Source organism: Ursus arctos, chromosome X (genome assembly GCF_023065955.2).
Source record: "Ursus arctos isolate Adak ecotype North America chromosome X, UrsArc2.0, whole genome shotgun sequence".
Taxonomy (NCBI): domain Eukaryota; kingdom Metazoa; phylum Chordata; class Mammalia; order Carnivora; family Ursidae; genus Ursus; species Ursus arctos.
Genome location: NC_079873.1, coordinates 89646289 through 89929436, shown reverse-complemented (window position 1 = coordinate 89929436; position 283148 = coordinate 89646289). Strand labels below are relative to the sequence as shown.

General features: G+C 37.1%; 2 protein-coding genes and 1 pseudogene across 2 annotated transcripts; all 3 read right to left on the bottom strand.

Annotated features, from left to right (window-relative positions):
• Positions 1-31072: 31072 nt before the first annotated feature.
• LOC113241183 (CCHC-type zinc finger nucleic acid binding protein-like) lies at positions 31073-34904 on the bottom strand (annotated as a pseudogene).
• Positions 34905-108297: 73393 nt separating this feature from the next.
• HTR2C (5-hydroxytryptamine receptor 2C) lies at positions 108298-254087 on the bottom strand. Its single transcript, XM_026478855.2, has 4 exons — positions 254053-254087; positions 247969-248282; positions 170300-170500; positions 108298-109124 (listed from the first exon to the last, which is right to left on the bottom strand). Exons 1-4 carry the CDS (start codon positions 254085-254087, stop codon positions 108298-108300), a joined length of 1377 nt encoding a protein of 458 aa, XP_026334640.1.
• On the bottom strand, positions 207820-209193 carry LOC113241250 (COUP transcription factor 2-like). The gene is made up of 2 exons (XM_026478856.2): positions 208985-209193; positions 207820-208834 (listed from the first exon to the last, which is right to left on the bottom strand). Exons 1-2 carry the CDS (start codon positions 209191-209193, stop codon positions 207820-207822), a joined length of 1224 nt encoding a protein of 407 aa, XP_026334641.2.
• Positions 254088-283148: the final 29061 nt, after the last annotated feature.

Genomic DNA, 283148 nt, shown 5'->3' with positions numbered 1-283148 from the left:
GGGTACTGCAAGAGTAAAATTTCCTGCCCCCATCTCTGGAACAGTAGCACAGAGCTTCACATATGGGGAGAGTCAGGCCATAAGAACAGAGAGCTTGGTAGCTCTCCCTGAAGGGATTGACTTTATTTGGAATAGAGACTGGAAAAGTTCGTTTATGGATGTTGTCAAAAAATGCAGATTTGGAGCACCTGGGTGGCTCAGTCAGTTAAGCATCTGCCTTTGGCTCAGGTCATGATCTCAGTGCCTTGGGATTGAGTCCTGCATCAGGCTCCCTGCTCTGCAGGGAGTCTGCTTCTCCCTCTGTCCCTCCCCGGGCTCATGTGTACATGTCTCTCTCTCACAAAAATAAATCAATAAAATCCTTAAAAAATGCATATTTTGCTGGTGAGCAAACATCATACAAAAAGGCAGAAGAGGGTAGAGCTACATAGGAGTAACATTTCCCTGTCTCACTGTCCTTAAGTTGGTATAAATTTGAAGTAGATCTGAGAAGTTAAGATGTACACTGAAAGCCCCAGTGTAACCAAGAAAATAAATTTTAAAAATAGTGAACGATTATTAAAATAATTGAAATACTACACTAAAAATATTCACTTACAAATGAAGACCATAAAAAGGAAAAGAATGAGAAAATAGCAAGAATCATAGGAAAAGCATAAAGTAAAATGACAGTTGTAAAACCAGTCATATTAATAACAATAAAACTGTGAATTAGTTAATCTATGCAAAAAGCAGACATTTTGAGACTGGATTTTAAAAAAAGATCCAACTATATACTATAAACAGGAGACAGATTTTAGATTTAAAGATACAGGTTTTTAAATGAAATGACTGAAAAAGATATACCACATAAGCACCACCCAAAGACAGCAGAATTGCCTGCACTAATATCAAACAAAAAGGATTTTAAAAAGTCACTAGGGATAGAGACATTTTATAATGATGAAAGAGTGACTCCAACAGGAAGATATAACAACTATATATGCACGTAACAAGACTGTCCAAAAAAACATGGAGAAAAAAACTGATAGAATGGGAGAAATAGACAACTCAGTAATAATAAACTTCAATAACTCACTTTCTTTTTTAAAAAAGATTTTATTTTATTTGAGAAAGAAAACACAAGCAGGGGGAGAGGGAGAAGCAGACTCCCTGCTGAGCGCAGAGCCCGATATGGGGCTCGATCCCAGTACCTTGGGCCTTGATCCCTGAGATCAAGACCTGAGCCGAAGGCAGACACTTAACCGACTGAGCCACCCAGGTGCCCCAATAACTCACTTTCAATGATAGAACAAGTAGGCGGAAGATAACCAGGAAACAGAGAGCTTGAACATGATATAAACCTGCTAGGCCTAACACATCTATAGAAAATTTATCCAACAGCAGCATACACATTCTTCTTAAGAGTACATGGAACACTACTCAGGATACACCATATGCTAGGACATAAATTTTAAAGGATCTAAATCATTTGAAGTATGTTCTCTGAATATAATGTAATGAAATTAGAAAATAATAAAAAATAAATATTTAGAAATAAACAAATATGTGGAAATTAAATAACACACTCCTAAATAACCAGTGAGTCAAAGAAGGAATCACAAGGCAAAGTAGAAAATGCACTGATAAGACTGAAAAAAAAGAACATACCTAACTTATGGGATCCAGCCAAAGCAGTGTTTAACAGGAAATTTATAGCTACAAATTCATATATTAAAAAGGAAGAAACAATCAACAATGTAAGCTTCCACTTAAGACACTGGAAAAGGAGAGCAAACTCAACCCAAAGTAAGCAGAAGATAGTATATGATACAAATTAGCGCAAAATAAATGAAATAGAGAATAGAAAAACAGAGACAATAAATTAAAAAAGGGCTACTTGAAAAGATCAATAAATTGACAAACCTTTAGCTATATTGATAAAAAGGAGAGAGAAGATTCATATTATTAAAATTAGGAATGAAAAAGAAATTACTACTAACCTTAGACAAATAAAAATGGTTTTAAGGGAATATCATGCCACAAAGCAAAAAACTCAGATGAAATGGATAATTTCCTAGAAAGATGCAAATGACTGAAATTGACTCAAAAGGAAATAAAAGATCTGAATAGTAAAGAAAAGAGATGGAATTAGTAACTTTTAAACTTCTCCACACAACAGCCTAGGCCCAGATGACCTCACTGTGAGTTCTACCAATATTTAAACAAGAATTCATGTCAAATTCTCCACAAACTCATTCTAGATATAGATGGGGAAGAAACATTGCCCAACTCAAATCTCTGAGGCCAGTATTACCTGAATGCCAAAACCAGAAGCCAGTTATTTTGTAGGAATCTCTTCAATTTTGGTTCACCCAGTGTTTCCTCATGATTAGATTCATGTCATACGTCTTTGACAGAAACATCACAAAAATAATGCTGTGTTCCTCTCGTTGCATTTTATCAGGTAGTGCATGATTTCAATGTGTCCCATTATTGATGATGTTCACTTTGGTAACTTCATTAAAGTGGTTGCTATCAAGCTTTTCCCTGTAAAGTTACTCTCCCTCCACCTTGTAATTATTATTTTCTATTTTAAAGAATGTAAATATTCTATTCCTCATCAAACTTTATTTTTTTTTAAAGATTTTATTTATTTATTTGACAGAGATAGAGACAGCCAGTGAGAGAGGGAACACAAGCAGGGGGAGTGGGAGAGGAAGAAGCAGGCTCCTAGCGGAGGAGCCTGATGTGGGGCTCGATCCCACAATTCCGGGATCACGCCCTGAGCCGAAGGCAGACGCTTAACCGCTGTGCCACCCAGGCGCCCCTCCTCATCAAACTTTAGACTTTTTGATTTATATCTGTTAAATTAGCGGTTTCTTCTTTTACTCACTCAATTATAATCCATCACTAATATTTATTTTGGTGGTAACGTTGTTCCAGATGTGTTGGACAATGGGAACTTTTCAAGCTGGATTCTCTGTCCTTTTGACACGTCCCCGTTGTTCTTTGAGCAATTCCACGCTTTCAGTACAAACATTCTGGGCCCATTTTGTACTATTCCTGCCCTAGCCATGAAATTAACTATTTCTCTAAGAAGTCCCAATTCCTGTCAGTGGAAAATGAAATTTAGAAGCCAATATGTAAGAGATGTATGTACTCATTATTTTCCAACTTTTCTCATTGGACTCTGCCATGTGCAGATAGCTTCCTTACTCCAGTCAGTCTCTGGCCACATAGGGCAGCCCCACCCCTTGCATGGATTTGCTCCTCATCTCGCTTCACTTCTGACTTTCCATGCCAGCCTGCCACGTGGTGAATTTCTTCCTCTCCCCACTCAGGCTATGACTCTATACAACAGGCCAGCCTCCTATTTGGATACTGAGCTGCTTTCCTGTACAGATGCCTTCCTAATTCCACTTAGGCACTGACTGCCAATGTCAGGACAGGTCCTAGCATGAACATTCTATTTACACTAATCAGGCTCTGTCATCTCATACTACACCCCCCTCCACCTTTGTGGATCTCATCTTCTCACTCTATTTGAGTTCTGACACCCCATACTAGGTTACCCTGACTGCATGGATATCCTCTTCACCCCCCTTCACCTCTAACATCTCACTCTGGAACACCATGGCTCTATTCCTGTATATCATGGATGCCTACTTAGATCTATCCCAGCTGCTTAGTAAGAGGAAGAAGGGGAAAGGGGGAGGGGGTGCTTGAGTTGAATTTTGAAGGAAAAGTGGGCATTGCCAATCAAAGATAAAGGGAATTTCAGTAGGGAACTTATATGTGAATAATGGGGTATAGAAAAATAATTTTTCAAGTTTATCATCTTTTCCAGAAAGTTACCCAATAATTACATCACAATTTGGTGAACAAACTATTTTCTCCCAATGTAAAATGACACTTTCCACATTTACTATATATTTAATTGGTGTGTGTGTGTATATCTTAGTTTGTTCAGGCTGCTATAACAAAAAACCACACGGTGGGTGGCTTGTAAATAACAGAAATTTATTTCTCTAGTTCTGAAGGCTCGAAGTCCATGATCAGTGTACGAACATGATCAAGTGAGGGCTGTCTTCCAGACTGCAGACTTCCCTTATATCCTCACATGGTGAAGGGATGCCCTGTGGGGTCTCTTTCATAAGGGCACTAATCCCAATCATGTGGGCTCTGCCCTTATGGCCTAAGCATCTCCCAAAGGCTCCACCCCATAATATCTTCACATTGAGCATTAGGATTTCAACATTAATTTTGAGGGGACAAAAACATTCAGACAAAATTAGTGTGTTTGTATAGTCGAGTTTGTTTTCGGACTCTCTTTTCTTTCCATTGAGCTAAGTCAAATCATGTACCACTACTAGTCATGCACCAGTACCTCTGTTTAATTATGTAGCCTAATAATATGCTTTAAGATCCAGTAAGGAGGGGCACCTGGGTGGCTCAGTTGGGTAAGCATCTGCCTATGGCTCAACACATGATCTCAGGGTCCTGGGACTCTCTGCTCAGCAGGGAGTCTGCTTCTCCTTCTCCCTCTGCCCCTGCTGTCCCCCTACCCATGTACTCTCTCTCTCTCTCAAATAAATAAAATCGTTAAAAAAAAAAGATCCAGTATGGACAGCATTCCCCTCTCATCAGTCTTTCTTTTCAGAAAGTTCCTGCTTCTTGTTACATCTTTGTTTTTCCCTATATATTTTGGAATTAACTTGCTTTATTCTCCACTTCAATCATATTGGTGTTTTTTTTTTTTTAAAGATTTTATTTATTTATTTGACAGAGAGAGACAGTCAGCCAGCGAGAGAGGGAACAGAAGCACGGGGAGTGGGAGAGGAAGAAGCAGGCTCCTAGCGGAGAAGCCTGATGTGGGGCTCGATCCCAGACCGCTGGGATCACGCCCTGAGCCAAAGACAGATGCCCAACGACTGCGCCACCCAGGCGCCCCCGGTGTTTTTTTTTTTTTATTGAGATCACATCATAATTACATAACAAATAGTGGAGAATATTTAAGTATACAAGATTGAGTTTTCCTGTTAAAGAAAATGGATGCCTTTCCACTTTGTCGGCTGATATATTGTGTTTTTCAGTAGCATTACAAAATTGTCTTCAAACAGATGCTGAATGTTTCCTGTTAAATTTCTTTTTTTTGTATTTTCTTTTATTTTATTGGCTTTTTATTGCCTTTTAATTCCAGTTGGTTAACATACAGTGTTATATTAATTTCAGGTGTATAATATAGTGTTCTGGCAATTCCATGCATCATTCTATGCTCATCATGACAAGTGCACTCCTTAATCCCCATCATCATTCCCCCCCCATCCCACCACGACCCTCCCTCTTGGTAACCATCAGTTTGTTCTCTAGAGTTAAGAGTCTGTTTCTTTGTCTCTCTCTCTCTTTTCTTTCTCTTTCTCACTACAGGTTTGTAGTATAACTTGAAGTGCAGAATTGTGATGCCTCCAGCTTTGCTTTGCTTTTTCAGGGCTGCTTTGTCTGTTCAGGGACTTTTGTGGTTCCGTACACATTTTAAGATTGTTCTCCCTCTGTGTAAAATGCTTCTGGTAATTTCATAGGGATTGCATTATTGCCTTCGGTAATATAGACAATATAGTAAAACAATATTTGTTCTTCCAATTCATGAGCATAGAATGTCTTTCCATTTCTTTGTGTCATCTTCAATTTCTTTCACCAGTGTTTTATAGTTTTTGGAGCACAGATCTTTTACCTCTTAGGTTAGGTTTATTCCTAGGTATCTTATGGTTTTTGGTGCAGTTGTAAATTGGATAAATTCCTTCCTTTCTCCTTCTGCTGCTTTATTATTGGTGTATAGAAATGCAACAGATTTCTGTACGTTGATTTTGTATCCTGTGACTTTACTGAATTCGTGTATCAGTTGTAGCAATGTTTTGGTGGAGTCCTTCAGGTTTTCTATATATGGTATCATGTTGTCTGCAAATAGTGAAGGTTTGATCTCTTCCTGGCTGATCTGGATGCCTTTTATTTCTTTTTGTTGTCTGACTGCTAAGGCTAGGACTTCCAGTACTATGTTGAATAAAAGTGGGGAGAGTAAATATCCTTCTCTTGTTCCTGAACTCATGGAGGTCTTTTCCCCATTAAGAATGATGTTAGCTGTGGATTTTTCATATATGGCCTTTATTATGTTGAGGTATGTTCCCTCTGAATCTACTTTATTGAGGCTTTTTATCATATATGGATGTTGTACTTTGTTAAATGCTTTTTATGCATCTATTGAAATGATTATATGGTTTCTCTTATTGATGAGATGTATCTCATTGATTGATTTGTGAATATTGAACCACCCTGGCAACCCAGGAATATATCCCACTTCATCTTGATGAATGATTTTTTTAATGGATTTTTTTATTTGGTTTGCTAGTATTTTGTTGAGGATGTTTGCATCTATGTTCATCAGGGATATTGGCCTGTAATTCTCTTTTTCAGTGGAGTCTTTATCTGGTTTTGGTATCAGTGTCATGCTGGCCTCATAGAATAAATTTGGAAGTTTTCCCTTCTCTTCTACTTTTTGTAATAGTTTGAGAAGAATAGGTATTAACTCTTCTTTAAATGTTGGTAGAATTCATCCATGAAGCCATCTGGCCCTGGACTTCTGTTTGTTAGGAGTTTTTTGGTAACGGATTTAATTTCTTTGCTGGTTATCAGTCTGTTCAAGTTTTCTATTTCTTCCTGTTTCAGTTTTGTTAGTTTATATGTTTCTAGGAATTTATCCATTTCTTCCAGGTTGTCCAGTTAGTTGGCATATAGTTTTTCCATAATATTGTCTTATAGTTGTTTGTATTTCTGTAGTGTGGGTTGTTATTTCTCCTCTCTCATTTGTGATTTATTTGGGTCCTTTCTCTTTTCTTTTTGATAAGTCTGGATAGAGGCTTGTCAATTTTAATGAGCTCCCAGTTTCAGTGATCAGTTCTTTTTTTTTTTCTTTAAGATTTTATTTATTTATTTGTCAGAGAGAGAGAGAGCACAGCAAGGGAAGCAGCAAGCAGAGGGAGAAGCAGGCTCCGCGCTGAGCAGGGAACCTGATGCGGGACTCTATCCCAGGACCTTGAGATCATGACTTGAGCCAAAGTCAGATGCTTAACTGACTGAACCACCCAGGTGTCCCTCAGCGATCAGTTCTATTGGTTTTTTTGTTTTTGTGTTTTTAGTTTCTATATCATTTATTTCTGCTCTAATCTTTATTATTTCCTTCTGTTTGCTGGGTTTGGGTTTTTTTTTTTTTTTTTAAGATTTTATTTATTTATTTGCCAGAGAGAGAGACAGCCAGTGAGAGAGGGAACACAAGCAGGTGGAGTGGGAGAGGAAGAAGCAGGCTTCCAGCGGAGCAGGGAACCCGATGCAGGGCTCAATCCCAGGACCCTGGGATCATGCCCTGAGCTGAAGGCAGACACTTAATGACTGAGCCACCCAGGTGCCCTGGGTTTGGGTTTTGTTTGTTGTTTTTTTCTAGCTCCTTTACATGTAAGGTTAGGTTGTTTATTTGAGATTCTTTTTCTTTCTTGAGGTATGCCTATATTGCTACAAACTTCCCTCTTAGAACCGCTTTTGCTGCATCCCAAAGATTTTGGACTGTTGTGTATTCATTTTCATTTGTTTCCATGTACTTTTTAATTTCTTCTTTGATTTTGTGGTTGATATAGTTATTGTGTAGTAACATGTTATTTAACCTCCATGTGTTTGTGGTCTTTCCAGATGTTTTTCTTGTGGTTGACTTCTATTTCATAGTGGTGTTGTCAGAAGAGATACATAGCATCCATCTTCTTGAATTTTTGAGGCTTATTTGTGGGCCAATATGTGATCTATTCTAGAGAATGTTCCATGTGCACTTGAAAAGAATGCGTACTCTGCTGTTTAAGGATGGAATGTTCTGAATATATCTATTAAATCCATCTGTTCCAGTGTGTCATTTAAAGTCATTGTTTTCCTGTTGATTTTCTCATTAGATGATCTGTCCATTGATGTAAGTGAGGGTATTAAAGTCCCCATACTATTATTGTCTTATTATCAATTAGTTGATTTATGTTTGTTATTGTTTTGTATATTTGAGTGCTCCTATGTTAGGTGCAAAAATACTTACAATTGTTATAGCTTCGTGTAGTTTGTGTCTGTTGTTATTATAGGTCCTTCTTTGTCTCTTACAGTTTTTGTTTTAAAGTTCTATTTTTTTTTCAGATGTAAGTATTGCTATTCTGGCTTTCTCTTGACATCTGTTTGCATGGTAGATGTTTCTCCATCCCCTCATTTTAGATCTGCAAGTGTCTTTAGGTCTAAAATGAGTCTCTTGTAGGTCGCATATAGATGGGTCTTGTTTTTTAATCCATTCTGACACCCTTTGCCTTTTGATTGGAGAGTTTAGTCCATTTACATTTAAAATAATTATTGATATACATTTATTGTCATTTTGTTATTTGTTTTGTGGTTGTTTCTGAAGATTTTCTCTGACCCTCTTTTGTCTTTCTCCCATGGTTTGATGATTTTCTTTAGTAATGTAGTTGGATTTCTTTCTATTTACTCTTTGCATATTTATTAGTGTTTTTTGATATATGGTTACCATTAGGTTTGTATATAACCTGTTTTGCACATAGCAATGTATATTAAGTTGATGGTCATTTAAGTTTGAACCCTTTCTTTACTCCTCTCCTCCCAACATTTTAGGTACGTGTTTTTATATTTCTTACTTTTTATTTTGTGAGTTCCTTGACTTTTTACAGAAATATTCATTTTAACTGCTTTTGTATTTCCTACCTTTATACTGTCACTTTTGGTCTCTCCTTTCCACTCAGAGTCCCCTTTAAGATTTCTTGTAGGGCTGGTTTAGTGGTCATGAACTCCTTTAGTTTTTGTTTGTCTGGGAAACTCTTTATCTCTCCTATTCTGAATGATAGCCTTGCTTGATAGAGTATTCTTGCCTACAGATTTTTCCCATTTATCACTTGGAATATATATAATTGCCACTCCCTTTCTGGCTTGGAAAATTTTTGCTGAAAACGCCCCTGCTAGCATTATGGGTTTTCCCTTATAAGTTACTGTCTTCTTTTGTCTTACTGCTTTTAGAATGTTTTCTTTATCACTATATTTTGCCAATTTAATTACAATATGTCTTTGTGTGGGTCTGCTTTTGTTGATTTTTATGGGAATTCTCTGTGCATTCTGGATCTGGATATTTGTTTCCTTCCCCAAATTAAGGATGTTTTCAGCTATTATTTATTCAAATAAATTTTCTGGCCCCTTTCTCTCTCTTCTGGAACTCCTATAATACAAATGTTATTACGTTTGATGGTCATTGAGTTCCCCAAGTCTATTCTTGTTTTGCATAATTCTTTTTTCTCTCTTTTATTCAGCTTGACAACTTTCTGTTACTGTCTTCTAGGTCACTAATTTGTTCCTCTGCTTCCTCCATCCTGCTGTTCATTCCATCACGTGTGTTTCTTACTTCATTTATTGAGCCCTTTATCTCTGCCATGTTATTTATCTTTGTGTTAAGAGTCTCACTCATGTGTTCCACTCTTTTCTCAAGTCCAGTGAGTATCTTTATGATCATTACCTTAAATTCTCTATCAGGCATGTTACTTATATCTGTTTTACTTAAATCTCTGGCTGTGGCCATGTCCTATTCTTTCATTTGGGATCAATTTCTCTGTCTTCCCATTTTGTCTAAGTCAGTGTGCCTGTGTCTGTATGTTAGGAAAGTCACCTATATCTCCTGTTCTTGAGGGTAATGGCCTTATGAAAAAGAGGTCCTGTAGTGCTCTGCCATGTAGTGTCCCCTGTTTCCCAGGGCCTGGTGCTTCAGAAAGTGTCTCCAGTGTGTGTTGTGTGTGCTCTGCTATTGTGTCCTGGCCACTTTATCCTTCAGGCAAGTTGTCTGCAGAGGCTTTTTGCCTGTTTTGGGCAGTGATTGATCCCTGGCCTGAATGTGGCACATTTTAACTAGGTGTGCTCTGGTCTGCTTGTGAAATGAGACCTGTCACCACTGTTGCTACAACTGAGATACCACAAAACTCCCACATGGTATGACATGGTGTGAGCAGGGGTATAGGCTGGTCTTCTTGGGGCAGGGGCCCACTTCACTGGGACTGAGGGAAGCATGGCTGAGTGGTGTGGTTCCACTGGAGTATGGGGGGGAGTATGGCTTGGTGTAAGCAAGTTAGGTAACTAGTTTTGGTGCTGTGCTGGTTCCCACAGGTGGTCCTGTGCTTATGCTGAGGGATAAGGGAAGGGGCTGGGAAGGAAATGTTGCTGGATAATTCCTTTATCCCTGGAGGGGTTTCTCCATGAATGCTATCTCTCTGGGATGTGCTGTGACATGAGCAAATAACCTCCCCACTGTGTGCCTCATGCACTCTTCAGATTTCTGTTTCCATGCTGTATGACCCCAAGGCATTTGCCTGCCTTCTCTCCAAGAGCAGCAGAGTGCCCCCCAGGCTCTATTGCATCCAAGCCTGATGACCTTTGAAATTCCAGGCTCTAAGCCCCACTGGTTGCAAAAACTCACAAAATTCATCCTTTCTCACTTTCCATGCCAGTTGGTTTGAGGATTCATTTTCCCCATGTGCCCCCTCTATGCTCATCTGTCTCTCCTCCTTCTCTGCAGCTGTGGCTCCCTCCCCACTTCAGTAGCCACGATCATTTCTCTCCCAAACTGAATCTCCGCACTTCCTACCTTCTACAATCTGACCTCTTCACTACCTTTAGTTGTGGAGTTTGTTCTGCCAGTCTTCAGGTCAACTTCTGGGGTATTTAGGATGATTTAATAGCTATCTAGTTGAATTCATGGGACAAGGCAAGCCTAGGATCCTTCTACTTCACCACCATCTTCCAACCTCTCCAGTGCAAAGTACACCAGGGCATCGTAGCAGAGCCAGGGAAGCACCTTGGGGGTCTACTGCTCCTCACTGATAGCCCAAGGTGCAGGTGCAGTGTGCAGCCCATGACCAACAGCGTGGTGCACAGGGAGTAGCCCTGTTAAATTTATTTCTAAGTTATCTGTTTATAACTATTGTAAATGGTATCTTTCTTCCATTATAAATGTAACTGGTTGTTACTACATAGAAATACTTTTTTATATATATTATTTTTATCTAGCCATCTTGCTCAATTCTTTTAAAGTATATAGTAATTTTCCGTGGGCTCTCCATATATATAACAATGTCATCAACAAATAATGCTAATACTATATCCATCATCCTACTTTTTAAAAAATAAACTTAAAAAAATTTATGGGGCACCTGGGTGGCTCAGTTGGTTAAGCAACTGCCTTCGGCTCAGGTCTGGATCCTGGAGTCCCAGGATCGAGTCCCACATCGGGCTCCCTGCTTGGCAGGGAGCCTGCTTCTCCTTCTGACCCTCCTCCCTCTCATGCTCTCTCTCTCCCACTCTCTCTCAAATAAATAAAATAAAATCCCTAAAATAAAGTTAAAAAAAATTAAAACAGTTTGATATTTACAAAAAAAATGTGAAGATACTACAGCAAGTCCCCATATATCATACACATTATTTATTATTATTATTATTATTATTATTGATAGAGAGAGGGGAGGGTGGGAGTCAGAGGGAGAGAGATCAAGAATCTTTAGTAGGCTCCTTGCCCAGCACAAAGCCTAAGGCAGGACTCAATCTCATGACCCTGAGATCACGATGACCTGAACTGAAATCAAGAGTCAAATGCTTAACTGACTGAACCACCCAGGGGCCCCTCACACACATTATTATTAACTAAAGTCCATACTTCATTTAGATTTCCTTAGTTTTTACCTAATGCCCCTTTTCTGTTCTGTTCCAGGAACCCAACCAGGATACCACATGGCATTTAGTAATCATGTCTCCTTAGACTCCTCTGGCTGTGAGAATTTCTCAGACTTTCCTTATTTTTGATAAACTTGATAGTTTTGAGGAATACTATTAAGGTATTTTATAGAATTTCCCTCAACTGGGGATATTTTTCTCATGATTAGATTAAGGCTATGGGTTTTTGATGAGGAAGACCACAGAAGTTAAGTGTCATTTTCATCACATTATATCAAGGGTATGTATTATCAACATAACTTGCCCTATTGTTCTTGACCTTACCACTTGGCTGAGGTAGTGTTTGTCAAGTTATTCTACTGTAAAATTACTCTTTTTCTCTCTTTCTATATTTTATTCTTTGGAAGGAAGTCACCATGTATAGCTCACATTTAAGGAATAGAGAGTTATACTTCAGCTCCTTGAAAGCGGAGTTAATCTACATAAATTATTTGGAATTCTCCTGCATTGGAGATTGATCTATTTCCCCACATTTATTTATTTATTCAATAATTTCTTTATATCAGTATAGACTCATGGATACTTTTATTTTTTTAATTTTTGACAATTTTTTAAGATTTATTTATTTATTTTAGAGAAAGAGAGAGAGAGAGAGCTCAAGTGAGAATGGCAATGAGAGGGAGAGAGACTCTCAAGCAGACTCTGCACTGAGTGGGGAGCCTGACTTGGGACCCTGAGACCACAACCTGAGCCTAAACCAGGAATTGGACATTCAGCAGACTGCACCACCTAGGCACCCCATGGATACTTCTTTTATACTTTGGGTTTTATTTATATATTTATTTTTATTTATTTATAAAGATTTTATTTATTCATTTGAGACAGAGAGAGACAGAGAGTGAGAGAGCATGAGCAGGGGGGAGAGGCAGAGGGAGAGGGAGAAGCAGGCTCCCCGCTGAGCCAGGAGCCCAATATGGGGCTCGATCCCAGGACGTGGAGATCATGACCAGAGCTGAAGGAAGACACTTAACCATCTGAGCCACCCAGGGGTTCCTATACTTTGGGTTTAATCCAATACTATTGTATTTATGTTATTGCTCATATTTTTATAGCTTTGGCCATTGGGAGCTCTTTCCTGTCTCCCTTTGACATACCCCCATCATTGTGGGGCTTTTATGTTTTAGCACTTCCTTACTTTTTGACATTATAAGACCCTCTAGGCTCATCTTCTGTTTTCCCTCTCTGAGCCCTAGAATGAGTCATTTCTCCAAAGAGCCTGGTCCTTTTATTGGAAAATGGTATTAGAAACCAAGATCTGGGCACATCATGTGCTTATTGCTACCTAGTAGTTTCTTTTAGATTTCTGAATTTTCATGTTTTTTGGGTCTTTTCAGCTAATAGACCAAAGAAATATATGTGTGTATACTCATATCTTATAATCATATCATATACCCATATTATATTAGTGTATATATGCACATATATAAGTATTTCTATATGTAACCACCTGTATCTATAAAAGTTAAATATGAATTTAGACTGATGTATCCAGCAGTAATCCGTTGCCACACAAATAAATCATTTTAGCCTTCTCCTGTTGCTTATCTATAACCTCCCACTCCAACGAGAAACCTGTCTCCCACCATCTGCTATCTATTTAATTAATTATTCAATTTAAGTCTACATGTATAGTGGTATGATTGTTAACCTGTGCCCCCATAATAAAGAACATCATCAACTAGAGGACAGTGCTTTTTTCTTTTGCCTTTAGTGTTACAAAGTCTACTAGTTTCCGTTAGTGTTACAGACTCAACTTGTTTCCAAAGTTACTCAAGTCAGTGCTGTTTTTCCCCTTCCCCTTCTTACCATAGGAGCTATCCATCATGCTCCTAGGTATTTAACCAACTGATCTTATAGCTTATGCCCCCACAAAAACCTGCACATAAATTTTATAGCAGCTTTATTCATAATCACACATGCACACACACCTGGAAGCAAACAAGCTAACTCCAAGGACTGGAATATTACTCGGGAAGAGATAGGCATTAAAGGACGGCATTTGTGTATCTTGGGCTCATGGAGGTTTAGATTTGATTATGACCACCAGCAAATAAGACAATACTGATAGTGGAGTTCTTACACCTGCTTCAAGTGCTGCCCAGCCAACAGCTGATGGGACTGTGGACTGAGTAAGGTAGATAGAAGTGCAGTCTGTCCTCTGCTCACTTCCCTAGCAAGTCTTCCTCTTCTCGACCCTGCCACTGCCATGTAGTCAGGCCCCAGATTTCTGTTCTGAACACTCTCTCTTTCCTTTCCTTTCCTCTCCCTTCCCTTCCTTTTTCCTTCATTTTCTCCTTGCATAACCCTGTCCATTCTCTTGGCTTTGGGTACCACCTCCATTTCTGGGTCTTCAACCCAGATTTCTGACCTGAGCCTTAGATCTGCATCTCTACTCAAATGTCTCACAATCACCTCAAAGTCATCCTCTTCAAAATCCAACTTCTCCCTCCTTCCCACTTCAAACCCCTAGTTTCTTCTTCTGCTTGGAGCTATGTGAAAGGAATGTTCCCAGGCAGAAGATGGGATGTATTGGTGCTGAGGACATGATCTGAGTGGTAGTGGTAAAGCAACCATCTCCAGGCCCTCTTCTACATGTTGGTTTAAAAGGAGAAGTGGTGGGATGCCTGGGTGGCTCAGCTGATTGAGCATCTGTCTCTTGATTTCAGCTCAGGTCTTGATCTCGGGGTCGTGAGTTCAAGCCCCACACTGGGCTCCATGTTCAGTGTGGAGCCTACTTAAGAAAAATTAAAATAAAAAGAGAAGTGGAGAATTAGAAGTCCCTGAGCAGGTATAGCTCAGGGTCAGAGATCTTATGACTTCTTGTTTTAAGGGAGTAGTTGGAGAGAAAAGGGGTGAAAGGTGAGAAGTCTGGTTGAGATAAAGACATAGTTTTTGTTAATAGATGTGCACTCCTGGAAGGAAGGAGCTCAGGCACACTGTCCTTCTATTCTCCCTGGGTGTAAAGAAACAAGGATTAGGGGAGGCAAAGAGAATAGCAAGAATGTTCTTTTATTTACTTTTGAGAATCCAATAGTTGTGATAAAGTGTTTATGACAAAGCAAAGTTATTGGCAAAGGAAAAAAAATCACTTTATAAAGGCTTTAGGTTTCAAAGTATTTTGAAACAGTGACCACATACTGTGGTGTGGAAAAAGTGATTTTTTTTTTTTTCTCTAGATTAAGAGATTTGGTTGTGGTGAGGTGGTTGCGGCTGGGGTGGGTTTTGCGGTGTTCTATCCAAACCAATGGTTAAAGTTAAGATTAATTAACATCTCCAAGATCAAGATTCCAAATGGGAGAAGAATACAACTTTGTAGCATTTTCTTTAGGATTAAATGACCATAGTATGTAGCACTTCACTAATCACAAGGTAAGAGCTCAATGAACATTATGTTTGTTTTTATTTCTCTTAAAAGATGTAAAATGACATCCTTCCCCCCAGAATACAGCTTATCAATAGTGTCTGAGCCAATTTACAGCTTGAGGACTGTTGCATTATGAATATCCAAGGAAAAAAGGGAACACATATGCCCAGGCAAAGTGGACCTCCTTCAAGACACAGGATTTGAGTTCTGAGTTTGTGAGTGCTTTTCAAAAAATATTTTCACACTAATTTTTTACACTAATATTAATAATGTCATGTTATAATATTATCCATATAGGACAACAAAAAGCGTTGTCATATTTTTCTGCCCTTTAAGGAAGGGCACTACTAACAACTGGAGGGTTCTTGGTTTGCTAAGCAGGTTTTTGAGTTTGGAAGTCCCTAGACAGAGATAATGGAATATAAGAATAAGAAAGAGAAGAATAATGTTGCTGAATGGAGAAACTAAAGCTGGGGAGGCTAAGCATCACAGAAGAGGGTGTAGGAAAGGAGACCCACTGGAAAGATTTAACAAATGAGGATTTTTGAAGAAAAATATTTTGTTTTGTGAACCTACTCCAATTTGCCTCTGAAATCTTTAGTATGATATGCATATGACAAAAAGGGCTTCTTTATATAGAATGCAAAGAATTTCTGAGTCCTGTTTCACAGTTGGTGCAGGGGCAAAAAGAGGTATTGTCTGTGGATATTGCCGACACGTGGATTATACTAGTCCACAAATAAAGGTACAATAGCGAGGTTCACAAAGATTAAGAAATGTGTTCAAGGTCAATAGCTAGGAAATGAAGGAGCCAAGATTTAACCCCCGCTCTATAATGTCCCAATACCTATGATCTTAACCTTTAAAACAGCCTACCTCTCTGAATATTTTAGTTTTAAATGCTTTTATCAGTTTATAATCTCAGACCCTAACCTTTAATCTGGGGCCCATTGTATTCTTCTGGCTCACTGGAGCACTACAATGTGTCCTCCTTGGCCAGAGTGTAGGGGATTCCTTTACTCTTCCGCCTTTTACAAAGTGGCTTTGAGGAAGGTAAGCAAAGTGTGACCTTTTCTGGAATAAATTTTAGAGGGCTGCCTGTCAAATGTATGGCTTCTGACTTTCAACTGAAGACCTGAATAGCGTAAAATGTTCACCATGAAATAAATAACACAATGTAAAAGCATATGGCAGGAGCTTAACCTTTAAACACCGTTTCTTTGCTTAAAACACTTCTTAAATGGCTACTTTCCCCTCCTGAATAGAAAATGTGCAAACACTTCCTACATTTTTTCCTCTCAAGTTCCCCCTCTTCAGCTCCCCCCGCCTTTGCCTCCCTCTTCTTCACTGAATTTTCCAAAGCAACTTTATAAGGTTTAGTGCTTCAAATTCCCATTGAATTCGCGTTGCCCCTCCAAGGTGTTTCCTGTGGGGTTATTGAGCTAAGTTTAGACCCAGATTTATCAAGAGCTACCTGAGAGCCCAGGCCTCAATTCAGTGGCAAGGGTCTCTGGTAGGAATTATCTGCTGGAGCTGGTTGTAAATCCAGGACCTGAAAATGCAGAATCTTCTGCCTTCCAAATGCATCCACAACTGAGTGACTAGAATCATCTGTAGCTGGTCAGTTGGTTAGGAAAGTGTGAATAGACCAAGTCTCCACCATCTTTTAGAACTCCAGAACCAGCCTCACTGTGTCTCTTTGATGTGCCAGGATCATTTGGGCAGTGCTCCCTCAGAGATCTGAGGCCAGAGCTGGGCATTGTGTTGCCTCAGTGCTCTCTTTTTGCATTTTCAATCTTTTACTGCCTGTTTACCCAGTTCCTTATGTTAGAATACATGTTGAAATACCTAATACAGTTTCTGTTTTTCTATGGAAGTGTTTTTTTTTTTCAGTGTCTTGATAGATAGATTGAGTCAGTCAAGAGATTTGTTGCATTTCCCATAATTTTCAAGATTTTTGACACTGACCCAAATCCTAAGCACCAAAATAGGCCAGGAGGCTAAAAGGGCAAAATTTTTTTGTAAGTCCTTCATTGGCTTCTTTTAACTTAATTATCTGCAATTAGTCTTCAAGGAAGAGAAACACGCGGAGGTCATTTGTGGGTGTGTTTTAGTCTATTCAGAGCTTCACGACCTAAATATGCCTGATTTCTGTATGTATCAGAGGATTACAGGAGTGCTGAGGTAGTAATCTCCTCGAATACCCCACTGGCCTAGCCCCTGTTTTCCAGCTATAAGGAGCCTCGTTCGTTTCCCTGTTTATACTACGAATATATAACACTTCCTTCCGAGGTAGGCATTGACAAGAAATGATTGGGAAGAGCTGGTCTATTGCATTTCAAGCAGACTTTGCTAAGACCTCTAAGTTTAGTGTTCCCTGAAGTATATTCTGTGGAATAATGGTCTCTCATGAGGTTTGCAGGTGTAGCAAGGGGTAAAAGATGTTCTGTGGCCAAACTAATTTGGAAAGTTCTGGGTTAAGTAGCAGACTAACCATAGGTCTCAATTTACCCAGGACATTTCCAGTATGTGCTTGCTGTCTCAGTGTAATTATTAACAACATCCCCTTTGGCACTCAGAAGTGGCCTAGTTTGGGTGATTAATTATAGGTCACCCTATCTTTGAGACACAGAGTTTACTGCAGCATTTCCAACACTTAATTGTCTGTGGAACTTTTTTCAAGGGGTGTCTTACATGCTCCATGGAATATGTTTAGGAAACACTGTATTTGGATTTATTTGATCTTTTATGACTGTAAGTAGCTTGAAGCAGTGTAAAGGGCATTTAGTTTCATGAGGCCCATTCCCTCACTTCTGGGCAGAACAGAGGAAATGTGACTTTAGAATCCACAAGATTAGCCCTGGGCAGGCTTTTGAGGCTTGGAGTCTGAAGTCAACTGAGATGTTAGGAGGTGGGGAATTGATGTTGCAGCTGTTTTCTTTAGAATAATTCCCCATTCTTTCTATATTCTTGGAATCAGAGACTTTAACCACTGCAGGAGGAAAGAGAGAAAAAAGATCCCTGTGTTTTACATATGATCTCTATTCCCTAGATTTCCCTGCTGGATTCTATACCAGGTCTTCACAGCTGTGCTGATCCCAGTGTCATTCTGGAGTTCCAGTCCCTCAGCTCTCAGTTGACCATCAACCAATCTCTGTGAAAGTGTTAGTGGATAAGAACTTGAAACAATGGACCTCTACCTTAGAAACCATGAATGGCTGTCTTCTTTTGAAATCTCAGGGCCATGGAGTTCCATGAGAAGTAGGGAACTACTGCTTTATGTTATCATATTCTAATGGTATAGATTGTGGTTAAACACACAGACTTAGAATCAGACAAATCTAGGGGCGCCTGGGTGGCTCAGTTGGTTAAGTGTCTGCCTTCGGCTCAGGTCATGATCCCAGGGTCCTGGGATCCAGCACTGCATCAGGCTCCCTGCTCAGAGGCGAGTCTGCTTCTCCCTCTGCCTCTGCCCCTCCCCCTGCTTGTGCTCTCTCTCTCTCTCCCCCACCCTGTCAAATAAATAAAACCTTTATTTAAAAAAAAAGAATCAGACAAATCTAGATCTGAGTAACCATTGGCAATTAAATATTTTGAGCTTTGATTTCTTCATCTGTAAAATAAGGATAATGTTACCTTTCAGTAGGTTTGTTTGAAGGTTAAATGATGTAATGCTTATACGTTGACTGGCACAGTTCCAAGTATACAGTAACTGCTATATAACAAGTAACTAGAAATATTAGAAAATACAGAATTGACTTAGGTTTTGCACTCATACAGACCTGGATTTGAATTCTGATTTTGATCACAAGCTGTCTGATCACAAACTTAATCTCTCTAAGGATTAGTTTATTCATCTGTCAAATTGGGATATTAACAGTATCTAACTCACGGGATTTTGTACGTGTATGAGATAATGCATATAGTTTCTAGTACAGTACCTGGGATATAGAAAGTACTGCATTATTAGTATCATTTTTGTTTCTATTATTTATGCTTCTATTATAATTATTACTTGTGCTTCTATGGGGACTTGAAGACAACAAAGAATTTAAGGCACCAGAGAATGGTTTTATGATATTGGAGTTATGGAGGTCCAATGACAGTTAAGTGGGACAAGGGCTCTAATATCGTTGTCCACTTTCATTGAAATAATTCCTTGTAAAATGAATGCTGGTTCAGGTAGACTGGTCATGAGAATCACTGCATTGCAGCTATTGTGGTAAAGAGCTTCTTCAATGTAATTCCTGAGATAAAGGTAGTTGAGACAATTTCCTGGTGGATAATTGACTCTAAAACAATGATGAGTTAGAATAAATTATGAAATAAAATTCAAAATTTTCATTTCTTTCAACAAGAATATTATAAACCTTAATACAACTTAAAAATAGTGTTCTCATTGAATCTTTTACGGAAATATCAAGTGTGAATTTCCTTGTGAACTATATTTTTGGTGACCTCAACTGAAATACTTACCGACTTGGTCAATTTATGTTACTGCTTATGAGTCAGCTGTGCCCTTTTGATGAGTGGACTGTTTCACCATAATCTCTGGATGATTTTGATTGTCAGAATCTCTCTTTAGACTCTGTAGATTAATCATTCAGCTCTCAGAATGAAGTCCATGCTGGTTAAGAAAATGGAAATTAAGCACCAGAACAATTTGAGCACATTATAAACTTCCTTCTGTGAGAAAGTATGGATTTGTCATCTGAATGATTTTTCTATAATACAAATCTGATTATGCAAATTCTCCTGATTAAACCTTTCAACATGTTACTATTGCTCTCATGATAAAGATCAATTCCATTGCATGGGATACAAGACCCTTTGTCACCTGGCCCCTCATTAGTTCTTCACTATGTTCTTCACTCTTCCCCACCACCCTACTCCCTTGGTTCCTCCTCCTCCTCCTCCTCCTGCCTGTTCTCTCTTTCAGCCATACTAAACTATTGGCAGTCCCTTAGTCATGACACCATCTGTCATGCCTCTAGTCCTTAAAATTTACTACCATCTCTGCCTGGAACACACTTCAACCACTCCTGCTTTGGCTGACTACTATTTGTTCATTGTGGGACTAAATGTCATTTCCTCCAGAAAGTCTAACATGAGACAATCTTTTGTTGTTGTTGTTGAGTTTTTTTTATTATTTATTTGAGAGAGAGAGGAAACGCGAGTGAGGGGAGGGGCAGAGGGAGAAACAGACTCTCCACTGAGCAGGGAGTCCCACATGGGGATCGATCCCAGGACCCCAAGACCATGACCTGATCTGAAGGCAGACATTTAACTGACTGAGCCACCGAGGTGCCCCCTCCCCTTTATGTATATTCTTATTGTCAGTGTTTTGCAAACTTTTAAAATCCATATGTACTTTAAGTAAACAAGGATGCCCTATTCTCTTTGTAATTTAAAATATGAAACATTGGGGCGCCTGGGTGGCTCACTGGGTTAAGCATCTGACTCTTGATTTCAGCTCAGGTCATGATCTCAGGGTCCTGGAATTGAGCCCCAATTTGGCCTCCCCACTCAGAGGGGAGTCTGCTTGAGGATTTCTCTCCCTCTCCCTCTGCTGTGCTCCCTGCTTACAGGTGCTCTCTTTTTCTTTCTCTAAAATAGATAAGTAAATAGATCTTTAAAAAAAATGAAACCTTATTAAAAATTATTTCTTTCTAAATAAAAAATATACTTTAACATTTAATATGCTTTAAAAATATACCTCTCCTTGCCCTACAAATTATGTGAACACCTCTTCCTGATCTCCCTTAGCACTCTGCTCATCTCATTAAAAATCACTGTGATAGGTAATAAAATTTTCCTTACAGAGGGTATGAGGGAGAACGCCAAGAAACCAATTTGTTGTTATATTTGCAATGTTATCCTTCCCCAGGGATTTGGAGACAGTGAAGGCAGAGTAGAGGAATATTCCAGACTTGTAAGCTGCCATGATACCTGAGTTGTAGTCCTGGCTGTGCAACTAAGTAGTTTTGTTGACTTGAGCATTTTGCAAACTTTTCTGGGTCTTTTCTCCAACATATTTAAAATGAAAGGAAAATTAACTAGGTTAGTGTTTCTTGGGGGTACATTTGAGGTACACAATTATTTTGCTGGGTGTTACTAAAGAAGGTTAGTTGCTGTTAGATATATTTGAGACACACGAAATTAAGTAAAGTTAAATAGGTTTTTTTTTTTTTCCCAATCAAGATCTTGTAATACGCTAATGTCTTTTAGAATCCTCTAGAGGGGACTTTGTTCTGAAGTTTTTGTTTTGTTTTTGTTTTTTTACATACTTTAACCATGAAATCCTTCTGACTCAGAATCTCTTGTAGAACTTGTGTTCTGTGTAATACAGCTGGAAAAATGATCTCTTGTCTTTTCTATTCTGGACATATTTTGATTCTTTAATGAAATTGTTTGACACTCAGCCTCTAGGTCTTGTTTAGTTGCTTTTCCAAGGCAAACTTAAGCATTCATCTCTGATTCATTGATAATCTGAATATTGACACACCCTATAGAGCTGCTGGTGTATAATTTTCATTGTTCAATTTCTTCTGCCTTTTCAAATGACTCAACATTTCTGGAATGCAAAATATAGAAGATGGTGACTAGCTTCAACTAGTTGCTTTTCTATATACAAGAGGGTTTGGGGCATTCTTTGTTTGTCATTAGTTATGCAATACGGGGGGTCATGTTGAAAAACTTTCTGGAGAAAATATCTTGGGAAACCACCTACGGAAATAGGGAAATTTTGACAATACACACAAGCTCTTATTGCCTGAGGGCTGTCTGTTCCCTTTTCTAGATTTAGAATGACTAGTTAGGACAAAACAAAATGGAACAGACTTTCCTCTGAAACAGTGGCTTCTTGTCACGAGAAGTGTATTGTTTGAAAGATTACAGCTGAGTTAGTTCATGAAAAATGCCAGCAATGTGAAAGAAGAAATTCTCACATTGCAAGGGGAATTAGACCAGATTACCCATCTATGGGAAGGTCTCTTCCAGATCTAAGAATGGTCTGCAGTGGCATAAGCCTCTCATTCTGAATTGTTAGTTGCACCCTTAAAATCTCTTTTCTGAAGGTTAGTTAACCTCCAGAGATCCAATTTAGAAGTGAACAAATAATACCTGGGAAAGGTCTCCTATAGATTTTTCTTTTAGTTATTAATAGGGCTTTATTCTTCACTTAATTGTTCCCTTTGAAAGCCCAGAAATTCAGGACATGATGGATAATGGACCAAAAATATACCAATGAGTAGATGATCAAGACTAGGTAGTGGAAATATGACTTGGATGAGGAGGAGGATGTTATAGATGTGTGAGTGTCACTTCATGTATCTGACAGAAGGGAAAAAAAAAAACTTGGGTAATTGTTAGGGAAAGGAAACCACTGGAGTGCCAAATCAAGGGAAAAGTAAAACATCTTTCCTAAAACTCTCTTCTCTCATGTGTTGTAGAGATACAACCAACACATACCAGGGTGAGGGGGAAGATAAAATTAATAGGATATAGTCCTTATCCTCAAGTAGTTATCAGTTCAAAAGAGTAGACAATAAAATAAGCAGTTGTGATCCTATGTAAAATTAGACAACAGAATTTTGGAAATAAGGAATAGGTGCTATGGGACTGTTTCCATGGTTAGTCCTTATGTTCTCCTGTTTAAGAAATTATTTCCTATTCTGGGGCGCCTGGGTGGCACAGCGGTTAAGCGTCTGCCTTCGGCTCAGGGCGTGATCCCGGCGTTATGGGATCGAGCCCCACGTCGGGATCGAGCCCCACGTCGGGATCGAGCCCCACGTCAGGCTCCTCCGCTATGAGCCTGCTTCTTCCTCTCCCACTCCCCCTGCTTGTGTTCCCTCTCTTGCTGGCTGTCTCTATCTCTGTCAAATAAATAAATAAAATCTTAAAAAAAAAAAAGAAATTATTTCCTATTCTAAGGTCCTATGAACATTTTTTATAATTCCTTTTAGAAATTTTAATGTTTTCTCTTTCACGTTTAAGTCTTTAATCCAACTTAAATTAAATGATGTGTATAACGTAATATAAGCCTCCAACTTCATTTTTTCTAACTGGATAACCAATTTATCTCAGTACATCTTACTGAACCATCTTTCCTTTCTCCCACTGATTTACATTGAGCTCTAACATACATTATTTCCATATGCGATGAGTATTTCTGATCTCCCTATTCTGTTCCATTGATTGTTGCCTATTTCTATGGCAAAACCACACTGTCTTTATTTCTATTGCATTGTAATCAGTCTTGAGATCTGCTAGGGCAAGTTTTCATACCATATCTCCCAGCCTTTTCCTCTCCTTCTCCTTTTTTCTCCTCCTCCTTCACTTTCTCTTTGTTCCTCTTCAAGACTGTCTCAGTTATTCTTGGCTCTTTTCTGTTACATATAAATTTTAGAATCAGCTTGTTAAGTTCCTGGAAAAGCTCTGTTGGGATTTTTATTAGAATATCGTTGAATCTATATATGAATTTTGGTAGGATTGACATATTTATAATGTCAAGACTTCTATCCACAAACAGATTTCATTTACTTGGGTCTTCTTAATTATTTTTCAATTACATTAATAATTTTCTATATGTATAGACATTTCGCAACTTTATTAGCTTTATTCCTATGTACCTTAATATTTTGCTATTGAAAGGAGTTTTAAAATTTATATTTTCTGTTTGTTGCTGGTATATAAAATTGATTTTTGTATATTGATTTTTACATTCATCAACTTTGCTAAATGATTATTATCTCTATTAAGTTGTAGATTCTTTGCATTTTCCTTTATAAATAATCATATCTTCTACAAATGTATTTGTTAAGGTAAAAATTGCTCTCTGACAAATACAACCATAAGAATCAGTGTCTTAACTCAGTAGTAGTTTGTTATTCACATAGAGTGCAGTTTTGGGTGTTGGTCTTCCATTGGTGACTCAAGGACACAGACACCTTTCCTCTTGATGCTTTGCATAGTAGGTATCAGCAGTATTATTTTTTCTTTCTTAACCTCATACCTTTTGTTTCTTGCTCTTGCCTTTCTGCTTCATCTAGTTAACTACAGTATATTGTTAAATGGAAGTGTAATAATGGATGGCAATAATGGATATAATTTTTTTCTTTTCTTTTTTTTTAAAGCTTTTTTTAAAAAAAAGATCTTATTTATTTATTTGACAGACAGAGAGAGAGAGAGCACAAGCAGGGAGAGCAGCAGGCAGAGGGAGAGGGAAAAGCAGGCTGCCCACAGAGCAAGACCCTGGGATCATGACCCGAGCCAAAGGCAGACACTCAACTGACTGAGCCATCCAGGCACCCTATCTTTTTTTTTTTCTTGATTTTAAGTGAAGTTCTTCTAACCTTTAACTATTAAGAATGATATTTGCTATATTTTTCTGTTGATACCCTTTAACAAGTTAGCAAAATTCCATATTATTCATCATTGGTAAGGTTTAATTTCTTTATTTTGAATTTTATTAAAAAATTATCTATTTTTTAAAGATTTATTCATTTACTTGAGACAGAGAGAAAGAATGCGAGTGGGGTAGGAGCAGAGGGAGGAGAGAGAATCCTCAAGCAGAAGGCTCCATCCAACGTGGAGCTCCATCCCAGGACCCTGAGATCCTGACCTGAGCTGAAACCAAAAGTCTGAGGCTTAACTGACTAAGCCACCCAGGTGTCCCCCTGAAATTTTATCTGTTGAGATTGTTATATATTTTTGCTCTTTTAATGTGTTAAAAAGTTGAAATACATTTATGTAATTCTTTTCCTGAGATCAACCTAACATTGATAAAGTATTATTTTTACACACTACTGGTTTCTGTTTGCTTTTTTAAAGAATCTTTGTATCTATGATTTATGGGTAAGATTTGTCTATAAATTCCCCTACTCATACTGTTATTTTAAAATAAAAAATAAAGTAACACTGTGTTGTTTATGTTCTGGTCTCTGGAAAATTTCAAATAATATTTGAATAATTGGTACTCACTTGAAAAGTTATGACACCCATAAATCATCTAAGACTAGTGTTTACTTTGTGAGAAGAATTTAGACTATATTTTACATCTTTAGAAATTGTGAATTATTCAGTCTTTCTATATCATCGTTAGTCAGTTTTAGTGGGTTATATTTTTCTGGGTAATTAATCATTCAATCTAGAATGTCAAGATTTTGTCATAAAGTTGTTCATACTATTCTTTTATGTCTTTAGTCTATGCTGTTTCTATAGATATGCATTTCTTTAATTATTTTAAAATGAGTTTTAAATATGTCAAACACTTAAGTTATATTAAGATATAATTTATTCAGGACTTAGGTACATCCATTCAAAGTGTACAATTCAATGTTTCTTAGTATATTAACACAGTGTGTAACCATCATGTAATCGAATTTTAGAACATTTTCATCACTCCAAAAATAACTTTGTACCTATTAGCAGTCACTCCCCATTCTTTCTCCAACCCTTCTCTCAGCCCCAGGCAACAATTAGTCTATGTTCTGTCTTTATAGGTTTGCTTATCATAGACATTTCATATAAATGGAATCATCTAATAAGTGGCCTTCTGTGTCTGGCTTCCTTTACTTGGTATAATGTTTTCAAGGTTTATTTGTGTTGTGGCATGAATCAGTATTTCATTCCTTTTTATGGCTGAATAATATTCCATCGTAAGAGGATACCACATTTTGTTTATCCATTCTTCAGTCCATGGGTGTTTATGTTGTTTCCACTATTTGTTTTTTTTTAAGATTTTATTTATTTATGAAAGAGAGAGAGGGAGATGGAGAGCACAAGCCGGGGGAGCAGGAGAAGGAGAAGGAGAAGCAGGCTCCCTGCCAAACAGGGAGCCCAATGTGGGGCTTGATCCCAGGATCCTGGGATCATGACCTGATCAGATGCTTAACTAACTGAGCCACCCTGGTGCCCCTCTACTATTCCTTTATTATGAATAATGAGGCTATGAATATTCATCAACATGTTTTTGTTTCAATGCCTGTTTTCAATTCTCTTGGTTATCTACTTGGGAGTAGAATTGCTCAGTCATATGGCAATGTTATGAAGTTTTGTCTAGTAAGTTCAATATTTAATTTCCTCAAGGATCGTTTCTATGATTTTTTTTAAGATTTTATTTATTTATTTGACAGAGAGAGAGAGAGAGAGACAGCCAGTGAGTGAGGGAACACAAGCAGGGGAAGTGGGAGACGAAGAAGCAGGCTCCCAGCGGAGGAGCCTGATGTGGGACTTGATCCCAGGACTCCAGGATCACGCCCTGAGCCGAAGGCAGACGCTTAACGACCAAGCCACCCAGGCGCCCCTGATTTCTTCTCTTCCTGTATATGTGTTATACTTTCTTGTTTCCTAACATATCTCATAATTTTTTTCAAAATTAGACATTTTAATTAATAAAATGTATTAACTCTGGAAATCAGATTCTTGCCCCTGCCTAGTGTTTTTGTTGTGACCTTAATATTATTGCTGATTGTTTCTTAGTTATCTTACAGAGTTAATTCTGTAAAGTCTTTGTTCTTTGTTGTGTATGGTCACTGAAATCTCAGTTCACTTAGCTAACTCATTAAGCTGGTGAATCAATGGAGATTTCCTCAAACACCTAGAACCAAGCAGTCTCCTAATATTTGCTGAAGGGTTTTGTGTGTGTGTGTGTGTGTGTGTGTGTGTGTTGGGGTATACCTACAACACTTAGCCAGGTTATTGACAACTGTACCTGAGCCTTTGCTTATTGCTTGTGTATAGTTTTGAGGTCAACCGGACAGAGAGTTTAGGTCTCTGGGTATGTGCATAGTCCTATACATGTTTGTGGCATTCTGGATTCACAGGTGTATGTCAGGGTTTTTCAAATCCTCTATGGATATCTCATTCCCCAGCTTTTCCTCTTCAAGTTTTTGGTTCATCTATCATTTGCCCTAACTCTTATTGACCTCTTCAGGAAGTCTGAAATTCAAACAACTACCTCTAAATGATTTCATCAAAATGCCCTGAATAAAGGTTTTTATTTTTATTTTATTTTTATTTTTTTATTTTTTAAATATTTTATTTATTTATTTGACAGAGAGAGACAGCCAGCGAGAGAGGGAACACAAGCAGGGGGAGTGGGAGAGGAAGAAGCAAGCTCCCAGTGGAAGAGCCTGACGTGGGGCTCGATCCCAGAACTCCGGGATCACGCCCTGAGCCAAAGGCAGACACTTAACGACTGAGCCACCCAGGCGCCCCTGAATAAAGGTTTTTTGCATTAGGTGAGCTCTAAGTCAAGTGAAATGAAGATAGTCCGAAACTGTGGTGTTCTGGGGAACTACCAGTTATGTAAAGTGATAACACATCTGTGAGAATGAGGTTATGAAGAACCTCCAATCCTGTTCGGCCCCTGTGTTGGCTGCCAGGCTGCTGATTTCCACCATGATAGCTAGCTGTTAGTTTTCTAGGGTATCATGGAGGTTGAGAAAAGGGGATAAGAATAGTGCAAGTCAATAAACACCAAAACTCATTGTTTTTAATCAAGATTTCTTGAATAAATTCTCCCTGGATTGCTGCAAGCCTTTAGTTAATTTTAAAAATATAGATTCTAACAATTTTTTGCAAGTTTTCTAATTGCTTTTACATAAGAGAGAATTTTTTGTTAGGTCACCCTGACAGTTATGTTTTGCGACTATTTTCTCCCGCACTGTATCTTTGTCTTTTTAAATTTTAATTATGTCTTTGATGAGCAGGTATGATTATCTTTTTTCTCTTTCAAGATACATTTTTATTCAGGGGCGCCTGGGTGGCTCAGTCGTTAAGCATCTGCTTTCGGCACAGGGCGTGATCCCACAGTCCTGGGATCGAGCCCCACATCAGGCTCCTCTGCTGGGAGTCTGCTTCTTCCTTTCCCACTCCCCCTGCTTGTGTTCCCTCTCTCACCAGCTATCTCTCTCTCTGTCAAATAAATAAATAAAATCTTTTAAAAAAAGATACATTTTTATTCACTTAAAGTGAATGCTTCATTGCTAATTAAATAGCATTTGATATCAGAATTTTTTATTTAGTTTTATCTTCTCTAGCATTTTTTGTTTGTTTAAAAATAAACTTTAAAAATAAACTTTTAACTGTTAGTGGGAATGTAAATTGGTACAGGCACTGTGGAAAACAGTAAGGAGGTTCCTCAAAAAGTTAAAAATAGAGCTACCCTATGATCCAGTAATCACACTACTGGGTATTTATCCAAATAATACAAAAACATTAATTCAAACCCCTATGTTTATTGTAGCATTATTTACAATAGCCAAGATATGGAAACAGCCCGTTCCATCGATAGATGAATGGACACACACACACACACACACACACACACACACTGGAATATTATTCTGCCATAAAAAAGAATGAAATCTTGCCATCTGCAACAACATGGATAAAACTAAAGAGTACAATGCTAAGCAAAATAAGTCAGTCAGAAAAAGAGAGAAAGACAAACACCATATGATTTCACTCATGTGGAATTTAAGAAACAAAACAAACAAACGAAAAAAGAGAGAGAGACAAACCAAGAAACAGATTCTTAACTATAGAAAACAAACTGATGGTTACCAGAGAAGAGGGGTGTGGGGGGTTGGGTGAAATAGGTGATGGGGATTGAAGAGTACACTTACCATGATGAGCACTGAGTAATATATGGAATTGTTAAATCACTATATTGTACATCTGAAACTAATACAACATTGTATGTTAACTATACTGGAATTAAAATTAAAAACTTAATAAAAATTCAAAAAAATAAAACAATACAAAATAAACTAGCTTGTCTTCTTTAGCACTTTTTGTTTGTTTAAAAATAAACTTTTTCGAAGTTTAATTCACATAGAATAAAATGCATCCATTTACTGTGTACATTTAGATAAGACTTAAAAATATTTCCACCCATGTAAATTCCATCACATTTAAGATATGGAATATTTTCATTACCGCAAGAATTTTCCTCATGACCATTTGTACTCAAACTCCTTTCTCCACCACTAACTTTTGGCATCCACCCATTGTTTCCTGTCCCTATAGTTTTATCTTTTCCATAATGTCATCTTAATGGAATCACTGAGCATGTAGTCTTTTACATCTGGTCTCTTTCACTTAGTTTAATGGTTTTGAGATTCATTCATGTAGTTGTATGTATAAGTATTTTATTTCTTTTTATTTTTAAGTACTCTTCCATTGTTTGCGTGTACCTTTTGCTTATCCATTCATTGATTAATGGACATTTGAGGTGTTTCCTGCATTTGGCTATTATAAATAAAGTTGCAATGAACATAAAGTCATATGTAATTATTTGTGTGGAGATATGTTTTCTTTTCTCCTAAATAAATACCTGGGAGTAGTCTTTGTGTCACATGGTAAATGTGTGTTCAACTTTATGAAAATATGCAGTCTTTTTTTCCCAAAGTGTTTGTAACGATATATGAATTCTAGTTACTCTACATAAACACCCACACTTGACATTGTCAGTTTTTATAATTATTCCTATTCTGATGTTTATGTAATGATATGTCATTTTTTAAAATTTTGCACTTCCATTATTAGTAATGAGGTTGAGGACTTTTTTGGCTATACTGTTTTATAAAATGCCTGTTGAAGTTTTCTGCCTAATATTATATTGGGTTGTCTGTCATTTCTTTTTGATTTTTATGAATTCTTTATGCCTTATGGATATGAATTATTTCCAGGTTATGTGTTGCAAATTATCTTTTACCATTCCATGACTTGCTTTTCTAGTCTGTTGTGACATCAATGAACAGATGTCCTTAAATTTAATGTGGTTTGTCACTCACTTCCTTTATGGTTAGTCTTTAAGTGTCCTGTTTAAGAAAGCTTTTCTTAACCCAAGGTGATCAAGATATTTTTGATGTTATCCCTTCCATAAGCTTTATTTTTAAAATGTTTACATTTAGACCTACAGTCTACCTACAATTGATTTTTGTGTCTAGTGAAGCCATTTTTTTTCTCTTTCACGTGTGGGTATTCAATTTATCTAATGCCATTTATTGAAAAACAAAGTATTTTCCTCACTTTTTTCCAGCAACATCATTGTTATAATTTAAGTGATTGAATAATTGTGAATCTATTTTGGACTCTTCTGTTCTACTGGTCTATTTTGCTATCCTTGTGCAATGCCACACTATCTTACTTACTGTAGTTTTATGAGTTTTGATATCTGGTTGTATAAGTCCTCTGGATTTGTTCTGTTTCTTCCACAAAATTATCTGGATATTCTTGGCCTTGCATGTCCATATATATTTTGCTATGAATTTGCCAATTTCTACAAAAAACTTTCTGGGATGTTTATTGAGATTGTACTGAATATCTATATTACTTTGGGGGAGAAGTGTAATCGTTACAATACTGAGTCTTCTAAGTCATGAGCTTAGTATGAGACTCCATTTATTTAGGTTTTTTTTTTTTCTTTCATTTCTTTCCAAAATGTTTTGTAGTTTTCTGTATAGAATTCTTTCTTGGGGCGCCTGGGTAGTGCAGTCGTTAAGCATCTGCCTTCGGCTCAGGGCGTGATCCTGGTGTTCTGGGATCGAGTCCCACATCAGGCTCCTCCTCTGGGAGCCTGCTTCTTCCTCTCCCACTCCCCCTGCTTGTGTTCCCTCTCTCGCTGGCTGTCTCTCTCTGTCAAATTAATAAATAAAATCTTTTAAGAAAAAAGAATTCTTTCTTATTGTTCATTAGACTTATTAATAGTAATGTGTTAACATTTGATGACATTATACATATGTCATATAGTATGTATATATATATCTTCATCTTTTGTTTGTTGCTGGCATATAAAAATGCATTTTAAAAATACTGAGTTTTGTATATACCTGTGGTATAAGGCCTAAAATTAAGGCCAAATATTATGTGTTACCTCGCTTCTGGTAAAACTGGAAGGACCTCTAATGCACTAACTGCTAAGTTTTCCCCATTCTGCCTCTGTAGATAAGGCCCTCTAGTTAAAATATCCTCCTCATCAAGGGGACCAGGCATAGTTTCTGCTTGTCCTAAAGAAATGAGCTTCAGTTCCCTGATAGCCTGGTGGGGTTAATGTAGAGCATGAAATCAGCTGTAATACTTGGCTCGCCAAAATGTAACACGAAGGCCACTGAGGGCAGGGAAGGTTTTGGAGAAGGGCGTAGGCCTTTGGAATGCCGAGGCCTGCGTGACCACTCTGACCTTGGAGTGCCGTGGGGACTTGCCTTCCCGAAGCTTTCCTAGCCCGAACCGCCGCCCTGTGATCTCAGAGATGTAGGCATTGTCCTTCAGGCTATGTTTAGCAGAACTCGTAGACCACGCATATTAGCCTATCCCATAGTATCTTTCCGTAAACAGATCCTCCCAGTTTCAGTAAGACCCCTTGTCACACATCATGTGCTTGAGAAACGGTGGTAAGGATTTGTGATTATCCTGAAGGACCAATAAAAGCCGGAGCAAAGAAGAGCAAGGGTCTTCGCCTCTGAGTGTTGACCCTCTTGCCTTCTCTCTTTCACAGCAAAGTTCGGAGTAATCTTTCATCCATCGGTACAGGGATTGCTGGCCATTCCCAGCAATAGCCCACAGAATTATTCAAATAAGCCAAACATATTCTCCCCAAAAATCAGGGTCACTCCATCTTCTTGCTACAAAGCCTCCTACAGATCTTGGTTGTTCACTGTGTTCCTTTGTGGTGTGCAGTACCCTCCTCCCGTGGGCTGTGAGTTTATATGACTAATAAACTCTATTGATCTCTTCTGTGCAGTTTTCATGTGTTTGCCAGCCCCATAATCCTGAAACAGGAATCCCTCCTTATCAACACAGTGAATAGGAGACAGTTAAAACACCTGTATTTTTGCCAAACTCACTTAACTTGTACTTTATTTGAATATTCTTTGAATTTTCTGAAAACATAATCATGTGTTTGAAAGTAATGTCAGTTTTATTCCTCCCTTTAAAATTCTTTTGTTATTTATTTTTCTTGCTTTATTGAACTAGCTAGGACTTCCAGTACAATGTTGACTGTAAGTAGAGATTATGGAAGTTTTTGGTCTTTCCCAACCTCAGAAGGAAAGTTTCAAAATTTTGCTCCTAAGTTTTTTGTTTGTGATAGTATTTTTTTGTAGATACCATTCATCAGATTAAGTGTATTCCCTTCTAGTTCTAGTTTTCTAATAGTTTTCACCATATATGTTAATCAGATCTTCTTAGGTACTTTTTCTGCATCTATTGAGATAATATTTTTCTCCTTTGTTCTATTAATGTGGTGAATTACACTGATTGATTTCTCATATACTAAACCAACCTTATATTCCTGGGTTAAACTTAACTTGATTATTTATTTATTTTTCTAATTTAGAATTTTTGCTACTGTGTTATTGAGTTATTTAAACTTCTTATATGAAACATAACTTTTTATATCTAACGATGACTTTTACCTTAAAATCTACTTTTTGTGATATTAGTTTTGGCAGCATTGTTTTGATTAGTGTCTCCCTGCTATGTTGTAGTCCACCTTTTTACTTTTACCTTTACATTAAAAATGAGTTTTCAAAAAGCAACATGTAGTTGTTGGAAATAATTATCTTTTAATTGTAGCATTTAATCCATTTTTGTGGGATGTATTTATTAATATATTTTAGCTTAAATTTAATACCTTGCTGTTCACTTTCTCTTTGTGCCACAATTGTATGTCGTCCTTTCTTTCTCGCCTTCTTTTGTATTATTTTCATTATACCCCTTTATATTAACCTTATACTTAAAGAGTCTTTCTTTTAGTCCTCCACATTCCCCTTTAATATGGCATTTTGCACTATGTACATTAATGAAAATTTGAAACAAACGAAAAGAACTTTAGTCAAACTCCCCTCCCTCCTCCAGCTTTATTGGATAGCTTAAAATTACATTTCTATTTTCTAGGACTTCAGTTGCTTTTCCCATCTGACTTTTAAAAACTGATTACAGCAAATGAATCAGTTGTCTAAGTGATATAAGTACACAAAAATAACATCTTGATTTCTGTGAAATGCATTTCTCTGCAATTCCTGAATAACTCCAAATTATACTATCTCTGAGCGTAGATGTTTACTCTGGGTTTTAGATAGAGTCTTTGAAAAAATTTGTTCTAAACCTTTGCTATCACCTTATGTATATCTAACATCAAGGCTGTGATGCAGTTTTTTCTGTTTGGGTCTTTATCCCGATTTTTCTTACACAGCCATTTATTTTGTTTATTCCCATTCAACTGTATGTTCTATGTAGGGCCTGATAAAGATGTTACTTGATGTTATTTAATAGCTACTGAGGTCAGATAATCCAAGGCAATCATTATACTAAAATTAAAATTATTTATGGAAGCTCATAGATACTTCTAGAATTGGTTTTACCTCCTACATGAGAACATATCCAAGAAACCCAGAATGGTCTTACTGGTTCAACTCAACTCTTCTCATTCATTAATCCTTATTCACCAGTGGCATGGAAAGGGTGTTCTTTTTTTTTTTTTAAAGATTTAATTTATTTGACAGAGAAAGACAGCCAGCAAGAGAGGGAACACAAGCATGGGGAGTGGGAGAGGGAGAAGCAGGCTCCCAGCGGAGGAGCCTGATGCGGGCCTTGATCCCAGGATGGGATCATGCCCTGAGCCAAAGGCAGACACCCAAAGACTGAGCCACCCAGGCACCCCAGGAAAGGGAGTTCTTTAACAAAGCATTATACATACCACCTCTATCAAACTCGACATAAACTCTATTTTTTAGTTAAATGCAGAAAATTGATTTTTTCCCCCCACCCCTTTCCTCCTTTTACGTGGCAAGTAAAGCTCACTGGCCTGGGAGTAGCTTCTATCTGCCAACCTTTGGCCAGTGAAGAGGATTCAGAGAAAATAATACAACCATCAATCAGAAAAAGGAAGGGCAACAAATGAAAATAAACTGTGGCTTCAATTGTGCATTCCTGTGCAGGGTGCACTGACTTGCCACAGCAATAACAGTTGACTTCACTTGTCTGTGGCAGTTGATGGCTACGTGACCAGTTTCACCACACCTATAGCACTTTGCTCTGTCGCAGTCTTTCTGAATGTGTTCAGATTCTCCGCAAGAAGAGCACTGCTGCTCATCCACGTGGTCACAGCCACGAGTCAGATGGTCTGGTTTGCCACAGTTGCAGCAGCGTCGCTCTCGATCTCTCTTGGGCTCCCGGCAGTCCTTGGCCATGTGGCCGCTTCTACCGCAGTGATAACAGGCATCGTCCTGAAGATCACAATCCTTGACAAGATGACCAGACTCACCACAACAATAACAGATGTCTGGAAGAGGTGAGGAAACAACCCGGAAACTTCTATCCAAGGTAAAATCACCTCTGTCGCAGCTTCTCATTCCATGACCGTGGCCTCCATTAGCAGGGCACTCCAGTGGCTAGACCTTCCACACTTGAAGCGCTCGTTGGTGCTCAAGGCTGCAGAAAGATCTTTGGCATCTAGGCAGGCCTGCAGTGGCAGAGACTCTGACACGGGCCAGCGGAAGGCAGCTTACGAGGTAGTGGCTGTTTATTTTTAGGGTCCTTTCCTGTGCCACACATGGATCTGCACCCATACTTAAATATTCTTGTAGTATTCATAGTAGCTACCCTAAATATCTTCATGTGTATTCCTGATATCAAAGTACTATAAATTAGTACTTTTACCTCTTCCTGGACAGTTTAATACCATAACATTTTTGGACTCCATTTACGCTCTTTTTATCTTATATATTATCTTTGTTATGAATCTTAACTCTCTATTTTTAAACCACTAAATACATTATTATTAGTAATAATCAATACTAATTTTTGTGTGCTCACATATTTACCCTTTTGCCACTCTTTGTTTTTTCCCCATCTGCAAATTTGTTCTCATTTTCTTTCTGCCTGAATATCATCCTTTAGTAATTCTTCAACTATGTGACTGCTGTTGGCAGTTATTTTCCGTTTTTTTTTTGTTGTTGGTCTAAAAATGTCTTTCCTTTTTAATGGGTATTTTTATTATATACAGATCTATAGTCTGGTCATTTTATTTTTTACTAACTTGAAATTATGCCAATGTTTTCTGGCTTTCATTTTTTGTTTAAGAAATCACTTGTCATATAGCAATACAGGCCTACCTCAAGAAGCAAGAAAAATCTCAAACAACCTAAACTTACACCTAAAGGAGCAAGTAAAAGAACAACAACTGAAGCTTAAAGCCAGCAGAAGAAAGAAGTTAATAAAGATTAGAGCAGAAATAAATGATATGGAAACTAAAAAAACAGTAGAACAGATTAATGAGAGCAGAAGCTCATTCTTTGAAAAAAAAATAATAAAATTGATAAACCTCTAGCCAGTATAATCAAAAAGAAAAGAGAAAAGACTCAAATAAATAAAATCACAAATGAGAGAAGAGAAATAACAACCCACACCATGGAAATACAAACAATTATAAATGAATATTATGAATAACTATATGCCAACAAATTGGACAATCTGGAAGAAATAAATAAATAAATTCCTAGAAACATATAAACTACCAAAATTGAAAAAGAATAGAAAACTGGAACAGACTGATAACCAGCAAAGAAATTGAATCAGTCATCAAAAAACCCCAACAAACCAAAGTCCAGGGCCAGACGGCTTCACAGGCAAATCTACCAAACAGTTACAGAAGAGTTAACATCTGTTCTTCTCAAACTATTCCCCTCCCACCAAAAAAAATGAAAGGAAGGAAAACTTCCAAATCCATTCTATAAGGTCAGCATATCCCTGATACCAAAACCAGATAAAGCTCCACTGAGAAAGAGAATTACAAGCCAATATTCCTGATGAACATAAATGCAACATTTCTCAATAAAAAACTAGCAAATCAAATCCAACATTACATTAAAAAATTAATCATCATGATCAAGTGGGACTTATTCCTGGGTTGCAAGGGTGATTCAATATTTGCAAATCAATTAATGTGATACACTGCAATAATAAAATAAAGGATAAGAACCATATGATCATTTCAATAGATGTGGAAAAAACATTCAATGAAGTACAACATCTATTTATTATGAAAATCCTCAACAAAGTAAGTTTAGAGGGACCATACCTCAACATTCTAAAGGCCATATATGAAAAACTCATAACTAATATCATTCTCAAGGGGAAAAACTGAGAGCTTTTCCTCCACAGTCAGGAACAAGACAGGGATGTCCATTCTCATCGCTTCTATTTAACATAGTACTACAAGTCCTAGCCATGATAATCAGAGAACAAAAAGAAATAAAATGCATCCAAATCAGCAATGACGAAGTAAAACTTTCACTATTTGCAGATGACATTGATAGCCTATGTAAAAAACATGAAAGACTCCATCAAAAAACTATTAAAACTGATAAATGAATTCAATAAGGTCGCAGGATACAAAATCAATGTACAGAAATGTGTTGCATTTCTTTACACCAATAATGAAGCAGCAGAAAGAGAAATTAAGGAATCAATCCTATTTACAATTGCACCAAAAAATAAAGATAACTAGGAATAAACCTAACCACAGAGGTGAAAGATCTGTATTCTGAAAACTATGAAACACTGATAAGAGAAATTGAATATGAGACAAAGAAATGGAAAAACATTCCATGCCTATGGATTGGAAGAACAAATACTGTTAACATGTCTATACTACCCAAAGCAATCTACACATTTAATGCAATCCCCATCAAAATACCAACAGCATTCTTCACAAAGCTAGAACAAACAATCCTAAAATCTGTATGGAACCACAAAAGGGCCCGAATAGCCAAAGCAATCTTGAAAAAGCGATGCAAAGCTGGAGGCATCACAATTCTGGATTTCAAGTTATATTACAAAGCTATAGTGATCAAAACAGTATGGTACTGGCACAAAAATAGACACAGGGATCAGTGGAACAGAATAGAAAGCCCAGAAATGAACCCACAAGTATATGGTCGATTAATCTTCGACAAAGCAGGAAAGAATATCCAGTGGAAAAAAGACAGTCTCTTCAACAAATGATGTTGAGAAATCTGGACAGCAACATGCAAAGGAAAAAACTGGGCCACTTTCTTACATCATACACAAAAATAAATTTAAAATGGATGAAAGACCTAAATGCGATACCTGAAACCATCAGAATCCTAGAGGAGAACACACAGGCAGTAACCTCTTTGACAATGGCCAGAGCCAATTCTTCCTAGATATGTCTCCTGAGGCAGGGGAAACAAAAGCAAAATAAACTATCGGGACCGCATCAAAATGAAAAGCTTCTGTGCAGCAAAGGAAACAATCAACAAAACTAAAAGGCAACCTTCAGAATGGGAGAAGATATTTGCAAATCACAAATCTGAGAAAGGGTTAGTATCCAAAATCTATGAAGAACTTAGACAACTCAACACCCCAAAAACAAATAATCCAGTTAAAAATGGGCAGAAGGCACGAATAGATATTTTTCCAAAGAGGACATCCAGATGGCCAGCAGACACACAGAAAGGTGCTCAACATCACTGATCATCAGGGAAGTGCAAATCCAAACCACAGCGAGCTATCATGTCACACTTGTCAGAATGGCCAAAATCAGCAACACAAGAAACAACAGGTGTTGGTGAAGCTATGAAGAAAGGGGAACACTCTTATACTGTTGGTGGGAATACAAACGGGTGCAGCCATTCTGGAAAACACTATGGCGTTTCCTCAAAAAGTTAAAAATAGAACCACCCTACAATCCAGCGATTTCCTTAGTAGGTATTTACCCAAAGAATACAAAAATACTACTTCGAAGGGATACATGTACCCTGTAGGTTTATAGGGTTATAATGTTTATAGGAGCATTATCTACAATAGCCACATTATAGAAACAACTCAAGTGTCCATGGACTGATGAATGGATAAAGAAGATGTATAATACATACAATGGAATATTACTCTGCCATAAAAAGAATGAAATCTTTCCATTTGTAATGACATGGATGAAGCTAGAAATATTACGCTAAGCATAATAAGTCGGTTAGAGAATGAGAAATACCTCATGGTTTCACTCATATGTGGAATTTAAGAAATTAAAACAAATTAGGGCACCTGGGTGGCTCAGTTGGCTGGGCAACTGCCTTTGGCTCAGGTCATGATCCTGCAGTCCTGGGATCGAGTCCTGCATGGGGCTCCCTGCTCACTGGGGAGTGTGCTTCTCCCTCTGACCCTCTCCCATCTCATGCTTTCTCTCTCTCTCAAATAAATAAATAAAATCTTTAAAAAAAAAAGAAATTAAAACTAATTAGCAAAGAAAAAAAAAAGAGAGAGAGAGAGAGACAAATGAAGAAACAGACTCTTAACTATAGAGTCCAAACTGATGGTTACCAGAGGGGAGATGGGTGGGGGGATGGGGGAAATAGGTGATGGGAATTAAGAAGGACACCTGTTGTGATGAGCACCAGGTGTTGGTTGTGTGCAAGTGCTGAATCACTATATGGTACACCTGAAACTAATATTACATTGCATGTTCACTAACTGCAATTTAACTAAAAAGTTGAAATCAGGCACCACTCTTCTATTTGCTGCTTTATAGAAGAAAATACAAATTTAAAAATCTGTTTTTAACTTTTTCTTCATTTTTGGTTTTTAGGAGTTTTAGTGTAACGTGTGTAGGAGTGATACGGTTATTATTTATCCTGCCTGAAGTTTGTGGGTCTTCTTGAATCTATAGATTGATGTGTTTATTCAGTTTGGGGAAATTATCTTCCATTATCTCAACCAATATTTTGTTTTCCTCATTCTTTGTCTTCTCTCCTTTGGAGACTCAAATTACATATATATGTGGTGTTTTCACTGCATTCTCAATGGTCACTTAGGATACAAAATTGCCTACATTAAATTGAGGAATGACAGTCAGAATCTAATAGTGAAAATATCACTCTAGTAGTTCATGTGAAGGATGGACAGACTGGAGGCAGAAAGCTTTCTGTGTTTCCTTCACTGGCTTCCCTTTCTCCTCCCATTTTCTAAATTTGGGTATTCCTCAAAGTTGTGTTTTTGTCTTTCTTACCTTCTTTTCTTTCTACACTCCTGTAGTCACCTCTGCATAGTTGTCTATGAGATAAAACTTTCCAGTTCTCATTCCCTCTTCCAAGAACCCACGCTGCGGTTGAAACTGCCCGCTATATATTTACTCACACTGCAAACCAGGGCACTTAAAAACAAATTTTCTTCTGTCTCATTTTAGTTCTGTCCTCTGACTTACAGTTTCTGTTAATGGTATGATCGTACATCAGCCACTGGGCTCGTATCTCTCATCTCTTGCTCCTTCCTCCATTGATTCCAACATTTCACAAGTGACAAAACTTCTAGCATTTTTATCCACATTATCTTCCCCATCCTTCTTTCTATTGCCAAAATCCAATATCAACTCTCATCTCCTGGACTATTGTAAATTTTTTAACTGGTCTCTCTGTATGGTCTCTTTCTATTCTATCCACCTAATAAAAAGTTTCCAGGTTATTTTCCTAAAGACTCATCATATATTGGTGTATGTATATATAATAGAATATTACTCAGCCATCAAAAAGAACGAAATCTTGCCATTTGCAACCACATGGGTGGAACTAAAGGGTGTTAGGCTAAGCAAAATAAGTCAGTTAGAGAAAGACAAATATCAGAGGATTTCACTCATATGTGGAATTTAAGGAACAAAACAAACGAGTAAAGGAAAAAAGAAAAAAGAGAGAGGCAAAGAAACAGACTCTTAACTATAGAGAGCAACCTGACGGTTTCCAGATGAACATATGGGAAGGAAGGAAAAAAAAAAGAGAGGGAGGCAAACCAAAAGAGACTCTTAACGATAGGAAACAAGCTGAGGGTTGCTGGAGGGGTTGTGGGTGGGGGGATGGGGTAACTGGGTGATGGGCGATAAGGAGGGCACGTGATGGAATGAGCACTGGGTGTTACATGCAACTGATGAATCACTAAATTCTACCTCTGAAACTAACAACACGCTATATGTTAATTAAATTGAATTTAAATAAAATAATTGAAAAGACTGATTATTTGCCTGCTCAAAACATTCAATGAGTCCCCTTTGTTTACTGAGTAAAGTACAATTCCTTAGCGAAGCATTCAAAGCCCACACAAAAGTTCCCTACCCAATCTCCATATTTCTCTCTCATCATACCTCAACAGAGACATTCTGCTTCAGTCACATTGAACGAATTGTCATTCCCTATACATGTTCCAAACATTCCTTCCTTAGAATCTTCGTTTGGTGTTTTTTACCTTTCACCACAAAAGCATGTGACAGTGAACAGCATTTCTTCACCAGCAGAGTGACAACTGTCTTTAGGGACATGAAAAATACTTCACACTTAAGCCAGATCACATCATGTACTATTTTACTTTCATCCACCAAATTGTTTACCTTTAAAATTAGGTCAAAATTTATAGAGACACTCCTTGGAAACATAAGTCACTTAATAATGACTTGAAATTTGGCAGAGAAAAGTAACAAAGAAGAGGGGCATTTATGCATATACATTTTAACTGAATGGAAATAGAATGAAAAGACCTGAAGTTCATTTAATATCATAGTGTACAATTTTGTGAAGCCTTTACTAAAGAGGTGTTAGACTTATTTCACTAACAGACTTAACTGATTCATTTTTATATGGTAACTTCTGGTATTAGTAAATTTTTACCTCATATTGTAAGTCCGTAGGCTTTCTTCCCAAGTAGAAACTATAAGGGCATGGATGTTAAAAGCATAAAGTGAGGGGGTAATAATAACTTTTTTTTTCCTTAAGATTTTATTTATTTTTCGACAGAGATAGAGACAGCCAGCAAGATAGGGAACACAAGCAGGGGGAGTGGGAGAGGAAGAAGCAGCCTCATAGCGGAGAAGCCTGATGTGGGGCTCGATCCCATAACTCCAGGATCACGCCCTGAGCCGAAGGCAGACGCTTAACTGCTGTGCTACCCAGGCGCCCCTAATAATAACTTTTATACATGGTGCTTCGTGTTTGCCAGGGATTAGTCTAACAGCGTTACTTGTATTACCTCATTTAAACCTCACAAGTACCCTAAGAAGCAAGTAATAATGATCATTTTTATTTTACCAAAGAGCAAACTGAGACATACAGAAATTAAATAATTTGCTCAGAGTCACGCACATAGCTATTATGTAAATGTGAACCCAAGAAATCTGGCTCCAGAATTTATGCTCTTGTCTACTACGCCATATTATGTAAACTTCATTTTTCTAATATATTCGATCTATGGAGAGAATAACATTCTTTGGTAAGGAAGGTAAGGTCTCCCTTCAGAATTTAATAAATATTCAAATTCTACTGCATCTGTCTACTCTGGGATTGTTCTATTTGCCCTTTATGATCTATGGGCCTCCTCCCTCCTTTTGCTCTCGGTAGTAACCAACCGTCACCTGCCAAGCTGACGCGGCCATCTTTACCGCAACATCTCTGCACCTCTTGTCTCTAATCTCGGCAACCTTGTAAAAAGCCCATCTACTACGAACTTCTGAGAAGACTGGACTTCTGGTTTTATTTTTTTTTTTAAGATTTTATTTATTGAAGACAGAGAGAGGGAGAGAGCACGAGCAGGGAGGAGGGGGCAGAAGCAGTCTCCCCACTGAGCAGGGAGCCCAATGCGTGGCTCCATCCCAGGACTCTGGGATCATGACCTGAGCCAAAGGCAGAGGCTTAATTGACTAACTGACCAACCCAGGTGCCTCCATGGACTTCTGGTTTTATACTTTCATTCACTTTTAGCATATATTTCTCCTCCATTTTGATTATGTATCCTCTGCCGAGAAAGGCAAAACCTCAGTGCTTCCCAATTTCCCTCCATACTACCCTAGTTAATAGGTGTTATAATAGTTAATAGATATTATATGAAATAAAAGGACTTTTCAGGGAAAATAAGTTTGGGAAATATTGGCTAAAATCTTGAATCTGCCCCTTACTAATTGTATGAACTTGCTAAAATGATTTCATCTATCTGCATCTCATTCTTGTCCTTCAATAAAATGAAACTAAATGTATTATCTGCCTCACTGATTTGTTGCAGGTATTATACGAGGTAATGCATGTAAATCACTTTCTACTATGCTTTACTCATAATTTGTATTCAACACACGTCAGCCGCTATTATTAAATTATGACTATTACTATTACAAGCCGGGACACAGCTACTAAGTTTGAGCTGTGTCCAAGTCTGCAATCTCCTGGTAGAGGGTTGTAGCTCAGATTTACACGCAGTGGATCCCCAATTCTGCTCTGTGGATGGCTGACTCAGAAGCTCTGCAAATATTGTTTAAAAATACAAATGCCCATGTTCTGTTCCTGGAAATAATGATTTAATACATTTTGTAAATTATTTTTTATAAAATTCCATTTTCAATAGAACCAACTTGCAGTGAGATTTGGGAACCACTAATTTAGAAAATAATATTCATCTTCCTTAGCACGGCATTCAAGGCTTTGCATGACCTAGCTCTATCCTGCCTTTACGTTCTCAGCTTCTGCTGCAGTGGTAGGGAATACTTTTGAAATAAAAGCTTTGGAACCCCACATAGTATTTAGAAAAGAAGAGTTGTAACTGACAGGTAAAAATCCTCCAGTCATTACAAAGGTTTCCTGTGCTCTACGACTGAGGTTTCGAACCTGGGCATATGAAGAATCACTCGGGGCACTTGTTAAATATACATATCCCTGGGCTATGCTCTGAGAGTTTCTGGTGGAGCAAATCTGAGATAGGACTTGCGGAAATATACATTTTTAAAAAGACCTCTAGGTGATTCCAATGAGGAGCCAGTCTTGGAAACTATGGTGTATTTTTCTCTTGGTCTATATTTCTTGAGAACAGAGACCAGATATTTTTTTACTCCTTTGTTTTGTCCAAAAAGCAATAGCCCAATGCTGACAACTAGGTCCTCATTTATTGATCCAAGTAAGAAAGAAGGATTGGTTGGGTGAGAATGGGAGATAAGTTTTTGCTGTGCCACTACAATGCCTCAATTTGTACCAGACATATTCTCCTCTGGAATGAAGAAGGAGAAACAAGGCAACGAACTATTCTATTGTGACTCCCTTGATACCACTTGTAAGGTCACGAGAGATGTAGACTTTATGCTCTTTGATGGAAAGTCCAAATGTAGGCTACTTAGCCTAGCAGTATCCAATTGAAATTGATTTAATTTTTTCTATTCGTTGTCCCTATCTATGAAAGCAAGGTGAATAAACTATTCAAATCCAAAGTTATATAGCATTTTAATTAACTACACAGGCTTTGGAGTCATACTTCTCGTAGTCAAATACTTTCTTTACCTTTTGCCAACTGTATAACCCCAGGAATGTCACTTAAACTTTCCGTGCCTCAGTTTTCTCAACTGTAATATGGGGTAATATTAGTACTTATTTCCTATGATTGTGAGAATTTAATGAGATAATAAATATAACTCAAACGATTCTTGACACATAGGATGTACTATTTCCTTGTTTATTTCCTTGTAACTAATGAAGAACTTTGTACGTACCTATATCAGAATTTCCGTAGAATTCTAATCCCTTTCCCTAAGGTACATGCTTTTGTGAATTAAACAACCTCTCAAGTGGAAGCTGCATTTTCTAAATAGTGACAACGGGCAAGATTTAACAGTGTGTTCTAGAGGTGGGGTTTCTAATTACAGGTACTTGATCACGTTTTCACCCTTCTGTGAAAAGCAGGAAAAATAAGATAGTATAATTGCCAAATGTCATTTCTTAAGGATTGTCCTTTAGACACAGATTTATTTCATTCCTACATTTTTGTTTTGGACCAAAATACCCACTTTAAGGGAATGACATACCATAGTTTATCGTATTTTTTTAAACTTCCCATACTTAAAAAATTTCTTTTAATGACAAATTTATGTCAGACCATGGTACGAAGGCCTATGATCGCTATGAGATCCACTTAAAGCTAAAACATCAAAGCGAAAGTTCTCCCTTCCTTTGGCTATTTACGAGTGCAAGTACCCATTTCTTCCAGATGTCTTTGAATGGGATTTTGTTTTTCAGCTGACAAATTCCAAGAGTAGCTGCCCCCTTGACATTAAACACAGCAATAGACTTTGTGCAAACCTTGGATAAGAGGCAAGATGCATGATGATGGTGGCAGAGAGATTTTATCAGTTAAGCAATTAAGACATGAGACTATTAGAAGGGACTATTAATTCTGTTATTTAATGATTTCACATTAGCTTTATCAGAAAAGAGATAACTTCTTATGTTGCACTGAGATATATAAGGCATTTAAAATGCTTCGCAACGATTAAAGCACTAGAGAAATGCAAAACATCATCAGATGACACTCTCTTGAAAATTACTTCCTTTGTTTTTTTATTTGCCTCCCTCATACTTCTAATTACATGGATATGACTTTCCATGTGCTAGAGGAAAGCCTTAGGCTATGTGTTTGGATACTCCTAAAACACTATTGTTAAAACCTCAGTTATGTTTAAAATTGCCTTAAAAGAACAGAACTTTTTTTATTTGCTAGTAAAACAATATTCTTTGAAATTTCTTTACTTTTCAATTTTTTCAAATAAGTATTACGTATATAAAAATAAAATATAAAGATAGTGAAATCATTCAATGTAGTTGGAAATGAAAATCATATAAACCAAGCTTGTTTTATATCTGATTACCACTGGGTGTCAGCAACGTATGACTTTCAACTGACAATCTCTAAATAAAATTGTAGAATAGTCAAGTTTATTTTGTGTTAGTATTTGACTTAATATTTGTTTTCATTTGAGATTTTTATTACTGAACGAATTTTTAACTATACAGTAGTGATCATTTTAACCCCTAGATGATGCTTCATTATCATCATGCTATTACAGAACACATACTAAAGGGCACTTCCTTGTAATTGTTAAACTATAGAAATTAAAGAGCTCAAGATAGTAAAAATGTAACCAACCTGTTAGCTTACGGTTTGTGTGTGTGTGTGCTTGTCTACATGTGTGTTTTGTAGATTCAAATCATTTAAATATCAAATAGATCAGGATTGCTCAGAAAACACATTGAAGAAGCCATTCATTGATTCAACCCTACAGTCGTACACTCAACACACATTTACAGAATGTTTACTGTGTTTTAGGATCTGTTCATGGTACAGGAAATAAAGGGGTGACTAGGACATCATCCCTTCTCTCAAATTGTTCAGTATAGCTGGGAAGACAATTAAAATCACAGTTACAGGGGAAGCATTCTGTGATATGAATTATGGGAAGGGGAGACTGTATAGTACTGGGTTAAGTGATCTGCCTCTGGAGTCTGGCTTTCTGCTTGGACTCCCATCCCTGGTTTTATTGGTTATACGATCCACTACAGGAAACAGGAAACCATAGGAAAATATGAGAACAATGTCTCACCAAATAGAGAATATCAACAAAGAGAATATGTAAAAAAAACCCAAAACCAAAACAACAAAACAACAACAAAAACAAACCTAAGTAGAAATTCCGGAGCTGAAAAGTACAATAACTGAAATGAAAAATTCACTAGAAGGGATGAACAATAGATCTGAGGAAACGGAAGAAACGATCAGTGAAGTCAAGATAGCTCAATTGAGATTAGTGAGTCTGAGGAACTAAAAAGAATAAAAGAATGAGGAAAAAGGAGTACAACCTCAGAGACCTGTGTGACGTAATCAAGCATATCAACATATGCATAATGGGAGTCCCAGAAGACAAGGACAGAGAAAAAAGAATACTTAAAAAATAATGGCTGAGAACTCCCCAATTTTTTAATGTTTTTATTTAAATTCCAGTTAGTTAACATACAGTGTAATATTAGTTTCAGGTGTACAACATAGCAATTCAATAATTCTATACATCGTCTGCTGCTCATCACAAGTGCACGCCTTGATCCCCATCACCTATTCCCCGCCCCCTCACCTCCTCTCTGGTACCCATCAGTGTGTTCTCCAGAGTTAAGAGTCTCTTTCTTGATTTGCCTCTCTCTCTTTTTCCCCTTTGCTCATTTGTTTTGTTTCTTAAATTCCACCGGTGAGTAAAATCATGGTATTTGTGTTTCTCTGACTGACTTATTCTGCTTAACATACTACTTCTAGCTCCATCCATGTCACTGCAAACGGAAAGATTTCATGTTTTATGGCAGAGTAATATGGCAGTATATATATATATATATATATATATATATAGTGTATATATATATGACATCTTCTTTATCCATTCCTGAGTTGATGGGCACTTGGGCTGGTTCCATAATTTAGTTATTGTAGAGAAAGCTGCTACAAACATTGGGGTGCATGTATCCCTTTGAAGTAGTATTTTTGTCTTCTTTGGGTAAATACCTAGCAGTGCAATTGCTGGATTGTAGGGTTCCTCTTTGAGGAACCTCCATAGTGTTTTCCAGAATGGCTGCATCTGTTTGTATTCCCACCAACAGTATAAGAGTGTTCCCCTTTCTTCATAGCTTCACCAACACCTGTTGTTTCTTGTGTTGCTGATTTTGGCCATTCTGACAAGTGTGACGTGATAGCTCGCTGTGGTTTGGATTTGCACTTCCCTGATGATCAGTGATGTTGAGCACCTTTCTGTGTGTCTGCTGGCCATCTGCATGTCTTCTTTGGATAAATATCTATTCGTGCCTTCTGCCCATTTTTAACTGGATTATTTGTTTTTGGAGTGTTGAGTTGTCTAAGTTCTTCATAGACTTTGGATACTAACCCTTTCTCAGATTTGTGATTTGCAAATATCTTCTCCCATTCTGAAGGTTGCCTTTTAGTTTTGTTGATTGTTTCCTTTGCTGCACAGAAGCTTTTCATTTTGATGCGGTCCCGATAGTTTATTTTGCTTTTGTTTCCCCTGCCTCAGGAGACATATCTAGGAAGAATTGGCTCTGGCCATTGTCAAAGAGGTTACTGCCTGTGTGTTCTCCTCTAGGATTCTGACGGTTTCAGGTATCGCATTTAGGTCTTTCATCCATTTTAAATTTATTTTTGTGTATGATGTAAGAAAGTGGCCCAGTTTTTTCCTTTGCATGTTGCTGTCCAGATTTCTCAACATCATTTGTTGAAGAGACTGTCTTTTTTCCACTGGATATTCTTTCCTGCTTTGTTGAAGATTAATTGACCATAGAGTTGTGGGTTCATTTCTGGGTTTTGGGTTTTCCATTCTGTTCCACTGATCCCTGTGTCTATTTTTGTGCCAGTACCATATTGTTTTGATCACTATAGCTTTGTAATATAACTTGAAATCCAGAATTGTGATGTCTCCAGCTTTTTCTTTTTCAAGGTTGCTTTGGCTATTCAGGGTCTTTTGTGGATCCGTGCAAATTTTAGGATTGTTGGTTCTAGCTCTGTGAAGAATACTGTTGGTGTTTTGATAGGGATTGTGTTAAGTGTGTAGATTGCTTTGGGTAGTATAGACATGTTAACAATATTTGTTCTTCCAATCCTTGAGCATGAAATGTCTTTCCATTTCTTTGTGTCATCTTCAATTTCTTTCACCAGTGTTTTATAGTTTTTCACCTCTTTGGTTATGTTTATTCCTAGGTATCTTATTGTTGAAAACTCCCCAAATTTGATGGAAACACATTTATCTACACAACCAAAAAGCTCAATGAACTAAAAAAAAAAACCTCAAAAAGTCATACCTAAACACGTTATAACTAAACTGTTAAAAATCAAAGATAGTGAAACTTGAATGTAACAAAAGAAAAGTGACTCATCACGTACAAGGGATCCTCAGTAAGATTAACAGTTGATTTCTCTTCGAGACCATGCAGGCTAGCAGGAAGTCAGATGACATAATCAGAGTGTTGAAAGAAGAAATTTTAAATTAAGAATTATAAATTTTGCACAACCGTCCTTTAAAAACAGGAAAAATTCAGACATTCCCACATAAAAACTGAGAGTCCCTTGCATACCTTCCCTACAGGAAATAATAAATAGAGTCTTTCAGGCTGAAATGAAAAGACACTAAATTGTAAATCAAATCCACATGAGGAAATAGAGAGACCAATAAAAGTAACCACATAGATTAATATAAAAGACAGTATAAATGTATGTTTTGTTTGTAAATCCTTTTTTTCCCTATCTTATTTAAAAGTCAGCTACATAAAGCAATAATTACAAAATTGTCTTTTGGGGAATAAAGTTTATATAGATGTAGCTTGTATGACAATAACAGCCCAAAGGAGGGAGGAAGAAATGGAATAAAAAAGGAGCAACATTTTGTATCTTATTAAAATTAAGGTGGTATTAGATTGTTATGAATTAAGATGTTAATTTTAACCCCCAGGGCCTCCACTAAGAAATAAATAAAAGAAATGACAAGGGCATTAAAGTGACACTCCAGAAACTATCTATTTAACACACAAAAAGGCAGTAATGGAGGTATAGAGAGAAAAAAAAAATAAATCATAAGAAAACAAATGGCAAAAAGGCACACATATATCTTACCTAATCAGTAATTACATTAACTGTAATGCATAAAGCACTCTAATTAAATGGCTGAGATTGATAGAATAGATGTCTTTTTTTTTAAGATTTTATTTATTTATTTGACAGAGAGAGAGAGCACAGCAGGGGAGCAGGAGAGGTAGAAACAGACTCCCCACTGAGCAGGGAGCCTGATGCAGGTCTGGATCCAGGACCCTGGGATCATGACGTGAGCCGAAGGCAGTTGCTTAACCAACTGAGCCACCCAGGCGCCTCAACAGAGAGGGGAGGGGGGTGGGGGAATGGGATAGACCGGTGATGGGTAGTAAGGAGGGCACGTATTGCATGGTGCACTGGGTGTTATACGCAACTAATGAATCATCGAGCCTTACATCGGAAACCGGGGATGTACTGTATGGTGACTAACATAATATAATAAAAAATCATTAAAAAAAGAATAGATTTCTTTTAATGAGACAATTATATGTTGTCTACAAGAGACACTTGAATTTCAAAGGCACAAACACATCAAAAGTAATATAATGGGAAAAGATAACTATGTAAATAGAAACAAAGGGAGATCTAGAGTAGCTGAAATAATATGAGACAATATAGACTCTACTGGGTTGAATAGTGTCCCCCCAAACTCATGTCCATTTGAAATCTCTGAATGTGACTTTATTTGAAAATAGTGTCTTTGTGGGCAAAATCAAGTTATGATGAGGCTATACTGGATTATGGTGGGTTCTAATTCAATGATTGGTGTCCTTTTAAGAAGAGGGAAAGTTGGACAGAGACACAGAAAAACTGTCATGTGATGACAGAGGCAGAGATTGGAATAATGCATATACAAGCCAAGGTAAGTGCAGGATTGGCAGCAATCACCACAAGCTAGGAATAGGCGAATGTCCCTGCTGACACTTTGACTTCAACCTTCTAACCTCCAGAACTGTGAGAGAACAAATTTCTGTTGTTTTAAGCCACTCAATTTGTGGTAATTTGTTATGGCAGTCCTGAGAAACTAATAGAGACTTTAAGACAAAAATTGTTAAGAGAGACAAAAAGGGACATTTTATAATAATAAAAAGATCAATCCATCCAAAAGTTAGAACAATTATAAACATATAAAAATCCAAAAAGAGTCACGAAATACACGAAGCATAAACTAAGAGAACCGAAAGAAGAAATAGGCAATTCAACAACAGTAACTGGATTTCAGCACCCCACTTTCAATAATGGGTAGAACAACTAGACGCATGATCAGAAATAGAAGACCTGACCAACATTATTAATTACCTAGACCCAACAGATATTTATAGACTACTCCACCCAAGAGAAGAATAAATACATATTCTTCTCAATAATGTAATACATCATATTAATATAATATGAAACAAAAAATATGTGATGATCTCAATAGACACAAAAAAATAGTTGGCAATTCAATACCCATTAATGATAAAAACAGTCAACAAACTAGAAATATAAAGGAAGTTTCTCAGCATGGTAAAAGGCATTTATGAAAAACTCAGCCAACCTTATACTTAATGGTGAAAGAATGGATATTTCCCCCCTAAGATCAGGAGGAAGACAGGGATGTCTGTTCTCACCAGTTCTATCCAACATCGACTGGAGGTTTTAGCTGGGACAATTTGGCAAGACAAAGAAATACAACATATTCATGTAGAAAAAAAGTAAAACTATCCATATTTGCAGGTGACATGATCTTGAATTTACAAAATCCTAATCAATCCACTAAAAACCCCACTTTTGAAGCACTAAATAAGTTTAGCAAGATTGCAGGATATGAGAGCAATGTACAAAATTCAATTATATTTCTATACACTATCAGTAAACAATCTGAAAATGAATTTAAGAAAGCAATTCCATTTATATTTGCATCCAGAAGAATCAAATACTTGGGAATAAATTTAACAAAGCAATGTAAAACTTGTACGTTGAAATCTACAAAACATCATTGGAAGAAATTAAAGATCTAAATAAATGGAAAGCATCTTCTGTTCATGAATTGGATGTTTTAATGTTAAAATTTAATGTTAAAATTACCATTGTTAAAATGGTAATATTCCCCAAATTGAACTATAGATTTAATGCAATCCTGCCCAAATCCCAATATTCTTGCAAAAATTGACAAATTGGTCCTAAAATATTAATATGGAGTTAAACGACTCAGAACAGCAAAGATAAGCTTGAAAAAGAACAAAGTTGGAGAATTTATGTTTCCCTATTTCAAAACTTACTACAGAGCTACAGTCATCAAAACTGCGTGGTATTGCCATAAGGACAACAAACACAGAACAATGAAATAGTATTGAGAGTCCATGAATAAACTCATATTTATATGATCACATACTTTTCTATAAGGTTGCTAAGACTATTCAATGGGAGAAAGAATAGGTTCTTTGACAAAGGATGCTGGGACAACTGGATATCCATATGCAAAAGAAAGACGTTGGACTCCTATCTCACACCATAACCAAAAATTAACTCAAAAACGGATCAAAGACTTACATGTAAAAGTTAAAAATATAAAACTCTAAAGTAAAACCAGCGGGATGAATCTTCGTGAGCTTGGATTTGATCATAGATTCTTAGATATGACACCAAAAGTATACGTAACAAAAGAAAAAAAAGAGAAGTTGGATTCTATCAAAATGAAGAACTTTTGTGCTTCAAATGACACTCTTAAGAAAGTGAAAAGAAAACCCACAGAATAGGAGAAAATGGCTGTAAATCGTATGTCTAATAGGGCTTTAGTGTCCAGAATATATCAAGAATTACGATCTGGAGATGGAGGAGGAGTTTAGATGGCGGAGGAGTAGGGGACCCCTTTTTCAGCCGGTCTCCTGAGTTGAGCTGGATAGGTACCAGGCCAGCCTGAACATCCACGGAATCAGCCTGAGACGCAGGAAGATACATCTGGATCTCTACAAATGAACATCTCCAGCGCTGAGTATTGAGGTATGAAGCGGGGAGCTGTGAAACCGCGCACAAATATCGGAAGATAAACGGAAGGGGGAGGGAGCCGCTGCGTTCGGGCGCCGGGAAGCAGCAGCCACCTGCACGGGGGAGCGGGCGGACTCATGGACGGCACCCGCGAGAGAGCAGACTGAGACCGTGAGCCGGGAGCGCGCGCCACCAGACTGAAATGGAACTCCGGTGCGCTCACTGGAACCAGACTGAGACCGGGAGCTCCGGGAGCGCGTGCGGGGGCGGCTGGCGGCTGGAGGTATTAGAAACACAAAGGACAGAGATGCGCAGGACTTGGAAGTGAGGGCTGGGATGCCTGGTGTGGGGCGCACATCCCGGGATGCTGCAGGGTTGAGCAGCACCAACAGAGACAGAGTTAAAGTGGCCAGAACATCAGTGGAGATGGGCCGCAATCCCTCTGTTCTTAGACAGAGGCTGGGATTCGGCCTCTGCTGCTCTGACTCTCAGAAGAGGCACAGCAAACCGCCAGGGAAAGCCGCCAGAGAACAAAAGCCTGGAAATACCGGCTCACAGCGTGCCCGTGCCCATCCCCCTCTCAGGGGACACGGAGACTCTACCCAAACAGGGTGGCCTGAGTATCGGCGTGGCAGGCCCCTCCCCCAGAACACAGAAGGCAGGCTGAAAAATCAAGAAGCCCACAACCCGGGGCGCCTGGGTGGCGGAGTCATTGAGTGCCTGTCTTCGGCTTAGGGCGTGATCCTGGCGTTCCGGAAAGGAGTCCGTCATCGGGCTCCTCCGCTGGGAGCCTGCTTCTTCCTCTCCCACTCCCCTGCTTGTGTTCCCTCTCTCGCTGGTTGGCTGCCACATAAATAAATAAATAAAATCTTTAAAGAAGAAGCCCACATCCCTAAGATCCCTATAAAACAAGGGGCACGGCCTGGGACCCAGTCAATAATTTGGGCTCTGGACAACCCCGCAACCTCTCCTCATCAGAATGACAAGAAGGAGAAGCCCCTCCCAGCAAAGAAAAGACAGTGAGTCTGTGGCCTCTGCCACAGAAATAATGGATATGGATGTAACCAAATTATCAGAAATGGAATTCAGAGTAACGATGGTCAAAATGATGAGTAGAATTGAAAAAAGTATTAACGAAAAGGTTACTGAGAGTATAGAATCCCTAAGGACAGAAATGAGAGCGAATCTGACAGAAATTAAAAATTCTATGAGCCAAATGCAGTCAAAACTAGAGGCTCTGACGGCCACGGTCAGTGAAGCAGAGGAACGTATTAGTGAATTGGAGGATGGGTTAATAGAGGAAAAAATGAAAATAGAAGCTGGTCTTAAAAAAATCCATGCCCACGAATGTAGGTTACGGGAGATTACTGACTCAATGAAACGATCCAATGTCAGAATCATCGGCATCCCCGAGGGGGTGCAGAAAAACAGAGGTCTAGAAGAGATATTTGAACAAATTGTAGCTGAAAACTTCCCTAATCTAGCGAGGGAAACAAACATTCGTGTCCAAGAGGCAGAGAGGACCCCTCCCAAGCTCAACCATGACAAACCTACGCCACGTCACGTCATAGTGCATTTCGCAAATATTAGATGCAAGGATACAGTATTGAAAGCGGCCAGGGCAAAGACATTTCTCACGTACCAAGGCAAAGGCATCAGAATTACGTCAGACCTGTCTACACAGGCCTGGAATGAGAGAAAGGGTTGGGGGGTCATTTTTAAAGCTCTTTCAGAGAAGAACATGCAGCCAAGGATCCTTTATCCAGCAAGGCTGTCATTCAGAATTGATGGAGAAGTAAAGACATTCCAGAATCGCCAGTCATTAACCAATTTCGTAACCTCGAAACCAGCCCTACAGGAGATATTAAGGGGGGTTCTATAAAGGTAAAAAGGCCCCAAGAGTGATACAGAACAGAAAGTCACAACCGATACAAACAAAGACTTTACTGGCAACATGGCATCATAAAAATTCTATCTCTCAGTTCTTAGTGTCAATGTAAATGGTTTAAACGCTCCCATAAATGCCACAGGGTTGCAGATTGGATAAGAAGACATGACCCATCCATTTGCTGTCTACAAGAGACTCATTTCGAACCCAAAGATGCATTCAGACTGAGAGTAAGGGGATGGAGTACCATCTTTCATGCAAATGGACCTGAAAAGAAAGCTGGGGTAGCAATTCTCATATCAGATAGATTGGATTTTAAACTAGAGACTATAGTTAGAGATGCAGAAGGGCACTATATTATTCTTTTTTTTTTTTTTGGTAAAGGTTTTATTTATTTATTCATTCGACAGAGATAGAGACAGCCAGCGAGAGAGGGAACACAAGCAGGGGGAGTGGGAAAGGAAGAAGCTGGCTCATAGCAGAGGAGCCTGATGTGGGGCTCGATCCCACAGTGCCGGGATCACGCCCTGAGCCGAAGGCAGACGCTTAACCGCTGTGCCACCCAGGCGCCCCTAGCACTATATTATTCTTAAAGGAAGTATTCAACAAGAGGATATGACAATTATAAATATATATGCCCCCAACAGGGGAGCAGCAAGATACACAAGCCAACTCTTAACCAGAATAAAGAGACATATAGATAAAAATACATTAATAGTAGGGGACCTCAACACTCCACTATCAGAAATAGAACACCCTGGCAAAAACTAAGCAAGAATCAAAGGCTTTGAATGCCATACTCGACGAGTTGGACCTCATAGATCTATATAGAACACTACACCCCAGAACCAAAGAATACTTATTCTATTCTAATGCCCATGGAACATTCTCAAGAATAGACCATGTTCTGGGACACAAAACAGGTCTCAACCGATACCAAAAGATTGAAATTATCCCCTGCATATTCTCATACCACAACACTCTGAAATTGGAACTCAACCACAAGAAAAAATTTGGAAGAAACTCAAACACTTGGAGACCAAGAACCACCCTGCTCAGGAATGACTCGATAAACCAGGAAATCAAAAATCAACTTAAACAATTTATGGAGACCAACGAGAATGAAAACACAACGGTCCAAAACCTATGGGATACTGCAAAGGCATTCCTAAGGGGGAAATACATAGCCATCCAAGCCACACTCAAAAGAATAGAAAAATCTAAAATGCAGTTTTTATATTCTCACCTCAAGAAGCTGGAACAGCAACAGAGGGACAGGCCTAATCCACTCACAAGGAAGCAGTTGACCAAGGTTAGAGCAGAAATCAATGAAGTAGAAACCAGAAGTACAGTAGAGAAGATCAACAGGACTAGAAGCTGGTTCTTTGAGAGAATCAATAAAATTGACAGACCACTGGCAAGACTTATCCAAGAGAAAAGAGAAAGGACCCAAATTATTAAAATTATGAATGAAAAAGGAGAGGTCATGACCAACACCAATGAAATTGGAAGGATTATTAGAAACTATTATCAACAGCTATATGCCAAAAAACTAATCAATCTAGAAGAGATGGAGGCCTTCCTGGAAACCTATAAACTACCAAGACTGAAACAGGAAGAAATTGATTTCTTAAACAGGCCAATTAATTATGAAGAAATTGAGTCAGTGATAAACAACCTTCCAAATAACAAAACTCCAGGCCTGGACGGTTTTCCTGGGGAATTCTACCAAACATTCAAAGAAGAAATAATACCTATTCTCCTAAAGCTATTTCAAAAAATAGAAACAGAAGGAAAGCTACCAAACTCATTCTATGAGGCCAATATTACCTTGATCCCCAAACCAGGCAAAGACCCCCTCAAAAAGGAGAATTACAGACCAATTTCCCTAATGAATATGGACGCCAAAATCCTCAACAAGATCCTTGCTAATAGAATCCAACAGTACATTAAAAGGATTAGCCATCATGACCAAGTGGGATTCATCCCTGGGATGCAAGCGTGGTTCAACATTCGCAAATCGATCAGCGTGATACATCATATCAACAAGAAAAGACTCAGGAAACATATGATCCTCTCAATTGATGCCGAAAAAGCATTTGACAAAATACAGCATCCTTTCCTGATTAAAACCCTTCAGAGTGTAGGAATCGAGGGTACATTTCTCAATCTCATAAAAGCCATCTATGAAAAGCCTACAGCAAATATTATTCTCAATGGGGAAAAGCTGGAAGCCTTTCCCTTAAGATCAGGAACACGACAAGGATGCCCACTCTCGCCACTATTATTCAACATAGTACTAGAAGTCCTTGCAACAGCAATCAGACAACAAAAAGGGATCAAAGGTATCCAAATCGGCAAAGAAGAAGTCAAAATGTCTCTCTTTGCAGATGACATGATACTCTATATGGAAAACCCAAAAGAAGCCACTCCCAAACTATTAGAAGTTATAGAGCAATTCAGTAATGTGGCGGGATACAAAATCAATGCTCAGAAATCAGTTGCATTTCTATACATGAATAACGAGACTGAAGAAAGAGAAATTAGGGAATCCATCCCATTTACAATAGCACCAAAAACCATACGTTACCTTGGAATTAACTTAACCAGAGACGTAAAGGACCTATATTCTAGAAACTATAAATCACTCTTGAAAGACATTGAGGAAGACATAAAAAGATGGAAAAAAATTCCATGCTCATGGATCGGAAGAATTAACATAGTTAAAATGTCCGTGCTACCCAGAGCAATCTGCACTTTCAATGCTATCCTGATCAAAATACTGAGGACATTTTTCAAAGAACTGGAACAAACAGTCCTTAAATTTGTATGGAACCAGAAAAGGCCCCCAATCGCCAAGGAACTGTTGAATAGGAAAAACAAAGCTGGGGGCTTAACAATGCCAGATTTCGAGCTGTACTACAAAGCTGTGATCACAAAGACACCATGGTACTGGCACAAAAACAGACACATAGACCAATGGAACAGAATAGAGAGCCCAGAAATGGACCCTCGGCTCTTTGGGCAACTAATCTTTGATAAAGCAGGAAAAAACATCCGGTGGAAAAAAGACAGTCTCTTCAATAAATGGTGCTGGGAAAATTGGACAGCTACATGCAAAAGAGTGAAACTTGACCACTATCTCACACCATACACAAAGATTAACTCCAAATGGATGAAGGACCTCGATGTGAGACAGGAATCCATCAAAATTCTAGAGGAGAACATAGGCAGCAACCTCTATAACATCGGCCACAGCAACCTTTTTCATGACACATCCCCAAAGGTAAGAGAAACAAAAGATAAAATGAACTTATGGGACTTCATCAAGATAAAAAGCTTCTGCACAGCCAAGGAAACAGTCAAAAAAACTAAGAGGCAGCCCACGGAATGGGAGAATATATTTGCAAATGACACTACAGATAAAGGACTGCTATCCAAGATCTACAAAGAACTTCTCCAACTCAATACACAAGAACAAATAAACAAATCAAAAAATGGGCAGAAGATATGAACAGACACTTTTCCAATGAAGACATGGCTAACAGACACATGAAAAAATGTTCAAAATCATTAGCCATCAGGGAAATTCAAATCAAAACCACACTGAGATACTACCTTACGCCAGTTAGAATGGTAAAAATGGACAAGGCAAGAAACAACAACTGTTGGAGAGGATGTGGAGAAAGGGGATCCCTCCTACATTGTTGGTGGGAATGCAAGTTGGTACAGCCACTCTGGAAAACAGTGTGGAGGTCCCTTCAAAAGTTAAAAATTGAGCTACCCTATGATCCAGCCATTGCACTACTGGGTGTTTACCCCAAAGATACAGACGTAGTGAAGAGAAGGGCCATATGCACCCCAATGTTCATAGCAGCATTGTCCACAATAGCTAAATCGTGGAAGGAGCCGAGATGCCCTTCAACAGATGACTGGATTAAGAAGATGTGGTCCATATATACAATGGAATATTACTCAGCTATCAGAAAGAACGAGTTCTCAACATCTGCTGCAACATGGACGGCACTGGAGGAGATAATGCTAAGTGAAATAAGTCAAGCAGAGAAAGACAACTATCATATGATTTCTCTCATCTATGGAACATAAGAACTAGGATGATCGGTAGGGGAAGAAAGGGATAAAGAAAGGGGGGGTAATCAGAAGGGGGAATGAAACATGAGAGACTATGGACTATGAGAAACAAACTGAGGGCCTCAGAGGGGAGGGGGGTGGGGGAATGGGATAGACCGGTGATGGGTAGTAAGGAGGGCACGTATTGCATGGTGCACTGGGTGTTATACACAAGTAATGAATCATTGAGCTTTACATCTGAAACCGGGGATGTATTGTATGGTGACTAACATAATATAATAAAAAATCATAAAAAAAAAAAAGAATTACGATCTGACAGCAGAAAGACAAACAATCCAATTAAAAAATGGGCAAAGGCCCTAAATAGACATTTTCTCAAAGAAGATATATAAGGGCCAATAGGCACAAGGAAGGTGCTCACCATCATTAGACATTAAAAAAATAGAAATCAAAACCACACTGAGATACCACTTCACACGCACCAGGATGATGTAATGGAAAAACCCAGTTTTGTCCTTCTTCTGTAGGGAAAAACCCAGCTGTGTGCTTCTTTATTTTGTAAATCTCCTTTACTAATCACACAAAATGCTTCACTTCCTGTCACCAAATGTGTGAAGGTTTTTCCCTATAGCAGAAGCAATTCTCAGACACAGGCAGGGTATTCAAATATTCAACTCAATTCTGACACTATCTACCTAGAGATAGCATCAGGTTTCACAGGTTAGGGGTTTGGTCCTAGAGGATGCCCCTTCCCCCCCACTTTGGACATCAATCACAAGCTCAGGCTATCACCTGAGCTTCTGACCAAGCAGCTATAGACTGGGTTTGATTACTTTGCTAGCGTGGCTCACAGAACTCAGGGAAACATTTTACTTACTAGGTCACCAGTTTATTATAAGAGGGTATAACTTAGGAACAACCAGATGGAAGAGATGCATAGAAAAGGGTGTGGGGAAGGAGCTTCCATGGTCCCCCAGGGGGCCACTCTCTGCGTACCGCCGTGTATTCACCAACCCCAAAGCTCTCTGAACGTGGTACTTTTGGGATTTTCCAGAGGCTTCCTCAGTGTAGGCACGATCGATTGTTAACTCCATTTCCAGCTAACTGAAAGAGATCTGAAGAGGATTTTCACTTTTACAAAAAAGCCACTTCTGTACTAATGTCTTGTTTTTCATAAAAGTGAAGTGGCGTGATGCAAACTTTCAGAGAGCAGGAAAAACTCTTCACTTCACGCCACTTAGCTTATGAAAGGCTTCATGAAAATGCTCTCGTTTCAGATAGCCGGGGACACCTGCATTCTGATCAAGACTTCCATTGTGTCAGCCTTATTATTTCATATGAAGAAAGTTTCCTCTGACAGGTTGTTTCTCCAGGCAGAAAGCCTTCAGGAAATTCATTTTCTCTCCATCTATATATCTATGTTCTTGGTTAATAATTTCCAAATATATGGACTATATTTTAAATAAAACATACAAGACATCGAGGTTTTTAGAGGATGTGTTGAAAATGTAAATTGACATTCTAAATTATTTTTTTCAAACCTCAATAGATCATCTTGGGTTCCCTCTTGGGGAATATGTACCTCTTTGGTATACATTGGACTAGAAAGAAAAGGGTTTCTCAATCTGTGATCTGAAGACCATTCATATCAGAATCCTCTGAGAATCCTATTCAAATCGTTTTGTTCTCTTCACCTACCTACTTAATCAGAAACATTAAGGGTGGTACTGTAAGATCTTCATTTTAACTAGATCCATAGGCCTATGGGATTTTTAGGAGTACTGAAGATTTAAAACCATTGGCTTAGAATAGTGTTTCTCAAAATCGGTTGATTATAGCAAGTATCAGTGTGTTTGAAATACCGATCCTTATTCATCTCCACAAAACATACTGAATCTAAAAGATGGGTGGGAACACTGAAATCTTAATATTAAGAAGTGCCCACGGGTGATTTATTTTTAGCAAGACATTGCATTAGCTTGCTAGGGCCGCCCTAACAAAATAACAACCAAGTTTATTTTCTCACGGTTCTGGAGGCTAGAAGTCCAAGGTCAAGGTATAGGTAGGTTTGGTTTCTTCTGAGGCCTTTCTTCTTGGTTTGCAGATGCCCACCTTCAAGCCGTGTCCTCACATGGTCCCTTCTCTGTGTGTGAGCATATCTGATGTTTCTGTGTGTCTAAATTTCCTCTTCTTATAGGGATACCAGTCAGATTGGATTAGGGGCCACCCTAACGGCCTCATTTTAACTTAATCACCTCTTTAAAGACCCTATTTTCAAATACGGGTCACATTCAGAGGAACAGAGAATCAGGGCTTCCACATAGGGATTTTGGAGGGACGCAACTCAGCCCATAACAGACATGATAACTAAATGTAATGTGACATTCTAGATGGGATCCTGGAAAAGAAGAAGGACTTAGATAAAAACTAAGGAAATATGAATAGAGTGTGGACTTGAATTAATAATGATGTGTCAGTATTGATTCATTAATTGTAACAAATGGACCATACTGACTTAAGATATTAATTGTAGGGGAAACTGGGTGGGAGTTTGAGAAATCCTGGTAGACGAGTCTCTACTCTAGCATTTTATAAACTATGCTATCAGCCGGATCTTTTAATTTCTTTAATTCTTAGTGTTCTCATTTATAACATGGGAATACTAACAGTCCCACATAAAAGTTGTTTTGAATTTAAAATGGATAATGTAGGTTTAGATACTTTGTAATCTGTACATTATGATACATTCAGGTGTATTTTTTAAATGAGCCTTTTATTTTACAACAGTTACAGATCTACGGAAAAATTGTTAATAGAGTGTTCCATCATACCCATACCCAGTTTCCCCTATTATTAACATCTCCTATCAGGATGGTGCCTTTGTTATTATTAATGAACCAGTATTGACATGTCATTATTAAAATCCATTCTTTATTCAGATTTCCTTAGTTTTTACCTAATAATCCTTTTTCTGTTCCGGGATCCCATCTAGAATACTACATTACTTTTATTTATTTATCTTTAAAGATTTTACTTATTTATTTTAGAGAGAGAGTGTGTGAGCAAGGGGAGGGGCAGAGAGAGAGGGAGAGAGAGAATCTTGAGCAGACTCCGCACTGAGTGCAGAGCCCCACATGGGGCTCCACTCGGGGCTCTAGCTCACAACCCCTAGATCATGACCTGAGCCGAAATCAAGAGTCGGACACTTAACTGACTGAGCCATCCAGGCGCCCCAAATACCACAGTACATTTAGTTACCATGTCTGCTTAAGTCCCTCTTGGCTGTGACAATTTTAACGTGGTGGTAGGAAATTTTCACATATGTGCAAAAATATACCTTTCTTTTGACACTGATAGCATCTTGGAACTAAACCAGCACATTCTGAGTACCTTTATAGACTGTATGAGATACTCTGGAGCATTATTTCCCAAGGCAGGAACAGCAGAAGGGGTTTTTGATCACAAATCCCTGGACCGCACATGGCCAGAGTAAATGATTATCTCATGGGCTGAGTGATTTGGGTGGGGCCCGGAAATCCAGCTTTATTTATTTACTTATTTACTCCCTTACTTACACAAATTTCCCTGGTGGTTATGAGATCATTGATCCAGCACGGGTTTGTAAACAGGCATGGGAGATTCACTGGTCTGGAGCATTCCAGCTGCTTCTCTTGTTGTTATCTAAATGGCCAGGAGAGATCTGTTGAAGCACGCAGTTCACCTGTATTGACATAAAGTTTCTTGTGGGATAAATGATGAAACTGGGTAATGTGCTCAACATCCATAAACTGAACTCCCATCCGTGTTTACACCAGGGAATATCTGCCCACATAACAAAGAAATAACGCAGTCTTCCCACTAACATCACAAAGACACATGGAATTCAAATCCCGAATTTTGACCAGTGTTATCAGAGAAAAACACTTTTTCTGTCATTCAACAATAGCAGATAAGGCTATGGGAAAAAATTGTCTTATGTGGTGAGCAGGATGTTGTAGCATAGAGCCAAGAAGATAAAATACTGTTCGGGCAAGTTCCTAACCAACTTAATGCCAGATGATAAACACTGATGAGCTGTCTATCCAAATTATTCTCCAGACAAAATAAGATGTGTTTGGCAAGTACAAACACATAAGACAAGCCCATCTAAACCAAAGGCCTCAGGGAATTTCATCCCCAAGTCAGTCACAATCATTTCTTTTTGGGAAGTGACGCGAGTTTTAATTTGGGATTATAGTAATTGGAGCACCAGTGTAATTCCCCACAGTATCTAGCCAAGAAAATAAATTCCCTGACGCATTATGCTGCAATCCTTTCTTTTCCTCTCTCTTCTTTCCTCAGTTTTTATTTTCACATTAAACATTCTATTGATAATCTATTAATACATAATTGTCAAGAGCTGGAATATCTTGCCAATGCTGGAATACCTAGGATTGCTCTCTAGGACACTGTCTTCCTGGTATCGAGAATCCCAGAAATCAAATCAGAAAGTAGAATTTACAAGGCAGGAAACAGCAATTGCTGGAGAGGATGTGGAGAAAGGGGATCCCTCCTACATTGTTGGTGGGAATGCAGGTTGGTGCAGCCACTCTGGAAAACAGTGTGGAGGTCCCTTCAAAAGTTAAAAATTGAGCTACCCTATGACCCAGCCATTGCACTACTGGGTGTTTACCCCAAAGATACAGACGTAGTGAAGAGAAGGGCCATATGCACCCCAATGTTCATAGCAGCAATGTCCACAATAGCTAAATCGTGGAAGGAGCCGAGATGCCCTTCTACAGATGACTGGATTAAGAAGCTGTGGTCCATATATACAATGGAATATTACTCAGCTATCAGAAAGAACGAGTTCTCAACATTTGCTGCAACATGGACGGCACTGGAGGAGATAATGCTAAGTGAAATAAGTCAAGCAGAGAAAGACAACTATCATATGATTTCTCTCATCTATGGAACATAAGAACTAGGAAGATCGGTAGGGGAAGAAAGGGATAAAGAAAGGGGGGGGTAATCAGAAGGGGGAATGAAGCATGAGAGACTATGGACTCTGAGAAACAAACTGAGGGCCTCAGAGGGGAGGGGGGTGGGGGAATGGGATAGGCTGGTGATGGGTAGTAAGGAGGGCACGTATTGCATGGTGCACTGGGTGTTATACGCAACTAATGAATCATCGAACTTTGCATCAGAAACCAGGGATGTACTGTATGGTGACTAACATAATATAATAAAAAAAATTAAAAAAAAAAAAAGAAAGTAGAATACTGATCCTTAAACGTGAACTGAGAACTAACCAAGTCATGGAAAAGTTTGATGACTTCTCCACTTCCCATATGGGGACACAACTATCCATTAATTGGAGTATTTGCCTTGGTCTGTGCACTGATCAATGATCTATTTGCCCTGGAATCCATTTCCTTGCTCTATTCTGTATCAAAGCAATCTTTCCTGGGTATCTTTGCACTTTCCTTTCTTAGCAGGTTGAACAAATGTGAGGAGGGTGTGAGGAGGCAAGAACACAAGGTATTTTCCCCCTTATCTCTACTTCCTCTAGCATCTCTAACAATGGCTGATTCTCCTGCCTGGCTTCAATACTCTTCTATGGTCCCAGCTCCAGTCTTAGTTCTAGGGGCTCTAGGATGACCCCAGCTTCTGGGCTCTGATAATAGCTCTTATTCTTTGTCACTCCTCCATAGGGGTAAACATAAGCATGGCTTCCTGTCATTTCTACTATCTGGGTTGTCTCGCCTTTCCCTATTTGGGTTCTCAGTGTGTCCGTTGTCTAATAAATGCCAGTGTTAGATTCTCTCTTTTGGAAAGATCTACAGTTTTCTTTTCCTGTTTGGACTATAAGTGATCTAGTCAGCCTGTCTCCTGGATGATGCTAGAAAGACAATAAAAAATTCTTTCTGGGGCTCCTGGGTGGCACAGCGGTTATGCGTCTGCCTTCAGCTCAGGGCGTGATCCCGGCGTTATGGGATCGAGTCCCACATCAGGCTCCTCTGCTATGAGCCTGCTTCTTCCTCTCCCCCTGCTTGTGTTCCCTCTCTCGCTGGCTGTCTCTATCTCTGTCAAATAAATAAATAAAATCTTTAAAAAAAAAATTCTTTCTTTCAGGATACTTGTTAACAATGAAAAGCCTGACTCAATAGTTGTGGAAGTCATACAGATATACCCACAAAAGTTAGGATAAATGCAGAAGTATGTACATTGAAGAATAATGTTAGAAAAATCTAGTAAACAGCCTAATAGTTTATCAATTGGGAAATGCTTAAATAAATTATGGCTTATTCATACCCTGGAATACCATGAAGACATTCAAAAGAATGGGACTTATGTATATGCACTGATGTGAAAAGCTCTCTCAAATTTTGTGAAGAATAAAAGCAAGAGCAGAAATCTAGCTCTTTTTAAAATCATATATATACATGTTTGTGTATAAATGTATGTGTATTTGCATCTATATGAATACGCGTGTATATAGCTGTAACCTAAGTATATAAAAAAATGTTCGAATCAAGCGCTCGATTCCCTCACCTCCAACCTGCTTCCCCTTAGCGTTCCTCCTCTCAGTAAAATGCACCATTATTCAGTCAACTTACCAAACTTGGAGTTAGTTATTCTCCAATCTTCTCTCTCTTTACACCTGATATTCAATCTGTTGAGAAATCCTGTCGGATTCACCTTTTAAAATATATCCTGAATCCAACCACTTCTCACCATTTTTGGGCTAACTGGTATCCCTGCTTCTACATTTGCCCCCTTATATTTTATTTAACACAGAAAACAGATTTTTTTTTTTTAAGTTCTTGGGCACCTGGGTGGCTCAGTTGGTTAAGCATCTGCCTTCGGCTCGGGTCATGATCCCGGGGTCCCGGGTTCCCCTGCTCAGCGGGGATCCTGCTTCTCTCTCTGCCTCTGCCTCTCTCTCTGTCTCTCGTGAATAAATAAATAAAATCTTAAAAAAAAACCAAACAAGTTCTTGTCATTTCCATGTTCAAAGCCTTCAGATTCAAGTCCCTACATGATCTTAACAATGGCTACTTCTCCAAATTTTTCTTCTAACATTTTCCTTTATTCACTGTGATCCAAGCACACTGGCCTCTTGGTGGTTACCCAAGTACACCAAACAGGCTTTAGTACTTCTTGTCCCCTCTGTCTGAAATATTCAGATGACTTACTCCCTCACTCTGTTTTGGTCTCTGCTAAAATATTACCTTATCAGAGGAAACTTTCCTGACCACTCTATCTAAACCCAAAAATACACAGCAGGATGGTCATTTGTTTCTTTCTCTGTCTGGTTCACCAGAATGAAAGGTCTATACGGGCAGGGTCTTTTTGTTGTTTCCTTGTATAATCTCTGTGTTTAGCATAGCCATAGATCAGAATGAATGGATACCCAGACGTACTTTGTATTCACATGCCATAGTGTTATCGGGTTATCTTAAAAAGTGGGGGTAGGGGCGGATGAGTTGAGAATGATTAATTTTTACAATGCAGTGGTAAAGAGTGAGGGATCTGGGACCGGACCACTTTACTCAGAAGGCAATTCATCATCCTTTCTATGTTTCCTGGTACCTTTTACCCTTTCTCCTTATTAAAGAGTAGTAGAATAATTCACTTCTGTTTCTAGCTATGATACATGGAATATTTTTAATGAAATACTAAGTTGGTTAACTCCCATTAGTAATATTACCCTTATTGTGCCTAAAGATGTGTCTGTCAGAGGGATGTTTCCATAATGAACGTGGGATATGCTGTTTACTTGTTTTTTCTGTCTTTGTTTTGTAAATACTTTTGTTAAGTATAATTGACATACAATAAACTACACATAATTAAAGTGTACAATTTGATATATTTTGACATATGTATACACCAGTGAAATCACCACCCCAATCAAAATGGTGAACATATCCATCACCCCCAACTTTTCCTTATTCTGCCCCCCTCCTCCATATGCCAGGCAATTACTGATCTGTTTTTTTTTATCACTTTATCTTGGTTTTCATTTTCTGGAATTTTATGTAAATAGAATCATACAGGATGTACTATTTTTTTTGTACTCTGTTAAATTTTTATTTAAATCTATTGTTATTTAACAAAGTAAACAGTGTAAAAATATTCCTTTTTTATAATAATATTTTTTTATTATAATATGTTAGTCCCCATGCAGTACATCCCTAGTTTTTGATGTAAAGTTCGATGATTCATTAGTTGCGTATAACACCCAGTGCACCATGCAATACGTGCCCTCCTTACTACCCATCACCGGCCTATCCCATTCCCCCCCCCCACGAAAGCCCTCAAAGATGTACTATTTTTTTTTAAAGGCTTTATTTATTTATTTGACACAGAGAGAGAGCAAGCATGACCAGGGGAGCAGCAGGCAGAGGAAGAAGCAGGTTCCTTGAGCAGGAAGCCTGATGCGGGGCTCGATCCCAGGACCCTGGGATCATGACTGAGGCGAAGGCAGACCCTTAACGACTGAGCCACCCAGGCGCCCCAAGCATGTACTATTTTCTGTGAGACTTTCACACAGCATAATTATTTTGAAACTCATTACTCTCGCGGCATGTATAAATGGTCCATTATTTTTATTGCCAGGTTTCATTCCACTGTATGGTTATACCATAATTTCTCTATCCACCCACCTGTTGATACACTTTGGGATTGTTTTCAGGCTTTTGTTCTTACGAATGAAGCTGCTATAAGAACTTGGGTGCAAGGAGGCACTTGGCTGGCTCAGTTGGAAGATCATGCAACTCTCGATGTCAGGGTCATGAGTTTGAGCCCCACATTTGATGTAGAGATTACTTAAATAAATAAAACTTAAAAAAATAGAATTTGGGTACAAGGCTTTGTATGGATATATGCTTTCATTTCTCTTGGAGTGGAATCATATGGGAGGCACACATTTACCTTCTTGAGAAACTGTCAAATTGTTTTCCATGGTAGTTGTATCATTTTACTTTCCCACCACGGGGGTAGGAGAGTTCCAAGTGTTCCACAGCTTCGTCAAAACTTGGTATGATTAGTTTTACCCTAATAGGTATCTGGGATATATCCCATTGCGGTTTTAATTTGCATTATAATAATGCCTATGTCTTACCTGTATGTCTTCTTTTAAATTTATTTATTTATTTATTTTTAAAATATTATTTTTTAAGGGCAGTTTTAGATTCACAGCAAAATTAAGGAGAAGGTACAGAGATTTCCCATATATACCTCCTGCCCTCACACATGCGTAGACTCCTTCACTATCAACATCCCTCACCAGAGTGGTACATTTGGTATAATTGATGAACTTACGTTGACACATCCTTATCACTCAAAGTCCGTAGTAAATTAGGGTTCCTTCTGGGTGTTGCACATTCTGCAGGTTTGGACAAATATAAATGACATGTATACATCATTTGGCATTGTACACTGTATTTTCACTGGCCTAAAATTCCTCTATGCTTAGCCTATTCATCTCTCCCCCCATGACCCCTGACAACTGCTGATCTTTTTTACCATCTTCATAGTTTTGTCTTTTCCAGAATGCCATATAGTTGGAATCATGCGGTATGTAGCCTTTTCAGATTAGCTTCTTTCAGTTAGTCATATGCATATGTTTCCTGCATGCTTTTTCACAGCTCGATAGTCTCTTTCTTCTTAGCCCTGAATAATATTCTGTTATCCGGATGTATCATAGTTTATTCATCCATTCACCTATTGAAGGACATGTGGCTGCTCTCAGTTTTGGTAATTATGAATAAAGCTGCTATAAACATCCATGTACAGGTTTTTGTATAGACAGGTTTTCAACTCCTTTGGATAAATACCATTGAGCGTGATCACTGGATTGTATGTAAGAGTAAGTTTAGTCTTGTAAGAAACCAGAACACTGTCTTCCGAAGTGGCTGTAGCATTTTGCATTCCCACCAGCAATGAAGATCATTCCTGTTGCTCCACTTCCTCCCCAATACTCTGCATTGTCAGTGTTCCAGATTTTGGCCATACTGCTAGGTGTGTAGTGATATCCCATTGTTGTCTTAATTTGCATTTATCTGGTAACATGTGATATGGAGAATCTTTTCGTATGTTTATTTGCCATATACAAATCTTTTTGTCAAGGCATCTCTTGAAATCTTTGGTCCGTTTTTAAATTAACTTGTTAGTTTTCTTAGTGTTGAGTTTTAAGAGTTCTTTGTATATATTGGATTGACCATTTATTATTAGATGTGTCTTTTGCACGTATTTTCTCCCAGTCTATGGCTTGTTTCCTTATTCTCTTGACATTGTCTTTCACAGAGTAGAAGTTTTTCATTTAAATGATGTCCAGCTGACCAATTATTTTTTTCATGGATCATGCCTTGGTTTTGTATGTCATGGATAAGTCATGGTGATAGAAAGTACAGCATAGGGAATATAGTCAGTGGCATTGTAATAGCATTATCCGGTCATAGATGGTACCTATACTTGTGGTGACCACAGCATAACATATAGACTTGTTAAATCACTATGTTATACACCTGAAACTAATATAACATTGTGTGTCAACTACAATTTAAAAAGTCGTTGCCATACCAAAGGTCACCTAGGTTTTCTCTTATGCTATCTTCTAGAAGTTTTAAAGTTTTGCATTTTACCTTTAGGTCTGTGATCCATTTTAATTTTGGCAAAAGTCGTAAGATCTGTGTCTAGATTAATCTCTTTGTATGTGGATGCCCAGTTGTTCCAGCACCATTGGTTGAAAAGACTACCTTTGCTCCATTGTATTGCCTTTGTTCCTTTGTCAAGTATCAGTTGACTGTATTTATGTGGGTCTATTTCCGGACTCTCTATTCTTTTCCATTGATCTATTTGTCTAACCTTTTGCCAATACCACATTATCTTGATTACAGTAGCTTCATAATAAGTCTGAAAGTCAGGTAGCACAAGTCCTCCAACTTAGTACTTTTCCTTCAATATTTTGTTGGCAATTCTTGGCCTTTTGCCTCTGCTTACAAACAATAGAAATAGCTTGTCAATACCACAAAAATAACTTGCTGGAATTTTGATTAAAATTGCATTGAATATATAGACCTAGTTAGAAGGAACTGACATTTTGACAATATCGCGTCTTCCTATACATAAACATGGATTATCTCTCCATTTATTTAGTTTTTCTTTGAATTCTTTCATCAGAGTTTTGTAGATTTCCTCATATAGATCTTGTACATATTTTCTTAGATTTTCACCTAAGCATTTCATTTTGGGGGATGCTAATGTAAATGGTATTGCTTTTTAAATTTCAAATTCCACTTGTTCATAGTGGATACATAAAAGCAATTGATATCTGTATATCAACCTGGTATCCTGTACTTTTCCTATAATTTTATTAGTTCCAGGAGGATTTTCTTTTTCCCCAACTCTTTTGTATTTTCTATGTAGACAATCATGTCATCTGTAAACAATATGTATCTTTTTGGTTAAGGGTCTGTTCAGACCTTTGTCTTTTGAAAAATTGGGTTGTTTTTGTATTACTGAGGTTTGAAAATTCTTTATATATTCTGAAAGCAGCTCCTTTATCAGATATGTGATTTGCAAATATATTTTCCCAATCTGTAGCTGATCTTTTCCTCCTTCTAAGACTGTCTTTCAAAGTGGTAAGTTTGAATTTTGATCAAGTCCAATTTATTAATTTGTTTCTTATGGGTCACGTTTTTGGTATTGTATCTAAGAAATCTTTTTCTAAGTCAAAGTTGCAAGGGTTTCGCTGATGTTTTCTTCAAGAATTTTATATTTTTAGGTTTTACATTTTGGTTAATGATTTAACATTTGTGTGTGGTGTATATTATGAATTGAGGTTAATTTTTTCATGTGAATATGCAATTGTTCCAGTATAATTTGTTGGAAAGATTGTCATTTCTTCACTAAATTGTGTTTGAGTCTGTGCCACAAATCAGTTGTCCATATGTATGTGTGTGTACTTCTGTACTTTCAATTTTGTTCATTGATCTATTTGTTGATTTTCCTGCCAGGACCATTGTCTCAATTACCGTAGCTTTTACAATAAAGCCTTGAAAACAGGTAGTGTTAGTCTTTCAAAATTGTTATTTTTCAAAGTTGTTTTGGCACTTCTAGGCCCTTTTCATTTCCATAAAAATTTTCTTTTTCTTCTTTTTTAAAGATTTTATCTTTATTTATTTGTTTGACAGAGAGCGCGCGCGAAAGAGCACAAGCAGGGGGGAGGGGCAGAGGGAGAGGGGAAAACAGACTTCCTGCTTCCTGCAAGGAGCCTGATGAGGGACTTGATCCCAGAATCCTGGGATCGTGACCTGAGCCGAAGGCAGATGTTTCACCGACCGAGCCATCTAGGTGCCCCTCCATATAAATTTTCAAATCAGCTTGTGACATTCCACAGAAAAGTCTTTCAAGGATTCATTTGGCATTGTACTGAATTTATAGATCAATTTGGAGAAAAATTATATTTTACCATATTGTGTCTTCCTGAACCATAAATATAGTATATGTTTCCATCTTAGTTAGGTCTTCTTTAATTTCTTTCAGCAATGTTTTAATACAAGCAAAAAACATACATACGTTTGCATTCCCCCCCCTTTTTAAGATTTTATTTTTAAGTAATCTCTACACCCAAACTGGGGTTCAAACTCACAACCCCAAGACTAAGAGTTGCATGCTCTACCAACCGAGCCAGCCAGGAACCTTGGTATTTCCCCTTTCTTAGATAAAGGTGACATGTATTACACATCGTTTGGCACTTTTTTTTTATTTAACAGTACGCCCTTGAGATTACTCCATTGAAATATATGGTGCTCTTCTCTAGCCCATTGTTTAGCTGTTGACTATTTTATTATGTGAATGTACCATACATTATTCAAAAGGTCTTGTATTGATGGATACTTGGGTTCCTTACAGACTTTTGCTATTAAAATAGTATTACAAAAAATATCCTTGTGTATCTATCATGCCATATTTTTGCCAGTTCATCTTTGGGATAGTTTGCAGTAACTAGTAGTTTCTGTATGGCGTGGTCAATGTATGTGGAATTTTCCTAAATACTGTCAATTCTTCTGCAGATGAATGGTATCATTTGCCTTCCCCTCTAGCAACATATAAGATATGCCTTTCCCCTACAGCCTTGTCAACAGTGTATGTTGTCAAATTCTTGTGTTTTGGCAATCTGATAGGTGAGAAATGGCTTCTCAATGTGTTTTGATTCATATTTGTTGTGAGTTGGTTCCCCAGGAAACAGACTCAGATTTGATGCAAGCCATATTGGGCAAAGGGAGAAGTTCAACTATCGTGTGTAGGAACAAGGGTCCTCAGCAGATCCCAGAAGGAACTCCAGAGCTGAGGTTACCTGTAAGTGATGTCCTGATCTGAAGCAAAGGGTCAGGCCTTTATACCTTCTACCTGACCCCCATTGGTTGTAGATTGCCCTCAGAAAGGGGGCATAATAATTGAACACGGCTGTTTTCTTAAGCTGAGGCCAATTCCTGGAGAGGGACTCATCTCACAGTTTTCAATCATCAACATTCCTAACAGCTGGAGAAATGTTTGTTTTAGTCCCCTGGAACTGGGGTTGTGGTTTGATCTGGAGGGCTTACTACAGAATACACCACTATATTTCTATAATTTATGAAGCTGAGTGATACATACATACATGGGGTTCACTATATAATTCTGTTTTAGTATGTTTGAAATTTTCTGTGATAAAAAGTTAAAATATAATTTGAATATAATTTGAATTTCTATATGAACAAATTTGAGACTCTTTTCATATGGTCAAGGACCATGTGCATTTTTTTTCTGTGAACTTTCTGTTCATATATCTTTTGCCCATTTTTCTATAGGTTTGTTTTTCCCTCAATATTTAGATATGAGAGTTAATCTTTCATCATATATATTGAAAATATTATTTCCAGTTTTACATTAGTCTTTTTATTTTGCTTATGCTGTTTCTTTTCATGTAAATTAAAAACACATTCGAAATTATTTATTGTCTACCATATAGCTTTTGGATTATGAGTCGGAATTGGAAAGTTTTTCCTAATTTCAGGTGATACTAAAACACTCCCATGTTTTCTTATATGCTTACATGCTTGTTGTGATAAATGGAAACAGAAACAGTTTTGTTTTCTTACAGAAATTGAGCTATCCTAATACCACTGTTAAAAAATCCATCTTTGCCCTCTGATTTGAATGCCTTCTTTGTCATATACTGATATGTTAAGTCTGTTTCTGAATTTTCTAAATTCCATTGTTTTATTTTTTGCTACGCCAATTTGACACACTTTTAATTACAGAGACTTTAGGTTTTACTATTTGGCAAGGCTATACCCCCATATTGGTCTCTTTTCGCCATTGTGTTCCTGAATAATTTTCTTTGTTTATTCCTCCAAATGTCATTTATAATCAACTTATCTACCTCAAAAAAACCCCGGCATTTTTGTTGGGATTACATTGAATTTACAGATTAAATTAGGAAGACATACGTTGAGTATGTACCGTTACGTGAGAACAGGGTTTGTGATTCCACTTAATTAATTCTTCTCTTATATCCTTCACAATTTTTTTTTAGTGTTTTTCATATAGATTTTGGGAATTCCTTGTTAATTTTATAAGTAAGTACTGTTTTTTAAAAAAGATTTTATTTTTAAGTAATCTTCACACCCAACATGGGGCTTGAACCTACAACCCCGAGATCAAGAGTCGCCTGCTCCACCCACCAAGCAGGCCAGAGGCCCATATAAGTAAGTAGGGATATTCGGAAAAACTGTGGGGGCAATTAAAGGACACTGGTCATAAGTGTTCTTCCCCTGAAAGTGACATTTCTTAATGAATTCTCAAAATTATTTAAAAAATATTTATCTCCTCTGAGAAAACAATTTTAAAGTAAACTGCTCCTTAAGAGTTTCAAATTCTTAGAAATCATAACAGGAGAATACTTTTATGGAGGAACAGCTTTCCAGAGAAGCATTTCTCTAGCACAAATGAAATATGCCAAGGTGACTTATTTTGGGGTAGCATATCCTGAATCCCATCAACTTTTCTATACTGTGTTAGTTTTGGCTGCATATATTTGATAAACTCTTCATATGTCAATATTTTGCTACAGAATGTATCAAATGATAATTTGGTCTTTTTGAAATCATGAAATGATAAAAAATAGTTTTATTGGTCAAAGTTTAGAGAAGATTCTCTCAGCCTCATGACTCATTATTGTTAATATCATGGATTTTACAGTCTGATGTCTTACATTTAGATCTATGGTCCACCCCTCCCTGTTCTTTATTGTGGTAAAATAAACATAACATGAAATTTACCATTTTAACCATTCTTAAAATGCACAGTCAGTGATATTAGATACACTTCATAATGTGCTACCATAACCATCACCCATCTCCAGAACTCTTTTCATCTTTTTAAACTAAAATTCTATAGCCATGAAAAAATAACTCCCTATTTCTCATTTCTCCCCAACCCCTGGCAACCATCATTTTATTTTCTATCTCAATAGTTTTTACTACTGTAAATACTTCATGTAAATGCATTCATATAGTATTTGTCTTTTTGAGACTGGCTTAATTCACTTAGCATGCTATCCTCAAGTTTCATCCATGCGGTAACATAAGTCAGAATTTCCTTCCTTCTTAAGGTTGAATAATATTCCATTGTGTTTCAAAAATTGCTTCTACCTTCTATCCATTTGTTCCTTCTGAAAAATTTTAGCTGTATCTTGGAGCTACTCAATCTATACTCCCTATTTGTTGACTTTTAAAATGTATTTCCCATTTGTTTATACCTCATCACTATGCTTAGGGAAATTTAGTAGTTAACACACTGATCGTCCCTTGAACTGTGTCTAGTCCATTGCTTTACCTGATCTATTTTTTTCAGTGACTATATTTTTTTAAAAAGATTTTATTTATTTATTTGACAGAGAGAGATAGCACAAGCAGGGGGAGCAGGAGAGGAAGAAGCAGGCTCCCTGCTGAGCAGGGTGCCCAGTGCAGGCTCGATCCCAGGACGCTGGGATCATGACCCGAGCCAAGAGAAGACGCTTGGGCGCCTGGGTGGCGCAGTCGTTAAGTGTCTGCCTTTGGCTCAGGGTGTGATCCCAGCGTTCCAGGACGAGCCCCACATCGGGCTCCTCCGCTGGGAGCCTGCTTCTTCCTCTCCCTCTCCCCCTGCTGTGTTCCCTCTCTCGCTGGCTGTCTCTCTGTCACATAAATAAATAAAATCTTTAAAGAAAAAAAAAAAAGCAGACGCTTAACTGAGCCACCCAGGTGCCCCAGTGACTGTATTTTTTTTATCCCTAAGATTCTACTTGTATATTTTACATGTCTATTTTCATTTCATATTCTCCTATTCTTATTTTATAAATCTATTCCTAAACTTGTAAAAAACATACACACTTTCATTCTGTAGTTGCCCTCTAAATGCTCTATTATTTCTAGATCTTTGTGTGAATTCTCTCCATTATAGTCTCTTGGTTATTCATGGTATATATGTTTTATAATTTTTGCCTTTGAATCTATTACCAAAGATTTTTTTCTTCTGTGGGTACTCTTAAAATAGTTCTTCGGTTATTCTTCTCTGAATATAATAATATTCAATAGTTTATATATTAGTTTGTCATCTCATGGTTTCTATTTTCCTCATATCATAAAACATTTGGAAACAGCACTCTTAATAATTGGCATTTCAATCTCTCGAGAAAGACTCTATTTACTTGTGGGTTGAAGTGACCAACTCAGTCTTGGCCATGACCCTAGGCAAGTAAGTGGAGATATCAACAGCGGAGCAACACAGGGAGATTCTAGGTCTAGCTTTATTTGGTGATTGGTGATTATTTCCTCAAATAAGGATTAAGCCTCCAATTTCTAAGGCCTACATTTTATCTTAATCTACTGGTGGCATGCCTATCTTCAACTTCTGCTTCTCCATTCCTGAAATTCAGATGTCCCTTTCTTACTTCAGTTTCCTTCCATGAAATTATAACTTTTAGAAGACTTATTTCCCATAACCATTTTTGTACTATAAGAAAGTGTCACGGCCATCCATATTAATTACATGTAGATAAGAATTCATTTATATAATATATGAATGCTGGTTGTTTAATGGGGATTTATGTTGAGGAATAGCCCGCAAGGCAAGTATGTAAATTTACACGATGGCTCTGCAAAGGTTCCCCATCTCAATCACACTAAAACCCAAAGTCATTTCATGTCTTACATGGTTGGATCTTATGGTCTTTCTCTGACTTCCTCTCCTACTAGCTTCCCCATGGCCCGCTGTGCACCTGCCACATTGTCTTTTTTGCTATGCCAAAAACACATCAGACATAGTCCTCTTTTAAGACACTTGCTTTTGTTCTTTCTTCTGTTTATAACGCTCTTCCCCAGCATATCCTCATGGATCACTCCCTCCCATCTGTCAGGTCATTGCTCAAATATTACTTTCTCAGTAAGGCCTTCTCTGACCTTATAGTTTCACCCTATTTAAAATCGCACCCCTTCGGAGTGCACTTGTCGTGATGAGCCCTGGGTGATGTGTGTAATTGTGGAATCACTGTATTGTAGACCTGAAACTAATATAAATGCTGCATGTTAACTACACTGGAATTAAAGTGAAATGAAATGAAATGAAAAATTGCACCCCTTTGTCACAATGCTCTATCTGCTTCTTTATTTTTCCCACAGTACTCACGCTTCATATCATATAACATACTTGCTAAAAATATGTCTCCTGTCGATGGAATATAAGCTGTCGGGGTATAACATTTTTTTGGCTGTTTTATTCACATTATATTCCTAATACCAAAATACGTGTCTGGCAAGTAATAGTCGTTCAACAAATATGAGTTGAATAAAATAACAAATGACCGAGTATTGAGTTTAAGCCAAATATAGACTGCATTCAGATGAGTACTGACGGTTAAAAATAACTAATTTGCTTCAAATATCAGGGAGTAGTTCATAAGAGGAAACTGGCAGAGATGGAGAAGTGCTAGGGCGGCTCACACCTGAAGGCTTCCCGCCGGCCCCGCAGGCTACTTAGCTCCTCAGCCGTAGGGCTGCCCATCATCGTGGAACCAAGGGAAATCAGGCAAGCTGTGCCAAGAACACTGTTGAATGCAGTCTCACTGTTGTATATAAAGTTAAGTAAATTATGTAAACTCTGTCAAGTATGAAGCCGTGTTACTTCATAAAATGCGGAACTGCAATGTTTGGGAGAACTTACTGTTAGCATGCAAATCCCACACGTAAGACTGCTCCAGGCCCATTACATGGGGAATTTGATTAGATGAAAAAAATGTTTATAACATTCAATTTGAATTGTCTTTTGTTTATAATGTTAACTTTAAAAATAAAACTCCCAAGTATTTTACCAGCAAAAGATGGATTTATTCAAGAATAGCAAAAAACTACAATATGGGGCAAGCAAGCTATGGCAAAACCATAAGCAACTCCAGAGAACAAAGCAGAGGAACATTTGGGGGGACATGGGGGGGTGCTTTTATAAACAAAAAGTCCATTAGAGTAAACAGGGAGTTTGAAGTATAGTGGCTTTTCATTGGCTGAGTTGTGACTGACTCTCACTGGCCTCACGCCAGGAGAGGAGAAAGCCTTCCTCCCGCTGGCATAATAACGTAGTATCCGCATGCAACATTCCATCTCTTTCTACTAGCTTTGCAGCTGACAACGAGTGATAGGGCCTGAGAGCTCCCCGTTAAACCTCCTGGTCCATTCTAATGAGGTTCCCCTTCATAAGTGTTCACATTTCCCCCTTTTGATTAAGATCTTTCTTTAAAAGCATCGCTGATCGATAGCCAGGGTTTTTATTTTTAGTAGTTTTATCCCTTAGTGCCAGGAAGGACTTCTGCTTGCTGTCACGTCCTATGTCATAGGAAAGTGCATAGTAGATGGAAACCACTTAAAGCCACACTTGAGTGATAAAGAAGGTTAGTAGGAAGGAAATCTCAGGTACTGTACATCTAAAGTCTACATCTTCTCAAGGTCGTAAGTGTTGATCATCTCAAAGCATTGAGCCAGCGTCACTTTACTGGGTATATTGTTTTTGTTTTTTTAAGTTTGACTATCAATACAACACAAAACTTACAATAATGATACAAAACAGAAGAAGTAACATAACAAGTCCAAGTTGTATGATGATTCTAAACCAGCACTTCGGGTCTGAAGGTAGCCAACTGAAAAAGTTATTGGCGCTTACTCTGACTCAGGGGAGAAATTTCTCCTTATGAAGGCAAGTCCAGAGTCAAGTCTACGTCGTGGAAGGTTCCACTTAAAGCAACCGTCAACGCAGAATAGGGGCTCCTGCAAGAGTGCATTTGGGAAGCTACAGTGCAGGTGTAAACACGGAGCAATAACTAATCAACTTTTTGCAAAACAGCAAAACTTCAAAAATGTTTCAAAACATTATTGCTATCTCAAAAGAACAGTTTGGAACCAAATATGCTATTCATGATACCAGCCTGCAAGGTTGCAAATTCAGAGACCATAAACTTGGATATCAATCCCAAGTCATTTAACAGTGCAGCCGAAAGAAAACTTCTGTGAATTTGGAAACTCTTAACCGTTCAGAAAAAGCAACTGAAAAATTCATTTGTCATGAGATCATGATGAGGCTTTTTCCAAAAGGCCATAATTAAAGAAGAGGTTTCCCCCTTTCACAAGGGCTTGAGAAATGCAGACGAGGGCTTTGTCTTGTTACAAAAGAGAGAAAAGAAGCAACAGTGAGAAAAAGGTATACAGGCCTGGTCCGGACATCTTGGGAAAGCTGTCTCAGACGTTATCTGCTTCAATTCCAGGAAATGTTTACTTTGAGGTCACCAGATGGTGTACAGCTTCAGTCAGGGATTGGTGCTTTCTCTAGATTTGTCACGTGGATCCAAGAGTTTATTCTCTGAAGTTTGGCAGCACAAGGGTTGGTTTGCAGTTCTTGATGAGGTAGAAGAGTCTTTCTGGAAGTGTCTTCCAACAGATGAAATCTTCAGGTTGCAAGCTATTGTCTCCTGGAAGCACACTGTAAAAAGATTGCTCTACCAAAGGATGGTTATTTTTTTTCTTTTTTTTTTCTAAGAGAGAGAGAGGGAGAGAACAAACAGAGGGGAGCAGCAGAGAGAGAGAGAGAGAGAAGCAGGCTCCCTGCTGAGCAGGGAGCCCGATGTGGGACTCGATCCCAGGACCCTGGGATCATGACCTGAGCCGAAGAAAGACGCTTAACCCACTGAGCCACCCAGGCCCCCCAAGGATGGTTATTTTTAATAGAAGCAATTAGGCCTTTATGCTTTTGGTGTGTATCTCCTTTTATCAACTATGGGTCAAAGGAAGCAGGGGCCAAATGCATTGGACGTCCTGTGACTATCTCAAACGAAGAGAGTCTATGAGGTCCCAAGGGGATGGATCTAAGATTTAGAAGGACTAACTTTGCTTTCAGCCAAAGTGTTTGGAGAGTCTCTACAAATTATGTCAACTGAGTCTTAATAGTGCCATTAGTGAGTGCAACGAACTCTGGAGATCGAGGATGGTATGAACATGAAAGTGTTGTAAAAACATGCCAAATAGCAGACTTGTTAGAGCACCTGACCAGTAAAATGGGTTCCCTGATCACTGTGAAGTTTGATCCTAGGTAAGGATATCCTAGAATATCCTAGGAAAGGATAATCTTTTCTAACAGAAGCAACACTGGCCTATAGAAAAGTCTCTCTTGTAGATGAGAAGGCTTTGGTCCAGTGAGAAAGCAAACAAAACATGGCCAAAACATATTTATCCACGAGAAGGGTAGGTTGTATGAAATCCATTTGCATGAACAGATTTCCCTGGATTATACTTTGGACAGGCGGGACAAGCAAGGTAGGCACTCTTTGTGGTCCTGTTAATCTTTTCCCACCAATATTGGTTCATGAATGTTATCATTTTGTCAATAGACCAATGGTTTAATGCATGTACAGTGTAAGTAGTGGAAATTTTAGAATTACTGAAAGGACAGATTATTATTTGATCCAAACCAGATTTCTCTTTTTATTGAGCCAAGAATTATTAGATTTCCAGTATCGTTTCTCCTTTTCTGGGACCACTTGTTGGGTATTTTTTTCAAGTTTTTCAAAATTTATCGTTTGGGAGAACATCTTTTTTGGACCATGACAAAGGGTTACTTATCGGTTTCCTTGACAACAGCATTTTTTTAAAATTAAAGGTTTTATTTATTTATTTGACAGAGAGAACACGAGCAGGGGGAGCAGCAGGCAGAGGGAGGGGGAGAAGCAGGCTCCCCACTGAGGAGGGAGTCCTACTTGTGGCTTGATCCCAGAACCCTGGGATCATGACCTGAGCCGAAGGCAGCCATCCAATGAACTGAGCCACCTAGGCCCCAACAGCAGCATTTTTGATGGAAAATAGCGAGGTGGATTACTTTGGCCCCCAGGAACCTTAATAGCTAGAACGACAGACAAGAGTGTGGTATCTGACAAATTTCAGACATAGGAGCCATTTTTAATTTTATTCCCATTGGACGTAAGGACATCTCATTGTTCCCATAATATTCCAATGTCATGAGCTACCCTGGAGGCCTGCCCACTATCATTATAAATGTGAAATTATACCCTTAGCTAAGGTACAAGTCCAAGTAAGGGCATATAATTGAAACTTTGGGGCTGAGGTAGCTAACGGTAAAGGTGCTGCCTCAGTGACTTCAAAAGGGAATTGCAATGCCACGCCCAGCACGATATTTACCATTTTCATCCTTTAAAACAGAACCCATCAGTAGTAAACCATGAAACCTCTGCACTGGTTAGAGGAGTGTCCTGTAAATTGTCATGGGGACTCAAAAGGTAACCTGTCTGTAGTAAGCAGTTGTGAGGGGTTTGGTCTGGATCCAAACTCGGTCCTTGTTTTGGGATCCAATGCCCCAAGTATCTAATCTGAGTCTGAGGCAACTGCAATTTTCTTTTGGAGACTTTATGTACCTTCAAGGCCAAAAGTTTTAATAGCTGGATGCTGTCTTCCTGTAAAGAGGTTTGAGAAGCAAATCATCTACGTATTATAACAAGGTAGAGAGAGCAGAAATCTTTATATCATCCGAATCAACTTCTAAGGTTTGTGAAAAGTAGGAAGGACTCTCTGTGAAAGCCCGGGAGATGACTGTCCAGGTGTAGTTCTGTTCTTCCCAAGTGAAAGCAAAAAGTGAAAGCAAATTATTGGATATCCCTCTCAACTGAAATATTGAATATTTCTAAATATAATACTGAATGCACTGCATAGATCGATTACAGTGAAAAGTTTGCTTTCAGGGCGAATGGGTATCAGTAGTGTATAGGGATTGGGAACAACAGGGTGCTGAGGCATAATGATGTTATTTATTGCTTAGAGGTTCTGGACAAACCTCTGTCCTTCTGCAAATCTGTGGGGTCTTCAGTCACTTTAGAAAACCTTTCAACTATGGTTTACAATTTGGCCTCAGTCCAGGGAACGTAAGAAACTTGAGGTTTATTTAGATCCTCAGAAAGTTTTACTTTAAAGAGGCAATTTTTAATAGGTTCAGGAGAAGAGGCGTTGAGGAGAGATTTGGAGAAAAAGGTAAGTTCAGCAAGATGAACAGAGGAAAATGGTGCCGGATGTGGGAACTGAGCACAAGGTGGATGCCAGGTGTCAGCAGATACAGAAGACGGGGAGAAGACAAAGAGGCCTGCGAAGCCATTTTGACTTTTTTCAATCGTTTGCTTGCTTCAGTTAATTTAGAAATAGTATTTTGCGAAGAGGCAAACTTAGAATCCTGAAAACATTTGGAAGCCTCGAGATACCTTTTTTTAAAAAAGATTTTATTTATTTATTTGTCAGAGAGAGAGACAGAGAGAGCACAAGGAGGGGCAGAGCAGGCAGAGGGAGAAGCAGGCTCCCTGCCGAGCAAGGAGCTCAATGTGGAACTTGATCCCAGGACCCTGGGACCATGACCTGAGCCAACTGACTGAACCATCCAGGCATCCCTCAGGGTATCTTTTAAAATAAGCACCCCATTCATCCCCCCCCCTTTCTTTTAAGGAGCCATGACTTTCAAAATTAATTTCGAGTAAAAAAATTTTGGAGAGTTTGAAAGTTCCCCATACTGAACATTGAAGTTCTAAATTAACTTTTGGTTAAGGCAGTCTGTGAGTATGGAGGAACCATAGTGTTTGTTTTGTTTCATTTTGTTTTATAGGGGGGATAGGAACAGAGGGAGAGAGAGAGAATCCTTTTTTTTTTTAAATGATTTTTTATTATATTATGTTAGTCACCATACAGTACATCCCTGGTTTCTGATGTAAAGTTCGATGATTCATTAGTTGCGTATAACACCCAGTGCACCATGCAATACGTGCCCTCCTTACTACCCATCACCGGTCTATCCCATTCCCCCACCCACCTCCCCCCTGAGGCCCTCAGTTTGTTTCTCATAGTCCATAGTCTCTCATGTTTCATTCCCCCTTCTGATTACCCCCCCTTTCTTTATCCCTTTCTTCTCCTACCGATCTTCCTAGTTTAGAGAGAGAATCCTAAGCAGGCTCTATGCCCGGCTCGGAGACTCATGTAGGGCCCGATCCCACATCTCAGAGATCGTGACCTGAGCTAAAATCAAGAGTCAGACGCTTAACTGACTGAGCCACTCAGGTGCCCCAAGGGACCATAGTTTTAAACATAAAACCTGCCAGAGTCCCAGTAGAAAGGGGCACCCTCAAAGCATTTTGATGACTGAGATCCCATTTCTTAGAGGTTTTTCTCTAGAATAACTAGAAAATTTCTAAACAGAAATGTTCAGGAATTATGAAAATCATCTGGTTCCAATCAGACCAAAGCCAGGACAGTTCCAACAGAACAGTCCAGTTCTGAAAAGGAGTCAGACCTAAGGCTAGCACAATTCCAATAGGAAGAATCTGATCCCAAACCAGAGTCTAACTAAAGGTTAGCCCAAGTCCAGCAGGCACAGTTGCAACTGGAATAGTCTAATCCCAAAAGGGAGTCAGACCACAGGCCTACGTATTTCCAACTGGCACACATCCAACAGGAACAGTTTGGTTCCGGAAGGGAATCAGACCAAAGGCCAGCACAGTTCCATCAGGAACAGTCTGATTCCAAAAAGGAGTCAAACTGAAGGCCAAATGAGTGCTTTCTGAGATAAAACAAAAACCAAAAACAAGGCCTTAAAACAGGTCCCAAATAAAGCCTGAAGAACTCAAACACAACGTATGCCGCTTGAAATCGAGGAGAAAACTTACCCTCAAACCGTAGGGTGAGCAAGAAAGCAGTGAGCCTAATTGGCTCTGTGAGTACGGTCCCCTGTTTGCCCATCAGCTTCAGAGTTGTTAGGGGTCTTCTCTGGATCCCACTTCTGATCAGGTGATGTTAACCTTAGAAGTAAAGCTGTCATTTATTTTACTAGCAAATGATAGGTTTATTTGAGAATAGCAAAGAATCGTGATCTTGGACAAGCAAACCAGTGCAAACCCATAGGCAAGTCTGGAGAACGAAGAAGGGGAATGCTCTTTTATAAAGGAAAGGGGGACATTGGGAAGGGCTGTTATAGACAGGAAGTCCATTGAAGTAATCTGGGAGTTCAAGTATAGTGGCTTCTAATTGGCTGAGTTGTGATTATCTTTCATTGTTTGGGCTGTTGCTGGGCCAAGAAGAAAAGCTTTCTTCCCCCTGCTTGGGTAGGAAAGTAGTATCCCCACACAGAAGTCTATCTTTTCTTATTGGATTTGCAATTGATGATGAGTGATAGGGCACGAGAGCTCTTCCTGCTGAACCTCTTAACTGCATTTTAATGAGGTTTCCTTTTGTGAATTTTCACACTATTAATTTTTCCTACAGCCTCATATGGAAGGTGTTTGGACAATTACAGAGTTTGTTGCAATTGACTCTTGCCTACCAGTGAAAGCCTCGAAGTGGTTTGAAGTTAATTCAGGCAAACCCTTCCAGGAATTCCAATGCCTCAATCAATAATGGGAATAGCAAAAGTACATGGTTAGTCATGTCAAATATGTTTTAGCAATACTATTTTGAATTGACAATTCTCTATAATAAGAGATTAATAAAAGATTAATCAGACAGAGGAAATTCTTCCTCTCTGATAGTAGAGAAGGTTGCCAACAACGAGATCAAGTTTGGAGAAAGATATACAAAAGAAGTGACCAAATACAAGGGTACTGCCACTACCTCGATTTCTAAAGCATGGAAAGAAAAGCTCAAAAAGGAAGTGATTCTAGGAAGTGGGAAAAGTATAGTAAAAACGAATTGGTTGGGAAGGGTGACCAGCAGGCCTATCAGCATCAGCATCCTGAGGAGCTGGCCACATCTTAACTTTTCAGAAGACCCTTAGCTAACCCTGCTTGCAGGCTAAATGGTTTGGGGAAGTTGGCCATGTAAAGGTCATTCCTTCTAAGAAGACATGGGATTGTTGAACTGGCATTAGTGCTCTAGAGTAGAATACTAAAAGTATCTGTCCATTCAGTCCTAAGAGATGCCTTACATAGGTTGTAAACAAGGTCAGTAAATGGACATATATATTAATCTGCAAAATTCTTATGTATCTCATTGTTCAGAAACCATGTATACATAAAACTTTGAGTATTTGTATTATAGAATAGGGAAAAAAATCTTTCAATGCCTTGAAAGGAGATGAAATGGAAAATGTAAAAATTGAATTTCATTATTGTCAATTAATATTGACACAGGAAAGGTAATAAAAGTCAAGATCAGGACGCTTTACCCTTCCAAAGCAGTTACCAGTATATTTCTATGAAGCTTGACTTTGGGCTTGGCTTTTTCTTTGTCTGTCCCTTCAATTTGGAAGAGATATAAAACTATTATGACTTCTGAAAAAAAAAGAAAAGAAGAAAAGAAAAGAAGGAGACCTCACTCTAACAGAGATCTGAAAATCATTGAAAGTACTATTTGATCATTAATATCATATTAGGTAAAAAATAAAGGGAACTGCATAAAAACCCTTTAACAGCTATCTGTTTCTTGGTGTTTTGAAATTTTTATCTCATTCATTTTATACATAGTGAGCCAGATGGAGGGGAACATAGAGAAGAGAGGTTTTTCAGATTTTGGCAAGATATGCAACAATGGGAATGCATAATAACTAAAGTGAGATCCTTAAGGATCCCCAATGAGAACAAGCTTGATGGTAAAATAGAAAGCATAGTGCCATGGCCATTATATATGCCTGGGCAGATTTTGTAAAGTGATTATACTGCCAGAGTTAAACAACTCAGTGGCCCTGGGTGATGTCTTAGTTAATGTAGGACTATCCCAGAAAAAAGCAGTAGAAAAACCACTGAGCACACTGGTGACTGTCAATGTTGGGTGAATTTTTAGGCTGACAGGTCTCTCTTTAATCCAAATTAAATTACAGGACACATATTCTGTTAAAATGTGATATTATACATATAGATGTGTATGTATATACATATTTTGTATACATATTTTGTTATATACACATTTTGTGATACAGTTTTGATATACATATTTTGTTATAATGTGAAAAATAAATCTCGAATATCACAGTATTTCACTAAAAATAAAAGGCTTATTAAAAAATGAGGTAGAAGCAGAGGATTTGAAACGTACACAACTTTGTGATCAGTGCACTATCAAAAACAGTAACAACTTTAACCAAAATAGTAGCATAGTTAGAGCAGACAAGAGGACATTGTATCTGTAAAAAGAAAATAATTTGAGATCAGAAATGACATTCAGATAAAAATGCAAATTAAAAAAAACTATACTCGGGTCACCTGTCTGGCTCAGTTGGAAAAGCATGTGACTCTTGATCTCAAGGTGTTGAGTTCAAGCCCCACATTGGGTGTAGAGACTACTTAAATAAACAAATATTAAAAAATATATATACTCAGTTAATAACATATTGGGTATTTCAGAACCTGCAATCAGTAAATCAGAGTCCAGTTTAAGAATTTGTGCCAGCACTTAGGCACAAAAGGGACGTGTAAATGAGTATCATGAATAAAAGGATGAGACATAAAAAATGATATGGGCCTTCTAACGTGTATATTACGCGTTCCCTAAGAGCCTAAAACAGCGTACACAGCACAAAAGAAACAATAAAAAATAATAGAAAAAAATTTCCCTTATCTATACAAAGAGTTTTCAGCCTACTAAGTATTTGATAAAGTTAATGAAAGTAGATCTGTATGTATACAATTTTGAATTTTAAAAATGAGGTAAAATTCTATAAGCATTCATAAAATAACATGTCAGAAAAGAACACTGCTAGTAAAAGAAAACATCAAAATAATATCACAATACTGAAAAGCCTGAAGAAATCTGAGCATCAGAACACAGGTTTGAGGCGGAAATATTTTTACTCAAGAGTTCTATGTCTGGGGCACCTCATTGGTGCTCTTGGTTTTGGCTCCGGTCATGGTATGGGGTTGGTGAGATTGAGCCCTGTGGAGGGCTCTGCTCTCAGTGGGGAGTCTGCTTGGGGTTCTTTCCCCCTCTCTCTCTGCCCCTCCTGCTCATGCTCTCTCTCTCTCTCTCTCTCAAATAAATAAATAAATAAATCATTAAAAAAAGAGTTCTATGTCCAACTAAGCTATCGTTTATGTGCAAGAGTAACAAAAGGATGTTCTCAGATTTGCAAAAACTAAGAAAGTATACCCTTTCTAGAAAAATATTATTTAAAATTTTTTGGAAAACTGAAAACAGAACTAAATCAATAGCTTGAGAAATAAGGACAAATTGTTAGAGCAATGGCATTGATCACCCAAACCAGTAAGATTTAAAATTAATAGATAATGTATATCAGTGTATGAAATTAATGTAAATGTCAAAAATGTCTCAAAGTAGAATCTAAATAATGTACAAAATAAATAAATAATATGGATAAGAAAGTCCCTGCAATTATTAATGAGAACTAGTTAGAGGGACAATATAAACAAGGGCCTAAAAGTATAATCCATATCTCATGTTACATGCAGGAAGGGAATAAATAGTCTTACATTTGTGTTGGTAAGGAAATATAGATTCAAATGTTTTTTTATAGAGCTAAAATAATTACTAGATTAAACCAGTTCATGTAAATACTGAAAAATTGCAGGTGAAATGTAATCACTATATCAAAGAAATGTAATTTCACAAATATAAGAGTTGAAATCTGTCTGAAATAATCAAGAAATTTATTTATATAGCATTAATACACTTAATTAGGAGTAAGAATGGAGGAATAATCATAGGTAAAAATTCAAAGAAATACAAACTACCACATGTATGCAAATATATTTAAAAGTAAAATGAAATTAGTAATTTGAAATCAAAATTGCTTTTAGAAGAGATAGGAAATAAGAAGAGATAAATTACTGTGGAAGAAATTAAGGAAGTTGGCAACGAGATTTCCCTCTAACCTCAGAGAAAATTCCCAGGGCAGGATTTTATAGCCCTCGGACCTGGTTTTGCAAGTGCAGACTTTCTAAACGTCAAGGAAAGACTTACCTTTCTTATTCAAACTATTCAGAGATATGGTTAAGGACAAAGATTTCTAAACTCATTTTATGAAACACTGCTAATCTAAAATTGAGAAATCAAATCAAATTTGAAAATAATATAAAAAGCTAATTATATCATTTCTTTGTTTCTGACTTCTCTGACATGGCTGAAACACCCACCCTTATAGTCTCATAATAACACACGTCATACACACACACACAAACACACATACATGTAGATGTAAATATGTGTGTGTATATATATGTTATATAAATAAATATATATTTTAACAGCTATCTTGGATTTTTATTACGTACCATAAAATTCACCATTCACCTATTTTAAGTGTACAATTTAATTTTAGAATATTTTATTTGTTCCGGTAAGATCTCTCCTGCCCAACTGCAGTTAATTCATGTTGCCACCTTCATCCCTAAGCAACCATTAATCCACTTTCAGTTGATGGATTTGCTAATTCTGGAAAGTTCATATATAAATAATCATATTTATGAAATATGTCAAGTGAAAGCATCTGGCTTCTTTTGCTCTGCATAATGTTTTCAGGATTTGTTCATGTGGTAGCATCTACTGGTGCTTCATTTCTTTTAATTGCCATATAATATTGCATTTTATGAATTGAACACAGTTTATCCATTTATCAATTGATGGACATCTGGGTCATTTCCACTTTTCAGCTATTATGAATAATGTTATTATATACAAGTTTTTGTGTAGACACATGTTTTCAATTCTCTTGAGTATATATCTGTGGATGGAATTGCTGGGTCACGTGGTAACTCTCTGGTTAGTCTTTTTAAAAAAAGATTATTTATTTTAGAGTGAGAATGAGTGAGCAAGCAGGGGGAGGGACAGAGAGAGAGGGAGAGAGAGAATCCCAAGCCGACTCCACACTGAGCGCAGAGCCCAACACTGGGCTCATTCCCACAACCCTGAGATCATGACCTGAGCTGATATCAAGAGTCTGATGCGTAACCTACTGAGCCACCCAGGGGCCCCTGTTTAATCTTTTAAGAGTCGCCAAACTGCCCTTAGCAAAGGTTCGTTTCAATGGCTGTACTTTTCACAGCTATAGAATTTCTATTTGGTTATTATTTATAATTTCTATCTCTTCGCCGATATTCTCACCTTACTCTCATACTTCAACTTTTAGGCACAGTTTAAGAAGAGCAGCTTTGAATTCTTTTTCTGCTGAATTTAATACCTGGGCCCCAGCAGAATCAAATTCTATTGCCTACTCTTTTTCAAGAACATGGGTCACACTATCTTGTCTTTTGTATGTCTTATATTTTTCTATGGATAACCGGATGTTTCAGATAATACATGATAATATATTAGCAACTCTTGGGATTCCGATTACCCATTAGGGCTTGGGTTTTTGTTTGTTTGTTTGTTTGTTTCTTAATGGCTTGTCTAGACGAATTCTGAGAAATCTATTTCCCTAACAGTGTGCAGCCTCTGAACACAAAACTTTATTTTTCCCCCTTGATTTTATTTTTAAGCCTGGCGTCCTAGAAGTTATCCATGGGTTAGTGTATTTTAGTGTTCTGCCAGTGTTTTCTTATAACTGTTGCTTAAGTCCCTTCAGACACTAAAGCTTACACCCTTTGCGGATAGATCTGTGTGTGGCTTGGGGAAAGCTCTCAGTTCTGTCCCATGTTGAGCCATAGACGAGTAGCTCCTGATTGAGTGCAGGCTACTTACTCTAAGCACACAGACTTCCTTCTTACCAGGGCCCTATCTGGTTGTCAGTTTCTGGTTCTTGCTAAACTTCTCTCTGGTCTACCATTTCTTTTGTTGCTACTGGTTTCATGGAGCTATCAACCTTCTCTTAACTGCTGGCCACTAACAAAGGAAAGACTTATGTATAAACCCGGTCACTTGAACTGGTAAGCAATATGTAAATAATACTTTTTTTTTTTTTTTTGGTAATCTTCTGTAATTGCTTAAGGGAAAACGGTGTACCTTTGGAGGGAGAAGAGCCATTGACTGCCTTGTGGTAGAGTAATGAGCCAAAATTTTCCCAGATTGAACCAAAAAGTGTTTTCTACAACAAAACAAAGGACCTGGTGTCTTTCTCTCGAGGGAATATCTCTTTGAGACACCTTCTAGCCTGTGGTATCAGTTTAGAAAACTAGGAGGAGGGACTGCAAAGTTACATAGGTATACGAGTATGTGCTTCTCAGCTGCTTTTAGTAGAGACACTTTCAAGGCACTTGGCTCCTACTCCAGTTGTTAAAGAGGCCATAATTTGAACCGTCATTTCTGAATTGGAGCATCAGGACCAGGAGGTGGGTGATTTACTTTATTCCAAAACCCCTATTGGCTATAGCCCAGCAACGGGAGCATGAAAAACTCAGTGTTCTGGAAAAAACAATAGAATTGTCAAAATTAAGAGATCCAATCTATCATGAAACTTCACTGGCAATGTGGGTTGTAATTTGCCCAGAGGTTGCCAGACTCACTGTGGAGTCTTCCTTTTCGTTACCCACTTAAATGCATTGTTCACAGAGCATCCATTCAAAATCATACAGGTACTTATTGAAAGGGTATAAATCAATAATTTTTAGTAGATTGATAGAATTGTGCCATCATCACCACAGTTCAGTTTCAGAACATTTCCATCACTCCCCAAACTTCCCTCATGTCTGTTTGTAGTGAATCCCCACTCTTATTACCAGCCCCGGGCATACGGATTGTACCTCTACAAACTGTGAAAAAATAATCCAAACAAAATCTTATCATGTTTTGCTTTCTGCAATATTGATTGCAGTGTAGGGGTGGAAAATTTTGCCCTTTCCCCCTTCTTGGTTCTTTGGCTACTCTAACAGTCAAATTGACATAAGACAGATTAACAGGACAAAAACAAATTTTGCATGTGCAGGAGCTCCATCAAAATGTGGGACTCAAGGGCAAGTTGGGCAGTTGTGGCTTCTATGCCATTTTAAGCTAAGGAATGGGATAGGGGCCTGCAGCTTCAGAGGGGAGGGGCTAATTCACAGGAAGATGAGAAGAGCAGATGTTTGGTCATCAGATATTTGCCCTGCTATACAGGGAAATCTTTCTGCTTAAAAATATAAAGCAGTTATCTCTGGGAATAGCTCTTTCTGGTATAGACCCCTATCAAAATCCATTCAGGTGATGAAGGGACAGATGAAGTTTTTCCTGAGTCTACTGGGTCTTGGTTGCCTTCAGCTCAAAATAGTCCACAAGCCAATGTGACACATTTTGAGGTGGTGTATTCTGCTCCCCTTCAGTATTTATTGTTAAAAAATATTTGTAAAGCTAAAAAAAAAAAAAATGCTACAGATTAGAAAGAGGAAAAAAGTGAGCAGGAGAGCACAAGTACTTAATGATGGGGTCTGGAGACCACACACTGGAGTAGCTCCCCACTCCAATGCTTTGCTGATAACACATACTCTTGACACTTAAGGGCCTGCAAAATTCTCCCTAAAAGCATACAGTAGAGGTGTCAAAATGTGTTGGCGTTCAGGAGCAGATTTCATGTAAGTTACTGCCAGTTCTGTACACAAATGTCCTGGTGGGTTGTGGAGTTGAATGTCTCCCCTCCTTTTTTTTTTTTACCCTTTGAGCCTTTGTGTTGACTGCCTCTGTTAGATTCTCCTCCAGAGAGAGACTACACCAACTTGAAAGAGTTAAATTTGTTTTTGCATAGAAAAGCATATAGTTAGGGGCACCTGGGTGGCTCAGTTGGTTAAGCATCAGACTCTTGGTTTCGGCTTAGGTCCTGATCTCAGGTTCGTAAGATCGAGCCCCGCATCTGGCTCTGCACTCAGCACGGAGTCTGCTTGAGATTCTCTCTCTTCTTCTCCCTCTGCTCCTCCCCCGGCTTGCAGCCTTTCTCTCTAAATAAATAAGTAAAATCTTTTTAAAAAGCATATAGTTAATTAATGAATTAAACATTTAAATAAGGTTTTAGCTTCCTTTTTTTTAAAGATTTTAATTTTTTTATTTGACAGAGAGAGACAACCAGCGAGAGAGGGAACACAAGCAGGGGGAGTGGGAGAGGAAGAAGCGGGCTCCCAGGGGAGGAGCCTGATGTGGGGCTCGATCCCAGAAGGCTGGGATCACCCCCTGAGCCGAAGGCAGATGCTTTATAACTGCGCCACCCAGGCGCCCCGGGTTTTAGCTTCTTTAGCTAATAAAATTAAACTAATTGCTGTGGTCTTGAAGGGAATCAAAATTGCCACCTGGAAATATGCCTCTTTGCCATAAGGATTATTTGGGACTGTTTATTACTATTTTTTTTTGGAGGAGGCAATAAAATTTATTAGTGTACATACCTAAAATTCCAGACACTGTCAGGCAAAATGAGGCATATATGTCATTCTGAACTGAGCACAAGGGGGTAGGGGTCTGGGGCTCCTAAGGGAAGGAATGCAATTCACAGGAAGATTAAAAAGAGTAAATGTTTGGTAAACAAGTGTTTGCCTTGCCATATAGATGGGTTACTCAAATGTATTTATTTCTGGTAATAACCCTTATTCTGGAAAGGCCATCCAATTTAGATTCTTCTATGTAGGTAAAGGAAGGGCCAAAGTTTCTCTTGAGCCCAAAGGGCCTCAGATTGCCTTCAGTTCAAGATAATCCACATGACAAAATGACCCATCTTGGGGCAGCCTGCCCTCAAACCCCTATGGTCTCAATTCCTTTTTAACTCAAAATAATTTTCATGCCAAAGTGGCCCATCTTGGGGCAGCCCACCCTCAACCCCTATAGTTCCCTCCTCTGAAACATCCCTGAAGTCTCATACGTTAAAAGTTGAGCAGGTAGATTGTTTCCTCTTGTGGAACCAGTCCCTCTCTCCCTTTTTAAAGATTTTACTTATTTATTTGAGAGAGAGAGTATGCACCAGTTGGGGGAGGGGCAATGGGAGAGGGAGAAGCAGAGTCCCCACTGAGCAGGGAGCACCTATGCAGGGCTCCATCCCAGGACCCTGGGATCACGAGCTGAGTGAAGGCAGATCCTTAACTGACTGAGCCACCCAGGCGCCCCTGGAACTAGTCTCTCTTTTTTTTTTTTTTTTTTTTTTAAGATTTTATTTACTTATTTGAGAGAGACAGCCAGCGAGAGAGGGAACACAGGCAGGGGGAGTGGGAGAGGAAGAAGCAGGCTCCTAGCGGAGAAGCCTGATGTGGGGCTCGATCCCAGAACGCAGGGATCACGCCCTGAGCCGAAGGCAGACGCTTAACGACTGCGCCACCCAGGCGCCCCTGGAACTAGTCTCTTACTCTGACAATAGGTCAGTTAGGTTAAAGTCATTTCAAGAGGTGGTGAAGCAGGTGGGCTCTTAAAGTTAGGCCCTTATCGGGCAGGCAATCAGGGAATTGATAAGCAGCATTTTTATGGAAACAAAGGAAAAATGTAGATTAATGGTTGGAACAAATTATAAACCCAATGTCTGAGTCCTTCGTACTGCCAGTGAGATTTCTAAATGTTGGGCTGGAAGTGTGTTCAGATGGCACAGGTCAGGCAGTGGCAGTGTGATGGATTTCCCTAGTTTCTCTTCGGATGTCTCCAGTGATCTTTTTGAGGGGCCCACAGAGCAATAGGCAGCAAGGTCGTCTACACATGAGCTTTTGTGGGGATTTCTCTGAAGTTTACATCAAGTCATTTCTATTCATTTTGCAGGGCTGGTGGGAATCCTGTGTGAAGGTCCAAGGCTGATACTTCCAAGGGCTGTACTGGCTCCTTAAAGTCAACCTTAGTACCTTAGTACCTTAAAGGTGTCTGGTCATATCTGAGCCTATGACATTCCAGGCAAAGCCTTGGTAATATAACTGATGCTTGCTACTGTGCCCTCCTACTGGCTGGCTGTCAGATGTCCCGGACCTTAGCTGGAGCACACAGGGTGAAGCGTGTCCAACGGTTCGAGTGTCCTGCCCACTACACCAGCTGTGAGTGTCTGAGTTTGCAGGTTCCATCTCCCAGCCTGCAGTGACTCAGCCGCCCCCTTCTCTGCACCCATAGAAGAATCTGCTAGACTCACTTACACCCTGTCACGTGGCTCAGGGGGTGACTTCTGTGGCCAGATCTTCAACAGATCCTTTGTTTTCCTGTTGCCGGCTGGGTTTTTAGTTCCTAGGATGTTGAGCCTTTCCAGGTACACTCATAGTACAAACAGCATCGTTGGCTCCTCTTTTCCCTTTCCCTTTGACCTCATTGCTCAGTCACGGAGTTCTTGGTTGGCCAGGGCTCACGGTAGGATTCCGTTACTAAATTGTTCACTCTGATAGCAACAGGAATCATATGATCCCTCTGGTATGCACTGAAACTTCTGAGAACTTGAGCTATTCCAGGCAGGAGACAGTCACAGCCTCTGACCTCAGCAGTTCGGGAGCTGCCGGAGGCACTCCGCAGGTGAAGCCCTGGGGCTGGTTATTTTTAAGAAACAGCAGACAAAGGAGACTCTCTGAAAACCGAGTAAAAGTTGACCCTTTTTAAAGAGACATTTATAAGTATAAGAGAAATCTCCATTTTTAAGGGTGTCTCCTTCTCTGTTCCAGGAAGGGGAGGATGACCAAATCTCTAGAAACTTTTATCCAGGAGGAAGGTGCCTACTTAAATCTGCATAACAGCCTTACACTTGTTTACTGTACTTTTCTTGGTAACCTCCCGGAACTGGACTCCTCCCTACGCCCATATCTTTTGTCTTTAACTGAAGATATTTTAAGGTGATGATAGGGCCATTGGCCGAGTTACTCAGTGTTCCTATACAGGGGGTATACGTGTTATTAACCTTCTGTTTGTTTTTCTCCTGTTAATCTGTTTTTTTATTACAGGGAGGGGGGTCTCAGGCAAGAACTTAGAAGGGTAGAGGAAAATTTATTTTTCCTCCCTTGTAATCTGAATGTTTGTATCCCCCCCCAAATTTATTTATTTATTTATTTTAAACATTTTATCTATTTGACAGAGAGAGGGAGACAGCGAGAGAGGGAACATAAGCAGGGGGAGTGGGAGAGGGAGAAGCCAGCTTCTTGCTGAGCAGGGCGCCTGACTCAGGGCTCGATCCCAGGACCCCGGGATCATGACATGAGCTAAAGGCAGACGCTTAATGACTGAGCCACCCAGGTGCCCCTCCCCACCAAATTTATATGTTGAAATCCTAATGCTTGATATGTTGAGAGGTGGGCCTTTGTAATGAGCTTAGGTCAGGTGGGCAGAGCTCTCATGAGTGGGATTAATGCCCTTATAAGAGGTCCCAGAGAACTCACTTGCCCCTTCCATCATGTGAGGTCATGGAGAGAAGCTGGCAGTCTGCAACCTGAGAGAGGTCTTCACCAGAATGCAGCCATGCCAACACCATAATCTTGGGCTTTCTAGTCTCCAAAATGACAAGAAATAAATTTCTGTTGTTTATAAACCACTCAGTGTGTGGTATTTTGTTATAGACACTTGAATGTACTAAAACACTGATTTTAGGATAAATCCCCTGTTGAAATGGTAATTATATCTTCTTTGATGTTACAGCATCACTGGCAACATGGTCTTCATCATCATGATTATTTTGTTTCAAGCACACTTTTCATCTTAAGCATGAACTTCTGAAAAATGTGTTTGTCATTATGAATATTGTGTTAATTGCTATTTGTTCAATCCTTGTCGGTCTTTCCAACCTCTTCAGGGGAGGAATTTCTCATGATAGAAATTCACAGTGGACTATACATGGCCATTCTTATTCATTGTAGTGGCAGAAGGGAATGAATTTTAAAAGGCTTATTCATCTACTTCATTATACCATTTTGAAGTGGTAATGCTTAGAAAGATGCACTTTGAGATGGGTTATGCTTTCTGCTCTGGGAAAGTCAGTTTTGCCTATGTTTTGGGAGCAGTCATCAAGAAGATGTGACCACTGGTTGACCCATGGGCTGGACCTAGGGGCACCTCACCCTATCCTATGTCCTTGGGATGTGCGTTTCACTTTCCTTCCCTGCTCCCAGATGCTGCAAAGACATAGCCTTTTGATAGTGATGTAGTGTTGAAAGCAGCTGGATGGTATACATGACTTAACCTAGTTGAGACCTCTATCTAAACTTTTAAGATGTGGCAGGAGGGTGTGGAGATCTACTCATCTTGCTGCCACCCAGGACAAGCCTCATATGTAAGTTCCCTTTGCTTTTTAAAATTGCCACCTACCAACTTGGGATGGCCTCTCTTTCTTCCGTCTCTCCCTACCCTCTGAGTATAAAGACTGATTTCATATTACACCTCGAAAACTCCCAAGGAGCTTGTGAACCAACAGTTGGGGAGCCAGCCAGGAGATCAAAGAATTGGGCCAAAGAAAGAGGTATCTGTGGGGGCTATCTTGAGTTGGCCATTGACTTGTCAGTGGGACAAGGTGGCCCCTATATCAAATGCCTGTGGACTAACACATGAGTATGGGGGTGCCCCCAAACGCCCATCAGTCTAATGTGCTTGTTGGAGGAACTGCACGGAGAAAGGAAGCACATGGCAGTCACAGGGGACTGGCCTCCACTGTGGCCAATGGCCACATACACTGAGTTAGAAAGTTAGAAGAGCTGAATTCTGAGAAGGTCCTGAGTGTCCCCTAGTCTGCTTGCTTCAGGGCTGACACAGAGGGTGGGAAAATAGGACAATCAGTTAGAGACCTTGGTGTGCCCTTTTGCAAAGCTAGGAGGGCACAAGATGTCTCAGATTAAGAGCTGAGGGCTTGTGATTAAGCCTGATTGGGTTGTTAAGAGGTGGAATCCCTGGGAAAATGATAAGGGTGAAGAGGGGGATGTTGTGAGAGAAGTAAAACAGACAAAATGCCTGGAGCCATCCGAGCCCTAATACGAAGGAAAGCAAAAGCTCAGCAACAGCAACCCCAGCCAGTGGGGCAACCCCCATTTCAGGAAATGTTCAGGATGAGAGAAGATACTTCAGTTGAGCTTATTGATACAGCTGCCAAGTCCCAGCGAAAGGCCGGGGAAGTATCCAGATACGGTTAGTGCAACTGCGGGCCGCGGGGGCAACGGCGTTTCTGTGACCAGGCAGCAGGCAGAGAAGTGAGCAGTCTCGCCACACCCCCTGCCCTCCAGCAATGCCTGCGTGGTGTTCTGGGGTTTCAAGGTACTCACTCTCTTAGAGACTGGATCATTCTGTCTTGCAGGAAGGCTTGGCCCAACGAAGGGGATCTCCCTGGGAATCTGTACTGAAGGTACAGCAAAGTCATAGGGAGGTGGGAATGAAGCAGGCAACCTGTGCCCCTTTCTTTGAAGACCCTGATGGGGCCATATTCACTGCAGGAACGAGAGCCAAGATTCTCCAGCCTACCCCCAGCACCTGCTATGGGATGCTGATATCCATGCTGAGCTCCGTTGTGGGACAGGACATTTGTGACGTTGGGCAATCCATCACCGAGCTGGGGGAAACTGACGGATCCCAAAACGGATATGGGCTGTGGGAAAGGCCCCAAATAGAGGAGATGTTCAGAAAGTAAGAGGCTACCCCAGTTGGCTGTAAAGGTCTAATAAGTGTAACCCGGAAGCAAATGGGGTATGATCTTATCACTGCGGGTACCCCACCTGAACAGATTGACCAACAGCCAAACGCTGTGTTGGTCGGTCTGTAGAAAGCCTTAAAATCTGAACAGCACTTTAGACCTGCCCCATCTGCCCCTACAATCCCTGATACCCTGCCTGCTCCGGCAGAGCCCTCAGGAATACAGACTTACCTGGGGCAGATGCCTTCCACACCTCGGATATAGGAAGCAGGCCAAGACCACCTTTAGGTGACGGCCATTGGAGGGGATCAGAGGCCTCATGTTGAGCTCACTATTCACTAGTCCTCCAGAAATAAACCAAGGGTGATGGCTCTGGTGGATAACAGAGTTGAATGTACTCGAACACACAGTAATCCTCAGAAGTTTTCTAACCCCCTTAGTGCCACGATAGTTATGGAGGGCAAACGGTTATGGTCAGGAAGGTCTTTTTGACACTGCAGATCGGGCATTCTCCTGCCCACCTCCAAGAATGTGAGGTTTTTATCTCCAATACCAGAGAACATGTTGGGTATTATTATCCCACAAGGTCAAACTCTGCAAATCTCTGTTGATGAATTCCACTTCCAGGTTAGAGTAATCAAACCAGTGCTGAGGGGAAACACCAACTAGAGCTGGTAAGCCTGCCACCCCCATGAAGAGTAGTAACTTTCAAACAACATAAACTGCTTGAGAGGCATAGGAGATAAGAGAAACTTTTTAAGAACCACATCGAGTAGGTATTGTACACCCTGTCCACAGTGCTTTCAACCACCTGGTAGAGCCAATAAAAAAGCCAGATAGCTCATGGCAGATGACAGTAGACTACCAAGAATTGAACAAGGCAGTCTCCCCTGCTCCATGTGGCTGTGCGCAACGTTGTCAACATCTTAGATACCTTGGAAATTGTCCTAAGAGTGTCCCAGGCTGTGCTGGATGTAGCAAATGTTTTTTAGTATACCCCTGGCCAATGAGACAAAAGATCAATTTGCCTTCACATGGAAGGGACAATAACGGATCTTTCAAGTGCTTCCCCAAGGTTATCCGCATCTCCCCCTCATATGTCATAGGATGGTAGCCCAAGACCTGTCCCTGTTCTCCTTTCTCACATCAGCAAAATAGGCCCATTACATTGTTGATATAATGTTAACATGTAAGGACTTGGCTTTGTGAGGGGAAGGATGGGCTATGAACCCACAGAAAGTCCAAGGCCCAGTCGCTGCTATAAAGTTTTTGGAAGTCATCTGGTTGGGTAAGAAGCCATGATTTATAAGGTGTAAGCCCATCCAAACCCTGAGGATGTGAAAGAGGTGCAAGGCTTTATAGAGATTTTGGGGTTTGGGAGGACTTTTATTTCCCATCTGGCACAGTGCTTCTGTCCATTATAGCACTGTGTAAAGAGAGTAGCAAGCCGCCTTTGAGAAGGCAAAAAAACTTGTAAATCAGGTTAAAGTTCTGGCATCTCCCAAGCAAGGCTACCATTTGAGTTAGACGTGTCTGGGACTCCAGACGGGATGAGTTGGGAACTGTGGCAGAAACAACAGAAAAAGATAGCACCCCTAGGATTTTGGTCTCAGTTCCGGAAGGGGGAAGAAATCCGTCATACCCCAGAGAGCAACAGTTCCCAGCAGTGTATACAGCACTCTTCACGGTAGAGCCTCTGAGTAATGAACAGAGCCTTTCAGTAATGAACAGCACATTGTGGTAAGAACTTCCCTACCTATCAAGGGGTGGGTTGAAAATATGTCCCAGCAACCCGCTTCTGTTGTGGCTCAAGCCCCTATTCTGACTAAGGGGCGTGCCTCTTTGCAGGAGAGGACCAGCACCTTGCCAACCAGCCTACTGTCTCTAGAAACAGTATGAGGAGTGCTGTATGTGGAACCTCCAGGTACCCCTGCCTTTATTACTGTGAAGGCCTCTTGGCCCGTTAAGCGGTGGGGGGGCGGGGGGGGGCGGTGGAAGGAAATTCTCACTGATGCCCCGGTGAACAGAGGCGGTTAGTCGAAGCCATCCAGCCACAAGGACTCTGGTCACTATCCAGCCCAACACTGACACCATCTGGATGGAAACAGGAACAAACCACAGCAACCAGTGGGCTGAACTCTGAGAGGTCTCTCCGGTGATCACTCAAGAGCCCGGGGCAGTTAGCCCTTTGTACTGACAGTTGGACTGTTCTAAAGAAATTCACCCTTTGACTCAGATAATGGGAAAGTGAGAGGTGGATGATTATGACTAAGCCCTCGTGGGGTCAGAATATATGAAAAGATGTTTGGGTCCATCTGCAAGAGCCTAAGGCAGTCCTCCTGTTTTGTGTGTCCCAGCTCATAAGGCACTGACACCTTCTGGCAATCAGGAAGCTGTTGCCCTCCCTCGGGTACAAGCCCCAACAGCAGATCCTTCAGTAGATACAACAGATCTGGTATACAGGAAGAGTGGCCACAGCGGCACCCGGATGGGATGGCATGTTGCCAAGGATGCCAGGTTGCTCTAAAAGTACACTGACTGTTAATGCAATCAGAGCATGTCCCGTGCGTTCTAAACAATGCCGAGGAGTCTGGGGCCAGCCGCCAGAGTTCCCAGCCAGTGCGGCATTGGCAAATTGATTCTGTTGCTCCTCTCCCTCTGAGGGAGGGTTCTAAATGTGCCTTGGTTTGTGTGGACCCTGCTTCTGGTCTAACCCAAGCTTTCCCCCGTCACTGTGTAAACCAGGCTGCCACCATTAAGGAATTAGAGAAGCTGAGTACCGTGTATGGAAACCTTCGTTGAATAGACAGAGATCACATTTCAAAGGTCATGATGTGTAAGACTGGGTGAAAGAATGTGACATTAAATGGAAGTCATATCTCCCCTATAATCTGCAAGCAGCAGGGGTGCTAGAAAGGAAAAAAGGAATATTAAAGCAGCAGATTAAATTACTAGCAGTTAAACCCCCTTGGCCAGGTGGACTGAAGTACCTTCCAGGCTTTAATACGTTTGAATGACCAACCAGTAGAGCCCATATGCCAGACTGGAGACCACTGCCAAGGCACCCAGTACTGTAAAGGTATAGAATTGCAGGAGACAGCCATTGCCCCGACTCTCACCATAGATCAACAAGCTATGCTGCTAAAAACAAGCCTCATCATGCCTGGGAGAGGCATTATCTACTGACATTTGCGATGGGATGTCTTGCCGGGATGGGTGAGTTACTTCGCCCCCCTGGGTCGGGGGGAGCTACTCAGTCTCCACTGGAATCTTGTTATCATGCTGGGAGCCACACTCGTTGAAATGCACTGTACTTGGAATAGAACATACACAAAGGGGAGAAGATAATGGTCCTGGTCTGGCATATTCCACCCCCAGCCCATCTCCTCATGGATGACAGCAGTGCCTCTCCCAGCCAACATGTAATGGCATACATGACCTGGCCACATTCCTAAAGCTATAGGCACTTTAACATCTAAAGTTCAGGCCACAGGTGTAATTCTTACAGAAGGGGGAAGACCTCCTCATACAATTTCCTGACAAATATCTGTCTTTTGACCTTAGACTTCTGTTGTTCTTGTGGTGTCTGGTCATGGGATGGGCACCTAATGGACATACTTTTATACAGTATACAAACTCATATGCCCGACAAAAATCAATTCAGTTGTTGGGTATGTGGACAGCTGCCCCCCTCTAGCTCTTCAGGACGGCCATGACGGTATCACCCCTCCAGGAAGGGATTAAAAGGCCCCAAAGCAGTACATTAAGAAGAACAGGCTAGGGCCAGCACTCTTAGTTCACCTGATATTCCCAATACTGATCCAGAAAACTGGCCTATGGCACAAACTGCCAATGATACTGGGCATTTTTTTTTTTTTTTTTTGTCAGACAAACTAAAGGCGGCCCATAAAGTTGCTGACTGGTAAAGTCCTAGAAATACCACCGTCAGAACCGTGGGTGGCTATGCTTAGATTTGGAATAGGTTTATGTGGCTTACTCTGGGTATAGACATTTGAGCGCCTGGGCACCCTTATGTTGAGAATAAAAAAGGTTACTCTAAACAGAATCAACCCAATCGTACTAGAAATATGGAATGAATACCACTGGAACTGTGTAAATCACTCTGTTGTATTAAGGGATGGTGACTGGTTTGGCACTGATTGATTGTGCTGCCCAGGTATTTATCGATAGCACCAAATGGAACCTGATGGTTGTGTGGTACAAATCTCTGGCGATGGATGAGTGGTTGGACCATTGCAACCTGAGTGGTTGGACCATTGCACCCAGGTTTTCCCTGAGCACAGGAGAGTATCTGCCTCATAGTAACAATGGTGGCCAACATCTCTCCTTTTAAGGTCAGATGGGCACATTCTTTCACTGGTATGCTCATTTGGCTGCCATTTTTGTTCCCTCCATTGGTTTGGAGGGTGCTATAGCACATATATAAGCCCTCACTAAATTCACTCAGCAAGCCTTGAATGATAGCCAACAAAACCTGTCCTTACTGAGCATTGAAACGACTCTTAAAAAAAGAAAAAAAAAAAAAGCTGTCCTCCAAAATAGGATGGCCTTGGACATTATTACTGCCTTGCAAGGAGGCACCGTTGCCATTATCCAGACAAAATGCTGTGTCTTCATACCTGATGAGTCCGCTAGTATATCATCTTTATGAAGTCATGTGAAAACGCAAGTAAACGCCCTGATTGATCCAACCCTGAGTGTAGGGGACTTAACAAATCAATGGTCCAGATCATGGGACTCTTGATGAAACAAGTTGTCACTGAGATTGGGAATCATTGTCTTAATCTGTTTTCTTCTGTGCGTGCCTATTTGTTGCGGTAGCATCTGCCTCCAGTGCAGCTGGATAGCCACCAAAAAAGCCACCTCTATGCTAGTGAAGTCCCTTGCTGACCATTGAGGGTACATTGCAGAAGAGGGGGGCATATGAGATTATAAGAGCTGGTCATGAGAGATGTAACATTGGGGAAGCCATTGAGGAGACATGACCATTGGTCAACGCATGAGCTGGACTCAAGCAGTCAGAGGCTCCTCACTCCTCCCATGTCCTTGGAATGTGGGTTCTGCTTTCTTACCCTGATCCCAGAGGCTGCTCCAAGGACAGAGCCTTGAGATAGTGATGTGTTGAAAATACCTGCCTGGTATACATGACTGAATCCAGTTGAGGCCTCTACAAACTTTTAAGATGTGGCAGGAGGTTGTGGAGATCTACTTGTCTTGCTGCCTCCCAGGACAAGACTTGTATGTAAGTTCCCTTTACTTATTAAATCTGTCATCTACTAACCTGGAGTGGCCTGCCTCTTTCTTTGGCCTTTTCCTGCCCTCCAAGTACAGGGGCTGATTTTAGATTATACTTGGGAAGCTCCCAAGATTACAAACCAACACTGTGAGACTATGGCATATTAGGGACAGCACAAGCTTAGAAACCAGACAGTTCACTCTGCTTTTCCTAGCCGTGTGACTTAGGTGAAGATCCTTTCTCTGTCTGATTCTCAGTTTCTACAACAGCAAAGTAGAGATTTTAAATATACCCATGTATCTACATAAATCAAAGCACATTTGTATTTGGCATATTGTCAGTGTATTGTCAGTGCTCGATAAATGATAATTATAATAAAATGAATAATGTTAACCTTAAAAATAAAACAACCAGTTATTTTACCAGCAAAAATGGATTTATTCTGGACTATCAGAGAATTCCAATTTGGGACAAGCAAGCTATGGCAAAACCATAGGCAAGTCTGGAGAGCAAAGGAGAGGAACAATCTTTTATAGAGGAAAAGGGGGGTGGAGAGGGCTGTTATAAACAAAAAGTCCACTGGAGTAAACTGGATGTTTGATGTATAGTGACTTTTCATTGGCTGAATTGTGATCGTCTCCCATTGGCTGAGCTGTTGCTGGGCAAAAATAAAACCTTTCTTCCTCCTGCTGGGATAGTAAAGTAGTATGTAAGCTTCTTCTTATTGAGAATGCAAGATAGCCTCTTCCTATGGGGTCTGCAAAGAAACGCGAAGGGTGGAACTGTATGAGGGCTCCCTCTTCTGGCCACCCAGCTCCATTTTAAATGAGGTTTCCTTCTATTAATTTTCACAATATTATCACGATAGTGTGTAGGGAGTGGGCCAAATGAAGCTAGTTTATGTGTGAGGTTTTAAGACAGACAGGTAAACAAGAGTCGATCATAAATTTTCTTTCTGTGTCTTTCAGTATTGCTTATCAGCATCTTAACAAAAAGAATTTTTCAGAACAAAATAGAAATTATCGCTAAAGCTTGAGCTTAGGTGTAAGGTTAGAAGTTTAGAAGTTAGGGGCACCTGGGTAGCTCAGTGGGTTAAACGGCTGCCTTCAGGTCCGGTCATGATCCCAGGGTCCTGGGACTGAGCCCCACATCTGGCTCCCTGCTCAGTGGGGGAGGCTACTTCTCCCTCTGCCTGTCACTTCCCTGCTTGTTCTCTTTCTGTCAAAAAAATAAATAAAATCTTAAAAAAAAAAGTTTAGAAGTTAGAGTTTAACCCCAAGGGAAGGTTAAAAGCAGAAACACTGGAGTTAATGCTAAGGGTAGGGGCTAGAGATTTGAGAATGTTGGTTTCTAGATATTTGAGTAAGGTTGGACTTTCCAGATAAACAGGATCATAATTAGAGGTAATGTCAGGATTTAGAGGTAAGAGTTAGGGTTAGAATTCATTATAACATTAAAGGCAGGGGTACGATTAAATATAGAGATATTTAAAATTAAGGATAAAAATAATGTTATAGATAAGGTGGGAGAATACGGGCAGAGTCAGGACTAAATTGAAACTTAAAAGTGGATTAGCCTTAATGGAAGAAAGAGATCCACTAATTTCCCTTCCCTCTGCTACCTGGAAGTACATGTAAAGATGTAGGCTCTACCACCACTTTTTTTCTGGAGTAACTATGATGAAGAGGTTTCTTGGCAACCCATCTTGAACATGGAGTGTGGGCACAGAAGGAGCATTCGCGTTGTTAAGCCACTGAGACTTTAGGATTGTTCTTTACCACAGTTTATCTGAAGCTATCCAAATGGATTCAGGAAGCTAAGAATCCTAGTCAGCTGTTGATTGAGAATACCTTCAATAAAAAGAGAAATCACAGGGGCGCCTGGGTGGCTCAGTTGGTTAAGGTTAAGGGTCTGCCTTTGGCTCAGGTTATGATCCCTGGGTCCTGGGATCGGCTGCGTTGGGCTCCCTGTTCAACAGGGAGTGGACTTCTCCCTCTCCCTCTGCTCCTCCCCCTGTTCGTGTTCTCTCTCTCTCAAATAAATAAATAAAATCTTTTAAAAGATTTTTAAAAAGAAGAGAAATCACATATAAAAACCTATACCGGCATACCTTGTTCTATTGCACTTTACCTTATTGAATTTTGCAGATACTGCATTTTTTCCACATTGAAGGTTTTGTGGCAACCCCATGTCAAGCAAGTCTATCAGAGCCATTTTTTTTTTATTAGCAGCACTTTTCGAACAGTATTTGCTCACTTCATGTCTCTGTGTCACATTTTGGTAATTCTTGCAATATTTCAAAATTTTTATTATTATTCTATTTGTTATGGCAATCTTTGATCAGTGATTATGACTCACTGAAAGCTCAGATGACAGCATTTTTTAGTGATAAAACGTTTTTTAAAATTAAGGTATGCACATTGTTTTTTTTAGACATAATGCTATTGTACCTTTTACAGACTGTATTATAGTGTAAACATAACTTTATATGCACTGCTAAAAAAGTCATTTGACTCACTTTATTGTGGTGTCTTGGAAATGCACCTGCAACGTCCCTGAGGTATGCCTGTATGTCCTTTCACTTCCGTTTGCCTTGATGTTGGCTGAAGTGACAGCCAGGTTCTTTTGTGTTATTTAGGTACTGGACTAGGTGGTGAACCTTTTCTATCCAATAAACATACTATTTATTACAGATGATATGCTACCCTGCTGTGATCCCACTGTCAGGGCTGACGGGTTTATTCCCTGAGTGTTGGGATGATTGTGGACTGATAGCTTTTAGCTATAAGCCTTCCTTAAGAGTTGCCTGTGTTGAACAGAATGGCCTGGCATAAGGCAGCTCTCTTGGGGGCAATCGAGGTATAGAGGTCTGGCCCCCTCGCTTTAACTTGGGACAACTCTGAAGGGATATCTTAGATTCAGAGCTCCCCATGGGAGTCAACTAAGTGTGATCATTGTTTTTGTTGTTTGCACCTCCTAATTGTCTTTCCCCTGGTGTTGTAGTCGTTGAGTACATGCAGAATTAGTCAGGAAGTGTGATACTTTCTGGTTGTGTTTGTCTTTGTGGATTTATTTATTTACTTATTTATTTATAGGATTTTACTTGTTTATCTGTCAGAGAAAGAGAGAGAGAGAGAGCAAGCACAACAAGGCGGAGCAGCAGGCAGAGGGAGAAGCAGGCTCCCCGTTGAGCGAAGAGCCAGATGTGGAACTCGATCCCAGGATCCTAGGATCATGACCTGAGCTGACGTCAGACGATTAACCGACTGAGCCGCCCAGGCACCTCTGTGTTTGTGGACTAATTTTACAGCATTCAATTTAACTTGCAAAGAAAATGAGGTGAAGTGGTTTATTTTCCCCTCTGAAGGCGCAGGGGGTTTAAGTCCTTATCATAAGTACAACACGGTCCATCTTCTCCCTCTGCCCAATCCTATTTTCTCCCTTGCCCCATGCAAATGGATCCCAAGATCACTTCCCAATGAGCGTCCTGCACACTTGTTTTCATTTCAGGATTTACATCCCAGGGGAGCCCCACCTACCTCTTAGAGCTATGTGTGTTTATAAGTGCGCTATGGGTCACACAATATTTGAGAACCACTATGATGCCACCCAGTTCTGTTGGCACTACCTGTAAAAAATACTTCTAATATATTCAGTTCTCTAGGTGATATGGTAACATATGTCTAGTGAGAACGTCCAAGGAGAAATGTGCCTCTACCTCGGAGAATGCATTAGCCTAACAGGGAGTTGAGAGACTGTGTGGAAACCGTGTATTTCTGCAGTAAGTAGAAATGTACTGCTACTTGACGACAAGCAGCACCTTTCTCTTTTCAGACAGTGAATCCTTCCAATGCTATGGAATGAAGCACTTCAGTCTTCCCCAGCCCACCTTTCCTTCCACCTCCCGTTCTGTGCCATCAGAAATTCCAACTTCTCTCCATTGCCTTGCTTTTGGGGAAGAGTAGACCTTAGCTTCGGTGTTAAAAGGCATTTCTGGCCATGGGCAGCAGTGATCTGTTGTTTCAAGTGACAGTTCAACTTTTATCTCTTGATGCATTCCTAGGAATCGACCTAGTCATAGTTGCAAAGAAACGAGGCATTTCTGCTTTTTTCTCAGGAAACTGAAGTCATGCCAATACCATCTAGGCTCACTCATCATCAGGAAGGTATAAATATTGAAAGAAAAAGCCAATGTATTTTGTCATTTGTTCCAAGTGTGGAGGAGCAGAGTGGCTTCGTATAGTGACCCTGATTACAGAGGTATCCAAGGCCGTTTGGAACAGAGGTAAAGTAAGGTGCGCCATGACTGAAGAGTGGGTAGTTGTAAGGCCCATTTTGACATCAGGACCAGGCAATTCAATGCCCACAAATACTGATGATGTTTAATACGTATCTATTGAATGTAGAGTAGCTGCCAAGTATTGGGGATAAGACCATCAATAAGATAGACATGGTCCTTTCTGTTCTTGGGGAACTTGGAGTCTGGTGGAAATAAAATGGTAATGATACCTATCGCAAAGAGAGTACATGAACCATCTGGGGCCCCTCCTCAGGTTAAGGAAGGTAGGATAATTTGGCGGCGCACTTACTCTGCTCACAAAGAATCAGTGATGTCAATATGGTTTTGTAGTTTACACCTCTTAATTGTCCTCCGGTTTTGCAGTTTTTGAGTACATGCAGAATTAATCAGAAGAGTGGTATTTTCTGGTTGCGTTTGTCTTTTTGATCTTATTTTACAGGATAGGATTTAATTTTCAAAGAAAATGAAGTGAAGTGGTGTATCTTCCCTTCAAACGACGCAGGGGCAAAAAAGACGCGTGGCATACTAGCCAACATTTAATAAATTTAATAAATTAATAGGAAGTATCACAAAAACTTGGAATGGATAACATACAGGAACCACAAGTAAGACAACACTTTGCAACCACTCACAAAAAGTACCATTTGACCAAGGAGAAGATTTACAGGAAATAATATAAGGCAGTCTGTTGCACGTGTCTTAAACAGATATACATATATAATAGTACATCAAAATGTTCTGTTCGACAGTAAATTCACCACGTTTACATTGATCACATGGACTTTTTTTTAAAACATTTACAAAAGTTTGTAGATTTAACATTGAACTGTAAGATTTATATCCAAATGAGTATATTTGTTTCATACCAAACTGCACAGAACTTACGAATAGCACACGATTTGAGAATAATTACTGTGTTGGGTACAATTAAGTACTGCTACTTGATGACATAAGAATTATTAACAAATGTGCTATAAGCTATTATCATTCAACTTATTGCTAGTGCTTTTGAAAATCTGTGGTTCATATTTATTTCTTTGTAAAACATGTGCTATGAGCTTGCCCTGATAGTTAAGAAATCAGATGTTTCCAATTTTCTCTAATACCTACAATACTTCAGATCTGAATGCATAGTCGTTTTAAGGGCTGCTGAAGGATTTCCTTCAGTCCTTTTTAGGTCACCTACTCTGCCTTACGTCAATACAAATCGATGGATTCATGCAACATACACGGCATACATGCAGGACACCAGCTGTATGTGCAGAACTCATGCTCAATGCATGCTGCGTGTCTTCAGACATCTTCGTTTCAGTAAGAATTAGATCATCTCATTCAATTTCATATAATTGTGTTAGCATGCAATTCAACAGAGCGAACGGGCAGGTAGACTTTACTTTCATGGTATATTTGGGCATGCTCAAGCAATTGACTGACATTTGGCAGTGTTGCTAATCAAGTAGAGACTGTATGAGTTTCCTCAAATACAGCAGCTCTCCCACTGCCCCCGTGGCAGACTGTTGGATTTAGCTATGCTGTGTGTTGAGAACATAGACCGGGGGTTTTTTGAAATTCAGATTCTGCCTTCACTGATTTCGAGATATTGAGAAGCACACGCTAAGGTGTGTAAGTAACTGTCAGGCATAAGAGATAGCATCATGAATTCTTCAGAAATTGATCCACAGTTGTGTGAAATGGACACACATGGAAATAGTGGAGACACTTGGATAACTCGGCACACAGCATAGACTTCATGGTCTGACTTTAGCAATGCTTGAAAACCTTTCACGGTTAACAAACTAGTTAAATGGTACTGAATTCTTAGAGCAGCAGGCCCACGAATGAAACAATGGCCAACACTTATTGTGACACAACACTATATTTTGACAAAGATTTTAAACTTCTGGTACATAATTGCAGTACGATGAAGAGCTTGCCACTTTCACAGATTAGCTGCAGCCTTTTCCTGCACTAGAGAGTTTGGAAGGATCTGAAAATGAGATAAATTTTGTTTAAAATCCAAATGGAAACTCTGTATTTCTGTTTATCCCAGAGTTCAGTACAAGCTTGTTTTTAATTACTTTTTTCACATTCTAAGGGCCTAATTCTGTAGTCCTTAATCAAGTAAAACTTCCAAGGTTTAGATCATCTATGCTTCCAGCACAAGTTTTACTCAAAAATGGACTGCGAAATTGGGTCCTATAGATAGAGGTACCATAATTACGAAAATATTTTAATAAGGCTCAAAATGCTAATTTCACTTTGTGTGTAGCACACGAATTTCCAGGATCCTGAGATCAAAACCCAATTGATGTTGAATCCTGGATTGGGAAAGAACTCTGGGATCTCGTTCCCCAGTTTAATCACAGAATTAGGTATTTACTAAGGACCAGAATGAAAACACTAATTCCAGTTTGCTTGTCGTTATAATCAGAATTTGAACATTGTCCTTAAGAAGTGAAAAGCTATTGGTGTATATATCTCGTATCATCCTTCCACTTCTGTAGTCCTGGTTAACCAGCTGCTATGTTAAAATACCACTGTGTTTGGGGACGGACGTGGCAGTAAAATACCAACACGACATTCCGACAATGTCAAATTTTGCCCCTGTATGTGACAACGAGGCTAAGTTCTACCTTTGACTCACTAATGCGTGTGATAAGGTATCAGAAGGCAGAACCTATCTTACTGTGTTTATGTGTGTAGATGAGCAGAGCAAGAATTTAAAGTGTATATTTACTGTTAACCCGGAAAATTCGCTAATTTTGGTGTGGTTGAAATAACCGCTGTCACATGCATCATTCTGGTCTCCTGCAAATGCCACCTGAGATGAACATCAATATTTCCTTATGCACAAAAGAAAGAGAGAGAGAGAGAACAAAGGAAACAGGGAGAAGGAGGGAAGGAAAGAGGAAGGAAGGGAAAGCAGAAATATCAACATTTTATGCATCAAATAATCAAAATAAGTTATTCTCAATCTATTATAAACAGTAAATATAGAACCCTAAATCTCACTGTTGTGTGCATGATTGTAAAGTACAGGGTTGCAAAGCTATATACAAAACACTTTTTATCAGACAACGATATTTACATTAGTTATGACTGACAGAAGAATTCTAGGACCTTTCCTTACATTCGTAGCTTTACCGGAGGAAAAGACTGTGCTGCTTACACACTAATTACACACTGCTGATCCTTTCACTAACCACGTTGGAGGGATTAACTGGTAGCTCCAGATTCTCCACTTGCATCTCTATACCAGGCTCGTTGTCACTAGCTTTCTTAATCACCGGTTCGTTGGTATGCCGGTAAATGTTAACATTAAGCTCCCTCCCAGACAAAGCAGTAGCAGCCACTCTCGGGATCTGTCTCACGGGAGGTTTCTTGTCTGCCTTGTAATTGCAGCGCAAATAGTTAGAGAAAGCCCTTCGGTAAATTTTGTTGAAAAGCGTATACACCAGAGGATTAATTCCTGAACAGACATACCCAATCCACACAAACACATTCAGAAGCTTTTCCATGAGCTTCTGGTTACAGGCCTTTCCGCACAGAACCGACAGAATGTTGGTAATGAAAAACGGGCACCACATGACCAGAAACACAAAGAAAACAATGCCGAGGACTTTTGACGCTTTCCGTTCGTTGTTGATAGCTTGCATGGTGCCCCTGGGACGTCGCTCTTTCTTCTTTCTTCGGCGTGGGTTCACGTCTTGGTTAGGGTTGGCAGAGTTCTCTTCCTCCGTGGTGTTCCTCTTGCAGCACTTCAGAAAGTCCAGGTTTATTCCAGGCGGTTCCTCGATGTGGCCGTGCAGTAACATCAGAGCTTGACGGCGAAGAACGTGGATCGTCAGGCAGTACGTAATCACCATGATCGTCAACGGTATGAAGAAAGCGACGAAGGACCCAATGAGAACGAAATTTGGGTCATTCAGCACGCACGTGGTGTTGTTGACGAACACTTTATCTTCATCTCTCAGTCCGATCACTGGGATAGGAACTGACACACCTAAAGGGACAACAACAACAGAAGGTAGGATATCGTTACAGCACATCGAAGGACTGAGCAGGTCTGTGCAGTGGCATACAGTCAATTGCATTTTACTGAAGAAAATTCAGAACTGGCATTTGTTGAAAGCTATTCGTGGCATAAGCTGATAGTCACAGGAAAGAGTAGCCGTGTGACCTCAGAAAAATGATGATTTCTTTCGGGCTAGGAATGCCTTCTCCCCAAAGTTCTGTAGAAGGCGAGCAATTCCCGTAATGGCGCTTGTGTAAAAGTGGGTGGTGTGTGCTTTGTTTCATTTCCGGTTCCTGGAACTGGCCTGGCGCACAGGGGGCACTCAATAAATAATTGTCGAGTGAATGAATACATTACAGCTATACTCGACGGCATTAATACATTCACTGGTTCTTTTTTTTTTCTTTTTTTAGCATATCACCTTCCACATGCAATAAAAATGATGTGTACACCACCTATAAGAGTGATCATGCCATATCAGGGGTAGCTGGGCTGTTTGAGATGCGTTTTTAGCTGACAGCGTCTGTTTCGACTCCCTCCCTTCAAGAGGAGGAAATTTTATGGGTGAGTCCGATGGAGCCAGGGCCCTGGAGCTCTGGTTACTAGAGATGGAGAGGCCAGTAGGGCCCTGAGCCGTGCTGCGGGACTAGATCTGAGCACTCTGCAGAAATAATCATCTCTGTGCAGAAACAGAGGGGGACTCTCTTTTTAGCAAGAGGCTTTGTGAGTCCCTGGGCATAAGCAACATCATTTCAAGGGCAAGAAACAGTAAAATACAGAGTTGGGAGAGATGCAGTATCCCCATTTCCGTGTGCAATGTCAAGCCTCTCTCTCTCTCTCTTTTTTTTTTTTAGAATACCGAGAGGTGGTCCTTGGAGGCATGCACTTCCATTAATAAATAAACTCACTGGTAGAAAATAGCCATGAGGAGGTGAGAGTGGAAGGGGCTCTTGTGCCTCAGTCTAAGTGAGGAACCTGGACATTTTCAGAAATCGCTCTGGTAGATCTTGAAGAGATCAGGCATCGATAGGATAACTTGCAAGTAAAGTTAGAATTTTAATGTTAATTTATTCTCCCTTGTGTCCCCAGGAAGTTGAAGCCTGGGAAAAGTCAGAGATTATTCTTAGGAATCCTGGGCTGGCGGATGTTCACACTATGAGCTGCGAGCAGAGAGACAAGTGCACGCTCAGAGATTGGGGTTGGCTTTAGGGAACACATGGAGAACTGCGACAAATTTGAAACTGAAAATCCCTTCTTGCAGACAGCCTTACTACCCTACGTCAGGGAGAGAGTTTTGGCTGGATGACCAAGAGGGAAAAATGGTCAGGGGCTCTCTGCTAGAGCCCACTCGAAGGTGGTGACTGGGATTTACTCACTGGGAAGAAACGAGGTGCTTGGAAAGCGATCTGTAAACCTTCTTCCCAACACACTGAATTTCTGAAATGACTGGCCTTTTTTCTAGAGAAAGAGACCAAGTGATGGTGTGAGCAGCAGTAATAAGTGTGACCAGGCTCGTTGGGGGTACTAGTACACGCCCACAGCTCTGAGCCCAGGCGAGCCATTCAAGAAAGTCCTAGAGGCTGTGAAAAGCAGGAGACTCTGCATGCAAAAGGTATCCTCAGGTAATGCTGTGAGGGATCCAGAGGAAGAGACTTTGAACTCTGGATGGGAAGAGTGACACATATCAGAAGGTAACTTTTACCAAGTTTGATGAAATGCATGGAGGAATTTGAACAGGCATTTGGGAGTACAGAGTACAACAGAACCTTACAGGTTACACTTCTTTTTCTTTTTCTTTTTCCCTTTCTTTCTTTCTTTCTTTCTTTCTTTCTTTCTTTCTTTCTTCTTTCTTTCTTTTTTCTTTCTTTCTTTCTTCTTTCTTTTTAAATTTATTTATTTGACAAAGAAAGAGAGAGAGAGAGCACACAAACGGGGAGCGGCAGGGGGAGAAGGAGAAGCAGGCTCCCTGCTGAGCAGGGAGCCAGATGCAGGGCTCAATCCCAGGACCTTGAGATCATGACCTGAGCTCAAGGCGGAAGCTCAATCCACTTAACTGACTGAGCCATGCAGGCGCCCTTACATTTCTTAAGTTATAAAAAGGCAGGTAAGAAGGCTGCCAGCTTTTAACTTTAGAACCTTTATTCCCAAAGTCATAAATACAAGGGAGTCTTTAGAAAGAGTGTATGTAGATTAGGCTTGCCTGAAGGAAGTCAGTATTGGCTTATCTTCAATGAAATGTTTTAGTGAAGGGTTAGGCTGCAGGAAATTTTCTAGAGTTAAGAAAGTGAATAGGGAATTAAGAAAAGAGGGAAGAGCTTCTTCAAAACATAATTTACAAGAGAAAAGAAAATAGAGTGAGAACCTACAAGTTAAGAGAGACTTAAAATACCTGTCAAGCAATTATAGTCTGTGGCCTTTCTTGGAACCTCGATGCCAACCAACTTTGAAAAACATTCATGACACAGCTGGACATTTTGAATAATGACTGGCTTTTTGATGATATTAAATAATTACCATTCATGAATTTTTGAGAGATGTTGATATTGATGTTTTGTAGAAAAAATAGCTCTTACATTTTTAGATATATATATATACTGAAATATTTATGAAGTATTATGATGTCTGGAGTGTATTTCAAAATACTATGGGAGGGAGAAGTAGAGAGAAGTATGAATGAAACAAGACAGTCCATAAATTGATAAATCTTAGAGCTGGATGATGAATACATGGGTCTTTATTTTGTAATTATTCCTACATTTGTAATCTTTGAAAGCCTCCATAACAAAAGGTTAATAATATTTTAAAAGTTAAAAAGAGAAAAAGAAGACATAGACGTCCTTTCTGCAGCAGGCAATGAAATCACTATTAGATCTCAGATCATGAAGTTCTCCAGGACTCGCTGGCCACTGCTGACCTTGGAAGTGATTACTTTAGAGCAACAGACTTGGAGTTCTGAGTAGAAAAACTCACCACTTTGATATAATCATAGGAAAGAAGGCCATTTTCTGCCAAAGTGCTGGTAGAAAAACTTATACTTTCTCAGGATCCTATAGCAAGACCAGAGAGGGTTGTGGGGGACCCCCCTTCCAGCCTCTCCCCCTTTCCCAGCCCCCTAGCAATGTGGGAACTAGAGACTTGGTCTGGGGAAATTGCACTCACTCTGGAGGAATCCTGATAAGACTAGACAGACCTACACTTAGGAAACAAGCGTTGGAGTGGAGATTCAGTTTCCTACAGGAAATGCTGCACAACCTTCTAGAGCTACCTGAGGTCTCTGGGGAAGGCCTTACACGCTGACCAGAAGAGCAGAGCCCAGCTCTGCAGGGGAATTAGCAATTAGAATTCTGTTAAAAGATTTATTCACTTTTCTAAGGGACTCTAGGGACTAAAAATAAGCCTGTGTCAAAGGATAACCAAAGACTGACTCCAGATGAGCTGAAGCTGTTATTGGATATGTGAGTCCAGTTTTATCCGTGGCACCTATTTGTATAATTTTATGTACACTGAGTAAAGAGTGATTCCAAAGCTGCCTTTTGCTGAGTCTCTTATGTTACAGGCACTGAGCCATGTATATCACTGACATTATAGATGTAAACTGTATTATCTCAATTTGGTTAAAGGCTCTGTAATACAGATTATTGTAAAGTAGCTTAACCCCTTTGCCAAATTTACGCCATTATTAATTTTCTTTTTCTTTCTTTCTTTTTTTTAAAGAAACCATGAATGCAGTCAACAAAACAAGAAGAAACTCAAGACCTTTTGAGAATATCTGGAAATTATGAATAATAGTAACAAATGAAGCTGCATTAATAACGATATAGATTGCACGGGTTATCTTATTCAGTACTTAAAAAGGTTAAAGGTATGTGTCAGCAGTTCTCAAAGTGTAGTTTAAGGACCCCGCGGGCCACTGAGGCTGTTGTAGAGGGTTTGCTAGATTTCCTTTTTCCAACTATTTGTCTTTGAAATTGCACTTTCTTCATAAACTTCAACCCAAACAACGCATCACAAGTTGAATGCAGATACAGGTATGAGAATTCAACTGTCTTTCCATAAAAGTAAACATTAAAGAGATTTTTCACAATTGTAAAACACGGTTTTCATAAAAATGTTATTATATGTTAACATGAAATGGGTTCATTCTTGTTATTTAACATGAAATGATTCATAAATAGTTAAAACATTTCTCGTTTTAATTTCAAATACAACAAATATCAATAGGTATAATCCACATAAACAAAAGATTGTTGGGGTCTTCAAATATTTTGAAGAGTATAAAGGGATCCTGATACCACTGAGTTTGAGAACTGCTTTTGTATGTTAATAGACGAAGTTATTTCCACCCTGGAGAGTTAAGTTCAGCAAATGAGTAAAGTCTTTCTCAGTATTTTAAATTTGTCAACCAGTAGAACTTGGGGTGATAGCCTAATGTCAGGTCAATATAAAACAGCATCAATAATAGCAACAAAAGGCATGCACTATCTTATTCATTCTCATAAGAATTCTGAAAGGTATTTGGTGAAGTTAACTTCAGAAAAATTAAGTAATTTAGTAAATATAATTGGAGCAATCTTTGATATTTTTAAAACCTTCGAGTTGGGCAAGGAGAAAGAGTGAAAATGAACCACCACAGAAAATATCAGGTAGAAATGACAATTGCAGTAACGGTAACTACCTTTTGCTGAGTGCTTCCTATTTGTCATACACTGAGTCAAGTATTTGATGACTATTATATACTGTCATGTATTATCTTACTCAATCCAGACAACACATAGAAAGAAGGAATTATTAACTAGAATCACTTAATCTTTCTGAAATTAACTGCAATGAATCTTTATCAGTCTTCTTTAGAATTTTAGAAACAACAAAGATAAATTATGATTCATGTTCTGCTGAAAATAGCAAGCACTACTTCAACCAACAAGCATTCATTTTGTGTGCGTTATCTCATTTAGTTCCCAAAAAACCCTGAAAAGTGATTATTATTTATTTAGATTACTTAAACTCAGAGACAAAAATATTTTCAATAAACGTATAAGGTCTTAGCATTTTAGAAATGTTGAATTCACGAACTGTTATAGTTTAAGTCTTTATTGAAAATAAATGTGTTACTACTATGACACGACTACTATTATGAATAAGTAGACCACTACTGCTATCGCTGCTACTACTCCTATCCTTCATCGAGTGCTCATTGACTCTGATACTTTATCTGTGTCAACATACTTTACATGCATTATCTCATTCCAGCCTCCTAAAAACCATAAAATAACTTGGTAAGGTTATTTACTTCAAGTAAGGCAAGTAAACCCAGAAAATATATAAAGATGTTCACATTGTTTCTTAAAGCCTCGAATTCAAGCAACACAGATCAATTCTCTTCAAACTCTCAGATAATAATGCCATATGCCAATGATTCTTAGATGCACATTTCTTTCAGATTTCAACATCTTTGAAAGCATGATGCGTCTTGCAACTTAAAGTCTCTTATAATCACTGTTGGCCGCCCCCAGTCACTATATAGTTGTCATTGCCAGTACATGTGCAAACCTGTTCTGAAAAACGTCTTTGGATCTCTTCTGGTAAAATCAAAATTACCAACAGCAAAATTTACAAAATGGGTATCAGCGGCATGGTAGAAATTCAGTGTGAATGAAGAATTATGTCAAAACAGGTAACGGGATGGAATGTTCTGAGGAAGGCAACCTCGACACTGTCAAATCCCACAGAGAGGTCTAGAATTAAAAATATTTCCCCCGTCTTTGAAAATGAGGAGGTCACTGTTGATTATAGAGAGAACAATTATAGTGGGGTAGTGAATACAGGAAACAGATTGCCAGGAAATAAATAATAAATGGTGATACAAAGGAGGAGAGAGAGATTATAGAATGAATTTCCTGGAACAAATTGGCCAACATTAAAACGCAAATGTGACATGCATGGTCCCTTGCTTCATGGAGTAATAAGTGAATCTCTTGCCCATGGGAGTTAATAGCAGAAGATGAAGAAACTGTGTTCAGAGAACATAGAAGACAAAACAATGCAAGCTGTGTTGCCTTAGTTTTCAGATGATAAAGTGTAACAGCGTTGCAGAGAGAAGCATTGTGCATGCTTTGGCGAATACAGCAGTATGATGTTTGTGCAGTGAGAATGTTAAGAAATTCAGAGTCAGGTTCAGAGTCAACTTTGACCTTCAAGGGGTTTTTAGGTTTAAGAAGAGTATGGACCTAGGCATGTGTGAATAAGGGATAGAGATTGCAATAGTAGGGGTAAGAAGAGCTTAAACGACTGAAGGAAGTTGAAATAAAAGAGGAAGACTATAAACAAGGAAAGCAAGAGGAGACAGCCCACGAGCTAACAAGATGAATGTTCAGGATTTATAAGATATACTTGGAAGAGAATCTGTGAAGAGGTGGGTGGGGAAGGTCTTCGTATCTAACTACAACCCTGCTGAGGTCTTGAGAAAGTGAAATTGGAGGTAGTGCTGAAATATGACCACATTACTACCAAGAGGTAGTAGAACATGCCACCCCAAAATATGCCTCTTTGGCATAAGGATTATTTTGAGTTGGTTATTTTGAGAAATTGCAAACACAGGGGAAGCTCTGAAAACAAAATAGAAGTTACCCTTTTGTAAGAGAAATTTGCATTCATAAAGGAAATCTCCCTATGTAAGGGTTTTCCTCTCTGTACCAGGAAGAGAAGGATGACTAAATCAGGAGAGGAGACAATCTTATTAATGGAGAAGGCACCCACTTAAATCTGAATAACAAACCTTACCCTTGTTTATTGTGCTTTTCCTAGTAATCTCCCATAAATGGTCTCCTCCCAACCAACATCTTTGTTTGTTGTTAGCTGAAGATGGTATTTAAGGTGGTGGCTTGCACATCTGGAGAAGTTACTCAGTTTTTTTGTTTGTTTTTGTTTTTTGTTTTTTGGTATATCCCTTGTGTACAGGAAGTATCTACATGTTATTAAATGTCTGTTTGTTTTTCATTTGTTAATCTATCTTCTATTACTAGAGGTCTAAGCTAAGACTTCAGAAATGTAGATGTAAAATGATTTTTCCCCTCTGTATTACTCACAAACTAATAATGTTTGAGAAAACTAAGACTATATTTAAGATTATATTCAAGATTAATTAAGATTAATAATGTGCTTTACACATTAAGGGTGATAGCTAGTAGAGTGGAAGAACTTAAAGATGCAAAAAAGAAAGGTAGCAGATGATGGAATAAGGTCCCCAAGGAGGCAAAGTCAGAAACAATTGAAAGAATTACACTAGGAATTAAGAATGGCTGTTACTTTCTATTAGAAGAGATGGTAATATGAATGGGTGGTAGAAATTATCAAGGCCTACATGAAAAGGTGAAAGAGGGATAATTAGAAATGAGAAATAACTGGTAGATGGCAAAAGAGCAGAATTGCACAAAATGATTTAAGTGGATATTTGTATGATTTAAGTGGATATTTGTTGATTCTGTGAAGCAATGAGAAATAAAGAGAGTGAATGCAGATAGGTGAATGTAGATAGTAAGCTTTTCTTAAAAATAAAATCAGACAGTTGAACACTCTTATATGCTACTAGGAAAATATTCAGAAGAGAGTTTGGAGATTCAGAAAAAAAAAAAAAGAGAGCGAGAGAGACAATGGGCAATGGAACAAGGCTCTGAGAGCCTGAGAATAAATGGACTGCTGGGTCCCCACTCAGAAAGTGAAGACTTGGGTCGAAGGTGGTCTCAGTTCTTTTGTAACAGGTAAGAAATATTATTATGAAAGGGAAAGAAGAGTCTAAATAAGGGGAAAAGTAAAAAAGATTAGGGGAAATAAACCAACTTTTGAGATATTTAGGAAGTTCCATGTATAAAACATGGTGATTGATTGGATATGGCATGCGAGAGAGAAGGAAGAGTCAATAAGTAATTGCAGGTTTCTGGTTTGTGTCCTTAGGTAGATGGGGTTGCCATTAAGCATAGGAACATAGGTGAAGGAGCAAGATTGTGGCAGGGAAGGTAATGGACTCTGGATTGTGTTATGTTAGAAGTGCTTGTTGAAGCTCAATATGAAATTCTATGTGAATATAGGTATTTGGAACTCAGGAGATTGGTGTGAGCTGGGGACAGGACATTTCTTATAAGGGGAAATTACAAGGTCATGATCTTTTAAGGGGAACTTTTGTGGAAAGAAGAAGGATCAGAAAAGAATCTAGGGCAAGGGTTCTACACCTTTTTGTAAGTATAGATCTCCTCTCAGAATAATGTTTTTGAGTGGAGAAAACAGCACAGGGGATTGCAAAGGAAACAAAATTATTTTGACATTCTACGATTAAACATTAAAAACAAACTTTAGAAACAGTAATATATGTGTTTTTTAATTAACACATTGAATATCAAGTTTTAGTAGTGGATCTAATAGCTACTCAAATTTTGAAATAATGACCAGGGTTTTTCATATGTCAACATATCTGCCAGAACTGAATGCGATTTTTAATTATCTGTGATTCCTCTTGGTGATAATGATATAGATACTGCCAATTACTATTCTAGTTTATTGCTTACATTTGTAATTGGAGTAAATCCTAAATTTCAGTTATTGGTTAGTTAAAATAAAGATGTTAATTTTTTTCAACATCAGACTTTACAAATTCTGAGCTACAGTCATGATGCAGTAGCTGGTATCAAAATTAGATTTAACTTCTTGCTATAAACTGCTCTAAAAACTGGCAAGAAAAGACTATCATTTTCTAGTAATGATGGAGTAGCTTAAGGAAGACCAGCACTCCTGCTAATAACAATCAGAAATTGCGAACAAAATTTTAAAAACTCAACATTTGAAGGTACATAAGGGTGAGCAAAAAACATGTAGAAAGTACAGGAGACTCAGCCATTGAATGAGGGAAACATCTTTGAGTTCCAAAGTCATATGTCTCTTCCCCTGAGAGCGTTCTCCAGCATGGAGGCTAGACCTCAAAGCAGAAAGTTACAGTCTAGGGGAGCTAGGGTGTTACAGTCAGTTAAGCATCTGACTCTTGGTTTTGGCTGAAGCGGTTGTGATCTCAGGGTTGTGGTCTATGGGTCATGAGATTGGGCCCTGTGTTAGGTTCCATGCTGGGCATGGAGTCTGCTTGACATTCTCTCTCCTTCTGTCCCTCCTGCTCATATGCTCTCTCTCTAATAACTGAATAAGTCTTTTAAAAAAAGAGAAAGTTATGGTCTAATTGAGTGACGGAGTAAGACAATAGTGTTAAGATCTGCCAGAGGAGCTAGGATTTGAAGAGTGCAGTCATTGAAAGGACAAGCCATAGGGAGGAGGGGCTTTAAAATTTCTATACAAAGTGCCCTCCATTTCTTTCTTAACACCTGAATCCTTTACCTGTGAGATTCCAAGGAGCTCATGGAGCAAGCAACATTTGAAAGGATGAAAGTATTTAATAGAGATTTCAACAGTTGTCTATGGCAGAGAAAACAAAGTTGGGAGTTTGCATCACACCATTAGAAAAGCTTGGTAAATACCTTGGCCTTTCATTTATACTCAAGAGAGCATACCTTAGGAAAAAAGCCAGCTTCTTAGGACTAAAGGATTTGCCCTAGCACTGAAAACAAGAGCTTTTAAAACCCAAAACCCACCATAAGAAACAAAAAAACAATGCTTCTATTGGAGTATATTTATAAAGTTACTAGATATACAAAGAAACAGAAAAATGTGACCCATAATATAGAGGAAAATAAGTAAATAGAAACAGACCCACACATGATCAATCTATTGAAATGAACAGACAAAGGCTTTAACTGGGATAAAGTGTTAATAATTGACCAGAAAAGATAGATATGTGGTGGTAGACACGGGAATTTCAGGATAGATGTGGAAACTAAAGAAAAGAGGAAATCCTGCAACTAAAAAAATTCATTAAAATGAAGAAAACACATTGGATGGGATTAATAGTAGAAACAATGATCAATGAACTTCAAGAAGGTCAATATATATCATTTAAACTTAAGCATAATGAAAAAAAGTATTTTAAAAAATTAGACTCATGTTTCCAGCCATGATCTTGGTACCAGAGTTGTCATTCTGCCAAAAACAACCATAAAACTAAATAATTTGTGGAAATAATATGTGTAGGACTGTGCTTTTTAAGATAAGAGAAACACATGAAATCGTGCTATATTCACTCTTTCCTTCTCTATCTGGAGACAATTTCTTGACTGTGGCACGGGGAAAGAAAGCCCAAGCAGGGATTCGTTGTCCTGCTAACTAAGGAAACAGAGGTCAGCATTCAGGGCTCCCAAAACACCTGGAATTTCCTGAGCAACGTGTAAGGGAAGACAGAACTATCCAGAAGGGGAGACCAAGAAGTATTTGTAAGCATATCCTCCAGGTACATGGTTGAGAGCTAGGTTACATAGTGAGATTCCATAAGGCCTAGAAGTGAGTGGCAGTGATGAGGACAAGAACAGAACAAATATACTAGAGTTTAAACAGTTCTAGAAGTTGGAGTCTGGCCCAACCAGAATGAAGAGAACATATTAGCCCATCACTAACATCTTGAGGATTCAGCTGAAACAAAAGAAAGTATATACTTAGCAGTAAGGACCATGTCCTTAAAAGATGCACCATAATAAAAACCTAGAACCAAACCTGAATAGAACCAAGAAAAACAGAAGGAAATTCATAGCATGCCAGTCTGAAATTGAATACTCTTTAAAAGAACACAACACCTTCCAGACTCTTTGTACTGTATCATTTATAGTGCCCTTCATAAAATAGAAGATGGATATGAAGAAATAGGAAATTATGATGGTAATCACAAAAAAGCCATCAATGAAAACAAACTTCCTATATCGCCTACTGTTGGAATTATCGGATAAGAATTTGCAGCAACTATTACAAAATAAAGATGTTGAAGTACTTAAAGCCAAATATGGTCCCAATGAATGAAGAGATGTTGGCTCTTGGCAGACAAATATAAATCATAACAAAGAATGGAATGGAAATTTTGGAACTAAGAGGTAAAATATATGAATGAAAACTAAACTGGACAAGTTTTACAGATGATTGGAGATGGCAGAAGAAAGGAATTACAAACTTAAAGACACAAAAATTAATTGGAGGAGGTTGGGGGAGCTAAGATGGGGACATAGTAGGAAGATCCCTGGCTTGCCTCATCTCTAGAACTTGGATAGATTGATCAAGTCATTCTGAATACTCAAGAAATTGACCTGAGGACTGACAGAACAAACTGCACAACTAGAGGGAGAGAAGAGGCCACATGGAAGAAGGTACGAAGTGCAGAGACATGGTTTGGAGGAGAAACGGATCACAGGTGCTGTGGAAGGGAGGGAGCTGTGGTCGTGGAGAACAGTGAGAGAGAAAGAGAGAGGGGAGCAAACAGAGGTATCTACAAGGAGAACAATTCTCCAAAGCAACAGACTGGGAAAAAGAGAGGGGTTAATTTTCCCAAGTGTTTACAACCAGCAGGCCTCAAAGAGTGGAGTTTTGGAAGTCAGCAGGCTTGGCAGAGATAGAGTCCTGAGGGTGCTGCCCTACTCCTGGAGAGAAGGCAGGTGAGCGACACTGGGGCAGATGACACAATCTAAGGATCACTTAAGGGGCTGGGAGAGTGACTGTTTGCTCTTCTTGGAGCACATCTGTGCGTCTCTGGGAATAAAGGAATCAGAGGGCACTGTTTCCCCTCACCTGCCCTTTGGCACAGGTGCAGAGACACCTGCTAAAGGCAGCTAACCTAGACACTGGCTGTTTAGCTAGCTTGCTCCAAACCCCATGTCCATGTGCTTTGGCATGACTGCCCTTCTTGGTCAAACCTGCATTTATCCCAGCACAGCAGGATCCTCCTCCAGGAGACCAGTGCCGGGCCCCAACACAACATGTCCCTACAGTTTGGAGTTTTCAAAGTCAGCAGGCTTGGCTGAGATTTAGAGCCCAAGAGGCACTGCACTCCTCCCAGCAGGCAAGAAACTTGGAGACAGACTGCTTGGAAAAAACCATCTGAAAAATGCCTAGCAGGCAAGAGGGGAAATTACTTGCTCTTCTGGGAGTACTTTCCTGAGAGCAGAGAGCACGGACAGCCCTCTCTGGAGACTAAGGAGCCTGCTGGTGCCATTTCCCTTTTTTGCCCCTCAGTATAAACCAACTTCAGTAAACAGCATGGCACCAACATTGGCTGCTTAATCTACTTACACCAAGTCCTGGCCCCCTGTGCTCTGCTGGTACTGCTTTTCTCAGGAAAGTGTGCCTAAAGACCAGCACAGCAGACCCCTTCCCCAGAGGACCAGCACAAACTCCTGCACCCACCATGTCTTCTAACCATAGAGTTCCGCAAGGCTTTAGTTCTAGAGGAAGTAGCATCAGGTCTCATTTAACTGCAGACCAGAGCATGCCTCCTTGAAACTTGCCACACTCTGGCCAAGGAGACAGAGACTTAGATAAAACGCCAAGAGAGAGGAATTCATTCCAAAAGAAAGAACAAGAAAAGGTCATGGCCAGAGATCTAATTGAAACAGATATAAGTAATATGCTTGCTTGAGAATTTAAAGAAACAATCATAAGGATACTGGGTGGGCTTACGAGAAGCATGGAAGACATCAGGGAGACCCTTACCATGGAGATAAAGAGTCAAAAAACAGTAGGAATTAAAAATACAATAACTGAGATTCAAAACTGCACAAATGTAATGACCACAAGGATGGAAGAAACAGAGGAATGAATAAGTGGTATAAAAGGTAGAATAATGGAAAATAATAAAGCTGAACAAAAGAGAGAAAGAAGAATTATGGATCATGAGAACAGACTTAGGGAACTCAGTGACTCCTTCAAATGTAATAACATTTGTATCATAGGAGTCCCAGAAGAAGAAGAAGAGAGAAAAGGGAGTAGAAGGTTTATTTGAGGAAATAATAGCTGAAAACTTTCCTAATCTGGGGAAGGAAACAGACATCCAAGTCCAGGAGGCATGGTGAACTCCCATCAAAGTCAACAAAAGCAGGCCAACACCAAGACATATTGTAGTTAAATTAGCAAAATATAGTGATAAAGAAAAAACTTAAAAAGCAGCAAAAGAAGTCCTCGACTTACAGGGAAGACCCATAAGGCTAGCTGCAGATCTCTCACAAAAACTTGACAAGCCAGAAGGAAGTGGCATGATATATTCAATGTGCTGAATGGGAAAATCTATGGCCAAGAATACTCTACCCAGCAAGGCTATCATTCAGAATAGGAGAGCTAAAGAGTTTCCCAGACAAACAAAAACTAAAAGAGTTTGTGACCACTAAACAAGGCTTGCAAGAAATATTTTTTTTAAAAAATTATTTATTTATTTATTTATTTATTTATTTATTTATTTATTTGACAGAGATAGACAGTGAGAGAGGGAACACAAGCAGGGGGAGTGGGAGAGGAAGAAGCAGGCTTCCTGTGTAAAGGCTTAATGACTGAGCCACCAGGAGCCCCAAGAAATATTTTTTAAAAAAGATTTATTTATTTATTTGAGAGAGAAAGATCGTGAGAGAGCAGGGGGAGGGGAAAGGGAGAGAGAGAGAAAGAGAATGAGAAGCTCCAGCAGACACCTTGCTATGCACAGAGCCTGACACAAGGCTTGATCCCATTACCCTGAGATCATGACCTGAGCTGGAACCAAGAGTTGGATGCTCAATTGACTGAGCCACCCAGGCGCCCCTGGAAGAAATATTAAAGAGGACTCTTTGAGTGGAAAAGAAAGAGCAAAAGTGACAAAGACTAGAAAGGAACAGAGAAAATCTCCAGAAACAACCATAAAACAAGCTATAAAATGACACTAAATGCATATCTATCAATAATCACTCTGGATGTAAGTGGATTAAATGCTCCAATCAAAAGACATACAGTGTCAGAATAGATTTTAAAAAAAGACCCACTGATATGCTGCTTACAAGAGACACATTTTAGACCTAAGGACACCTGCAGATTGAAAGTGAGGGGATGGAGAAATATTAATCATGCCAAGGGAAGTCAGAAGAAAGTCAGACTAGCAATACTTATAGCAGAAAAACTAGATTTTTAAAACAGACTGTTACAAGAGATGAAGAAGGGCATTATATCATAATTAAGGGGTTTATCCAACAAGAAGATCTAACAATTGCAAATATTTATGCTCCCAACTTGGGAGCACCCAAATGCATAAGTCAATTAATAACCAACATAAAGATACTCATTGATAATAATACAATAATAGTAGGGAACTTTAACACCCCACTTACAGCAGTGGACAGATCATCTAAACAGAAAATCAACAAGGAAACAATGGCTTTGAATGACACACTGGACCAGATAGACTTAACAGATATATCCAGAACATTTCATCCTAAAGCCCCAGAATATACATTCTTCTCAAGGGCACATGGAACATTCTCCAGAATAGATCACATACTGGGTCACAAATCAGCCCTCAACAAGTACAAAAAGATGGAGATCACAGCATCCATCTTTTCTGTATGCTATGAAACTTAAAGTGAGTCACAAGAAATAAATTTGGAAAGACCACAAATATATGGAGGTTAAGCAACATGCTACTAAAGAACGAATGGGTCAACCAAGAAATCAAAGAAATAATACAAAAAATACATGGACACAAATGAAAATGAAAAGACAACAGTCCATAACCTTTGGAATCTAGCAAAAGCAGTCATAAGAGGGAAGTATATAGCAGTACAGGCCTACCTCTAGAAGTAAGAAAAATCAAATAAACAACTTAACATTTCACCCAGAGGAGCTAGTAAAAGAACAACAAATGAAGCCTAAAGCCAGCAGAAGAAGGGAAATAATAAAGATTAGAACAGAAATAAATGATATAGAAACTAAAAAACAGTACAGTAGATCAATGAAACCAGGAGCTGGTTTCTTGAAAATATTAATAAAATTGATAAGCCCCTAGCCAGACTTATCAAAATGAAAAGAGAAAGGACCCAAATAAATAAAATCACAAATGAGAGAGAGAGATCACAACCAACACCACAGAAATACAATTTTAAGAGAATATTATGAAAAACTATATGCCAACAAATTGGACAATCTGGAAGAAATGCATAAATTCTTAGAAACATAGAAACTACCAAAACTGAAAAAGAAGAAATAAAAAAACTGAACAGACTGATAACCAGCAAAGAAATTATATCAGTAATCAAAAATCTCCCAGCGAACAGAAGTCTAGGGCCAGACAGTTTCCCAGGGGAATTCTACCAAACATTTAAAGAAGAGTTAATATGTATTTTTCTCAAACTATTCTAAAAATTAGAAAGAAGGAAAACTTCCATACTAATTCTATGAGGCCAGTATTACCCTGATTTCAAAACCAGACAAAGACCCGACTAAAAAAGAGAACCTCAGGCCAATATCCTTAATGAATTTGGATGTAAAGAGTCTCAACAAAATACTAGCAAATTGAATCCAACAGTACATTAAAAAAATCATTCACCAGGGTGCCTGGGTTAACCAGTTGGTTAAGTGTCTGCCTTCTGCTCAGGTCATGATCCCAGGGTCCTGGGATCGAGCCTCGTGTCGGGCTCCCTGCTCGTGGGAGCCTGCTTCTCCTTTTTCTCCCCACTCCGGCTCTCTCTCGCTCTCTCTCAAATAAACAAATAAAATCTTAAGAAAAAAAAAGAATCATTCACCATGATTAAGTGGGATTTATTTATGGGCTGCAAGGGTGGTTCTCACACACCACATTAATAAAAGAAATGACAAGAACCATATGATCCTCTCAATAAATGCAGAAAAAGCATTTGACAAAGTACAACATTAATTCATGAGAAAAACCCTCAACAAACTAGGTATAGAGGGAACATACCTTAACATAATAATGGTCATATATGAAAAACCTATAGCTAATATCCTCAATGGGGGAAAATTGAGAGCTTTTCCTCTATAGTCAGGAGCAAGACAGGGATGTCCACTCTCACCACTGTTACTTAACAAAGTACTGGAAGTCCTAGCCTCATCAGTCAGACTACAAAAAGAAATAAAGTGCATCTAAATCGGCAAAGAAGTCAAACCTTTACTCTTCACCGGTGACATGATACTCTATGTAGAAAACCCAAAAGACTCCACAAAAAAATTGCTAGAACTGATACACAAATTCAGTAAGTTGCAAGATACAAAATCAATGTATAGAAATCTGTTGCGTCTGTATACACCAATAATAAAGCTGCAGAAGAGAAATCAAGGAATCAATCCCATTTATAATTTCACCGAAAACCATAAGATACCTAGGAATAAACCTAACCAAAGAGGTAAAAGATCTGTACTCTGAAAACTATAAAACACTGATGAAAGAAATTGAAGATGATCCAAAGAAATGGGGAGACATTCCATGCTCATGGATTGGAAGAACGAAGATTGTTAAAATGTCTATACTACCCAAAATAATCTACACATTTAGTGCAATCCCTATAAAAATACTACCCACATTTTTCATAGAGCTAGAAAAATCCTAAAATTATATGGAACCACAAAAGGCCCTGAACAGCCAAAGGAATGTTGGAAAAGAAAACCAAAGCTGGAGGCCTCACAATTCCAGACTTCAAGTTATATTACAAAGCTGTAGTGATCAAGACAGTATGGTACTGGCACAAGAACAGATGCATAGATCAATGGAACAGAACAGAAAACCCAGAGATGGACCCACAACTCTATGGTCAACTAATCTTTGGCAAAGCAGGAAGGAATACCCAATGGAAAAAAAAAGACAGTCTCTTCAACAAATGGTGCTGGGAAAACTGGACAGCAACATGCAAAAGAATGAAACTGGACCACTTTCTTACACCATACACAAAAATAAATTCAAAATGGATGAAAGACCTGAATGTGACACAGGAAGTCATCAAAATCCCAGAGGAAAACACAGGCAGTAATCTCTTTGACATTGTCCCTAGCAACTTCTTAGTTGATATGTCTCCTGAGGCAAGGGAAGCAAAAGCAAAAATAAACTATTGGGACTTCTTCAAAATAAAAAGCTTCTGTACGGTGAAGAAAACAATGAACAAAACTAAAGGCAACCTACAGAATGGGAGAAGACAATTGCTCATGACATATCTGATAAAAGGTTAGTATCCAAAATCTATAAAGAAATACAACTCAACACCCCCAAAACAAATAATCCAGTTAAAAAAAATGGGCAGAGGACTTGAATAGACATTTTTCCAAAGAAGACATCCAGATGGACAGCAGACACATGAAAAGATGCTCAACATCACTGATCATCAAGGAAATGCAAATCAAAACTATGAGATATGACCTCACACCAGTCAGAATGGCTAAAATTAACAACACTGAAAACAACAGGTGTTGGAGGGGATGTGGAGGAAGGGGAACCCTCTTGCCCTGTTGGTGGGAATACAAACAGGGGCAGCCACTCTGGAAAACAGTATGGAGGTTCCTCAAAAAGTTAAAAATAGAACTATCCTCTGATCCAGCAACTGCACTACTTGGTATTTACCCAAAGGATACACAAATACTGATTCGAAGGGGCACCTGCACCCCGAAGTTTATAGCAGTATTATCAGCAATTGCCAAATTATGGAAAGAGCCCAAATGTCCGTCGACTGAAACATGGATAAGGAAGTGGTACACATACACAATGGAATATTATTCAGCCATCACAGAAATGAAATCTTGCTATTTGCAAGGACATGTACAGAGCCAGAGAGAATATGCTAATCAAAATAAGTCAGTCAGAGAAAGACAAATACCATATGATTTCATCATACGTGGAATTTAAGAAACAGATGGACATGGGTGGAAAAAAGGAGAGGCAAACCAAGAAGCAGACTCAAACTACAGAGAACAAACTGAGAGAGATGGGCAGTGGGTAGGGTTAAATAGGTGATGGGGATTAAGGAAGACACTTGAGATGAGCACCGGATGTTGTATGTAAGTGAGGAGTCACTAAATTCTATACATGAAATTAATATTACAGTATGTTAGCTGGAATCTAAATAAAAACTTGAAAAAAATAATTGGAAGAGCAAAGAAAAAAGATTTTAAAAAATTAAGATTTTCACTGACCTATGGAACAATATAAAGCAATCTAACACACGTGTAATAAGAGTCTCAGAGGAAGAGGAGAAATAATGGGGCGGGAAAACATTTGAAGAGATAATGGTAAAAATTTTCCAAATTTGGTGAAAAGTATTAATCTATAGATCTATGCAACTTAACAAGCCCTTAGTGGAATAAGTTCAAAGGAAAGAAATCATAAGTATATTATATAAAAAACTATTTCTAAACAATATAAATAATACATCTAAAGACAAGAGAAAAATAACACATTTCATAGAGAGAATTAATACAGAAATGTCCAAGGACTTCACATCAGATACTGTAGAAGACATAACTGTCTTTAAACAGAACGAAGTAAAAACAAAACAAACCTGTCAACCCAGAATTTTATGAGGGTAAAATTAAGACATTTTCAGACAAACGAAAGCTAGAAGAATTTATTGCCAGTAGATCTTCACTAAAAGAAATGCTGAAGGAATGTTTTAGGCTGATTGAAATGGTAACAGGTGGAAATTCAGATCTACTGGAGCATAAACTACATCTTAATAATTTCCAAAGACTGAAATATTCTATAATACCTTTTTGACAACATCAGAATTAAATATCTAAGTTGTTCACAGGCCAGAAAAGAAATCACAAGAAAATGTGGTAAAACATTTGGATAAACACGTTGAAAACATAGCCTATAAAATTTGTGGACATTGCAAAATCAGTGTTCAGAGGATATTTTAGCCATAAGTGTCTATATTAGCAAAAAAGGAAAGGTTTAAAATCAATGATCTCAGTTTCCAGAATAAGAAATTTTTACAAAGAAGAAATTACATCCTACGTAGAAGAAAAGAAATAATAAAGAACAAAAAATCAATGAAAGAGAAAATAAAAATAATAGAGAAAACTAGTAAAGTAAAAGTTGATTCTTTGCAAAGTTTGATAAAGTTGATGAATCTTTAACAAGACACACCAAAGAAAAAGCAGGTAGAAAGAAGAGAGAGAACACAAATTGGCAATATCAAGAGTGAAAGAGAGGGTATCACTACATAACCTACAGACATTAAAAAATGAGATACTATGATCATTTATGATCAGCTTTATGATCTGCTTCATGTATAATGTAAGAATCATGTAATAGTACAAGTCTGTTTATACCCACCGACATATGTGCAATTGTTTCCATACGGTTTATTTCTAAATATAGGATAACCCCACAACATATTATCATTTTTCTTTGAGTTATTACCTAACGTTTAAAAAACACAGTAAGAGAGAATGTATGCTTTATTTTCCCAATCTTTCTCCTTGCTTTCTGAGATCCAAGCATATTAGATGACTTTCTAGAGCCCCAAAAGCTGTTGATGCTCTGTTGATTTTTAAAAGAAATTTACCTATTAAGTAGAATTTATTGGCACATAAAAACAGATTTCAATTACACATTTGCATGAGGTTTTACAAATGTATATGGCTGTGTAATTACTACCCAAGTAAAATAATAGAACATTTTCAACACTGCAGATAGTTTTCTCATATCCCTTTCTAGTCAGTGTCCTTGAGCTCAGAAAATGACTATTTAGATATCTATCAATATAGATTAGTTTTGTTGTTCCAGAACTTCACATAGATGGAATTATATAGGATCTATGCTTATGTATTTGGCTGCTTTTGTTCATTATAATGGCTGCCAAATCACCTTTATTTTTGGTTTTATCACTAGTTTCTATTGAAAATATCATACTTTTGCAAGAACTTTTGCTAATATTTTCATATGTTGATGGACATTTGGGTTATTTCTAATATTGAACTATTATGAGTAAATTAGCTCTGAGTATTTGTGCATAATATTTTGTGTGTGCATGGACATATATTTTATGTGGGTAAATATAAACAGTGGAGTGATAGGGTAGATGCATATATACCTTTTAAAAGAAATTGCTCAAATACCATTTTGCATTCCCATCAGCAAAGTATGAAAGTCTCAGTTGCTGCTAAAATTCTTGCTACCCTTTGGTAGTGTTAGTATTTTCAATTTTAGTAATTCTAGTCAGTGATAAGCTGTTTCTCATTGTAGTTTTAAAGTTGTATGACCCTTATTGTACTGAGTATTGTTTCACGTATTTATTGCCAGTTGAATACATTCTTTTATATAAAGTGTCCATGATTTTGCCATTTTTATTTTTATTTACTTATTTATTTATTTTTAAAGATTTTATTTATTTATTCGACAGAGATAGAGACAGCCAGCGAGAGAGGGAACACAAGCAGGGGGAGCGGGAGAGGAAGAAGCAGGCTCCCAGCGGAGGAGCCCGACGTGGGGCTTGATCCCACAACTCCAGGATCACGCCCTGAGCCGAAGGCAGACACTTAACCGCTGTGCCACCCAGGCGCCCTAATTTTGCCATTTTAAAATTTTGTTTGTCTTATTACTTAATGGTAAGAGTTCTTTATATATTTTGATGCAAGTTTTTTTTGTGAGAAATATCTTGTCAATATTTGCTCTGAGGCTGTGGCTTGTTTCTTTGATTTCCTTAGCAGTGTCAATCAAAGAGCAGTTTTTAATTATGGTGAAATTCAACCTGTCAATTTTTAAATTTCATTGTTAATGTATTTTTTCTATATTTAAAATATTGGCGTATGCCAAGGTTATGAAGATATTCTATAATTTATCCTTAGATCTTATATTTAGGTCTATACTCTATTTTATTTTATTTTATTTTATTTTATTTTTTTTTAAGATTTTATTTATTTATTCGACAGAGATAGAGACAGCCAGCAAGAGAGGGAACACAAGCAGGGGGAGTGGGAGAGGAAGAAGCAGGCTCATAGCGGAGGAGCCTGATGTGGGGCTCGAACCCAGAACACCGGGATCACGCCCTGAGCCGAAGGCAGATGCTCAACCGCTGTGCCACCCAGGCGCCCCTATACTCTATTTTAAAGTAATTTTGTGTATAATGTGAGGGAGGTATCAAAGTTAATATCTTTTCATATCAATAGGTACATGAATCTCAGAACATTTGTTGAAAAACTATTTTCCTTATTTAATTACCTTGGCATATTTTTTGAAATTCAATTGATAGTATATGTGTGAGTATATTTATAAATTATCTTTTAATTGCATTGATTCATTTCCTTTTTTTTTTTTGCCAGTATCCATTCTTGTGCGTACTTAAGCTTTAAGATAAATTTTGAAATCAGATCCTGTAAGTGCTCCTACTTTATCTTTCCTTTGCAATTTTATTTTGATTATCTTAAGTGCTTTGCATTTCTATTTAAATTTTGGAATCCGCTTGCAGTTTGTGTAAATAATGGATGTGGTTATTTTGGAGTTGCTATGAGTCTGTAGATTAATTTGGGTGACATTTTAAGCTTTAGTCTTCTAATCCAAGAACCTGCAGTATCTCTTCATTTAATTAGTCAACCTTAATTTCACTATGCAATATTTTGAAGATTGTAGTATAGAGGATTTTCACATCTTTCTAAGGGTACCATATTTTTTTTGATATTATAGATGTAACTTACTAAATGTTTTCCTTGTTTGTTGCTAGTATATGGAAATAAAATTTATTTTTGTATGTTATATTGATCTGATACCTTGCTACCTTGCTAAATTTACTTATTGATATTAGTAAAGTCTTTTTTATAGGTTCCTTGAGAGTTTCCACATAAATTGTTATCTTCAAGTAGAAGTTTTAACTTTTTTCCATTCTTTGTTACCTTAATTTTTATTTATTTAAATTCACCTTATTTATTTGGCTATGAACTAAAGTGAATCAAAATGAAAAGAAATAGAAAATTGAAATTGCTCTTCATCTACCAAATCTACCAATTAAATTAATATTTAAAAGCTTTTAGAATGCTAAATTGAGATCCAAATCGCTTCATTGGTGAATCCTGTCAATTATTTAAGAGGGAAACATTATCACACTTACATGAATTGTTTCAGAAAATGGAAAATGAGGGAACATGCCTAACTAACTTTATGGGGCCAGCATAACTTTATATGAAAATCTGATAGGGACTTTACCAGGTAGTACATATATAGCGCAATATCAGTTATATACATAGATGCAGAAGTCCTCAATAATATATCAATCTATAAATAAACTCTGCCCTGGGGCACCTGGGTGGCTCAGTTGGTTAAGCCTCTACTATAAACTCAGGTCATGATCTCAGGGTCCTGAGATCAAGCCCCATGGCAGGCTCTGCACTCAGTGAGGAGTCTGCTTCTCCCTCTCCCTCTGTGCTCTCTCTTGCTCTCACTCTCTCTCAAATAAATAAATAATCTTAAAAAAAAAAACCCTCTGCCTTAATTCTTGACTGATTTTTAAACAACACAGGAACAGAGGAAATATTGGAGGAACAGACTAAAAAGAGGCAGCTGGAAGCCAAGAAAACTGAGCAGAGGCATTGGATGTCACACAGTGTGGGAGACACAGGTTTTACAGCTTGGGTCTAGAAAGGTAAGTGCTTACTAAAAGACAAAAACAATAATCTTCACAATCACTATGTATAACAATGTCCAGTTTTAAACTGAAAATTATTGGTTATTCAAAGAAACAGGAAAGTAGGAATCACAAACAGAAAAAAGAGAAGTAAATATAAGTAGACTATATAGGTCACAGATGTTGGATTTAAAATACCAGATCTCTGATCTTAGGGGTCAACAGTGGAATTAAATGGCACACTAACTAACTTACTTAAAACAGAAGAAGGTAAGGAAGTGACATATGCAAAAAAATGGCAGAGTAAGAACTTCCAATAATTGTACATTCATAAAATCAACAGAAAAACTGTAACTATAGAAATTAATCAAAGGTTTGCAGGAACTGGAAACACTAATTCAATATATACATCACAGTATCAGTAAGAACCTATCTTATTTTCACTGTCTGATCTCCAGATCAGTGGTAGCCTTGAAAAGTAATAGCTGATGTTCTAAGAAGAAAGATTATAGCAATACAGGCCTACCTCAGGAAGCAAGAAAAATCCAATAAACAACCTACCTTACACCTAATGAGCTAGAAAAAGAAGAACAAACAAAACTCAAAGCCAGTAGAAGGAAAGAAATAATAAAGATTACAGCAAAAATAAATGAAATAGAGACTAAAAAAACTCAACAATAGAACAGATCAAGAAACCAGGAGCTAGTTATTTGAAAAGATCAACAAAATTGATTGGAAAAATTGATAAACCTTCAGTCAGACTCATCAAAAACAACAACAACAACAACAACAGAGAGGACTCAAATAAATGAAGCGACAAATGAAAGGGGAAATAACAAACATTACAGAAATAAAAACATTATAAGAGAATGTTATAACAATTATATGCCAACAAACTGTACAACCTAGAAGAAATGGATAAATTCTTAGAAACGTATGAACTACCAAAACTTAATCAGAAAGAAACAGAAAATTTGAGCAGACTGATTACTAGCAATGAAATTGAATCAGTAATCAAAAAACTCCCAACAAAGACTAGGAACAGATGGCTTCAGAGGTAAACTCTACCAGATATTTTAAGAAGAGTAAGTACTTATTCTTCTCAAACTATTCCAAAAATTAGAAGAGGAAGGAAGCCTTCCAAATTCAGTCTATGAGGCTAACATTACCCTAATCCCAAAATCAGATAAGGACACTACCAAAACAGAAAACTACAGGCCAATATCTCTGATGAACGTAGATACAGATATCCTCAACAAAATATTAGCAAGTCAAATTCGACAATACCTTAAAAAAATCAACCACCATGATCAAGCAGGATTGATTCCAGGGATACAAGGTGGTTCAATATTTACAAATCAATCAACATGATACATCATGTTAACAAGAGAAAGGATAAATACCATACGATCATTTCAGTAGATGCAGAAAAACCATTTGACAAAGTACAACATTCATTCATGATAAAAACTCTTGATAAAGTAGGTTTACAGAGAACATACCTCAACATAATGAAGGCTATATAAGAAAAAACCCACAGATAATATCACACTTTATGGTAAGGAATTGAGAGCTTTTCCTCTAAGATCAGGAAGAAGACAAGGATGGTCCCTCTCACTTTTATTCAAGATAGTACTGTAAGTCCTAGCAAACAGCAATCAGACAACAGAAAGAAATAAAAGGCATCCAAATTGGTAAGGAAAAAGTAAAACCTTCACTATTTGCAGATGACATGGTACTATATAGAGAAAACCCTGAAGGCTCCACCAAAAGCTACTAAAACTGGTAAATGAATTCAGTAAGGTCACAGAATACAAAAGTAATATAGAGAAATTCATTGCATTATTATACACTAATAATGAAATAAAAGAGAAATTAAGAAAACAATCCCATTTACAATTATACCAAAAAGAGTAAAATACCTATGGATAAACTTAACCAGTAAGGTGAAAGACCTGTACCCTAGAAATATAAAACATTGGTGAAAGAAATTGAAGATGACACAAAAAAATGGAAAGATACACCATGCTCATGGACTGGGAGAACCAATAGGGTAAAAATGTCCATACTACCCAAAGCATTCTACAGATTGAATGCAATCCCTGTCAAAATACCAACAACATTTTTCACAGAACTAGAACAAATAATCCTAAAATTTGTATGGAACCAAAAAGACCCCACAAAGCCAAAACAATCTTGAAAAGAAGAACAAAGCTGGGAGTATCACAATCTCAGATTTCAAGACATACTACCAAGCTGTAGTCGTCAAAACAGTATGGTACTGGCGCAAAAATAGACACAGATCAATGAAATAGAATAGAGTCTAGAAATAAACCTACACTTTTACAGTCAATTAACCTATGACAAAATAAGCAAGAATATACAATAGGAAAAAGACAGTTTCTTCAACGAATGGTGTTGGGAAAACTGGACAGCTACGTGAAAAAAAAAATGAAACTGGATCACTTTCTTATACCATACACAAAAATAAACTCAAAATGGGTTAAAGACCTACATGTGAGACCTGAAACCATAAAATTCCTAGAAGAAAACATAGGCAGTAATTTATTTGACATTGGCCATAGAAACATTTTTGTTGATACCTCTCGCAAGGGAAAGAAAGGCAAAATTAAACTATTGGAGCTACACTAAAATAAAAAGCTTTTGTACAGTGAAAGGAAACATAAACAAAACAAAAATACAGTGTACTGAATGGGAGAAGATATTTGCAAATGATATATCCAATAAGAGGTTAATATCCAGAATACATGAAGAACTTACACAACTCCACAGCAAAATCCAAATAATCCAATTAAAAATGGGCAGAGGATCTGAAGAGACATCTTTCCAAAGAAGATATGGAGATGCCCAACATATACATGAAAGGAAGCTCAATATCACTAATCATCAGGGAAATGCAAATCAAAACCTCAATAAGATATTAGTTTACACCTACCAGAATGACTAAAATAAAAAACACAAGAGGCAAGTGTTGGTGTGAGGATGTGGAGAAAAAAAAAAACTCTCTTACACTGTTGGTGGGAATGCAAAGTGGTGCAGCCAGTCTGGAAAACAGTATGGAGGTTCCTTACACAATTGAAAATTGAATTACCCTATGATCTAGTAATTCCACTACTGGATACTTACCGAAAGAAAATGAAAACACTAAGTTAAAAAGATATGTGCACCCCTATATTTATTGCAGCATTATTTATAATAGCCAAGATATGGAAACAACCCCTATTAATAGACGAATGGATGAAGATGTAATATATGCATATATAAAAAATGAAATATTAGTCAGCCATAAAAAAGAATGAACTCTTGCCATTTACAATAACATGGGTGGATCTAGAAGGTATAATGCTAAGTGAAATAAGTCAGTCAGAGAAAGACAAATGCCATATGACTTCACTTATACACAGAATTTATGAAACAAAACAAATGAACAAAGAAAAAAAGACAAGAAAATAGACTCTTAAATGTAGAGAACAAACTGGTGGTGAAGTAGGGGGTGGGTCATATAGATATAGGGGATTAAGAGAACACTTATCATGATGAGCACTGAGAAATGTATAGAATTTCATATTGTACACCTATAAGTAATATAACACTGTTAATTATACTTAAATTTAAAAAATAAAATAAAAATAAAAACTGACACTGCTGGTATTGGATGTAGCAAATGAAGTAGGAGCTCTTTTAAAGCCACAAACCCTCCAAATCGTCATTCTTTGTCCTGTCTGGTGGTTTCTTGAAAGATGAAACTCAAAAAGCTATCTTTATTTTTATTTATTTATTTATTTATTTATTTATTTTATTTTTACTTTTAAATAATATTTATTTTGTTATATTAGTCACCACACAGTACATCCCCAGTTCTTGATGCAATGTTCCATGAAAAAGCTATCTTTATTTGATCTGACTCAGAATTCAACAAGTGCTAAAGATCTGTCTTTAAGGTGCATTTCTGGAAAATATTTACTGGCAAATATTTTAAAAAGAAATCAATAGAAACTGCCTAGATATTGCACTTATTAGACAAAGACTTTAAATAAGCTATTTAAAATATATTCAATGAGCTAAAGGAAATTATGTAGTATATCCATAGAATGGAATATTATTCAGACAGAAAAAAGAATGAAGTGAGTTCCACTTCTGGCTTGACAGCATAAGGAACTTCACAGACTGACTCCCCAAAAAGCTGTTGAAAATTAGAAAAGAATAGCAATTTAAATTTTCTGGAAATGATTACTGTAGAAACATTTGTTCAAGGAAACCTACTAGAACTCAGTAAGAATGGTAAGAGTTGGTGGTATTTGAACCAGGAACCATTCCGTTCCTTTTCCCTCCCAACTCCATTCAGACTGGTGCAAAAACACAGGGCCCTTCTCCCCCACGATTCTTAGTCAAATGTCTATCTTGCAAGAAAGAGCAGGATATCAACATTTTTCACCCTGCTGCCAGCTACTTGTTGCTAAAGTTATTATACGAGTGACTGCAGCTGAAAGGTGGAGGCTATAGTTCAGGCCCCTCTCATGGGATGGAGGTTCTACCTTGGACATAGTGCTGCTGAGGATACTCAGTCCCTGATCATCATCTCTCCAGCTCATTAAGCAGTGGTTCTATGTTAAGAAAGGGGAGAGTTGAGGGGCGCCTGGGTGGTGCAGTCGTTGAGCATCTGCCTTCAGCTCAGGGCGTGATCCTGGTGCTGTGGGATCGAGCCCCACATCAGGCTCCTCCGCTGGGAGCCTGCTTCTTCCTCTTCCACTCCCCCTGCTTGTGTTCCCTCTCTCACTGGCTGGCTGTCAAATAAATAAATAAAATCTTAAAAAAAAAAAAAAAAGAAAGGGGAGAGTTGAGAGGCCTGAGGCTATTTCTCACCCTCTCCACTAGGCTCTCAGCTCCTAGACTGGGGCTATCATTCATAGAGAAGAGACCTATTGTCTCCAACTCCAGATCCAAAGCTGTGGCTTAGAGATGTTGCCTCGGGAAAGAAGAAGGACAGAAAGTACATAGCTCCTAATCTCCCCCCAGAGAAATTGATTTTATTTGCAGTGGAGCCTAACAGCTAAAGTCACTCTTTTCTAATTTGTTTTTATTGAGCAAACTCTACCTCCAATGTGGGGTTCAAACCCCAAGATCAAGAGTCACATGCTCTACCAACTGAGCCAACCAGACACCCATGAGAAATCCACTCTTGACTAGTATAGCAAAGAACACAGGGCTCCCTTCCACCCCAGCTCTCAGTTGCAGGGCTATCTTTTTGGAAAGGGCAAGACACTAGCATTTTCATCCTATCCCCAACTACGTGTTACTGAAACTGTTTCTGGTGGGTGTGGCTAAGAGTTGGGGGCTTACTTTTTCCACCCAGTCTCCACTTGTAGAATAGAGACACCACTATGGGCATATTACTGCTAAGAATACTGAGGCAGTGATTGCCCTAACCTTGATCCATAGTGGTAGTTCCACACCAGGAGAGGCAAGCCAAGAAGACTTAGGCTATCACCCACCTCAAAGAGTGTACAGCTTCTAAATTGGGAGTGTTGCTCAGAGAGAAGCATGCTATTGTCTTTGCTTCCAGCTACACAGCTAATAGCCCAGAGATTTTCCTAGGAAGAGAGTAGAGGAACTGGGAAAGGGACAACTGGGAACATCCTGCTTAGACTCAAAAAAATCGCAAACACTGACCTCAGAACTACCCCTGCAAAAGAGCCCAAATTTGATTGGACCAGTCCATACAGCAATTTGGGCCTCAGGGACCCTTTAAAAACAAATTAGCGATCAGTTAGCAATTAGTAGAACTTAATAGCTTGGTGTACTTAAGGGAAAGAAACAGTCGAAATAATTGTCATCCAGGGTAACTTTAGGCATAGTAAATTCTGTGCCTCTCTGAGGAGCAACAAAAAAGGCTAACACTTCAGGAGAATAAATATCACTAAAATAACACAACCAAATACTAAATAAATTAAAATGCAAATAACAATAATAAGCCCTGGAGGAGAGGCAGGTACCCAGAGTTGCTACAATATATTATGTAAAATGTCTAGTTTCCATCAAAAAATTACAAGACCTGAAAAAAAAACAAACCAGGAAACCACGACCCATAAACTGGCATGTAAGCAGACTGAAGAAAGTGCTTGTGAGAACAAAAAGAAGTCAGATTTAACAAAGATTTCAAAATAACTATTATAAATATAGTTAAGGAACAAAAGACAATCATGATTAAGAAAGAAAAGGAAGACATGATGACAATGTAGCATCAAGTAGAGAATATCAATAGAACTAGAAATTATAAAAAAGAAGCAAATGGAAATTCTGGAGTTGAAAAGTACAAAAACTCAAGTGAAAAAAATCACTTGAGGGTCTCAAAAGTAGATTTGAACTGGCAGAAGAAAAAATTAATGAACTTCAAGATATATTGATAAGGACTATGCAAACCAAAGAATCAATAGAAAAAAAATGAAGAAGAAAAATGAACTGAATCTCAAGAATTGTGGGACACTATTAAGTACCCTTAAATAAGTGTAATGGAAATACTGAGTGTGTGGAGGAGGGGGAAAGCAGAATAAATATTTAAAATTGTGGCTGATTATATCCCAAATTTATTGAAAATGAATAATCTATACATCTAGGAAATTCGGTGAACTGCATGTTGAATTAATGCAAAGAGATCCACGAATAAACACATCATAATCAAAATGCTGAAAGCCAAAGACAAGAAGATAATCTTGAAAGCAGCAAGAGAAAAGTGATTTGTCACTTACAATGGAACCACAATAAGATAAATAGCTGACTTGTAATCAGAAACAATGGAGAGTGGATGGTAGTGAGATAACACTCAAAATGGCTAAAGAAAACAAATGTCAGTGAAGCAGCCTATGTATAATAAATCTATATTTCAAAAATGAAAGCAAAATAAAGACAATTTCTGAAAGAATTTTTCTAGAAAACCCACCTTATGAGAAATATTAAAAGAAGTTCTTCAGACCGAAGGCAAGTGACCCCAGAGAGTAATGCAAATATGCACAAAATACAAAGAACATATGTAAAGGTAATTTTTAAATTATAAAAGTATGAATGGATATATTTCTCTTTGCTTAACCGATTTAAAGAACAATTGTACAAAAACATACATCATGTGTTGTTAGCCACATACCATGCAGAAATGTAACATATTTGTCAATGACAACATAAAGGAGGTATGTGGAAACAAATATGTAACGGGCAAAGGAAATGATCTAGATGTAACTTAAAGAACCTAAAATGATAAGGTTAATTTGACAAAACCTCTCCTCTCTCAGCTTCTTTAACAGACATGAAATTATATAAAGTAATAATTATGATGACATATTGTATTTCTAAAGTTTGTTAGTATAATATGTATAACAATAATACCACAAAAGGTGAAAGGAATAGAGCTATGCACTCAAGTTGGCTCCTTGTGCATACTTCCATGTGTATTGACAAGAGAACTCTGGTTGACAGGGAACATGTTCAGGGAACAGGCCAGGGTCTGTGTGCAAGGTAGAAACCATAAACTTGAGCTTCAGTGCCACTTTCTGGAAAGCAAAACAAAAAAAAGTTTTCCAGTATGCAGAGTTGTAAGAACCAGAAATAAACGTAAGAGCTTAAGAATTTCTAAACACTAGGGAGCAAGAAGATTGGAGCAGATGTACCCACACAAAGACAGACAAAACCCCAGATAATAACACTATCAAACAAAATACCACATCTGAAGGCACCTAGGAAAGATTTAAAGAAGTGTCTGCTACTTCAGGATATAAAATCAAAGCACAGAAATTAGTTGCATTCCTATACACTAACAATGAGACAGAAGAAAGAGAAGTTAAGGAATTAATCCAATTTACAGTTGTACCAAACCCATAAGATATCTAGGAATAAACCTAACCAAAGAAGGAAAGGATCTGTACTCTGAAAACTATAGAACGCTCATGAAAGGAATTGAGGAAAACACAAAGAAATGGAAAAGCTTTCCATGCTTATGAATCAGAAGAAGAAATATTTTAAAAATGTCTATGCTACCTAGAGCAATCTATACTTTCAGTGCAATCCCTATCAAAATACCATCAACATTTTTCACAGAGATGGAACAAATAATCCTAAAATTTGTATAGAACCAGAAAAGACCCCAAATAGCCAAAGGAATGTTGAAAAAGGAAACCAAAGCTGGTGGCATCACAATTCTGGACTTCAAGCTATGTTAAAGAGACATAATGAAGACAGTAGCGTACTGGCATAAAAACAGACACATAGATCAATGGAACAGAATAGAGAACCCAGAAAGGGACCTTCAACTCTGTGGTCAACTAATCTTTGACAAAGCAGGAAAGAATATCCAATGGAAAAAGGACAGTCTCTTCAACAAATGTTGGGAAAATTGGACAGCCATATGCAGAAGAATGAAACTGGACCATTTCCTTACACCATACACAAAAATAAACTCAAACGGATGAAAGACCTAAATGTGAGGCAGGAATCCATCAAAATCCTAGAGGAGAACACAAACAGCAACCTCTTTGATCTCAGGCACAGCAACTTCTTGCTAGGCACTTATCCAAAGGCAAGGGAAACAAAGGCAAAAATGAATTATTGAGACCTCATGAAGATAAAAATTTTCTGCACAGCAAAGGAGACAGTCGACAAAACCAAAAGACAACCGATGGAGTGGGAGAAGATATTTGCAAATGTCTTATCAGATAAAGAACTGGTATCCAAGATCTACAAAAAAACTTATCAAACTCAACACCCCCCAAAACAAATAATCCAATCAAGAAATGGGCAGAAGATATGAACAGATATTTCTCTAAGGAAGACATACAAATAGCCAACAGACACATGAAAAAATGCTCCACATTACTCTGCATCAGGGATATACAAATCAAAACCATGATGAGATACCACCTCACACCCATCAGAATGGCGAAAATTAACAAGTCAGGAATGGACAGATGTTGGCATGGATGAAGAGAAAGGGGAACTCTCTTACACTGTTGGTGGGAATGCAAAATGGTACAAGCCACTCTGGAAAAAAGTATGGAGGTTCCTCGAAAAGTTAAAAATAGAGCTACCCTATGACCCAGCAACTGCACTACTAGGTATTTATCCCAAAGATAAAAATGTAGTGATATGAAGGGGCAACTGCACCCCAGTGTTTATAGCAACAATGTCCACAATAGCCAAACTATGGAAAGAGCCCAGATATCCATCAACAGATGAATGGATAAAGATATGGTTTTATATATATATATAATGGAATATTACTCATCCATCAAAAAACAAATCTTGCCATTTGCAACGATGTGGATGGAACTGGAGGGTGTTATGTTAAGCGAAATAAGTCAATCAGAGAAAGACAATTATCATATGATTTCACTCATATGTGGAATCGAAGAAACAAAACAGAGGATCATAAGGGAAGGGAGGGAAAAATCAAACAAGATGAAATCAGAGAGGGAGACAAACCACAAGAGACTCTTAATCATAGGAAATAAACAGGGTTGCTGGAGGAGAGAGGGGTGGGGGATGGGGGAACTGGGTGATGGACATGAAGGAGGGCGCATGATGTAATGAGAACTGGGTGTTATATAAGACTGATGAATCACTGAACTCTACCTCTGAAACTAATAATACACTATATGTTAATTAATTGAATTTAAATAAATTAAAAAAAGAAGTGTCTGCTACTTCAAATGCAAAAGCAGCAATGCAAAACTACAAGAAACATGAAAAACCAAAGAAATATTCCATCGCAAAAAGAAAATAATTGTTCAGTTGCCAAGTTAAAAGGCAAGAAATTTTGTGACCTAGTTGATAAAGAATTCACAATAGCTGTTTTGAAGAAATTCAATGAGCTACAAGAAAACTTGGAAAGACAATTCAAAGAAATATTGAAAAAAACACATGATTAACATGAGATTTTATGAAAGGGATAGAAAGCATAAAAAACAAGAATTCTGGAGGTGAGGAGTGCAATAGAGGAGATGAAAAATGCAATAGAGAGCATCTGCAATAGAGCACAGCAAATGGAAGACAGAACAAGTGACTTAGAGGATAGAAATTTTGAAATAACCGAGTTGGAGGAGAACAACAACAACAAAGAGAATGAAAAAGAATAAAGAAAGTCTATGTGACATACGGGATTACATCAAAAATACAAATATTAGAATAATCAGGGTTTCAGAAAGAGAGAGAGAGAAGGATGCAGAAAACTTATTTAAAGAAATAATGGCTGAGACCTAACTTATCCTGGGGAGAGAACTGGACATCCAAGTTCATGAAGCTAATAGATCATCCTTTTATCTCAATGGAAAAAGACATTGTCCATGTGACATTATAATAAAATTGTAAAAAAAAAAAAAGAATAAAGTAATAATTCTAAAAGCAGCCAGGGAAGAAAAGATTGTAACCTACAAAGGACCTCTTATTAGGTTATCAGTAGATTTCTCAGCAGAAACCCTACATTCCAGGGGAGAGTGGAAAGACATAGTAAAGTGTTGAAAGAAAAAAATTGCCAGTCAAACATACTTTATATGGAAAAGTTGTCCTTAAGATATGAAGGAGAAATACTTTTCTAGACAAACAAAAACTGAGGTAGTTTATCACCACTAGACCTGCCCTGCAAGAAATGCTGAGAGGAGATCTTCAAGCAGAAATGAAAAAAACTCTATGACATGAAAACATATCAATGTATACAGCACACTGGAAAAGGTAAATATACAGGCAGATGTAGAAAACTCTAAATCTATAATAAGATGGTGGGTTCACCACTTAGCTATAGTATTAAGATCCAGAGGGGAGGCAGATGGGGGGGGATGGGTGAAATAGGTGATGGGGATCAAAGAGTACACTTATCATGATGAACACTGAGTAATGTAGAGAATTGTTGAATGACTATATTGTACACCCGAAACTAATGTAACACTGTATGTTAGCCATACTAGAATTAAAATAAAAAACTTAATTAAAAAATAATTAAAAATAAAAAAATATAAGTGTAAAAAATAAAAAAATAATTATTGTTACTATAATGTGTTAACAAATACACAATATGAAAAAAGGTAAATTATGTCATCAAAATATAAAAAGGGGAGACTAAAAGGATGAAGCTTTTATAGATTATCAAAATTAAGATGCTTTCAGTTTAAAATGGACTGTTTTTTTATCTATGAGATGTTTTATGTAAGCCTCATGGTAACCACAAAGCAAAAACCTAGAGACAATGCACAAAACATAAAAAAAAAAAAAAAGAAACAGACCATACCACCATGGGAAATTACCAACTTACAAAGAAAAATAGAAACAGAGGGAAAAAGAAACAATGGAAATGCAAAATAACCAGAAAACAATAAGATGGCATTAATAAGTCCTCACACATTAATAATTACTCTAAATATAAATGTATTGAATTCACTAATCAAAAGGCACAGAGTGACTGGATTGGAAAAAAGAAAGACTCAACTATATGTTGTCTATAAGAGTCTCACTTCAGCTTTAAGAACACTCAAAGGCTCAAAGTGAAGGGATGGAAAAAAGATATTCCATGCAAATGGAAACCAAAAGAAAGCAAGGATAGGTATGCTTTATCAGAAAAAAAAATATTTTTAAGTCAAAGATGGTAACAAGAGACAAAGAAGGCCATTTTTAATGATAAAGGGTTTAATTCATCACAAAGATATAAAAACTAGAAATGTATATGCATCCAACATCAGATCACCTAAATATATTAAGCAATTACTAAAACAGACAAGACTACAATAGTAGTAAGGGACTTTGATACCCTACAATGGATAGATCATCCAGACAGAAAATCAACAATGAAATGATGGACTTGAACATTAGGCCAAATGAACCTAAGAGATATTTACAGAACTTTCTATTCAACGGCAGCAGAATACACGTTCTTTTCAATCACACATGAAACATTCTCCAGGATATATAATAGGTCACAAAATAAGTCTTAGCAAATTTAAGAAGACTGAAGTCCTACCAAGTATTCTTTCTGACCACAATAGTATGAAATGAGAAATCAACAAAATAAAGGAAAATTGGAAAATCTGCAAGTATGTGGAAATTGAACAACACACTCCAGAACAACTAATAAGTCAAAGGAGAAATCAAAAGGGAACTGAAAAAAATCTTAAAACAAATGAAAATGGAAACGATAAACCAAAAACTCTTGAGATACTGCAAAAGGAGTTGAGAGGGAGGATTATAGTGACAAATGCATATATTAAGAAATTGGAAAGATTTCAAATAAACAACCTAAATTAAACCTCAAGAAACTAGAGAAAGAATAAACTAAGCCCAAAGTCAGTATAGGAAAGGAAATAGCAAAGCTCATGCTGCAAGTAAATAAAACAGAGACCAGAAAAGCAATAGAAAAGATCAACCAAATTAAGATTTGGGTTTTTTTTTTAAGATAAACAAAATTGACAACTGCTACCTAGACAAACTAAGAAAAAAGAGGAAGAACTCAAATAAATAAAATCAGAAATGAAAGAGGAAACATTACAATTAATACCACAGAAAATCATAGGATCATAAGAGACCACTATGACAATGACATGCCAACAAATTGCATAACCCAGAAGAAGTGGATAAATTCTTAAACACATAAAACCTGCCAAGATGAAAGCAGTAAGATGTAGAAAATCTGAACTAACTGAACAAGAGATTAAATCAGTAACCAAAAACCTGAACACAGAAAAGTGCAGAACCAAACATTTAAAAAAGTTAACACCAATCATGCTCATACTTCTCAAAAAAATTGAAGAGGAGGAAACACTTCCAAATGCATGTTACAAGGAAAGCATTACCCTGATTACCAAAGCAGATAATGAGATAAGAAAAGAAAATTGTAGACCAATATCTCTGATGAATATAGATGTAAAAATTCTCAACAAAACAGCAAGATGAATGCAACAACACATCAAAAGGGTCATATATCATGATCAAGTGGGAAATATTCCTGGGATGCAAAGATGCTTTTGCAACCATATGCAAGTCAATAAATGTGATACATTATATTAATAAAATGAAAGATAAAAATCATATGATCATCTCAATAGATGCAGAAAAAGTATTTGACAAAACACAACCTCTTTTCATAATTCAAACTCTCAACAAATTTTGTGTAGAAGAGACGTACTTCAACATAATAAAGGCCATATATGACAAATCCCCACAGCTAACATTATATTCACTGGTGAAAAATTGAAAGCTTTTCACCTCTAAGTATCAGGAATAAGACAAAGGTGCCCAGTGTCACCACTTTTACTCACCATTGTACTGGAAGACCTAGCCAGAACAATTAGGCAATACAAAAAGTCATCTAAATCAGAAAAGGAGGAGTAAACTTGTCATTATTTGCAAAGAATATGATCTTATATATAAAAGGTCATAAACATTCCACCAAAAAACTATTGGAACCAATCAGTGAATGAAGTTTCAGGACACAAAATCAACACATAGAAATCAGTTGCATTTCTATATACTAATAACAAAACATCTGAAAAAGAAATAAAGAAAACCATCCCATTCACAATAGCTTCAAAAACAATGAAATACTAAAGAATGAACTTAAGCCAGTAAGTGAAAGAACTGTACAATATAAACTACAAGACCTTTGATGAAACAAATTTAAGAAGACACAAATGGAAAGATATCTTGTTTTCATGGATTGGAAGAATTAATATTGTTAAAATGTCCATACCACCCAAAGTCATCTGTAGATTCAGTGCTTTCCCTATCAAAATTCCAATGATATTTTTCACAGCAATAGGATAGTTTTTCATCCTAAAATTTATATGGAACCACAAAAGATAATAAGAGACCAAAGAAATAGCCTGAATAGCCAAAGCAATCATGAGAAAGAAGAACAGAACTAGGGACAACACACTTTATACTACAAAGCTATTAATTAATTAAAACAGTATGTACTTAAAACAGTATGATACTGGCATAAAAGTACACACAAAGACCAATGGAAAAGAATAGAGAGGCCCCAAATTAACCCCCACATATATGGTCAACCAATATTTGACATGAAGACAAGAACACTCAGTGGGGAAAGGATAGTGTCTTCAACAAATGGTGCTGGGAAAACTGCATAACCACATGCAGAACAATGAAACTGCACCCTTATCTTACATCGATTACAAAACAACTAAAAACGGATTAAAGACTTAAACATAAAACCTGGTACTGTACAACTCCTAGAAGAAAAAAATAGGGAATAAACTCCTTGACATTTGATTGGCCAATCACTTTTTTGATATGACAGCAAACGCACAAGCAACAAGAACAAAAATCAACAGAAAAGACTACATCAAAATAAAAAGAGCTCCTGCACAACAAAAGAAACAATAAAAAATATAAAGTCAACCTATGGAAAGGGAGGAAATATTTGCAAAACTTATATCAAATGAGGGGTTAATATCCAAAATACATAAAGAACGTATATGAGTTCTTTATATGACTTGAATATGACTTGTATATGACTGAATAACATAAACAGAAACAAACCAATTTAAAAAGGGGCAGAGGGAAGGCTGCTGGGGAAGATGGCAGCATAGGAGGATTCTAGAGTCATATCATTCCATGGATACACCTAGATAATACCCACATCAGTGTAAATAATCCAGAAAATAAACTGAAGACTAACAGAACAAGCTCTCTGCAGCTAAATGTAGAGAAGGGGTCACATCAAAGAGGGTAGAAAGGGTGGAGATGCAGTCAGGAGCCAAACAGACCTGTAGGACTGTCCATGAGAGGGAGGATGCCCCAGGTGTGAAGAAAGAAACGGAGCAGACCCCACAACAGGCACCCCAGGCGCAGGAGACCTGCACTGGGAAAACAAATCCTCATTACATTTGGCTGAAAACCAGGGGGCTTAAATTCATGAGTTCTTACCATCAGTGGGACTTAACAGCTAGAACTTTAAAAATCATGGGCTTAGCTCTGGGAGAGCTGGAAAGCATTGGGAAATTGAATCCCTGCCCTTAAGGAGACAACATATAAAAGAGCCCTGCTAAGATATAGCATAAAAACATCAGTTTGAAAAATGCTTGGGGTATACAGGAAGGAGATTTGTTTGCTGGTCTCAGAGTATGTGCTGGAGAAGCGAGGATCTTGGGCAGACTTATCCAAGAACAAAACAACTGGGGGGTATCCCTCCACCACACCACCACCTCCCGCCTAGACACACAGACAACTGCAGGAACCAGCACAGCATGAACACTCTCCACCTAGCTTGCTAACAGTGCACCCTGACCCTGCACTAATCTGTGGATCCACCCCCTCCACCATGTTCTCACCAGGAGTCCATCCAAAGTGGCACCACAAACATGGCAGTGTGCAAACAGCCTCAACAGTGGCCAGCACCTCCCCAAAGTGACTCCTGCCCCAGGGAGGGGGAAAGATAACCACACACACCAATTCAGCTGTGGTAGGCTGGGGGCAGGCACCTGGTCTGACAGCAGGTATTGTCCACCAACAAAAGCTTCTCAGGAGACAGCAAAGGGAGAGCATTTTGTAGTTCAGTGTTATAGCAGCTCTAGCAAATGACTGGTCTGACCCAACTCAAGCCCAAGGCATCCCCAGATTAGCTAATAACACAGGGACCAAACCCAGCCCACAATAAGCAAAAAGAGTCAATGCAGATGACTGGACCAAAGGCAAATGCAGCTTAGCTCAAACAGTAAGGCACATGCAACACACATAGGAGAACCCTCGAAGCAACAGGTTCTAGTGAACAGGGGACATTGCACTGCACGGCCTACAGGACCTCTTCTTCATAAGTCTAATACTTTCAAGAGCAGGAGACTAGTTGATTTCCCAACACATAGAAACGGACATAGAGATTTAGACAAAGTGAGGAGACAGAGGAATATGTCCTAAATACAATAATAGGACAAAATCACAGCAAGAGAGCTAAGTAATATGTCTGATAGAGAATTTAAAGTAAAGATCATAGGGGCGCCTGGGTGGCACAGCGGTTAAGCGTCTGCCTTCGGCTCAGGGCGTGATCCCGGCGTTATGGGATCGAGCCCCACATCAGGCTCCTCCGCTATGAGCCTGCTTCTTCCTCTCCCACTCCCTCTGCTTGTGTTCCCTCTCTCGCTGGCTGTCTCTATCTCTGTCAAATAAATAAATAAAATCTTAAAAAAAAAGATGTTTAAAAATAAAATAAAATAAAATAAAGTAAAGATCATAAAGATACTCACTGGACTTGAGAAAAGAGTGGAAGATCTAAGTGAAACTCTCAACAAAGAGATAGAAAACATTAAAAAAAAACCCAATCAGAAATGAAGAACATAAGAACTGAAATGAAAGATACACTAGAGGGAAAGAATCGTAGACTAGAGGAAGCAGAAGAATGGATCAGCGACCCCAGGGGGCAGAGTAATGGAAAGCAATCAAGCTGAACAAGAGAGAGAAAAAAAAAACCAATAAAAATAAAAATAGATGAAGGGAACTCAGTGACACCATCAAGTGTAATAACATTTGCATTATAGGAATCCCACAAGAGAAGAGAGAGAAAAAGCGGCAGAAAATTTATATGAAAACATAGCTGAATACTTCTTAAATTTGGGGGAAAAAACCAGAAATCCAGATCCAGGAGGCACAGAAAGCCCCAAAAACCTCAACCCAAAAAGGTCCACACCAAGACACATAGTAACTAAAATGGCAAACAGTTGTGATAAAGAGAGAATTTAAAAGCAGCATATAGACTTCTTTTTTTTGTTTGTTTCTTTTTTTTTATTATGGTCAATTAGCCACTATATAGTACATCATTAGTTTCTGATGTAGTGTTCAATAATATAGACTTCTTTATGCATAAGATATTATATATAAACCTAATGGCAATTATGAATCAAAAACCAGTAATAGATACTCAAAAAATAATGAGAAAGAATCCAAGTATATCACTACAGAAAATAAGAAACTTGTGAGAAAAGAGAACAAGAGAAGGAACAACAAAACAACCATAAAACAATTACCAAAATGGCAATAAGTAAATACCTATCAATAATCACTTTGAATGTAAATGGACTAAATGCTCCAATGAGAAGACATAGGGTGATGAAATGGATGAAAAAGCAAGACCCATCTATATGTTGCCTACAAGAGATATATTTCAGACCTAAAGATGCATGTGGATTGAAAATGAAGGGATAGGAAAGCAATTATCATGCAAATGGAAGTGAAAAGAAAGCTGGGGTAGCAACATTTATATGGGGCAAGATAGACTTAAAAACAAAGACTGTAACAAGAGACAAAGAAAGATAGTACATAATCATAAATGGAACAATCCATCAAGAAGCTATAACTATTGTAAATATTCATGCATGCAATATGAGAACATGCAAATACATAAAATAGCTAATAACAAACATAAAGGAAGTAATCAATAGTAATACAGTAATAGTAGGAAAAGGAAATAATTGATAGTAATACAATTATATTAGGGGACTTTATCACCGCACATGAATGGTTAGATAATCCAAACAGAAAATCAACAAGCAAACAGAGGATTTGAATAACATATTGGATGAGATTAATCCAGCAGTTATTTTCAGAACATTCCATCCTACAACGGTGAGATACACATTCTTTTCAAGTGCACATGGAACATTCTCCAGAACAGATCACATGCTAGGCCACAAAACAAGTCTCAACAAACTCAAAAAGAATTAAGCCATACTATGCATCTTTCCGACTACAATGCTATGAAACTAGAAATCAACCACAAGAAAAAATTGGGAAAGAGCACAAATATATGAAGGTTAAATGACATGCTACTAAACAATGAATGGGTCGGTCATTCAAAAAATCAAGAAAGAAATAGAAAATATATGAAGACAAATGAAAATGAAAATACAACGGTCTAAAATCTTTGGGATGCAGCAAAAGCAGTTCTAACAGGGAAGTCTATAGCATTACAGGTGTACCTCAAGAAGCAAGAAAAATCTAAAATAAATAACCAAACCTTATACTAAAGAAGCTAGAAAAAAAACAAACAAAACCCCAAACCAGTAGAAGGAAAGAAATAAAAAAGATTCGAGCAGAAATAAACAAAATAGAAACTAAAAAACAGTAGAACAGATCAACAAAACCAGGAGCTGGTTCTCTGAAAAGATCAACAAAATTGATAAACCTTTAGTCAGATTCTTCAAAAAAAAAAAAAAGAAAGAAAAGAAAAAAAGGAGGAGGGCTCAAATAAACAAAATCAGGAATGAAGGAGGAGAAAAACCAAACAATACCACAGAAATACAAAAGATTATATAAGAATATTATGATAAATGATATGCCAAAAAATTGGACAATCTAGAAGAAATGGATAAATATCTAGAAACATATAACCTCCCAAAAGTGAATCAGGAAAAATAGAAAATTTGAACAGCCTGTTACTAGCAAGGGAATTGAATCAGTAATTGAAAAACTCCCAACAAACAAAAGTCCAGGACTAGATGGCTTCACAGGTGAATTCCACCAAACATTTAAAGAAGAGTTAATATCTATTCTACTCAAACTATTCAAAGAAATAGAAGGAAAACATCCAAATCCATCCTATGAGGCCAGCATTAGCCTGATACCAGAAGCAGATAAAGACTACAAAAAAAGAAATCTACAGGCCAATATCACTGATGAACATAGATGCAAAAATCCTCAACAAAATACTAGCAAACCGAAGCCAATAATACATTAAAAAAATCATTCACCACAACCAGATGGGGTTTATTCCTGGGATGCAAAATGGTTTAGTATTTGCAAATCAATCAACATGATACATCACATTAACAAGAGAAAGGATAAAAATCATATGATCATTTCAATAGATGCAGAAAAAGCATCTGACAAAGTACAACATCCAGTTTGATAAGAAACCCTCAACAAAGTAGGTTTGGAGGGAACATATGTCAGCATAATAAAGGCCATCTATGAAAACCCACAGTGAACATCACATTCAATGGGGGAAAATTCTTCTAGGATCAGGAGCAAGACAAGGATGTCTACTGTCACCATTTTCATTCAACATAGTACTGGAAATCTTAGCCACAGTAATCACACAAGAAAAAGAGATAAAAGTCATTTGAATTTATTAGATGTAAAACTTTCACTGTTTGCAGATGACATGATACTATACAGAGAAAACCCTAAAGATTCCACCAAAAAAAAAAAAAATACTAGAACTGATAAATGAATTCAGTAAGGTCACAGGATACAAAATCAATATACAGAAATCCATTGCATTTCTTTTTTTTTTAAAGATTTTATTTATTTATTCGACAGAGATAAGAGACAGCCAGCGAGAGAGAGAACACAAGCAGGGGGAGTGGGAGAGGAAGAAGCAGGCTCATAGCGGAGGAGCCTGATGTGGGGCTCGATCCCAGATCGCCGGGATCACGCCCTGAGCCGAAGGCAGACGCTTAACCGCTGTGCCACCCAGGCGCCCCATCCATTGCATTTCTATACGTTAATAATGAAGTAGCAGAAAGTGAAATTAAGAAAACAATATCATTTACAATTGCACCAAAAAGAATAAAATACACAGGAATAAACTTAATCATGGAGGTGGAAGATTTGCATATTAAAAATTATAAAACATTGATGAAAGAAATTGAAGATGACACAAACAAAATGATATTCCATGCTCATAGATTGAAAGAACCAGTATTGTTAAAATATCCATACTACCCAAAGCAATCTACAGATTTAATGTAACCTTTATCAAAATGCCAACAGTATTTTTCACAGAACTAGAACAAATAACCTTAGAATTCATATGGAACCAAAAGACTCCAAATAGCCAAAGAAATCTTAAAAAAGAAGAGTAAAACTAAAGGTATCACAATTCCAGATTTCATGATATACAACCAAGCTATTGTCATCCAAACAGTATGGTACTGGCACAAAATAGACAATGAAACAGAATAGAGAATTCAAAAATAAAACCATGATTTTATGGCCAGTTAATCCATGACAAGGGAGACAAGAATATGCAGTGGGCAAAGGACAGCCTCTTCAACAAATGGTTTTGGGAAAACTGGACAGCTACATGCAAAAGAATGAAACTGGATTACTTTCTTATACCATACACGAAAGTAAACTCCAAATGGATGGAAGACTTAAACATGAGACCTGAAACCATAAAAATCCCAGAAGAGACCAGAGGCACTAATTTCTATGCAAACTGGTGCCGCCATTCTGGAAAACAGTATGGAGGCTCCTCAAAAACTTAAAAATAGAACTACCTTATGACCCAGCAATTGCACTACTAGGTATTTACCCAAATGATACAAAAATACTGATTTGAAGGGGTACATGCACCCCGATGTTTATAGCAGCATTATCAATAATAGCCAAATTATGGAAAGAGCCCAAATGTCCATCAACTGATGAATGGATAAAGAAGATGCAGTATATATATAATGGAATATTACTCAACCATTAAAAAGAATGAAATCTTGGGGTGCTGGGTGGCTCAGTTGGTTAAGCATCCAACTCTTGGTTTTTGGTCATGATCTTGGTGTCATGGGATTGAGCCCTGTGTTGGGTTCTGTGCTCAGTGCAGAGTCTGCTTGTCCCTCTCCCTCCCCCTCTGCCTCTCCCCCCACTCACACAATGCTCTCTCTCTCTAAATGAGTAAATACAATCTTTAAAAAATTAAAAAAAAAAGAAATCTTGCCATTTCAATGATGTGGATGGATCTAGAGTGTATTATGCTGAGCAAAATAAGTCAGTCAGAGAAAGACAAATACCATATGATTTCAATCATTTGTGGAATTTAAGAAACAAAACAGATAAACATAGGAGAAGGGGAAAAAAGAGAGGGAGGCCAACCATAAGAGACTTAACATTAGAGAACAAACTGAAGGTTGCTGGAGGGGAGGTGGGCAAGGGTATGGGCTAAATGGATAATGGAAATTAAGGGTGGCACTTGTGATGAGCACTAGGTGTTATATGTAAGTGATGAATTTCTAAATTCTGCTACTGAAACCAGTATTACACCATATGTTAACTAACCAGAATTTAAATAAAAACTTAAGAAAAAACATTCTGAAAAGGATTCACTATTCTAGATGCCATTAAGAACATTTGTAATTCATGGGAAAAGGTCAAAATATCAACATTCACAGGAATTTGGAAGAAGTTGATTCTAACCCTCATGGATGACTTTGAGGGTTCAAGACTTCAGTAGAGGAAGTAACTGCAGATGTGGTAGAAACAGCAAGAGAACTAGAATTGGAAGTGGAGCCTGGGGATGTGACTAAATTGTTGTAACTCACGATAAAACTTTCAGTGAATGAGGAGTTGCTTTGTATGGATGAACAAGGAAAGTGGTTTCTTGAGATGGAATCTACTTCTGGTGAAAATGTTGTGAAGATTGTGGAAATGACAGGGTTTTAGAACATTATATCAACTTCTTTGATAAAGCAGCAGCCAGGGTTTGAGAAGATTGACTCTAATTTTGAGGAGTTCTACTGCATGTAAAATGCTATCAAATAGCACCACATGCTACAGAGAAATCATTCATGAAAGAGTCAATTGATGAAGCAAAATTCATCATCTTATTTTTTTTTTAAAGATTTTATTTATTTATTTGACAGAGACAGCCAGCGACAGAGCGAACACTAGCAGGGGGAGTGGGAGAGGAAGAAGCAGGCTCCTAGCAAAGGAGCCTGATCTGGGGCTCGATCCCAGAACGCTGGGATCACGCCCTGAGCCGAAGGCAGATGCTTAACGACTGCACCACCCAGGCGCCCCCATCATCTTATTTTAAGAAACTGCCACAACCATCCTAATTTCAGCAATCACCACCCTGATTAGTCAGCAGCCATCAACATCAAGGTGAGATCCTCTACCAGCAAAAATATTACAACTCACTAAGAGCTTAGATGCATTTTTTGCAATAACTTATTTTTAATTAAGGTATTCACATTATTCTTTAAACATAATGCTGTTGCACACTTAATAGACTACAGTATAATGTAAACATAACTTTTACCTGCACTGTGAAACTAAAAAATCATTTGACTTGCTTTATGTTGGTGGTCTGGAGCCAAACCTGCAATATCTCTGAGGCACGCTATGAAAAACCCAAGATAACACGTTACTAAAGGTGAAAGACCTATTGCTTTCATCCTAAAATCAGAAACAAAAGAAGGCTGTCTACTCTGGTCACTTCTATTTAATTTTATAGTAGAGTTTCTAGAGAGGGCAATTGGTCAAGAAAATGAAATTAAAAGCATCCAGAATGGTAAACGAGGAGTTAAAACTATCTTTGCAGATGACAGGATCTTATATATAGAAAATTCTAAAGAATCCACTAATAAATTAGTACAACTATATAAATGACTTAACAAGATTGCATGATACAAGATCAATACACATAATCTAATTATATTTCTATACACCAGCAAGGAACAATCTAATAAACGAAATTAAGAAAACAGTTCAAGTTATAATAGCATTGAAAAGAATAAAGTATTTAGAAATAAATTTAACAAAAGAAATCCAAAACTTTTTAATTGAAATCAACAAAACATTGTTGAAAGAAAAATGAAGAATTTAAATGAATGGAAAGAAGCTCATGTACATGGATCAGATTTAAAATTGTTAACATGGCAACACTCCCCAAAGTGATCTAAAGGCTTAGCACAATTCTTGTCATCATCCCAGCTGACTTTTTTTTAGAAATTGACAAGCCAATTCTAAAATTCATGGAATTGCAAAGGACCCAGAATAGTCAAAATAATCTTGAAATAGACCAAAAAGGAAGGAGAACTCATACTTCTTAATTTTGAAACTTCCTACAAAGATGGTAATCAAGACCATGTGGTACTGAGAGAAGAATAGACATATAGATCAGTGGAATGTAATTATGAGTCTAAAGTTGGGCAAAGAACATGAACACATATTTCTTTTTTTTTAAGATTTTATTAATTTATTTGAGAAAGAGAGAGAGTGAGAGAGCACAAGCAGGGGGAGGGGCAGAGGGAGAAGCAGACTCCCTGTTAAGCAGGGAGCGAGTTGTGGGGCTCGATCCCATGACCCTAGGATCATGGCCCTAGTTGAAGGCAGACGCTCAACCAACTGAGCCACCCAGGTGCCCCTGAACACATATTTCTTAAAAGAATATATACAAATAGCCTGTATATACATGTAACTATGCTCAGTATCATTTCCTAGTAGGAAAATGCAAATCAAAACCACAATGAAATACCACTTTACACACACTAGGATGGGTATGATTGTAAATATAGACAACAAAAATGTTGGTAATAATATGGAGAAATTAGAACTCTCCTATATGACTGATGGGAATTTAAAATGGCATATCACCTTTGAACAATAATTTGACAGTTAAAATACGACCCCAGAATTCTATAGTTATGTACCCAAAAGAACTGAAAACGGTTATTCAAAAAAAGTTCCATAATTGTTCATAGCAGCATTATTCATGATAAGAAAAACTGGAAACAACCCAAATGCACATCAGCAGAAGAATGAAAGAATAAATAGTGGTATATCCATACAGTGAGATCTTACCCAGGCATAAAAAGGGAATTACAGATACATGCTACAATATGGATGAAGCTTAAAATCATTACCAAGTGAAAGAGCCAATTACGTAAGACCACATAATATATGATCACAATTGCATGAGATTCCAGCTATTGCCAGAATAGGCAAAACCATAGAGACAGGTAATAGATTAGTTCTTGCCTAGGCATGGGAAGGTTGGATAGGTAAGTGTGCTGATAGCTATAGGGTTTCTCCTTATGGTGGTGAAAATGTTGGAGACCTGATTGTGGTGCCAATTGCACATATCTATTTTTCATAGATATGGAAAACCGTTGACTTTTTCACAGATACTAAAAACCACTGAATTATAAATTGGTGAATTGTATTATAGCTGAATTACATCTTAATAAACTGCTGAAAACAGACAGAAAAAAAGTAAATGAGGTACAGTTGACCTTTGAACAACACAGTTTGAACTGCAAGGATTTTTTCCCCAATAAATACACTATAGTGCTATAAATGTATTTTTTCTTTTTCATGCTATTCTTAATAATATTTTCTCTTTTTCATGGTCTCCTTAATAACATTTTCTTTTTCTTTTTCTTTTCTTTTCTTATTATAAGAATATGGTATATAATATGTATGACACACAGAGTATGTGTTAACTGACTGTTTATGTAATTGGTAAGGCTTCTGGTCAATAGTAAGCTATTAGTAGTTCAGTTTTTGGGGAGACAAAATTATATGTGGATTTTCAAGTGCACAGAGGGTTGGCACCCTCAACCCCTGTGTTGTTTAAGGTTCAGCTGTGCTGATAAATGTTACAACATGGAAGAAGTGAAAATATGGTATTTGAAGGAAGGCAGATAGAAAAGGCCACATATTATATGACTTCATTTATAAGAAATATGCAAAATAGGCAAATCTATAGAAAGAAAAAGTAGATTAGTGATTTCTAGGGTCTGGAGAGAAGAGGGAATGGGGAATGACTTCTAATAGATACTTTTTTGGTCTTATAAAAATGTTCTGTAATTAAATAATGGTGGTGGTGTGCAGCCTTGGGAATACACTAAAAACTACTAAATTGTACATTTTTAAATTGTACATTTTATAGCATATTAATTATATCATGATAAAGAAAAAAGAAGGAAAGAAAGAATAAGGAACAATAAAAATATAACATAAGTAAGATAAATTGAAAATAAATATAAAAAATGAAGACCTAAATTCAACACTCTTAATAGTCACATTAAATGCTAATCAACTAAGCACTCTAATCAAAAGACAGAGGTCATCAAATTGGGTAAAAGGTTTTAAAAAGAGAGATAAATTTGTTGCTACTTACATAAGATATTCTAATCACAAAAACACATGCAGGTTGAAAAATAAGAATTGAAAGATATACTACATGAAAAGATATGTATAACACATTATAGTGGATGTATATTTCCGGTAACATGTACTTACTAATATGATTATTACAGAAAAAGAGATAACGTAGCTATAAATGAGTTAATATACAAGGATTATATAATAATTAAAAAATATATATGCAAGTAGGGGCGCCTGGGTGGCACAGCGGTTAAGCGTCTGCCTTCGGCTCAGGGCGTGATCCCAGCGTTATGGGATCGAGCCCCACATCAGGCTCCTCCGCTAGGAGCCTGCTTCTTCCTCTCCCACTCCCCCTGCTTGTGTTCCCTCTCTCGCTGGCTGTCTCTATCTCTGTCGAATAAATAAATAAAATCTTAAATATATATATATATGCATGTAATAACACAACTCCAAAATACATGATGCAAAATCCAACAGAATTTAAAAGAGAAATAGATAAATTAAGATGTATAGTTGAAATTTCAATATTGAACTTAGACATTAATAGAAAGAGTGTACAGAATAGTAAGGATATAGTAGACCCAAATAGCACTATGAACCAGTTAAACATAATTAAGATTTATACAATATTTTACACAGAGCAGGATTCAAATTCTATTCAAGATACCATAGACTATTATCAAGGGACACTGGAACATATCCAGGGTCATAAAATAAGACTCAAAAAGTTTCATGATCAAAGAAATTGAAATCAGACAGAGTCTTCTCCTATCACTGTGGAATTACATTGTTAATCAATAAAAAAATATACCTAAAAATAACCCATGTATTTTCAAGTGCATTGTAAGCATTATCCAAAAGAGATCTACGACTTACATTTAAAATTTTCAATAAAGATAAGAGATTGAGAAAAGAGTGTGATTGCAGAGAAGAAAGTTTTCAAAGAGAAATTAATATCAAAAGGTAAGTAGAAAATATCCATGTATTTGGAAATTAAATGTCACATCTTTAAATGACCTGTAGATCAAAGAAGCGATAACAAAGAAAAGTAGAAAATATTTGAAATTGGATAAAAATGACAAAAGAATTATTAGAATTTATTGCATGCAGTTACAGCTATTCAATTCATGTAAATTCAATGTGGGATCCTGGATAAAGTATGGAAGCAAATAATGGACATTAGTGGATAATTTTGTAAAATTTGAATAAAATATGTACTTTAGTTAATAATACTGTACCACGTGTCGATTTCTTAGTTTTTGATAATTGTACTATGGGCATACAAATGTTTACATTCAGTAAAGTAGGATGAAGGATGTAAAGGGAGTCTAAAATTAGCTCAAAAAATTTAAAAGGCTGGCAATATCAAGTGGTAGTGAGGTTGAGGATGAAGTAGAACTCATACACTTTGTTCGAGGGAATACAGAATTCTACTGCCACTTTGAAAATGGTTTGGTAGCTTTTTATAAAGATAAACCTACATCTTTGTTTTGACCTAGCAATTCCACTCTTAAGTATTTATCCAAGAGAAATAAAAACATGATCTAAAATACACTTTGGACAAGACCAGTCATACCAATTTTATTTCCGATAGTCCCAAACTGAAAAGAATGCAAACATCCATCCAGAGGTAATTCAATAGATAAATGCTAGTGTATTCATGCAATGATAGTTACTTAGCAGTAAAAAGTAAGTGTAACAAAATGGATGTATCTCAAAATCATATTGAAGAAAAGATGAAAGACACATAAGAGAATGTAATGTATATTTCCTTTTATTTGAATATCTGGAATACGTAAAACTAAATGTTAGTGATAAAGATCAGAACAATGGTTACCCCGTTGCAGGTGTATTGCCTGGAAAGTGAATGAGGGGCAATTACTGAGTGTAGAATTATTTTAAATCCTGATTTTTTTCTGGTGGTTCCATGGAAGTTATCATTTTTCCTACTCATCAACCTCTATACATAAAAATCTATACATTTTATTGTACGGACATTATATTTTAACAACAAGAGAGAGAAAACAATATATTACACAATTATCTCCATTCATTGGATAAACAAACCACGCAGAGCTACAATCTTTAAGAAAAGGGAAGCCCATATTTGAGCCCACATTCACGTGAGCTTTCTTCTGATGAGCAATTTTGACACTGCTTTAAGAAAACAGAGCCCAAAGAGTGGCACTTATACGGGGAATTTGAGACAGAAATCATATTTCAGAACTGAAAGGTGACTTGAACTTGGGTATTTATGCCACAGAGGAAGGGCCCACAGAAGTTTCATTAAAATTTACATAAAATTTCTTATGTCCTTGGCCTGAGATGCAAATGACCTGGGTGAGCCTTTTGGGTGGTTGGCGTATAACAAACATTGGAAGTCTGGAAGGCTAAGCTGAGATTTTAGAGATTGCACAAGCATAGTGGACTGCTTCTAGTAAATATTCAGGGCGTTTAGTTGAGACTGAAGTAAAGCCATACCCTAGCAGTAAGGAATAATCTCTAGGGGTAAGAGTAAAGTAAAACAGCATTTTCCCCAGACAAAGTCTGATACAGTATCTAGGCGATGTGCTGATAATTGAATTTTCAGTTAGAACAAAATTTAACAGTTATGAGAAAAAAGTGACACAAGTAAGAGTCTTTGTAATGTAATATCCACAATAGCGGGCACACAATAAAAAGTAAAGGATACTGAAGCAGTATCTGCTGATCAGAAGATGAAGGAGTTAACAAGAGACTCAGAAATCATGATGTATTGAAAAAAGGTAGAATAAGAAAAAGAGAACAATAACGACAAAACAGGACAAATATTAAATAACAAAAGGTTGGATTTAAACACAACCATATCAGTAATCACATTTAAAAAGATATAAATGTGGGAGGTAGAGATTATAAGATTGGATAAATAGATGAGATTTATCTATATTCTATCTACAAGAAATACAGCTTAATTATAAAGACAAACAAAGGTTAACGTAAAGGATGACTGTATAACTGGAGGTGACGTCAGTGGAAATGGTGGAATAAGGACATCAGAAAACAGTCTTCTGCATGAAAACAACAAGAATGCTGGAAAATATTCTCAAAATCAACTTTTCAGAATTCCAGAAATCAACCAAAGGCTTGTAATAATTGGGGAGAATTTATTCAAGAAAAAAGCTCTATTTGCATAAAAACAGTGTTTTGTTGCATTTAAATTTGCTTTATTCTCATTCCTCTCCCCCAAGTTCTGTTGTAGCCTTGGGAAACAATAGTCCTATCACACCAAAGACTAGCAGCTTAGCCAACACTTTAGAGGCCAGAGCAGGGTTGGAGATCTTCCAAAACCCCATTCCAGGTAATTATTTTTTAACCTCTTTGGCCACTCACTGGAAAATCCCACATCCAGGGTTTGTTATACTTGACGTGACTTAGCACTCATCCATTGCAAACAGCCTTTCTCTGGGGGTCATTTATCAAAATAAATCAGTGACAATTGTGAAGCATTGTAGTTGCTTGAAGTGGTGATAACAGGTGTGGTAAAAAAAGCATGTTGAGCAAAAAATTTACAAGGAAAAGTAATGGAATGAGATGGAATGATGATTATCAGAAGGGAGGTGGATGGAGGAAAGAGTGAAGTAGATAATGAGGATTAAGGAGGGCATTTATTGTGATGAGCACTGGGTGACATATGGAAGTGTTGAATCACTATATTGCACACCTGAAAGTAATATAACACTGTATGTTAACTAACTGGAATTTAAATAAAAACTTAAAAAAACCCCAAAAACCTTCTGTCTAAGTACACCCAGGCCCAGATGGCTTCATTGGTTAATTTTATCAAACGTCTAAAGAAGAATTAACACCAATCATTCACTCTTCCAAAAAAATAGTAAAGGAAAGATCATTTCCCATCTAATTTTATGAGGCCAGGATTATCCTGATACCAAAAACAAAGAGATCATACAAAAAGAAAACCACAAATGCATACTTTTTCTAATATAGGTACAAAAATTCTCAACAACATACTAGTCAACTCAACTAAGTCCAATAACATACAGAAATTATTATATATCACGACCAAGTGGGATTTACCCAAGGAATGCAAGGTTGTGTCAGCATATGAAAATCAATACAACATGCCATATTAATAAAACAAAGGACAAAAATCCAATGCTATTGTTCTTATTGTCATGGGTGAACGTGGCTCACTTAAGGAAGTGAGGATGTGTCTCGGGTATGTTGAGAACCATTCCTTTCACAGAGGTAGGAGAGAAGGAGGTATGGATGCATAAATGATCACCAATAAAGGCTTAATGGGTGGGGGGATGGGGTAACTGGTTGATGGGCATTAAGGAGGGCACTTGATGCACTGGGTGTTATATGCAACTAATGAATCACTAAATTCTACCCTGAAAATAATAATATGCTATATGTTAACTAACTTGAATTTAAATGAAAAAACCAATAAAGGCTTAAATTAAGAAAGCAAATCAGGAAATGGAGAGACGCGAAAGTGAAAAATATTAAGGAGAAATACTACGGAATACTGAGGGTGGGCTGTTGATTTGCCATGGGGAGAAAGAGAAGAATTGTAAATGATTCTCAGTTTCCTTTTGGGTAAATGGGAGATGCTATTGATGTTCACTTGAGAAACTAAAATGTGGGAGGAAGAAAAACTGGAGGTAGGGGAAGGTTTTGAGTCCAACTTGGCAAGATGGCATTTGAGATACATCGCCAGCATTCATCTCTATACCTTTATACATACAAAACTAGAGATCTGGATATAATCTGGATAGAAATAGAAATGTTCACTTGAGAGACATCAGTAGATAGATTTTAGTTTTTTTCTGTGGATGAAGTAAGCCAGGAAAACTATAAGCAACTGGAAAGAATAGACTCTTGGGGAAGAGTGAGAGTAAAGCAGAAAAGGAAGAGAATAAATAAGAGCAGACAGAAAGATAAGAGTGAAGAAAACCGGGGCGCCTGGGTGGCTCAGTCGTTAAGCGTCTGGCTTCAGCTCAGGGCGTGATCCCGGAGTCCTGGGATCGAGCCCCACATCAGGCTCCTCCACTGGAAGCCTGCTTCTTCCTCTCCCAGTTCCCCTGCTTGTGTTTCACCTCTCGCTGGCTGTCTCTCTCTCTGTCAAATGAATAAATAAAATCTTTAAAAAAAAAGAGTGAAGAAAACCAAAGAAAAATGATATCACAGCTTGCAGAGGAAGAGGGAATTATGAGGAAAGCATCGTTAACAGTTTCAAATGCCACAGAGGAAGCTAAAGTTGGAAACACAGCTCTTAAAAAGTGTGGCCCATGGATAGCTGGGTGTCTCTAAGACTCTTTCAATGGTATTGTGAAATCAAAACTACTTCCATAATAATCTTACTGTGTTATTTGCTGTTTTTACTGTGTTTACATTTTTAGCGACAGTGCAAAATAATAGTGGGTAAAACTGCTGGTGCCTTAGCATGAATCAGGCTAGTGACGCCAAATTGTACAGGTAATCATTGTTTTGTTCACCACCACACACTTTCAAGGAAAAAAAGCCAGTTTTACCCAAGAATGTCCTTAGTGAAGCAGTAAAAAATATTAATTTTACTAAATTTTGACTCTTTTAATAAACCATGTGATGAAATGAAAATAGACATAGAGCCCTTCTGCCGCATACTGATCTAAGGTGGTTACTTTGAGGAAAAGCACTTATGCAGTTGTTCGAGTTGGAGGATGCACTAGATTCTTTTCCCATGGAATAACAGCTTTCTCTGAAAGAATGACTGCCAGACACACTGGCATTATTCATACTTGGATATTTGGCAGCTATGTTCTTAAAAATGATTGTGTTGAACCTGTCAGGTCAAGGAAAAAGACAGATGGTATTTACCGTTAATGATAAAATTTGAGCTTGCAAGGGAATATTGGAACTTTGGAAAACTTGTACACACCCCTGGGAGTGTGACACTTCTCCAATATTTGGAGACTTTTCTGACAAGATTGGTAGGGATTATTAATGCATGTGATTTTTTTATATTGTATTAACATTTGGGAGATCTGCATAACTCAGGGAACCAATATTTTCTGAATGACCTATGCTTGATGTTACAAGATAATGCATGGGTAAAATATCAAAGCGCAAGACAGATTAGTGGATTTTAATGTAACAGCATATGAAAAAAAAATCAGTGATATGGTTTCCAATTACATACCAACTGAATTTAAGAAACGAAAAAACTTGCTGAGTTTTAGTGAGTATCAAAGAAAATGTCCACTATTATCTGAAAACATTATTAACATACTTTCCTATATTGAAGTTACCTATCTGAGGATATGTATTTTCTTCACATAATTCAGCCAATGCAACTCATTGAGACAGATTAGATGCAGAAGCAGAGATGAGAAACTTGCTGTCTTCTATTAAGCCGGATGATAAAGAGATTTTTAAAAGTCTAAGAAAATGTCATTCTTTACTAACTTCATTTATTTTTGGAAAATGCAGTGATTTTTCATAGAGCTATGTTATTTATGTTAGCATATAATGTTTCTTGTTTTTTAAATAAATCCATACATAAATAAAATGTTCTCAATTTTAATTTCTAGGACAATAAGTATTGATAGATATAACTCACATAAACCAAAGCTCATTGGGGTCTTCAATAGTTTAAGTGTGTAAAGAGATCTTGAAACCAAAAAGTTTAAGAACTGATGAATTAGACAATTAAGAAGTCACTAATGAACTTACAGAGAACAGTGGATTGATAGAGCTACAAAATTAATTCTTATGAGATGACTTATAAATGGCAACAAGGAAGACATGAAAATTACCATATGATAAGCTTGGCTGTAAGGCCTAAGAGACAGACTGGCCATAATTTAAATTAGTATGTAAATTAGAGAAAGTATTTTTTTTAGAATTCAGTTAACTTCTTCCTAGATTATTTTATAAATTTAAAGAGACCCCTATCAAAATACAAACAGGATTTTAAAATGGGACTAGGAAAGTTAATGTTAAAGCTCATACGGAAAATTAAACATTCCAGCTCTAAGAGATAAGAGTTACGAGTGAAAATGAACCATATCAGATGACAAAATTTATTATGAAATTTTCATAATTAAAACAGTGGGGAATTGGCACATGAATGGACACACTATTGGAATACAATGTGAACTTCAGAAATAGGCTCAGATATGGAAGAAAATTTAATATACTATAAAGATGGCATTGTAAATTACAGACTACATAAACTTTTTAAATAAACAGCATGAGGCAACTGAATGATTATGTGGAAGAAGATAAAATTGAATGCATATCTCACCACATACAAAAATAAACTCTAAATGAATCATAGATCTAAATGTGAAAAATGAGGTAAATATGTGTGATTTATGGTCTAACCTGAGTGTGGGGCAAGAATTTATAACAATCACTCAATATAGAAATGGAATCGGACTGATAAAATGAACTACAAAAAGGAATAATTCTGCATGGCAGAAGCCTCAAAGCAATAGCAAATAGTAAACACAGAAAAAATATTTTCTTTTATAACATGTAAAATGTTTATTATCTGTGATGTATCAAGAGCTATTGAAATTAAGAAAGAAAAGGGTTAAAAAATAGAAAAATGAGCAAAGGGTACACTTTGCAAAAAACTAATTTAGCAATGGCACTTAAGTGTATGACACCAAGCTCAGCTTCTTTCATGACAAAGTAGATGCAAACTGAAACCACACTGAATTGATATTTCTCACCTACTGGATTGGCAAAGTTTTAGAAGTTTGAAGACGCACCTTTTAGCAAGACTTCGAAACAGGCTCTCGTACATTTCTAGTAGGAATGAAAAATGGTTCAACCCCTTACTAATCGTTATGTATACATTTACTTCTTGATAAATTAAGAATTTCTGTGAGGAATTTTTGTTGAAATTAAATTTCCAAAAGTATGAAACATATACAGAGTGAGAGGTATGCCGAGCGGTATGCAAATGATTATTTTTTGGTGGAATTATTGGTAATTGCAAAATATTAGAAACAACTTCAAATGCTCATACTACACAGGAAATTGGTTAAATAAATTATGATGTATCTACCCAGTGCAGTACTAGTGAGTGTAAAAAATAGAAGAAATTTGGCTTTTAAATGCAGTATTTTGGCCATTTTCATGATATTCGGGGTTACATCTACCATCTTGGTGTGAGTTGATATAGAGTGGTTCCAGGACATACTATCAAGTGAAAAATGTCAACATGTTAACACGTATGTAGTATTTTATTTTTTATCTAAGAAAAGAAAAACAATATATGTGGGGTTTTTGTTTTTTTGTTTTGTTTTGTTTTGTTTTGTTGCAAAAATAAACTCTAGCAGTGTACTCCAGAAATTAGTGAATGGGTTAACCAAGAGATAGAAGAAAGACTGACATGTCTCTGGGTATACTGTTTGTGTAGTTTTGACTTTTGGAACATAATATATTTTTTGTTTTTATTTTAATTCTAGTTAGTTAACATACATGTAGTTTCAGGTGTACAATATAGTGATTCCACACTTCCATATGTCACCTTCTGCTCATCACAATGCATTCCTGAATTTCCACCACCTATTCAACCCATCCTCCCTATCCCCTCCCCTCTGGTAACCATCAGATTGTTCTCTATAATTAAAACTCTGTTTCTTGCTTTGACTCTCTTTCTCTCTCTCTCACTCTCATTTTCTTCCTTTGCTTGTTTTGTTTCTTAAATTCCACATATGAGTGAAATCATATGGTATGGAACATGATATTAAGGTTTAACATGTTAAAAAATAAAGTCGACAATGTGGGGTAAATCAATATTGAGTGTATACAGAAACCAAAAAATCTTTAACTAGACATTTGGTAACAGAACCACACAGAAGAAAAAAAATTCAAACTAATCCTAGCATTTTGAACATAATGCTTTGGCTTTCCCACCCTTTGTGGGAAACATTCTAAAGACAAAAAGAAAAAAAATAATTGCAATAACAGTTTTAAAATAGCATTTTAGGGGCGCCTGGGTGGCACAGCGGTTAAGTGTCTGCCTTCGGCTCAGGGCGTGATCCCGGCGTTGTGGGATCGAGCCCCACATCAGGCTCCTCCGCTATAAGCCTGCTTCTTCCTCTCCCCTGCTTGTGTTCCCTCTCTCGCTGGCTGTCTCTATCTCTGTCGAATAAATAAATAAAAAATCTTTAAAAAAAAAATAAATAAAATCTTAAAAAAAATAAAATAGCATTTTATTTATTGTACTGTTATGAGGATAGAAATTCTGAAATGAATCTGTTGTATTGTAGGATTTAAAAATATAAATAATACATAAATAAATATTTTGACGCTTTTTGGGAACCAAGTTGCTCACTGTGAGAAAAATGAGGAATAATAAGGACTTAGGAAAGTAGCAGAAGAATTCTGTGTTACTGGATTGTGATTAAAGGCATAAACGCATAGAAGCAAAAATGTCCTAGTAGTAATGAGCATAACTAGATTCCATATCTGGTTTTATAAAACAATTGACCACTAAAAAGAACAAAGATTCCTTACATGAGAGGACTGATTTCAGAACTGGGGCATGGAAAGTAAAAGGTGAATCTGGCATAATTCTTGCCAGAAAGTAAGTGCTCAAAAACTGTTTACATATTAAAAGGAGTTCTCGTGAAATAATCTAGGATGATTTGAGCATCAAAATAATTAAGTACAGCAATGACTTAAGTTATATTGATTACAAAAGAATTCAAAAGTTTTTACCAATATGAATAAATAAATGACAAAGGGTGGGAGGGAAAACTCTTCCTTACAGTATAATGCTAAGAAAGGAAGAAAGAATGATAAAGTAAGAAAAATTATCATTCTATAATCACATAATAATAAATGATTTAGGGAAGAATTATCAATGGATTTTTAATCTACTGGGTCACAGTTTGTTGGAAAGTAATTTCTTAATTTCCAAATACATGCAGATTTTCTAGTTATCTTTTGATAAACATTTCTATCTCATTTGAATTTCAGCCAAAGAATATGCACTTTATGATTCCAACACTTTGAAATTTATTGAGAATTGATTTATAGCCAAATATATGGTCAATTTTGATAAATATTTCTTGTTCAATTGATGGGAATATATATTTTTCACTTGTTAATGAGTTGTGCTATGTTCATTGTTCTCATGCAATTATTGAAAAAGGTGTGTTAAAATTTCACGCCGTGATTGTAGATTTGTCTGTTGTCATTGTTCTGTCCATTTTTGATTTAGTAATGTTGAAGCTATATTATTATAAACATACAAGTTCATTATGTTATGTCTTTCAGATGAATTAAATCTTTTATCATTATGAAATAAACTTTCTTTAAAATATTTTTTTGCTGAAAAGTCTATTCCGTCAGATTATTAATATAGTTACACAACTTTTCTGTCAGTTACTGTTTGTGTGGCATGCCTATTTTTATTTCTCACTTCACTTTCCTTGTGATTTATATATGCCTCTCATAAACACATAGTTGGATTATTTTTTCAAATCCTGTCTGACAATCTTAGAACATTGAATTCCATTTACAATTAGTATAATTAGTGATACATTTGGTTTCAATTCTGCCATCTTAGTACGTTTTTATATTTCTCCACCTGAACTGTGTTTTCTATCTTTTATTGCCCCCTATTGGATTTGCTTTGTTATTCTATAATATTCCTCTAAATTTGGAAGTTAAACATTCCTTTTCTATTAGTGATTGCCTTTGAATGTACAAGTTATACCTTATGCATCAAAGCTTAATATTAAATATCATTTTTATCTTTCTCTTGGACAATGAAAAAAGCTTACTTTCAACCTGTTTACTTATATGCTATTGTTCTGTGAATTTTAGTTCCATATATATTCTGAGCTTCAGAAGACATAATTATTTTTGTTTTATACAGTCAATGTTTATTCACATTTAACCACACATTTACCATTTCTTTTCTTTCAGCTATTTATTTTTTTAATTGAGTATAGCTGACACACAATGTTACGTTTGTTTCAGGTGTACAACACAATAATTCAGCAGGTATCATTTTCATTGTTCTTGTTTCTTGCACCTCCAATCTTCCATCTGTGACCATTTTCCTTTGTTTTAAGAACATCCTTTAGGATTTCTCTAAGTAAGAGTATGATTTTATCTTGTTCTCCTGACTTTTGCTTGCCAGAGAAAGTCTTCATTTCACTTCAATTCCTGAGGTATAATTTTGCTGAGTATATGGTTTTAATTTAGCATTCACTTTTTATCAGCACATCGACACTGTCATTTCAATAACTAGTTTTCATTGCTGCTGTTGAGAAGACATTCATCCATCTTATCATAATTCTATTGAAGATGATCTCTTTCTTTTTTCTCTTTAAAATCGATTTTTTTCTTTTTTTCTGTAATGTTGTTATGAGGGGCCCAAATGTTGATTTCTTCTTATTCATTCTGTTGAAGTTTGTTGAGCTCTTTCAATGTGAGAATCAGTGTCTTTCTTCAATTCCCAAAGCCATTATTTCTTCAAATACTGCTTTTTTGCCATTCTTTTCTCACCTTGTAAAAGTCTTCTCGGTTTATTTCGTTTTTAAGATTTATCTATTTATTTTGGAGAGATTGAGAGCACACGCCATGGGGGGAAGGGCAGAGGGAGAGGGAGAGAGAAACTTAAGCAGACTCCCTGCTGAGAGTGGAGCCTAATGCGGGGCTTCATCTCATGACCTGAGATCACAACCTGAGCTGAAACCAAGAGTTAGATGCTTAACCGACTGCACCACCCAGGTTGTATGTCTGTTCTTACTCTTTCTTCTCTCTTTTGTATCCTTTCAATCCTCCTTGCCTCATTCATCGCTGTTTCTTCTAATCGACCTCCAATAATGCTCTTTTTGGTTATGTCTAAACTGCCTTTGAGGTCTTGGGTTTTTGTGTTATGCCTAAGCTCCAGATTTTTCAGCTGCTTCTCAAATCTTAAATGTCCCTGTTTGTGGTTTGTAGCTTCTTGCTGAAATATTTAAATTCAGCTTATAATTTTCATATGCAGAATTCAAATAGTTCTTTAAAGTCTATGTCTGGTAATTCCACTACCTTGAGTGTCAGTGAGTTTGTATTATCTTTTATTATGTTATATCTGATTCATGTTGTTTTGTCTTTTCACGTGTCTGTTTATCATTGTACTCTAGCTACTGGAATTGAAAATTATTAAGAGAAATAATTTGAAGTGTACAGTGATTTTTTTGCTTATATCAGAGAAAACAGAAACTTGAAAAATATGAAATCACCTTAATCCAATTTTCAGGCTTCAGATTTTTATTGGTTACACACATAACTTAATCCTGGCCTGAATTCCATGTCAAGAGTAGTTTAAGTCTAGTCCATGCTTATTTCTAGTGTATAGGCCTTTGGCATCAAAAAAATAAGCTCAAGTTGGTCCACCCTTGTCATGCTCTGTATTCCTGCTTCAGTCCTTCTTTGCTTGTGAGAATGTGAAATGAGCTTCTCAACATTCAGTTGCATCCTCAGGTTTGCAAATGCATCCTTGGCAAAAGTGACCCAAAAGTCATAGTCATTCTTCCTGGATTTCTGTCTTTTTCTGGATCTTTCACTATCTTATTAGCTTCTCAATGCTAATAGTATTTTTTACAACCTTTTTTTTTTGTCTTTAACACAAACATCATTGTGGAGTGGCCATCTGTCATTATTAGAGGCTGATGCCCCTAATACTCTAATTTAATTCAGCTGTATATTTCTTTTGTAAGCACCGTAAAAACTGGCATCTTTTTAGATGAGCTCTTCGGAGTGGAGAAAGTAAAATCTGTGAGCCCTCGAATATGTAGGTCCAGTTGTGTAAATAGATTCACTTTTTTTCTGGGAGAAGTTTTATTGCTTTCTATCCAGAAGTATGTGTTGTTTGTGTGTGTTCACCTACGATAGAACAATCTTAAAACTAAATTTATTTTATCAATAAACCCAGAGTCAAAATCTTTAGACGGTATCAGTGAAGATGGTATAGATGACTTGATCTTTTTCTAAACTTTACCAGAACCTTTTATAGAAACATAACTCTGAAGAGGAATTACTTAATGAGACACCAAATGTAAGTTCCAACTGGAAGAGGAGGAAGGAAAAGGGAAAAAAAAGATTGTAAAAGCCTTACAGTCCAGTTGGTTAAGTTTTGCAACTTGAATATTAGCGTTTTAAAGGCATTTGTGAATATCTCAATCATAAGCAATAAGATGATCATTTATCTCCTTTCAACCTCCCCCAAATCTTTAAAAAATGGTATTTTTCTCTTTTTGTATAAGCAGAATCTAAGAAGATATTTAAAAATAGAGGCAAAATAGTATATTTTAGATCAATTAACAGTACAAATTTAGACACGTTTACTTCATGAAGATTCATGTGACACTACTCATTTTTCCACTCAAGAAGATGTGGAAGCAAAATAAAAATATTAAGATTAGTATTTTGTGATAGATCTATCTTTTGGAAGATTTTAAGGCTATATTTAAAAAATTTAGACTATCATATATCTTTGTCTTCAAATCGTTTTAAATATCTCAAAAATTATCTGTGTTGCAGAATTCATTGGCATATTAACGCATAAAATAATTTAGCAGCATAAATAGAAACTTTACATTTACATATTAATATGCATTACATTTCTTTCATTATTGTTAACCTAAATATCAGATACATAGGTTAAGAATAATTCTTAAATAGAATCCCGATTAAACGCAAATGTTACCAGTCGACGTCTGTACGTTGTTCACAGTACATAATCCGAAAGTATTGAGCATAGCCGCTGCAATTCTAATGGCCAAGAAAGTTATTTACCTATCGAAATTGCCCAAACAATAGCAATCTTCATGATGGCCTTAGTCCGCGAATTGAAACGGCTATGCTCAATAGGATTACGTATTGCTACATACCGATCCAGCGAGATAGCGCAGAGGTGCATGATGGACGCTGTAGAAAATAAAACATCCAAAGAAATCCAGACGGGGCACAAATATCTAGGTAGTGGCCAGACATAATCTGAAAGAGAAAAGAGAGAAGACAAGAACATATTACCCAAATTAAACCATCTAGCTTTACACTTTAGTCTACTTATTTTTTTCCTCTCATAATCTAAGTTTTTTAAAGAAAGTGAAATTTGGGAAACATTATTTTCCATAGTAATGATAATGATGATAATGCCTTCAGTGTTACATGCATTATTTCTTACTGAGATAAAATTTACATAACATAAAATTAATCATTTAAAAGTGTACAGTCCTGTGGCATTTAGTACATTTACAATATTATGCAACCATCACTTCTTTCTAGGTTCAAAACATTTCATCTTTCCAAAAGGAAACCACTATTCATTAAGCAGTCACTCCCTATCTCCCCTCCCCCAGCCCCTGAAAATTTCTAATCTGTTTTTTGTCTCTATAGATTTAACTAGTCAAGATATTTCATACAAAAGGAATCATAAATAGGTGCCTGGCTTCTTTCAATAACACCGTTTTCAAGGTTTATCCGTTTTGTAGCATGTATTAGTACTTTATTCTTTTTTATGGCTAATGCTTTTATTGAGATTTTTTTTTAATGTTCTTGTAAATAGAATCCTTTTTTAAATTTCCTTTATGGACGGTACATTGCTAGTATGTAGAACTATAACTGCTTTTCATGTGTTAATCTTGTATCTTGCAACTTTGCCGAATTCATTTACTAGATCTATTTTTGTGTGTAGGGTTCCTTAGGATTTTCTGCTTACAACATCATGCCATCTTTGAATAGAGATAATTTTACTTTTTCTTTTCCGATTTTCTTTTGCTTTTTATTTTCTTTCTTGCTTAAGTGCTCTATATACAATTTCTAGTACAATGTTGACTGGAAGTAGTAAACACAGCCATCTTGTTATTCCGAATCTGAAAAGAAAATCTTTCATTCTTTCACAATTAAGTAGGATGTTGGCTGTGAGTTTTTCATAAATGCTTTTTATCATGTTGAGGAAGTTCCCTTCTATTTCTAGTCTGTTGAGTGTTTTTATCATAGAAGAGTAATGAATTTCGTCAAATGCTTTTTTTGTATCAGTTGAGATGATCTTGTGATTTTCTTACCTTAATTCTATTAATGAGATGCATTACACTGGTTGATTTTTACATGTTAAGCCATCTTTGCATTCCTGTGATAAATCTCACTTGGTCATGGTGTATACTATGATGTTATATTTAGTTTGCTAGTATTTTGTTGAGGATTTTTGCATCTATATTTATAAGTAATATTGGTTTATACCTGTCTTTTCTTGTAATGTCATTATCTGGCTTTAGTATTTGGATAATGCTGGTCTCATCGAATGAGTTACAAAGTGTTCCTGCTTCTTCTATGTTGTAGGAGTTTGATTAGAATTGGTGTTCATTCTTTAAATGTTTGGCAAAATTTGTCAGTGAGGCCATGTGGTCTGGACTTTCTTGTTTTTCTTTTCTTCTATTCTCTATTTTGTTTATCTCCATTTTAATCTTTACCATTTTCTTTCTTTTGATAGTTTGGGTTAAGTTTGTTCTAGTTCCTTAAGATCTAGAGTCAGGTGATTGATTTGGGATCTTTCTTCTTTTTAAATGTAGGCATTTACAGCTATAAATTTCTGTCAGAGCACTGCATTTGCTGTACCCTGTAAGTTTTGATAAGTTTCATTTCATTCTTCTCAAAATATTTTCTAATTTCATTTGTAATTTCTTCTTTGATCTATTGGTTGTTTAATAGTGACTGTGGTGTTTAATTTCCACATATTTATGAATTTATCAGTTTTCTTTTGTTATTGATTGCTAGTTTCATTTCAGTTTGGAGAAGATCCTTTGAATACTGATATTTAAAAATTTTAATGCTTGTTTTGAATATGATCTATCCCGGAGAATGTTGCATATGCACTTAAGAAAAATGTTTTTTCTGCTGTTGTTGGATAGGGTGTTCTATACACGTTTGATGGGATTGGTTGATTCATAGTATTGTTCAAGTCTTCTATTTTCCTATTTATCCATCCTGTTAGTTGTTTTATTCATTATTGAAAATGGTATATTCATGTCTCCAAATATTATTTTAGATCTTTTCCTCCCTTCATTTTTGTCAGTTTCACTTCCTCTTTGTTATTGGATGCATATATATTTGAAATTATTATATCTTCTTTTTTTTTTTAAAGATTTTATTTATTTATTTTGACAGAGATAGAGACAGCCAGCAAGAGAGGGAACACAAGCAGGGGGAGTGGGAGAGGAAGAAGCAGGCTCATAGCGGAGGAGCCTGATGGGGGCTCGATCCCATAACGCCGGGATCACGCCCTGAGCCGAAGGCAGACGCTTAACCGCTGTGCCACCCAGGTGCCCCTGAAATTATTATATCTTCTTGATGCTTTGACGCTTTTATCAATATATATTGTCCTTTTTTGTCTCTCATAACAATTTTTGCCTTGGGTTCTATTTTTCTGATCCTAATACAGCCACCTCAGCTTTTATTGGTTACTATTTGCATGGAATATCTTTTCCATACTTTTACTTTAACCTATTTGTGACTTTGAATCTAAAATGAACCTCTTATTGACAGCATATACAGGAAGGTTCTTTTTTAATCCATTCTGGCATCATGTATTTTTAACAATTCTGCTAGTCTTTGCCTTATAACTGGACAGTTTAGTCCATGTACATTGAAAATAATTACAGCTACAGAAGGATTTATTCCTACCATTTGTTATTTGTTTTTATATGATACATACCATTTCCTCATAAATATTTTTGTTATTCACTTTATTTGTGATTAATTGATTTTCATAGGGTAACTTTTGATTTTTTTCTTGCTTCTTTTTCTGTATATTATTTTAGTTTTTTTCTTAACTTGGAAATTAAAATGGTAACCTTAACTTTACAACAACCAAATTTTAATTAATACTAATTTTGTTTCAGTAGTATACAAATTTTTGGTCTGTTACATCTCTTTCTGTCTTTGTTATTGTCACAAATTACAACTTTACACATTGTGTGGCCATTAATATAAATTTATAAGTATTACTTTAGGTATTTACCTTTTATATAAGATAGTAAATTAAAAAAGGAATAATCCCAAAGCTAGAAAAGAAATAAGAAGGTAAGTAATCTCATTAAGTTAACATGTATGAAAAGATGAAGGACTATAGAAAAGTTTAAAAGTTCCCATAATTCATTTCATAAAACAATATAGTACCAATATCAAAACCTATAAAACACTGAAAAAATGAGACTAGAGACAAATTACATTCATTGATATAGATTCAAAGTTACAAACAAAATATTAACAAATAGAATTCAGCAAAGTGTCGAAGGAATAATACACCATGTAAAAACAAAAACTATTTCAGGAATGCAGTGGTAATTCAATATCATAAAAATCTGCCAATATAATACCTTATATTAACATTTGTAAAGACATTTTATGATCTTTTAATAGATATTGAAGAATGGTTTGATAAAATACTGAAGTTATTCCTAATTACAATTTTAATTATATAGTGATGAAAGGAATCCTCTTAAATTTTATAATTTACCAAAAACCAATAACAAAAATTATGAACAATAATGCAATAAACACATTTCAATTACATTAAATTCAGAAATTGGACAGGACAAAAATTTACAGTCTTCAAAGCAGCTACCATAACCATGCTCAATGAAGAAAAGGCGAAAGCTCTTGAAACAGAAAGAGGACATCTCAAATAAGAAGTAGAACTTATAAAAAGAACCAAATGGAGAATTTAGAGTTGAAAAAATATATAATATCTGAAAGAAGAAAATCACTGTATGGTCTTAATAAAAGAATGGAGATGACAGATGAAGAACCATTAAAACTGAATACAGATTAATAAAAATTATCCAAACCGAAGAACAGTGAGAAAAAAATTGAAAATAAATTTAGGGACCTATGGAACAATATGTAGATTTGTAACATTTGTGCCACTGGAATCTGAGGGGAAAAAATTGATACAGAAAAAATATTTGAAGAAATAATGGTTTAAAACATCCCATATTTGATGAAAAACAAATTTACTGATTTAAGAAGTTCTGCAAAATCCAAATGGCTAAATTCAAAGATAATCATGCCTAGATACATCATAATCTGGTGAAAACAAAAGATAAAGGAAAACATCTTGAAGCAGCTGAGAAAAATGACTCTTTAGGTATAGGAAGCAATGGCTTGAACAACTTCAGATCTTTCATCAGAAATCATGGAGGCCAGAAGGCAGTATAATCATAATCCCGAATTCTATATCCAATGAAAATATCTTCAAAAAAATGTGAAATAAAGAAATTTTCATTTGAGGGGAAACAATGAACTGATTGACAGGAGACTTGCTCTAAAAAATGCTAAAAGATGTTCTTCAGAAAGAAAGAAATTATACTACAAGAAAACTTGTAAACTTCACGAATGAATGAATGAACAACAGATTGGTAAATAATTTGGGAAATATAATAGATTATTTTTCTTATCTTGGGTCTTTAAAATACATGTGACTATTAAAAATTATAACATTGCCTGAGAAGGTTCTCCATGTATATAGATGTATCCCATATTACAATTAAAACAAAAAGGAGGAAGGGAATCTATATGGTTATAAGATTTTTATAGTCACTTGAAGTGATAAAATAGTAACTGTAGGGAAATTGTGAAACTTCAGGTATGTATATTTTAATCTAGAGAACAATCACTAAAAAAAACTGTACAAAGAAATATAGTAAAAAATCTAATAGATCAATAAAAATGGAATACTAAAATAAAATGCATAAACCCCTAAGTAATTCAGAAATAAGAAAGGGATAAATAGAAAATAATATAATAGTAAACATAATTCTAAACTATAAAATACTTGCACTAAGTGGAAATGATATAAAGTGTAAATTGTATCAATTTAAAGAGACAGCCATGCTGGAACCCCACAAGTTTGAATAAGATGATATAGATAAATAGGGGCACCTGGGTGGCGCAGTCGTTAAGCATCTGCCTTTGGCTCAGGGCGTGATCCTGGTGTTCTGGGATCGAGCCCCACATCAGGCTTCTCCACTGGGAGCCTGCTTCTCCCTCTCCCACTCCCCCTGCTTGTGTTCCCTCTCTCATTGGCTGTCTCTCTCTCTGTCAAATAAATAAATAAAATCTTTTAAAAAAAAGATGATATAGATAAATATACAGTAAAAGGACAGAGAAGAACACACAATGCAAACAGTAATCAAAGGACTACTGGAGTTGTTATATTAATATCAAAGTAAATTTCAGATCAAATAATATTACTAGAAATAACAGAGACCATGTTACAATGATAAAGTTGTCAACTTATTAAGGGTATATAACAATCCTAAACATTTATGTACCTAATAACAGAACTTCAAATTTCATGAAGCAAAAAAAATGATAGAAAAATAGAAGAAATCAAAAGTACAATCACAATTATACTTTGAGACTTCAACATCCTTTCCTCGGTAATTGACAAAAGTAGGCAGAAAATTGCCAGTGATAAAAAAAAACTGAATAGCACTAACAATGAACTTGACTAAATTGACATTTATAAAACACTCTATCCAACAATAGAAGAATACACATGCTTTTCAAGAACCCATAAAAAATTGAAAGGACCATATGCTGGGTCATAAACTAATTCTTAAGAAAGTCAAATGACTGATATAATGCAATGTCTATTCTCTGACCTTAACAGAATTAACATAAAACTAGTAACAAAAGTTATCCTGAAAAAAGTCCAAGTATTTGGAAATTAAACAACACAGTTCTACATAATTAATGTTTCAAAAAAGACTCAAATTCAATTAAGAAATAATTTGAACTAAATAAAAATGAAAACGTATCAAAATTTGTGGGATGGGGCTAAAGCAGTGCTCAGAGGGAAATTTCTAACATTAATGGTTTATTTTAGAAAAAAAGAAAATCTCAAAACAGTGATCTAAATTTAAAAGCAGAAATCATTGAAACTAAGGGAGGACAATAATAGAAAAAAAGTTCAATGAAATGAAATGGTTTTTTGAAAAGATCAATAACATCGATAAACTCATAGGCAGATTGAGGGAGAAATAAAAGTAGAAGACACAAATTACCAATATTAGTGATGAAAGAGGGAATATCTCTACAGACTCCGCAGACAATTATAAGGGAATTTTATAAACAATAGTTTGTCCATAAATTTGCATGGACATTTGGGTCCTTAGACATAAAACCACAAATTTCTGAACCATGCACTGAATTCAGGATTCCAGTGGAGTCTGTGCTGCTGAGGGGAAAAAAAGGATACAAATGTTGTGAATCTTCAACCCAGAGTTAGCCTTTTCCTTGGGCTAAGATTGGCCCACTTGCCACTGACTAAAGAGTGCCAAAGCCAGGGATGGTTGACTGGAAACTTAACCTAGATTTGACTGCATAGCAAATAAACCCTTTTTAGGACTCCAGGGTCTTTTGAGATGGCATCCCAGGCTGTCACTCAAGTTGGTACTATTGACAGAACTACTTGTCTCCCAGCAAAGTCTCCTATAGATGTTTCCCATATACAGGTAGGTGCATAGTGAAATTTTCAGCAATCTACAGTGAAAATTGGGAAATTAAGTATAACAGTATATTTTAAAAATAAACCTGTATTTATTCGATTTAAATGACTGATTTTTATTCTGAGATTATGTCCTCCTAGAATTCCGAAGCAGAAGAGTTCAGCCCATAGGACTGGCTGGATTTTTCTTTACCATTTTATTCATGCCCCTGTATTCTTGAAAACTCAGCTTGGCTCTTGATACTTCCTATCACTTTGCCTTTGACAGAGTTCCCTGCATATGACTGGATACTGCATCTGACATCAATTATATCTTATAAATGCTTTTGGGAACATGCCACTAACTTTCTCCCTTAGAATCCTACCCACCTCCTTGTAACTTGATTTTTCTCTGATAATTAGACTCTGTTTCCACCCACTTGAACTTGATTTAGAATTATTGGATCTTCTCTGTACTACTGCTCCAAAATCTTTTGCTTCTGGTATTGAGGCATTTTTAAAATTTACTGTTAACTCGACCTTGATCTTACAGATCAATTTGACCTTGACCCTGAACTTACAGAGCCACTTAGGAGCCAAGGTGATGACACCCAGTGCCCTATCCTTTATTAAACACATTAAGTCAGAGTGCCTTTTTAGTCATACAGCGCGGCATCTGTATTTCCTTGACACGCAGACTTTATAGTTCTTCAGTGAGGCGGTGATGTTTCTGGTATGTGTCTCGATGAGGTGGGCGGGGAGATGGGACATCCTACATATGCAACCAGCCAGCCCCCTTACTATAAAATAGGGATTTCCTGGCAGCACTATGCAGGATGTTCAACCTCCCTGCCCATGTGAAGGTTAACTGCTGCACCACGAAGTTCCGGTTTCTGCCGAGGGGCTTGCTGTTGATTGATGCTTCTCTGTGTGGACTTGCAGGCCTCTTCCAACCTGATCTTCTGTTCCTGATGAACTGGTTGTGATTATTAATAGCCTAAATGATCTAGAAGCCCGGTAACTAATAACCCACCTCTTATTCAAACTTAAGCTCCATGTTCAAACAATAAAATTTTCCATTGACTTAAATAAAAAGTGAAAATTCTCCTGACACCTGAAAGGTTTGATATGATATGGAATATCTTTTGAAAAACACCCTGGATTTGTCCCCCTGAGATAGTCCCACCGTCCATATACCCTGGAGTTTTCCATATAATTTACAGTTGAGTTCCTTTCAAGGTAACTTTAAGTCTTCTACTGGTATGTGGTAAAAAAAAAAAAAAAAGAAAGAAAGAAAAATCTGGTGATATTTTCTTCAGTGGAAGACTCAACAATTATATGGATCTTGGGTAATGGGAAAGAGAGAAAGACATGGAAGAAATCATGAATATTTCCTGGTGGTCTTTGTTTAACCAAGTATACCTTAATGAGGATTTGTGCTGCATGGCTCTACCCTCTAGTCATTAGATTTCTTAGAGAACATTATTATTCAAAAGAGAAAGGAATTTAAATAGCATTTCACCCAAGCCACTAAGAAAATTTCATGCTAAATTTGAACATTTGAAGTTTAACTTCTTCTTTTTTAAGATTTAATTTATTTATTTGAGAGAGAGAGAGAGAGAGCGTGAGAGAGATCACAAGCAGGAGGTAGAGGTAGAGGGAGAGGCTGACTCCCCGTTGAGCTGGGAGCCTGACGCGGGACTTGATCTTGCGACTCTGGGATCATGACCTGAGCTGGAGGCAGACACTTAACCGACTGAGCCACCCAGGTGCCCTGAAGTTTAATTTCAATAGGAATCAAATAAACACAACAAACACATATATGTGTGTGTCCTTTCATTCACACGAAGCTTCTCTTTCCACAAAGTTCTCAATTAGGTTGAGGAAGTTACTTTCTATTTTAGTTTGGGTTTTGGGTTTGTTTGTTTGTTTTTTAATCACAAAAGGGGTTTGGATTTTGTCAAATGCGTATTTGTGTCTATTGAGGTAATCAGGTAGTTTTTCTCCTTTATTCTATTAATAAGGGGTATTATATTGATTGAGTTTCATGTGTTGACCAACTTTGCTTTTCTGGGATAATTTCCATTTTCTTGGTGTTCAGCCCTTTTTATAGGTTGCTAGAATCGATTTACTAGTATTTGCATCTATATTAATAAGAGATATTGATCTATAGTTTTTTAATTTTTCTTGTGATGCCTTTGTCTGGCTTTAGCATCAAGATAATATCAGAATTCCCCTCTCTTCTATTTTTGCAGGACTTTTGGAAGGATTGGTATTAATTCTCCTAGGGAACTGCCAGATAATTCCAATCATGATGACTCTGGAAATGAGGGTCTGAAGGAGCTCTAACCCTGCTCTGCTCCCCTCTCGCACCTGTTAGGCAGCTGATTTGCACCCTGATTGCAGGCTGTTGGTTTCTAAGCTTACCCTGAGGCCTGAGAGGGAAATGAGACTGGGGCAAGTTCAAATGCCACGGAGATTGCTGTTCTTACCAAGATTCAGTCATTTTTCTTGAATAAACACTCCCCAATTGCCATAAGCCTTCAGTTCTGAATTAGTTGATTCTGACAATTTTTGTAATTTTTCCTGTCACTCTTAACAAAGAGAAGATTTTGGAAGTCCCTAGTCCGCCATTTTTGCTGATGTCCACAATGCAATTTTTGTGTAAAGAAATACATCTTCAAATTTTATAATATCAGAGAGTTTAGGAATTGTAGGATATCTTTCACGCTGAGACCATATTATTAATATAAAGAATGGAAATGAGCATTTTGAATAGTAGTATGAATGAGAACATGGAAATGTCATGTCCGTATCTAGTTCCCAATATCAAGGGGTGCCTTATATACACTGTTCTAAGTAAACCTATAGGGCTATTTTACGATGTCTTATAATGAAGTATTTTAACATTAATAATCGTCTCAAATATTTTATGCCACTAATTTCTTTATCTTTTAAACTTTTATGTTTGGATCTTGCTGCAATTATTTTATTCCAGTTTATTTTACATTATTTAAAAGTATTGCCATAGTCAAGTTTTGTATTTATATGTAGCCAAATCTGTCAGGCTTCTCGTTTGTGTCATCATCTATGGCTCGCTCATCTCAGATGTTAGGTAAATAAGCTAAGAGTTAAGTAAATATCCTATTCACTTTCTTCTTGTTTTTCTTTGGATAAGTTTTAAAGACTCAACTTTTTAATCTTCCCAGAATTACTTTTTGAGTGTGAAGAGAGTTGACTATCTCAAATTTAACATGTTTTCTTTTAGCATTGACTTCGATGACTCATTTATCATAAATAGTATGACCCATTGCTATACTTTTTTTTCCTTTTGTTTCTATCTGTTTACTCCTACAACCGCACATTATTATTATACTGGCTGTTGGCTTAGAATCTATTAAAAATGGTTTTTCTATTACTATCTTTGGAAAGTGTTTATTAGGAGTATGCATTGAAATTTATTAAATGATTTTCAGGCTCTCCCAGGATGAATTATAGTGTATTACTGTAATACCATATTTATATATTTTATAGTATAATGAAAATCTTTACATTCACTAGATAAAAAGAAACTAGCATTAGTTAAGTATATTTTTTCTAAGAAACTTTTACATGGATGGTATCATTGATGCCTCAAAATAACATTATAAAGTGGTTACAGATTAAAACTAAAAACCCTGAGGTTTGGTGGTATTCACACTCCAAGTGATGCAGTTGATAATTTGGAATTGATGTACATATGAAAAAAAAAAGAAAAAAATATTAATGAAAAGCCATGATTCCATCCTGCTTATTCAATGTGTACTGTATTTCATTTAAAAATTTTTTATACTAGTAACTAGGAGTTTACTGCATAACGAAGAAACTAACATGTAAACAAAAATTTTAGTACAATGAGTTAAGTGCTATGACAGGTAGTGCACATGGTGTTCTGGAAATACTGAGTGTGATAAACTTAACTCTCCCCAGGTTTGAGATAAGGCTCTCAGAGAAGGCTGGGGAGGGAAGAAAGTGAAGTCTGGAAGAAGCAAGTGATTTGGGGAACACATCAAGGAGATCAGAATGATGTCTCAGAACAGGATATTTGTGAATGAGGGAGTTAGAGAGCTGGGAGGAAGAATTTTACACAGCGGCCACCACTTACCCATGCGGGATACGTTCCAAGACCACCAGCCAATGCCCGAAACTGTGGATATACTGAACCCTATATATACTATGTTTTTTCCTGTACCTACATACTTGTCGTAAAGTTTAATCTATAAATTAGGCATTATAAGAGATTAACACCCATAACTAATAACAAAAAAGAACAATGTAACAATATACCAGAATACAAGTTTTGTGAATGTGGTCTCTCTCAAAATGTCTTATTGTGCCGCATGCACCCTTCTTGTGATGACGTGAGCTGACAAAATGCCTGGGCGAGGAGATGAAGTGAGGGCAATGGCCTAGCATGGTGACACAGCATTAGGCTCCTAGTGACCTTCTGACACTGCATCAGAAGGAGGAGCATCTGCTTCCGGCCTACATAACTGAAACTTCTGAAAGCCAAAACCACAGGTGAGGGGGACTACTGAATTGAGCAGTAGGAAGTTGATTATTGAGGGAGAGCAGTTCTTAATTTTTGGCAAATTAAAAGAATAGCCACAAAAACCACGGGGCGCTTGAATTTCCAGAAAGGTTGTGCTTTAAGAAAGGCTTATTGCTACATTATTTGGCAATAATTCCAACTGTACGGTACCCTATACTTTCTGTACTGCCAATTTTTTTAAGTTAATGCAGTTTTTCTCATACTCCAACTTCTTTTGTCCTCCTAATAAGTTAGAAACCATGGCTGGGAATGAGTCAAGTTTTCCTTTTACCACTTTCCCAGTCTATTTTTTAAAATTTTATTTATTTATTTGACAGAGAGCCCAAGAAGCAGGCTCTCCACTGAGCAGGGAGCCCGACTCGATCCCAGGACCCTGGGATCATGACCTCAGCCAAAGGCAGACGCTTCACCAACTGAGCCGCCCAGGCGCCCCCCCCCCCACTTGCCCATTCTAACTGAGGAGATGAAACCTTGGTTGAAGTTTAGTATTGTTTTGAATTCTAGACCCAGCATTGTAGTTTTTGCAAACATTTAAAAATTCTACCATGGATTCAGCACTCCTTTTTAATTTCTGGTAGGTGTTATCTTTCTTTTTGTTTGATTTTATAGGACGTGTATGACATTTGAAGAGCAGTCTCCAGCACTTTCACAAATTGTTACTTTAAGGTAAACCAAAAGCAGCTCTTTCAGCTTTAACATGGGGTTGAGGGAAAAGTATCAAGGAGAAAGCTGTGCCGAATTGCCTGACGTAGCTATAGATCTTTCAAGTCATCATCCAAATATCCCTTTAGCCCTTCTAAATATAATGCATTGATTTTGAAAGGAAGTAGAATGAATTTATGGTCAAATGGATCAAAATAAAGCGTGTCAAGTAGAAGCAGCCAGAAGGGAAAGTCTCACAGAAAAGGCCCTCTTCTAGTTAGTATTCTCTGGAAAACCTGCCAAGGATGAGTAAAGCTTTATTTTAGGGAGGGACAGAAATGCTTACAACACAGAACACTATTTATTACATAATTTGCTCTGTGGGACTCGACAGATGAACACAGATTTTCTTTCAGCCAATGTGAACAATGCATGGCTCTTGTTTGGATCAGGAGGATTTATGTTTTGTTATGATTTTGTCATTCTATTAATAACTGTATAACATTATAGATGTCAATTACCTAATACTATGTACTTAGTACCTAATACTAATAATATGTTCTTAGTAGCACTCAAGTCACATTTTAACTTCCTACTAATTAATTATATAGAATGTCCGTTGTCGTACAAATTCTTAACACTGGTTAGGTGCGTACTTATAGTTTTGGGTTATACAACTTTACAGGAAAATCCCAAAGATGATTACAAACATTATGAAAGTAAGTGTACAGGATTTCATTAAATAGCTAATGTTGCTTAGCTCTTAGGAAAATACAACATTAATTATGGCTTACAAATAATCTGGTACGGATATTTCCTTATGCCATCAAGTATAAAACTTGAATAAAGAGATCATAGCTATGAAATTGGGGTAATCAAGGAAGGATTAGGTTGTTCTGAGATCTGATATCTGCTTTTTACTCAAATCTCATCTCTAGCTATTTTCCCCTTTTGTTTTCCCACGTCTTTGTACATTTGGACTCTTGTTTTAGAGTGAGGGAGGAGCAAAGGGAAAGGGAAAGAGAATCTTAAGCAGACTCTACACCCAGCATGGAGCCCAACATGGGGCTGGATCTCGTAACTCTGAGATCATGACCTCAGCCAAAATCAAGAGTCGGATGCTTAACTGACTGAGGCACTTAGGTGCCCCCATTTTTGAATCTTTTGCCTAGAATGATATCCATAAAATATCCCTTCTTTAGACTGCTATCCTGGTCCACTAGGCAAACTCCATAATTAAAAACCTGGCTGAGACAGTACTTCAGCCCTTCCTAAAGGTACACAAAGAGAATTCGTTACCCTTTATATCTTCCCATAGTACCCTGAGTATATCTCAAGGCTATATATATTTTACTGTAATTTTCTATTTATCTGTCCTAGTACATTATAGACTTCTTGACATTACAGCCTGCCTTAGTACTCTGTAATGTTTCACATAGCTCAGTTAATCACATAGATGTCATACTGCACATGTATGATGTTACAATTCCCCGATTATTGACATAATCAGCTCCACTCAGCCTCTGGACCAATGAGAAATAAACTTCTTAGTGTATTAGGAGCACCTCACAACCAACTCCTGCCCTCTGTGGGGGCAAGCTATTCTCACTAGGTTCCTGTACCTAGATTTTCCAGCATCCTTGCTACAGAAAGAGATCTTTGATTGACTAGAGACGTAGTTTGTCATTCTATCTGGAAGCAGAATATCTACTTTTGGTCTTCCATATCTCATCTCAGTTCTAGACTCCTCTGCATTAAAATCTTCTCCTGTGTTGTATCTTCTATCAGAACTGAATCTCAAGACTATTGAAAGCATCTGATGTGCCATCACAAACAATGGCCTTGGACTGTTCAGATACTCAGTTTGAACTGTTATTTGGTGTCTTAGACTCGGAATTTTGATTCAGTCTGCTGAACCAGGCTCTAAGATGGGGATAGCACTTTTTTGCTTGAGTCTTTTATCCTGCACTGGAAGAAATTTATGAAGGTATTAGTGGACCTCCTCCATCAAACTGTCATCAAGAGTTTCCAAATCCTTATTTCTTTTTTTTTTTTAAATTTTATTTATTTATTTGACAGAGAGAGAGACAGCCAGCGAGAGAGGGAACACAAGCAGGGGGAGTGGGAGAGGAAGAAGCAGGCTCATAGCGGAGGAGCCTGATGTGGGGCTCGATCCCATAACGCCGGGATCACGCCCTGAGCCGAAGGCAGACGCTTAACCACTGTGCCACCCAGGCGCCCCCCCAAATCCTTATTTGTTGAGTCTGTTTCTGATGTGATTTAATCATTGAGGGTGTAGTTTTAAAAGTTCGCATGCATTAATAAAGGAAATCATGAAATGTATTTTGGATATGTATGAGAGTTTGTTGGGTAGATTTTCATCTACCCATGAGGTGGTATGACTTCTTATGGATGAAATAATTTAAATAAATAAAGCTTTAAAGTTTTTTTACTTCATAAATTTATAGTATATTTTAAAAAATGAATCATAAACTCAAATATCAAAGGAACTTTTGTCTGGTAAAAATATCCAAATATTTGTTATATTATTTAATATTTTTACTTTTATTTAACAAAATACCCACTATTTACCATAGCAAATCAATTTATAAGCTGACATTATCTGGGAAGATTGGAAGTTAGCTACTTCAATTCACTAACAGGTTATTTGGGCTTAACAAGATGGTATTTTCTTCATTCTCTTTCAACACCTTCTGGATTTGTCCATGTTACTGGAGAATGTCTTCATAGAATACGACCTGGTTTTCCTAACGTAGTTTTGTTAAGTGTATGAACCATGTAAGGGATGGGGGGAAATTGGGGTAACCGAAGAAGGAACCACAGAGTTTTGGGGTGGCTATCACTCTAGATAATGCTTCTTTTCAACAGTAATCAATTTAGGTGAGTAAATAACCATTCACAGAATAGTAAGAGAGAAGGTAGAAGGACTAAAAATATCTCAAAACTCGTGGCTGCACAGAGCAGTTGGAAAAGAGTGAGACTGGGAAGAAATAGTTGTTTTACCATGAGGAAACCTGAATGTTGAGAGCATGAACTGGTGGTTGTTACTGGATGACTAATGAAGGCACATGCTGGAAACAAGTAGTAGCTTGCCAGGAAGCAAAAACTTTTCCATGAAGAAGCTTCCTGTAATAATTCCTCTCCTATCTTCTACTCAGACGATGCATTTAGAAATACACTGACACAAAACATTTAGCCTTGATAGGCAAACTGCAGATTTAATATGCTAATCTATTTCTCAGTGAATTAAATGTCTATAATGAGTGCCTGCATGGCAACATATTACCATGACTCTTGTCTTTTCCATAAGGCAGATACTGCCATGATTAAAGGGAGGAGAAACGCCACGTGAAGGTAAGGAAGTATGTAAGGGTTTCCCGGATATGAGTGTTCCAGATGTTTTCTGACATCCGTATGCTCTTTGAACAGTTTATTATGTTACCATTGTCACCATACTACTTAAATCTTTTGTTATCCAAAGTCATTAAAGCATTCTATAGATATTAGCATGTTAAACTTCTAAAAAACATGAAAAAATAAATAAAATGAATAAAAATAAAATAAGAACCATGAAGAGTGGGATCTGGGGGAAATTATGATAAGACAAAATTGATCTTTGGGCAGTTCCTTTACTTTTAAACCCCTTTCCTTAATAGCATCTATATTTTAGTTAGGCATTTTGAATTGAGATTAAACTCCTATTGTTGGCATTGTAGCGAGTGGCAAGTGACAGGGAAATATTTTGGCTGGTGGGGGAGGGCTAAGCAACTTTAGCGGTGTCCCTCAATTCACACCCGCTCAGAGGCTTACTCTGACTCTCAAGAGTTCCAAGGCTTCCAGGAACACACTTAGCCATTCTCTCTACATAAGCAGTTTATTCATCTTACTATGCCACATTTTGTAGATTTTTTAAATTAATATTCTATATAACTCACTCTAAAACATTTCTATAAATTGATTTTAAAATCAGAAATGATACATTTTAGCTGGACTACCATCGTATAGTCATTTTGGGGTGAGGCGTGGACATTTTTCTAGATTTTTTTTTTTTACGTGATAAAAGTCTTGCTTCAAAATTGAAATTGAAGACACGAAAGAGCAAAAGAAAAGGTGTCGAGACAGGTACAGGGTTGTAATAATGGCCAGACTGTGGAACTATATCACAAGAGAAGACCCTGAGACCGGGTCAAGGAGGCAATGAAGGCCAACCTGGGCATGAAGCTGTGTGTCTACAGCTTGAAGAACACAAGAATCACATGCCAAAGTTTGAGAGTCGGGCAGGCAGGGAACAAAAGAATAAAAGGCAAGAGGAAATGACTAGGAAGTAAAAAGGAGCATTTGTGGTACCCTTTGGGACACAGAAGGATAAGCACAACAGGAAAAGGCCTCATTTAACCCATTGGTACCTCTGGTGAATCCCAGTTCCTGTCCTGTTTCCTTTAGATGAAATGAACTATTTGGCCACCTTCCTAACTTTTGACCTTTATATTTTGTTCCCTGGAGGCTGATCAGCTTCTTTTTTCTTTGGCTGAGCTTTCTTACGAACAGATAAACTTTACTCTTGGGATAAAAACATTCATAAAATCTGAAGGTAAAGGGCTTAAGGTATAGGAAAAGCTTGTATACTGGATTTTAGATTTGGATGTCATTAATAAACGGTAGTTAAAAATATGAAAGTGGATGTATTGCCTGGGGAAAGAATGCAGGGGAAGCAGACACCAGACCAAGGACTCTGATAGCTTTTTAAATTACTTTCTGCCTCAAATTTATGTTACTGCAACAAGTCCCTGGGAACGTCAGTTGAAGGCTTTCAAAGGGCCACTAGCATAGAATGTTGTTGGACAAAAGCCTAGACTCCTTGCCATTTGAGACCATTTAAAATTGATCAGCATTCTACAGGCTTTTGGTGTAAGCAGTCATTTAAAAAGTTAAAAACTTTCTACTTTCCTCCTATTAAAAAGGAGATTACAGAACCTTACTTCCAGAAGCTATATACTAAAGCCAAAGTGTTCTAAGTTTTTATTTTATTCTTTTTTGATCACTTTAATGTCTCTTGGCTACTGCAAAAGTTTGTAAAAACAAATAATTATATACAATTTTAACATTATGTCATTTTAGAAGGAACTACTTTCTTTCTTTTTTTTTTTTTTTGGAAGACTTTATTCTTTTATTTGAGAGAGTGAGAGAGCGGGAGAAAGAGAGAGGATGTAAGGAGAGAGAGCGTCAGTGGGAGGGGGTTAGAGGGAGAGGGAGAAGTGGACCTCCCGCTGAGCAGGGAGCCTGCAGCGATCCCAGGACCCTGGGATCATGACCTGAGCTGAAGGCAAAGGCTTAACTGACTGAGCCACCAGGTGCTCCTAGAAGGAACTATTTCTTAACGCTTTTCATTCTTTTCGTCTCAACCTTATAGGAAATAGAGCTGTATTATTTTAGTGTGAGAACCTTATTGTACAGCAACATTTAATTGCTAGTCCAGCATTGCACAGCTTTTACTCTATTATACTATAGTGGAAGGAATATGGACTCTGAAACTAGACAAACCTGAGTTTCAGATACATCACTACCTTAGTTTCACTACCTTCATGGAGCCATTCCTGGAACTCTTCCTCCTCCCTTATTAACTACTTTCCCATCATGTTCATAAGAAACTCTAGCCTAGACCTAACTTTGCACTTATGCCACACGGGATTAAAATTATCAGCTACCGTGTCCATTTCCTCCGTTACAATTCCTCCAGGCAAAAGAGTATGTTTACTCAACACAGAGCCCAGCACGCTTTAAAAGGTTGGAAAGACACATGAATAGACAATATTTCAGTGGTTCCATTTATCTTTTTTCTTAAGGAATGATAAGAAAGGGATGATATTATTTCAGAGTCTTGGATAAAAAGGACCTAAGCATAGTGTGTCAGTAAAATAAGACCAGAAAATGTGAAGCTGAAGGCATCATCCTGAGCAAAACTTGAAGCAAGTAGGCACCCTCACACTGAAATGCTTTGATTTTCATCAAGGGCTACGTAATAGCTTGGGTTTGGTTAGGTAGATGAAGGAGTTTCTGGCATTAGTTTGGCTCTTTGGAAATACTGATGCATATTTCTGAGAAAGGGTTGAATTCGTGAAACTTTATGGCACGTTCTAAGATGACTTTTTTTTTTTTAATTTTATTTATTTATTCGACAGAGATAGAGACAGCCAGCGAGAGAGGGAACACAAGCAGGGGGAGTGGGAGAGGAAGAAGCAGGCTCCCAGCGGAGGAGCCTGATGTGGGGCTCGATCCCAGAACGCCGGGATCACGCCCTGAGCCGAAGGCAGACGCTTAACCGCTGTGCCACTCAGGCGCCCCTAAGATGACTGTTTTTTAAAAAAATATTTAATTAGCTCATATTCCTAATGGGAGTGTCAGGAAATAGAACAGAAACTCTGTGTAAAAGCTCCTGATTTCATCGTTCTGTGATTTCCCATCACTGTGTCTAATAGTATCATTAAGTTAGACTTTGAAGTTAGCTTCCATAGAGATTCCTACTTGCTCGAATAAAAGAAGCGGATAAAAAAGCTCATTATCTTGTATTTGGAACTTCATGCAGTGAAAATCATGTATGAATACATCTTAGCCAGTGCTAAGTATTCAGTAGCTAGCTCCCATAATTCTATTGCAAAGTCCCTGTGGTTGATTCCAATATTTCAATGCCTCAACTTAAAATAATTTATTAGGTAGCTCTCTCAGGAACATGGTGCAAGAAGTTTCATAAATGGACGTTTTTGAAAGAGGGGGAATTCTTTGTTGACCCTTTACCTCATTGTACTACTACTTTCATCAAAGACTCTTAATGGCTTGAAAATGTGTCCCAGTTTAGCAAAACTGCAGTGGTCTTTTAAACTTATGATGATTCATTTGAATAAATAAATATTACACACACATGTATATTCAATCTGGTCTCCTGACAAAGTTCTTCATACAGTTAGAACTTGTCAAAGTGGTTATAACTGTGCTCAAATGCTCGAATTCCATCAGGGAGTCAATGTTCAACTTGGTAGGAACTGACTCATAAAATTAGGCAAACCTAAATGAAGTATGCCTTGATAGTGGGGAGGCAAATATGTCACCTGATTTGTCAAAAGCAGTGCAGAAATCCTACTCATGATTGGAACTCAATTTACTACATCTGGATACAACATCTATAGTAGGAAATGACCTTGCATTCCTTTCTATCCTTTGCTTCCATGTAAATTAGTGCTTCCGTTTTCTTGGATGCATTGGTGATGAAAATTATGAGAATACGTATGATTCTGAGTGAAATCTCTACTATGATCTAGACAGGTATCTTCAAATGCTTATGAGTTAGTTAATGCTGTATGCTTAGGCAACATAGAAAAGTCAGAGAAAAAATACACCAAAAATAACACGTGAGGAAAAAAAAATTGTAAATGTGGCCTTGGTAGTTGTGTTAATGTGTAGGTCTGCTCTTCCCCATTGCCTAACAAAGACTGAAGAATACTCTCTATTATCTAATATGGGCTCTCTAAGTTCTTTCACTGCTGCCTTGCCTTCCCCACTGCTTGCTAGATTGCCTCGAGTCCCTCCGTGACTAATATGAGCTGACACATGCACACTGAAGGGTCTATGGGATCATATCTAACAGTGAGACGTGAGTTACTTCAGTGACGAGGGCTAAATAAACTCCTATAAAAACTTGCTCCTTGGGTGCCTGGGTGGCTCATTTGGGTGAGTGTTAGACTCTTCATTTCCTCTCATATCATGATCTCGGGGAGTTGTGAGATTGAGCCCCATGTCAGGCTCCCTGTTGAGCAGGGAGTCTGCTTGGGATTCTCTCTCTCCCTCTCTCTGTCCCTCCACCTCTCTCTCTAATAAATAAATAAATCTTTTTAAAAAACTTGCTCCTATGGAATGGGCCAGAATGTAGTATGTAATTGATAATATTCTGGATTAATTTCTAGCCAGATTGGTCTCTGTCGGTCACAAAGGCCACAACTACACTGTAAAGTTCTGCTAGTAACATCTATTTTTATGTAAATGTTGCAGTAACACGTAGAACATTTCAGCTTCTTACCAGCTACTGATGTCTGGGATGCTTATTTGCCCTTTAGCATAATATGTTAGTAAAATAAAGACAGCAAAAAAAATATATATATATATATGTATATATATATACACACACATATATATATGTATATATATATAATTAGCCAAAAAATATCAAAGAAGTAAATGATAAGGCTTATATTCTCCATCAATCGACTGAGCCACCCAGGCGCCCCTCATTGTTATTTTTTAAGTTTTATTTTATTCATGTTCAATTAATTAACATGTAGTGTGTTACTAGTTTAAGAGGTAGAGTTCAGCGATTCCTCAGTTTCTCATTCCATCACGTGCCCTCCTTAATGCCCGTCACCTGATCTCATTGTTATTTTATCATTCTGAGTGGCATTCGACATTAGTAATCTGTGGCAGAGACTGCATATCTAAAGAATACCATATTGATGAAGAAATTAGCACATTAAAACCAAAGTTTTGTACCCTTAACATTCATTAACAGCCCCTTTGAGCCTCAAGAAAATGCCATTTGAGCTTGGTATTGTCTCAATGAGTTCCTCCCTGACCATTAATCCTTGGCTGTCCTCTCTCACCTCACATGACACTTACTGTATATTTGTCACTTAATCTAAACTGCTCTGCATTGGGTTTTTTTTTTTTATCTCTTTCTATAAATATCAAGGGTAAGGATTATGTCTTATATTTCTGTGTCACTTGTGCCTGAACATTTGAAGGGGAGAAGAATAAGGATAATAGGATACTCGTGCTCCTCACTCTCTCACTCTGTGGTGTTTTTAACAGCAAGGAAATACTAAGAAACTGGTGTAGTCAAAGTTTACGTAAAATTTAAGCTGTATAGATAACACTGCAATTTAGAATAATTTTAAATATAATTAATTCAGTGTTATATAGTACTGAGGATTTGAGCAATGTTCTCCTTTTGTGGGGGAAATTTGTATTATATTATATTATATTATATTATATTATATTATATTATATTACATCATATATCACTACATGCTGTGGACTGTTTATGGAAATAACTATCAAAATACTTTATATAATAATTAACTGCTTAACTCACAGCAGATGTTTCTTCATGTTTTAGGAGTTTGGAAGCATAAGGTAGATTTGTACAGAGTGAAACAGATTTTTTTTTCAGTGCTAATACTTTGTCTTTACTATGACCAACAACAGTATATTATAGTTAAGTAGTGATTTTATGTGATAACTAACACCATAACATATTTATCTTTGTGTGGAAAATATGATAGGTTTTTACTTAATTGTAATCTAAAGAATATAAGCACCATTTGAAATTTCATTTTGTGTAGGCAACGTACTGCTGGCCTGACACATCAGTCAAGATCTAAGGTTATGTATCCTTCCGTTCACATTCCCATTTAAAAATTATTAAATGGAACTGAAGCCTTTAGTCATCAAAGCTCCATGTTGAAATACACACATATTAGGAAAAGTAAAGAATTAGGTCATTTCCTGACATTAAAACCCTAAGCACTGTGATTTGGTAAGATTAATCAGTTCCTGGCAGAATTGGGCCTTAGTTTTAAAGGAGTGCAGTCTGGTCAGACCCTGGATATAAACTCCACTTCTGGCTCTCATACTACGTAACTTTGTGTTATTAAAGTAATCAGTTAAGCTCACTGAACCTTAGTTTCCAAGTCTGTAAAATGAAGAAGCTGAGGTATTTGAATTTTAAGGTCTTTTCTGGCTCTCAGACCCTGGGTGTAAACTAATTGTTGTCTTCCTAATTATCGGAAGAATATAGATATGTCCAAATCATTCTTTCAGTCTCATTGAAATTATATTAACAGGGCAATGTTTACACGAATATTATTAATCTACAGCAAGAATAACTCTCAGATCTGTGCAAAATCATATGAAAGAAGCAAATAATCTTACCAAAATTTGGCTAACCATTTCCAATATATGCTTTTCTAAGACCACTGTTTAGCACATGCATACCACAACACTTGGTATAGGCGACAAGAGCAAAGTTAATTTTGCTATTGTGTCCCAGTGGCACATTGCTTGTCCCAGTTCCCTGATGGTGGTTCTGTCCCCATATCCCAGGAATGATCCTTTTTCATATATACTGTTCTGTGCTGCAGCCAGGTGCTCTAATTCGTGAGAACAATCTCATTCCAGTCTGACTAGGAGTATTTAGCTTGATTAATACATATTGCCAACTTTTCAAATGAGAACATTTAGGGAACAATGTGCTCTTTTATAGCCACTAACCCTACTTAATCCCAATAGCACAACGATTAATTTATTCTTTAATTCACTTAAGGGCAAGAAGTAAAAATCTATGGGCACTTTTGTGTCCATGGATGTTTAATTTATATACACAGTAGCTTAGGTTAGAAACTCAAAGTGCAGTGTTGCCCAATTCGGGAAACTGAACTCTTAATAATTAGGAAACTAATTAATTAATATGACATTAATTAATTAATATAATATATAATGTATTCTTAGTTTCAGAGGTAGAGTTTCAATTTTAAATTTTAAAAAATACAAAAAATAAAATAATAAAATAATTAGGAAACTCTATTAAAAATTATAATAAAATTATATTAGAAGGTATTCACCAGAATTTACATTAGGCCAACTACAGGTGAATTGGAGCTAAGAGGGCCACAATGTGGCAAGAAAGAACGGTATAATGGAAAGAGAACAGGGTCAAGGGTGACACAGGATTTCTGCTTCCCGTGTTAACAATGACTCGTTTTACTATCATAAGCAGTGGAATGGAAAGAAAGAAATGGAATGGAAAGAAAAAAGGAACACTTGGTTGCAGGTGTTGTACTCAATTCATCACCATACCTGATATCTGAGAAGAACGATACTACTTCCACTATCTACCTGTTTGTGTCACTGTGTCACTATCTACCTCTTTGCAATACTGGTATAAAGGGCTTGAAGCTCTGGAGTCGGACAGAGCTGGGCTCTAATCTAAATTATACCACTCCTGAGCTACGATAGTTCTTAAATCTCTCTGATCCTCATTTTCTTCACTTTAAAAATGAAGTTAATTAGGGGCACCTGCATGGCTTAGTGGGTTGAGCATCTGACTCTTGATTTCAGCTCAGGTCATGATCTCAGGGTCTTGAGATAAAGCCCCATGTTGGGCTCCATGACGGGCGTGGAGCCTGCTTAAGATTTTCTCTCTCCCTCTCCCACTGTCCCTCCCCCCGACACTCTCTCTTTCTCTAAAAATAAAATGAAGCTAATTATACCCAATTTGTAGGGTCACAGCATTCATTTATTGGTACAAATAATACTTAAATGAGATGCCATAGGCAAAATTGCTTTTCAAATTTAAAGGTTTTTAATATGTAAGAGCATTAAGTAGTATGCTTACATTACAGAATTTCCAATTTTTAATCTATGATGTTGTCACTGTTTTTAGAATTGCCAACCCTTGATTTCTCTATTTTTCTGTTTTTATTATCCTTTTTTGATATTTAATTCTTATCCCCATCTTCTGAAACATTTAACAAAGAATGAAGAGACCCATAGAGGTAAGGGAAGAGTATGTGTATTTGGATTTAGGGAAGAGATGAACAGCAGAGGCCTTCAGAATTCTCGGCCAGAGCTGAAATAATACTATTCTGTTTTTGATAAATCTGCAAATAGTCCTTAGAGGCATCAAAATTCAAGATAGAGGGAGACCAAAAAATTACCAGATGGATTTAAAGTGACAACATATTGGTCTTACCAAAACAGCAAATTTTTAAAAATAACTTGCTTAACTGAAGTCTTATAAATTGCAACAAGTCGTACTCAGGAAAAAGATAATAATAAAAGTAAGCTAAAGGAAGTCAACTCATTTTGGCTTTTGCATCAATAATAGAGCCTTCCTTCCAGATGGGCTATTTCATCACAACACTTTTCTGCCTGCAGATTTGCAAAGATATAGAAGGAATTTATTTCTTCCATGGAAATAGAAGATAGATATTAGAGCCAGATTCAGTGAAACTTACCTTACTAGTATGAATTGTTCTAGAGACAACTCACATTTTTCGTAGGGGTATTTCCAAGTACAATGAACATTCTCCCAATTTAATGTGGACTGTCACCAGATGAAAGACACATTTTGTTGGAACATTCATCTGAGTGAGCAGGTACAATTAACTGAAGACATAATCCTAAGTGAGACAGGGGGCGATTCCATCCTCAGGTTACAGTACTTTTCATTCTTGTATACCATCATGGGGTGGTGAAGAGTGGGCACAGAAGGGAACAAGCCAAGAACATTTAGTCTTAGGAAGGCACAGAGGAGAGTATAAGATTGTCTGGATGCATGTTCTTCTAAGTTGTTTGTTCTAAGTTGTTTATTTGTTCTAAATTATTTGTTCGAAGTTGTTTCATTTGTTCTAAGTTGTTTGAAGAAGATATATTTCTTCTACAAATCCAAGAAGTTTCCTGTGGTTTTTGTAGAACTTACACTTAAGCTTTATGCAAATTGGAATTTTTATAGTGGTAAAAATGAGCTAATCAGATCTCTAGCACTTATTGCATCTCCCATGTGTTTATAGCTGCCTACTACTAACCAGAATTCCCTTATTGTAAATAAATATATTAAGATCTTCCTGTAGAGGTATCCAAGTTGCTCTCTATAAGCTAGAAAGTACATTTCATCTTGAGAGGAAAACTGGAGAGAAAGAAACAACAACAGCATGATCTCTGAGGCATTGAAATCCTACAATTCTGACTCCCAGCGTTCTTAACTGAGAAGTGAGAGCTCTCTATCAGCACAACACACAGGAAGATTTCTCCAGTCTGAGCAAGGATTGTTGATTCCTGGGTGAGTAAGTCTGTTTGATATGGGGTGGGAATAGCCTCTTTCATTTCAAAGAGGTGTGGCTAACCTAGACAATAAATTGAAGAAGGGCACGTCTTTCAAATATAACCTGATTAGGTTCTGCTGCTTAAAAGAGACAGCCGCAAATTAGTACGAACATGGCAGGTGTTTATTATTGTTTGCCTCTATTATCATTTGCCTTGTACATAAACCACAACGTACACATCTAGGAATAAGGGGCAGGCATTTTGGTTATGTAATTTTGGGGTTTGATACAATCAGTGAGTCTGCCTTAAGCTTTTGCTAAGTTCATGTTGTTTTCTCATTTCGGAAGAAAGGACTAAAGCATAGATTGAAATAGTCACAGACAGAAACCAAACACTAAAATCTAACACCATCAAATAATCTTGTACAGGCATCATTAACAAAGCATTGTGCATGTGTATACACACACACACACACACACACACACACACAGATACTCCCTACTCCCTCTCACCATTTTACTTCACTTCACAGCACTTATTACCATCTAACTTTATATTTTATTCATTTATTTTTTGTGTATCTCCTCCCATGAATATAAGCTTCATGTCTGTTATTTTCACTGTTTTAGTCACAGCGATGAGAAGAGTGCCTGATGCAAAGTAGGTACTTATTATGTGTTGTTTGAATGAATGAATGGATAGATAAATAAGCAAATGAAAAAAAAGTCTAATGGGTGATGGGTATTAAGGAGGGCACTTGTTGTGATGAGCACTGGGTGTTACATATAAGTGATGAATCACTAAATTCTACACCTGAAACCAGTATTACACGACATATTAACTAACTGGAATTTAAGTAGAAACTTTCAAAAAAGTCTAGAGGGTTTTTTACTGATTTGCCTGTGTTTATGCATCACTCAGTAGTATAGTCAGACCTAGAACCCAGATCTCCTGGCTTTTAATCTTGTACTGTCTTATGCCATACTTTGTAGCTGATCACTAGAAGAGAAAGATAACTATAAAAATCCATAATAATTTCCTCCTATAGGAAATTGGGAATGTTGATGCATGTAATGAAAAGATCATTCTTTGATTATTTGAAGACTATAGACTTATATAGCAACTTTTTCTATCAAGAGTTAATTGTCCTTTTCAAAATGACAGAATTAGATATAATCAGACCTGTCCCAGAAGATCCAGAGCATTTGATTTGCATTTGATCTGATTGTCTCTGATGGCAGATGGAAAGAGCCCCAAGTCTCAATCACTGACAAACTGTAGGATGGGGCCTGGCAAGAGGACAGGAAAATAGGATGGTCTAGGGTCGTCACTTAACACTGGAGTCACTTGCCCTTTCTACCATCCAGCTCATACGGAGTGGGCCAACCCCTGCTCCTAGGCACTCAAGATCTTGAAAAATGGAGCCACAATAGGATAAATCCTAGTGAACAATCAGGGAAGAAACTGAGAGCTGAAGAGAAACCATCCTGATTTCCAGAACCCCTTCCACCTCTAAAGGAGAGCCAGCAGGGGAAAGAAATCTTGAGACCACATACATGGAAAGATGATATTCAAAATAATTTATAAACACCATAGTCATTTAAATAAATACATGCATCAGTATAGAAATGAAAATTTTATGTATATTCCTTTTTGTCCCCTGAATAAACCGTTAATGATCAAACTAGCTCATGACAGACTCTGTAGCTTGCCAGCCAACTTCTAGTAAAGTGTGCAGACATTGCCTGATATGATTTCTAAACTCTTTTGCAGCTCTGTCACACTATAGGGAGCCCATCAAGGTCCACATATTCTTCCTATTTTCCTTATTTCAATTTCTAGTTTTTCAGAATGTTAATTTTTTCTGCCGGTTATTTGAAGTACGGTGGTAAACATAAATTCACTGGGAAAAGACTTTTGAATATTTACTTTATGTCTTTTTGTGGACCAGTCAGAGGTCATTGAACACAATGACTTATCACCAAAATAAAACAATAAGCCTATGTTCACAAATCAAATCAAAATAAAGTCAAGTCAAAAAAATCAGAACATTGGGGCGCCTGGGTAGCGCAGTCGTTAAGCATCTGCCTTCGGCTCAGGGCGTGATCCCGGCGTTCCGGGATCGAGCCCCACATCAGGCTCCTCCTCTGGGAGCCTGCTTCTTCCTCTCCCACTCCCCCTGCTTGTGTTCCCTCTCTCGCTGGCTGTCTCTCTCTGTCATATAAATAAATAAAATCTTTAAAAAAAAATCAGAACATAAAATCCTACTTATGATATGGTCTTAGTCATCTAAGACACATGTATGCACAGATAATAAGAGAGGAACAAATATATTGCAGTACAAGTGACAGAGATTTATGGTGGCAAGGTAATATTTGACTTTCTTACCTCTTGTTTTTACAAATTGTTGTTGAACGTTTATGTTATATGTTCAATAAAAGATGAGAAACAAAAGTTGTTTGTCCTACGGACATTGATGAATGAAGGGACAGTGACAAGCCAGTGATGTGTAGCTTAGAAAGTTAGAGAGGTTAAATATCAATATCTTCCTAAAAGCCTCACTGTTAAATAATAATTTTGTTAAAAAGATTGTGCAAGTTTTTACTTTCCCCCTGCACTGGCTTCGATGAATACATTTCTGTATGAAACTTTGGTCAAGAAGATCATAAAGCAGAATGACTCAGAAAATCGTGCTGTTGCTGTCATATGTCTGGATAACGATGGGTGGACCTTAGAAACTATCTTCCTAAAAGAAAGATCATCATATAGAACAGCGAGTCTTGAATTTTGCGGTACATCATAATCACCTGGAGAGCTTGTAAAATGCACCTTCAAATACCGGGTAATTCTGAGGCAGATGGTCACATTCCAAGAATTGTGGCTACGATGAATGAGAATGACCATCTAAAAGCCACAGGCCCAGTTTAAGTATGAAAAATATGAACTGGTAAACTCCAGTCTCCAAAATCTTTTCCCCACTTTGTAAGTATTTATTCGCACCCACTATCTCTGTTTATTTGTCTGCTTGTGCGCCTACTGTCTGGGATTCTTTACAAGATTATAAACTCCTTAAAGGTAAGGATAATGCCAGTTTTGTTTACCACTGTAAACCCAACACCCAGTATAGATAATCAGTAAATATTCGAATGAATGAATGAATGAATTTACCATCTATCTCAAAGTGACAAATACTGGAGAGAAGCTGGCTCAAGTTTTCCCACTTTTCTTTTTATTATTTAGACGTGAAATTGTTGTTAGACGTGAAATTGTTACAAACTTTGCGGTGGGAGAGAAGTTTTTCAATGTTTCCTGAGAAGAGAGGAAGAATTCGTTTGTTTCTTCTACCCCATACTCTCCCTCCCTGAGACAAATTCAGTGGATTAGCTCTTCTTGAAGTGATTCTAGTGTGACTTTTCGTGGATTAAAGAAGGGGCTGAGAAAATTTTTGTGGGCTGTGTTAATTCTTGTTGTGTTCATGTGCATACGTTTTGCGTTCAGTATGCATTCCCACACTGAGGCATATATCCATCTATAAGTATTCATGAGCATGTCCAGATTAATGCAATAGGACATTGAGGAATGTGTTTGGCCACTTAATTTTTCTGCCAACCGTATGATCACATCTGTAATGTGATTGAATTATTATTATATAATATGCCATCCCATTTAGGGGTTTGGTTGATGTGCTCATGGTGCTGTTCATTGTCATGGTCAGAAAAGCCACATCTGTTCAGAATTCAAAATGTTCTCGACAATTTCCTTTTACTGCTACTGCTAGAAAATGATATTTAACATTTGGTTTGCTTATTTTAAAATTTCCAAACATTTCAGTGATGAAGTGAATAATCTTGATCAAAAGTATTTATATTATATTGGTTCCATAGTAAAACTTGTAATTGAGAAGAAACGTACAAAATACTCTTTTTTGTGATTAAAGCTTCATGCAATTCATATAAATGCACACAGAATAAGGGGCAGAGTCTATTTAATATATTGGTGGGAAGGTAAGCAGTGCTATGTTCTAAATGGGAGAAAGGGAAGGGACTAATCATTTTCTACTCTGTATCTCTAATATACTTGTATATTTTCTTGAGTGCTTATTTTTCAATTTAAGTTACAAAAGGAATTTCTATAAGTGAAATATCTGTTATCTATTGATTATCTATCTATCTATCTATCTATCTATCTATCTAATCATCTATCCATCTATCTTATATCCTATTACAATAAGTTCTCATAAAATAGAAAATTAGTTTTTCTATAATGAACTGGATCAACACAAATGTTGCCAAACCTAAGTGGTTCATTGGCTGGGATTTGGAAAATTTTTCTTTTTGTAAAACATTTCAATGTAATGGTACTTTTGGACTTTATTTCCTTTACACATTTAATTCGATACTTATGGAGCTCCATACCACTAAACATATCCATATGGTAGGAAAGCAATTGCATTTCAAGCTCATTATTAAGACAACAGAATGGGTAGGAGGAATAAGGCTTTGGAAGGACATAGAACTAAATATTCACATTTAGAACTCTTCTGAAATTTCTTGAATACCTCAGGTCTTTGATTATCCTGAAAAAGGACAGTGGGATCTTTGTTCCTAGATATCTTGAAGAATGGGACACACTAACTACATGTAATATATAGATTATACAGATTTTTTTTTTAGGTTCTAACATAACTAAAGAACAAAAAAAATGCAGTAATGTCCCTCACAGACCACTCAATCACTTATTGTCTATTAAGAATAAACAAAGCAGGGGGGGCACCTGGGTGGCACAGCGGTTAAGCGTCTGCCTTCGGCTTAGGGCGTGATCCCAGCGTTATGGGATCGAGCCCCACGTCATGCTCCTCCGCTATGAGCCTGCTTCTTCCTCTCCCACTCCCCCTGCTTGTGTTCCCTCTCTCGCTAGCTGTCTCTATCTCTGTCAAATAAATAAATAAAATCTTTTAAAAAAAAGAATAAACAAAGCAATTTATTTTATGCAAAATATTTTAGTCAAAATATAAGTACTTGGAGGCACAGACATAACTCAGCATGTTCAAAAGACACTTTAAGGGCCTGTAGATAAATGTGAAAACTTGATAGAAAACAAAATCCTTAGAATACTAAACATATTATTTTATAATAGTAGTAGGCAATACGTGCTGGTTACTATGTGCCAGGCACTCTTCTAGGTGCTTTATTTATTATATTGGTTAGTCTTTAAATCATATGAGGTATGTACTATTATCAACCAAATAAAGGTGAGGAGTCTGGAGTATATCTGAGCCACTTCCTCAGCCTCCAAACTCCTAACGAAACACAAGAGAAGAGGTTCTTCCTTTCTCTCTTATCAATATTGTCCTTGGCTGGGGGTGTGTTAGCATATCTTCCACTTTCGTGGCCTCCGTGGTGTGTAATTTCTCACCTCAAAGCTCACTTTTTAAATTTTGAGAGGTTCCTTGGCATTTTTTTTTTTTAAATATCAGTGGTGTTGGATCATCTTGAAGGTTTTTTTTTTTATATATATATATTTGACAGAGAGAGACAGCCAGCGAGAGAGGGAACACAAGCAGGGGGAGTGGGAGAGGAAGAAGCAGGCTCACAGCAGAGGAGCCTGATGCGGGGCTCGATCCCAGGACCCTGGGATCACGCCCTGAGCCGAAGGCAGACGCTCAACCGCTGTGCCACCCAGGCGCCCCGGCATTTTTAAAAATCTTATCACTTAAGATAACTTCTAATTAAGATCATTGGTAAATTATAATTACTGATAATTATTTTCTCGCTGAGAGAGGCCTGTAACAGGTTAGCACCCTTTTAGGAATCAACTGAAAAAGAATTAATGACATTTTTAAAGGCTTTAATTTCCAGTGAGAAGCTGCATTGCTGGGAGGATACGAGGCAACATTGTGTGGTGTGTATTCCTCCAGTTAATGAGAAACGGTGGGATATTTGGTCCTTGGAAGTGTAAAATATGATGAAGCATGAATTGTTAAGTCTCTCGTACAGTAACAAAATAACAACTACACTAAAACATTTGGAATTCTGTGGCACAGTTAGAATCTTAAGTAGTTTTCCATTTTAATTACCATAAAAGGGTAATTAAGCTGTTTCAGAATCTTTCCCACAAAACTTTCCCTGGGCCAAAAGTCTGAAGCAAATAATTTTCTTCTTGAGAACATGTCGCTAAGAGGAAGTTCTCAGTTTTCTTAAGAACTGTAATTTTTCTAATGATTCTTCTAAGAATAGACCATGGCAAGTGTACTTTGAGAAGACTGACATTAATAAATCATTTCCTCCCCAGACATAAGTTAAAGTGGCAATATGAAAACTTGAATTTGAGATATAATAGCAACTTCCCCAAAAATGTCCCTGACTTTGTCCTATCTGTACCTCATGTCATCTGAATTAGGAAGTATTTATATTGATAAAGCATAAGACGTCATTAGAATCTGAAAATTATATGATTAATAAAGATTTACGATTAGTCTGAAGGTGGGGGCAAGGGAACGGAGGGGCGGGGATAGGGAATTACTTAGTTTTCTCCTAGTTTTATTAATATTCTCATCCTCCAAACTCTTATCTAAACACGAAATATATAGAAAAATCAATTTCTTCCATATTCTAGGGGATGTTTTGGGTATTTAAATTTTAGCTTTGAGAGGCCGTTTAAGATGGTGCCATAGGAAAATCGTGAATGCACCTCCTTCCACGGATATGACAAGTCTACAGCTGCATATGGAAAAACTCCCTCTGAAAAAGGCCCAAGAAGGACCTGAACGAGCTGCTCCACAACAGAGGATCCAAAGGCCACATCAAGGTGGGTAAGAGAGGCAGAGATGCAGTCTCACCAAAGGCCCTACCCGTGGTGTCGCAAGCATAGTTGGGAGGGATCTCACAAATAGAGAAATTCTCCCCAAGGATTTAGGGATTTGTGCCCCACATCAGGCACCCCAACCCTTGAGACCTACACCAGAGAGATGAGCTCCAAAAATTCCTGATTTTAAAAGCCATGGGGCTGGGCTGCCTGGGTGGCTCAGTCACTTAAGTGTCTGCCTTCAGCTCAGGTCATGATCACAGGGTCTTGGGATCAAGCCCTGTGTGGGGCTCCCTGCTCAGCAGTGAGTCTGTTTCTCCCTCTGCTCCTCCCCTCACTCCTGCTTTCTCTCTCTTTCTCTCAAATAAAAAAATAAAATCTTTTTTTAAAAAGATTTTTATTTATTTATTTGACAGAGAGAGAAACAGGCAACGAGAGAGGGAACACAAGCAGGGGGAGTGGGAGAGGAAGAAGCAGGCTCCCAGTGGAGGAGCCTGTTGTGGGGCTTGATCCCAGAATGCCGGGATCCCGCCCTGAGCCAAAGGCAGACGCTTAACGACTGCGTCACCCAGGTGCCCCAAAAATAAAATCTTAAAAAAAAAAATAAAAATAAAAGCCATGGGGCTGTAGGAAACAAGAGACTCCACTCTTAGAGGACTTGTATGCAGACTCATTCACCTGGGACCCAGCGCAGAAGCAGCAGTCTGAAAAGCAATGAGACCATATGTAAAGAAGATTCACTTGCTAGTCTTGAAGTGTCTGCTGGAGGGGCAAGCCTACTGGAACTCTCTACAGGAACAGAGATGTTAGCAGAGGCCATTTTTTCACTCTCCCTGTACCTTGCTAGCCCTGATGGTACTCCCTAGGGCCCTGCCTAAGCCAGCTAGCAAAAGCACCACCCTCAGGCAGCACTGGACAGCCTCCTCTCAAAAAAACTGGCCAGGGGGCTTGCCCCACCCCTGTGCACCGCTCCGCTGCAGTCCTTCCAAAGCTGTCTGGCGTGTACAGCCCACACAAGGGATGCCGCTTGAATGCCTGACTCCAGTAGGGCCCTATAGTTTTGGAACAAATGGAAAGACTGTTATCTGCAGCTACCACCCCAAAGGCACTGCACAGACAGCAGACTGAAACATACCCCCAGTCTCCCCATGAAAAAGGACTATCTACTTGATCTGGAGCTCCAGCCTGAGGGGCAGGCTCCAGGCTTACCACACATCTAAAGGCTACAGAAATGCTCTTAGGGAATGTAGGCTGGGGGAAACCATCTTTGAGTTCTCACTTAGCCTCATTACAGCTCACTGATACCTCCCAGAAAGGAGCTCACATACTAATCTGGAGCCCCCAGTTTTGCACCTGTCATTAAGGAGACATCACCTTATGCATATTTGCATATCTTAAAAGCTGCTGTCGGAGGGTCTAGCTTTTAATCAGGCTGAAACTAGGTGCTAAATATGACTTTGAAAACATAAAACATGTGGGGAGAGAAAAAATGTAGAGTTCTAGGATGCATTCAACCTTAGCTTGCGATCAGCTAAAATAGATGGTTAAATATCTAGACTGTTATATATGAGCCTTATGGTAACCACAAAGCAAAAATCCATAGTAGATACACAAAAGATAATGAGAAAGGAATCTAAGCATAACACTATAGAAAGTCATCAAACCAGAAGAAAAGAGAGCAAGAGAAGAAAGGAACAGAGAGGAACCACAAAACAGCCAGAAAACAATGAACAGAATTGTAATAAGTACATACCTATCAATAATTACTTTAAATTTCAATGGATTAAGTTCTCCAATCAAAAACATAGTGGATGAATGGATTAAAAAAACACAAAACACAAGATCCATCTATATGCTGCCTATAAGAGACTCACTTCACATGTAAGGACACACACAGACTGAAAGTGAAGGGACAGAAAAAGAGGTGTCATGCCAACAGAACCCAACAGAAATTAAGGGTACCTATACTGATATCAGACAAAATAGGCTTTTAAATAAAAGGACATAACAAAAGACACTACATACTGATAAGGGCGTCAATCCACCAAGAAGTTATAAGATTTTTAAATATTTATGCACCCAACATAGAAGGACCTAAATACATAGAACAATGACTAATAGACATAGAGGGAGAGAAACTGACAGTAATATGATAATAGTAGGGGACTTTAATACCCCACTTACATCAGTGGATAGATCATCCAGACAGAAAATTAATATGTAAACATAAGCCTTAAATTACATATTAGACCAAATATATATATACATATATATATATATATATGTATATATATATATATATATTATTCCACTAAAAAGCAGCAGAACACACATTCTTTTCAAGCGCACATGGAACATTCTTCAAGATACATCACATGTTAGGCCACAAAACAAGTCTTAATAAATTTAAGAAGACTAAAATCATATCAAGCGTCTTTTTCAACGACAATGGTATAAAACTAGAAATCAATTACAAGAAGAAAACTGGAAAAACCACAAATACAACATGGATGAATCTAGAGGGCGCTATAACTGAAGTAAGCCAAACTTAGAAAGGCAAGTACCCTATGATATCATGGATAAGAAGATGTGACACACACACACACACACACAAGAATATTACTCAACCATAGAAAAGAATTAAAATGTTCCATTTGCCACAACATGAATGAGCCTAGATTATGCTAAGTGAAATACATCAGAGAAAGACAAATACCATATGATTTCACTTATATGTGGAACCTAAAAAACAAAATAAATGAACAAACAAAACAAAATACTGTGTGATTCCATTTATACGAAGTTCAAGAACAGGTATTTAGCTATTGTGAGAGAAGTGAAAATAGTGATTATCTCTTGGGGCATGGTGCTGCTTATTGATTGGATTGTGGCAAGAGAAACTTTGGTTGCCAGTAACTGTATATTTCAGTCTGGATGCTGGTTACCACAGTGTGTGTATATATGTGTGTTAAAAAATTACTGATCTAAAAAAACTTGCTGATCTATACAATTAAGTTTTTTGCACTTCACTGTATGAATGTTATACTTCAAAACAGAATAGTACTCACCTAGAAATACAAATAAGCTAGTGGAATATGGAATGAATGAATGAATGAATGAATGAATTGATTAATTTATTCATTTATTCATTTATTTATTTATTTATGTATGTATGAAGGAGAGAGAGAGAGTGAGCACACCAGAAGGGTGAGGGGCAGAAGGAGAGGGAGAGAGGGAATCTTCAAGCCAACTCTGCCCTGAGCATGGAGCCTATATGGGGCTCGATCTCAACATCCTAGATGAAATCAGGAGTTGGATGCTTAACCAACTGAGCCACCCAGGCGCCCCTAGTGGAATATAATAAGAAGATACAGAAAGGAAGAATACACACTTATATACAGATTTTAAAGAACTTTATTTTTGGAATAACTTCAGATATACAGAAAAGTTGCAAAAATAATAGTTATCATATCTTCCCATTCAGTTTTTCACATTGTTCACATCTTATATTACCATAATACATTTGTGAAAACCAATAAACAAATATTTGCACATTGAAACAAACAAATGGAGAGGAAATGAACTCAAAATGGATTAAAAACTTGAATGTAAGACCAGAAACTATAAAACTCCTAGAAGAAAACGGAGGTGGTAAGTTCCTGGACATTGGTCTAAGGGCTATCATTTTGGATCTGACTATAGAAGTGATGGCAACAAAAGCAAAAATAAACAAATGACACTGCATTAAACTGAAAAGCCTCTGAACAGGATAAGAAACCATCGACAAAATAAAAAAGCAATGTACTGAATGGGAAAAGATATTTTGAAATCATATGTCCATTAAGGAGTTAATTTCCAAAATATTTAAAGGATTCCTATAACCCAACAACAACAACAACAAAACCCCAAGAAATCGGACTTAAACTATGCAGAGGATCTGAATAGACATTTTCCCACAGAAGCATCCAGATGGCAACAGGCACATGAAAGGATGCTCAACATCACTCCTTATCAGGGAAATATGAATATGTCTCAAAACTACAGTGAGATATCACCACCCTAATTGTCAAAATAGCTATTATCAAAAAGACAAAAAATAACAAGTGTAGGGGAGGATGTGGGATTGTTACGTCGTACACACAACTAACATCATGTTGTATCTCAGTTATATTTCAATTTTAAAAATTTAGCTTTGGTATGTGTGTTTCTGCATGGAAGGAAAACTCTAGCTTTGAGAAATTAGAGAAAGGTACACCTTTTAGATCAAAATTACATGGCCATTTTATAACTTTCTTTTTCCAGGTTATTTAACTTAATCCAATCTCTTATACTTAAGACGATTTCTCTCAAGCATCTGTAAACTTTTGATTCTTTTTTCCCCCATACCAACAGGTAGCTATTTCTGACCTGTGGAATCATAGAGATTTTTGTGACCCAATTGTTCATGACTTGCTTGTCATCCTCCCCTCTCATCTACCTTCTTAAAATCCTAAAATACAATCCTGAGAGAAATTTCTCTGCATATATAAATTGATGCATTGTGTCTACTTATCTGCTTCCATGAAATTTTGGAAGGCTCTTTTGAAATTGGTGGGTTTGTGTGGTATGGAGCCCTCTGGGGGACCAGGCCAAGGGTAGATCGTTTACTCTCATTTGGGGTTAGGGTGGCTCAGAAAAAGATTATTTTTTAAGACATCAAATAAATAATACTTTAATTTCTGAGTACTTTCAATTTTCCTTGGAATATAACACTTGACCAAATAGTTCGGTTACTCTAACTTTTACAGTATACTGAAATATTGCACTTAAGAAAAAACCCTTCATTTAAAAACAAACTGTAAACTCTAAGACACTGAATCAATCGTGTTACCTGTAAGTGCCAACGGGGTTATTTTGTCATGCAGATTTCAATCGCATTTTTTAAAAAGGCGATAATGCCAACAATTATAATTGAAAGGATTTCCAAATACACAAATGCAGTCTTTTCATAACAATTCAAGAACTAAGTGGGACTCAATTCAAACGACAAAAGTTAACTTTTTATTCAAAACTACAGCATGTGTCTTGGACACATTCCTTGCTGCCAATAAACCCCACAGTTCATTCTTTAAACTATTAAAAATCTACGTTAGTCATGGTGTCTTTTGAGGGGAGAGGCAGGGGTAAGGGAAGCTAAGTGTTGTAAGTGATTCCTCCAGTTCTCAAATTAGAGTGCTCAATTTCACTTAAAATTTTTGGATACCACTTAGAAGTGTGTTTCCATCGTCTTTGAAGTGCCTTTTAAAGTTTTATGTCTTCCTAAGATATTTTCATGGACTCAGTTTTAATTCTTGCAGAACATATATTTTAAGGATACACAGCATTTAAGAAGCCGAGATTATATCAAAACTTATTATAGAACTAGAGAATAAACTGGCTTGGAACTAGAACAGTACAGAAAAGAACAGCTAGAGGTACACAGACAAAGGACAGTTAATAATTTGGAAAAAAAAAACTTACTTTCTCCATTCTACTAGTTTTCTTCCAATCTCCTTATACGTACTTTTAGCAACATTTTTCAAAAATTTACCAAAAAAAAAAAGGTAAAGACAAATTTCCTTTTTATACAAAAATAGGTAGCAGGCTGTTCTGTCCCACACAGTTTTTTTTTGTTTGTTTTTTTGTTTTTTGTTTTTTTTTTGTTTTTGTGGTTTTATTTTTTTTTTGTATTCTGTAAACAGTCTTTTTTTTTTTTTAACTCACAGTCCATTAAATTCTTTCCCTCTCTTCTTATAGCAAACTTGTAACATATATCCTTTAACAGAAGGAATTCAAGCAAACAAACCAGTCTCTCGCCTTTTCTCTCTCTCTGTTTCAGTCCCCCTTCTTATTTTGATTTATTTTTTGAATTGCCATATACGGCTAGTTACCACTGTTGTCTGACAGTAGCATATCCTGAATGAGGGCTTTGATGGAGGTTTTACCTACCAAATGGGTGAAAAATAATTGCTCTATCACTGAGGAGGAGACTGCGCGGAGGGAAGGGAGGCGAAGCAAAAGCTTTCCAAATCGCATTGGTTGGGTGGAGTACTGTCTCCTAACGTATTGCTCCAAAGCACACTGGGACCTTTCCTGAAAGCTTTCCACATTGACTACATTAGAGAGACCAACGGCATCTGAAGTGAACAGGGCAATGGCTTTGAGGCAGCTGTATTCGGAGGGGTCGACGTGCAGAGCTTTGAACTTCCCCATTTGCTCTTGGAAAATCTGTAGGTGGTCCATAAAGATGGCCACCTCGTTGGAGGATGCTGGTGACATGTGTAAGCTGGTGGCAGCCAGGAACGGGATGACATGGAGGGGCATGGAGCACTGTGCCCAGTTGAGCATGAACAGGTCACACCAGGTGAGGCGAAGCAGAGCCACTTGGTCATTGATGGACAGGTCAGGGAAGAAGGGGATGTTCCGGGCCCATTCAACGGCGCTGAAGAGCAGCCGGGCAGCCTGTTCGCCAACCTTCTCGAGGGTCAAGAGTTCGTTGGGCTGCATGCGCTGGCTGCCTGACCCGAACAGGGTATAGGGCTCGGCGCCGAGCAGCAGAGAAACATATCCAGACAGGTTAGAGTGCAAGTTGAGGGATTCCCCGTTGCTCAGCACTAACTGCCCATGGGTTGGCTGGGCGGGCGGTATCCTGTTCTTGTACACTGCGGCTCTTTTCATACCCACGTCGATGCACTTTTTGAAGCGGCAGTACTGACAGTGTTTGCGGTGGTGCAGGTCAATGCGGCAGTCTTGGTTGGCATGACATTTGAAGTTCAGGCTCTTCCCCAGACTGCGCTTGAAGAAGCTCTTGCAGCCCTCGCACGTGAACTGGCCGTAGTGCTTGCCGCTTGACTTGTCTCCGCACACCACGCAATTGATGTGCTGCTGTTGCTGCTGCGGCGGCGGCAGCGGCAGCTGTGGTGGCGGCTGCGCCTGAGGAGGCGGCTGCGCCTGAGGAGGCGGCTGTGGTGGCTGCGGCGGCGTCTGCGGCTGCGGTGGCTGTGGCGGTGGCTGCGGCTGCGGCTGTGGTTGCGGGGACTGCTGTTGCTTGTCACCACTGGAGCCACTAAGGCTGCCCTGGCCGACAGCCGCCATTTCTGCCAGCGTGCTGACTGGGCCCCGTTGGCGGGGCGTCTGTGGCAGGTACTGGGCACTGGGCGGCGGGCCTGGCTCGGGCAGTACCTGGAAGACCTGGCTGTCCTGAAAGCTGGGCATCTCATCCTGGGGGTCGCTCCTGGTGTTGACTACCGTTTCCATATCTGTGGGGGCCGGCGTCGGCATTTCCTGCTCCCCTGGCTGTGGACGACGGTGGCTCCTGATCTCTGGCTCCGTCGCACTTCCTTTCGTGTGTGTCTGTGCGACAGGATGTAGGAGGGCGCCCCCGGGTGGCTCGGGGGCTGGTTGGTTGAGGTTGGTTAGTTTCTCCTTTTTTGTTTCTTTTTTGCAAAGTTTTATCAACTGCTTGTCTGAACCAGTGTATTTGTTTTATTTGTTTCCCTCCGATCGATCGGCATTGTTGGTTTGGGGGGCTTCCTACCACGAAGGGAGGGGTAGGTGCCAGGGGTGAGGGAGTGGAGCCGAATATGGAGAGAGAGGGAGGGTAGGGAGAACTGCAAGTGGATTGTCTGGCTTAGAGACAGAAATAGGAGGAAAAAAAAAAAAAAATCTCCAGAGATCTCACTTGCTTTCACTTTCTCCCTCCCTCTCTGGTTCACTCTTCCAGAAAAAGATTCTTATGGGTTTTTAAATTTGGGAACACTCTGTTGCCCAGAAATGGGTGACTAGTACAAATGCATGCCAAAGACATCTTGGCCGATGTCGACAGTTGTAATTGCTTTCATCATTTCCATTCCCTGAAATAATCAGACTGTTTTGTTTTTGTTGTTTTTGTTTTGTTTTTTGTTTTGTTGTTTTTTTGTTTTTTTTTTTGCCACAGTCACTTAATAAAATGAAAACGATATTAAAAAAGTAACCAAGGCTCTTTAGCAATGATGGCTTTTAGAGGAAAAGAGCAGAGGAAACTTTTTTCACCAATAAAAGACAGTATAGAAAGTCATTTTGAGTGAGAAAACTAGGGAGAAATAGGATGCTACACTGTGTAAGGTGATTTCAGACCAACTAGGTTCAGAACTTAAGAGAACTGTGAGGTTGAACCATATGAATTTGCTAGTATTCAATTCTTTTGCCTTACAAAAAGGTCTATTTCATGTAATTTAACCTAGTGTCATCCATTTCCTATAGAACAAATTTATGAGAAGAAGTGCCATATAATACCTAAAGACTTTAGGGTTTGGTGGCTTGGAGGCAAATCTCACTTCTGTCACTTAAAATATGTGTGATTTTGGGTAAACCATTGTATCTTTCTGTGCCTTAGCTTTCTTATCTGTATGATATTGGATTTTATTACTAAAGGCAGCAATTTCAGTATCCATTTTACTGTTTCTTTTATAATTTAATTGCTTCCAGTTTGGGGTAATTACAAGCAATACTGCTACAAATTATTCTTTTACACATATGCCGGTGCTTAATTGTAAGCCATTCTCTGGATGTATACTCAACATTGAAAGTTCTGGATTATAGGGCACACACTTTTCTAATATTGCTATATAATGCTGTATTATTTTTCAATAGTTGTATCAGTTTACATTCATTCCCACCACAGTGTATGAGTTTCTGTTGTTCCACATGTTTGCCAACGCAAGTATTATCACACTTTAATTTCTGATGATCTAGTGACTATTTATTGGTATTTAGCTGTTGTTTTAATTTCCGATTACTAATAAGTTTGAACACTGCGTATGTAAAGGTACTCAAACTCATTTGGATTTCTTTTGTGAAGTACTTCTTCAATTTTATCTTTTTGTCAATTGCATTGTTTGCACTGTTTTTTTAATTGATGCATTGGGCACTATATTCCAAGACTCTTCTCAAGAAATTTATAGCTTCAACTTTTCTGACCACTGCAAATCACTGTGTGTTCTGGCTTGTGGTTCAAAATGATCAAAAACAGTTTCCCTCTCCAAGGCAGCTCCAAGGCACTTTTCCTTACAAACCATAGGGGTGAGAGTGTTTACTCTCCCATCAGGGTTTACAGTTCTGTAGGCTGCCAACTTAAATTGAGGATGATCTGTTTGTGTTCCTGTCTGCATACTTTCAAACTCCCCTATTTAGCCAGTATCTGTAGGGCAAAAGGTGCTTCAATCCTGACCCTATATCTGGGTTCCAACCTTGACTAGAATTTTGCCTTCATAATTCCTTACTATCTTGTCAGTTCTTTGATATGTGTACACACACACATACACACACACACACACACACACACACACACACACACACACATCGATTATGCTTTTTTGGTGGTGTTGTTCCAAAAAGCCTCATCTGTCATATTTCAGAAAACAGAACTCATTGCTGAGTAAACCTATAAAATTCTGTCCTGTACCTCATGCCTCCAATTCCCTTACAAAAAGTTGACATCTAACAAAGGGAAACCAGGCTTAGAACTAGAGAGATTTTCATTAAAGTGTAGAGTTATTTGAAATACCTGCTAGCCTTTGGCTCTAACCATTCCCCCAGTGGCCTTCCAGAGTAGTCGTAATGTGAATCTGAATGAGCTCAGGGCCCCACTGTCCATGAGCAGCCGTTATCCTGCTTGAGTTTAAAAGATTCTTACTTAGGATAAGAAGCTATATTAGGGATTTTATGTGTAAAACATCAATCCTGTTAACAGGTGCTTAACCTGCTTCCAATCTACAGGGCACAGAAGAAAAAATATTCTATGGTTCTAATGAGTGTAGGGAAGGGAGGAAAAAGACTTGTTTTAGTATCTGCTCTCTGCTCTGTGTATATCCACTTTGGAATTTAGTTTCCCTTCTGAAAACTCAAGAAAATTACCTGTTTTCTCTACTTTACAAGGTTCTTCGAGGATAAATTGAAACACTGTGTATGATTGAGTTAAATATTTAAGATATCAACTACAGTCTTTGACCCAAAATAACACACCTTTACTATATGTTTCCTCTGTCCTTGTAAGTTATCCACTGAACTGAACTGGATTCAGGTCTAGGCACCCTTTATTACCTTAAAGCCCTATGCAGACAACTGAAAAATGAGGCTGCAACAAGAGGCAATTTGATCTTTTGCCAAATGTCTTCTGAAACGGAATCCCAGGGAGGTTGGTCTGTCCATCACTGAGGATGTAAGATTTATACACAAAACTTTTACTATTCTCTTTTCTCATTTGGCCCTATATATATTTTATTCTCTGTTTCTTTTTTTATGCAAAGTCCAAAAAGATAGTAAAGAAAGAGAATCAGGATGAGAACTGGAGTATTTTCCTGGAGCTTAAAGTTTTCCATCTCTGACCTGGGATAGCAAAGATTCCTTTCTACACAGCACACTTCTCCATCTAGGTCCCAAAGTGCCAGTTACTACCTCTCATATAGGACACTTCATCTAGGTAGCTCTGTTTTCGTAATGACAGACACAAACTTTTTTAAAGCATGGAAATGGCAACAAAAGTATATATATGGCATATTGGGGCGCCTGAGTGGTGCAGTAGTTAAGCGTCTGCCTTTGGCTCAGGGCGTGATCCCAGAGTTCTGGGATCGAGCCCCACATCAGGCTCCTCCACTGGGAACCTGCTTCTTCCTCTCCCACTCCCCCTGATTGTGTTCCCTCTCTCGCTGGCTGTCTCTCTCTGTCAAATAAATAAATAAAATCTTTTTTAAAAAGTATATATATGGCATATAAAAACACTAATCAAATATTATTCACAAGGCTAGAAGCTGACTATTTGTAAGTTGACTTATGAGATATTGTATTCTTTTTTTTCCTGTTCTTTGATCTCATTTTACTAAACTCTCCTTCATTTGGGACACATTGTCAGAAGTTTCTGACATGTGAACTTAAATATAATTTTCCTGATCACTTTTATTTAGGGCTTTCAAAATAACATTCTACTGAAATAAGTTCCTTTTTTAAAAATTATGTTATGTTAGTCACCATACAGTACATGATTAGTTTTTGATGTAGTGTTCCATGGGTCATTGTTTGGGTATTAAGGAGGGTACGTATTGCATGAAATAAATTCCTAAGAGTAATTTTATTAATAATATTAAGATATCCCACACATACTAAGTGCCAGATATTCTTTACACATGACCTCAAACCCTCAATGCCACATCAGTTAGATATTTATTTCTGTTTTTTAGATGAATAAATTGTTATTTAGAAATAAAAAGTGATTTGCTCAAGGTGAGAAGATGGTAATGTAAAGATTTAAATCCATGTTCATCTGATACCAAAGCCCACATTCTACAGCACTATAACACCTCAAAAAATATCACTGGGATTTAGTGGTATTTCATGCTTATTGACGTATGCATTGATAGATGGACTGACATGGCACCTCCAATACATTCCACTAGCATTACTAAAAAGCCTCTTTGGAAAAGGAGTGATACTAATTCTTACATCAACAGTACTACCCAGAAATGATGCAGTACGTTATTTGCTGCCAAACATTTGTTGTCACGTAAACATAGGCTTTATACATTTCTACATTTCATCTTATTTTCCTAAGGGATGTTACAAAACCATTATTTGTCCCAAGGATTTTAATTAGAAATAGATATCTCAGCTCTCCATTAGTTACCCTTAGTCAGAGTCACTGAATTTAGTCATTGCTGATTTTGAATTTCTCCAGAAATTATTCAAGGCTGATGCTGAAAATTAGTAATTTTACCTAGTGACAATAATTAGAAAATGTTAGACTAGTAACATTTAAATTATTCAAGTATTTTTTTAAAAGCGAGTAAGTTCCTTGGGGGCTAGGGCCCTGTTTATTCACCTCTATATTCCTAATGCCAAGTATGAGGCCTGATACAGAGTGAACTTTCAATAAATATTTGGTGACCTGAAATATTGATACATGATCCTAGACGGTGTCTTCCAAGGCCATTTCCCCTTAGACCTTATGAACTATTCAGAATGAGGCATGTTTTAAGACATGAACATAAAGTTAACTGGACTAGAAGTAAATGAAGTATGAATGCTGAGAAGGGCAATCAAGAAAATTTTCAGAAAAAATATGGAGATAATTTAACTTTATAGTACCTAATCTTTTTTTTTTAAAGATTTATTTTTATTTATTTGACAGAGAGAGAGCTGGAGAGCACAAGTACGGGGAGTGGCAGAGGCAGAGGGAGAAACAGGCTTCTGGCTGAGCAAAGAGGCCAATGTGGGGCTTGAACCCAGGACCCTGGGATCATGACTTGAGTCGAAGGCAGTCGCTTAACCAACTGAGCCACCCAGGTACCCCAATATAGTGCCTAATCTTAACACTTTTTAATTATAGGGACTAGCAGAAGCCCTTGTAAGGGCAGTTGTACATGTATGCTCATTTTATTCACGGTCATTTTATTTATGTTTTAATGCCATTTTTAACATGGCAGATAGTAATTGAGGTAAAATTTTTATCAATATCTTAGTAAGTTTTTATCATAACGTCTTTGCCATCATGTTCTGCTTCATAGTATTTGTCATGACATTTTAAAATATATCTATTTGTCCTCCACAAGTATTAGATAGAAATGTGATAAAAATATATCTCTCAAAGTTACAGAGATAGAAGCTGTTGTATTTTTATTAAACTATTAGTAAAAGGATGCGATCCTGAAAGTATATGTATAATTAAACTGAGTTTCTCTATTTTTCCTCAAAGTTGAGTTGCCTTTGAGTATATTTAGAAAGTATGGGGGTGCCTGGGTGGCACAGCGGTTGAGCGTCTGCCTTCGGCTCAGGGTGTGATGCCGGCATTATGGGATCAAGCCCCACATCAGGCTCCTCCGCTGGGAGCCTGCTTCTCCCTCTCCCACTCCCCCTGCTTGTGTTCCCTCTCTTGCTGGCTGTCTCTATCTCTGTCGAATAAATAAATAAAATCTTAAAAAAAAAAGAAAGTATGAAAAGGACTATTTATGAAGCAATTTAGTAGCTGGGAAAATGCTATCTGCTTTATGATAGTCATTTAAATGCTGCCATTGTGAACCCTTTTCTTACCAGCTGATCATGGAGACGTGTCCCTCTACTGAACTTCTGAACTATGTATTGTGTTCAATACATTATTGCATCATTAGCACATAACCCCACATTGTTCATTATCTCTTTATACAAATTTCTGCTTCCCACCAACACATACAAACACACATGTGTACATATAATTATATTATAAACTCTTGTAGGCAGAGATTGGGATTAACACATTTGTATATCCCACTGTGTTTTGTCTTTTCAGTGCTGAAAAAGAGCAGATAATCAATGTGTTTTATATTCATTGTGGTTTGGCACCTGAGTTATAATAGTTTAATTATGACCTTTGTTTTCTTTGATCATTGTTAGAACTCTCCATCCTGGTGGCTAACTGGTTGTTGCTGGGCCCATAAGAGCTTATTTTATTTTATTTTTTTTAAGATTTTACTTATTTATGTGGCAGAGAGACAGCCAGCGAGAGAGGGAACACAAGCAGGGGGAGTGGGAGAGGAAGAAGCAGGCTCCCAGCGGAGGAGCCCGATGTGGGGCTTGATCCCAGAATGCCGGGATCACGCCCTGAGCCAAAGGCAGACGCTTAATGACTGCGCTACCCAGGTGCCCCCCATAAGAGCTTCTTAAAGTGTTAGAGATAGAGGAATTTGAGCCCAGGGTTAAGTGGGATGCAGCAGCTTCTGGATAAAATAAAGGCTTTAATTTCATTTAGATATATATTTTAGAAGGGATACAGAAATCAAATATGATAGCTATAAAATTAAATGTACAAAGTGAAAGACATTTGGGCAATTATTTGATTTACTTAGTCAGTTAATAAAGGAAAATGTTTAATTCCAGTCCCTGGATGAATTCTGTGGTTTCAGTTATCTGATTTGGCTAAAAAACACACGTGAATATGTAATTGCAATTTTTGGAATGCACCTATAATATTCAGCATAAGTGATCTCTGAAAGATCAGATTAGTATCCCAAGAGCACATTGACAAACATAACCTTTGTTGTTGAAAAGGCTATGATTCTATGATAACTACAAAATTGTCTCCATTTTGAGATAATTTAAGTGCCCGTGCGCCAATTTGACAAAGACTACACCAGGATTTAACTTTTAGAAATTATACATGGCTATTTTCAATCACACTGCACAATTTTGCTTCAACTCCCTCATAGCTTTTTTTTTTTTTGTGGTAGTTTCACTTATGAAACTGTCTCTTATTACAAAAAACAAGTAAAACCTGTTACAGTGATCCTGCTTTATTTTGAAGTTTGAGTGGGAAGAAAGGGTAATATTTATTTCTTGTTAATATAGTCTATATCTGTCTTTAATTTTGGTTTAGAGGCTTTCCATAAAACAAGTTATGATGGGAGAGGGAAAAAGGAAGTTCTTGGATACCTGATTTTCAGAGTAAGGAAAACAAAGAGGGTAGGCTCAGTCATTGAAGACAATCTCTGTTTATTGCACATATCTACCTAAGAAAGGCCTTAGAATAATCCCGTTTTTGAGATAAAAGCAATTTTAGAGAATCTAAGACAATCTTCTCATTCTACAAATCAGGGAAAGGAGGCTCAAAGCTAAGTGGCTTCATCTAGATTACACAGTTAGTGGCAAACATGAAAATAGAAACCAGGGGGGCGCTTGGGAGGCTCAGTCGTTAAGCATCTGCCTTTGGCTCCATATGAAGCTCCATCCCCACAGCACTGTCTTTAGAGTAGTTTTCTTGAAATACCCTATTCCCAGAGCATTGTGGCTATTTGACATGACTCTGAGTTCAGGTCCTCAGAAGAAGTCTTATTCATAGGGTATTACTGAAACAATAGCAGTAAGTTAGACTCAGTAACACTGCAATTTCTTAAGGCTATGAATTCATTGGAACAACAAAACCTGGTTAAAAATTTAGAAGGAATACCTCGGTAATAGGAATAAGACCAATATAAGGGATTTTAAAAACCTCCAGCGTATTCCGGGAAATCTAAAAAGCTGCACATATGCATGCCCCTGCACATGCCTAAAAAAGCCCAGAGAGGACCCCAATAATTCAACTCTTGCTGTCCTTGCTGCCCTGCTCAAATAAGAAGTAAAAGCTAAGACCAACACGTAAACTCTCCCAAATCTGAAGATGCAACCTCACACAAAAATCAAAGGTGGAACAATACCTGGCTTAAAGCAGTTAATGAAATATTTTAACCAATTGTTGGCTAATTACAAACTATGCTGATCCAGGGGTAACTTCTAAGAAGCGAGGCTTAAAAATAAAAACAAGAATCAAAGGAAAAAGCTACCAGAGGAAATAGCAGCTACACATGGCAGAAATACAGAATCTACAGAATTAATTTAGGAAAGTCATTAAGGGGTGCTTGGGTGGCGCAGTCGTTAAGCGTCTGCCTTCGGCTCAGGGCGTGATCCCGGCGTTCTGGGATCGAGCCCCACATCAGGCTCCTCCGCTGGGAGCCTGCTTCTTCCTCTCCCACTCCCCCTGCCTGTGTTCCCTCTCTCGCTGGCTGTCTCTCTCTCTCTCAAATGAATAAATAAAATCTTTAAAAAAAAAAAGGAAAGTCACTAAAGCAAGCAGGAGTAAGGAAAAAAAACCCCACCAAACGTCAACAACAAACAGTGAGAGTAGAGGGATCTGACTCTGAAGGTGTTACAATCTATTATTTAAAATGTCCAGTTTTCAACAAGAAAAATACAAGATACAAAGAAACAGGAAATTATGGCCCATAGACAGAGCTAAAAGTCACTTTCTCGTGTCCTGGAGGAGGCTCAGATGTTTGATTGATTAGACAAAGAGTTTAAATCAGCTATGAAAATATGTTTAAAGAAGTAAAGGAGACTATATTTCAGGAACTAGAGGAAACTATGATAATATTTCACTGAATAGGTAAAATCAATTAAGAGATAAAAATTCATCCAAAATTAAAAAGTAAAAACAAATAGAAATTCCAGAGTTGAAAAATACAATAATTGAAATGATAAATCCATTAGATGGGCTTAACAGAGGAATTCTGCAGGCAGAATCAGAATCAATGAACCTGAAGATCGGTCAAAAGAGATTATCTAGTCTGAAGAACAGAAAGAAAAAAAATAAAGAAAAATGAACAGAGTCTGTGGAACACTATCAAATATATGCATAACTTGAGTCCTTAAAAGAGAGGAGAAAGAAAAAGAGGCAGAAAAAGTTTGAAGAAACAATGGCTGAAATTTTTCCAAATTTGATTCCCAAGTTTGATGGGAAACATTAATTTTGACCTAAAAAGCTCAAGGAACACCAATTAGGATACATTTTGTGAAGGATTACAAGACACTTCGTAGTCAAACAGTTGAAAGACAAGAAGCAAATTATGAATGTAGCATGAGATAAATAACTTGACACATATGGGATGACTCAAAAAAGTTTAATAGCTGACTTCTCATCAGAAACCACAAAGGCCAAAAGGCATTGGGATGACATGTGTAATTCAAAGACAGTCAACAGAGAATTCTATATTCGGTAAAACTGTCCTTCAAATATGAAAAAGAGGTAAAGACGTTTGTAGATAAACAAAAACAGAACTCGTCATCAGCATACTTGACCTACAATAACTACTAAAGGGAATCCTTCAGCTAAAATGAAAGGCTAAATGGTAACTTGAATCTGTATGTATTAAAACACTTAAATGGTTTAAAAGACAACTACAGAAACAATAATGCAAAACTATTTTGATATGTTATAATGTAGAAAGATGTAATTTGCATGACAATAATAGCACAAAGGAGGGGGAAGGAAGGAAGGAAATTACACTGGAGCAAAATTTCTATACACTTGAAATTTAATATAAATCTTGATAATATTTTTAAAGATTTTATTTATTTGAGAGAGAGAGAGAGAGAGAGAGCTAGAGAGAGAGCACAAGTGGGGGAGAGGGAGAAGCAAGCTTCCCGCCAAGCAGGGAGCTAGATGAGGATCTCGATCCCAGGACCTGGGATCATTATCTGAGCCCAAGGCAGATGCTTAACCGACTGAGCCACCCAGGAGTGCCATAAATCTTGATTATTTTAAGTTAAGGTGCACATTATAGGGAGTGACTGCTAATATGTATGGGTTTTTTTGGGGGGTGATGAAAATATTCTGGAATTAGATAATGATGATTGCTTGACTTCATGAATATACTAAAACCCACCATATTTTATACTTAAAAGGGGTGAATTTTATGGTCTATAAAATGTATTTTAATTTTTAAAAAAGAATGAAAATAAAAAGATGTATATTGTAAGCCCCAGAGCCACCACTAAAAAAGTTCCTAAAAACAGTAAAAAAATCAACAAAGAGGGTTGCCTGGGTGGCTCAGTCAGTTAAGTGTCCGCCTTCAGCTCAGTTCATGTTCCCAGGGTCCTGGGTTCAAGTCCTGCATTGGGCTTCTCCCTCTGCCTGCTGCTTCCCCTGCTTGTGCTCACTTTCTACTCTCTCTGACAAATAAATTAATTGATTAATTTAAAAAAATTTAAAGATAAAAAAATCAAAAAAGGACTTTAAATGGTACAGTAGAAAATATCTCTATCATCTCTAGTTGACTAAGGTAAAAAATTATTAAGAGCTTTCTGTGAGTAGCAGTAGTTGGTCTTTCAAAATTCAGAAATATATTGTGATGGTGGTAGGAAATTGTGCAGAAAAACAGTGACTTTGAATTTGTTTCCAAATATGTCATTCTTTATGAGGTATATATGAGGGGGTTGGGTCCTTCTTTAAGGAAAAAAATGTTTAAACCTCTTGTATAATTTTTACTTTTTAGTATATTTTTTCAAGCCAACACATACGCATTGTTTTTTCCTGCCAGATTTGTTAAGTAGGGATAATAACACCTGTAATGAAGGATTGTTCTAAGGTTTTGATGAACGATATAAGTAGAAATACTAAATTAGAGAAACTGCTATTGTTTGTGTGACACAGCAAAGTGGACAGGAAAGAGTATATAGGATTTGAGGTTAGATCCATCCTTCCTCCCTGTACAACCTGAACTTAGGTTTCCTTATCTGTGTAAGTAAATAATAGCACCCACCTTATGTCATTTTATTAGATTAAGTCCTAAGATTTGAATAACGTGTTTGGTGTATAGCTGGTTCCAAATATATATCATAGCTATCACTATAATCAGTCTTATTTTTGTTATTGTTATTGTTTTATAGCATGTAGTCATTTCTGTAAGCCCATGATTCTGACCTAATAGTCATGAATTAAAAAAGTCAATAGGTAAGAAGTAAGGTAAGCCGAGATTTACCTTTGTTGTCTTACTATTTTTCCTCTCTGTACTTTTATTCTTCCTATTAACTATCACCTTTGTGTACTGTGAAATTGTCTTTTTTTCCCAAGTAATCCTAACACGTTTGAAAAAAAAAGGCAAGACATGAGGGAGGGCTCCAAGTGTTATATAATGGCATGTGCAGTATCTTTTGAGATTCTTTGTTTAAAAATTTTTTTAAAGATTTTATTTATTTATTTGAGAGAGAGAGAGAGAGAGAGAGAGCATGCAAGGGGAGAGGGTCAGAGGGAGCTGGGAGCCCAATACAGGTCTTAATCCCAGGACTTCAGGATCATGACCTGCGCCGAAGGCAGTCGCTTACCCAACTGAACCACCCAGGGGCCCCTGAGATTCTTTGTTTATTTCACAGTAAAAACTAGGCAGATCTTAATCACATTGTCACACTATTTTACATCAGAATTAAGTACAGTCTTAGATTTCCTCACCACATTTTCCCTCTTTCATTTGGTTATTTATATAACTAATTTAATTAGATTTTCTTAAAATGAAACTTTTAGGTGAATGAGCCACAGTAAAAGTTAATTCAGTAATTTGTCATAGTCTTGCATGCTTAAAAAGTTACTTACGAAATGGTGGTCTTCAAAAATTGTTTTTATATTTTTAAATAAAATAAATTTGGGGGAAGTAGTCATTTAACTTTCCCACTCTACTTAAACTACAAGACCTTACTTCAGTATAATTAAACCAAGAAAAAGATATATATTATATTATAATATTAAAATCAAGAAAATACTTCCAGAACATTTGTTTTAGTAGAGGTGAAAGTAGACGGTTTTAATTTTCTTATGCATATCTATTTAATTGTGGCCAGAGGTTTGGTTCAATGCAATACTAAAAATATCTTAAAATTGTATTGAGACTTAAAGTCTACTAAATATTTTCAATTTCAGTCTTTAATATTTACGAATACCTATAAAGTAGATGCTAAGTGGGATAATGTAGGTTAAAATACTTATCATGATAGGTACACAGTAAAAGCTAGTCATTCATAAAGGAGACTCTAATTCTGAGGGCTATCATTTGATTTTCCCAAAGTCACAATATTAGTATGGCATTATTTAAGAGTCATTTGATTAAAAACATCTAGCCAAAACACAGTATTTTTTAGTCAGAATTGGAGCTAAGGACATGAAAATACAAAATTCAAATATGTATATGATTAACATTAATATTTAGCTTTAATATAGTTTTTCTATGAAACAATTTTCTTTTTATTGTTACTTAGCTAAGCAAAAGATCATGTTTAGTGGAAATAGTTTGCTATCGTTATTTCTTACTCCAGTTGCCCTTTTAGAGAACACGAGGGTTGATTACAATGGTTTATATGTCCCACCCACTGGTGAAACTCATGTATATACAGAGATTGGAATCAGGTTTTTGAGGAAATGAAAATGAGACTTCAGTCTCCCCCATCAGGAGAAATACTTCAAAGAACATATGGAAGGTACTTTTCATTATCTCTATTCTGAATGTTTTCCATGTAAAATTAAATACATTGAAAGTCAGCTTTAGCTATTAGTTTAATAGCACGTTTAGCTTCCTCCTCTGTACTTGTTCCTAAAATAGGAAACCCAGAAAAGTTCTTTCTCCCTATGAATATGAAGGAGATATTAAACCGAGAATGTATGAGATGGAGTTGAAGTAAAATAGAAAAATAAGTAAGTGCTTAGTAAATATTAAATGCCTTTCTTTTAGCTCCCCCTCAAGGTTTTTTTCTACATAATTTTGAGGAGAAAATACTGTATGTTTTTTATTGGCTAGTGTAATTCTTTCAGGTTCTAAAAATGATCTTGGTCTAGAATAAGAAAAGCTTTTGCTCTACAGAAGATGGTCTGACCGTTATCCTATGTGTACTCTAAGTACTAATTCAGAATACTTTCTTTTTTGCTTCATTCTGAATAGGGTTAAAATCCACAGATGCTGTGATCCCACAAATACATAGAAAGTAGAAATAAAGAATCTACAACAGCTGGCTACTTTGTAATTGTATACACTTCCATAAAGACCCTCAAATAGCTCTTAACAGGTAATTCAGTTCTAAAAATAGAGATAAACAAGTAATTAAAATTCTATCTCCACGACCTATTTTATTAACTATTTCTCAGTGAGAAAATCCACAGTGTAAAAAAAAATCTCATTCAACCTTGGTTGTCTTGATATTCTTCTTTTAAAAAGAAACAATGTCCTTAGTCATGGAAAAAATCCACAAAGTGTGTTTTGGGGACTTAGTGTTATGTGAACAATGTGCAAGCACCTTGTCTGTGCTATATTTTGAATGCGGAACAATTAGAGTGCAAAGATTTTAGATTTTTGATCTTTTATTTGAAACACAAAACAAATTTTAGCACTCACCGAATATGGAAAGTTGACTAAGGAGGAAAAGAAAAAAAATCAACTTTTAACAATTATTCCAAAAACCCAGATACTACACAGTTCAAGCATTGTGTTGGAAGTATATAGAGATAAATGAGAACAATTAAGATTCATAGTTGTAAGAGATTCTATTTAGCATATGAAAGGCAGCTTTCAAAATTGAATTACTGCCCTTTGAGATAAAGGCTAAGTAGGCTATTCTCCGTCATCTCATAATGTTTAAGAGTGAGGGTTATGGATACATAGTCCATTCATTCTAAGCAAATTTTCTTATATGTTCACTTAGATGGCAATAAGAGATAAAATGTCTTCTGAGTTATTAAAATAATATCTAATTAATTAGTAGGTTTTTCATCCAGGGTCTCTTAGTGGGACTGATCAAATTGATTATCACAATCATAGGCACATAAAAGCGTGTGTGAGATGTAACCCTGTTGCATGAAATAGCAATTCTTCTTTTCATCTCCCTATCATTCACAGGAGCGCTGTACTTCTACCTCCATAATGATAATTTCAGACTCCAAGTAAGTAACTTGTTCAGTGACATCAGTTGGAAACTTAATTATAGAATCTTAAAACAGAAGAAAACCTAGAAAATATCTAGTTCAACCTCCTACTCAAAGCAGAAATTCCTTGTATAACCTTCAGTAATGGAGTGGTTCCTCTCCTTGAAAGATAGAGCTTCTCATCAATAAAGACCATTTTATAGAACCCTAATCTGCTTCCTTCTTAATCTTTTACCATTTATCTGGCTCTCACCTTTTGAAGCTATATGAGCATGAAAATGTTTCTACTATTTGAAGATACATTCTGCCCCTCCCTCACTTCTCCTTAATTCTATTTTCTAATCACATGGCAGCAAAAGCATTGAAACGTGGGCTTTCGAACTATGTGTCTGAGAGGGCATTTAGAGTCTGAAATGCGCTGAAGTGAAATGATTTTGAGCTAAGCTATGGTTCTAAGAGAGTGTCTATTAGCTGGGACCATGTAGAATGTAGAGTAACTATTAACTATTACTATCACTGTAGAGCTTGGAGAAATTACTCCTGGATCTACAAGAGATTATTTTTTTTACTTATGCTTCTTATGTCTTTAGAGCCATATCAAGGTAGGAAACATGAATCAGCATTTGGTTGAAGTCTTCAGGAACATAGCATGCTCCACATTTCCAGGGATCAGTGGCAGAAATACTAGTCTGAGTAGCTGGGGAAGTGGGGTCCTTCATATCAGCAATCGAAATGAAAACGGTATTAGTCTTATATACCCCTAAAATCAGGTAAAATGGTATGCTTCAGTTTTCCTCATCTTTAAAGTGGAGGAAAAGTAAAATTCTACCTACATGTTGGTTATGAGTAGTAAATGAGGTAATAGACATAGAGTAAGAGCCGAAGGATCAGAGTATGCCACCCCAAAATGGGGCATTTTGGCATAAGAATTATTTTGAGCTGAAAGCAACTGAGAAACCGTAGATGCAGAAAAAGCTCTCTAAATTTCCCTTTTTTAAGGTCCCCCAACCCTGGTACCAAGAAGAGAATTACTCTTAATCACTGGAAACATACTTATCCCCAGGATTGCACAAAGTTAAATCTGCATAACAAGCCTTATTAAAAATAACCCTTATTGTCCATTAGTTTTCCCCATATATTTACCTTCCCACAATTTACCACCCCAAGAAGCTCAAAGCCCTTTTCTTTTGTCTTGTCACTTCTCTGTAATTTATTGCTCTTTGTTAAGATGGTTCATAAGCCTCAGGTCTAACCATTTCTTTGGGTCTTTACTTCTTTTCTATGAAGGTCTTCATATACATTAGTAATAAGCTCTCTTGTTAATCTGCCTTTTACCAATTTAATTTGCAGGACCCCAGTACTAAACTAAGAGGATGGAGGAAAGTTTATCCTCCCAGATAGTGCTCAATTAAAGCTAGCTATTATAATTATTATCATCCTCCTCCTTACCATCAGGACCTGGCGCCAAACAAGCATTCAGTTAGGTGTTAGTTGCTATTATTTAGACAGTGCTGGCTCTATGCCTATAGTCAAAAGACTCTTACAAGTAGCATTGGAATGTCAACTGAAATTATATTTTGAATTTATTTTGTGAATTTATTAGAGAATTAAAGCCGTAATTAATCTGGAAAAGTTGTATATGTCTAAGGAAGAAAGAAGAAAAATAAAGTGCAAAGAATAACTAGAGATAGCAGAAGCTAGAGATACAAACAAGAACCAGAACTTCTGGATTCTTTAATATATGTCACTGTAATTTTCCGTAAATATACTGAGTGCCATTGTTCCTTTTTACACTCCGAATTGAAACTTACCTGGTAAAGAATTTTTTTACCACAGGGTAAAGAGCCTACAATAAGATGATTATGTGTATTTGAAGAGGAAAAGGAGATATTAGAATATATTTGAACAAAAAGGTAAAGATTCATAGGTCTAGATGTGAGGGGGCAGGAAATCCTCTGTATCTAACCTCATGAGTTATTCATTTATTCATTAAAGAAATGCCAGATACAGAGGTAAATGCTATGTATACAAGTACACAAGACTGGCAAGGATATCTCTTAGCCTTTCAGAGGAAAGTTTTTGTGTGGATGCCTGAGAACAGGACTTAAGGCATCAGTAAATAAACTCTAAATCAGCCCTATAGAGTGTGTTAACCCTGGGGAGACAACAATAAGTTAAAAAAACTCCCCCCCCAAAAAACCCAAAACAAACAAAAAAACCAAGAAAGCTGTTTTACAGAGAGATTTTGTGAAGGGGGCAGGGACAAGCATTGTTTTTTCCATGTTTGGATAACAAAGCATTCCACAATTATGGAGGGATATTTTCCCAATTTTCGCAAGGAACACTGTGTACAATAAAGACGGAAGCAACTGCAGTACCATGTGGTATCTTGAGGGTTTGTACGTTTGGCAGCACCAGGTAACAGCACCCAAGACAGGTAAGCAGCATTCTCATGGTGGTGAAATGGCAGAGCATCAGCAGAGACCACAATGCCTGGTGGGAGGTTGTGGATGCCCAACAGACATGGCGGTACTCAGCAGATGCCCAGCAAATGATGATGGATACCCAGTGGCAGATGATGGATGCCCAGTGGAGGATGATGAATGCTCAGTGGGAGATGATGGATGACCAGCAGATACAGTGAATGGTGGCAGGTAATGGTGGATACATACGTGCTTGATGAAAGGCCAGAACAGCTGCAGCAGTGCATGATGCAGATTGATTTATTCCTGATTACATGTGAGCAATTTCTAGGGACTTCTAGAAATACTTGGAGAGAAAGTGTGTATTTTTCTAGGGGACTGGAGTAACTTTGTAAGCTCATGGGGATAGCAAGCCAGAGACTTTAGGATATTGATGTCAAGATTGTCTCTCTTGTGCTCATAAACTGGGAGGCCTATCAAACTTCAGTGCTTTTAGGGACAGGTAGGCAATATGACTAAGACAGCTAGGTGTAAGAAAATGGGGAGTAACAGAAAACACAGCAAAGAGGGAACCTACACACTACTGAAAGGCATTCGTTTACAAAGTTTTAAAATCACTGGGTAGGCAAAAACAAAACTCACATGCAGGCAGAAGTTAGATAAAGGGCTGCCAGTTCATCAGCTCTGGTTTGGGTGAACACTGAGTATCAGTATCATAGAACTTAATATATCATTTATCTAGGAATGTGTATCACAGTTACACAAATAAGAAAATTGATTCATTTTGAGAATGAGCTCTGGGTATACAAATTTTGGAGCTATTTTATATACATCAGACTGTTTTGTTATTTGTTAACCAATGCAAAGACATCAGAGAGATTCTATTTATCTCATGTTTATTCCTTCAAACTATAGCTTTTCCAAAATATTTAGGACAACTTGGGACTCCACTGAAGGAGTTTTGATGGAATCCCTGAAAATCCCCAGGATGACAGTGGAAAATATGAGGGTGGATCTATGATTCCCAGATATATCCCTAACTTTCTTTTCCAAATGTATTTCTAGAGTCTGGGTTGGACAAAATCTATCCTTTACTAAAAGGTGTAAGTCTCTACCAAAAGGGAGTTAGAATTTAAGGAATTCTTCAAAAGAAATGAAGATAAAATGATAAAATGGAGGAAGACTTAGTTTGTAAGCATATGTTCCATTTTAATGGAGTAAATTCCAAAGAACGTTTAGCATCTTTATATATATAGATACCTATATATACAGATATAGATATATAAAAATTATATTATATATATAAATATGTATATGTACTAATTTTGTAGGAAAGAAGCTAAAGATTAGTTTGGCTGAACATTAGTGTTTTCATGTTAACCCATGAAAAAAACAAATCATGGATATTATTTTGTGAGGATCACATGAGTTAATACATACAAAATTCCTTGTAGAATGCCTAGGAAATAATATGTTCTCAATTAATAATATTTATCATAAAATGTGAAGATGAAATGTGGTGATTGTACTCTTGTACTTTATGGAGTTACTAGTCAACAACTTTTGTTCTCTCTACTTCTAGTCTTCAAATCCTTTCAAATTCCCATTAACATACTTAAAAAGCTCATTAATTTCCTTTGTATAGAGACAATCCTATGGTATATTTTGATAAGCCCTTTTAGAACTTCCACAGGAATTTTAGCTACCAGACTTATTTCTGATCAATAGATTTCTTGACTCAAGCGAACAGATGACCAAACTCAATACACTTAACCTTCTCAAAGGATACAGATAGAGTATTTAGGTAATTATTACAACTAGCCCTACTTTAGAAAGACACTATAAGGAATTTTTAAAATCTTAAAACAATTATACTGATGTTTACTTGCTTTAGTCCATTAATATGCTTGTGTATAAATTGTGTCGTTTTCAATTTCTAAAAGTATTTTCTCTAAATGAAAAGAAAAGCTACTAAAATAGATCATGCATTTGCTTAACAAATGACCTAGAAGCTACTTTTGTACACAGATGTTTGCATGATATGCATGCCAGTGGTGAAGGGGGAACCTCTGCTCCCTAAATCCCCTGGAAGACTAGATTGGTTGCAGACTTGCAAATGAATGATAAATATGTTGTCTGGAAAGAAATCATGGCTATCAGAAAGAGGACTTCAGTTGGTATAGTTCCATTGTGGTAAACTAAATAATGTATATGAAAGCATCATGAGTTCTCAGTGGCAGATATTATGTGATAATGTCTCCATAGAGAATCAGAAATTCAAGAATGGACTACCCATACTTGCATAAATTAATCCAATGGCTTTGAAAGAGAAATCACTCTCATATGGCATCCCCACATGTTGGTAAGAGAAAATTACCCAAGAGAAAAGCTATAAAAACTTGTCAGGAAGACTCTTCTTTTGGAGGACATCCATTCCAAAACTCTGTAGAAATTTATAATAATTAAAAATAATAATAATAAATTGCAGTTTAATCCTGCAAAGTTATGTAGATTTGTAAGTGTGTGGTTTCAACAGTTAAAATTTTCTTTTTGCCTATGGCTTTTGGCTTATTCCTGGGAAGGGTATTTTCCCCAATCATTCCCTTATCCTTACTCCAAAAGGATCTGTGCCTTATGAATGACTCAGTTTCCGAAATGAAGAAATGAAGATGCTCTTTGCTGCTCTTCTGCCTCTTTCTCACCAACTAGACTGTAATTTCCATAAACTCGTGTCTCTTTTCTTTTCCCGCTGTATCCCCAGTATTTAGCATGGTGCCTAATGCATAGTGAGTGGTTAAAACTAATGAATGAATGATATCGAATTGATGCCCACTGGATGTGAGTAAATGGTAATGAGGTGGGAGAACTCCATTGAGGAGAACCATGGTGGTGGTTGGGGATAAGGTGGCAATTTCCAAGTTGCAGTAACGTGTGCTGAGAAGTTGTTACTCTCTGAAGTGTGAGAAAGATGGATCAGACCCCAGAGCAGGCAAGGTGTCAGACAGCGTGACTTTGTTTCACTTAGCAATGAGTTTGTACAAAGCACTAAAAGTCCAAAAACAATCCAAGGAGTTGTAGTTGATAAATTGGGGACCATTAGTCTGAGGGGCCCTGTGTAAGCTTAAATATGACTTAGATATTTGGAAACATAGCAAAGAAAACCAAGGGAAAGGATCGGTTTAAACTTGCAAGGTCTTGGGGCACCTGGGTGCCTCAGTCAGTTAAGCATCTGCCTTTGGCTCAGGTCATGATCTCAGGGTCCTGGAATTGAGGCCCACATTGGGCTCCCTGCTCATCAGGGAGCCTGCTTCTCCCTCTCCCTCTGCCACCACCCCGCTCCCTCTCAAATAAATAAAAATCTTTAAACTTGCAAGGTCTGTATTTAGGTTGAGTTTTGAAATAAAATTTAATTCATATAAGATTTTAAAGGATATACTTAAAGATATATTTAATTTGAGCTGTAGTCTTTAGGGAGTTGGGAACTGATTTCTTCAAATTTGGAAATGGTAAATATCTGTAAGCCTGACCATGAGTATTTTTAATTCTTGCAAAACTGGAGACGAAAATTTTGAGAAGAAAAAGTTTTTTTTGTTTGTGCAAGAGCATGGGAGGAAATTGCCACTATTATGTTAGTGTTAAAAATTATTCATTTTGGTTCTTTAATAAAGAATATAATATAGTCCTATACATTAAAGATCAAAGTGTTCTTGTCAGAAAAAAAGAAGGGGGAAGATAGTTGCAATAGAAGATTCAATAAATATTTTGCACACTTTTGTGGAATTTTTAATATGGGTGAAGAAGTCCATATACTTGTGTCTAAATGTAATATTTACCTCTGTATCAGTATTGATTTTGACTGAATGTGTTCCTTTTCCTCCACTGTTCATTTACTTGTTAACTGAACATTAATCTGTTCTGGTAACAATTCATTGTTTCTTCTGTTTGAGGGTGGCTGTATGTGATGGAGAAAGTTTTATGTACTTGAAAATCTTAGAAAAAGCATCTATTTTGGAAAGACCTAATAGGTACTTAAAAGCACTTTGATAACAAAACACCCTTAAGTTTCATGTTCATTATCATTGTTAGCTTTTATTTTCTCCTGAGGTTATTGAATACTGATTTTTAATAACTGAAATAAACTGGGATATCATAATATCTTTACCAGAACAGAATAAATGTGGTAATATTCAATTTTATGTATTGATTTGAATAAATAGTTATAATTTATGTAAGTAAATAATAGGTTTATATAAATAATCAGTATTGTTTTTTAAAAAAAGAAATAATCAGTATTCTTAAAACTGTATGTAGCAAATCTATTTGCAGGAAAAGAGGCATAAGATCACATCATACTTGGCTGGGCAAATGTTTATTGTTTGTGTCTGTGTGCGTGCGTGTGTGTGTGCGCGCGTGTGCACGCGCAAGTATGCTTTCTAAGTGCTTCTTCCTCCTAACCTTACAATGTTGGGAATACTCATCTGCTTATTTGCAGGAATCTTGTCAGGCTGGCAGGAAATAGGGAGGGCAAGGGCAATTGGTTTTCTAATTCATGTTAACAGGAATGTTTCGGCTGGCTATTGTTTTCTGAGAACTAATAAAATCATGATTGTAAATTGAAATTGTAGACTATAAAGTAATTCTATTAGCAAAATTTTGACTAGACACATCTCAACTATTTGATACCAAAATATTCGTGATTTTAAACAGGTGAGGAAAAAGAAATTTCTGCCGGTGAATACAAATATTGAGAGATTTTACCTTTCATCAGGTAGATTTTTTGAGTGCCATCACCATGCAATGTCAAGTTGAGTTTGCAGGCAACTGTGTCTTATTCACCTGAACAACTTGGGTACTTGTGCAGTAACAGGAGAATTTACAAAAGAAAGGTAAAGACTTGACCTTATTCACTTCAGGGTTCTCATGGTTTTTTGTTTGTTTTCTTTTGTTATGGTTTTGAAAATTATGAAACTACAGCTAAAATGGTGGTAGAAAAAATTCATATTGTACTGAAAATATCTGAGAGGTGACTGGAATATAGATTTGGGGCTAAATGGTGCTGTAGGACTCCAATAACTTGTATAATATTAACACTAGGGTACATATATTTTTCAGTTTATGATTCAATTGATACCTGCATTAATCTAGGATGCCAAAGACAATTTAATCCAATTGAATTTTTAATTTTTTGTTACTTTAGTAGTAAATATTGTCTTTACGGAAGTATGTAATTTCTAAAATAGAAGCAATTTTGTACACAGATATCCACTTTCTGAAGCCTGTATTTATATTTTAAATATGATGCATCCATATTTATGTATTTTTACATTTTACTTATATTATTCCTCAGTAGAGGGATCAAGGTCTTCCGAGAGATAGGGAGTTCCATGTCTTAGTATAGAGTGAGTCTAGGATGCTTCAAAACTTATTTATGCCTTACACATACATTTTTTATTTGAACTTTTTATTTGGAGATAATCGTAAATTCACATGCAGGTACTTGTGAGAAATAAGGCAGAGAGATTGCTAGTGTCCTTTACCCCATTTCCTCTAATTATAACATCTTGCAAAACAATAGGAAAATATCACCCCCAGGATATTGGCACTGACATAGTTAGGATACAGGACATTTCCACCACTACATGGATTCCTCCTGTTTCTCCTTTTGTAAGCACAGCCTCTTTCCTCCCCGTTTCCCCCTTCTTTTCTCCTTTAAACCCTGGAAGCCATTAATCTGTTCTCTCTTTTTATAATTTGTCATGTAAAGAATGCTATATAAATAGAAGCATATGGCATGTGATTATGTGGGATTGGTATTTGTCCCTCAGAATAATTCTCTGGAGAATCATCTAGGTTGTGTGAATCAATAGTCATTCCTTTTTATTGCTGAGTAGTATTTCATGGTAAGGATATACCACAGTTTATTTAACCATTCACCCATTGAATGTTGTTTCCAATTTGTTGCTATTATGAATAAAGCTGCTATAAACACCAGTGTATGGGTTGTTGTTTTTTTTTTTTAATAAACGTATGTCTTCATTTCTCTGCGATAAATGTCCAGGAGACCAACTGCTGGATAGTATAGATAGTTGCCTGTTGAGGATTTCAAGAAATTGCCAAACTATTTTCCAAGTGTCTGTACCATTTTGTATTTTCACCAACAATGTACGAGCAATCCAATTTCTCTGAATCCTTGGTAGCATTTACCTTCGTCATTTTTTTTTTTTTATTTTTGCCATTCTGATGGGAGTGTAGCAGTATCTCATTGTGGTTTTAATTTGCATTTTCCTAATGGCTGATAATGTTGAACATCTTTTCAGGTGCTTATTTGCCATCCATATATTCTTCATGGTAAAATGTCTCTTCGTGTCTTTTGCCCATTTGTAAATGGGTTGTGATTTTTTTTTTTCCTGTTGAGATTTGAGAAAACCTTGTATGTTCTAAATGCTAGCTGTACATGGCTGAAAATGACCTCCTAAAAGATATCCACAACCTACTCCTGTGAATGGAAACTGTGAATGCTATTTCATAAGGCAATAAAAAGGGGTCTTTGCAGATGTAATTAAATTAAGGATCTTGAGATGGAGAGATAATTCTGAATTATCTGGGTAAACCCTAAATGTAATCACATGTATCTTTATAAAAGGGAAGCAGAAGGAGATTTCATAAAGAGAAGAAGGTGATGTGACCATGGAGTCAGAGATTGGACTGATGTAGCCACAAGCCAAGGAATGCCAGGAGCCAAATCTGACAAAGGCAAAGAATGGATGGATATTTACCTATAGCCTCCAGAGGCATCATAACCCTGAAGATACCCAGATTTCAGCCTAACAATACTGATTTCAGACTTCTGGCCCCAGAACTGTGAGAATAAATTTCTGTCATTTTAAGTTACCAGTTGTGAGATTTCTTACAGCAGCCAGGGGAAATGATTACATTTTATTCCTTTGTTTGGTATATAGTTTACAAATATTTTCCTATCCTGTATCTTGTCTTTTTCATTCTCTTAAAGGGGTGTTTGGCAGGACCAAATTTTTTAATTTCGAAGTCCAATTTATGCATTTTTCTTTATGGGCTGTGCTTTTGCTGTCAAATTCTAGAACTCTACCTAGCCCTCAGATCCGGATTATCTATACTTTTATTTTCTAAAAGTTTTATAGTTTTACATTTTACCTTTAAGTTTGTGATCTGTTTTGAGCTAATTTTTTATAAGGCATTAAGTTTAGATCAAGGTTCGTGTTTTTCTAACCTGTGGATGACCAATTTCTTTCTCACCACTTGTTCTTCCATTGAATTTCTCTTGCACCTTTGTCAAAATTAACCAGACACATTTAGGTGGGTCTATTTCTGGATTCTATATTCTATTCCATTGGTCTATATATCTGTTCATCTGGGCATACAACATTGTCCTGATTCCTACTGCTATTTTGTAAAACTTGATATGAAGTAGAGTGATTCCTTCCCCTTGATCCTTCTTTTTAAAGATAGTTTTGACTATTGGGGAACCTGCTTGTGGCCTTTCATATAAATTTTGGAATAAGCTTGTGTATGTCTCAAACCTCTTGCTGGGATTTTGATAGGAATTGCCTTAAATCTATAAAACAATAGATCAGTTTGAGAAGTATTATAGGTTGAATTGTGCCCCCCCAACAATTTACATGTTGAAGTCCTCTGAAGTGGCTCTGAAGGTGACTGTATTTAGAGAGACAGTCTTTAAAATGATAATGAAGTAAGGTCATTAGGTTAGGATGGCCTTTCATCCAATATGACTGGTGTCCCTAAGAAGAGGGAATTTCAACACAGACAATGCAAGGCCCAGCTGGGTGAGGATGCAGCTACAAAGCAGCCATCTGCAAACCAAGGAGAGAGGCCTCAGAGGAAACCAACCGTGCTGACCCCTGACCTCTGACTTTTAGCCTCGACAACTATGAGGAAATACATTTCTGTTGTGTTAGCCACCCAGTCTGTGGTGCTTTGTTATGGCAGCGCTGAGAAACCAATACAGGAATATGTGGCATCCCTCCTATGTTGAATCTTCCAGTCTCTGAACAGGGTATGTCTCCTGACTTGTTTAGGTCTTTGATTTCTTTCATCAGCACTTTGTAACATTAGGCGTACAAGTTCAGTACATGTTTTTAGTACATTTGGACCTGAGCATTTTATTTTCTATTAAGAATCATAAATGATATTGAATTTTAATTTCAGTTTCCACGTGTTTGTTGTTTGAAAATGTAATTGACTTTTGTGTGTCGATCTTGTATTCTGTAACCTTGCTCAACTCATTTATTCATTCTAGGAGTTTTATTTGCAGACTCTTTGGGATTTTCTACACAGATAACCATGACATCTGGAAATGGGAACAGTTTTACTGCTCTCTTTCTAATTTATATGCCTTTCTTTTACTGTCTTATCATAGTGGCTAGAACTTACAGTACTATGTTGTGTAACTGTCCTAAGAGCAGAAATCCTTTCCTTGTTCCTAATCTTAGGGGAAAAGCTTTAGTCTTGCACCCAGTTTCCACTGTTTCCTCTGCTGTGGGTAGATGAACCTGCCCTGCCACACTGGGTATGGGACTACTTGCTAAGTCCTTGTTTTGCTTTGTTCATTTGTCCATGCCTGTTGAAGATCCTGAGTTGCAATCCTCTCCAGTATCCAAGAGTAGGATATATGCGAGATAAAAAGAAACCCCAGGAAAGTCACTGCCATGTCATTCTTCAAGTGTGGAGTTCCCTAGTTTCTCTGTGCTTTTAGCACCCTTTTATAATTGTCAAATTCTTTACAGGGTATTCAGTTGTATTTAGAAGAGAGTAGCCGGGAAAAGTGAGTCTGCTCCATCTTATCCCTGAACCATGTATTTTTAAAATTATTATGTTATTAAATATTACATAGTAATGCAAGTGTTTTTTTTTTTAAAGAGGAATCTAGACTATCTTATTGCTGTGATGGAACTTAGAGATAATTTGGAATGATTTCTTGGGTTATGAGAGTTGAATGTGTGCGAAAGAGTTGAGCAATTAAACTGCCAGTGCCCCCCCCCCAAAGGATGTCCTAGGCTGGTAACAGAGGATGGGGACACCTGAAGTTGGATTCTGATGAGTGAGGAATAGATATGAGTGCTTGTGATTTAAACACTATGCCCCTCAAGCATTTTGACAGTCTACATGCAGAAATAGCACTTAACTCATAATTGTCAACTGCTGTGTGTTTATGCTGTTCTTAGGCATATTGCATTAGTCAATCAGTTCTGTATCATGAGCCTTAAAATTCTGGCGCAGTAGCCCAGAGGGCATGATGCATTCTTTTGAGGGAATTAAAAGGTACCTAGAGAACATTGCTAGGTGGCTTGGGAGGGGATCTGGGGGAAGCCTATAATGGGAGGAGGAAAATAATCATCCTTTAAGTAAAACAGCAGTTTATAGCATAAGAGATACTGAGACTTTTACAAACTACATAACGAACTTTCAAATACATTTGAATATTTTTTTCTCATTTATGCACAGCTTTGCTGTGCTAAAATAAATATGTAGTGTCTAAGACACTAAATCTGAAAAGTTCTGATTTAATTGCTGCATTTCATTCTGAATGATTCCTGGCTTAAACATCTAAAGCCTGAGAGTTTCTGTATCATTGCACTGAAACGTGACTGAACTTCATCAAATTTAATAGCGTGTGCTCACTTGCATTGGCAATTTGAACATTTCGGTGTCTGTTCCCAGGTCTCCATTTAACATCTCTTAAGTTTCATGTGCTTAGTCCCTTTGCAAGTAGTTCCATTTTTAAAAATAAAAGTAGAGTCCAAGTGAGAATGGAATGAAAAACTAGTTGGAGAGAAATGGGAAGCCGGGAACATGCGTGCCTGAACTTGGGAGTGTGCACGTGCATTATTTAATTACACCCTATGAATTACATCGCTTTTTGTATCCAGACTTGAAGGGCCAAATCCTACCTATTACCATAGCAGATCTTTCCAGAGGTTTGCAGTGAGCAGAGGTTTTGAGGGAGGAAGAAATTTATAGCAATAACAATACATTTTAACTGGAGATATGAGGTCATTGTAGAAGTTCACCAGTCCAAAAAAACCCGCTTTACATATTTATGGGAAAATAATCATTTGGGGGGCACCTGGGTGGCTCGGTCGGTTAAGCGTCGGACTTTCAATTTTGGTTCGGGTTATGGGTTGTGATCTCGGGGTCCTGAGATTGATCCACCCCGCCCCGTGCTCAGCAGGGAGTCTGCTTCAAATTCTCTCTCTTCCTCTCCCTCTCCCCATCTCTCCCCATCGCTTGCTCTCTTTCTCTCTTTCTCTCAAATAAATATTTATTAAAAAAAAAAAGAACAATCATTTTGAAGCATATTGTGAACTAAATACTTCAATGACAACCAGAGGCCTTGGACATCAAATGAACATTTAAAGCACTGAACCAATTCGCAGAACCACCTTAATTTCTGCCAATACCTTGATGCACTTTTAAAAACCAGCAGGCCAACTGTCTTGATGTTCTTGGGAACAACTTGACTTCAAATTTTCCTCGAATTCAATTTATATGCACCCTCCCAAGCAGAATAAAGCAAAACTGTCCTAGTGTTTTAAAGTCATCTGTGAGTGTCAGAATGATGTAATGAAAAATGAAATGGATATTAGAGTCTAGTAGTCCAGCCATGTGACCTTGGGGAAGTCAGAGCCTAAGCGAGGAATATGTAAGTGGCATGAGGTGACAAAGAGTCTTTTCTTGACCAAACTTTAGTTAGGCTCCTGAACCTTCAAGATGGAAAGTTTTTGTTATTGTTTTGTGCACTAGCCACAGAGTCGAGATGAGTGCTTGGCACATAATAGGTGTTTAAAAAATGGCCGTTGAATGATCTTCCATTTCTGTAACTATAAAATCAGATTTTTGTGAGAATGAAAGTTGCCACAGCTGTTAAGTCCCTGACATAATATACTCAACTTTGTACTTAATATTCGGCCAGTGTCACCATCTCTGCGCTGTCTTCCTGAACGATCCTCCCTCAGCTCTAGTTTGTTTCATCATTTCAAACATCCCTAGTCTTATTACCTCCTGATCTGGTGTGTATATATTTTGCTGCATGACTACAACTGGGCACGTTGGTGCTTTTATATCATGTCTGCCACTTTCCTTTGAAGATATTTACTTGGATTTGTCCCTTTTACTCTTGCCTCTTTGACAAAGGGGCGCTATATCCTCTCTGTTATCTATTGCAGTGTTTAGGAACAGAGACTCTAAAGTCAGACAGCCTCAGTTTAAATCCCTACTCTATAATACCCTAACTACGTAACATTTTGTGAGTTATGTAATAATCCTGTCCCTCTGTTCCATCATATGTAAATTTGGATGGTAACAGTATCTGAGTCATATGGTTTGTGGAAATTAAATGATTTAATACATGTAAAGTGCTTAAAACAGTGCCTGGCTCATAGAAAATACTCAACAAATATTAGCTGTGATTACTGCAGCTTCCTACAAAGATACAAACAACTAATTATATGCTCTGCAACTTTCATAGACTCACCTCTAGACAGTATTGGCAAGCCAAACAACATACCTTTATATAATTGATTTGTCTACACAGATCTTAGATATATATATTCTAATTTCTTAAAAATAGTGGAAAATAGAACCAAATAAAGATGACACCTCAAATGCACGTGCAGGGGTGCTTGGGTGGCTCAGTCAGTTAAGTGTCTGCCTTCGGCTCAGGTCATGATTCCAGGGTCCTGGGATCGAGCCCCGCATCGGGCTCCCTGCTGGTGAGGGGCTGCTTCTGCCTCTCCTCGCTCATGCTCTCTCTGGCTCTCTCTCTCTCTCTCAAATAAATAAATAAAATCTTTTTTAAAAAAAATGTACTTGCAATGATAGGAAAACAGGATGGAAAAAGAAAGTCAGAAAAGAAGAAATTATTTGAGCAATACCAGAGTAAATGTTACAGATTCTGAACCAGTCTATTTCATGTAAGTTGTTGAATTGATAGGCATAAAGTTTTTCATAATATTCTGTTACTATATTTTAATGTCTGTAAATTCTGCAGTGATGCTCCTCTTTCATAACTGATACTGGTAATTTGACTTCTCTCTCTCTTTTTTTAATTTATCAGTCTGGCTAGGGGCTTATCATTTTCATGAATCTTGTAAAAGAAACAGCTTTGGGTTTCACTTGTTTTTCTCTGTTACTTTCCAATTTTTAATCTTTCTGATTTCTGCTCTGAACTTTGTGAATTCCTTCCTTCTGTTTGCTTTGAATTTAATTTGCTCTTCATTTCTTAGTTTCTTCAAATGGAAGCTTAGATGACTGTTTTGAGACCATTCTTATTTTTCTAAAATAAGTATTTAATGCCATAAATCTTCCCCTAAGCACTACTTTAGTTGCTTCTTACAATTTTTAACAGCTTTGAGATATAATTGACAAATGAAAAACTGTACATATTTAAATGCACACTTTGATATGCTTTCACACACACACACACGCACTTGTGCAATAATCACTACTATCAAGATAACAGACATATTCATTATGCCTCCAATTTTCCTTATGCCATTTAATAATCATTTTCATCTGTCCACTCCATTCCCATTGGTCCCTAGCAACCACTGGTCTTTTTTTCTGCCACTGTAGATTGGTTTGCGTTTTCTAGAATTTTATATAAATGGACTTATGGAGTATGTACTCTTTTTTTGTGTGACTCTTTTTACTCAGCTGAATTGTTTAGGGTTTATTCATATTTTGTGTGTTATCTATCAATAGAACATTCTTTTTTATTGCTGGTATTTAGCAATTTAATTATGATGTGCTGGTGTAGTTTTCTTTGAGGTTTGATGAAATTCTCAAATCTCTAAATTTGCGTCTTTCATAAAATTTAGAAAATAATTGGTTATTTTTTTGTTTAATTTTTTTCCTGTACCAATCTTTTTCTCCTCCACTTGGAAGACTTTAGTGACACAAATATTCTACAGTTTCAGAGTCCCATAGGTTCTTGAGGCCTTGTTCATTTTTCTTCAGTCTTTCTCTCTACTCTTTAATTTGGATGATTTGTATTAATTCATCTTCAAGTTCCCTGACTCTTCCCTCTGTCATCTCTATTCTGTTATTGAACCTATCCTGTGATTTAAAAAAAATTGGATATTGGATTTTCCTGTCATAAAATATTCAATTTTTTACAGTTTCTTCTTTTTCATTGTTCCTTTTTCTTTATTAAGAACTTCCATATTTCCATTTACTTCTATTTATTACTACATGGAGTATTGTTATAGCAGTTATTTTAAAGGCTTTGTCTGATATTTCCAACACCTACGTAATTTGCGGGTTGGCATATGTTGATGGTCATTTCTTTTAAAATTTTTTAGTATTTCCTGGGTATTTTTTATGTCAAGTCATTTTGTGTTGCACCGTGGACATTTTGAATATTATATTTTGTGGACCCTGGGTCCTGTTAGAATCCTCTCAAGAATGCTGATTGTGTTTACTTGTTTGTTTACTAGGTAATCAAACTAATTAGGTTCAGACTTAGTGTTCACATCTGTGGGTCATGGATTCAATATCTTTCGTTTACCAAACCTTTGCCTGGGGTGCTTTGAGTCTGTCCCACACACATGCCACTCAGGGCATGGTCCTAGACTTGGATGGCTGTTTAAATCAGTTCAATTTTCTATAGATTTTCTATGCTTTCTTGAGGGTCTGTCCTGTTCATGTGGAGCTAAGGATTGAGACTGGCACTTGTGCAGGTTCCAACCGAATTAGGGAAACTTTTATTCTGCTCTCCCCTCCATGAGATTTCCTTCCCATACTCTCTGGCCTACAGAGGCCTATTTTTTTCTGGTCCACTGGCCAAAAAAGAAAGGGTCTCTTCAAAATTTTAGTGCTCACACCACAGAAGGACAGCTATCTGACTAGAGCCATCCCTCTGGCAAAGTCAGCGCATGAAAAAGGGAGGGGGGAGATTTCACTGACATTTGGCTTCAGGGACTTATTTGCCAGCCACTCCTATACTATCACCATGGAGCTATGTGACAGGGTGCCCGCCTTGGGGCAAAGGTGCTAGAGAGAAGAAGGAGAAAAAAAAATGAAAACCTCACTCCCCATACAGGTTACAGTTCTAAGTTTTGATTTCCCTCCCAATCTGGCTGCTTCTGTTTATTTTTCTGAGTCCTTAGGCAGTTGCTTTTGAAATTTTTTTTCCAGAATTATTACATGAATCCAGCAAAAGAGGGAGTCTTTAGTGGGCTTACTCTAATTTTGTTGGCATCAGAACTCTTATTATTCATTTTAATGTTCAAATGTTCCCAGATTTGATGAGGGGGCCCCGTCAAGCTAGCTTCTGTGCTTTTTTAAAAATACAGTCCCATTATTCTTTGAGCACTTCCTTATTTTCTAGCTCAAAAAATGTTCCAGTCTTGTTATAATATTCTTGTCCTGGGCCTCATTTCTCCAAGGAATGTCTATTCCCATATGTGCTTGCTGCTACTCGTGTGTTGTTGCTTTTAGGCCCTCTTAATGGACAGAAATAGAAAATAGAAAATAATTCTAAGTACACACATATTCACAAATATTGATTTCTATTTCTATATCTATCATTACTACTATTATTATTAGTGTCTATTTTCTCCATGTATTCAAACGGATATCGTGAAAATTAATCCAACACCACAGGATTCATTACTTGTTTCCCCCTTCCAGGTTTTCAACTTTATGCAACAGTGAGAAATTTGGTTTCTATTATCTTCACTATACTTGTACACTTATCCTATCCCAGAATACAGAGGAATTAGTTTCAGAATTGCCATTGTGTACTTCTGGTAAAATAAAACCTAATACTATAATTCATTCGTTTACATTTTTCTTTAGTTTTCCATTGTGTATATAGGACAAAAATTGCACTTTAAAGTTATACAGGTTAGGGTTATTTTTGTACTCTCTACTCAGTGTGGTTATGTTATTCATTTCAAATAGAGTTAAGTTCATTTGACTCTGTTCATAATCCATTTTAGAGTTTTCTCCCAATCTTCATTTTTTAAATATATGAAACATTAGCACAGTTTCTGAAATCAAAATTATCTAAGATGTGTATTCAGAGTATAATTCTCCATACCCAACCTGTCTTTCCAGTGTCTACCTTACCCCTGAAGGTAATAAATCTCATTATTAGTTTCTCATTTAACCATTCTGTATTTATTTTTTACGAAAATAAGAAGATATGTGTATATTTTTGTATTTGTCTGTTTTCTTACATAGATAGTATGTCCTATCTCCTCTTCTGCATTTTGCTTTTTTCACATAATATATGTTGGAAATCACTCCATATTAGTAGAGAACTTTCTTATTCCTGCTAATAGTTTCATGGTACTCCATCATGTGGACATTCTATAGTACATTCAATTAATCTCTTTTGTCTGGGTACATAGGTTGTTTCAAATATGTTGCAATGACAGACAATGCTCATATGAATGACCTTATATGTACATATTTTTGTTTTATCAGAGGTTTATTATCCAGGGAAATTTTTAGAGGGTGATTTGCTGGGCTAAAATATACATGCATATGTAATTTTGTTCAGCATTGCCAAATTCCCCTCTATAATTACTGTACCAACTGGCATTCCCACCATTAATATATGAGAATGCCTATGTCCCATAGCCTTGCAGCAGTGCCACATTAAGCTTTAAAATTTTGCCAATTTGTATTTACAACAACATGAGTGGATCTAGAGGGTATGATACTAAGTGAAATAAGTCAATCAGAGAAAGATGAATAATACCATTTGATTTCACTCATATGTGGAATTTAAGAAACAAAACAAATGAGTAAAGAAAAAAGAGACAAATAAAAAGGACAGATATTTAAATATAGAGAACAAATTGGTGGTTAACAGAGGGGATATGGGAGAGGGGATGGTTGAAATAGATAAAGGGGATTAACAGTATACATTGTGACGAGCACCAAGTAACGTATAGAATTGTTGAATCATTATATTGTACACCTGATGTTAGCATAACACTGTATGTTAAATAAACTTGAATTAAAAAATAAATTAAAAAATAATGAGTAAAAGGAAATAAAATAAATTTGCCAATCTGATAAGTAAAAAATGGTATCACAGTGTCATTTATTTTGCATTTCTCTTACAATGATCAGAATTAAACACTGTCATATATTTAAGGACTGTATATATCACTGTGTATATAGAATTCAAAATTCACAATGTTTTAAAATATGTAAAAAATTCACAAATAGCCTACTCATATCTTTAGCTCATTATTTTTTGGATCCTATTGAGTGCTGGATCTTTTTACCTCAGTTTTTAAAAAGTCTTTATATATTAGGGATATTACCCCTTTATCTGTGATATGCATTGCAAATATTTTCTCCGAGTTTGTTATTTGCTTTGGGGCTTTGTTAATGGTGCTTTTTAATTATTTTTTTTTCAAGCAGAGAAAGACAATTATTATATGATTTCTATCATCTATGGAACATAAGAACTAGGAAGATCGGTAGGGGAAGAAAGGGATAAAGAAAGGGAGGGTAATCAGAAGAGGGAATGAAGCATGAGAGACTATGGACTCTGAGAAACAAACTGAGGGCTTCAGAGGGGAGGGAGGTGGGGGAATGGGATAGACTGGTGATGGGTAGTAAGGAGGGCACGTATTGCATGGTGCACTGGGTGTTATACGCAACTAATGAATCATCGAACTTTACATCAGAAACCAGTAATGTACTGTATGGTGACTAACATAATATAATAAAAAAATTTTTTTTAAATAAATAAAAAGACAAAAAATTATTATTATTATTCTTACACAAAGATATCAATCTTTTACTTTACCACATCTAAATCTTGAGTCATAGTTAAAAATCCTTTCCATATAACTTAGTTATAGATAAATTCACCTTTCTTTTCTTCTAGTACTTGTGTGGTTTCATTTTTTAAAATTAGATTTCTGATCCATTTAGAGTTTGTTTTCATACTTGGCATGTGACAAAATCAAATTTTATCTTTTTCCAAATGGCTATATTGTTAGCCAACAGCATTTCCCAGTGATTTGGAACGATGCTTTTATCATGTATTACATATCCGTTTGTACTAGGGTCTAGTTCAGATTTTCTACTATACTCTGCTTGTTCGTCTATCTATGGTTCAATGATATACTTTAAATGATAAAAACTTTATAATATGTTAAAAATTTCCTAGTGCTAGTCCTCTTGCATAGCTTTTCTCCTTGAGTTTTTTCAAGCTATCCTTGAATGTTTAGTTTTGTAAATGAACTTTAATATCAACTTATCTAACTTCATAAAAAAGCTTCTTGTAGGATAAGCATCCAAAAGACTCAAACATAAGACCTGAAACTATAAAAATCTCAGAAGAAAGCATAGGGGAAAATCTTCATGACATCGGTCTTGGCAACGATTTTATGGATATTACACCAAAAGCATTGCAACAATAAAATAAATAATTTTAAAAAAAGCTTCTACACAGCAAAAGAAACCTTCACAGAATGAAAAGGCAACCTATGAAGGGGGATGGAGAAAAAATTTGCAACTCATATATCTGATAAAGGGTTAATCTCCAAAATATATAAGGAACTCTTACAACTCAAGTAAAAAAACTGTAATAATCCAATTGAAAAATGGGCAAAGCACTTGAATAGACATTTCACCAAATATGATATACAAAAGGATAATATGCATGTGAAAAGATGCTCAACATCAACCCATCATCAGAGAAATGCAGATCAAAACCAAAATGAGGTATCACCTCACCCTGTCAGAGTAGTTAATCAAAAAGATAAGAAATAGCAAGTGTTGGTAAGGATGTGGAGAAAAGGGAACTATTGCACACTCTTGGTGGGAATATAAGATGGTGCAGCTGCTGTGGAAAACACTATGAAGGATCCTCAAAAATTAAAAATAGAACTGTCATATAATATAGCAATCCCACTTCTGGATATTATCCAAAAGAATTGAAATCAGGATCTTGAAGAAATATTAGCACTCCTATGTTCATTGCAGCACTGTTTACAGTAGCCAAGATATGGAAACAACCTGAATGTCCATCAACAGATGAAAAAAGAAAATGTAATATATATATATATTTAATACATAATATATTTTATATATTTTTCTACATAAAATGGAATACTATTTAGCCTTAAAAAAAGAAAAATCTGCCATATGTGACAACACGGATGAACATGGAGGACATTATGCTAAGTGAAAAAAAACCAGTCACAGAAACACAAATACTGCATGATTCCACTCATATATGAGGTATCTAAAGTAGTCAAATTCATAGAATCAAAGAGTAGAATGGTGGTTTCAGGAGACTGAGGGAAGGGAAAATGGAGACTTATCAACAGGTACAAAGTTTCAGTTAAATAAAATGAATAAGCTCTAGATATCTGCTCTACATCATTATACCTGAGTCAATAATAATGTATTGTACACTTAAAAATTTGTTAAGAGGGTAGCTCTTGTGTTAAATGTTTTTGTGACAATATACTTCTAAAAATTTTTTTTAAATCTTGTCATTTTTATTGGAATTGAACTAACTGGTAGATTAACTTAGAAGAACATATACGCTTCCACATCTCGGCTATTGTAAATAATGCTGCAGTAAGCATAGGAGTATATGTATCTTTTTGAATTAAGTGTTTTTGTTTTCTTTCAATAAATGCCCAGTAGTGGAATTATTGGCTCGTATGATATTTCTATTTTTAATTGTTTTAGAAACCTCCATACTGGTTTACACAGTGGTTGTACCAATTTATATTCCCACCAACAGTACATGAAGGTTCCTTTTTTTTCCACATCCTCACCAACACTTGTTACTTCTTGTTTTTGTTTGTTTTTTGATTCTGGCCATTCTGACAAGTGCCCTTCAAGGGTTGTTTTAAAAATTTGTTAGAACTTCAAGATGAGATGGCCTTTAAACTTTTGTTGTTAATTTTTCTAATATTATTGCCTTCTTATCAGAAAGCACTTTGGATAATATTTTTACTTTTCTAATGTTTTCTTCATGGCCTAGTAATTTATTAATTTCTGTGCATGTTCCACATGCACTTACAAATAAGCTATATTCTCTTCGATTAGAGTATGAACCTCAACACACCTCCCTAAGATCTATATCCTTTTGTTTTTTTGCCCAATCTTTCTTATACTGAGTATGATGTGTAAAAATCTCCCATTAGTAGAATGTATTCATAAACGTGTCCTCCCATGTTCTTTCATTTTTGCTTTATAAAGGGCATTGCTGTGCTATCGGTGTCATAGATATTCTTAACCACTAAATCTTTGTTGTTAATTGTGGCTTTTATCATAAATAAACATCCTTCCTTTTTACTCTTGCTGCTGTTTTCATTTGAAATTTACTTTGTTAGACATTAAATCACAATTCCATTTATTTGGTGCACTTTTGCTCATCCCTTTATTTTTAGCCATTATGAATCACTGGGTTTTAAGGGTTTCTTTTGTGTGCAGGATATAGTTGGGCTTTCCTTTTTAAGCCAAATTAAAATTCTTTCATTTTAAGTCATGTTTTAGGTTCATTCAAGTTTACTGCTATTACTAGTATGTTTGTTTTCCTCTGTCATATTACATCATGGTATAACGTTGAGGGCATAATGTTATATTTTCTTTTTTTTTTTTTTTAAAGATTTTATTCATTTGACAGAGAGAGAGACAGCCAGCGAGAGAGGGAACACAATCAGGGGGAGTGGGAGAGGAAGAAGCAGGCTCATAGCAGAGGAGCCTGATGTGGGGCTCGATCCCACAACGCCAGGATCACGCCCTGAGCCGAAGGCAGACGCTTAACCTCTGTGCCACCCAGGCGCCCCATAATGTTATATTTTCTTGTGTTTCTTCCTCTAAGGATGTTTTTGCTCTTTCGTTAATTATATTTCTTTTGGGATTTTGGAAGGTTTGTTTTTTGTTTTAGTGGTTAATTTTAATATCACATTTATATCATGCTTTATTTATATCATGTTTAATGCCCTTAAACCACTGTTTTCTTATTAAATTTATTACTTTCTGGTTTGCCATTTTTTTATGGTACCATTTAACTCCTCCTTTTGTTGATAGAAAAATCAATAAAATTATTTTACTTTCCTCTTCCTCTTTCCCTTTCTATTCGATTCCTAACTTTAGTTACATTTTTGCTAATTTTTTAGAGCTTATAACACATAATAGATGTTATATAACATATAACAGTATTCTTCTATCTTTATACCACTTTTATTTTTGTCTTAGATCTAAAATTACCCATATTAAATGCTCATCATCAGTTTTTTGGATGAAATTTTCCCAATCATTCCTTTGTTAGTTGAATCTCATCCACTATTTAATTTCTTAAGAAGGGCTTATGGGTTCAGAATTCTCTGACTTTAAAATAAATTTCAACTTTTTATAGCCTTCATGGCTAGCATGTCTGGATGTAAAAATCTTCATTTGAAACTTTGAGTGTGTTTTTCTACTTTTTAATTTAAAGTATACTTAACATACTGTAAAATTCACCCTTTTAAAACTGCACACTAGAATTTATAACTTTTCAAGTTTTAAGAATTTATATATATATATATTTACATTATATATATAGTTTACATATATATATATAAAACCACCACCATATCAACATATACCAAAATAAATACTCCTTTTCAGTCATCCTCTCACCTTAAACCCCTTGAAACTAGTGATCCGTTTTCTTCCTTTGTAGATTTGCCTTTGAAAGAATCTCCTACAATTGGTTAACTTTTTGAAAAATATTGCTCCATTACTTTGCTTTATTTTTGTTAATTGTGAAGTCAGTCTAATTCTCTTAGTCTTGTAAATTTTTCCTTATTTTTACCTGAAATCCCTGAGGATTTTTCTTTATGTTTAAAATTAAAAATAGAATTATCATATGATTCAGTAATTCCACTACTGGGTATTTATCCAGAGAAAATGAAAACACTAAATCGAAAACATATATACATCCTTATGTTTATTGCAGCATTATTTACACTAGCCAAGATATGGAAGAAACCCAAGTGCCCATTGATAGATGAATAAAAAAAGAAAAAAAAATATATATTCCACACTATGGAATATTAGCCATGGAAAAGAATGAAATCTTGAAATTTGCAACAATATCAGTGGACCTAGAGAATATAACTTTAATTGAAGTCCGAGAAAGTCAAATACCATATGATGTCACTCATATGTGGAATGTAAGAAACAAAACAAATAAACGAAGAAAAAAAGAGACAAAAAAAAAAAAACCCAAACAGAAGAAAGGGGTAAAGAAAGGGGGGGTAATCAGAAGAGGGAATGAAACATGAGAGACTATGGACTCTGAGAAACAAACTGAGGGCCTCAGAGGGGAGGGGGGTGGGGGAATGGGATAGACCGGTGATGGGTAGTAAGGAGGGCACGTATTGCATGGTGCACTGGGTGTTATACACAACTAATGAATCATCGAACTTTACATCGGAAACCGGGGATGTACTGTATGGTGACTAACATAATATAATAAAAAATCATTAAAAAAAAAAAACAAAACCAAACAGACTCAAATACAGAGAATAAGCTGGTATTTGCCAGAGGGGAGGTGGTTCGAGGGATGGCTAAAATAGATGAAGGGGAGTAAGAATACTATTATCTTGATGAGCACTGAGAAATATATAGAATTGTTGGAATCATTATATTGTACATCTGAAACTAATATAACACTACTGTATGTTAATTACACTTGAATAAAAAAATAAAATCTGAAATGAATGGGGTAAAGGGATGGCAGAATATGAAAAGAAAAATGAAAAACCTCTCTAAAATCAATATTATGAAAACTTTGAATGCCTGAATTTTATTGTGATAATGTGACCTTGCACTTATATAATTATTAATTAATTTGTTATCCCCATCACCTTGTAAAAACATAAATTGTAAGCTCCATAAAGAAGAATAGCTGTTACTGAGTGCTTACTATTTGCCAAGCACTTAGTTTGCCAATGTTTAAAAAGATTATTGAAAATGTATTTATTAAAGATGATGAGTCTCTTTTTCCTTCTTTCCTTCTACGTATGTGTACCGCCCAGAATATAGGGGTGAGAACATGTTTCTGTCACTGTCCCATTGTATACATTAAGGCAACTGTCATTGTTTATAAGTGAGACTGAGCAATAGATTATTTGTGTATGATTTTAATATATTATAAAATTTTGTTTTTTGAAGATTCTGCTACTGATTTATTTAATAAATATGATATACACATCCAATTCTTCTGTCACACAATTTGCATTTTTCTTCATTTTCCAAATGATATTAGTAAAATGATTAACTGTATGAGTGTTTAAGATGATACCTGACACAAATTTAGGATATAATCTGAGATTAAAAAACTAATAAAATCGTACTTACCATAAAGGATTGCAAGCAGAGACAGTGGCATGACAAGTAGTCCCACTAGCATATCAGCAATGGCTAGGGACATTAAGAAGTAATTGGTGGCATTGTGCAGTTTCTTTTCCAAGCTTACTGCCATGATAACGAGAATGTTGCCACCTATTGTCAAGATTATTATGATGACGATTGAAAGTGCTGGCCAGTTTTGTACCCCGTCTGGGAATTTGAAGCGTCCACCATCGGAGGTATTGAAAATGTCAGTTACTAGAGCTGCAACAGGGCTCACAGAAATATCGCATTGCCAAACCAGTAGGCCAATTAGGTGCACACTGAAAATTAAGAAAAAAAAATAATCAGATACATATTATATTGCTTATACCCAGTACATTTCTTATATAAAACAATTGCTTTTCCTTCAGCCACCCTTATCACCATCATCATCATCATCATCATTTCTACTCCCTTAATTAAAATCTCGGTATTTCTTCTTTCTATCCAAGGAATATTATAAGTCAGGCCCTTGTTTATGGAAAAATATGTATATAATTAAAAATTATATTATAAAATTATATATATATATAAAATCTCATTTGATCACACATAACAACCTCATGAAGTCAGTATTGGTTTATGTCCATTATGCAAATGAGGAGTCGGAGGTTCAGAGAGGTTAAGTAAATTTCTCAAGGCAGCACAGCCAATAAGTGGCAGGGGCAGGGTCCATATTCAGGTCCCACTGATTTCAAAGCCTGTATTTTCAACTGTTACTCTATACAAGCAATATGAAACCGCATATTGTTTGTTTTGCTGTAATGGTCTATTTTTATATTTTTTCAATATTAATTTCCTCTAGATATCTTCTGAGACAACTGAGAATAGAATGAAAGATTTTCTTTTAAATATCCAGTACCTGGACAAGAAAATTGGACCGTTAATCTGAAGCTAAGAAGGAATAACTTGTCATCAGACAAAATTCAGGCAAGATGTTAGAAGAGGCACAGAGGGTTGTGGCCATAGTTCATATTCATTTCTTTCTAGAACTCTTTTTACCTTCTCACAGCTGCAGAATGACTTTAGGCTGATCCATACATATTAATATCTGTGCTATAAATTTTCCTTCTATCTGACACTCTGCTCATTTCTGTCCTATGTTTTCTGGGCCCTGTTCTAGGCTAGAAAATGATTGATTTGTGGTGATGATTAATTCCTATGGGTTTGCTGCTTTTCCTGTGCTGGATACAGAATCTCTTAAGTCATTTAAACTGTGCATTTCTCAGGATGGTACTTTTGTCGACTCTACTAATAAGAATGTCAGGCCAGGTGGCAAACAATGTAGGAGAAGTGGACGTGGCTATGTTTTGTACATCCCAAATCATCTTCCCCAGTGGTGGTAGGAGATTTATTCAGGTTACATATATTAAGTGTCCTCTCAAAGTGTGTGTTCCTCAAGTATCTACTAAAACTAACATTTATTTTCATTAATAAAATAGATAAGAAGGACAAGCATATTCAATATTTCCTGCTTAAAAGCAGAGATTATTATTTGAAAACGACTGTTTTTGTGTGTATTCTATGTTCAGTAATAGTTATTCTATAAATAGTAAGCAGCAACTACACTATATGTAGTGGTTGTGAAACCTTGTTATTATTTATAGAGGAGGAAATTTTCTCTACTTGTATAAATACGTGTTGAATAATTTTTTTTTTTTTGCAAGACTGTTGAAGTAAGGGTCTTTCTGGAACACATGACTAACATTCAGAGTCTGAGTTCTTCATGTAAATGCTTTTATTTCATTATCTTATTCACTTTTTCTTTCAAATAACAATGTTTTCTCTATACAGGGAAAATACATATGTGATTTGATTAGCTCATCATTTATTACCAATCATCAGAGAAATTTACTGTAGTAAAACTGGATGATTATGATTATTGTAATGATATCGTATCTATAATATTATGCACATGTCCATGCACACACACCACACTTTCTAAACTTAAGCTGGAATGCTTGGCTTGAAAAACTATTAGCATTACCCCAATGTTCATAGCAGCAATGTCCACAATAGCTAAATCGTGGAAGGAGCTGAGATGCCCTTCAACAGATGACTGGATTAAGAAGTTGTGGTCCATATATACAATGGAATATTACTCAGCTATCAGAAAGAATGAATTCTCAACATTTGCTGCAACATGGACGGCACTGGAGGAGATAATGCTAAGTGAAATAAGTCAAGCAGAGAAAGACAACTATCATATGATTTCTCTCATCTATGGAACATAAGAACTAGGATGATCAGTAGGGGAAGAAAGGGATAAAGAAAGGGGGGTAATCAGAAGGGGGAATGAAGCATGAGAGACTATGGACTCTGAGAAACAAACTGAGGGCCTCAGAGGGGAGGGGGGTGGGGGAATGGGATAGACTGGTAATGGGTAGTAAGGAGGGCACGTATTGCATGGAGCACTGGGTGTTATACGCAACTAATGAATCATCGAGTCTTACATCGGAAACCGGGGATGTACTATATGGTGACTAACATAATATAATAAAAAATCATTAAAAAAAAAAGAAAAAGAAAAACTATTAGCATTTTAAAATTCAAGTAAAATACTGCAATAATTTTCTGTAGTATTTAAAAATTATATCTCTTAAAATCTTGGTATATTAAGTATATTATTATATATAAAGTATAAAAGTATACTTAATATAAAAGTATATTACTTCCATGTTTTTTAAGATAATGAAGAAATCATGAAAATATTTTGACTTTCTCCTTCTACAAAGGATAGAAAACTAATATTTTTGACATTTTTCTTAAAATAACTTCCTTATTAGTCAAAGCTACCTGACATTCTAAGCAACATGCAGAGAGTGATATACATGGTAATTTTTATCAAATAATCAGTAAATTCTTGTATCAAATAATCAGTAAATCCTATTTCCTGGAACATAAAAAATAAGCTGAAATAATATATGTTTAGAAAAATCTGTATCATAAGTAATCTGATTGATGTGAGTAGAAATTCTTAAAATAAAGGACCAGATAAATAGAAGCAAGTTATTTGCCCTCAACTTTGATTATTCTGTCACTATTAGTTGCATTAGGCATGTGGTCAATTTCCTAACTTCATGACCTCAATGATTTTTTGACCAGTCACTTAACCTCTTAGAGCACCAATTTCTTCTTCTGTACAACAAGGATGATCTCTATCATGTGATTGTTGGGAAAACTAAATGATATATATAAAGTCCTGAAAATTGTACCTTTATCATGATAGGCCCTAAGTAAATATTGGGGCTTACCTTCTTTTTGCTTTCAAAGTTAAACAGAAGTAGTCTATGGTAACTATACCCCAACTCATGTATTTCACAATTGGTGATGAATTTAAATCCTGATTTTATTTTAATAAGATGCCTATTTATGCAAAACGAGACTCAGACAGTAATTTTAAATCTGGGTCTTTTCTGGCTTATCTGAAGAAAAACGTGTCCTTCTGGCATTTCAAAAAACTTCTAGTTTATTTTTTAATTATTTATTTATTTTTTACTTCAAGAGCAACTTTTATTAAAATATCATCAGTAACAGTTCAGTATATAAAGTTAATGACTTCTTCAAGCGCAGTAACCTTCGGACCATAGGCTGATGAAGTCTTATGTATGTGCACACTTATCTGATACCACCCAGGTCTGGAGGTAAGGTATGTGTAAATGTCAGTCATTGTATAAACATGTATTTTAAAAAAATAAATAAATAAAGTTAATGACTTCTTTAATATAGCCTTTTGTCATTTATAGACATCAGTCCATTATTTCTTATCTTCATTCTTTTTTTTTAAATAAAAATTTTTTATTATGCTATGTTAGTCACCAAACAGTATATCCTTAGTTTTTGATGTAGTGTTCCATGAAACAAACTTCTAGTTTAAATTAGCTGATGATTATCTCAGGTAGTCCCGCAAGAGTTTATGCTCATAGTAAGATGTTGCATCTTCAATTGTCAGTTATAGAACCACAAATATATTCATCTTGAAGCCTAGAGAATAAGGTCCTAACAGAATATGCACCCAACTGCAATTTTCTAAACAAGTTGTGAAAACATCAAAGTCCTTTCATATTTCTCTAAAAATGACAGAGGGGTGCCTGGGTGGCTTATTTGGTTAAGTGTCTGCCTTTGGCTCGGGTCATGATCTCAGGGTCCTGGGATCAAGTTCTATGTTGGGCTCCCTCTCCTCTGCCCCTCTCCACCACTTGTGCTCTCTCTCTCTAATAAATAAATAAATTTTAAAAATCTTTAGAAATGATAGAGGAATGCAGAATAAAACTGTATCTAAAAAACACATGAAATACTATTGGACAATTATCAGTTTTAAAATATGAGTGTCTCATTGTGGGTAGAGAAACTCTTCAAGTGGTTATCTTGCCTACTTCTGTTGGCCAGATATATTTTTAATTTTCATGAAAGAGTCCATGAGACAAATATTAAATTACTGAGGAAGCTTAGAGAATCTAAGTATACCTATTGTGAATTACAAAATAATGTTAATGGGAAGATCCTGAAAGAGTATTTACTTCAGTTTCCTTATTTCAACTCAATTAAATTTAATAAATTCTTATTGGGTGCTACTATGCACACAGTATTATAATTTTTATTAAAGTTCAATCCTATTTTCCATAGTTTTGTAATCAAGAATTGGCTATATTATAATTAAACCTAACTTCTAATATTTACATGCTCAGTGAAATATATACAGTCCTCTTATAAAAGAATAATAATTTAGGTCTTGATCCTAAAGCTTAAGTTAATTGTTATTAAGCCCACAGAAGTCTCATAAAATACGTACACAAAAACTATAATTTCTCTCCAAACAATGCAACCAATTTATTCATTGCTACTAACTGTTTAATGAGTATATAATTTTATATTCTTAGTAGATAAACAAGATGATATTTTGATTCAAAAGTCTATACGTTTTAAATGTACTGTGTTTTTGCATGGCATATGACAATGGGCGTTTTTAGAAGAGGTGGATTACCATCCATCCGATGCAGGGCTGTGTCCCATGACTCTGAGATCATGATCTGAACCAAAATCAAGAGTCTGTCACTTAACTGACTGCACAACCCAGGCACCCCTTCCCTTCTTTATCACTGTCCTTCATCCTTTCCTTTTCCTGTCTATTGTTGTTCTCTTGGAATCACACATCACTGAGATTACCATCACCACAATGTACGATGACATCCAACATGGGCCATAGTGGAACATATTGCATAGTGTGGAGGATGCAGTGTTGATGTACTTTATATCTATATTACTCTGTAAACCTTTTCCTGGGGGAGCACTTTTACAGGAATCATAGAGGGGACTGTAGGAGCAAGGGGATTCAAGACTTCTCAACTGTAACTGATCAGAATTTACAGAGCCCGCATCTTTTTTCCATGCCCCATTCCTTGAAGAGTGGATTTGGAAGAAATGAACCCAACATTGTATTAAGTTAAAAAAAAGATACACCTGGATTAGATTACATTTAGAATTGTTCAGTACTTCAATCCAATTCTTATCTCCTTTATATGACATTCTAATGACCTGAACTACTGGGTCATGGTATCAAGACTTCTGAAGATGGCATTGTCTTCCTCTGTCTAGCTACATCACCCAACCTTTACTCCCTGACTTCTGACCCATTCTTTTGCAACCTCAACTATTCTTTATAAAACCAGAAACTTATAAAGACATTTTATCCTCTAAGCTGTTTAGTTCATGCAGGAAGGAAAAAGAAAGAACCTCTCTCATTTCTACATTTTAACCATAGAGAAAGCAGCCGCGAACATTGGAATTATTTTTGAATTTAAGATATTATTGCCATATTATTTATTTGAATACATGAGCAGTTCTGTTTAATTGAAGTCTAAGTCATTGGGTTTTTTTTTTTTCATTTATTTTTGCACAAGGAACATCCATGATATTAGTCTGTGGGCTGCAAGTCATTTGTGCAAATTGAGGCAAACATAGCTGAACGATCATAGAAAAACCTCTAACATTTTTGAGCAAGCTACCATAAAAAAGTTATCTTTAAAAAATAATAAGTAATAACATCCTTACAGGAACGAATGCACCGCTTTCCTCAGGTTCACCATGATTGCTTCGGTGTTAAGCAACCAAAGTGTAAAATTGAGAAGAGGAAATTTAACAGATTGGATTCATAATTCCATCCTTTCTGGGGAGAGAGAAAAAAAAAGAAAAAGAAAATTAGTTAAAAGTCCAAATAACTTGCATAACAGCCAATTAAATAAACTTAAGTATATTTATTGATAAATAATCAGTACAAAGTTTAGCAAACAGGCAAGGATGTTATATCATGTAAGTGATAAAAAATGGCAGAGAATATCTTTTTCATTTATTTACCAATATACAATCATCATAGTTTTTTTTTCTTTTCTTTTTCTTAGTTTTTCTAAAATTTCTTGTACACACTTTATTCATTTGGGGCTTCTATTAAAACTTCTCTTCCTAGAGTACACATAGCTTCAAATCAGTGTTCTGGGAAAGAAATTAAGAATATATGCTTCTTAATTAACAAACCATTTGGGGAAAGTTTGTGATGTAATAATTAAGTAGCATGTATAAAATACAAAGGTTTCATCTTATAAGAACATGGAAAACTGAAGTAAGTTGTAAGTATTTCTATTAAGTGAACATATTTTGTACAACATTTCTAATGTATTTTCTTCAAAGTGAAGCAATCTGCATTTACTTAGCTTTATTTATACTTTTGCATTAACCAACAATATTCTCCAGAGGGCAGCACCAAGTTTATACCAAAATAAATAAGCTGATCAGGTTTACTATATTAAATACAGGAATCACCCTATGTACCAGCTTGTTAGTATCCAATAGATAATATGTTATAGTCAGGGCACATGGAATAATGCTAAAAATGCAAACAAAAGGTCAGTTGCACAAGATGATGAAAACAAAAACCTTAATTTCTTTTATTGATTAAGAGGTGACAATGCATCTTAAAGGTTAAGAAGGAAACATGAAAACTCTCCAAACAACTTATCAAAGAATTTCAGAATGAATACCTTCCACTTCTATAGGCTATTTTTCAAGGAGTTATTTGTTGCATTGCAAAACCCCACCAAATATTTCTATACCCGATCATTTACCACTTAGCACTCACTATATTCCGTATGCTAACATGTTGGCCAGGAGTAGACTGGTTGCAAATTTGCTGAGAATCTCTGGTGCACTCCTTTGTGGCAGTAACATCTTTACAGAGTGGCACGTGTCACTATCAGTCTTTACATTGACATTGAATGAATACTCAGTGTGAATTCTAGTGATTAACATAGAAACCCTTCTTTTTTTTTTTTTTCTGCCTGGAGATTCCTAACTGGGAACAGAATGAGTAAACCTCTCTGTTCTCTATTCTTGGTGTCCTATATCTTCAGTTTTAGGATTTTGGTTATACTCTCTTCCCACACCAAACATCTAACTGAATTCTGGGATCGCAGGCTCTTACAAGAGTCAGGATTGTGATGTTAGGTTTGCACGCAGTGGGCTGTCAATGAGAAAAATGTAGTTGCGGTGGGGGAGGGGGAGAAAGAGAGACTTGAATAGCTTGAGAATGTGGAATAACATTGAAAAATGATCCGTTCTGTCTAATGTGAAAATATTTTCAAGGAATGTAATAAAAATTTGTTGATAATCTCTTCTAGTGTTTTTTAGTTGCTTTTAGAAGTTCGGAAATAAAATTTTATTGGAAGAAATTGCACCTCCCTGTTTCCCATCTCATTAATAGTACTATTATTCTAGTCATTCAAGCTATGAATTTAATTTATTCTCTCTTCTTGTTCCCCGCCTCTCACTTGTGAGTTCTATCAGTGTTACCTACACAGAAATCTACCTCAAAACCATCCCTTTCACTACAATAATGCATAAAGTATGGCCTCCAGTATCCAGAAAAAAAATATTCTATGGGAGAGATAGAGTGACATTCCAAGATCATTAGTCAGACTATTTTTATCCCATAAAATGCCTTCCAGACAATGCATAAATCCCTCTTCCTGGGAGGTCTGGAAATAAGTGACAGAAAAAAAAAATGGTACAGAAAGACAAAAAGGTCTTATTTTGCTTCTTAGCCCTCAACAAAGATCAAAATCCTTCTTTTTCCCCAATATTAAAATATAAAAATTGTTTTTAATTTTTACTTTTCAAGTGTCTAAAAATTAATATAACTTAAAAGTTTCAAAGTAAAGTATGCTTCATTCCAGTATATTATAACAAACCAATTGAAATTGTGTTTGCTATAGCTTGATATGGTAATTATCTCATTAAACATTATATTTTCTATTTTCTCAGCCATGGTGGAATCCCATTATTGGTACTCAAAATACTGTATTTCTTTAAAAATTAATCTGTGTTGTCATCTTTTTTACATGTATATTTTCCTGTGAAATATAAACAGGAAAATTAAACAAGAAATATTTATTTTTCTAAGTTCCAATTTTGTTAATTGAGGAGATAAGTAATAATCACAAAAGTATATTATGTATATAGATCTTCAACTTATTAACTAAAATGCCTTGAGGGCAAAATAGTATCTTTCTATACTATTCAAATTTGCATTTTTTGAAAGTTGACTAAACCTGATAGAAAATGCCCCTTGATTGGTGGTAAAAGCTTAGACATAGGAAGTGATAGACAGGAATAAATTATATATAAATTATGTAAAGTAAGTACTGCTACATTACATGTTTCCCCAAAGGGCTAAGTCACTGTGATGGTATTTTGCAATGAGAAATGTCCTGTGAGTACTTCTACAAAACCTCTTAAAACCTTGGATAAGATAAGTTAAAAGGAACAAACAAAAAACCATAACAAAAAAACACTAATTAAACACTCTGATCTGCAAACCGCTCAGACTTGCCAATCTTTCATAATGGAATTCTCGTTGTTGGACAGAAAAAGAATACCTGGGAATTCAAGTACTCAAATTTGGGAAGAGTTGTGTTTTATAAAATTAAGAAAAAATATCACCGGTGGGATAACTGATAGAGTGATTCATTTTAAATGAGAATTTATATGGTTCTCATAGAAACTATGTTTGGGGGCGCCTGGGTGGCACAGCAGTTAAGCGTCTGCCTTCGGCTCAGGGCGTGATCCCGGAGTTCTGGGATCGAGCCCCACATCAGGCTCCTCCGCTATGAGCCTGCTTCTTCCTCTCCCACTCCCCCTGCTTGTGTTCCCTCTCTCACTGGCTGTCTCTCTCCCTGTCAAATAAATAAATAAAATCTTTAAAAAAAAAAAAAAGAAACTATGTTTGGTCATGTAACAATGTCAAAGTATTATAAGAATATATATGCACATTTATGTGTGAGTGTGTATATATATTATATATATAAATATATATGATTTTATGTACAGAAAAAGATTGATTAACCTGAAATCAATTTACTATATCAAGCATGAAGAGAAAATCACAGGTTAAATCACAGAAATAAGTTCAAGATCCATAAATACATATTCAGACTAATCTCTTATTTCTGCAACACAAATCACAAACTGTTTATGTTCTCTCTAACACTCTGCAAAATCTTCAGACATCAGTAACAGTAACTACATTTGCTAAGGCAAAAAGGGGGACAAATAGTAGTTTTCGTATCGTTCTCAATAGTACGATTTTAGTTAAACAAGACTCATATGCTGAGCATTATATTTAATTGATGCTTATGAAATCTATGCTCCAATGTCAACATATGCCATATATCATATAGCATATATTATCAAAAATAGTGTGAAAATTTGAGGACAGTTGAGTCAAAATAGGGTTCCCAATGTATATTCAGAAATTAATTTTAAACTATCAAAATCAGTATCACTCAGAAATACGTCATTATCAATAACCGTCATGGAAGTTGAAATAACAATAACAACAACAACAAAAAAAGTAAAACCTCTGTGGGGAAGAAAGCTGGTATGAATTAAAAAGAGCAAAAACTACTTTTGACTCTTTCCACATGGCCTCAGGCTAGACTTGGAAATTTGTTAATTCCAGAGCTAATTGGTGTGATGCCTCTTTAGCTCTAAATAGAAGTATGACTGTAATGGGGACCTGTGTAAGATTTCTTCGGCACACAGCCTCTATTTTAACTTCTTCTTGGTGGCGTTTTAAGAGTTTTGTCTGGGCATGAATTTAGTGATGCTATACTTCCTGCATTCATTGGACAATAATTTGATGGTTCACTTGGAAACCCGGTGCTGGGCTTTCCTTAAGGGATACCTAGTTTTCCATGCCCATTTGCCCTCCAAGTGGTGAGAGATCTATGGCCATCTCTACAAAGTATAGTTTATATTCAATTCATTTGTGAAAGACTACAAAGATGAGAAAGGGAAATCAATTTTGCTTGTTATCTCGGTCTTACACATTTTAAATTTAGCTTATGAAAGAACTTCCACGTGGCTCTGTATTGGGAGATGCAAACAACAAATTAAACCCACCACTTTGGACTCTAGTAAAGTCATAGTTGGGGATTAGGTTTAAGAATCAATTGTTAAATCAGTAGAGAGTAGATATTGAATTGGAGAACAGGAAAAATAAAGAAGGGCAGCAAATAGAAATGGAAAGAATAGGCAAAAAGGAAAATGTGAAGGGAGTCTATTTTCAGAAGGAACAGAGTCACACTGTGCGATTTGTCCAAAAGAACTTTGCCAGTGGACCTTAGCACCATTTCAAAAAAGTCATGTAGAAAGGATCGAGAATGTAATTGGATGAAGGGGGAGAGAAGGACCAGCCAATGAGAGGAGGTGGTTGGTGAGGAAAGAGAATACGTTCAAAGGGTTTTGTCCAAAGCAGCAGAGGCAAATACGTGCTAAATGTGTGCTAAAGACAAGTTTTGAGAGGAGGAGCCATATAAATGTCCTTTCCATGTAACTCCCACATTCTTTAGCCAAGTGCTGGGTACTTGATTGGTGGAAGGGCAGGGAGAGGGAGAGACTTGAGATTTAAGGTGTGAAGTGAAAAGATCCTACAAATGAGAAAGAGCTGTTTTTTTTTTTTTTCTAAATTGTATTTGGAGAGGACAGAAATCTATGACTTTATCAAAAATCCTGGACATTTCCTTGCATCTTCAAAAGCTAACCATTTATGATTCGTTTTTACTATCACCTGTCCTCCCCTTTGACACGGAAGAAAGATTGGTCATGTTTCAATCATGTTTCCTGTCCTCAAACTGTTTCCTAGTCATTCTTTTCCAGACCTGGTCAAACATAATACTGATAAAAATAGTAAGAAAGTGCCAGTGTTTCTACCCGATGCTTCAACAAAATTTGGAAGTAATAGGTTATCCCATTAAAAAACATAGTTTACATTAGATTTCTGGAAATCCCATGAGCTGACGACAGTGATGAAGCAGATTACTTTCTCTCATGCTGAAGAGATTAAATCTGACACTGAATGTTTTAAAAATTATAGAAGAGACAGTCAACTGAGATCATTCTTGTCTGGCTTTTTATAATAAAGCACTTAAAAATTTTATAATTCATAAGAAATGCAGAGGTTTAATTTTTGACGGTTTCCGTTGTTCAGAAATTATGGACTCGTAACTCAAAACTTATCCCTCTGGTTACTATAGCCACTGGGCTTTCAGCAGATACTAGATCAAAAGTGAATTAGTCACAGATGTTTAGATTTCTCCTCAGAAGACTATGTTAATGTGGCACAGATTTACAACATTTTGGGGGGAAATCTTTTAATTCAAATACTATCCTTAGAACTAATGAATATTGTAGGAATTTTCCTTTTAACTTCAAAGGCACTGTGGGGATTTTCTAATAAAGCATATAATTGTCATACTAAAAATTCACCTTTGCCAACTCTAGTTAAATCATATAATAGCTATTTACAATTTTAATAAAAAGTTATTATGTTATCCAATTATAATCAATGCAATTAAAGACTGCTCTTCCACCAGTCGACATAGGATATTCAAGCTTGTTAAGCTAATTTAGAAATGTATCTAACTTCATGTTAAATGAATCCAAATCTTCTATCCTCAAGTGTAACGTCTTAATTTATTCCACAATTATGAATTCATGACACTCCTACGGCTGAAAAATTATGAGTGATCAAATAACTCAGTCCTTTGCCTTCAGACAGGTCTATACTTAAGCCACTTCAAGAAATGCGATAATTGATGTTCTCTGGAACAATCTCCAGAAGAGGCAATTTCATAACCTCCCAATGTTTAGCAATCTGCTTCCCAGAAAATCATAGATTAGGCAAAAAGCTTCGAGCTAAGAGACTTCAATGGAAATGATCAGTTTCTTACTAAGTCGAGTACAGATCTATATTACAGGATAATGTAATACTAGCAACTTGCTCACTGCATCTTTTCTTTGACTTGTCCGACAATGCAGTGATCCAGACCCTAAACTGGAGACTTCCTCATTATGTGCCACAGGGAAATCTAACAGTTCTGAATATGCAATTATATATGTTGGGTGATTTTAAAATTTCCCCTCCAGACCGAGACACTTTTGAAAGTGAAGGGCAAGGGGGCATTCACTGGACAAGACTCTGGGTCTCTCCTGGACATGTCATTAGAACTGGTAATAAGGTGATTTATTCTATTTGAATGCAGGTCTAGTGTCATTTTCTTCCCTCCCCCCCCCCCCCGCTTGAGATAATGTCAGTGGTTGTTTAAAGAAATTTAACTGTTCCTCTTGTACTTGGAATTAACATGAAACATGAAATATTTCCCCTTATTTGTATTTACTAAATGCTTCTGCTTGTGTTTTACATATTTTATAAGAGTGATTACTGTTAAATTTAGTGAGACTTAACAAGATAGTTAACTCCTGAAATCTACAGTATACGAGGTCCTAAGTTTTTCCCAGCTACACCTATTCCATTTACCTAAAATAATACTTCAACAACAGAACCGCTTCTAAGTTTAAAGAGTTAAAATAGCTACCAAAATTTTTCCGTGCTAATAGTAACAGACATTGAGAGGATCTGTCTTGGTGGGCAGAATGCCTAGTATTTGAAGTTGCTTTCTCCATAGGTGGTAGCAGAACTATCCCTGAATATTCTCAGCATAAGTAGCCACATAACAGAGTAAACTGAAGGTTTTGAAACAGCAGAGCTCACAGAGCAAACCATATGGTAAATCTCTGTTTTGGAGACCTGATTGACAGGACTGAAAACTCTGTATAACAGCGTCTTCGTGTGGTAGCAAACAAGCTAGACAAGGTCCCTGCTCTCACGGAGCTTACATTCTAGCAGGAGATACAGACAGTAAGCATTTAAATAAGTAAGATAATTCCAGACAGTAAGCATTGTTATGGATAAAATGAAATAACGCAATGGAATAAGGAGAGACTGGGGGAAATACTTTAGATGGGCCTATGTACATAGCCATAGCTTGAGGTTAGATATTTAAATATATATATATATATTAAATATATATATAAATATATATATGTCACGGTAATAATATTAGCCAGCATTTGCTGGTTATTCTCAATCACAATAAAAAATATAGTTCTTTTATAGTGGTATGTTAAGCACATAATGAATGTCTCTGATGGGAACGAACAGTTCAAAATTTTATGTTGGTTTGATTTTAATTTTGCAAACCAGAGTGGGGCAGGGAGCGGGGAGCACCTCTTCATCTTCTGCTGAGCTACGTAAAATTCAAGTTCCTGCAAAGTAAAATGTGTTTCCACTTACATTTACATTAGTGTCTCCTCCCCTATAAGCCACTCCCACTTTCTATTTCATTAGGTTAAGAGATCACAGACTTTTGCCCATAGAGCAGGCCCTTCTTCTGGCTGCAGAGGTTCCAGCAGAGTCGTGAAAAGCGAAAAGTTCAATCAGTTGCCCAGATGTATTTATTGCCAAATAACGGGGTACTTGGATACATCTGGACAGCCGAATGAACTCTTAACTCCTCATCTTTCCAACAGCTCTTCATTTCACAGCTCCAGGATCACCTAGATAAAGGGAGAAAAACAAACAAAAATCCACTTTGGAGTGGAAAAATCAGTCTATTCATGGTTCTCCTGTCCCATCAAAAAAAAAAAAAAAAGCGAGTCCTACTTGTACTTTATAACTTATTACACAGTGCCTATAAATCACCAAAATACAGCAAGACTTATAAATCGCAGGTTAATAACGTGAAATTAAAATTGACCACAAATACAGATAATTGAGTCAAAATCAAAATTAATTGTATTAGTAACAATTTATAAAATATAGAATTCTTTCTAGTATCATTTAGTACCTTGAACGTTAAATATATATAGTACAACACAGAAGAGTGGGCTGGAGGCTGGACACATAGGTTCTAGCCCTGACTGGATTGTTTGATGTAGGACTTAGGATAAGCCGCTGGACCAATTTGGGCCTCATTTTTTCATCCATAGCATGACGGTGTTGTAATAGATAATCTCTCTCTCTCCTGGCTCTGAAATGCTGAGAGTCAAGTTGTTTTTCATGAAAGCTTGACATTGTTTTATGCTATTTTACAAACAGGATGCTTCAACCCTCCCCTTTTGCCCCTCTCCCTGCTTATGCTTGCTCTCACTCACTCTCTCAAATATATAATGCAGTTGGCGTGTCCTACAAATTTACGTGCACGCATTCTGTCCCATTTCTTCTTTGTACTTCCTTAAATGAATCCGAAATGCGTGTCTCATCTTCAAGAGTTAAGAGACTACGCAGACTCACAATAAATTTAGCACAAAAGTTTTTAATTGTAACTTTCTGATTTTAAAAAATCTTATGCCTAGAACATAGAAAAGTGAAGTTCAAGAAGTAATGGCCAGATTCGTGGCTATCGAAGCTGACTTCTGCTTTAGAGATTTAATGCTCAGCTGATACCTGTTTACTGTTTTGTGTACTCTTCTTCCTTTTTGTTTATTTATGGAGAAAAATAGGACTTCAGTTTGACAACTTTGAAAATACTGTTTCTTGCACCAGTTCTGTGAACTTTATACCAGATGGTGTCAATATTTAGAGAAACAGATCTGCCTATTTTATAACTCCTCTCAGTGATATTAAAGCTAAAATATCAGACCACAAATGACATGTAATGTTTTCACCTTTTTTTTTCTAACTAGATGCGTGAAGAATTCTGCTAATTACCCTCCCAGAGTATCTCCTGTGCAACTCAACTTACAAAATAAAATCTGTCAGGAAGTTCAAACCAACATAAATCTTCAAATCCTTTGGTTCAGGATTTCAAAGCGTGTGTGTATTGGGAAGTGGGGAATGAAAAGAAAAGTGCTATAAAATAAACATCTTATTATTATCATCCTCCAAAGCACCATCATTTCATAAACTCAAATCATTTCATGATGAGGCAAAGCCCTTTTGAGTAGACGAATATTTTCATTTGTATAACCCAAGCAGGAAAATTAACTTCCCTAATATTAAAAATCTACAGAATATAGATCACTGCAAATTTGGAAAAAAGTCATTGGTGAAATAGCAGATGCTTCCTTACAGCAAAAACTGTTTTTCACATTTCACTGAAAGATTATACATAGGCAGTCACGATAGTTCCACCCACTTGTGTGCAATAGAGAAATAATTTTCTATCACATAGACTCATACCATAATATAGACCAACAGCAGGCAATTTTGCTAAAATATCAACATGTTATTCTACAGTTTTACCCAAAGTTAAAGTAAACTTAAGAAAACCAACAGGGGCACCTGGGCAGCTCAGTTGGTTGAGCACCCGACTCTTGATTTCAGCTCAGGTCATGATCTCGGGGTTGTGGGATTGAGCACCATGTCGGGCTCTGCACCGGGCGTGGAGCCTTCTTGGGATTCTCTCTTTCCCTCTCCCTCTTCCCCTCCCCCTACTCATGCTTCCACTCTCTCTCTCTCCCTCTCTAAAAAAGGAAGAAAGAAAGAAAGAAAGAAAGAAAGAAAGAAAGAAAGAAAGAAAGAAAGAAAGAAAGAAAGAAAGAAAGAAAGAAATTAAAAAGGTATTTCTGAGACAATAGAGAAAATGTGAATACGGACTGGAATATTAGATAGTATCAAGGGATTATTCTTAAAATTGTTAAGTGTGGTAATTGCAACATGGTTATGTAAGAAATACCAACAATTTTAGAAATGCATACTGAAGTAACGCAAAATACTTGAAAATATTTCAACAAAGAGAGGGGGAGAGAAAAATAATGGGATAGATCAATCAAGTGTTGCAAAATCTTAACAATGATTAAATCTGGGTAATGGGCATATAAAGGATCATTGTACTGTTGTCTCTACGACTACATACGGTTGAAAATTTTTCAAAGGAAAGTATAACTACAAATGAGATATGTTCTCAGGTTACATGGCATGAAAAATATTTACTTTTCTCAAAGATGGCTGTCTTCATTATTTTATGACCAAATCCAGTTTTTATTTTTAGCATCTTCATGTGATCCCAATCCAGTTGTTAAAAACAAAATCAAAATGCAAAAAATTATTTTAACCATCTGCTAAAATGATGAGGATGATGTATTTTCCCTAGAAGAAACTAATCTTTCTAGATACTATAAAATTATATAGGTGTCTTTGTTCTTTCATGACTTTCTTTCCAGTGGGTGTTACGATAATGCATTCTGAGAAAAGTAGTTTTTAGGTAAACCCCATTTCCAACACCAGTCCATTAAAGTCTTTCCATCAGTACCACCCTCCACACTTAACAACAGCTTGTAACAACTTGAGCTCTCTTATCTAAGCTTTCAAGGGGGTGAAATAATGGTGATTCATTAAATATAAGGAATAGCTCTAATTTGGCAAAGGTCTTCAAAATCTTGCAGGGCAGTGGGCGGCCTGGCTGGCTCAGTTGGTGGTGCATGTGACTCTTGATCCTAGGGTTGTGAGTTTGAGTCCCACGGTGGGGGTAGAGATGACTTAAAAATAAAATCTTTAAAGAAAACAATCTTACAGGGCAACAACATGACCAGTGAGAGGAAGGTGGCTGTAAATAAGGTTTTCTGACAGCTACACACGCAGTATGCATATTATAGTATTTAAATTGGTATGAATTTTTCTAGTAGCTGTAAATTCAAAATTGGTTCCATCATGCATGACCGGACATACTTTTCAATATCAGTGACTAAATATATTGGAAATTTACATTAATTAAAATGTATTCATTTCTTATTGGAAACTTCTGTTCACTCATCAACTTTCTAAAGGAAAATGTGCTTGGTGCAAATAACCACTGAGATACGGTGTGCCACCTTTGCCTTGCATTTGATTTTATAGAACTTCTAAATTATGCTGGGAAATAGGTTTAACAAGAGTATTTTATTCTTTTCTCTCATTTCAGGGACTTGGTATTTTACGACATCACAGAAATGGCATTTAAATAATGTTTTACTTTTCCAAACTGCATATGATACTGACTAAATCATGCATTTGTTTAACAAAAATACATAATATGCCTCAACATGAACATTTGTTTTTCTTTAAGTAATAAATCATAGGGGGTACTGTTTCTTCTATTGTTACATTTAAAAAACCGTCCCCAAGGGCACCTGGATGGCTCAGTCAGTTAAGCGTCTGCTTTTAGCTCAGGTCATGATCTCAGGGTCCTGAGATAGAGCCCCAGATTGGGGCTCCCAATGTGGGAGTCTGCTTCTCCCTCTCCCCCTCCCTCAGTGCTCTCACTTTCTTGCTCTCTCTCAAATAAGTAAAGTTTAAAAAATATATTTAAAAAAAAATAAAAATAAATTAGAAAAACTGTCCCAAGAAGTCCTACTTTCTTATTTTATAAACAACAATGTCTAGATTAAAGTTATAGGGCCTTATTTTTCTCAAAGTGCAGGTAATATGCTAATAAAACAAAATCCACAAACATTTAATGACCACCTACTAGGTGCTAGGCACTGTGATAATTAGTTTCGCCTAATTTAAGTTTCAAAACTCATTTTAAGAGAAAAAGAAATTGTTAGGTTCAAAGAGGTTAAGCAGTTTTTCCTAGAAAATTGCAAGTTCAAGATTCTAAAAGAATATTTTGGGGATTTTTTTAAAAAGCACATTTAGGAAGACAATATAGGCAAAGAGTTTATGTGTTCATCAAGACATTGTTCATTTATTCAACTCACTTATCTAATGCCTACTATGTGCTTAACAGTATTGTAGCCACTTGGGATTGACAGGGTTCAGGGCAGGCCCCCTCCAAATACACCACTTTGGCATGTGGATTATTTTGAGCTGAAGGCAATCAAGGCTCAACAGACTCAAGATGAGCTTTTTATCTCCACTTAACTGTCTAAAAAAATTTAGATAGGGAGCCTGTACCAGGAAGACAGCTATCACCAAAGATCAGTTTTTTGTGTACACCAGAAAGACTTTTCCACATGGTAGGCAAACATTTGTTTACCAGTCATTTGTTCCTCCCATCCCCTTGTGAATTGTCTTCCTCCACTTTGAAGTCCTAAACCCCAACCCCCTTCTCCTTAGCTCAAGACTGCACATGACCCTCAACTGCCTGCCAGTGGGCTTATATCTTTGGGGCACCCAGACCTATCAAATTAAACTTGTTTTCCCCCTGTTCATTTGTCTTATGTTAATTTGGTTATTAGAACAGCTAAAGAACCAAGAGGCGTAGGGAAAAAACTCCCCCCCCCCCCAGTAAATGAAGCAAAGCCCCCTGCCCATGTAGAGGTTACATCCTTGTTCTTTCTACTGATTATTAATTATCTCTTAATTGAGAATTTATGGTAAAATAAATCTATAATTTTTAAGTGTTTTCAAGATTTTACTCATCTCTTCTATAGGTAAAGGAATAGAGGTTATGCAAGCTACTTTTGCCAAATTACCTTGATCCTTAAGGTTGCCAGCATATTTGTAATTATATATTCACTACCATTCTCTACTCAAACTTAATTTCTTCCCACCATCTGCTGGTATTGGGGTTCTGAAATAAAATCTGTTGTTACTGCATTGCTTGTATTGTAGGAAGGATTCCTTGAATTTTAAAATCTTATTTTAACTTACTCAAATATTTTGGTCCAAATTAAAACCATCTGTAGAGAGAAGCAGCTAAAAACAATGAAAGCCAAAGATAGAAGTGTTAGCAATATAGTGTCTCCACAGCTGATCTTATTATGACATATCTATATAGGTTTGAAAACCTCTACAGACCACAAAACACCTGCTACTCAGAGAAAGCCAGAAATTATTCTAAATGGTCATTGCAATTAACTTTCCAAAAACTGAGAAGTTACATTCATGAAACAAGTACCCAGCTCATGCCAATATTTGTGGAAACTTATTCATCAGCTTCCCACATACCTTTTGGCAAGATACTTTGCATCCGGCAGTAGAGAAGCTGTTAATATAAGACTTTATAAAGTTCATGGCACTGAATCTGTTATTGTGGTATGCCCTGGGAAGTGTTACTCTCTAAGTCACCATCTGTCACCCTAAGATAAGTAGAAGAATAAAGAATCTTCTTGATTGGGTAATCCCTGTAGAAATTTCTCAATATGAAAAGAATATAAGAAGGGGAGGCATAATAATTGTTTTCGTGTATTAATTTATTATTGCATGTCAAACACTGTGGGAAATAATTTATATACTTTGTCTCCTTTAATCATTACCATGGCAACAGTGCAATAGCAGATTAAAAAATAAATTGAGATGTTAAAATGCCAAATACAGTTAGTAAGTGGTAGAGCAGGATTCAATTTCAGAATTATTCACTCTAGTGTCTACACTCATTCAGTCTATACCACTAACCCTTACAGTAGCTCTTTGATTTCTGTAAGAAACTATACAATTCTTTAAATTGTCAGTCTCTGTGCCTAATAAGTATACTCTCAGGGAAGGTGTTGGAAGGGGCCACTTGAAGACCACCCAACTTCCTGTCTTGAGAGTTAAGGAAGCTGATCCAGAAGAGATAAATGACCTGTCCAGTGTCCTTCTGTTAATTGTCATCAGTGTCAAGATTAGAAGCAAATCTATTCTCTTTCCGGTCCTTTGATGCTGAGCCTTATGGAGAGCAATGGGCCTCTAAGAGTCACAGATGATAAAGTCTCACTAGTTTATGCATAACTGATGTCTCACGCCCTCCCGTTAAGTGAAAGAGACAAAAGAAATGTCATAGACTACAAAATTAAATGCAGTCGAATGTTCCTTTGGAATGCATTCCTTAACACCTGGCTCTTCAAGTATTCCAAAAAAAGATGTCAGGCTAAAGGCAGGAATAAAAAAGGAACGGAGGAAGGAGAGGAAGAAGAGAAGGAAAGAAAGAAGGGGGAGGGAAACAAAGAGAGGGGAAGGAAACAGAAGGAAGAAAGGGAAAGAAAACTGTTGTTCTCAAATCTGTATTAATTCCTAGTCTGGAAGTCCCACATGGTTGTGGTATGCACATCCTGTTCCAGCGACTAACTCTGGCAGGGGTATGCTGGCAGGACTATTCTCAAACATAAGTTGTTTATGCAAAACTTTGTTAAATCTCACAGTTGCTTTCTTGATCGTGTAATTTACCCAAAACAATAGCAGGGGAACAAAGTGATTTTTAGACACAATTAACACTTCCATGACTAGAGCAAAAATGTAAAGAAGGCAATTTTTTTTTTCTGTTGGGAAACATACTAGTTTATGCATTCAGACAAGAGTCTGGAAGTAATCCCACCAATGAATAGTCTTAGATTATTATTTTAATGCCGTTTGTGAATTTGACATAAGCGACGCAATTGTAGGCAAAGCAAAACTCCACTAGGGAGGCTTTAAATAGCAAGGGGACATAGCTTTTAGCTTTGGCTCACCAGGATTAACCCAAGTGATTCACAGATGACACTGCCTTTGATCTTGCTAAAACTGTTTCACTGCGCCAGTTGCTTTGAAAGCAGAGACTCCTTTGAAGAAATGAAGTATTCAATTATAGTTGAGTCTGCCAAATAATGCCTTCTCTGTCTAGGTCACATAGTTAAGTACCCATAGAAAGTCTTTGGTCCATTATATATGACACTGAATAATACTAAAAATTTTTGAGTCAGGCAACTCACTTTTTGAGAACATTATGTGTCTGAAGTTTTAGGAGCAAATGCATACAGTACAGGGATAAGCTGACTTTAATTGTTATTAGAGGAAGACATAAGTATGGTGCATTTGAATGAGCATAGAATTTTGGGATACAGAGATGGAAAGATGAGTCCAACTTTTACTTCTTATCTTTGGGCAACTCACTCAATCCTTCTGTGCCTTTGTTTAATCTAGTTGAGGCCAAAAAGCTGATAAATGTGAAATTGCTCTGTGAAAAGATAAATGACTGGCAGATATTAAAATTAAGAGGTATGTTGGTTTAATGAGTAAATGCATTTTCTCAAATTAGTCAATGAAATTATCTGATTATTTTAAAATTATGTTCGGAGTAACATGATTAGTTACCAAGCTATTTTAGTTCACATTGATTACTTTCCTAATATGCAATTCTAATAAAATATATTCTTAATGAAATAACTCACACTAAAAACTTATTTTCTCTAGATTTAAATTTGTCTTCAAAGATCGAGAGGCAAATCAGTCAGAAATGGTTATAATACATGTATCTAAATAGTCTTACCTTGGAAAAAGGGGCAAAGTTGAAATCGGAAAGACTGTTTTGCATCAGACTAGAATTGAAATTTGTAGGGTTTCCATGTGATTCAAATGAGGAGGATATCCAAACACTCAGAATTTACACGTGTAGGGAAAGAAATAAAGTCACTCACTGAAGTCACGAACTGCAGAGTGGAAATGAATGGTTTGTCAAAAGGAGAAGTTATTTCTTATAAATAGCTCTTTAGCAGCAGGTTCAGCATAAATACACTCTCCTGTCAGCTTTATTCTCTTTATAATAGGTTGGATTATAGTACCATCTCAGGATGGTAAAATCGATAGTGTTTGGCAATCTAGTCAAGAAAAAAGTGGTAACCAGGGGCACCTGGGGGCTCAGGCAGTTAAGTGTCTGCCTTCAGTTCAAGTCATGATCTCAGGGTCCTGGGATCGAGCCCTGCATTGGGCTCTGTGCTCAGCGAGAAGCCTGCTTCTTCCTCTCCCTCTGCCTGCCGCTCCCCCTGCTTGTTCTCTCTCTCTCTCTTTCTCAAATAAATATATAAAATCTTAAAAAAAGAGAGAAAAGTGGTATCCAAACAATCATGATGGTTTACTATAGAAGCACATGCTTTCAAAATTGATGGGCTTTTTCTGCAGGATTTTTTTTTCTTTTAAAGAATGAGGAAGGGACAGAGGGAGAGGGAGACAGAGAATCCCAAGCAGGCTCCATGCCCAGCGTGGAGCCCCACGGGGGGCTTGATTCCACAATGCTGAGATCATGACCCCATCGAAAATCAAGAGTCGGTGCCCAACCGAGTGAGCCACCCAAGCCTCCCTTTCTGTAGGTTTTTAACAGGATTACATCTTTAGGTTTTATGGTCCCACAGAAACAATGCACTATTTACACATATTTATAAATATGATACTTGTTTTTAATCTTAATGTCTGTAACGGTGCTTTGAGTAAAAATTCCTTTAAGAAATCCCTATCACTTCATCATTTTTAAGCAGACACATACATAGTAGGCACTCAAAAATAGCTCTTGAGCTTTTGGAGTTAAAATGTTGAGGATAGAAAGTTCTTAGAGGCTTTTTCTGAGTTAAACTGGGGTCGCTGGTTGGTAGTCATTGATAGTTTGTATTTGCTCTTTATATACAATAGTAATTAAAGTATTTTTTATTTTGTTTAGTTGTTTTTAATAAACTCTAGAGAAAACAGCCTGAACAAATCTTAAAATAATTACTTTTAAAAGGCTGATTGATTACATTTCAATTTATTACCATCTAATATTTTTATTTCATAAAATTATATGTCAATTATATGTGATTTTTTGTTTACTACCTTTTTCTGGTCTGGATTGCCAAAAGCTATAGATTTCAGCTTAAGATGGTACTCTAATCCAGCCTACTATAAAGAGGATGAAGCCAACTGGAGAGTATATTTATGCAAACCAAAATTTATAGATCATAATTTTTTTTTGCTCTTTAATCTTGAAATGAGTGCAAAAGAGTCAACTGTGTGTTTTATTTTCACTTTTAAGCTCAGAACTGTCAGGACAAGCAGGTGAGGAAAAAATGAGCATGTCCAATCCATTTAGAATCTTTATATTGATTCAAAACCCATCAGCAAAATGTTCTCCAGTTTCTATTTTAGTAGGGCATTTGTTATTCAAATAACACAACAATGATAAAACAAAGAGCCAGTGAATTAGGGAAGGTGTATTATGTCCACCAACCTTGAGAATATGATAGAATGCTTTTTTATTGATAAGGGCAGGTAGAATCACAGACCTTCACATCTATTCATAATGATTTAGAGTAGCACTTCAGTTCTATTTATACGAAGGCATAATTTATATTCCATTTCAAGGAATAATTCAATGCTTCATTATATTAGTTATGCTATTATAAAAGAAAAATAATATGAATGGGTACAAAAGCACCTGCCAGTATAAACTGCTAGAGTGAAATGAAGAAATACGTTTATTATGCTCATATTTTATATTGTTTCAAGTCTGAAAGACTCATGCTTTCTTTGCCAAGAAATTCATAATTGAATCATAAGAAATGTAATAGGGCAATATCTGTTGCAGCAAACTTTGATGTTAATGAGGGAACTGGCAGTCACAAAATCAGATGGATCACAGGAAATGCATTTGCAAGAAAGAAAACATTGGCTAGCAGCTTGGTGTTTCTTCTCTTCCTCCATGATAATCATAGGAATGGAAAGGTTTTCCAAATCATCCTTTTCATTAAAAAGTTATCTAGAGGTGGACTTCAAAACTATACCTATAAGTGGTAGCCTTCTTTTTGGAATGACAGTAAACGGGATTCACTTTAGCCTTGGTTGTCCCTGAAAAAAAACTCACATGTACCTAAGTGTTAGGAAGGTCTCTCACAAAAAACACTTGATGAGGAAAAAAGGAAAGAATCCATACTCATATTCATCATTAATGTATTGATAAGTCTCAACTGAAGGCCTTCTATATGTCAGGCTCTGTGCTAGGTGCTGGTGACATGGTGACAGGCAAAATAGACATGATCATTTTTTTGTACAAAGAAGAAAGTCTATGGCAGGTAACAGACCTTATATGAATAATCACACCAATTCCATATTGCTGGAAGTTGTGACTGGTGCTAAGAGAAAAGATAGGGTTCTATGAGAGAGTTTAATTTAGATAGGTTGATCAAACAGGACTTCTTTAAGAAGTAAAAATTAACTGGAATCTGAAAGATGCATGCTATGCCAATTTTTCATCAGGCTATAAGGTTATTGGAATCAAATTGTATTTCAGTCTCAAGTCTACAGGATCCAAAGGCACTTAGAGTGCCAGAGTTGTATGATGAGTGTGTTAAAAAGTCATAGCTTAAAGCAAAATATATCTATTATAAATGTTTCTAAAAGAAAACTGAGGACATTAAACCGTGACACATTAATGCTTGCTTTATTGTTGGGCAATCTCAAGATTCCATAGAATGTCTGAGGTACAATTCTAGTACTTAATAAATAAGACCTCCTTCTGTGGGCATCTTTCATTTTGGGCAACACACATTTTAGAGCTGCCATCTAGTGACTTCCACAATAACTACTAAAAAGAAAAGGTCATTTATATTGGTGGTTTTTACACAGAACCACCTAGATGCAAAAGTCTACGTGAGTACACATTGAATTCTGGAGCCTCTTTCTTTATATGAAAAGTATATCTATGTGCACATGGCAAGGACACTAATGTAAAATGAAGAACAGGATAAGTTAGTATTAAAAATAACAGATAATTCACGTCACATGTCATCTCATCTCAATTTGGATAGATCAATTTTGCAGACTGCCAAAATTACAAATGAGTTCCTAAGAAAGGAAACAAAAATGGCTGCCTTTCCCAATATGGTAAAAAAGGAGGGGTTGTTCTAAATGTAGTAGGTTAAAGTAATTTTTAGTTTTTATCACGTAGAAGAGAATAGAAAATAGCATCGTTTATTATGCCCGGTAAGAATAAATGCTTTTTTGTGAAGCATTGTGTGTGTGTGTTTGTTGTGAGTTTCATACTACAGTGTATTTCAATGCTGTCAATATTGATCAAAAATTTTTTAAAGGCACTTTAAATTCTGAGAATGAGCCTAATGACCCTCACCCTTGCATAATCCCTTTTCCTGTGTGACCAAGGCATGTAAATATGAGATATTACTCCCATGAGTTTGTTGCTTTATATGGCAAAAGAGATTATACAGGCAGACCTAATCTCATCTCATTAGCAATTAAAAGTAGAAAATTTTCTCTGGCTTGTAAGTGAAGAGGGTGTCAAAGGGAATTGAAGCATAAAGAAGGATTCTAAATGCAGCTGCTGACTTTGAAGATGGAGGGAGCCATGCAAAAAAAAAAAAAAAAAAAAACCCCAAACAAAAAAACATGGGCTCCCCCTACGAGCAGAAAGCAGCCCCCAGTTGACAGCCAGCAAGAAAACAGGGACGTCAGTCCTACGACCATAAGGAACTGAATTCTACCAACAACCTCAAAGAACATGGAAGCAGATTCTTCTCCAGAGTCCACAGATAAAACCTTGGCCCAGCAGACACACTACATCAGCCTTCTGAGATCTTAAGCAGAGAATCCAGGTGAAGACCCTGGACTTCTGACCTACAGAACTGTGAGCTAATAAATGGGTGTTGTTTTAAGCCACAGTTCTTGGTAATTTGTTACACAGCAATAGAAACTAATATAGCTGGGATGCCTGGGTGGCTCAGTTGGTTAAGTGTCCAACTCTTGATTTCAGCTCAGGTCATGATCTCAGGGTCATGAGATCGAGCAGGGCATTGGGCTCCATGCTCAGTGGGGAGTCTGCTTGAGATTCTCTCTCTTCCTCTCCTTCTGCCCTTCCCCTCCTAAAATAAATAAATACAATCTTTTAAAAAAGAAGCTAATACAGTTAATCAACACAGTTAGTGTGAGGTATATGAAAATTCCTGAATTATTGTAATGGCAGAGATGTGAGCAAGTAAGGATCAAAGTGTGAGGAGTAGGAATGATTGTGAAATATGTAGAAACTTAAAAAGTGAGGATGATGGCATGAACATCTCAGAAAAATGGCTAGATGAGAAAAGAGGTGAGGAATCCACCTGCAGGATGTAGCAGGTGAATGTTTATTCTCTCTGTGACACAAAATTATTTCTTCCCTAGCAGAGAAAAATGGGTTCACACCCATTTAAATGTTTATACCTTAATTTATTGAATTTACTTTTTCTAGCATTCCCCTAGATAGAAATGAAAGAATCAGGCTCAACATTTCCTAAAGATATGCTCTGATGGATAAAGAACTGTGGGAAGAGGGGCGCCTGGGTAGCACAGTCGTTAAGCATCTGCCTTCAGCTCAGGGCGTGATCCCGGCGTTCCGGGATCGAGTCCCACTTCGGGCTCCTCTGCTGGGAGCCTGCCTCTTCCTCTCCCACTCCCCCTGCTGTGTTCCCTCTCTCGCTGGCTGTGTCTCTGTCACATAAATAAATAAAATCTTAAAAAAAAAAAAGAACTGTGGGAAGAAATTAGAAGTTGCCCATTGCCACATCCATCTTAATAGCAAAGCTTTATTGGATTTGAACAAGCATGAATAGGAATTGAATTAAATTTATGCCAAAAAAGCAGAAGACACTTTATTTGGATCAATGCAGGCTAATAAGTCAAGTGACTGAGTCAGTACATTGCTAGATTTGTGACACAAAAGGGAATGGAAACACTGAAAAGCTCTGCTTGCTCAATATACAGAATGAGGTAAAACACTGATGGATCCGGAGCAAGTAAATGCGAACTTGATCCTCGATGGCACAGATTGAAATTCCCCTGAGATCTGGGGTAACAAATACAAGCTACTTAAGGAAAGGCTTTCAGAAATTAAAACTCAGAGCTGTCAGATCATGAAAAGAAAATTTCTGAATAGGTCGTAATTGTTATTGAAACACTGTGGCAATTAAAATCTTAAATGTGAGGAAAAGCAAAGAGATGACGGCTTCCCAGGAGAATGCCATCAAACTTTAAATATTGCCTGTACTCTAGACTGCTCAAAGAACTAGCAGGATTATTAAGTTTTTAAATCCTTTACCTGCAGTGAAACCTCATAGAAAGCCATTAATAAGCAGCTACTATGAACAAGACATTAATTTTCTTCTCTTTAGGGTTTATATAATAAGAGGGCAGATGCTAGGCTCACAGAGTTAATACTCAAAGGACATAGGAAAAAGATGAAGTATCATCAACATTATATAGTTGTGTCAATAATCATCAAATCTCTTTCATTGTGTGTTGTAAATCCTTCACAGCGTCCAAAAGAATGAACATACAACCATTTCAACCGGGGCTGAAGATAAATGAAAAGTAGCCACGTACTTTCAGTCAGTTGACTCCTGTAACTTCTATTACTATCCATCTTTGTGGACTTGCTTGGCTGAAGAAAAACATTGTTTCCAGAGTTCCTAATACCATTTCCCACAGCCAAATGGTATAAGTAAATGCTATACTTAATTTCATGATTTTCAGTAGCATACCAAGACTTCTAAGACCCCCCCCCCTTTAAAAAAACTTCTCTTCTTATTCTGCAAATACTTATCGGTTTCTCAGTAAATTTGAAACATGGTCTTTGTAAGTGCTGTAGATGAGATACAGATTTTCTTTCCAAGTAGAGAAGAAAAGAACAAAGGCGAAGCAGATACCAGTAGAGCCTAAAAGTCACTATAATGCAAGGGATGATGGGTAAATTGACTGTTGTAGTTTGCAAGAGGCACCGGTAAATTAAATTTTATCTCAGCCTTTTGAGAATGGGTGCATTTTCATTTTTTCTAGTGTGCTTAGGGCGTGGTCTTAAAGTTGGAGAAGGGACTAATGTCTATATAATCCTATTACTGCATAAAGCATGTTCATTTATATGACTTTGAAGAACTGATTCATGCTACTTGCACAAAACTGTTTCATTAGTGACACTCATTTGTTTCCTAGTGTGACTATGTGATTCCTGCTGTTAATGAAAAGAGGAAATTTTGCTAAATCAAGTCTTAAGATATAATTAAATGGGGAGTATGACATTAAGCTTCAACGCGAGTCATTGTTTATATTATCGTGATGCATTTATATGGCACTTCATATTTGCAATGTTCAAGAGAAATGACCTCATATTAACTCTCCTACTGAGTTTGGGGAGTCAGAGTGAGCACATAACTCTATTGTTCAATTAACTGAGTGAGAAGCTTACAAAACCTCATAGGAATTATTTGTTCATTGTAGCTACTATTTGCATAGCACTGGTGGTTCACTGCTAGTGTTTATTACTGAATGGGAAAAGATTTAAATTAATGTTTATAATTCTGCTATTAAAAACTTCACAGCTCTTCAAAATATTTCACTGAATAAAGATCATGGTGCTAGGAATTATAATAATATAATATTTTAAAATGACTTTTCTGTGTTCATTACCATGAATTGTGAAGGTAAAGGGAAACAAACATGAGATTGCAGGTGATTTTGAGGAAAAGCAGATATTCAACATTAGGAAATTCAGGGAGCTTTCTGTTGTCTCTTGTCCCTACTCACACACAAACGAACATATTTTAAGTCTCCCAATCCTAATCTCACCTAAGGAGTCTGAATGTATAATATCAAAACCCTCTGCCAGAAGCCTTAAGGTCTTAGGTAAAGGAATATTTTGTCTCTGTACTGAGTTTATGCATCATTTAATAGATTTATTAAAATATTCTCTTTTTTTTAAAAGATTTTATTTATTTATTTGACAGAGATAGAGACAGCCAGCGAGAGAGGGAACACAAGTAGGGGGAGTGGGAGAGAAAGAAGCAGGCTCATAGCAGAGGAGCCTGATGTGGGGCTTGATTCCATAACGCCAAGATCACGCCCTGAGCCGAAGGCAGGCGCTTAACCACTGTGCCACCCAGGCGCCCCTATTAAAATATTCTTAAGTTAGGTTGCCTTATTAGTTTAAAATCTTTATTTTCACTTGCTGGTGCTCTAAGTGTCATACGGGAAAGCACCACAATCTTTTCAGTGCTTGGAGTCTTTAAAATCTTACTCTGAAAAAAAAAACTTACTCTGGTTCTACCTGAATGTAACTACAGTTATGGAGGACAGTGATGTCTAGTGCTGATAGCAGGAATTTGAAGATTCCTGCAAGTTATTTAACAGTGATTTTCTCACTGAACCTTTGTGGTTGCACATTCAAGGTCACTTTCCAGATTGTTGTAGTTTTTTTTTTTTTTTTAAGTAGGCTCCACGCCCAGTGTGGAGCCCAAAATGGGGCTTGAACTCATGATCCTAAGATCAAGACCTGAGCTGAGATCAAGACTTGGATGCTTAACCAACTGAGCCACCTAGGTGCCCCTCCAGATTGAGTTTTATGGCTATCACATCAAAAACTACAAGGAGAGTCAAAAGAAGTATGTCATGGTATGAAATTTGCTGATGACATGGGATAATATTTCAAAAATCAACTCTTATCTAATTTCTTTAGATTTTGGGAGATTCTTTCTGCATTTTTTATGAGTTTTCTCTTTGTTTTGCTTTGCTTTTTATCTTCTATTTCAGCCAACTTTTCTCACAAGGATGGGATAACATAATCAAAGAAGATAGACAATGTTGGTTTTAAACACACTGTAGGAATGAATACAGAATAATCTGACTAGTAGTAATAGTACTACTAAAATGTTCTTGGATACTAGGAATACTATATGTTATCACACAAAATTATAACCATCCCATCTCTTTATCCCCCATATTAGACATGTATTCTTTATTAAAAATCATGATTATGACTTGGGAGAGAGAGTGTGTCTGATCTCCCGAATTCTCGCCAAATGTATGGGCAATCTTTCAGGAAGAGACTCTGTTGAGTACTTATTTTTATTCTATCATATTGCTTAAGAATGTGAAATCCAAATATTAGTAACAAATGAGTTCTGGAAGCTGCATTGTTCTTACTCAGAATTACTGATGATTGTATTAATACAAATCACCTTGATAAGATTAAATTAGCTGGTGACATATTGAATAACCTGAAGCTCAAGTGCAAGTATTTGAACTACATTCTTATTCAAATACATGATCGAACAGACACAAGTTTGGTAAAGAATCCTGGCATTGTATTAGAATGCCAACTTTACGTAGGCTTAAGAAACTAAGTTTGTTCTAATATTACTCAGATAAATAAAATAGTACTCTCAAAAACAAACAGATAGCAATGTCTAATACTTTCTGCTCATGTTTTCCAGGAACATTTCTCAAAGGCTGATTTTCAAAGATCATAATGTTACTAGAAGCAGTTTAAAAATATACTTAGAGAAGAATACTGTGTTAGCATTCAGTCCAATGAAGCACTGATTGAATAAAAGTGATGTTATCCTTCTACAGAGTATTACCTGACAAGTGCCTTGATTTGCCCAATATATAAAATACAGATAATCCCTAATTTTTCCAAAAATAAAAAGCTGGAAAATAACTTCATTCATGAGCCATTTCCAAATTACAAATACCAATTCTTGGGGCACCTGGGTGGTTCAGTTGGTTAAGCGTCTGCCTTCAGCTCAGGTCATGTCCCACGGTCCTGGGATCAAGCCCTTCGTTGGGCTCCCTACTCAGCAGGGAGTCTGCTTCTCCCTCTTTCCCTCCCCATGCCCATACTCTCTCTCTCTCACTCTCGCTTTCTCAAATAAATAAATAAAATCTTTTTAAAAAGCCCAAATACCAATTCTTAATATAATTTTGTACCAGAGACAAATTATTCACAAAAATGTCCATGCCAACAAGCTATTCACCATGTGCCAAGCACATAACGGCAGACTTCTGGGAACCAACATATAAAGCACAGTCTTTATCAAGAAGGGGTTCACAATCTTGTAAGAAAAATTCATAGCAAAGATCACAATTCACTCACTGAGATGAATTATTTTCTACATGAATTAAGAGCTTTTTGAGTGCCTCCCGAAAACACAGATCAGAGGAGTTCATGTTGAATATACTCAGAGCAAACAGCCTGAGGGGAGGATATCACTGGATAGCTGCCAAGAAGATGTGCTGAATTCAAAATACGTAATTTATCATGGCTAAGGAAATTAGAACAGGACTGGGAAAGTAAATGAAATAATAGACAAAGCACCTGTTTCTCAAAATATCCAATGGAAGGGGACAATTTGTACAAGACTTGTTAGTTGAAACAAAACAGAGGGTCAAGAACAACCTAAGATCATTCCTCAACTCCAAATCTGTCACCCAGTAAGGCTTTGCAAATAATGTAAGGACTTGATATTCAGAGATATAAAATTACTTCTTAGAAACCATGCAGTTAAATGATTGTATTTTTTTAATTTGGTCCTACAAAATGTTAGTCCTTTGTAAAGAAAATTCTCTTAATGACTTAAAATTAAACCTGCAGTCAATTGAATACACGAATTTATTGGAAAACATGTAATAATGAACATAAATCACAGATATTTTTTGAATGCACTACTTTCCAGGAAGCTGTTCAAGGGGAAAAAAGTATTAAATGTGATTATTACTGGATATTAATTTCGTATGAAGCACATAAAACTTTTTAAAAATAATTTTTGTGTGAAGTAAGAAATGTTTGCTCTGATAATGTTTATTTGTATGCTTACAAAAGTGTCTCCTACTAGTTAATGTTGATATCAGAGTTAATATGATATATATGTTTGAATTATTCTGCAAAGCAGACACATTTTTGTAGCCCAAGTGAGGTTCTAGTAACCTTGTTTAGGAACAGTGTTAGGGGTCAACCACTATTTTATTAGGGAGAGAGCTCTTAAATTATATCTTGGAGGAAAATCCAAAATATACCTCTAATCTGGACTCGGAGTTGAAATCTTGAGCATTTTATAAACATCAAATATGCTCCTGATTTCATCATAAAAACATTACAGCAGTCTTTCCAGGCTCACTCAAAAGTCCATGGGAAAGAGACTATCACTTACACATGAGACATTTTGGGGAATGTTTAGGATTTCATAAATATTGAGATAATGCAAAAATATGAAAATATACATTATATACATGTATCTAAAGATTTAATTGTATGGCTAAGAGAAATTTTGTTTATTCAGTATCCAAAATAAATACTCCAGCTATACAGAAGACAATTTATTATAAAAATAAAAATTTGCCAAAGTAGAATGTACAATCCCAATAACTGTGATTTTATTTTATGATGGGAAAGTTTAGACACTTGGTAAAAAACTGCAAGAAAGATATGTTGAGTTGGATCAAAAGTGATTCAGAAAGAAAACTACATTTGTTGAGAAAATGAATTCTTTCAAGAAGTAGCAAATTATTACATCCACAAATTAATCACCTTGCTGCCTACATTATTTCCAATCTGTGTATTTCTTATAAATCATCTTGAGTTGGCTATGATTTCTAAAGTGACTAATTTGAGAGATAGCCTAAGAGGAATGAAAGCAGGATAAAAACAAATTAAAAATGACTGGGCTAGACAAGGTTTATGAAAAGCAGAAGAGATGAGGTGGTTAAGCACGCAAAATTGTGTTCAGTGAGAAACAATATGTCCCTCTGATTTGTCTGTACGTTTTTTGTTGGACATTTCTAACCTTAAACAGTCCAATGAATATTTAGTTGTGCAGTAAAAGGAACAGGGCTTGGAACACATACAATCCATGGTTTGATAAAGGCCAAGCAGATGGAATTAATTTTGGGTGTTCACAATAATAAAAAATTATATGTAAAATACCTGGATTTCACCATGTGGAAACTGCTAATAAATGGAAGCCAAGAAAAAAATTATAGAATAAAATGAATTCTTCTTCACGTTTTCAGAAGTGAGGGAAAATAAACAATTTCATTAATTAACTTATTGTTTTCTTTAGGTGAGCAACCTGAGTTTGCCAAGGAAAAGGTAGGTGGGGCGATTCCAAAATCTGAGCCAGAAAGAGCCAAAGATACTCCTTATTAAAACTTCCAGAAAAAAAAAAAGGAGCAAAATTTGATTGCTAATTACAATCATGTTTTGACACAAAATAACAATTTTCTTCTTTATTAGCATTTTGCTTGTTCATACTAATATTTGCCTATTTTTTCATAGGTAGAAAAAATGACTAAGCTTCAGACATAAGGCACTGGAAACTGTACAAAAGAATAATGTGTTCTCATTATGGTTCTTTTTCTCCTTGATTTTATTTTTAATGGTAAGAACTTCTACCCTCACTGCCAACCTCAAAAATTCATCTTAATATCTCACTGCTGGGGAAAAAGGCTAATTGATAACAGTGAATAACCACAGCACTCAAAAATTTTAGTTTGTCGAATTATAACTGAATATTTTGATGAATTTATTCCAATTTCTTCTGGCACTTCCACCCTTATGAGAGTCAGGTTGGCACTGACAAGAGACTTAACTCGGGGCTAGAATGAATGGAAATTCGCTGGCCTTGCTGGCTTCTGTTTTTCTTTATTACTCACAGACACCAAAAGCAGCTGTTTTCCTCAAGAAGGAAGATCAAGCCAGTCCAACAGAGATGTTTTATATAATCTCATGGAAGTTGTCTTGAATATGGGAGAGTTGCATATCTCTAGATTAGGTAATAATTTCTGTTCTAGCATTTATTTTGCAGGTATCCTTTGGGTCTAGTGATTGTCCTTCCTTTTCTAAATTTCTCCTACACTCCTGCTGAAATACTTAGGGTCTGACTCAGTAGTTTTCAAATGGGAGCTATTTTGCCCCTCAGGAGACATTCGGTAATGTCCAGAGTCATTTTCAATTCTCACAATTGAAAGAGTGTTGCTACTGGCCTCTAGTGGATAAAAGCTAAGAATACTGCAAAACAAGCTGCAATGCATAGGACACCCCCCACCCCCACGACAAAGTATTTCGCCTAAAATGTCCATAGTGGCGAGGTTGTGAAACGCTAGTCTAGCTATACCTGGCCAATGACTTAATCTTCCTTTTCTAAAGTAGTAATTCTTTAGCAAGAGATTTCAGGTTTCTGTATTCGTGGATACGTATTTCACACATACCGACCGTCTCTTTGTAATCATTTTTCCGTGATCATCTTTTAAGAGGCAGGAAATGCTGGGACATTCTACATAGAGGTCTTACACTAGTCATCCTACGCTATTTTATAGTTCTCAATGTGGCTATGCCTCTCTTTCATGACTCCTATTACATATGCCTCTAATTCTCTTCAAATGCTGCCATTTTACTCTCCACATTCTTTAACAATGCAACATTCTGTTAGCCTCCTGGTATTTCAAAACACAATGGCCAATACACTGAACTCTTGATTATCTTCGACAACGTGGAGAGATCTAGCAGCCAATCATATCACCGAAGCTTTCTCACCCAAGTAAAATCATTTATTTTAGAACACAGAACAAAACTTTAGCCTTTAGAGCACTTTATTTCTTCAAATTTATGTTTCTAATTATAATGTCAGTATCGCGTTCAACAACCTGAAGGCCGTTTGCAATGGATAGTAACTGAAGTTTCAATTAGGTTATTATTCCAAATTAAACCCTGTGAGGTATATTTTCATCTGAATTCTATTTTTTTAAAAGATTTTATTTATTTATTTGACAAAGAGAGAGACAGCCAGCGAGAGAGGGAACACAAGCAGGGGGAGTGGGAGAGGAAGAAGCAGGCTCCCAGTGGAGCAGGGAGCCTGATGAGGGGCTCGATCCCAGAACCCTGGGATCACACCCGGAGCCGAAGGCAGACGTTTAACAACTGAGCCACCCAGGCGCCCCTGAATTGGATTTTTTTTTAAGTAAGTGCTATGCCTAACATGGTTAGGCATAGAGTTTACTATGCTCTGTGGATTCCAAGATCCAGAGTCACATGCTGTATGGACCAAGCCAGCCAGGTGCCCCACATCTGAATTCTAATATGTTAAGTTGATCAATTATGACAGTGCTGTGAGTGAGGTAGGACCCCATCCCCTTGTTTTGGATAACAGTGACTTAGCTGTTGTAAGAACAAACTCCGTCTTGATTACAGATATAAAAACTGAAAGGAGTTGATATCTTGCTATTGTGGTAGTACCTTCAATAAACTTCACTTTTTTTACCAGTTAATTTTAAGCAGAGACAACAAAGTCCCCTCAAGCTGTCATGGTCTCCAGGGATCTTACAC

Bases quoted from the DNA above. Each gene is read 5' to 3' on its own strand.
- HTR2C (XM_026478855.2), bottom strand. From the start codon at position 254,087: ATGGTGAACCTGAGGAAAGCGGTGCATTCGTTCCT. The intron at 170,501-247,968 runs GTAAGTACGATT...TTTCTCTTTCAG, and splicing joins TCTGCTTGCAATCCTTTATG to ATTATGTCTGGCCACTACCT. The intron at 109,125-170,299 runs GTAAATAACTTT...TTGTCCCTTTAG, and splicing joins TGTTTGGGCAATTTCGATAG to GTGTGTCAGTTCCTATCCCA.
- LOC113241250 (XM_026478856.2), bottom strand. From the start codon at position 209,193: ATGGAAACGGTAGTCAACACCAGGAGCGACCCCCAGGATGAGATGCCC. The intron at 208,835-208,984 runs GCAACAGCAGTC...GCTGCCGCCGCC, and splicing joins AGTGGCTCCAGTGGTGACAA to GCAGCAGCAACAGCAGCACA.